The sequence below is a fragment of the Budorcas taxicolor genome, chromosome X (assembly GCF_023091745.1).
Source record: "Budorcas taxicolor isolate Tak-1 chromosome X, Takin1.1, whole genome shotgun sequence".
Taxonomy (NCBI): Eukaryota; Metazoa; Chordata; class Mammalia; order Artiodactyla; family Bovidae; genus Budorcas; species Budorcas taxicolor.
The window spans coordinates 141,278,816-141,567,173 of NC_068935.1; the positions used below are offsets into that span (position 1 = coordinate 141,278,816).

At 44.0% G+C, this 288,358-nt stretch overlaps 1 protein-coding gene and 2 pseudogenes across 1 annotated transcript; all 3 read left to right on the forward strand.

Moving 5' to 3' along the window:
* The first annotated feature begins 39,355 nt into the window (after window positions 1-39,355).
* LOC128069679 (uncharacterized) lies at window positions 39,356-211,607 on the forward strand (annotated as a pseudogene).
* A 17,413-nt stretch (window positions 211,608-229,020) lies between these two features.
* Window positions 229,021-236,396, forward strand: LOC128069699 (odorant-binding protein-like). The gene is made up of 6 exons (XM_052662812.1): window positions 229,021-229,116; window positions 230,625-230,764; window positions 233,096-233,166; window positions 234,778-234,888; window positions 236,073-236,174; window positions 236,377-236,396. Exons 1-6 carry the CDS (start codon window positions 229,021-229,023, stop codon window positions 236,394-236,396), a joined length of 540 nt encoding a protein of 179 aa, XP_052518772.1.
* A 32,004-nt stretch (window positions 236,397-268,400) lies between these two features.
* Window positions 268,401-273,953, forward strand: LOC128069680 (uncharacterized; annotated as a pseudogene).
* The last annotated feature ends 14,405 nt before the right edge of the window (window positions 273,954-288,358 follow it).

The following is a 288,358-nucleotide window of genomic DNA, read 5'->3' on the forward strand; positions in this document are numbered from 1 at the left end:
GCACCGTTTACAGTAGGCAAGGCAGGGAATATATGCATTAATATACCTACGGTTATTCACGTGGATATCAAAAGAAAGGAGACATATATAATAGTATACTCATTGCTGACTCCTGTTGGTATACGGCAAAAACACAAGATCGTAAAGCAATTATCCTCCAATTAAAAATATTTTAAAAATGTAAGTTTTCTTTTTGAGGTGGACCATTTTTACATTAAATCTTTTATAACACTGCTTCTGTTTTCTCTCTTGATTTATGGGTGCACGTTATGTGGCATCTTAGCTCCCCAACCAGGGATTGAACCTGCAACGTCGGAATTGGAAACTGACAATCATTCAGTCGTATCCAACTCGCTGCGACCCCATGGACTGTACAGTGCATGGAATTCTTGAGCCGCCGCCCCCGCCGCGCACTCGGGGATCAAACCCAGGTCTCCCACATTGCAGGATATTCTTCTTTACCAGCTGAGCTACGAGGGAAGCCCTCTGAATTGGAAGGTGAACTTGTAACCACTGGACCACCACCGGAGATCCCTGAGCATGGCTTTTAAAATCTGCTCTGCATGTTACTGTGGATAATAACCATTGTCCTGCATGGAGCCCTAGGCGCACCAAAACGTCTAGAATGGAATCTTCTAGAATGGGAGGAAACCACCTCCTGTTTGTCCAGCTGTCCTCCTCAACTTCCTGTCCAAGCTGGCCGCTCTGCTGTGAAAAGAACCTCAGGAGAGTCGTCTCTTTAAAGTGTGGTCATTTGGTGACTGGTCAGGTGAAATCTAAGGGGAGGACCCCGCTGTTGAACTGAAAGCCGATGTAAAGGGTCAACTGGTCTACAGGAAACCCTTCTACAATCCGGCAATTGACCTGGTTGGTCACAGTAGTGTTTGACCTTCCGTTACTCCTCATGTTACAGGAGGGTTGGGACTAACAGGGGCCTGAAACTGGGAGAAGAAACCAAGATGTGTCTTTCTTCCTCTTTACTGCCCCAGCATGGATGTTGGTTCTGGTGGGTCTGGCTTCCTCGGTCACTCAGATACACCAGGAGAGCCAGCCAAGAGTTTCCTTGAGCCCCTCCTTCGGGTCTATCTTTGTCCTGGGAATGGCAGCATTTTCCTGTGGATGTTGGCCCACACCTTCATGATCTCAAATCAGTGCTTTCAGCCATGAAGCATCTCTCTGACCAATCTTTTTTTTTTTAAATATCAAATCCCTCTACTGAAATCCCCGATGGCTCAGCAGGTAAACCAGCAGCTCACACGCTGGTGTGATCCCAGGGTTAGAAAGATCCCTTGGAGAAGGGAATGGCAACCCATGCCATTATTCTTTCCTGGAGAATCCCATGGACAGAGGAGCCTGGCGGGCTGCAGTCCAAGGGGTTGCAAAGACTTGGACATAACTTAGCGCTCAGGCAGGTACTGAAACGCATAGTGCGGTTTTTCGAATCCTGAATGGACCTAGACTTTTACTGATGCCTTGAAAGGTAAGTTACCAATAGAAGTGGTGCAAGTGCTTCAAGAACTATTATATTTGCTGGCAAGTCTGTCTGTAAGATTTTATATATACAGACACATATAGCCTGTATAAATGGCATATATATATCTCTGTCTACATATATGCAAATTGCAACTCAAATTTCTGTTTTAAAGACTGTTCACAGACGTTTTTTCCAAAGAATACAGTCTTTTTAAAAGACTATTCACGAACATTTTTTCCAAAGAATACATATAGCCTGTATAAATTGCATGTATATATCTATATATATATCTGTCTGCTGCTGCTGCTGCTGCTGCTGCTAAGTCGCTTCAGTCGTGTCTGACTCTGTGCGACCCCATAGACAGCAGCCCACCAGGCTGCCCCGTCCCTACATATATGCAAATTGCAACTCAAATTTCTATTTTAAAGACTATCCACGGCTATTTTTCCAAAGAACACAGATAGCGAACATGTATCTTCAAGAACTGTTACACAAGCATGTCAGTCGGATTTTATACATACACACACATGTATATATATGCAATTTATACAGGCTGTATCTGTCTACATATACTAAATTGCAACTCAAAAGTTTCTTTTAAGAAATTATTCATGGGCATTTTTTTTTCTAAAGACATCCAGATAGCCAACATGTACATGAAAGGACACTCACCATCACTAGTCATCAGGGAAACAGAAATCAGAGCCACACCTGTCAGAACGGCCATCAGCAGAAAAGAGCACAAAGAAGCGTCAGAAAGTACGTGGAGTAAGGGAACCCTTGTCTACTATGGAGGTTCCTCAAAAAACGAAAAATGGGGCTACCACATGATCCAATGCGAAGAAAAGCAAAAACTTCCTCAAAAAGATACGTGTACCCCAATGTGCAAAGCAACACCATTCACAATGGGTAAGATTTGGAAGTGACCCAAATGTGCACTGACAGGTGCTGGATGAGGAAGATGTGGTTCACATACACGATGGAAGATCACTCAGCCTCGAGAAGGAATGCCGTTTGCAGGAGCATGATAGACGTAGAGGCTGTCATACCAAGTGAGGCTAGTCGGACCGAGCGACAAACACCATGTGATGTCATTTACATGCAATCTAAAACAGGACACAAATGAACTTATCTACAAAGCAGAGACTCAGAGACCCAGAGAATAAAAACTTATTGTAACCAAGGGAGAAAAGAAGAGGGAGGGATAAATTGGGAGTTTGGGATGGACATATACTCGCTGCTGCTGCTGCTAAGTCGCTTTAGTCGTGTCCGACTCTGTGCAACCCCATAGACAGCAGCCCAGGAGACTCCCCCAGTCCCTGGGATTCTCCAGGCAAGAACACTGGAGTGGGTTGCCATTTCCTTCTGCAATGCATGCAAGGGAAAAGTGAAAGTGAAGTCGCTCAGTCATGTGAATTCTCAGCTTTGTAATCTGACCCTAAACTTTCTTTCGTTACTTTTTTTGTAAAAAAAGAAATTATAAACTGATTTACAATATTATCAATATGTTTCACATGGACAACATAGGCATTCACTGTGAATATGCTTTCTTTACAAAAATAAGTATCGAAAGAAAGTCAAGGGTCAGATTACAAAGCTGAGAATTCACGGTATGGATATTGTTCACAGATTTCAAGTTTGCATGGACTTACATCCAGATGAGTAGAAAAAGGAACAGATTAAATACAGACAAATATTTGAAAAAAAGTCTTAATGAGTACAGTGTAATAGAAACATGAGAATCAAGAGTGGCAAATTTGCGTAGAGCAATATAGAAAGCCGATAAAACTGAGCTGAGTCAACATAACTAAGTCAAGATAATTTATGCTTATCCCAGTTTGGGCGGTAACAAAACTGAAGAGAGCAAATATGAAGGTTTTCAGTTAAAAATTTTAAGACTTACTTCGGGGACTTCTCTGGTGGTGCAGGGGCTAAGAATCCACCTGCCAATGGAGGGGACGCAGGTTTGATCCCCGGTCCAGGAAGATTCCACATGTCTTGGAACAAGGGAGGCCACGTCACACAGCTCCTGGTGCCCGCGCTCTGCAGCGAGAGAAGTCAGCGCAATGAGAAGCCTGCACTCCGCAACGACGGAGTTGTCTGCATGCTTGCAATCTGTTCTCTACAACTCCCCGCTGCCCGCCACTGGAGAAAGACCACATGAAGAAATAAAGACCCAGCACCGCCAAAAACAAATCTGTACAGACTCAGAGTCATCAAGGTGTCTGCACAGAGAGCTCAGGGATGGAGCCACCCCGTTCATGGGCTCACTTCTCTTCCACAAAGGCACTGAGCCAGGTTCACGGAGAAACATCCTTTCTGAAAATAGAAATAGATAAAACATTTTATACGTATGTAAAGGCGCCTAATGCATATTTGTATCTTCAGTAAGAAGTACATACTAACGTGAATGAATGAGGTTTTCACCCGTTCCGTTTCATCGATGGAAATATCCTGTTGCTGGACCAGGGATGGAAAAACGCTGAAGGATGCGTGCTCTCTCTTATCGAAGACCTGTTGTTCCAGAAAGGGACTCGAACACCCAACCCAGGAGTCTCTGCTGGGGACCCAGGTGCAAGACCAGGGCCCCTGGGGTGGGAGAGCCGCTTTGAGAAGACTGGTAGGGGAGGGTTAATGCAGAAAGATTAATGCTGAACTTGGTGTTGGTGCTGAACTTGGCATCCTGAAATAGTAACCAGATTCAGTGTTCAACACACTTCCTGTGAAGACTTGCCTGGTGGCTCAGGGGTAAAGAGTCTGCCTGCAATGCAGGAGATCTGGGTTCGATTTCTGAGCTCGGAAGATGCCCCAGAGGAGGGCATCACAACCCACTCCAGTATTCTTGCCTGGAGAATCCCATGGACGGCGGAGCCTGGCGGGCGACAGTTCGTGGGGTTGCAAAGAGTCAGACACGACTTAGGGACTAAATACCAATACTTTTTGTGGCAAAGCAACAGTTGCTCAAAGCTGAAATCAAAATCTGCTTTCTATTTGTAGTGTAGAAGAAGAGAGACCCTCAGTTTCCATTTCTTTTTTGTGGGACAGTTCTAGGTTCACAGCAACACTGAGGGGAAAGTACTAAGAATTCGCATATAATCCCACCTGCCCCCGCACAAGCACAGTCTCCTGCCCCCACTGCCCCATTATCAACATCCCCCCTTCAGATGAAACGTTTATTACAACGGATGAGCCTACCTTAAGATGCTATCATCACCTCGAGTCCACAGTTTACATGAGGCTTTGCTCTTCATGTTGCCCATTCTATAAGTTTAGACAAATTTATAACAGCATGCATTTGCACCCATAGTATTGGGCAGACCTTGTCGTGAGAAGCCATGTAGAGCTGTTACAGAGGAGATGTAAGTGGGAAGGATAAAACGTCCTGCTGGGAGGTCTAAGGGCTTCCCTGGTGGTTCAGCTGGTAAAGAATCCCCTGCAATGCAGGAGGCTTGGGTTCGATCTCTGGGTTGGGAAGATCCGCTGGAGAAGGGATAGGCTATGCACGCCAGTATTCTTGGGCTTTCCTGGTGGCTCAGCTGGTAAAGAATCCACCTGCAATGCGGGAGGCCTGGGTTCGATCTCTGGGTCAGAAAGATCCACTGCAGAAGGGAAAGGCTACCCACTCCAGTAGTCTGGTCTGGAGAATTCCATGGACTACCGTCAACGGGGTTGCAAAGAGTCAGACACGACTGCTGGACTTTCACTAAAATCACTAACAAGTCTTCACCTGAACTATCATGAGAGAGAGAGTCACAGAGAAGCCGAGACAGAGAGGCAGAAGGCGAGCGCCAGACAGAGATAGAAAGAGAAAACAGAAGAGAAAGGAAAAATGAGAGCTCTAGGACGAACTGTGGTGTTGGAGAAGACTCTTGAGAGCCCCTTGGACTGCAAGGAGATCCAACCAGTCCATTTTAAAGATCAGTCCTGGGTGTTCTTTGGAAGGAATGATGCTAAAGCTGAAACTCGAGTACTTTGGCCACCTCATGCCAAGAGCTGACTCATTGGAAAAGACCCTGATGCTGGGAGGGATTGGGGGCAGGAGGAGAAGGGGACGACCAAGGATGAGATGGCTGGATGGCATCACAAGAGTTTGGGTGAACTCTGGGAGTTGGTGATGGACAGGGAGGCCTGGCGTGCTGCCGTCCACGGGGTCGCAAAGAGTCGGACACGACTGAGCGACTGAACTAAACTGGACTCTAGAAAGACGTTATTGATGAACCTATTTGCAGGGCAGACTTAGAGATCAGACTTGTGGACACAGCAGGAGGAGGAGATGCTTGGATGCCTGGAGAAAGTTGTATGTAAACATATACACCAACATCTGCAAAATAGACACCCAGTGGGGAGTTTGCTGTGTGACAGAGGAAACTCAACCCTAGGCTCCGTGACCATCTAGAGGGCTGGGCTGGGGTGGGAGGGGGGTTCAAGAGAGAGGGGAACATGTATATAGCTACGGCTGATTTATGTGGATGGATGGCAGACACCAACACAGTACTGTCAAGCCATTATCCTCCAATCACAACAGAAGTGAATTAATTAAAAAGATGGTGAAACAAGGCAGGCATGTGAAAGAGGTCACTACCAAAAAAAAAAACAAAACAAAACTTTTTTATTTGCTCCAATATTTTGAAAATTTAAAATAATCTTCATTACATTTACCCAAACACACACCTCTCTAATTTCATCACTTCTGTTTATAATGGTACCACCCCCATCTTCGGGAGAAGGAAACGGCAACCCACTCCAGGATTCTTGCCTGGAAAATTCCACAGATAGAGGAGCCTGGTGGAGGCTACAGTTGGCCACAACAGGGCACCCCATGTTGGTCAAAGCTTTCAAAATTATGTAATGGTCTTTTCTACGTCTGCATTTTTCTAGCATCCATTTTATAATTAACCGCTTACCCAAATGTAACACACGCTTTCTTATCCTCTTTTATATTCTTATGATCTCGCCTAGTTTTTTTCTAATAGTAAATGCGTATTTAGACTCCTGTCTTATAATCACTGCTGCTCCTTGAAATTAAAATACAGGGAGGGCTGCACTGCGTTTGCCCAAAGTGCCAAGAGAATCTCACCTATTCAATAATTTTTCCACCCAGAGCAAGAGGTTCAGACTTAAACTAGCCTGTGGCCTTTGCACGGCCCAGCTCCAAAATGCTAACTCGAAGCAATTTCTTCCTCTCCAGTTATCTTTTAAACATCCAACCAGAGGGAAAAATTATTAGGAGAGGAAAAACAAGGTAACAGAGATTTGTAAGAAGCTGTGACTTCATAACCACATCCTCTTGTGTTCTAAGAATCTTGCTGGCTGAAAAACATGGAAAAAGATCACGGGGACTGAAAACCTAAGAAAACACAGCACATCACAGCGGCATAGAAGGGCAGTTCAGATAACCCTAAAAGGAAAATTTCCCCATGGATTTTCAGTAAAAAGGTCAAAATTGGGTTCTCTGTCTTTTGTATTTTTGTATGCTTCTTTCTGGAGTAAACATGCCTTTTTTTTTAAACCTTATATCTGGTTCCCTGGGCTGGGGAGATCCCCTGGAGGAGGAAATGGTAACCCACTCCAGTATTCTCACTGGTTTCTCTGGTGGCTCAGATGGTAAAGAATCTGCCTCCAGCGCAGAAGACCCGAGTTCGATCCGTGTGTCAGGAAGATGCCCTGGAGAAGGGAAGGGCAACCAACCCACTCCAGTCTTCTTGCCTGGGGAATCCCGTGGACAGGGGAGCCTGGCTGTCTACAGTCCATGGGGTTGCAAAGAGTCGGACATGACTGAGTGACTGAGCAGATATATCGCCATATATATATAAATAGAGTAAGTATGATAGCATATATATATTTAAATACAAATCCAATCAGATTCTAAGATGAAATAAAGGAAAAACGGGGCTTGCACGGTTTTCTCATTCCACACCTTATTGCATTTAAACACTTGCTTCTCCAGAATGACTTATTGAATCTCAAATAAACTGTCTCAAGGCTCAACGATTGAGCCTCAGGTGAGAGGTACCCTTCCTCCACCAGCGTTTATTCATTTTCCATTTTCAGTCTAGGTGTTCTTGTTTCAGCTTTTATTAACTTGGAGATGGCTGCAGCAAATGAAATGTAATTTGGCCGCAAGTTAGTATGAAACGAGCCGATCCTTTCAACACCGAGAACCAGCTGCTAATCCAAGGGGTTGATGAACTCCTGCTAATGCTTATGGCTGCCTTCTCAGGAACGTCAGAAGCAAGATTTTATTTTAAATCCAATTCCCTCACCGTCAGAGAGGTAAACTTGGGGAGAAACCAACTCAGCTTGTAAAAGAAATTTAAAATAATAATAACATCTGAGCACTCCAGCCAGAAGGGAGAAAAAGAGATGAGAGAAGAGAATTAGCAAGCAGCAACCCCCAGGAGATAGAAAGAGAGGTGTGTGCGTGCTCAGGCATGTCCGACTCTCTGCGACCCCATGGACTGTAGCCCACCAGGCTCCTCTGTCCATGGGACTCCCCAGGCAAGAAGAATGGAGTGGGTTGCCATGCCGTTCTCCAGGGGGGTCTTCCCGGACCCAGGGCTCCAACCTGTGTCTCCTGCATTGCCAGGCAGGTTCTCTACCAGCAGAGCCATCTACTTGTATTTATAAAGAGGGGTCTGGTGGCCCACTCCAAACCTGTGTGCGGAATTGGGGGTGAGGGGTGGGGTCGTCACCAGCAACCAGTTCAAGTTGGTTCTGAGACTTTCTGTCTGAAACACCAGCAGGCCCCAAGGGTTAAGGTCTCAGCCCTTCCAGCATCTCCCTGGCCCCCACCACCATTAAGACGCCAACCCAATGTTCAAGCTGTTACCTGGGCTTTTTCAAGCACCTGCCTAAAGGTGACACCCCCCAAGCCTGCCCCAGTGGCGCTCACAGAACTCACCAAAACCTTTCACTTGGCAGCGGACCCATCTGTGCTGCAAGGAAGGAGAAAACTCACCAGGTTAGGAGAAAGGATGCTCAGGGAAGGTCTAAGAGCGTCTATGTGGCCCTTCCAAGCTGCCCTGGGACCTCAGACCCGGAAGCTCCCCACTTCCCTTGCCTTTCCAGCTTTAAGGAGGCTTTTCTGCCCTGCTGTGATCAATGCAGTCATTAACCAATGGGGGTGGATGTGGCCTCTCCCGCACCCCCCTCCCCAGGCCCAAGGGGTGGGGTTGCAAGTCCCAAGTCTCCGGGCCACCTGGGTGGTTGCCCTGGCAACCAACCCCCATCCCCCAGGTGATGTTGGATGAATCCTGAAGGCACCTTATTAAGGTAACAAAGGACCCCTTAAGAGCCAAGCGCAGAAAATTCTAAGGGACTTTGTTAGGAAGCAGAAACTAGGATGAAGACCAAATATGTACTCCTTGTTCTAAATCACAGAATCACGGTAGTTTTGCTCTGGGTCCTCCTCTTCCAAAGCTCATAAGGTTGCATTCAGACAAAAGGTATTTATTAAAACTAAAAAACCAAAAGCCTGGGGCTTGCCTTGTGGCTCAGTGGTCAAGAATCTGCCTGTGAACCCGCCCTTATGGCAGAAAGCAAAGAGGAACTAAAGAGCCTCTTGATGAGGGGAAAAGAGGAGAGTGAAAAAGGTTGGTTTAAAACTGAACAAACTTGCTTTTCAAGAGTTGGGGGTTTCTGCTTTTTCTTTTTCTTGTCCCTCCCTCCCTCCTTCCTCCAGCCAAGAAGAGAATCCATAAGTTTTAGGGATGTTTGTGCATATAGACTCTCATCGTATGTAGCTTGTTTTGAAGAGAAGTGTTTCCGTTGTGGGTGTGTCTTGCTGTAAATATTTGCTCATATTTTTGTGAATTCAATACTATGTACCATTGTATTATAGTAACTTTTATGAAGCAAACCATAAAAAAAAAACAACAAAAAAAAAACAAACTGAACATTCAAAAACTAAAGATCATGGCATTGGGTCCCATCCCTTCATGGCAAATAGATGGGGAAACAATGGAAACAGTGACAGACTTTATTTTGGGGGGCTCCAAAATCACTGCAGATGGTGACTGCAGCCATGAAATTAAAACACGCTTGCTCCTTGGGAGAAAAAGCTATGACCAACCTAGACAGCATATTGAAAAGCAGAGACATTACTTTGCCGACACTTTGACTAGTCTGTCTAGTCAAAGCTACGGTTTTTCCAGTAGTCATGTATGAATGTGAGAGGTGGACCATAAAGAAAGCTGAGCACCAAAGAATTGATGCTTTTGAACTGTACAAGGATTCCCAGTAAAAGCCTCCTTAGCTTTCCTATATCTAGTTTCTGCAATCAATGTATGAACATCATTTAACCGTGTTTGCATGGGGTCCTGTCTGGAAGAGGGCATGGCAACCCACTCCAGTATTCTTGCCTGGAGAATCCCAGGGACAGAAGAGCCTGGTGGGCTACAGTGCTCAGGGTCGCACAGAGTTGGACATGATTGAAGCTGCTAAGCACGCATGCACACATCGGGTTCTGTATCTTTTCTTACCGAGTTTTTCATCAGATATTGTGTTTAAAAACTGCTGCCTGCCATTTCAGTAAACAAAGAATGGCTCAAGCCTTGTGCATAAACCCAGGATATTCTGGCCATCAAGCCATCAGCCTCTGCAGACACCCCCTGACTGTTCACCCCAGGAGATTCAGGAAAGAACAACAAGATTTTGCTTGCTTGCGCTCAGTCTGTGATTCCAGGGACTGCAGCCCCCCAGGCGCCTCTGTCCATGGAATTTTCCAGGCAACAATACTGGAGTGAGTTGCCATTTCCTCCTCCAGGGGATCTTCCCACCCCAGGGATTTAATCTGCATCTCTCATGTCTCCTGAACATTGGCAGGCAGAGAGGTTATCATATAAAGCCAAAAACCATTCTGAAAGCTGCTGCTGCTGCTGCTAAGTCGCTTCAGTCATGACCGACTCTGTGCGACCCCATAGACGGCAGCCCACCAGGCTCCCCCGTCCCTGGGATTCTCCAGGCAAGATCACTGGAGTGGGCTGCCATGTCCTTCTCCAATGCATGAAAGTGAAATGTGAAAGTGAAGTCGCTCAGTCATATCCGACTCCTAGCGACCCCATGGACTGCAGCCTACCAGGCTCCTCCGTCCATGGGATTTTCCAGGAAAGAGTACTGGAGTGGGTTGCCATTGCCTCCTCCAATTTTGAAAGCACATTAAGAATTAATTGTAAGTGATATTTGACATAGTGTTACAATATGTGGATACACATCAGGTTAAATGTTTCATTAGCAAAGGTGCTAAAATAGATGAAAAGTTTAGGGCAAGGGATAATCACGGGACCACAGGAAGATTTGCGCCAGACTGGGAGCCTCTGTTTGCTCCAGGCATTAGTTGAAAATTGCCAAGTACGGAATGAACCTTGTGTGTTACCCATCACAACACAGTCTGTGGGGTCGTAAAGAGGTGCACACGCCTGAGCGACTTTCACTTTCCTTTTCACTATCAGAACACAGAGACTTGTAATATCACGAAAACTGACCTCTGTGCGTCCCTGGTGGCTCAGCCCATAAGGAATTCACCTGCAATGCCAGAGACCTGGGCTCGATCCACGGTTTGGGAAGATCTCCTGGAGACGGGAATGCCTACCCGCTCCAGTACTCTTGCCTAGAGAATCCCATGGACAGAGGAGCCTGGCGGGCTGCAGTCCACGGGGTCGCAAAGAGTCAGACTCGACTGAGCAACTCAGCACACGAGTGCACCCTGTCTGATCCAAGTCAACATTATTTTAGTTTTTTTCTTTATCTGAGGACTCTCTTTCTCCCTCTCTTGCTACCTTTTTCATTAATCAAATGACAATTTATGTCTGCATCTTTTTCTCAATGCACCATTATTTTCCACTGAACTCTGTATTTCTTTTTGCAACCATATCACATTGCTGAATTATGGCAATAATTCCCAGTGGTATAACTTCTCCACACTTTTTTTAAATTCTCGAGATTGTCTTATCAATTTTTCATCCTTCCATTATATACTATATCATCCACATTGATTTCTACAGAAACCCCGCTGTAACGTTTATTTTTTTTTCTTCTGTTGCATCTAGAGATAAATTTAAGGCAATTTGACATCTTGATACAACAGACATTTGAATAGGTAGAGTAAAACTCAGGGAGACCAATATATCTTTAATACACTTAACAAATCATTCCATGCCTTAACGTTTTTGTTTGTTTTTATAACTTTAGGAATGACAGATGTGTTACTTTGGATTTCGTGTGTTAAAATTACGCATGCATGGTTTTTACAATTAACGGTGAAATTTTAGGCGTGTGGACTAGCATAGAAGACCTATTTATCTCTGCAAAAGTTTTCGTTCTCAAATCATAGTATACCGTTTGTCATATTTGTCTCTTTCCTTGAGTTTTAGTAAAACATTCATTTTGAACTTGCAGTGGTTGATAAAAACGCTGTTTCATTCACTTTTGGAAAAAAACTTCAGGACGGAAGGAATACATCCGCTTTGATGCCCGCATTTGAGCTGTATATTTCTCTGTTGTGTAGCTGAGCCTTCAAAGTAAAACTGACAAAATAGATAATAGATTAGTGGAATCTACCAATAGCACAAGATTGTAAATGGAAAAAAATTTGTTCTTGACGAAGAGGCAGAATACAGATGCAAGAATCTACCAGGGCGATGAACGCACAGTCTGCCGCACAGAGGGAAGTACGTCAGGAGAAATGTGTAGCAATGCATATATATGGAATCTAGAAAAACGAACCTGATGAACCCAGTGGCAGGGCAGGAACAGAGACAGAGATGTGTGGGCACAGTGGGTAAGGGAGAGGGTGGAATGAATTTAGAGAGCAGCTCTCACATATACACACATCCGTGGGTAAAACAGACAGCGAGCAGGAAGCTGCTGTATAACCCAGGGGGCCAGCTCGGGGCTCTGTGATGACCTAGAGGGTGGGATGTGGGGATGCAGGTTCAAGAGGGAGGGGACATGTGTGTGCATAAGGTGGCTCAGACGGTAAAGAATCCGCCTGCAACTCGGGAGACCTGGGTTCCATCCCTAGGTCGGGAAGATCCCCTGGAGAACGGAAAGGCTACCCACTCTTGTATTCTGGCCTGGAAAATTCCATGGACTGTATATAGTCCATGGGGTTGCAAAGATTCGGACACCACGGTGCGACTTTCACTTTATGGCTTATTCCAGTAGTCACGGATGGATGTGAGTTGGACTAAAAAGAAAGCTGAGTGCAAAAGAACTGATGCTTTTGAACTGTAGTGTTGGAGAGGACTCTTGAGAGTCCCTTGGACTGCAAGGAGATCCAACCGGTCCATCCTAAAGGAGATCAGTCCTGAATATTTGTTGGAAGGACTGATGCTGAAGCTGAGACTCCAATCCTTTGCCCACCTGATGCAAAGAGCTGAATCATTGGGAAAGACCCTGATGCCGGGAAAGATTGAAGGTGGGAGGAGAAGGGTATGACAGGGGATGAGATGGTTGGATGGTGTTACTGATTCGATGGGCATGAGTTTGAGAAAACTCCGGGAGTTGGTGATGGATAGGAAAGTGTGGCGTGCTGCAGTCCATGGGGTCACAAAGAGTCGGACACGACTGAGCGACTGAACTGAACTGAACTGAGAGGTCTGGAACAAATGGCACTGGGCGTTGTTTTTAAAGTTAAGGGCTTCTTACCCCGTGGTTCAGATGGTGAAGAATCTGCCTGCAAATGCTCAGTTTTATGTTGGAATTATATAGCAACAAAAACTGATGGAGTCTTACAAACCCAAAGCGGAATCGGAAGGTATCATGAGAAGTCAGGTGGACACCGGAACCTAATTTCATGCCGGACTTCCGTCGAGGAAAAGTACGGCTTTCTGAAAATTAGCCCCTTCTGCTGTGTTTCTCGGACTTGCCTCAGGTTAATTTGGAATGAGAAATGTATTCATTTTTATGAACTTCTAACCAGAGACTGGCCCTTCACTGACACGTTCACTAAATTATTAATCCATGTTTCTTCCCTTCAAATAATTGAAGGCATTACAGCAAGAATTTCTAACAGATGTGGAGAAATTTGGGATTAAAAAAAATGTCTTGCCTCTTTCAAAAGACTCCCAGTGTTACTTTCTTCTGCATGTTGATTTAAAAGATCCACCTTTCAGGTAATAACATCAATGCTGCTGCTGCTGCTGCTAAGTTGCTTCAGTCGTATCCGACTCTGTAGACCCCATAGACGGCAGCCCACCAGGCTCCCCCGTCCCTGGGATTCTCCAGGCAAGAACACTGGAGTGGGTTTCCATTTCCTTCTCCAATGCATGAAAGTGCAAAGTGAAAGTGAAGTTGCTCAGTCATGTCCGACTCTTAGCCACCCCGTGGACTGCAACCCACCAGGCTCCTCTGTCCATGGGATTTTCCAGGCAAGAGTACTGGAGTGGGGTGTCATTGCCTTCTCCGACTAACATCAATAACCTGGAGAAAATGTATGAGTGATGCATTTTTGTGAAGTTTTTTAAGCACGAGAGACCCTCCAATTTGGCGTGTAAGTATATGTCATCGTATTCCATTTCATTTTGTATACTCTTTCCCTCCTGACTAATTTATCATCACTGCAAAATTATTTAGCTAATTTGTTTGGAATCCACGTACATTCATGTAAATGTGAGCTGTTTTGTAATTAAGCAAATAATTTTAACTTAAAATACTAAGGCCTGAAGATTCTTATCGACTTTCTAAATGTTGGACTAATGGTTGATTACCATGAAACTTTTATGGTTATTTTTCAGGAAATACAGCATCTGGCACTTTATACCACGTGGTAAGTTTTCTTCTCTTTTATGCTTTTTTTCGGTAATGTTTCTAACAAAATATTATGTCCTCTGTGCTTTGCTTTTTACTCTCAAAACAGCTATACTATGTACTTTTTCTTTTTTTCTCTCTCCTCACTCCCCTGGGCTGGGAACGTTAGTCTCTGATAAATCTGGCATTTAATTTTCCTCCTATAAACTTTATTACCCCGGGCTCGATTAGGTAAGTTCATAGAGAAGTCTAAGTGCCAGCTTGTAAATAAGTTTAGAGCCTTAAAGTAAGTTGATGTCGAAGTGTTCTTGTTCCCAGGCTGGAATTTCACCGTGGAAAATAGTTTGGATTTCTATAATGTGTTTATTTTCCCTAATTTGATCTTTATCATGTTTTTACATTACGGGAGCAATATACATTCACCACAGAAAAATAAAATGTTTATTTTTGTTCTCGTATTTTCACGTGCACAATCTAAGTGAAATATAATTAAGGTAATAGAGGGTAAACATGTAATCCGACTTGGCACACTTTATACTCCTGAGCTATCCATGTCTGTCAGTAAATATGCAGACTATTATTCGTTAATATAATCTTACGTAAATATACCTCAATTCATTAAACTGAGGCTTCATTTCAGGAGATCTTATGTTACCCCTGTCTTGAATACTAAAGTTACACTGAGATAATGTACTTGCTATCCAAAGTGGTGGACACGCTTACTATTTCCGTGAAAGAATTTTTTTAACTTGTTTTATATGGAGAATAGGCAATTAACAATGCAGAGATAGTTTCAGGCGGACAGCAAAGAGACTCAGGCACACATACAGATGTATCCATTCTCCCCCAGGCTCCCCTCCCACCCAGGCTGCCATGTGACATTGAGCAGAGCTCCCTATCCTTCCAAGAATTCTTGAAAAGTACACTAAAAAAATAAAAACAAGTCACCAAGGGAAACATCGACACATTTGACCATACTGAAATTAACAACATTCTGAAACAAAAGATATCATAAAAGAAAGGAAAATACAGGCTTACACACGAGGTGATATTTGAAAACAGGCTTAAAATGACAAAATAAATACTTGACATCTGTAATACAGAAATATGGTAAAGGTTAAATTAGAAAGAAAACACTACAGAAATATACAAAATATTTTCCAGCATCTTATTCTGGAATGATTACTAGAACACTTTGATATCAGCTTAACTGCTGTACCTACAAAGGTTTAGAAGATTAAAATATTTCAGAAAGGTATAATACTATTTATAGTACTACTTTTAATTTTTCTCATGCTGGCTTTTATAACTTTCAGTAATAAATTTAAAATATTATGGTCAACTCAATTATTTTACCTGTTACCCAACCTTCAAGTTTCTTAACCACTGCTTTGAACAAACAATTTTAGATGCCTATCATTTCCATCCTAAAGGAAATCAGTCCTGAATATTTATTGGAAGGACTGATGTTGAAGCTGAAGCTCCAATGCTTTGGCCACCTAATGCAAACAGCTGACTCATTTGAAAAGACCCTGGTGCTGGGAAAGATTGAAGGCGGGAGGAGAAGGGGGAGACAGAGGATGAGATGGTTCGATGGCATCACCGACTCGATGGACATGAGTTTGAGTCAACTCCAGGAGTTGGTGATGGACAGGGAGGCCTGGCGTGCTGCAGTCCATGGGATCTCAAAGAGTTAGACACGACTGAGTGACTGAACTGAACTGATCATTTCACTGTATTCTATAAATATATGTCAGTGCCCCCCCCCTCTTTTTTTTTTTATGTGTCTTGTAGCAAGGGGGCTCTTATTTCCTCAACTAGCAATCGAACCCAGGCACTTACTTGGCAGTGAAATCTGAGTCCTCCTAACAGAACCCCCAGGGAATTTCTTGTTTCTTTTCCTTTTTTTTTCTTTTTTTTTTGAGGATTTTATGGAAGGGGCTCTTGATTTAAGATTGAATCACTGCTTGAAATTCTCTTAACACAAAAGAAAATTTAAATGTCTTGCTATCAGTGGAAATATGTTATCATTTGAAAGTTATTTTTTTTTCTTCCATTTAGCCTCCTCCACCCTGTTCTTTTTTGTTGTAAATGACTGGCAAGCAACCCTTGGCTTGCTGCTTTCATCTGTGCATGCAAGCATGCTAAGTCACTTCAGTCCCGTCTGATTCTTTGCGATGCTATGGACCAGGGCCCACCAGGCTCCTCTGTCCATGGGGATTCTCCAGGCTAGAACACTGGAGTGGGTTGCCATGCCCTCCTCCAGGGGGTCTGCCTGACCCATGCATTGAACCCGCGTCTCCTGTGTCTCCGGCATTGGCGGGCGGATTCTTTACTGCTGAGCCATATAATGGTTATACCTTGAATACAGCAATTGCTTCCTAAGTGCTTTCTAACGTTGGATTCTGTGCTCTGTGATTTGCAAACGATCGCATTTTTCACCAGGGCTTATACTCGCGTTAACGCCTCTGTCTCACTCATGAGTCACTCTCTGCTTTCTGTTATAAAATTATACTTTTTAACATGGATGGACCTAGAGACAGTCATAGTGCGTGAAATAAGTCGCACAGAGAAGGATAAATATTACAAGACATCACTTACAGGTGGAATCTCAAATATGACACAAATCAACATATTGATGAAACACAGACAGACTCGCGGACACAGCGGAACGAACCTGTGGTTACCAAAGGTGAAAGGGGGGAAAATGGATAAAATAGGAGTTTGGGGTTAGTAGATATAAACCGCTATATATAAAATAGATGAACAACAAAGCCCCGGAAACTCTGCTTAATATTTTTAATAACCTATATGGGGAAAGAATCTGAAACAAAATATATAAAATTTATATAATTAAATATATATATATATATATATGGTGGTGGTGGTTTGATCGCTCGGTCATGTCCCGCCAGGCTCCCCTGTCCATGGGATTCTTCAGGCAAGAAGAATGGAGTGGGTTGCCATTTCCTTCTCCAGGGGATTTTCCCAACCCAGGGAGCAAACCCGGGAATCTTACGTCTCCTGCCCAGCTATACTTCAATTTAAAAATTAATTCATTAAGAAAATTATAATCTGTATCCAGAATTTTATCCTGCTAGCCGCCACACGTGGCATATTTGGAAATCTGCTCAGGGAAGCTTAAGAAAGAGACAGTGTTAGTTGCTCAGTCATGTCCGATTTATTGCAACCCCATTGACTGTATAGTCCACTGGGCTCCTCCGTCCATGGGATTCTCCAGGCAGGAATACTCGAGTGGGTTGCATTTCCTTCTTCAGGGCATCTTCCCGACCCAGGGATCGAACCCAGGTGGTCCACACTGCAGGCAAATTTCCCACCGTCTGAGCCACCAGGAAAACTTATTTGTACCAGTTCCCAGACATGATATCTATATTTGCATGCATTCGCCCATACTCACTACACATCTTGAATAAATCGGATAGTCACTGCAGTCAGTTAGGTAATCAGTGAAGTCAGTGAAATACTGCAAAAGTCATTTCCATTCATTTCTGGGCGTGAGAAAACCAGAAGGATGGAACCAGCGCGTTACAAATTCATCTGGAAAACACCAAAGCTGAAGAAACTCTTCGGTTTCCCTCTTGCTCAATTTTCCATTTTCTGCTGGTTGGAAATAGATCCAACGCTTTATTAAAAGGTTATGTACAGTTCAAGTGGTCTGTTTGTTATTATGATTGCCTTACCACAGACATAGAATTACTAATATTGTGAATTCCCTATACGCAATGGATGCTTATAAATGAAGGGTGTGTGTTTTTGTTAAGTATTTTTACTCTTTCTTTCAGACCCGATTAGCTTCCCACTTCACTCACAATCTTCTTAAAGGCTTCTTAAGTTTTTGCAACAGCTATGCATCTCAACTGAATACATGGGGAATACCTATGTATGTTACAAATTGCCATCATCCATAAATGTGTTTAACGCCAATGAATTTCCAGAAATGTTCTCTGCCTCGAATGAAGAAATGCTTTCACAGTGTTGCTCTAGCATTCCGATGCTTGTCCCTCTTTCCTAGCTTTCTTGTTTTATTCCTTTTTTTTGGTGCTCATAAATTGTCTGTTGTTCACTTGGTAGGTTGTGTCTGACTCTGTGACCACATGGACTGCAGCACACCAGGCCCCCCTGTTCTCCACCATCTCCCGGAGTTTACTCAGAATCAAGTCCATCGAGTCAGTGATGCCATGCAAGCATCTCATCCTCTGTCGTCCCCTTCTCTTCCTTTACAGAATCCAGTATTTGCACTGCCAGTCTGGTCTATGGTGGCCTGTACGATGCGGATAATTCAGGCCGCTATGCCATATGTTATAGGGTACAATCGCATCACGCTACACTTTTCTCGTTGGCTAAGGACATCCTGTGGCCAGGCTCACAGTCTTTCCAGAGACAGAGAGAGATGGACAGTGAATCAGAGAGACAGACAGAGACAGAGACAGACAGAGAGAGAGACAGAGAGACAGAGAGAGAGACAGAGAGACATACAGAGAGAAAGAGAGAGAGAGAGATACAGACACAGAGAGGGACAGAGAGACACAGAGAGGGACAGAGAGACACACACAGAGAGACACAGAGACAGAGAGAGACACAGACAGACAGAGAACAAAGAGAGACAGAGAGACACACACAGAGACAGAGAGACAAGAGAGACATACAGAGAGAGAGACACACACACACAGAGGGAGAGAGAGACGCATCTAGACAGGAGGGGGGAATCGGGGCGATTCAGGTGGTGCACGTCATCATCAGCTGATCTCCTCTTCCACCTGAGGATTAAGGACCAGTGAGTACAGAGGAGACTCATTCCCGTCTGTAGGGACGTTTTGGCGTCGTCCATAACTGAACGCACGTCTCTGGGTATTGGTCTCACTAGGTAATCCCCCTGAACAAATCTGTGTAGGAAAACAGTAAGGGCTATAAAAAAGGGGGGAGGGCAGGAATCACAGCTATCCAAGCTTTGTAAGACTTTAAGGCAAATACAGTAGCGAGATGGTCTATGTTTAAATCTCTGCGATTTCAGAGGTCTGAATATACATACATGGACAATGGACAGTATTTAGCACAGAGTTTAGTGATTAGCTTTCCTGGCACTGGAATTAGAATGCCGTGTTTCTGCTCAGATTCTCGGCAGCCGTATGAATGCATACTGTCACTGTTTCCACTGCCTAAAGAATTCTTGGATGGCCCTGGGCACTCGGTGGTGAAGAATCTCCCTACCAGTGCAGGAGATGAGGGTTTGATCCCTGGGCTGGGATGATCCCCTGGAGGAGGGCACGGCAACCCACTCCAGTATGCCTCCTCCAAAAAAGTAGATTTTAACAAGGAAAAAAACATCCCTTTCACTTTATTTGAAGTCATCCTTTATTTTCACCTATTTTTCATACAGAAATGCTAGTTTAAACCATATTGTGTTTGCAAATGCTTTCTCATTTCCCTACATGAGATCATGTTTCAATATACAATGGGTATCCCATTAAGAAGCAGTCCAAAAACAAACAAACAAAAAACAACAAGAAAAGAAGCAGTCCAGATAAAACAAATACAGTGATAAAGTTGTATCTAAGATAGACGAAAAGTAAATAACAGAGTCACAAGCACTTTAGTTGAGGTTCACCTCCATTAAACTCTTCAGTGCATCGAAAACAGAGGTTACTTGATAATCAACTTTTTATAAAAGAGATGAAAAGATCTCTTGGAGATCGAAGGGCAGGCAGTGGTGCCCACTAAAACTTCATTGGTTTAAACATACTTGGAATTACTTTGAAGATGTGTGGGTGCTAAGTGTGTGCTAAGTTGCTTCAGTCGCGTCCGACTCTGTGCGACCCCATGGACAGTAGCCTGCCAGGCTCCTCTGTCCATGGGATTCTCCGGGCAAGAACTCCATGTAAAACAGCACTGGAGTGTGCGTCCTCTCAGCTTACAAGGCTCTGGATAATTACGCTAAGAAAAATGAGAGCTAAACCATTAGCCGATTCCAAATAAGATGGTTAAATTATGCTGACAAAATAGACTGGAAGAGATCCCAATTGGTACTACTTCTAGGTCCATTTTATTTTGATATGATTTCTCAGAACAGTGTATTGTCAAACTCGAGTTACACTGTAAATAAATACAAATTTTCTGGTGAGCCCAGAAAATGGATTCCTCAGGGACCATCAGCCAGGCTGTGTTCCATGCGCTGGGCTGCGCTTAGTCGATCAGTCGTGTCTGACTCTGTGCAGCCCCATGGACTGTAGCCCGCCAGGCTCCTCTGTCAACCAGGATTCTCCAGGCAAGAATACTGGAGTGGGTTGCCATGCCTTCCTCCTAGGTTTCATACGTATATAAATATATATATATATATATATATATTTTTTTTTTTCCCCCCCAAGGATAATGGTTTTCTTCTGCTCAGAGATTCTTTAGTTATTATTCACTTTTTACAGCTAACAGTGTGTAACAAATTGGTTTCTTTTCCTCAGAAAGCCTAATTTCATTTAGAAAACAGCAAGACAAATACTATTATTCATAAAGGAGGGAAAAATGAAATCGTCTCAGTGATATCTATCCTTTTTATAGCCCTTTTCCTTTCTTAATTTTTTAAATTTATTTTTGCTGGCTTAGTTGCTAAGTCATGTCCAACTCCTGCGACTTCACGGACTGTAGCCTGCCAGGCTCCTCTGTCCACAGGATTCTCCCGGCAAGAATACAGGAGTGGGTGGCCACTTTCTTCTCCAGGGGATCTTCCCTCCCAGGGATGGAACCTAGGTCTCCTGCATTGCAGGCAGAGTCTCTACCGACTGAGTTGGAGGATAATTGCTTTCCAGTGTTGAGTTGGTTTGAGCCAAAGTGGATTAGCCATAAATATACATATAATATCCTGTTTTTAAAATAAACAGTACTTAACAGGGTATCTCTGCAAAGTCTTTCTTCAGTTTGTTACAATATTGCTTCTGTTTTATGCTTTGGTTATAAGAGAGTCAATTCCTAGGCAGGTTGATAAGAAGTCTGGGGTCCCTAAGGAGGAGAGTGAGTGAGTGAAAGTTGCTCGGGCGTGTCCGACTCTTTGCGACCCCGTGGACTATATAGTTCATGGAATTCTCCAGGCCAGAATACTGGAGTGGGTAGCCTTTCCCATCTCCAGGGGATCTTCCCAATCCAGGGATCGAACCCAGGTCTCACGCATTGCAGGCAGATTCTTTACCAGCTGAGCCACAAGGGAAGCCCAAGGAGGAGAGAGGGGTCTGGAATTCTCAAAGAGGAGGAAAGGACTTATGTCTTTTTTTTTTCCCCTCTACATTCCTTAGTCTTAGTCACATAAAATGTTTTTTCTTTAAGCCTGATGGTTACGCAACAAACAACTCAGTTTTAAACTCTGTGCTAAGGATTATATAACCACAATGTATCCTGTTTGAGGACAGTTTTTCCTTCCTGAAAACCTTCTGACTAATCCTGATATCTCAGAATGTGTATTATGGGAGTGGGTCTGGTTGAGATCTTTCTATTGCTAAGTTCTAATCCCGTCATCTTAAAATGTAAACCGTAGCAGTGGGTCTGGTAAAATCTTTACAAACTTGAGACATTCTTTTGATTTATTGTAGTAACTAATTCGAAAAGTATATAACGCCCTTGCTAACACTAGCAAGGGGAGGGGGGGGCAACTCTCCATCCCCCTTCTGATTTCCACATCAGAAGGTTCCTGTCCCTTTTTATACTTTAAGAAAACTCTACTACACAGAAGCTCTTGAGTGATTAAGCCAGGTCCCTGGTCCCAAAGCTGAATCTTCTCCTTCAGAGATCACGGATCCGATGTCGTTCACCGTAAGCTATCAGTTTCTTGGCTAAAAGGCATGTGCTATCTTAGCTCCCCGACCAGGGATTGAACTCACACCCCCTGCATTGGAAGGCGAAGTCTTAACCACTTGACCACCAGGGCAGTCCTCCGTGACATCTGTCCTCGATACCTTACGTACTCCAGGATACCGCATTTGAATGGTAGCTTGAGGAATTCCTCTATGGTATGCATCCCCAGGATTAACCCTAGGATGCAGGGAAGTCTTAGCAGCTACATAGCGTCCTTTTCAAACTCAGTCTGGACTATGGCAAGAAGCAACTGTGTACCTTTTTGGAAAGACCAGATTCTTCCTCGTTTTGGAATGGTCAACATTTCTGGACACTATGCCATATGAGGACCTCTAGTCTGTGTGTGTGTTCCACTGCTCAGGCATGTCCACCTCTCTGCGACCCCATGGCCTGTAGCCCGCCAGGCTCCTCTGTCCACAGGATTCTCTAGGCAGGAACACAGGAGTGGGTTGCCATTCCCTTCTCCAGGGGATCTTCCTGGAGTCAGGGATCGAACCCTCATCTCTTGCATCTTCTCCACTGTAGGCAGATTCTTTGCCTGGGAAGGCCGGAAGGACTTCTGGTATACATGATTTATATAGGTATATATACATTTATGCATCAGAACTCTCCACTACACACAAGAATGGGAACGGAAATGGTCCTTTTTTTTTTTTTTTTTTCAAAATAGGCCTGCAGGAACGTCATGTGAACGTTTGTGAATACAAAGTGAGTTTCTTGCTTCTGGAGAAATTTCAGAAATCAACTCTATCAAGCCTCTGTATTTACTAGGAAGGACGAGTGACACAGGAAGTTTTCAAGGAAAGACATTCATGTTTTCCAAAGGAGAAAGGGCATGGCAACCCACTCCAGTATTCCTGCCTGGAGAATCCCATGGACAGAGGAGCCTGTTGGGCTACAGTCCATGGGGTCACAAAGAGTCGGACACGACTGAGCGACTGAACTGACTGCGTAATCCCACAGCTGGCTTACAGGTCTCCACTTGGGCTTTGCCACCAGACAAATTTCATGGTGACACTTTTCACTAAATATGGATGAACGGCAGAAAATCAGTCGTGCTGGGCTTTGGGGCGTCATCATGTCAACCTGAGAAGCTGTCATAACAAATTGTGTTGACTCCTTGGAAAAGACTCTGACGCTGGGAGGGATTGGGGGCAGGAGGAGAAGGGGACAACCCAGGATGAGATGGATGGATGGCATCACTGATTCGACGGACGTGAGTCTGAGTGAACTCCGGGAGATGGTGATGGACAGGGAGCCCTGGCGTGCTGCGATTCATGGGGTTGCAAAGAGTCGGACACGACTGAGCGGCTGAACTGAACTGAACTGAACTAATACTGTAACAGGGTATAGTCGCGATTTCAGTTATAGTAAATGGTAACTGACAAAGCAAGGCAAAAGTGCTTTCCTCATAAGTCAGTGTCTTTTTCAGAAAATACATCCAATAATTTTGTGCCAAGACTATTTTAAGTTAGTTATACACATACACACACATGTATAACATAAGCAAGTAAACTTGTTCAGTTGTTGATTAGGTAGATAGATGGATAGATAGATAGATATGGTAGATAGATGAAAGATAAATGGACAGATATATAGACAGACTGTATAGATAGGTAGATAGGTAAATAGATAGACGACATAGATAGTTAGATGATAAATACACTATAGAGGCAGGTAGATAGACGATAAATAATATGTAGATGATGGATGGGTAAATGGATGGACAGATCCATGCTTAGATGCATGCATGATAGAATGATGGACGGATTGACAGATAAGGATAGATGGGAAATTTATAAATTTGATACTTGCCACACAGCTATAATAGATCAATGATACGTGATAGATAGAAAACAATAAAATGGGCAACACTAGAAACCTCAAGACCGTTAGTGAGACTAAGGGAACATTTCATGCAAAGATGGGCTCGATTAAGGACAGAAATGGTATGGACCTAACAGAAGCAGAAGATATTAAGAAGTGGTGGCAAGAATACACAGAACAACCACACAGAAAAGACTTTGATGGAGGTTAATTGTTGGAAACTTACACGGAGCTTCCATTAATATTTTCTCAAAGGATATAAAAATCACAGCACAGAGAATATAGCCAACATTTTTATGATACTTTAAGTGGAGTATAATCTCTAGAAACAGTGAATCATTCTGTTGTGCAAAGGAAACTAATTTCATATTTCAACTCTTCTTCAGTGTTAACAGGTAAATATACAAATAAAAACAAGTGAAAGGGAAAAAAATGCATATGAAAATAATAGTCTGGGTGACGAACATGATATATATATATACGTTTTTTCTTTAATAATTGAATATTGATATCCCAGAGTTATGGAATAGGATGTTCTGAGCCCCTGTATATCATCTCTTTCTACCCATCTGTCTATCCATCCATCCTTCTATTTATCTAGCTATCCACCCTTTGGCATTGCCTTTCTTTGGGACTGGAATGAAACCTGACCTTTTCCAGTCCGGTGGCCGCTGCTGAGTTTCCCACATTTGCTGACACATTGAGTGCAGCACTTTCACAACATCATCCAGTGAATCCTGGTGGTTTCCATCTCTGAGAAGTCGTTTCTGAGTGCCACGATTTCATCTGACACCAGGGGAAAGAAGTCCGTTCAAGAGATCACGTGTGAGAGAGAGAAACACTGGCGAAGGCATCTTGGCGATGTGCTGCAGGGGCAGTCTGACCTGATCTCCACTTGTAAACTCGGAGTCCTCACAGTGCGTCTCCATGAAGGTCCTTCAGGCAGCTGCAAAGCTGGGTGATTTTATCTGATTCTGGCTTCCCACCCTCAACCATTTCCCAAGGCTACTGCATTATGTCACCCAATGGGAAGAGCCCACCCATTGGACAGGACCCTGAAGCTGGGAAAGATTGAGGGCAGGAGGAGAAGGGGGCCACAGAGGATGAGATGGCTGGATGGCATCACCGACTCGATGGACATGAGTTTGAGCAAGCTCCGGGAGTTGGTGATGGACAGGGAGGCCTGGCGTGCTGCAGCCCATGGGGTCGTGTCCATGGAACACGGCTGAACGCCTGAACAACACAATACACTTAGTCCGCAAAAGGGCCATATTATGAGCCATGTCAAAACAGAGCGGCTTTTCAAAGAGGTCATCTATTCCTGCTCAGTGTCTGTGGATCAGCTGCCCTCGACACCAAGATGCAGGTGGTTTCCCACATACCTCCATGCATCCCCGATGCTGCTTGAAACAGCGAAATATCCATAGAATGTTCTTTTCCTAACAGTGCCAGAATGAAAGGAGAGAGGGGATTCCTCGCCATAAATGCCTTTCTAGGAAACAGACCCAATGTCACATTGACTAACATTCCAACCCTGGCCAGAGCAAGTTGCAGAGACAACTTCAACATCGGAAAATGTGTATCAACATCGGAAAATGTGTATCAACATCAGAAAAAGTCTAAGCAGAGACTTCCCTGGTGGTCCAGAGGCTAAAACCCTGCACTCCCAACGCAGGGATCCCCGGTTCAATCCCTGGTCAGGGAACTAGAACCCAGATGCTGCAGCTAACCGTTTGCAAGCCAAAACTGAAAGAACGCATATGCTCCTACTGAGACCAGGCAAAGACAAATAAATACTTGTTTACAAAAGAAAAAGAGTAAACATTGCCTGCCGCAGTTCAGTTCAGTTCAGTCGCTCAGTCGTGTCTCTCTGTGACCCCATGGACTGTAGCCCACCAGGCTCCTCTGTCCTTGGGATTCTCCAGGCAAGAAGACTGGAGTGGGTTGCCATGCCCTCCTCCAGGGGATCTTCCCAACCCAGGGATCAAACCCACGTCCCTGCATTTGCTGGTGGATTCTTTACCACTGAGCCACCTGGGAAGCACGTATAAGTGGTAGTCGCCCAGTTGTGTTCAACTCTTTGTGACCCCAGGGAGTGCAGCCCAGCAGGCTCCTCTGTCCATGAGATTTTCCAGGCAAGGATACTGGAGTGGGCTGCCATTTCATTCTCCAGGGGGAAGCATGTATATGTATATATAAAGGGCATATATATTTATACAGAAAAAAATATATAACCATATGCATATACATATATATGTGTACATCCATATATTTATATATAATACACATTTTATATTCATTTTACAAAATAAACATTGCTATCTGTATTTCCTCAATTCTCTCATAAAAATATGAGACTCCAGATAACTCCTCATTGGAGGAGGTAGCTTAACAGGTGGCGCTAGTGGTAAAGAATTCGCCTACGAATGCAGGAGACGTAAGAGATACAGGTTTCATCCCTGGGTCAGGAAGATCCCCTGGGGAAGGAACTGGCAACCTTCTCCTATATTCTTGCCTGGAGAATCCCATGGACAGACGAGCTTAGTGGTCCGCAGTCCATGGTGTTGCAAAGAGTTGGACATGCTGGAGGTGACTTAACACAGACACACACACACACACACACACACACACACACACACACACACACACAATATCATTTAAGAGACACTCTTCCAGAACATTTCTTAAAGAAGAAGTTGGTTTTAAAATGACATGCAGGAGCATTGCAAAAAGTTGGACATGCCTGAAGCAGCTTCACACACACACACACACACACACACACACACAATACCATTTAAGAGCGGCTTCTCCAGAACATTTGCTAAATAAGAGGTTGTTTTTAAAATGACATCCAGGAGCATTAAACCATACAGCCCTGTTTTAAAAGCTAAGCCTCTGGTTGCTTTAGAGCTTAACAATGTTTACTCTTACAGAACAGGGCATGACAAAAGCAAAACCTTTTCTAAAGATTATGAAATAGTTTCATTTAAAACAGCAGGCAGCGATGCCAGCCTTGAGGAGACAGCCTCCTTACACAGAAACAGTGCTTAACAAGCTTGCCTTTGGCCGCTTGGCTGGGGCAGGGGTGAGCCCAGAAGACAATAACCCAGCTAGCAATCCTAAACTGTGTCCCTATTTGCCTTCTATAGATATTGCCCCAAATCCATTCTATGTGATCCTGCAAATCACCAACACTGGATGGAAGGCGCTCGTGAATGTATGAGCTTTCTCACGAGTGTAGCAACTCTCTGCAAAAGCCAGTGGGAAAATGTGAGATGCTTTTTAATTCTGCATGCAGGATCTGCGTCTTAAACACGTTCCATTATCAAAACCATTTACAAAGATTCTTAACAATACAGGCATTGGAAGGACTGATGCTGAAGCTGAAGCTCCAATACTTTGGCCACCTGATGCGAAGAACTGACTCATTGGAAAAGACCCTGATGCTGGGAAAGATTGAAGGCAGGAGGAGAAGGGGATGACCGAGGATGAGATGGGTGGATGGCATCACCGACTCGGTGCCCGTGAGTTTGAGCAAGCTCTGGGAGCTGGTGATGGACAGGGTGCCCTGGTGTGCTGCGGTCCACGGGGTCGCAAAGGGTCAGACGCAACTGAGCAACTGAGGACAGCAATAGGGGCAGTTTGTGGGGCTAGTGGGAATTGAGAGGTGGGGAGCTGGAAATATCAGAGATTATTCAGAATATCACACTCAGTGGAGTCTTTTCTGAATTGTTCAGTTGAGTTCAGAAGCTCAGTTGTGTCCAGGTCTTCCGAATTGTAAAGGAAATGAATATATGCATATTTGAGACTCCCCAGGAACCACTATACATCCCTCAACGATCAGTGTTTCAATGATAAAGTCCCCGTCAGTCAGTCAGTTCAGTCGCTCAGTCGGGTCCAACTCTTTGCGACCCCATGAATCGCAGCTCGCCAGGCTTCCCTGTCCATCACCAACTCCCGGAGTTCACTCAGACTCACATCCATCAAGTTGGTGATGCCATCCAGCCATCTCATCCTCTGTCGTCCCCTTCTTCTCCTGCCCTCAACCCCTCCCAGCATGACAGTCTTTTTCAGTGAGTCAACTCTTCGCATGAGGTGGCCAAAGTAATGGAGTTTCAGCTTTAGCATCAGTCCTTCCAAAGAACACCCAGGACTGGTTGGATCTCCTTGCAGTCCAAGGGGCTCTCAAGAGTCTTCTCCAACACCACAAGGAAAAGTGGCCCCCGTTGACCTAATCTACAGAAATGCTTAGGGTAGCAATGAAGATTCACGGCAGTCAAAAGTCTATTAACTAATTTTTTTAATTTCTAAAAAAATAGAGAAATCCTTTCCTTCCACATTCTTTCCCCTTTAACAGAAACGTCTCCCCTGGCCTCATTCATCCCCCAAATATATTCAAGGCACTGATGTTATAAATGGGCTTCCCAGGGGGCACAGTGGTAAAGAATCTGCCCACCAACGCAGCAGACACAGGAGATCCAGGTTTGATGTCTGTTATCAATCTGAATGCTCTACTGTTATAATCCTAAAAATTTTAGACATCAAAGGGAGAAGTGCGGAGAATCTTTCAGAAACGCTTTCCTTACCACGCGCTCTCCATGTTGAATGAAAGAACTCCAATGCAAGCATAAAAACTATCTTTCTGAATGAAATTCTGAGCAGAGTTGAGCTTACCGTGTGCTTTTCGTGAGCTCTCATCCGATTTAAAGTTGAAGAGAAAAACAGTATCCTGCAGACCAAGACAGAGACCCCCTAGGTCTTTTCTGTGTTCTGATTTCTGAACATCATTCCCATGAATATCAAATGAAAAGCAGTGTGAAGAGGGTTATGCAAACTTGTATTTTTTATTATTATTTGCTGTGTGTTTGTATATTGTGAGCAAGAGTCATCACATACCTCTGCGCCTCTTTCAAATGTCTCGAAAAGATACACATTTTTCACGTGGGTGGCATCCTGATTATTTTTTCCTAATGTGTTGCAGGGAAAAAAAATACACGTAATGTTCTGTTTGGGCAAGACCTTTTCTTTTTTTGCCAAATGTATTTTTTTAGGGTGATGGGCAGGGGTGGTCAGAGTCCAAGTCATTTATTTATAGATGAAAATAGATACATTTTATGAAAAGAAGCCATTTTCAAAGAACATACAAAATCAACTTTGGAAAATGGGACCTAATTTTTTTTTGGGGGGGGGAATGTTGTATTTGATTTATTATTTTAAAAATGTATTTTTTTTACACTGGAGGATCACTGATTTGCAATTGTTGTGTTAGCTTCTGGCGTACATCAGTGCGAGTCAGTCATAGGTAAACATATGTCCCCTCTCTCTCCAGCCTCCCTCCCAGCCCCAGCCCATTCCTCCAGGTCTGAGCTGAGCTCCCTGTATTATACAGAAGCTTCCCACTGCCATCTATTAGCGTACACGTCAATGCTACTCTATTTGTGGGATCTAATTATTTTCAAATAAGAGATTGCAAAACCATACTATAAGATTCTACCTAACAATTATCAATTCAGAAGGTAATTGTTTTATTTTTTAAAGATTTTTTTTTGATGTGGACCATTTTTTAAAATCTTTATTGAATTTGTTACACTATCAGTTTGGTTCTATGTTCTGGTTTTTTTGACCCCCGGGAATGCGGGATATCAACTCCCTGACCAGGGATTGAACCCATGCCCTTGGCATTGGAAGGCAAAGTCTGAACCACTGGACTGCCAGGGAAGTCCCTTACTCTATTTTATGTATTATTCATGAGTAGCTTAAGAATAAAATATCCAGCGGATGAGTCAGAGGAACAAATAGAGATGGAAAATTATTTTAAAAGAAAAAAAAGTTAGTTATATCTGGTTAAAAATGGCAGCGGAGCTGAATTAAATGTATTCAAGGTTGTTTTATTCAAGGTTGAGCTTCCCTGATAGCTCAGTGGGTAAAGAGTTCGCCTGCAATGCAGAAGACCCCTGTTCGATTCCTGGGTTGGGAAGATCCCCTGGAGAAGGGATAGGCTACCCACTCCAATATTCTTGGGCTTCCCTGGTGGCTCAGCGGGTAAAGAATCTGCCTGCAATGCGGGAGACCTGGGTTCAGTCCCTGGGTTGGCAAGATCCCCTGGAGAAGGGAAAGGAAACCCACTCCAGTATTCTGGCCTGGAAAATTCCATGGACTCTGTAGTCCATGGGGTCGCAAAGAGTTGGACACGACTGAGTGACTTTCACTTTCACTTAATCTTTCAATTTGAGCTTCAAACACTTGTTTTCTGTCCCTTCTGTATTTCCCTCTCATCTTTTTGTGCCTAGTTGCTCAATTGTGTCCGACTCTTTGTGACCCCCATAGACTGCAAAGTCCATGGAATTCTCCAGGACACTGGAGTGGGTAGCCTTTCCCTTCTCCAGGGGATCTTCCCAACCCAGGGACTGAACCCAGGTCTCCTGAACTGCAGTCAGATTCTTCACTGGCTGAGCCACCAGGGAAGCCCCTTCTCTTCCTAATTAACTTTTCATTTTTGTTTTGGCTGAGCCATGGCTTGCAGGATCTCAGTTCCCTCACCAGGGACTGGATCCATGCCCCCTGCAATGGAAGTTCTGAGTCCTGACCACTGTCCTAACCACTGGACCACCAAGGAATTTCCTATTTTCCTTCTTTTCGTTAGAATAAAAGTAGGAGGTCCAGTTAGTCAAAGGTGTCTGTTCAGGACTCCTAACCAAACAGGAAATTAGAAGGAGTCTCTATATCCCATTCTTCTTGCTGCCTCTAGAATGTCATTTCCAGAAACTTCTCCGAAACCACCTACTACAATACTTGTATTTTTTTTTTCCTCACCATCTTCTAGCTTGCGAGGTCTCTGAGTGCAAAGCATGGGTTTCCTTATTCTCAGTACCCCCTAAGTGGCGTGGAAAACATGCAGATAAACCGCAGGGTCCACCCTAACCTTCGTCTCTCTTGCTACGCGCTCATTTACCGCCAGCAAAGTGGATGATACAAACGAACACAGGCGCTAATGGATTTTTCTCACGTGCTCAGTATATAGGCCGATGATTATTCTGGGTGTAGAGTTGGAGCAAGCTCTAGGAGATGGTGTTGGACAGGGAAGCCTGGCGTGCTGCGGTCCATGGAGTCGCAGAGAGTCGGACACGACTGAGTGACTGAAAAACATACAAGCCAGCTAGGAGAGAGCTCTCCAGCAGCAGAGCAAAACGCTTCAGTGTATCACAAGGTTCTTGGAAAAGCATCCTGCCACCTGTCACTAGTTCTCTGAGGCCAAAGGAGATGCAGAGATGAGGAAGTGAGGTGCCGAAGGACACAGAACCATCATGGAGACAAGCACTGCATGAGAGAGACGCTGCTCTTTGTGAGAGAGCTCTCCTAGCTGGCTTGCGTGTCCTCTCTGTACTTTTATGAGCTTCCCTGGTGGCCCAGATGGTAAAGAATCTGCCTGCAATGCAGGAGACAGGGGTTCCATCCCTGGGTGGGGAAGATCCCCTGGAGAAGGGCATGGCAACCCACTCCAGTATTCTTGCCTGGAGAATCCCATGGACAGAGGAGCCTGGTGGGCTACAGTCCGTGGGGTCGCAGAGAGTCAGATACAACTGAATCACTAACACTTTTACACTTTCTGTACTTTTATAAATAATAAAAAAGCATGAACAGTTTTATAGTAATTGTGCATCATTTTGTTACAGTTGTGTGAAACAGATGAAGCGAAAGAAAAAGCCAGAAAGCTCTCTTTTGTATATTTTATGTCATTATCGAATGTTAGCTTACTTTGAATGTTTTTAAAATTAATAATTTTCTATTCATCTATCCATCCATCCACCCATCATCAGTTATCCATAATATCTACCTACCCCACCTATCGGGTATCTATCTGTTCATTCATGAGTCATCTATGTAGTAATCTGTCCATCTATGTATCCATCAGTTATCTACCTATCAGCTCTCGGTCAGCTCTCTCTCTATCCATTCATTCATAAATCATCATCTCTCTATTCATCTATCAAACTATGCATCAATTACCTGTCATTCACCTATTCATCCATCACCATCTAACTTTCCATCAGATATCTGTCTACTTACATACCTAGACGTGCTCTTGTTCAGTCATGAAGTCGTGTCTGATTCTTTATGACCCCATGAACTACAGCATGCCAGTCTTCCTTATCCTCCAACTGTCTCCTGGACTTCGCTCAGGTTCGTGTTCATTAAGTCGGTGATGCTGTCTAACCGTCCTATCTGTACCTACCTGCCGCCGATCTATCCACCCACCCGTCTGTATTCCTACCATCTTGTAAACGAACATTAAACACGTTCCCAGAGAAAAAAATATCTTGTTGTAGAACAAAACACTAAATTCAATAAATGTTTAACTTTAAATAGGATGTGTTTATTTTCTTTAAACAAAATGTTAAATAAATGTTTATTTTTGATTAGCAAGTGAAAGTGAAGTGTCTCTTCACTGACTCTTTGCAACCCCATGACTCAAATCTGACTCTTTGTGACCCCATGGACTGTAGCCTACCAGGCTCCTCCATCCATGAAATTTTCCAGACAAGAGTACTGGATTGGGTTGCCATTTCCTTCTCCAGGGGATCTTCCCGACTGGGGGATCGAACCTGGGTCTCCTGCATTGCAGGCAGACACTTTACCGTCTAAGCCACCAGGGAAGCCCGCTGTTACTATTTTGACATAATTTACTAGGATTACAAACAAAATATCAATACATTTGAACCTCTAGTAAGCATTCGTTTTTATTCCTACCTAACTAGAATTGCCTTTCAACGTGTAAAGTGAAGTGAAAGTGAAAGTGAATGTTGCTCAGTCGTGTCTGACTCTTTGCGACCCCATTGACTATACAGTCCATGGAATTCTCCAGGCCAGAAAACTGGAGTGGGTAGTCTTTCCCTTCTCCAGGGGATCTTCCCGACCCAGGAATCGAACCCAGGTCTCCTGCATTGCAGGCGGCTTCTTTACCAGCTGAGCAATCAGGGAAGCCCCAAGGTGTAACATGAATATTTAATGTGTAAACTGAAAGAGTGTTTTGACCCTACCACACTGAATGCACTGTGGACCCCAGGTTTGAAACCGTATTCTTATTTGACAAAGTATCTTGCAGAATATGACCCAGTACAGCCAGAAATCAATAAATAAAACTGTTGGATTATACATATCCATTGTTTTTTTTAAAAAAATTTTTATTCCCTTATTTTTTCTGTGCTGGGTCCCCATTGCTGTTCAAGCTTTCCTCTAGTCGAGATGAGCCAGGGCTCTTCTTCTCTAGTTGTGGGGCAGGGTCTTCCCGCTCTGGTGGTTTCCCTTGTTGCCGAGCACAGGCTCTAGGGTGGGAGGGCTTCAGCAGTTGCGGTCCCTGGGCTCTGGAGCACAGACTCAGTAGCTGTGGTGCTCGGGCTTAGTTGCTCTGTGATATGTGGCATCTTCCCAGATCAGGGATCAAGCTCGTGCCTCCTTCACTGACATGCAGAATCTTTACCACCGACTCAGTAGGGAAGCCCTATCCCTTGAGCTCTCGTCTGTCTGAAGATTCCTTCCAGCGTTTTCAACCTATATGTACACTTAGTAAAAACCTAGAGAGAGCAGGACTTCTGTGGTGGTCCAGTGGCTAAGACTCTGAGCTCCCAGGACAGGGGACCCTGCTTCGATCCCTGGTCATGGAACTATTATTGGATCCCTCAAGCTACAACCGAGAGCTTGCATGCCACAACTGACCCCCCCCACCCAAAAAAAAAAAAATCCTGAGTGCCACAAGGCTTAGTGTAGCCAAATCAATAATAAGATATATATAATTTTAAAAAAGGAGTGCACAACAGCTTTTGAGACTTCTGACTACATTTTCCTGGTGGTGTTTCGTGTCCAGAATCACACTGCCTCTGTTGAACAGTAAATCAGATTGCAAACCCTAGGGATGATCTGAAGTGACCGCCAAGGGTGAGTGAACATCAACCAGTGAGGCTGAGGGTACAAAGTGAGAGATGAGGAACTCAGGAACTGGTGTGTGTGTTAGGGGGCAGGGGGCTGCAGGGGCAAGCCTACACGCCCTGGCTGTTCAGTTCTGTCGGTGTTCTGTGAAAAGTCTAACAGTAACTGAGATGAATTTCCAGGTGAGTGAAGAGTGGACCTTTACAGTACACAAAGTATTTTCGTGCTATTTAAAATGATGCCAGATGATAGAGTAAGGTGAAGCCTTCTTTTCTCCTCCCTCCCTGCCTCCCTCCCTCCCTTGCTTCCTTCCATCCATTCATCCATCATCCATCCACCCATCCGTCATTCATCTATCAATCATCCATTCATCATCCATCTACCCTTACAGCCATCATCTTTCTATCCATTCATCCATTCATCCATCATCCATCCACCCATCCATCATTCATTGATCAATCATTCATTCATCATCCATCCACCCTTCCATCCATCATCCATCATCCTTCTATCCATTCATCCATCATCCATCCTTCCTTCCATCCATCCATCCATCATCCATCTATCAATCATCCATTCATCATCCATCCACCCTTCCATCCATCATTCATCATCCTTCTATCCATTGATCCATCATCCATCATCCATCCTTCCTTCCATCCATCCATCCATCATCCATCTATCAATCATCCATTCATCATCCATCCACCCTTACAGCCATCATCCATCATCTTTCTATCCATTGATCCATCATCCATCATCCATCCTTCCTTCCATCCATCTATCATCCATCCATCAATCATCCATCTATCCATTCATCCATCATCCATCATCCTTCTATCCATTCATCCATCATCCATCATCCATCCATCCATCCATCCATCATCCCTCCACCTATCCATCCATCATCCATCCATCCATCCATCCATCATCCCTCCACCTATCCATCCATCATCCATCCATCCATCTATCCACTCATCATCCACCTATCCATCCATCCTCATCCATCCAGCATCCACCCATCCATCTATCATCCATCCACCATCCATCCATCATCTATCCATCCATCATCCATCCATCCATCATCCATCCACCATCCATCCACCCTTCCATCCATCATCCATCATCCCTCTATCCATTCATCCATCATTCACCCTTCCTTCCATCCATCATCTTTCTATCCATTCATCCATCATCCATCTTTCCTTCCATCCATCCATCATCCATCCACCATCCATCCATCCTTCCATCCATCACCCATCATCTTTCTATCCATTCATCCATCATCCATCCTTCCTTCCATTCATCATCCTTCTATCCATTCATCCATCATCCATCCTTCCTTCCATCATCCATCCATCTTCCATCCATCATCCATCATCCTTCTATCCATTCATCCATCATCCATTCATTAATCATCCATTCAACATCCATCCATCCGTCCTTCCATCCATCATCCATCCATTCATCCATTATCCATCTACCCATCCATCATCCAACCACTCATCCACCCATCCATCCATTCATCATCCAACCATCCATCATCCATACATCTTTCCTTCCAACCACCCATCCTTCCATCCATTTATCTATCACCCTTCCATTCATCCCTCCATCATCCCTTCATCCCTCCATCATCCTTCCATCCATCCATCATCTTTCCATCCTTCCTTCTCTCCATCCATCCATCCATCCATCCGTCCGTCCTTTTGTCTTACATCGTTCCTTCTTCTCTTCCTCTTTCACACCTGGCTCTCCAGTAACCCAACATGAATAAACAGACAACAAGACCCACAAAGAATGCTTTTTATTCTGAAATATTTCTCTGTAATCACTGCTGCAGTTTCCCCCTAGTTACCCCATTTTTCCCCCCTGACAAATCTTCTTGTTTGTCTATGAAACAACAGTAATTACTTGATCTATGGAGATCTCCTTGTGAATAACATATTGTAAATGTGGATTCCCAGGGAGAGAAGACAAGAAGCTTGGCTGATAAGCATATATGTACCATCCTACACCTCCAAATTATGGTGAAATATGGCAACTTTTTACTTGTCTTGAGGGATACATTTGTTTGGCTAAGGTAATTAAGCTAGCCTCTCTGAGCATCTGGCATCATGAAAGAAATGAGAGGTAACTCATTTGAATCATCCAAGTATCTGAAAAAACAAATTTTTTTTTTCTGAGTGCCCAAATTTTGTGGCGATCATTATTATGGTTTTGCACAGTGTAGTGGAAGCTAAATTCTGAGCAAAACTGGCTCAACTGTGGGACATTTGTTAATAGAAAGCATTGATTTGTTAGGCTTTTATTCATATTCCTTGGCATGCTAAATTAAAAAAATATTTATTTGTTTTTTTATCTATGGTCGGGCTTCCCTTGTGGCTCAGATGGTAAAGAATCCGCCTGCAATGTCAGAGACCTGGGTTTGATCCTTGGGTTGGGAAGATCCCTTGGAGGAGGGCATGGCAACCCACTCCAGTATTATTGCCTGGAGAATCCCATGGACAGAGGAGCCTGGCGGGCTATAATCTGTGGTGTTGCAAAGAGTCAGACATGGCTGAACAACTAAACACATATATGGTTACGTCAGAGTCTTAGTTGAGGTATGCGGGCTTCTTTCTAGTCCCCAAATCAGCAAGCCTTCAGTTTTCCCTCTGGGCTGTTTTAATAATGACCATTGACCATCCATCATCACTCAATGTGAGTATGCATACACACACATAGAGTTTCGATAAAATACCGTTAGTATAATGGACACGTTCACTGTCCTTGGAATTTTCCCCTGAATAAAGGGGGGTGGGGATTTGTCCACTATCTTACATAAACAGGGATGGATGTCACTCACTTCCAGGATAAGACAGATTTGAGAGAAAATTAGCAGTGACAGGGTCTTGAAGGACTGGTAAGGAGGAAGTTTACAGACACTTCATGATACACTACTGTCTACTGTCTATAAGATGCCGGAACCGCTCACTCATCTGCTTAGCACACGGTAGGAGCAAACACACCGAGGTATGTCTCATACAAAGCAGAAGATGTGTTTATAGCGTCCAGTGGTGTTATTTAGTTGATCAGTTGTGTCTGACTTCTTTGTGACCCCATGGACTTTCACCCACCAGGCTCCTCTGTCCATGGGATTCTCCGGGTGAGAATACTGGAGTGGGTTGCCATTTCCTTCTCCAGGGCAATCTTCCCGGCCCAGGGGTCAAACTCACGTCTCTTTCATCTCCTGCACTGGCTGGTGGATTCTTTACCACTAAGCCACGCGGGAAGTCCACAGTGTCCAATGACGTTTGCCAAATGATAAGTCATGGTTCCTCTTTTAAGTTTTATAATGTTTCAATAAAATGCATGATGGTGGACTTCCCTGGTGGTCCTGGGGGTTAAGAGTCTGCTTTGCAACACCAGGGACATGGGTTCAATCCCTGGTCTGGGGAGATCCCACATTCCACGGAGCAGCTAAGCCTAAGCACCACAGCTACTGAAGTCTGAGTTGTAGACCCCGCAAACCACGACAAAAGAAACCACAGCAATGAGAAGGCCAAACACTGCAACTAGAGAGCCTCCCTACTCACGGCAACTAGAGAAGAGTCTGCCCAGCAATGGAGACGCAGCATAGCCGTCAATAAATACTCTTAAAAATAGGGAAGGAGAAGATGTGTTCATAGAGCCCAGTAATCTTTGCCAAATGGTAATACACGGCTCCTAATAGTACTGGTTTTTCCAGTGGTCATGTACGGATGTGACAGTTGGACTATGAAGAAAGCTGAGCACTGAAGAATTGATAGTCCTGAACTGTGGTGTTGGAGAAGACTCTTGAGAGGCCCTTGGACTGCAAGGTGATCCCACCAGTCGGCCTAAAGGAAATCAGCCCTGAATGTTCATTGGAAGGGCTGATGTTGAAGCTGAAACTCCAATCATTTGGTCATCTGATGCGAAGAGTTGACTCATTTGAAAAGACCCTGATGCTGGGAAAGATTGAAGGCAGGAGGACAAGGGGACGACAGAGGATGAGATGGTTGGATGGCATCACAGACTCAATGGACATGAGTTTGGGCAAACTCCGGGAGTTGGTGATGGACAGGGAGGCCTGGCATGCTGCAGTCCATGGGGTCGCAAAGAGTCGGACATGACTGAGCAACTGAACTGAACTAAACTAAATAGTACTAGCTATACAAAAGAACTCATTTCACTCAGTTCTAATGAGGTCGATGAACCTAGAGCCCATTACACAGAGTGAAAGTGTTAACTGCCCAGTCATGTCCCACTCTTTGCGACCCTGTTGACTGTAGCCCACCAGGCTCCTCTGTCCGGGGATTCTCCAGGCAAGAATACTGCAGTGGGTAGCCGTTCCCTTCTCCAGGGGGTCTTCCCGACCCAGGCATTGAACCCAGGTCTCCTGCACTGCAGGCAGATTCTTTACCACGCAGGGAAGCCCATAGGGAGTGAGGTTAAGTCAGAAAAAGAAAGACAAATATTGTATATTAAAGCGTATATATGGAATCTGGGAGGATGGTACTCATGATACTACTTGCAGGGCAGCAAAGGAGACATTTTGGACACCCTGGGGGAAAGAGAGGGTGGGCCGATCTGGGAGAATAGCGCTGAAGCTTCCACATTACCATACGTAAAGCAGACAGCTAGTGGGAGTTCTGTGTGTGATATGGGGAGCCCAAAGCCAGTGCTTCGTCCCAGCATAGATGGGTGTGATGCAGCGGGAGGTGACAGAGACGTTCAAGCGGGAGGGGACCCTAACCCTAACCTATGGCTGATTCCTGTTGACATATGGCAAAAACAATGACAATATTGCAATTATCTTCTAATAAAAAAATAATAAATGGGTCCTATTTTAAGCTATATAATATTTTATTAACATACAGGATGGCCCCTTAACTCTGACATACCAGCTTTTCTTTTCCACTGGAAGTTTTAGGATTGCTCTGTTAGGAATACATTTGTAACTTTCAAGCACCTTGTTTTCTCCCCGCTGCCCCCCCCCCCACCCCTCCTGCCCCTCGCTGCCTAAAGCCATTTGAAATAGGAAGCTGAGACATAGTGTGAAAAAAAAGACTGATGCAGAGGGTTCCCCAAGCTCTCTGCCACCCTGGAGAACGGTGAGAAGGCAGAAAGGACCTGATTCGGGGTCCAGATGTATTTCTCAGCACGTCCACAGCTCGAAAATCTAATCAGGAGATGGATACACGGGCCGGGTTCTTGAGTGGGCCCTGTGTTTCCTCAACCGCATAAATGAGGGTGTCTCTAGTCCTCATTTTTCCCCCGCAGCTATGCTTTAGGCTCTGGTCTCATACGATGGCCCCCTCCCCCAGGAACTGTTTCTTCTTGGAAAACAGTCAAGACGCGAGGCCTTTCAATGAACTTTGTCATCACTCCCATTGAGTCGCCGAGCAATCTCTCTGATTTCGGAGCATCCCCTGTGCTGGCTGGAAACACCTGGTGTGTTTTCCAGGCTAAAAGAAAAAAAAAGAAAGAAAGAAACGGGGCTGACACGGAGAAGGAGCTAGCGTGATGCCTGTGGTCGAAGGCGCCTTGATGGCCACGAGCTCCATCAGCAGTGCTGCCTGGGATGGTGAACGACCCGGAGTATTAATAGTCCGCAGCCCTGTACGCTGCCTCAGGCAGGAGTGCTCCTCTCTGGGAGAAGCGGGGGTCGGGGGGTGGGGAGCGCAAAAATAAAGAGGCGGAAGACCGCATCGCCAGCCGGCTGCAAGGCCTCGGGAAGAAAAGGATGTTTTCGTTCACAATTTATGTTTCTATTGTTCTCAACTGCAAATCTCACCAAACTGCTAAGATTTTTATTTTTTAGTTTTTCCAATCTGCCATGGTCATGAAGGGGATTTAAACTAGTTTTTTTTTTAATTATCAAAAAAATTCTTTCTAAAAAAGAATGAATATATACCTGAATCATTTCACTATATACCTGAAAGTAATAGAACATTGCAAATCAACTATATTTCAATAAAAAATTAAAAAAAATTCTTAGTGAAGTGCAATGCAGTTGCAATGTAATAGTTTCAAGTGTGCAGCAAAGTGGTTCAATTATATGTGTGCACACACACGCACACACACACACATATACACACATATAGTGTTAGTTGGTCAGTCGTGAACAACTTTCTGACCCCAAGGACGGTAGCCCCCCAGACTCCTCTGTCCATGGGATGCTCCAGGCAAGAAGACTGGAGTGGGTTGCCATTTCCTTCTCCAGATGGAGGGAATAGCCGTGTTTTTTCTTTCCAAAAGCCGGGTGTGTGCCTGTTTTGTTTTTTTTTAATAATGGAAAGTTGAATGAGGTTTTTCACTAACAGTGCTTTCACACTGATGGCAATAACATTGGTTTAATGTGAACACTGCAGAAGGGAAGGGCAACCCACTCCAGTATCCTTGCCTGAAGCATCACAGAGAAGTCTCCGGGGCTACAGTCCACGAGGTCGCGAAGAGTTGGACATGACTGAGCAACTGACCATATATATATATATATATATATATAGAGAGAGAGAGAGAGAGAGAGAGAGAGAGAAAGAGAGCTGGCAAAAAGTTCTGTAAGATATTATGGAAAAACTCAAATGAACTTTTGGGCCTAAGTATATCATATATATATATATATTCGATTCTTTTCCATTACAGATCATTATAGATATTATAGACATTGAGCAGAGTTCCCTGTGCTAGAGAGTAGGGCCTTGTTGTTTATCTATTTGATATATAGTATTGTGTATCTGCTAACCCCAAACTGGTAATTTCTCCCTCCCTCCTTTTCTCCCCTGGTAGCCATTAAGCTGTCCGTGTCTGTAAGTCTATCTCTGTTTTGTAAACAAGTTCAGTCGTATGATCTTTTCAGAGTCCACGTATAAGGGACATGATGCGATTTTGCCTTTCTATGTCCGACGGCTTCACTCAGTATGACAGTCCCTAGTTGGATGCACGTTGCTGCAGACGGCATTCTTTCCTTCTTTTTCGGGGCCGAGTAGTATCCACGGTGTATATGTACCATGTCTTCTTTATCCATCCCTCTGCCGATGGACCCTTAGATCGCTTCCACGTCTCGGCTGTTGTAAAGAGTGCTGCTAGGAACATTAGGGAGCGTGTGTATTTTTGAATTTAAAGTTTTGTGTGGCTCTGTGCCCAGGAGGAAAGAACAGTTTTGAAAGACCATTTTCTTCTGGCATTTTCTCAGAAAAAAAAAAAAAAATCTCTAATTCATTATTTCAGAGAAAAAGTTGAATATTCTATTTAATGGTTCTTTATGCCTCCCCCCTTTTCTGTATTCAATTCCCTCTTGTATTAATTCTCATTCGGCTGCTATTATTACTTTTTTGCATTAGAAAAATGAAGGCTTTGGTCAGGCACTATCACTTCTTCTGATGCAGCTCAGTCATCACTTTGGGCAGAAAATGTTTTTCAGTTCCACTGACCTTGGCCTGAAATAAGTTTCTTTTAGCACCCTGATGTGTGTCTTCTAAGTCACTTCGGTCATGTCTGATTCTTTGTGACCCCATGGACTATATAGCCCACCAGACTCCTCTGTCCATGGGATTTCCCAGGCCAGAAAACTGGAGTGGGTTGCCATTTCCTTTTCCAGAGGGATTTCCCCAACCCAGGGATGAAACTTGGGTCTCCTGCATTGGCAGGCGGATTCTTCACCCCTGAGCCACCTGGGAAGGCTGATAGCAACTAATAGGATGAAAAGCCCCTGATGCTGGGAAAGATTGAGGGCAGGAGGAGAAGGGGATGACAGAGGATGAGATGGTCGGATGGCATCAGCGAGTCAACCAACGTGCCTCTGAGCAAGCTCCGGGAGTTGGTGATGGACAGGCAAGCCTGGCATGCTGCAGTCTGTGGGGTCACAAAGAGTCGGACGCTACTGAGAGGCTGAACAACAACAGGAGCAGAGACTGACTTGGGTGAATAATGTTAAAAGTACACCTCATTAGTTAAATAGGGAAAATAAATACAGAATGAGGCCAGGAAGGAAGGCCTGATGGAGGGAAGGATGGATGTAAGCATGGAAAGGAGGGAAGGGGGGCGAATGAGGGAAAGAAAGAGAAAGAAAAAGCAAGAAAGAAGACAAAGAAAGAATAAGAAAGTAAACAAGCCAACTCGTAGGAAGCAAAAGAAGAGGAAAATGCAGGGAACATCATTTTGGCAGAATGTGAAACAACACTTCGCACATTATTTTGGAGGATGCAAGTAAATTAAGTCAATTATGGCCCCTTTGAAATAAAATCCCATGGATGCCATGGGACCTGAGAAACAATGAAAATAAACTGCAGTGGATGATGAAAAAAAAAATTGAAGTACACCACACAGAGACGGCAAAATTGGAAAGAAAAGCAACAGCGTTATAAAGATGAAATGAAGGTGGAGGGTAAGAGATCGCAGAGCAGAAAGACTTGAAGGAGTTAGACGGGGAGGTTAGACTTCTATAATCTAAGCTGCATGAAATAAACTACTCAGATTCAACATGTGTTTTGACCAAAAAACGAAAACGGCATCCGGACAGAAAACAAGCTGAATGTATGCCTTGCTCGTAATCCTTTGAAAAGGGATTTTGGAGGCAGACTTTTTATCAGTGATGGAGTGACCTAAAAGGCAACAATTACTTGGGAGACCCCCCGGGGGTCAAGTCACAGAGATGGAAACATTTCCTACCCTGAGCTGCCGACATTCAACTGTATATGTCACAGGGAAGATAGCTCCAAATACAGGAGACCTGCGGAAACATAAAAGAGCCCTTCTCAAAAGGAAAAGGGAATCGGAACCCAGCCGGTCACGTGGATGAATGTTAAACCCAATGCAACATGCTGAGGATGGTAAAAAGCACCGAGGCCGGTGTTTGCCACGCATAATTTATCTGTTATACAAATGCAAAAAAGAGCATCATCACACTGATCCAAAGTAGGGATGGATGGGGAGACAATGTCGGGACTAAGCTGAAATATGTCTCTCTATCGCTCTTCACAAAACAAGCGGACCTTTCAAAGATGATAGATGGTGATAGAGGTTTATGGATATTATTCAAGAGTTTGTAGGACCCGCTAGAACAACGAGACACAATGAAATAGTGAAAGTGAGGCAGAAAAGAATCAGGCAGGATGATAAGGATGTTTTGAACATCAATATCTTTGTGAATAGGAATCAGTGCCAGGTTTATGCGGATAAGACAGGGACTTGCCTAGAGGCGTCAGTGGTTAGGAATCCACCTACCAATACAGGGATAACAGGTTTGACCCCTGGTCCCGGAAGATCCCACAGGCCCTGGGGCAACTCAGCCCTGTGCCACAACTGTGGAGTCTGTGCCCTAGAGACCTTCCTCTGCAGCAGGAGAAGCCCCCTGCAATGAGAAGCCCCACAGGGCAGCTAGAGAGTAGCTCCCGCTGGCCTCAACTAGGGAAAGACCACGCTCAGCCGCAAAGACACAGCCAAAGTAAATAGATAAAGATGAGGATAAAACAAGGAAGGATTTTGAACATATTTACAGTTGGTATTGATCAACTTGAAAGTCGGACCATAGATGATGCAATGTCCATATTTGGGAAGGAAAGTAAAAACCTATACACATACACACTGAAGGGAGAAGACCTCCTCTAATCAGAGAAACCCAAAATCAGATATTCAAACTCATGTCCATCAAGGCGGTGATGCCATCCAACCATCTCATCCTCTGTCGTCCCCTTCTCCTCCTGCCCTCAATCTTTCCCAGCATCAGGGTCTTTTCCAACGAGTTGGCTCTTCACATCAGGTGGACAGAGTATCGGAGCTTCAGCATCAGTTTTTCTTATAAATATTCGGGACTGATCTCCTTTAGGATGGACTGGTTGGATCTCCTTGCTGTCCAAGGGACTCTCAAGAGTCTTCTCCAACACCACAGTTCAAAAGCATCAATTCTTCAGCATTCACCAGATGAAAGAAGCCAGTCCCAAAAGACCGCACAGGCTGTGCGCTTTTTCACTTAAAACACGCAGAATAAGAAAACCTACAGACAGAAGGGAGATTCACGGTTTCCAAGGGCACCGAGGTGACCGGGAATGAGAAGTGACTTAGTGGGTATAAGGTTTCTTTTTGGAGGAAAGAAGTGTCCTGACCTGGATTGTGGTGGTGGTAAGCCCATGAATACATTAAAAAGCATTAGCTTGTATATTTTAAATGTACATTTTAACTTGCTACCTTGTATATATTTAAATATCGTGCATCGTATGTTATTGGAATTTAATGCTGACTTATTAAATTAAAATAAATAAATTTTTAAAAATAAATAAAGAAAGGCAGACTTTGTTTTCTTGGGGCTCCAAAATCACTGCAGATGGTGACTGCAGCCATGAAATTAAAAGACGCTTGCTCCTTGGAAGGAAAGTTATGACCAACCTACACAGTGTATTCAAAAGCAGAGACGTTACTTTGCCAACAAAGGTCCGTCTAGTCAAGGCTATGGTTCTTCCTGTGGTCATGTATGGATGTGAGAGTTGGACTGTGAAGAAAGCTGAGTGCCGAAGAATTGATGCTTTTGAACTGTGGTATTGGAGAAGACTCTTGAGAGTCCCTTGGACTGCAAGGAGATCCAACCAGTCCATTCTAAAGGAGATTAGCCCTGGGTGTTCTTTGGAAGGAATGATGCTAAAGCTAAAGCTCCAGTACTTTGGCCACCTCATGCAAAGAGTTGACTCATTGGAAAAGACTCTGCTGCTGTGCTGAGAGGGATTGGGGGCAGGAGGAGAAGGGGACGGCCGAGGATGAGATGGCTGGATGGCATCACGGACTCAATGGACGTGAGTCTGAGTGAACTCCGGGAGTTGGTGATGGACAGGGAGGCCTGGCTTGCTGCGATTCATGGGGTCATAAAGAGTCGGACATGACTGAGCGACTGAGCTGAACTGAACTGAACGTTTTCAAGGTTCACCCATAGTGAAGCCTGTATCCCTACTTCATTCTTTATTATTGTTGGTCAGTTGCTGGGTCGTGTCTGACTCTTTGCAACGCCATGGACTGCAGCACGCCAGGCCTCCCTGTCCTTCACCATCTCCTGGAGTTTGCTCAGACTCATGTCCACTGAGTCAGTGAAGCTGTCTAACCATCCCATCTCATCCCTTTCTATGATCCGGTAATATTTGTGATTATATGGACAGAACACACTTTGTTTCTCTATTCATCCACCCGTGGACATTTGCAAGGTTTCCACTAGTTTAGCTCTTCTTAGAAACATCACTGAACGTCCAGGCACACGTTCTATGATGGAGATATGCTTTCCTGCCCATCTGTGATGATTGCTACATCACAGTTAACATGCATCATGAAAGACGGGCATTCAACTTCATTTCAAAGAAAATGCAAGACTGTATGTGTGTGTTTGTGAATGACTGTGTACGACAGAGCCCAGCCCACATAGTACGTGATACACTGTGTGACCTGACTTATATCAGCCCCACATGTCAAGTACCCGAGACCACTGGAGCGTGTCTTTCAGCTTCCAGATACAACTTGTGTTTCTAAACCTCCTCTCGTTCTTGGTTCTTTTCTGAATACAGAACGCCTTCTGTGAAAAGTATAGGTAAGGACTTTTCCTCAGCTCCTGGCCTAAGTGATTTCCTTATTATACACACTCCCATCAACTCATTTTAAATTCACTTTGAATTGCTCATGAGTATATTAGAAATGTGCTAATATTTGTGATTAGCACAGAATCAGAGTTGTAGAGCCGGGAGCCTCAAAATCCCTGCTTACAAAGATCTTAAATTTCCTTATGGGACTTCTTGGTGGTCCGGTGGTTAGGAAATCTGCCTTGCAGTTCAGGGGACAGAGATTCAATCCCTGGTCCAGAAACTAAGATCACACGTTACACAGAACAGCTAAACCCTTGAGTGTAAATAAATATATAAATGTGTAAATGAATACATAAAAATTACAAATACATACATAAATAAATGTACATATATTAAGATAATTTTTTTTTCTTACTCCCTTCCCCATCATGTCTGAAACTAGCAGATTCTGAAACGCATGAGAGAATTCTAAATGTCCTTGGTTCAGTCCAGGAACTCTGGCAGTTAATAAAAATCTTACAAGGGAAAAAAGGTAAAAGAGAATTAACTTTTACAGTCTTCTGTTGCTCACTGAAATTTAGAGTTGGTGGTAGGAGAAAAAAAAAAAAAAAAACAAGATTGAAATGCATGGAGAAGGAAATGGCCACCCACTCCAGTATTCCTGCCTGGAGAATCCATGGACAGAGAAGCCTAGCAGGTCCATGGGGTCACAAGAGTCGGACATGACTTAGTGACTCAACCAAACCAAAGACCTCATTACTCCCATCTCAAAATTTCAGCCTTGAGTCTTGTACAAAAATGTAAAACTCATCAGTTACAAAAGAGATTGCATTCAAATTGGGCAGATGGAACAAATCAAGGGCCCCCAAGGTGACTAAACTCTTTTTATCAATGTTTACGGAAAAGATAAGGGCTTCCCTGGTGGTGCAGAGGTTAAAGCGTCTGCCTGCAATGTGGGAGACCTGGGTTCGAAATATTTTATTAAATAAAAAAAATAATAATAATAATTAAAAAAAAAGATTGAAATGTAGCCACAAAGCGTAGAAAATCTGATTGTTTAAATCATCCAAGGTTTTCCCTGATAGCTGAGTTGGTAAAGCATCTGCCTGCAATGCAGGAGACCCTGGTTAGATTCCTGGGTTGGGAAGATCCACTGGAGAAGGGATAGGTTACCCACTCCAGAATTCTTGGGCTTCCCTGTGGCTCAGCTGGTAAAGAATCCACCTGCAATGCAGGAGACCTGGGTTCAGTGCCTGGGTTGGGCAGATCCCCTGGAGAAGGGAAAGACTACCCACTCCAGTATTCTGGCCTGGAGAATTCCATGGACTGCAGCACGCCAGGCTTCCCTGTCCTTCACCAACTCCCAGAACTTGCTGAAACTCAGGTCCATCGAGTCGGTGACACCATCCAAGCATCTCATTCTCTGTTGTCCCCTTCTCCTCCTGCCTTCAATCTTTCCCAGCATCAGGGTGTTTTCCAAGGAGTCAGTTCTTTGCATCAGGTGGCCAAAGTATTGGAGCTTCAGCTTCAGCATCGGTCCTTCCAGTGAATATTCAGGACTGATTTCCTTTAGGATGGACTACTTTGATATCCCAGCGCAGGATTTTTGTCCTGCTATTTGGAGCCTGTATCTTATCTCTATAATTCTTATCTATGAGTACAATGCCGGTCAGGTTACTGGGTCTGTGGGCTGTTTGGAGGGACATTCTGGCAGTTATTATGTCTTAACTCTATATGATGACAGAGAGTGAGAAGTAAGCGTCTGTCGTTGAAGGCATCCAGTCTACAGTGACTTGGTTATGGTAGAACTAGGAAAAAGAGATAGTAACTTACAGCCTTAAAGATTCCAGCAGCATTAATAAACACAAACTGATTATGGGACGTAACTGCAGATATTTTTCAAGACTGGATATTTGGTACCTGTTGGCATTTGACACCGTTTAAGTGCCTGGGAAGTTGGGATTCTTATGTTAGTTAGTAACTTGTGTCTGACTCTTTTGCAACCGCACAGACTGTAGCCCTCCAGGCTGCTCTGTCCATGGGATTCTCCAGGCAAGAATGCTGGAGTGGGCTGCCATTTCCTTCTCCAGGGGATCTACCCGACCCAGGGATCGAATCCATGTCTCCTGCATTGCAGGTGAATTCTTTACCATCTGAGTCAAGATAAAAAACACACTACAATGCTTGGACTTCACTGACGGTCAGTGGCTAAGGCTCCAAGCTCCCAGTGCAGGGGGCATGTGTTCAATTCCTGGTCGAAGAACTAGATCTCACATGTCGCAACTAAGACGCAGTGCAGCCTAATAAAAATTAACAAACGGACCCAAAATTATAGGACCAGGTAACTATCAACACAAGGACCTCACTGGATAGGTCAAACTTCTGTACGACTCAATGTTTAGCCCCGCCGTGATGCTTACATTGGCTTCTGATATTCATAATCAATGAAGTCTTTGCCATGAGAAGAGTGAGCTTACAGGAAGTTGTCTATTTCCATTGTGTTAGATTTCAAACTGCCTGTCTGACTCTTTGGTGTCTGACTCTTTGGTGTCTGACTCTTTGTGACCCCGTGGACTGCAGCCCGCCAGGCTCCTCTGTCCGTGGGATGCTTCAGGCAGGAATAGTGGAGTGGATTGCCATGCCCTCCTCCAGGGGATCTTCCCCACCCAGGGGTCGAACCCGCATTTCTTGAGTCCCCTGCACTGGCAGGCAGGTTCTTTACTGCTAGCGCCACCTGGGAAGCCCTCAGACTGTGTCCGCTGGCTGATTATCCCTGTCTAGGGATGGGGGAGCCTGGTGGGCTGCCGTCTATGGGGTCGCACAGAGTCGGACACGACTGAAGCGACTTAGCAGCAGCAGCATGTTGTCATGAGGCATGGAGTAAAGAAAAGACACCGTTTATCACCACCACACAGAAAGCGCTGGACAACATTGATGAATGCCAGTAGGTACAATGCCTCCTACAATTAGTTGCTGTTGCTCAGTCGCTAAGTGGTGTCCGACTCTTTGCCCCACCATGGACTGCAGCACGCCGGGCTCCCCTGTCCTTCACTATCTCCCAGAGTTTGCTAGTCCTGGCTAAATTATAGAACAAATGTAGTGTTTGTTTTTGCAGGTCAGCTGACCTCAGAACCCTGAGGGCTGTTTCAATAAGCCAGAGAGGAAGTTCAGCTCCGTCTGGTCCACGCTTTCCAGGGATCTGCCGTGGATCTGGTTATTTGTTTCTTTGTGGTTCACTGTGTCATCCATGGAGTGCCCTGGTGACTCAGATGGTAAAGCATCTGCTCACAATGCGGGAGACCTGGGTTCAGCCCCTGGGTCGGGAAGATTCCCTGGAGAAGGAAATGACAAACCACTCCAGTACTCTTGCCTAGAAAATCCCATGGATGGAGGAGCCTGGTGTCCATGGGGTCGTAAAGAGTCAGACACGACTGAGCTGTTCTTCAATTAGTCTCCTTCCATGATGAATACAGAGTAGATGGTTTTCCACGAGAGAATCAATCCTAAACCAGCCAGTCCTAAAGGACATCAATCCTGAACATTCATCGGAAGGACTGATGCTGAAGATGAAGCTCCAATCCTTTGGCCAGTCAGTCCTAAAGGACATCAATCCTGAACATTCGTCGGAAGGACTGATGCTGAAGATGAAGCTCCAATCCTTTGGGTACCTGATGCTCTGGTTTTTCCAATAGTGGTGTATGGGTGTGAGAGCTGGACCATAAAGAAAGCTGAGCACCGAAGAATTGATGCTTTTGAACTGTGGTGCTGGAGAAGACTCCTGAGAGTCGCCTGGACTGCAAGGAGATGCAACCAGTCCATTCTAAAGGAGATCAGGCCTGGATGTTCATTGCTGAAGCTCCAATCGTTTGGCCACCTGATGCAAAGAACCGACTCACTGGAAAAGACCCTGATGCTGGGAAAGACTGAAGGCGGGAGGAGAAGGCGACGACAGAGGATGAGATGATTGGATGGCATCACCGACTTGATGGACATGACTCTGAGCAAACTCTGGGAGATAGTGAATGACAGAGGAGCCTGGCAGGCTGTAGTCCATGAGGTCACAAAGAGTCGGACACGACTTAGTGAGTGAACAGCCATACCAGGGAAGATCGTTCAGCCCTGTGAGGCTGAGCAATGGCAATGCAGGTACCCACCTTGCTTACACAACCTTCAGACCACGCTTCCGCATTTCTCCTTCAGGCTCTGCAAAACCCTGGTATGTATCAGAAATCTGCCTCGCTCCCAGGGGATGGGTCTCTTACAAAGAACACACTGCCCATGACATACACCATCATTTTTCCCAGTCGTATGCTCATAGAATTGTAGAAACACACAAATTAGAAGGACAATTTATTTATTGACCCGTTGTCTTTCTTCTTGCTCTGCCAGAAAAATTTCCTGAGGCTTCAAGGCTGAGTACCTAAAAACCTCTTTAAATGAGAGAAGGGAAACATAAATATTTAATGTCTCACTGCCCCTAAGGAAATAAAAAGGGGATTTGTAGAGAATGGTAGAGAACTAAAGGGTGTGCAGGAGGAACCAAAACGGGAAGGTTCGCTGAGGTGAGGGATCATCTGAGATGTAAAGAATGATGGATGGATGTTACTCAAAGGTGGAAGAAAAGAGGGCTTCTAGTAGGGAGTAAAGACTGCAACTGCACGGAGAAGGTTTAAAATGCACACGTGAAATTCCACAGAGTGGATGTAACTGGGCAGGTAAACGGAGAAGAAAGGACGGGTTATGGAAATAGAAGGGGGAAGAAAAATAACAAACAAATAAACAACCTACGGCAGAAGAAAGGAAAACAGGAGAAGCGGGGCTTCCGCTGGGTTAGGATGGTGACAGCAAGTCATGAACTGGGAAGAAAAATTTATCCAGCTAAAGGCTAAAGTCTTCTAAGGAAAAGAATACTTTGTTCAGAGTTGATACGTCTACTCTTTCCTTTCCTTTTCTTCCTCTCTTCCTCTCTCTGTCCTTCTATTAATGTCTTGTATTATTTACCTTGTATTACCTATCTATCTACTGGGGCTTCCCGAATGGCTCAAGCAGGTAAACAATCCACCTACAGTATCTGGGTTCCATCCCTGGGTTGGGAAGACCCCCTGGAGGAGGAAATGGCACCCCACTCCGGTATTCTTGCCTGGGAAATCCCATGGATGGAGGAGCCTGGTGGGCTACAGTCCATGGGGTCACAAAAGAGTCAGACACGTCTGAGTGACTAAACGATCTATCTAGTATCTATCTTCTACTTATCCCCTCTCTGTGTTTATCAGTCCTATCTTTCCACCCACTCATCCATCCATCCCTCTATCAATCTATCTACTTGTCAACCAACTGTGTACATCTATCTATGTATCTGTTATTTATCTATCTAGACCATCAGATGAGCGAATGAAGGCATGGAGAGATGGATCAGTGCATGGAGAGATGGACAGACAGATGAACACAGACATAATCATACCTACTTAATATTAATTATGTGCACAGGGTAAGGGGCTAGATAAACATAGGAGGTGCCATGCAATTCTGGGCTTGATCCACCGACCAAAATGCCATCTGAATCCAACCCATTCTCCTTTAAGAAGTGGGGAGTGGTAGAGCTTTCCAAATGGGAAAAAAAAGAATGTATTTCCCTAGTGGTCCTAGTGACGGGAAGGGATGATGAAATGACACTTTCTACCCACCTCAAAGTTCTTCCACGTGTCCCCCTGTGTTGCCGAACCCAGAAAGAAAATGTAGGTTCTCTGTTTTCCTTGCAGACCAAGATTTATCTCTGCAATTCATATCTTTTTGTCCCTTCCTATGTAAACTTTTTTTTTTTATGACGGGGACGTGCATACGTTATAAAAATGGCTTTAAAATAAATGAACGTATTTCTGAAGGAGGCAAAAATACAGAAGCACCACGGTGTCAAGAAATAGCCCGCTGCCGGCCACTGCAAGCCTTCCCCAGCACTCTTTCCATTTGCCCTGGAGGCAACCTCTAACCTGAATTTCATTAACAATTGCCTCCTTGTTCTTTTCTTAACTTTAATGCCTATGAGTGCAAATTTTGTATTTCATATAAACAGGCCTGTGGGCATATGTGTTGTTTTGCTCCAGACTTCTTTCACCCCACATTATAGAGATCCATTCAGATATTCCAAGCATAACAGGGAAGAAGAAACCCCACTCCATGTTAATTGATTTTTTTTTTCCCCGTTTAACTTCTGTCTGGTATCGCTTTTGCTACTAAGTTGTCTTTAGTCCATTTCTTTCCTTCACAGATTTTATTTTTGATACATCACGATTAAAATTGTCAAATATTAAGAAAAAGAAGGAATGTTGCCACCATTTCCGCTCCCCCCCCACCCCCGCCCCCGTCTATTTGCCTTGAAGCAATGCGATCAAATGACCTGATCTTAGTGTTTTTGTTTGTTTGTTTTAACAGCCTGAAATATACACAATAGTCCATTCTCAAGGTCCTGAACGTTCAGAGTGTAACACTGTAGCAGTCATACAGAGATAAAAGGTTGCGGAACAGGCAATGATAGTTTTGTTGGAGGTTCACAGGCACAACTTGACCTGTAGCGCACAACTTGACCTGTAGCGCACAAGGTCGGCTGCAAGAACAAAGGATTCCGGCACCAAGAGGTTTGCAAGAGCGGCGCACATCCCCTCTCCTTTCAGGATAAAATGAATCTGAATTCTGACTTGGGGGAGACGGTTCTTTGGGACACAGCCACCGTCTTCCAGGCCTGCTGGCTCTTTGAATAAAGTCACTATTCCCAACACCTTGTCTGTCAATGCTGGACTCCTGCATTGGGAAAATCCCCCGGAGAAGGGATAGGCTACCCACCCCAGTATTCTGGAGCTTCCCTAGCGGCTCAGATGGTAAATAATCCACCTACGATGCGGGAGACCTGGGTTCGATCCCTGGGTTGGGAAGATCCTGCAAAGGGGGACATGGCAACGTGCTCCGGTATTCTTGCCTGGAGAATCCCCATGGACGGAGGAGCCTGGTGGGCTACAGTCCATGGGGTCGCAGAGAGTCGGACACAACCGAGCGACTCAGTGCAACACACCATCTGGCCTAATGGATGGGTTCATGCCATCCTTGGCAGACGAGGTGGATCAGTTCCACCTGAAGCTCTTTTCAAAAATGCAGCTGTGAATATCATGCATTGTATTATGTGGTTCACGGAGAATATAATCATGAATAGGATTTCTGGGACTTGATTTAGGCTCAGCTGGTTGAAAGCAGTACTCAGAAGGCGGACTCTTCACTGCTTCGGTGATTTCTCACGGGAAGACGCAAATAGAGACTGTGCTATGCCTTTCTGTGCTGCTGGATTACACAGTATGGATCTCAGCTCCAAGGACTGTGGACAGTGGTGTCAAACATTTGTTTTGCTTGGCTCAGGTCTACCTTGGCACAGAAGCAAGGGTGTAAGATTTGCAGTCGTGTGCTGAAGGACTCAATGAACTGAAGGAGTGGAACTCAGATGACCTGAAATTCCCTGAAGTCCCAAACCCAACAGAACTACAACTGATCCTTCAAACCATCTGTCCTTTCTGTGTGGTGACTTACTCCTTCTTACCTGCCAAGCCTGCAGGACCAAACCAGAGGCTGTTGCTTTGCCAAACAAATCCCATTCTCATCAAGCCGCACCCCTGAAAGACCAGCAGTCACCAGACGCCTGATTAAAATCAGACCACAGGAAGAAAAGTACCATGACCCTGGACAGGAGGAAGCAACATACAGGCCAAGGAAATGGGATGTATTACAAACCATGGCCCTTGATTTCAAGAAAAATAAACCAGACGTGTCAATACTCTGAAACTGTAAATCCGCTGAAGACAGAACCCAGTAATGTTGAGAAAGTAAAAAAATGCAAAGGTCTTCCTAAGGATGAAGTGTTTACGTGGGTGCTAAGTTGTTTCAGCTGTGTGCGACTCTTTGAGATCCCCGTGGACTGTAGCCCGCCAGGCTCCTCTGTCCATGGGACTCTCCAGGCAAGAGTACTGGAGTGGGCTGCCATTCCCTCCTCTAGGGGATCTTCCCGACCCAGGGAGCTAACTCAGGTCTCCACCTCTGGGTATGTATTCAGAGAAAAAGAAAGACGAAGTCTAATTTGAAAAGATACATGCACCCTAATGCTCATGGTAGCGTTATTTATAATATGCCAGCTTTGAGTGCAGCCCTAGTTCCCATCAACAGAGGGAAGGATAAAGAAAGTGCGGGGAGTGTGCCTGTATGCTGCTGCTGCTGCTAAGTCGCTTCAGTTGTGTCCGACTCTGTGCGACCCCATAGACGGCAACCTCCCAGCCTTCTTCTGTCCCTGGGATTCTCCAGGCAAGAATGCTGGAGTGGGTTGCCATTTCCTTCTCCAAATGTAACTTGCTGTTGTGTATTAAAATAACGTCTTAGTTATTTGGAAACTAAAAGCCCCAAGCCATCTTGCAAAATTTGCAAACCAAGTATGTCAGCAGAGTGTGGGGTATTTACTTTGCGGCTTGCTCTTTGATGACTGAAGTTTGCCCCTGGATGTAAGTGGTTATGCAAAGCACACTTGTGGATGTCTCTGTTTCACCAGTGTGGTTGTATATTCACTGCTCTTAGTTTTGACTCAGTGAATCTTTCTGAATCCATGACCTGGAGCATGCCAGGCTTCCCGATCTTTCCCCATCTCCCAGAGTTTACTCAAATTCATGTCCATTGAGTCGGTGATGCCATCCAACCGTCTCATCCTCTGTCGTCCCCTTCTCCTCCTGACTTCAATCTTTCCTCACAGTGGGGTCTTTACCAATGAGTTAGCTCTTTGCATCAAGTGGCAAAATATGGGAGCTTCTGTGTCTCTTTACTAGGGATTCTGGAAGGTATTTTAATGCCTTGTGCTTGGGATGTTTAATCAGATTCTGTCGCTAACAGGCTCAACAACAAGCATGATTGGGACATATTTTGACCCAAAGGCAATTTAAATTTGTGCTTTGTGGAAAGAAACAGATGATTTTGTCTGCGTCCGTGGAAACCAAAACCTGCCTTGCCACTATGCTGTCTTGCAATGCTGTTGGACAGATAGGTACAACATTCCACGTCCATGAATGTGTTGGACATTCAAGGTTCAACTTTCAATATGGCCCTCTCGTCATTCTAGTCTGGTGAGTCTAAACCACAAGCAGGAATAAAGGCAGGATACGTTCTGCTACACTGTGCATGGGATTCAGGGATGCTAAAACCAGCACTTCAGAGTGCTAAGCTGTCAGTGTTTTATCCCAGGCAAACTATTGCCTTCGTTGCCAGGATGGGCCAGATTTCTCTTCAGAGGAGATAGCGGGAGAGGAAGAAAAATAGCTTTGTCCTTTTGGTTTCAAGAGTTATAAATTAAGCAGTGGTCCACAAGACAGATGAACAAGCTTGAGAATTTTGCTTGCCTCAACTTTGGAGTTTTTTCCTTGCTTTATTAAATCAGGGCCCCAAAGGTACAGAGTCTTGTCCATATTTAAATCACGACATTTGCTTGCTTTATCCCTGCTCTTTGAGGACGTGTAGATAACTGTCCTGGACGAGTCCCTGGCGTTCGGGCGGGGGATACTGCTTCTTAAAGCTGATCCTCCAAGTAATGAGAGAGGTCATTGCTTAAAGGGCCCCTAGAATGAACTGTAGCAGTACTTGTCTTATTTCCTAGGAGCAAACCAGATGCTAATATGAAACACAACCTTCTACGTGTGTTCACATTTGGCACTTGTAATTTTTGCTATGGAAGCTGGCTGTTGGGTTGGGTTTTTTTTTTTAATGTTTTGCCTCATTTACCAAAGGTAATTCTTTTTTTTTTTTTTTTCCTGCCGCTGGCTTCCTATTTCAGTTCTATTCAGATGTTCCTGACGGTGTAAGACAATGTTACTCTGTAAATGATTTATTTACAGTCATGTTTAAAAATGGACATAAAGGCAATTACAGCTTAATATAGCCTTTTCTAGAAATTGTAGATTCTTATTTGGATTGAAGTCCTGGACTTCTAAAATATATAATATATATGGGAAGATATACATATAATATATGAGTATATTAGTAAGAATATACACATATCATATGTTTGCTATATATGATATATAGCATAAATATGTTGTTGCACATATATTTATTTTGCTATATATATCACATATAACATATATAGTCTAGCATAAATATATAGTCCAGTATAAATATATCATATATATGTCTGCCGCTGCTGCTGGTAAGTCGCTTCAGTTGTATCCGACTCTGTGCGACCCCATAGACAGAAGCCCACCAGGCTCCTCTGTCCCTGAGGTTCTCCAGGCAAGAACACTGGAGTGGGTTGCCATTTCCTTCTCCAATGCATGAAGTGAAAAGTGAAAGGGAAGTCGCTCAGTAGTGTCCGACTCTAGTTCTTGTATATATATTGTCTAGGATAAATATATCATATATATATATATATCCAAGCATATATATTCTAATATATATGTTCTTGGAGAAGGCAATGGCAACCCTCTCCAGTACTCTCGCATGGAAAATCCCACAGACGGAGGAGCCTGTTGGGCTGAAGTCCATGAGGTTGCGAAGAGTTAGACACGACTGAAGCTACTTAGCAGCAGCAGCAGCATATATGTTCTTAGACCTTTGTTGGCAAAGTAATATCTCTACTTTTTAATATACTATCTAGGTTGGTCATAACTTTCCTTCCAAGGAGTAAGTGTCTTTTAATTTCATGGCTGCAGTCACCACCTGCAGTGATTTTGGAGCCCCAAAAATAAAGTCTGACACTGTTTCCCCATCTATTTCCCATGAAGTGATGGGACCGGATGCCATGATCTTCATTTTCTGATGTTGAGCTTTAAGCCAACTTTTTCACTCTCCTCTTTCACTTTCATCAAGAGGCTTTTTAGTTCCTCTTCACCTTCTGCCATAAGGGTGGTGTCATCTGCACATCTGAGGTTATTGATGTTTCTCCCAGCAAACTTGATTCCAGCTTGTGCTTCCTCCAGCCCAGCGTTTCTCACGATGTACTCTGCATATAAGCTAAATAAGCAGGGTGACCATATACAGCCTTGACTTACTCCTTTTCCTATTTGGAACCAGTCTGTTGTTCCATGTCCAATTCTAACTGTTGCTTCCTGACCTAGACAGCATATTAAAAAGCAGAGACATTACTTTGTCAACAAAGTTCCGTCTAGTCAAGGCTATGGTTTTTCCTGTGGTCATGTATGGATGTGAGAGTTGGATTGTGATGAAAGCTGAGCCCCGAAGAATTGCTGCTTTTGAACTGTGGTGTTGGAGACGACTTTTGAGAGTCCCTTGGACTGCAAGGAGATCCAACTAGTCCATTCTAAAGGAGATCAGTCTTGAATATTCATTAGGAGGACTGATGCTGAAGGTGAAGCTCCAATACTTTGGCTACCTGATGCGAAGAACTGACTCATTTGAAAAGACCCTGGTGCTGGGGAAGATTGAAGGCAGGAGGAGAAGCGGATGACAGAGGATGAGATGGATGGATGGCATCACCGACTCGATGGACATGAGTTTGAGCGAGCTCCGGGAGTTGGTGATGGACAGGGAGGCCTGGTGAGCTGCATCCACGGGGTCGCAAAGAGTCGGACACGACTGAGCTACTGAACTGAACTGATATGTTCTTAGTTTGTACATTTTATATGATTTTTGTTGTTCAGTTGCTAAGTCATGTCTGACTCTTTTTTTTAACATTGTATACATACATATACGTGTATATACATATACACATACATACATACATCACATACAGGCTTCCCAGGTTGCTTAGTGACAAAGATTCTGCCTGCCAACGAGGGAGACCTGGGTTTGATCCCTGGGTCAGGAAGATCTCCTGGAGAAGCAAATGGCAACCCACTCCAGTCTTCTTGCCTGGAGAACCCCATGGGACAGAGGAGCTTGGTGGGCTATAGTCCATGAGGTCTCAAAGAGTCTGGCATGACTGAGTGACATATTAGAATATATATAGGAACAAATATATGAATGCTATCAATAAGAATGCATATGTTTATTATATATAATAATATATGCTATATTATATTATGTAGTATATATACAATATATTTATATATATCACATGTATATTATATAATATAGTACTATTATATATTGTTATATTAAAATTGTATATAAAATATAAATATTAAACATAAATATAAAAATAAATTTATATAAAATATATAAAATAATATATAATAATGATATTTGTACATGCACAAATATTAACATTTGTTAATATAACAAAATAAATATTATAACATAATTTGTAAATATTTATAAATATTATAACAAATTAAATATTTAATGTTAAAACATCAACATCAATTAAATATTAAATGTAATTAAATGTAAATATAAAAGATAATACATTTTATATACATAATATATAATAATATTTGTATATGTGCAAATATTAACATAGGTTCAGATATGCGTACATATTCATATATACGTGCATATGTGTGTATAAAATTACATTACATACATAAATTATGTACAAACAAATACTTGTTTCAATACTCGTGTGTGTGTCTATCTGTCAATCCATAGAACAATATGTAGTGATGATAGAGTGATCCTTTTCGACACCACTGGGGTGTAAATAATAACTCAGTTTTTGTGCAAATGACTCTTTAAAGATCCATAATCTAGACAAAGCTGGTCTGTTACCACAGAGTTTGGTTATTGTCTGTTTTTCTTTTTATTTTTTAATCTCCAAATCTCTGATAGTCAGAAGGCAACAACATTTCTTCAGGGAGGACACATAGCTGCAAAGTAATTTAGATTAATGCTCGCTCGCCAGGGGCAGCTTCAAAATCAATGTGCAATTAAAGGGACACGTCGGAGACGTCTCTATTTGTTCTAACTCCATAAACCAGGAGGGAGACTGAGAGGTGAGAGAGTCAGAGAGAAGGATTTCCCGATGGGCAGCAAGCTGTCGTCTCAGGCAGAAGTATAAATATTGACTACGGACGCATATACATGGAAGCTAAAGCGATGGTACTGATGAGTTTACCTTCAGGGCAGCAATGGAGAAAGAGACCTGTGGATACGGTGGGAGGAGAGGCGAGAGAAGGGGAGACGTATGGAGAGAGTAACACAGAAATTGACAACACCATACGTAAAATTCCAGCACAAGCTGGAATCAAGACTGCCGGGAGAAATATCAGTAACCTCAGATACGCAGATGACACCACCCTTATGGCAGAAAGTGAAGAGCAGCTAAAGAGCCTCTTGATGAAAGTGAAAGAGGAGAGTGAAAAAGTTGCCTTAAAGCTCAACATTAAGAAAACGAAGATCATGGCATCCGGTCCCATCACTTCACGGCAGATGGATGGGGAAACAGTGGAAACAGTGGCTGAGTTTCTTTTTCTGGGCCCCCAAATCACTGCAGATGATGACTGCAGCCATGAAATTAAAAGACGCTTGCTCCATGGAAGGAAAGTTATGACCAATCTAGACAGCATATTAAAAAGCAGAGACATTACTTTGCCAGCAGAGGTCCGTCCAGCCAAGGCTATGGTTTTTCCAGGAGTCACGTATGGAGGGGAGAGTTGGACTGTGAAGACGCCAATGGGAATTTGCTGTGTGACTCAGGGAACTCGAAGAGGGGCTCTTCAACAGGCTGAAGGGTGGGGTGGGAGGGAGTTGGGAGGGAGGTCTGGGAGGCGGGGGACATGGGTGTACCTATGGCTGATTCTTGTTGATATAAGACAGAAAACGACAAAATGCTGTAAAGCAATTATCTTTCTATTAAAAAATTTAAAAGAAAAGAAAAAGACATTATCTCATGTAGTATTACTGTGTCTGCCAGGAGGACAGGCTTTGTCAAATATGATGTCTTTATCAAAAAGCTGTTGCTGTTAAGTCACTCAGCCGTGTCCGACTCTCTGTGACCCCATGGACTGTAACCCGCCAGGCGCCTCTGCCCATGGGATTCTCCAGGCCCGAATACTGGAGTGGATTGCCATTTCCTTCTCCAGGGGATCTTCCCGACCCAGGAGTTGAACCCACGTCTCCTGCACTGGCAGACGGACTCTTTACTGATGAGCCACGAGGAAAGCCATTTATGAAAAATATTTTCTTTCATTTGTTTATTTATGTAACATCTTGATCTTTTTATAATTAGGCTCAACAGTCATAAAACTACATTTCAGTAGATACAAGTCTAATAAACTTCACACAAAAAACTCAAAAACGAGCACAATTAAACATATTGTGTTTTGAAATACACACACGTGAGATGAATACACACAATGACTATTATGCTGGTTATAACGAAAGCGATTATAACATCTTTTGTCATTTGCCCATTTGTTATAACTACTTTAATTTTAATTTTTAGATTCATAGAATGCATATTTATTATGTTGTTTTTTATTTATTTGGTTGCCCCAGTCTTAGCTGTGGCACGTGGGATCCAGTTCCTTGACCAGGGATTGAACCCTGGCCCCCAACATTGGCAGTGTGTCATCTTAGTCACTGGACCACCGGCAGAGTCCCGCTTGCCTATTTCTAACTTGTGGAATTCTATCATGCTTAAAGAAGCTCAAGAAAGTAGTCCAGAAATTTATCTTTAAAACCAAAATTGCATACATTCCTTATATCTTGGGCTTCCTTGGCAGCTCGGATGATAACGAATTCTTATCCGCAATGTGGGAGACCTGAGTTTGATCCCTGGGTTGGGAAGATCCAGTCCTGGAGAAGAAAATGGCAACCCACTGCGAAACATCACAGAGAAAATAAAAAATAATACACCATGGTTTGAAAGAAGATACTTGCAGAACAAATATCTGGAAAATAGCCTTGAATCTTGAATGTATAAAAGCCCTCAATATTTTAAAAAAGAGAGAGAGAACACATTATGAAATTAACAGTGGTTGAAGATTTGAACACTTCAGCAAAGCAGATATACCCATGGCAGGCAGATAAGCACGTGAAAAGATGTTCCAAATCATAGGGGACTGAGAAATGCGAATATAGGACACTGGTGTATCACCAGCAATGTTTCATTTCCGAAGTTAGGAATTTAGGTTTGTTTCAAAATCTGGATTTTGCTGACATGTTGTTTGTTCTAAGTTGTGCTAAGAATGTGCTAAGGTGCTAAGTTGTGTCCAAGTCTTTGCGACCCCATGGACTGCAGCACGCCAGGCCTCCCTGTCCATCACCATCTCCCAGAGTTTACTCAAACCCATGTCCATTGAGCCGGTGTTGCCATCCAACCATCTCATCCTCTGTTGTCCCCTTCTCCTCCTGCCCCCAGTCTTTCCCAGCATCAGACTGACCTAGCAGCATCTTTAGTGTCTGTTCACGCTTTGTGGACCATCGTGCAGGTTTAAAACAGATCTGAGTAGAAAGACTCTGTATATTCTCAGGAAATATGGAACATAAATTTTTACATGCCTGGATTCATCAGCCACGGAGATTGCACCACCAACTTATTACTGGACAAAAAACAAACAAAAAAAAGGACAAAAAAAAAAACCCACCTCGGGAATCTGGAGATCTTATTTGAACAGCCTACATTTTTCCTTTCGCTTCCGTGTATACAGTATTTCACGTTCTATTTATTTTTTGTTTTCAAGTGATTCTCGAAGAAAGAAAAAGAAAGGAAAGGGAGAGAACGGCAAGACAGAGAAAGAAAACTTCTTGGTGAAAATGGAACAGGTCCCCAAGCCGCAAACGCGTCTCTGCAGGGTAAGGTACCGGGGGCCAGTCTCGGCTTGCTCAGGTCACTAGTGTTGTGAAGGAAGAGCAGTGTTTCTTTCAGTGTGTGTGTGTGTGTGTGTGTGTGTGTGTGTGTGTGTGTTAGTCACCCACTCATGCCCGATTCTTTGCGACCCCGTGGGCTGTAGCCCACCAGGCTCCTCTGTCCATGGGAGTCTGCAGTCAGGAATACTGGTGTGGGTTGCCCTTTCCTGCTCCAGCAGATCTTCCCAACCCAGGGGTCGAACCCAAGTCTCTTAGGCCTCCTGGACTAGCAGGCGGGTTCTTGACAACTAGTACCACCCGGGAAGCTTCACACACATGCATGTGTGTATATATATATATATATATATATATATATATATATATATATATATAAAACCTTAGGCATATGTGTATAGACATTTATATATGCATATATTTCTATACAAATATGAATGTACATATATAAAATGTAGGCCCATGTGTATAGATATTTATATGTAAATATGTGTAAGTGTATAAATATCTATACAGGGATTTCCCTGGTGGTTAGGACGCTGCTCTCAATGCAGAGGGTGAGGATTCAATCCCTGGACAGAGAACTAAGATCCCTTAAGCCACACAGCACAACTCCAAAAAGAAAAAAAAGAAAAAAAGAAAAAAACTATACTTGTATGTCTGTTTCATATACACACATTGCTTATATTTTGATGCTTCTATTTTCCATTGAAATACAATAATGCTGTTTAAAAACATACAGAAAGATTTCTCTAAATAATATGAATATGTGTATCTGTATACACACACACACCATCTGTACATATTTAAATAAACACATGCATAAGTGTAGACATTTAGGCTGCTGCTGCTGCTGCTGCTGCTGCTGCTAAGTTGCTTCAGTCGTGTCTGACTCTGTGCGACCCCGTAGACGGCAGCCTACCAGGCTCCCCCGTCCCTGGGATTCTCCAGGCAAGAACACTGGAGTTGCCATTGCCTTCTCTGGTATACATTTATATACGTGAGTGAAGAGTGAAGTCACACAGTTGTGTCCGACTCTTTGCGACCCCATGGACTGTAGCCCACCAGGCTCCTCTGTCCATGGGATTTTCCAGGCAAGAGTACTGGAGTGGATTGCCATTTCCTTCTCAAGCGGATCTTCCCGACCCAGGGATCGAACCCAGGTCTCTCACATTGTAGACAGACGCTTTACCGTCTGAGCCATATGTATGTATATTTATATAAATCTATACACACAAGCGTCTCTTTCTGTATGGACATTTTGGCATGCATTTGTGCATATGGGCAGATAGATATATAAATAAGGCTTCCCAGGTGGCTCAGTGGTAAAGACTTGCCTGCCAACGCAGGAGATCTGGGTTCAATACCTAGATTGGGAAGATCCTCTTGAGAAGGGGATGGCAACCCACTCCAGTATTCTTGCCTGGAGAATCCCATGGACAGAGGAGCCTGGTGGGCTACAGTCCACAGGGTCGCAAAGAGTCAGACACGACTGAAGTGACTTAGGGTTCAGCTTAGTCTGTAACAGAGATGAAGAAGAGATGGATGGGGATATTTACTTTTTTTTTAAAAAGAAAATTCCTCTGCAAAGCTAGAGTCATTCCCATGCACAGAGAATGTCACGGAAGCAAAATGTCCCATCCATAAAAGAATACTGTGTAATATGAACAGATTACAAATCCATCAATGTTCCCAGCTGCTGACGCTATGAGCGATGGAGCCATATGTTCGCTTAAATAAAGCTGCGAGTTACTCTGATGAAATTAAATAAAAGCGCTGATGGATATTTTCATAAACATGTACTTTTATCTCGCCGTGATTCACTGAATAAGTGCTTCCCAGGTGGGTTGGTGGTAAAGAATCCTCCTGCCCATGCAGAAGACACAGGTTCGATCCCTGGGTTGGGAAGATCCCCTGGAGGAGGGCATGGCAACCCACTGCAGTATTCTTGCCTGGAGAATCCCATGGACAGAGGAGGCTGGCGGGCTATGGTCCCTGCGGTCCAAAAGAGCCTGACACGACTTAGCACTAAGCATTACTCCATCTCTTCATCTTCCTCTTTCAATGTGTTTGTTGAGTGAAAAGGGTCTTTTCCCCTCATATCGCTCTCTGCCATCTGAGTGTATATTCTTGACGCCCTTAGAATCTCCCACGGCCTTTGTTTTCTCATGAACCCTAGAGTCCAGAGGTTTGATCCCATGAGAGTTTGCTTCAACAAGATGATTTCTATCATGAGGTGCAAATTGCTAGCATGTCTTTCTTGTTTCATAGGAAGCATCTTGGGGGGTCATTATGTGTAAAAAGTGAAACTGTTACTCACTCAGTTGTGTCCGACTCTTTGTGATCCCACAGACTGTAGCCTGCCAGAGTCATTTCTCTGTGGCATTCTCCAGGCAAGAGTACTGGAGGGAGTATTAGAAAATACTGCTTCTCTCTATCGGAGAAGGCAATGGCACCCCACTCCAGTACTGTTGCCTGGAAAATCCCATGGATGGAGGAGCCTGGCGGGCTACAGTCTATGGGGTCGCTAAGAGTCAGACACAACTGAGCGACTTCACTTTCACTTTTCACTTTCATGCATTGGAGAAGGAAATGTCAACCCACTGCAGTGTTCTTGCCTTGAGAATCCCAGGGATGGGGGAGCCTGGTGGGCTGCCATCTATGGGGTCGCACAGAGTCAGACACAACTGAAGTGACTTAGCAGCAGCAGCAGCAGCTTTTCTCTATATTTGCCTCCTTCTCTTGTGCTGATTAGGCCAGCTGTTTCTATAAAGAGATGATTCCTGTCTTCCATGACTGGGTTAAACTGAGGTAGGTTCTGCTCAGTCGGTAAAGAATCCGCCTGCAATGCAAGAGACCCTGATTTGATTCCTGAGTCAGGAAGATCCACTGAAGAAGGGAAAGGCCACCCACTCCATTATTCTTGGGCTTCCCTGGTGGCTCAGCTGGTAAAAAATCTTCCTGCAAGGCGGGAGACCTGGGTTCAATTCCTGGGTCGGGGAGATCTGCTGGAGAAGGGAACAGCTATGCAATCCAGTATTCTGGCCTGGAGAATTCCATGGACTGTATAGTCCACGGGATCGCAAAGAGTCGGACACAGACTGAGCGACGTCACTTCAGGTGGTATATAAGAACGCTAGGGGAGACCCTTCCCTGGAGGTCCAGTGGTTAAGAATCTGCCTGCCAGGAATGGAGAAGCTGACACAGAGGACAGATCTGTGGACGTGCTTCCAGCAGGGGAGGAAGGAGAGGGTGGGACGGATTGAGAGAGTATGGTGGAAACATGTAGACTGCCATATATAAAATAGATACCCAGTGGGAATTTGTTTTGTGACTCAGGGAGCTCAAACAGGGGCTCTGTGACAACGTAGAGGGGTGGGATGGGGTGGGAGGTGAGAGCGGGGTTCAAGAGAGAGGGGAACATGTGTACACCTGTGGCTGATTCATGTCCATATATGGCAGACACCAACGTAGAGGGGTGGGATGGGGTGGGAGGTGAGAGGGGGGGTTCAAGAGAGAGGGGAACCCTAACCCTAACCCTAACCCTAACCTGTGGCTGATTCCCGTCGATGTATGGCAGACACCAACACAGTATTGTAAAGCAGTCATCCTCCACCTAAAAATAAATAAATCAAACGTTCCAAACCAAACAGGAAAAAAAGAAAAAAAAAGAATCCGCCTGCCAATGCAGGGGACTTGGGCTCAGTTTCCAGTCCAGGAAGATCCCACGTGCCATGGGGCAACTAAGCCCGTGTGGAACAACTCCTGAGCTCACGGGTCCTAGAAACCACACTCTGCAGCAAGAGAAGCCACGGCAATCAGAAGCCAACAGAACTCAACTAGAGAGGAGCCCCTGCTTGCTGCAACTACACAAAGCCCTTGCTCAGCAGCCAAGACCCAGTGAGGCCAAAAATAAAAAATACATTAATGGAGAAAAAAAGACAGTTAGGGGAAATGGCATATTCTTTCACTTTGTCTGCTGCTGCTGCTAAGTCGCTTCAGTCGTGTCCGACTCTGTGCAACCCCATAGACGGCAGCCCGCCAGGCTCCCCCGTCCCTGGGATTCTCCAGGCAAGAACACTGGAGTGGGTTGCCATTGCCTTCTCCAATGGACGAAAGTGAAAAGTGAACGTGAAGTCGCTCAGTCGTGTCCGACCCTCAGTGACCCCATAGACCGCAGCCTTCCAGGCTCCTCTGTCCATGGGATTTTCCAGGCAAGAGTACTGGAGTGGGGCAGAAGGTTGCAAATGACTCCCCCCCAACCCCCCGCCAGGTTTGTTTTTTTAAATAGGATGCCACCATGGACAGAAACTTTTTTAATGAGTTTCTTGGCCCCACGTGGCTCCTAGTCTTTAATGGAATGTCAGATACGCTTTATCAAGGGATGCGCATGTGAGAATACCTGTTACATTCACCTGGACAGGACACTTTTCACAGTTCTGCAAGGCTCCCTCAATGCTGGAGTGCTATAATGAGCTGGAAGATGACATATAACCACATCGCATCAGCCGTTGCCACGTGATGCAGACAGGGTCGTTTCTGCTCACTTTCTGTCCCACATCTTTTGAACATTCTTCCCGTCACTTGGAGACCTGGGTTTGATCCCTGGGTGGGAAAGATCCCCTGGAGAAGAGCGTAACAACTCACTCCAGTATTCTTGCCTGGAGAATCCCATGGACAGAGGAGCCGGGCCTTTGCAACAACGTGGATGGACCTAGACATGATCGTATGAAGTGAAGTGAATCAGGAAAACCCAAATGTTCCATGATATACCTACATGTGGCACCTTAAAAAATGATGGACGTGGACTTATTTACAAAGCACGATCAAAGAGTAGTTTATGCTGATTCGACAATGCACTCTATCTCTCCCGTTTATTCATGTTATTATTAACTAACAAGGAAGGGTTTCGAATCATGTATTTGAGAAAGCCCCAACCCAGAATGTTAACTCAGAAGTCTCCAAGCATGCACTCGAGACTTCAATATTTTATAAAAGCCCCTTGAGTAATTCTTCTACGCAGGCAGGGTTGAGATTCATGAAGAAGAGTTTCAGACAGAGGGAAATGAAGCCTTTATTGACCTCTGAAGTTCTACAAAGTCAACCTAATCTATAGATGAGGAGTTTGAATTGTTCCCTGTGGCCACTTACTTCAGTCGTGCCCAGCTCTTTGCGATCCCATGGACTGTAGTCCCCCAAGCTCCTCTGTCCGTGAGACTCTCCAGGCAAGAACCCTGGAGTGGGCTGCTGTTTCCTTCTCCAGAATTCTTACATGCATGTGCAAATCAAATTCCATGGTTCAAATCAAGTGCAAGAGGGATGATGAAGGAGGGAAAACAGAGAGAAAACACAAGAAGGACAAAGGGAGGAAGGAAAGGAGAGAGGAGAAAAGATATTTGCAGGATCAGAAAAGAAAATTTGTTTGCTGCGTGTCATGTGTAATTGCACACTTCGTAACTTTAGATTTATGGAGTCATCAGGACACACAGAAGGGAAGAAATACAACGTATGTGCAGCCCTATATGTGGAAAATTCGTGACATTTTCCAGGCTTGGGTCATTAAAGAGATTTTTTGTGAGGAAAGATTTCTGGAGTGGAGTCCAGATGGCTCATGGCTGGTGGGACTATTAATGTGACAGGCATATTTTTTCTAGCGGCGTCACATTCCATAGTTGTCAATGTTCGGTGAGAGGAAAAAGTGCCCTGAGGTCCCTGTAATTCTATTAATAATTAAGTTTTGAGCAGCCATAATTAAACTCCAGCATAAATCTTACTGTTAATCTGGAGAAACACAAAATTTTGAAGGAAAAAAAATAGCTGCTAGAAATAATTTAAGATGACAAAGTGAATTTTCATATAATATTTAAAGGCTTTAGAAGCATGCATAGAAAAATAATCAAATTTCCATGAAATTAGCTGGTGTTGAGTGCCTACTATTTGTGTAAAAAAAAGTCCTGCCATATTTGATCACTTACAATTGACCAAAGTGTGCTGAAATTCATGTTATTATTTTGAGTTCACAGAGAAAATGGGGAATTAAAGATATTAGTTTTTTTGATCAAGTTTATGCTGTTAGGCACACCCAAAATACTCATGGATTTTCCAGTAATCACATATGGATGTGAGAGTTGGACTATAAAGAAAGCTGAGCCCCGAAGAATTGATGCTTTTGGACAGTGGTATTGGAGAAGATGCTTGAGAGTCCCTTGGGCTGAAAGGAGACCCAGCCAGTCCATCCTAAAGGAGCTCAGTCCTGGGTGTTCATTGGAAGGACTGATGCTGAAGCTGAAACTCCAGTGCTTCGCCCATGAACCCGTGTCTCCTACACCGCAGGCAGGTTCTCTATCACGGGGGCACCAGGGAAGCCCCACAGGAGAGCTGGCCTGTCATAAATTTAAACGGGACCTCATTTCACCACCATGGTGTCTAGTCCAATATGGGACAAAGGATATGGAACATTTTTCTTTCAAACCTCCTACCACATCCAATGAGGCCACCGAGTCTTTAAAAATCTTAATGAAGGATGGAGAAAAGATTTAGAAGGTGGAATCCAGGAGATTTGTTTTCAAAGAACATTGCCATTAGTTTCAAATCAAAATTTTCTTTGTAAAAGGAGAAACTCCAAAAATTGTTTTGTTTTTTTTTTTAATCCCCGGCCAGGGATTTGAACCCACATCCCCCTGCAGTAGAAGGGCAGAGTCTTAACCACTGGATCACCACCATCAGAATTTTCTATTAAAAAAAAGAAACTGTGAAATTTATTGGATTGTATTCAGTCCTCATTAACTTATCTTTCACTTGCCTGTCTTTAAAACTTTCCCATCATTTAAGGAGCTGTGAAGTTCAAATACTTACCAAGCCAAGCCAGGCCCATGCCAGAGAAATAGGTGGTTTACTGCCTTACGGAAGCGGTCCCCTTCCCTGGGATCTAATGCTGATGTTATAATAACATAAATTGAGTGCATGATAAATGTAGTGCCCTAGAATCATCCAAAACCCATTTCCCAGCTGGGTCCATCCACGGAAAAATTGTCTTCCATGAAAGCGGTCCCTGGTGCCAAGAAAGATTAGGGTTTGCTGTCGTGAAGCATTTATGGTTTCCCCTAAGAAAAGGTGGGAGGGCTTCCCAGGTGGCAACAGCGGTAAAAAACATGCTTGTTGATGCAGGCCACCTAAGAGACCTGGGCTCCATCCCTGCATCAGGAATAGATAGATCCCTTGGAGGAGGAAATGGCAACCCACTCCAGTATTCCTGCCTGCACAATCTCACGGACAGAGGAGCCTGGCAGACTACAGTCCAATATGAATGTGTGAAATTTGCTCAGTCCTGTCTGACTCTTTGCAAACCCCAAGGATGGCACAGTTGATGGAATTCTCCAGGCCAGAATACTGGAGTGGGTAGCCAGTTCCCTTCTCCAGGGGATCTTCTCAAGTCAGGGATCGAACCCAGGTCTCCCCGCATTGCGGGCAGATTTTTTACCAGCTGAGCCACCAGGGAAGCCCAATAATACTGGAGTGGGTAGCCTATCCCGTCTTCAGCAGAGCTTCCCGAGCCAGAAACCGAACCGGGGTCTCCTGCATCGCAGGCGGACTCTTTACCAGCTGAGCTATCAGCGATGCCCAACACTCCATGGGTTCGCAAAGAATCAGACATGACTCAAGAGACTTAGCAGACATACACAGGGCAACGAAAGGCACCGTCATCACGTAAAAAGATTTATAGATTCCTCGGAAATGCTCTCGGGAGAGGGCCCCGTCACTGGTGCAAAGTTACATATTGGGCTTGGGTAACTAACCGAGCCCACTGGCTTTGGGCACACCGCCCCATCCCCGCCCGCTGTCTGCCCCTACCGCGCGGTCTCCCAGCTCATCGCCCGTCTGGACCAGATTGAAAGATAAATGACAACTTTAGGAAACACAGGCAACTGAGCCTGCGGCAACATCACGGAGTGTGGTGGGGGGCGAGGGGAACCAGCTGGGGCTCTTGGGGAGAAGCACGCAGCTTGTCTGAGCCTCTAGCGCCGCTCACGAGCTGAAACTAGGGATACAGAGATGATGGCATGGGGTGAGGATGGTCTTGGCAGACCTTTCAAGAGAGACGCCATTCACAGCACTGGGCTCCTAGGGCTCCTTTGGCAGGGCGAGGATCGAACAGGTTTGTGAGGGAAATACTCAAATTAGGAAGAGGCTGTTCAGTCTGAAGCAAGCCCTGAAAATCACTCCAGTTCAGTTCAGTCGCTCAGTCGTGTCCGACTCTTGGCGACCCCGTGGACTGCAGCACGCCAGGCCTCCCTGTGCATCACCAACTCCCGGAGTTTGCTTCAACTCACGTCCATCGAGTCAGTGATGCCATCCAACCGTCTCATCCTCTGTCTTCCCCTTCTCCTCCCGCCTTCAATCTTTCCCAGCATCGGGGTCTTTTCTAAGGAGTCAGCTCTTCGCATCAGGTGGCCGAAGGATCGGAGTTTCAGCTTCAGCATCAGTCCTTCCAATGAATATTCAGAACTGCTTTATTTCCTTTAGGATGGACTGGTTGGATCTTCGGGTGGGGGAGAAAAAGCGAGCCAACTCCCAGGCCTGTTTTCCACTTGAGTGGAGCTCCCAGCTGGGGAACTGGGAGTGCTGGTTTTGTAAGAAAAGACATCTCATTAAATTAAAAACGGGGGGCTGCCTGCAGGTGTGTGCCTGGCGGGGGACAGCCAGTGCCCACTGGAGCCGCAGGTTGTTAGGAAAACTCAGCCTGTGATGGGGGGCAAGGCTCGGAGACCTCACCTCCCACGTGTGGTTGGTGAGGGTTGGTCTTCCTTGGGTCTTCTGAATGAGAGCTAGAGAGACGTCTTTGCAAAGTCTCCTTTTTTTTTTTTTCTTTAAAAAATGAAATCAGTGGTGTGTGTGCAAAATGAAAAAAAGGCAGATCAAGGTGTTTAAATACACATGCCTGGTGGGGATGTTCAAAGTTGAATTTCTGAGATGCTGGGTGTGCAGGCTGCTCTTGTCAAGAGGCAAGCTTTTTCCCTTGGGTTTATCAAAGCTTCGAGCACTTCCTGGGGGGGGATGGGGAGAATGCAGAAGGGACCTCCCCTCTCCCGACCCTCACCCCCAGTTGAGGCTGACCTGTTTGGGGGCTGAGCAGATTTGCCCCAGGGATAAAACGCATCACCCCACCCCGTCCTCCTTGTAGCTGTCCCTGAAGGAGTGATCCACTCATGTTCATTCCCAGGATTCCTGGTTGTGATTTAAAAATGTTACAAAGCAAGAGGTTGCTTTGCACCAGGTTTCAGTAATTCCATCCGTATCATTTGATCCATCTTTCGTCACTAAACCTAGACAGTGTGTTAAAAGGCAGAGACAACACTTGGGCTACAAAGATCCGTCTAGTCAGAGCTATGGTTTTTCCAGTAGTCATGTATGAATGTGAGAATTGGACCATATAGAAGGCTGAGCACTGAAGAACTGAGGCTTTTGAACTGTGGTGTTGGAGAAGACTCTTGAGAGTCCCTTGGACTGCAGGGAGATCCAAGCAGTCCATCCTAAGGGAGATCAGTCCTGAATATTCATTGGAAGGACTGATGCTCAAGTTGAAACTCCAATACTTTGGCCACCTCACGCGAAGAGTTGACTCATTGGGAAAGACTCTGATGCTGGGAAAGATTGAAGGCGGGAGGAGAAGGGGACGACAGAGGATGAGATGGCTGGATGGTGTCACAGACTCATTGGATGTGAGTTTGAGCAAAATCTGGGAGATGGTGAAGGACAGGAAAGCCTGGCATGCTGCAGTCGATGGGATCCCAAAGAGTCAGACACTGCTGAGCAACTGAACAACAACGTAAGATTTAATAGCATCCTAGAAGAATGCCACCTGCAGTGACCTAGAGATTGTCATTCCGAGTAAAGTAAGTCAGACACTTCACTGAGGGTGGGATCTTTAAAAAAAAAAGGGGGGGGATACAAATAAACTTATTTACATAATCAGGGATTTCTCTGGTGGCTCGGTGGTCAAGACTCTACGTTTTCAATGCACTGGGTACAGGTTCGATCCCTGGTCTGGGAGCCAGCTCCCACATGCCACAGCTAAAGATCCTGAACACCAAAACGAAGATAAAAGACCCTGAGTGCTGCAGTTAAGGCCAGGAGGTGCCAAGTAAAATAAATAAATAAGCATATGATGAATAAAACAGAAATGGAGTTACAGACGTTGAAAGCGCATGATGGTTACCAAGGGGGTAAGAGGGGAGGCATGAATTGGGAGGCTGGGATTCACATATACACACCGCTATATATATAAAGTAGACAACTCATGAGATCTTACTGCGCAGCACACGGAACTCTGCTCCGCGCTCTGTGGTGACCTAAATGGGTCAAGGATCTAAAGAAAGAGTGAACGTGTGCGTGTTTATAATTGAGTCCCTTCCCTGTATCCCTGAAACCAATACAACATGGTAAAGCACCTCTGCTGCGATAAGAATGCAAAATATAAAATGAAACATTTTTAAAGTTTTGTTTAAAAGGTCAAAAAATGAGATTTCATAGCCTCTTAAACTGAAAGTGGTTGAACTGAAGGCAGAGAACAGGACTCAAGGAAGATATTTTTTTTTTTTTCCACCTTAAAAACAAGGAGAAAAAAAAAAAACAATGGTCTCTGGCTTTGGCAGGAGATTGCTTATTCACAAGGAATGATATTACTTCTAGCTGCAGATGCCGAACAAGAGGAGGGGGAGAGATGGCTGTGCCCTTGCTTTGCAGAATCTGCATGGTCGGTTCAGTTCCAGGTCATCGCCACCTGAGGACCTCCCAAAAATTAAATTGCAGGTGAACACAGGGGTGGAAAACCTATTTCCAGTTTCGGGAGATAAATATTTGAGGCATGCAAAGTCTTCTGAGCCCGTGGGATCAGCTAAGAAAAAAGGGCAGAGGATAAATGGGCACAAAGCTGGGTTGAAGAGGATGGGGTGGACGCAGTGCAGACCGACACGGGCTCCTGATGCAGGTAAATCTCGGACAGGATGTACAAAGCAATGGCATGAGGACTCTTCGAGGTAAGGAATAAGGACGAGGCAGGGGAAGGAAATCCAAGCCCAAAGAAGAGGGGTGAGGTGGCAGGAATCAAGAAAGTGGAACTGACACACGCTCACTCCTGATCGTCTGTTTGAAACAGATGAGCGATGGGAACCTCCTGCACGGAACGCTACTTAGGGCTCTGTGGTCACCTAAATGGGAAGGAAATCCAACAATAGAGGGGACATACGTATCCCTATAGCTGATCCCTGCTGGCTCAAATGGGAAAGCATCTTCCCGCAATGCAGGAGATGTAGGTTCGATCCCTGGGTTGGGAAGATCCCCTGGAGAAGGCAATGGCTACCCCCTCCAGTATTCTTGCCTGGAAAATCCCATGGACAGAAGAGCCTGGTGGGCCACAGTCCGTGGGTCACAAAGAGTGGTGACTGAGTGAGCGACACACACATAGCTGATTCGCTTTGCTGAACAGCAGTAACCGACACTACAGTGCAAAGCAACTATGAACGGGGACAGTGTGACTTGTTCAGTCGTGCAGGCAGGTTCTTTACCACCTGAGCCACCGGGGAAGATCCCAGTGGAACACTGCTGCTGCTGCTAAGCCGCTTCAGTCGTGTCCGACTCTGTGCGACCCCAGAGATGGCAGCCCACCAGGCTCCGCCGTCCCTGGGATTCTCCAGGCAAGAACACTGGAGTGGGTTGCCATTTCCTTCTCCAATGCAGGAAAGTGAAAAGTGAAAGTGAAGTCACTGAGTCGTGTCCAGCTTTCAGCGACCCCATGGACTGCAGCCCACCAAGGTCCTCTGTCCATGGGAGTTTCCAGGCAAGAGTACTGGAGTGGGGTGCCATTGCCTTCTCCCAATGGAATACTAGTCAGCCATAAAAAAAAGAACAACATAACGCCACTTATATTATTTTGACTCATTGGAAAGGACTCTCCGGAGAAGACCCTGAGGCTGGGAAAGATTCAGGGCAGGAGGAGAAGGGGACGACAGAGGATGAGATGGCTGGATGGCATCACTGACATGACAGACACAAGTCTGAACAAGCTCTGGGAGATGGTGATGGGCAGGGAAGCCTGGCCTGCTGCAGTCCATGGGGTCGCAAAGAGTCGGACACGATGGAGCGACTGAACTGAATGCCGTTTGCACCAACATGGACAGACCTAGACAGTGTCACACTAAGTGAAGCAAGACAGATAAAGACAAAATATCAAATGCCTTCGCTTTCACGTAGAATCTTTAAAAAGGGTACAAATAAACGTATTGACTAAACAGAAATAGTCACATACTTAAGAGAAGGAACTTACGGTTACCAGGCCGGGGTGAGTGGAGGAGCAAATTGGAAGGCTGGGATTGAAACATATATGCTCCTGTAAATAAAATAGGCAACCAAGAAGGACCTGCTGTACAGCACAGGGAACCCTGCTTCAATGCTCTGTAATGACCTATATGGGAAAGGAATCTGAAAAGAAGGGGATATATGTATATACATACATACAGCAAAGTGAATCCGTCATATATATATGTGAATAACTGATACATATATGTATCTGTAACTGAATAACTGACTCACTTTGCTGTGTAGCTGGCACAAACAACATCGTTAATCAACTCTACGCCAGTAAGCAAACACACGTTATGGACATTCTGCACAGGACCAAATGTCTGCTAACCTGTGACAGAGGCAAACTATTAAAACCTTCATCAGAACTAGTAAGGCAGAGTGAAAGGCGAGAGGGCTAAGTCGTGTTAGCCGTGGCTAGCTGTTTCTGTGGAGAAGGCGATGGCACCCCACTCCAGGACTCTTGCCTGGAAAATCCCATAGACCGAGGAACCTGGTGGGCTGCAGTCCACGGGGTTGCGAAGAGTTAGACACGACTGAGCGACTTGCCTTTCATTTTCACTTTCATGCATTGGAGAAGGAAATGGCATCCCACTCCAGTGTTCTTCCCTGGAGAATCCCAGGGATGGGGGAGCCTGGTGGGCTGCCATCCATGGGGTCGCACAGAGTCAGACACAACTTAAGCGACTTAGCAGCAGCAGCAGCAGCTCTTTGTGACCTGATGGACTGTAGCCTGCCAGGCTCCTCTGTCCTTGGGTTGCTCCAGGCAAGAATACTGGAGTGGGTTTCCATGCCCTCCTCCAGGGATCTTCCTGACCCAGGGATTGAACCTGGGTCTCCTGCAGCACAGGTGAAATTTTCACCAAGTAAGCTACCAGGGAAGCCCAGATTGAGGGAAAGTGGGAAATTAATAACAAGAAGAAGAGGCAATACTATTGATATAGAGTGTTCATGGTCATAGAAGCTCTGCAAATTCACGCATCCAAGATGTTTCCTCACATGTCCAGACGTCATGAAATTTAGTGAGGAGGAGATAACGGAGCTAGGGAAATCTTGGAGTCATGGAAGGTTGGAGGAAGCAGGTGGTAAAATTCTGGGCAGTTCTCCACGTCCCACTCTTTTTTCTCTTAAGCTAAAATTCAGGCATGGACCATTCCCGAACGCTCTCTTTCTTCTTCCATCCAAATCAGATGTGATTATTCTTCAATGGGAACAGTCAGGACTGGGTGGATGAGCGTTTGAATGGAGACCTGAATAACCCATCTTGATTAGCAATACATTGAACGGAATTGTGGTGGGGGGATGAGGCAATCAGAGGGCTTCTCGGCTCATTTGGTAACCTGAATACTCAAAATTCGGTTTACCGGCTCCTTTGTCCCAATGATCCCCATAAATATCCCATTTAATTCAGGATCTCTCTCTCTCTCTTTTTTTTTTTTTTTAAATGAAGAAATCTTTCACCTCACCCAGATTGGACGCGTGTTACCAGCAGAGGTCTAGAGGGAAAGAAGACGGAATATCGAATTTCTAATTTGTCATACCATTCTCCTAGCATTTTCCTTGTGTTTTACAGCTGAGCCGTTTTTCAAAGGCTTGTTAGGATCAGAGCTGCCCTACTCATTTTTCATGTACGTCGACTGTCAACGCAATCCCGTAGTTACTTAGAAACTGCTGTTACTGCCTCCTGTTCATTCATTTTTAAAGACGATCAACGGCCACGGTGTAAGAAAAGCTGTGATTGTTCACGTCTTCACAGGGTGTGGACGCGTCCCCTTTGTATAAGTCTTAAATACATTATGATTCTATCTGGGGTTCAGTGCAATTTGAGGGGATTTTTAAAGTATGCTTAATTCCCCACTCCAGTACCCTTGCCTGGAAAATCCCATGGATGGAGGAGCCTGGTGGGCTGCAGTCCATGGGGTCGCTGAGAGTCGGACACGACTGAGCGACTTCACTTTCACTTTTCACTCTCATGCATTGGAGAGGGAAATGGCAACCCACTCCCGTGTTCTTGCCTGGAGAATCCCAGGGACGGGGGAGCCTGGTGGGCTGCCGTCTATGGGGTCGCACAGAGTCGGACACGACTGAAGCGACTTAGCAAGCAAGCAATTCTGATACTTATTATTTATTTCCAACGTCAGCCATGATACTAGAGGGAGTTTATTCTTTTCTAAGTTTTAAACATTTTATTTTACATTAGAATATAGCTGATTAATGATGCCGTGATGGTTTCAGGCAGACAGCAAAAGGACTCAGCCATACAATACACACGTATCCATTCTCCCCACCCCCCAAACTCCCCTCCCATCCAGGCTGCCACGTGACACTGAGCAGAGTTCCCTGTGCTGTCCAGCAGGTCCTTGCTGGTTCTCCATGTTAAATACGGCAGTGTGTCCATGTCCATCCCGGACTCCCTGACTATCCCTTCCCCCATCATTCCCCCTGGGAACCATAAGGCTATGACAGAGTATTGAGCAGAGTTCCCTGTGCTGGACAGCAGGTCCTTGTGGGTTCTCCATGTTAAATACACCAGTGTGTACACGTCCATCCCAAACTCCCTGACTATCTCTTCCCCTTACCTTTCCGGCCTGAAAACCATAAGGCTTTTACAGAATATTGAACAGAATTCCCTACCAAGTAGGTCCTTGTTGGTTATCCATGTTAAATACAGCCATTCATACATGACTTCCCCAAACTCCCTAACAAGCCCTTCCCCTCACTAATTAATGTTGACTGCAGAATCTAAACACCAATACTTCCAAAAAGATATTTGTTTTCTTCTTTCAGTGCTTAGTGAGAGAAAATTGATGCTATTCTACAAAACACTTGCAAGGAAAGAAATTTCATCACACTAAAATATCTATAAGTTGTGTCTTATTTGTTCCAAAAAACAGTCATTTTTCAGTTTGATTCTTTTTGAAATACAAGTCATCATTTCTTTCAATCAACACCAATTCATTTTTTCAGAAGACTACCTTGTGAAATTGTAAGAAAAATATCCCTTTTATGAGATTGGAAGAACATTCTGTTGTTCTCAAAAAAATAATTTGTACTGTGCTGAGGAATACCAGTGGGACAAACAGGATGTGTATTACATTTTTGTACTATTACAAGCCCCAGCAAGTGGAAAAAAAAATAAAGACTCCACTTGTATTTTATGAAATATGTGCAAATAAATATATCTAAACTGGACACCAGTCCAATGTTGAAAAGAATCAATCAAAACATCACCCAGCAGGAAATGGGAAAGCCAAAATGAATTATGAAAAAGGTTTAAATCTACATAAAATTACGAATTAGGTAATGGTCTATCAAAAACTATTACCCCGTAGTCATACAAACTAAAGAAGGTCCTGAGCACATTATTCCAACAGGTTCAACGTCTGTAAATAAAATAAAAGAAATTGCTTCTATTCAACAAGCTATTCATCTAGATACTGTTATTTCAGTTCAGTTCAGTCACTCAGTCGTGTCCAACTCTTTGTGACCCCATGGACTGCAGCACGCCAGGCCTCCCTGTCCATCACCAACTCCCGGAGTTTACTCAAACTCATGTCCATGGAGTCAGTGATGCCATCCAACCATCTCATCCTCTGTCGTCCCCTTTTCCTCCCACCTTCAATCTTTCCCAGCATCAGGATCTTTTCCAATGAGTCAGCTCTTTGCATCAGGTGGCCAGAGTATTGGAGTTTCAGCTTCAGCATCAGTCCTTCCAATGAATAGTCAGGACTGATTTCCTTTAGGGTGGACTAATTTGATTGACTTGCTGTCCAAGGGACTCTGAAGCGTCTTCTCCAACACCACAGTTCAAAAGCATTAATTCTCCTGCACTCAGCTCTTTATAGTCCAACTCTGACATCCATACAGGACTATTGGAAAAACCATAGCTTTGACTCGACAAACTTTTGATGGCAAATTAATGTCTCTGCCTTTTAATATGCTGTCCAGGTCAGCCATAGTTTTTCTTTCAAGGGGTAAGTGTCTTTTAATTTCATTGGTGCAGTCACCATCTGCAGTGATTTTGGAGCCCAGAAAATAAAGTCTCACTGTTTCCATTGTTTCCCCATCTATTTGCCGTGAAGTGATGGGACCGGATGTCATGATCTTAGTTTTCTGAATGTTGAGTTTTAAGCTACCTTTTGCCCTCTCCTCTTTCACTTTCATCACGAGGCTCTTTAGTTCTTCTTTGCTTTCTGCCATCAGGGTGGTGTCATCTGCATATCTGAGGTTATTGACATTTCTCCCGGCAATCTTGATTCCAGCTTGTGTTTTATCCAGTCCAGCATTTCTCATGATGTTGTCTGTGAGTGTCCAGGAGTCTCCAGCGGAGGTGTGGGTTGGTGGTGGCTTGCTGCAGGATTTGGGGGCACTGAGTGTAGCAGTATACTCATGGGATGTTTTGAAGGAGGTCACCATTATCTTCCCTGGTGGCTCAGATGGTAAAGTGTCTGGCTACAATGCGGGAGACCTGGGTTCAGTCCCTGGGTGGGGAAGATCTCCTGGAGAAGGAAATGGCAACCCACTCCAGTACTCTTGCCTGTAAAAACGCATGGTCAGAGAAGCCTGATAGGCTATAGTCCATGAGGTCACAAAGGGTCGGACAAGACTGAGTGACTTCACTTTCACTTTCACTCTACAGGGTGACAATATACAGCCTTGACGTACTCCTTTCCTGATTTGGAACCAGACCATTGTTCCATGTCCGGGTCTAACTGTTGCTTCCTAACTTGCATACAGATTTCTCAGGAGGCAGGTCAGGTGGTCTGTTATTTCCATCTCTTTCAGAATTTTCCACAGTTTGTTGTGATCCACACAGTCCAAAGCTTTGGTGTAGTCAATAAAGAAGAAGTAGATGTTTACCTGTTATTTAGCTCATCAAAAAAGGTATAAAGTATCTTTTTAACAATAAGATTTAAAAAATGGGCAGCAGATAATCACAATCACAGAAATATTTTAATTTAATAAAAATGCAAACCCAATTGCCTGGAATTATAAAAAGGAATAATTAAAAAATTAAAAAATTCACCGATTTCCAGACTTTTGTATTTTCAAGTAGCCATACATTTTTCTGTAGATACTATCTTTGTTTCCATTTTACGGAGATAATGCTTTAGGATAGATTTAGGATAAATTCTTCCATGGTGGAAAGTATTTATTGATAGAAACAGATCCTAAAGTATTATGTCTGTAAACTGTAAACAAATACAGTTTGCATCAGTTTTCCCACTTATAAATATAATCTGCTTTGTTCTCAATTGAACTTCCCTGGTGGGAAAGAATCTGCCTGCTAACGTAGGAGACACAGAAGACACATGTTCGGTCCCTGGGTCAAGAAGATCTACTGGACAAGGGAATGGCAACCTGCTCTAGTATTCTTGCCTGGGAAATCCCATGGACAGAGGAGCCTTAGCAGGCTAGTCCAAGGGGCCTCAAAAGAGTCTGACACGACCGAACTACTTTCATACACACACATAAGACCGAAAGGCGATCAAAATAATATCTAGGGCTAATTCTTTAGGTTTTCTCATTGGACACATAGAACTCTAATCGCCATATATTGTGAGGTTAAAAAATAAGAAGGTTTTCTTATTGTTCTCCGGTTCAGCTTACTCATGAGAGAGGCTGTGATGGGTTAGGGGAGTGAAGCTGAAAGGTGACAGTTTTTTTGTTTGTCTGTTTTTATTGGAGTAGAGTTGATTAACCCTAACCCCACTCCAGTACTCTTGCCTGGAGAATCCCATGGACAGAGGAGCCTGGAGGGCTGCAGTCCATGGGGTCGCAAAGAGTCAGGCACGACTGAGTGACTTCACTTTCACTTTTCACTTTCATGCATTGGAGAAGGAAATGGCAACCCACTCCAGTGTTCTTGCCTGGAGAATTCCAGGGACAGGGGAGCCTTGTGGGCTGCTATCCATGAGATTGCAGGGTCGGACACGACTGAAACGGCTTAGCAGCCGCAGCAGCAGCAGCAGACTTGATTAAGGGTTTGCCTGGTAGCTCACATGGTAAAGTGTTGGCCTGCAGTTCGGGAGACCAGGGGTTGGATCCCTGGGTTGGAAAGATCCCCTGGAGAAAGAAATGGCCACCCACTCCAGTATTCTTGCCTGGAGAATCCCAGGGACGGGGGAGCCTGGAGGGCTACAATCCATGGGGTCGCACAGATCGGACACGACTGAAGTGACTTAGCAATACAGTGTATGTATGTCAATCGCAATCTCCGAATTTATCCCTTCCACCCCTTACGCCCTGGTAACTGTAAGTGTGTTTCCTGCATCTCTGACTCTTTCAGTTTTGTAGATGAGGTGGAAATCAACATGTTTAATTCTTTATTCTTGTGTCTCTGAGCAGTTAAGTGGACATAGATGCCAGGTAGCATGTCTGCAGGTTAACAGAATTGAGCATGGCATCTGCTTTTTGTATGTCAGAAAAGGAACATCTATGATATTTTAATTACAATTTAACACACAATTAAATTATAGTAAGCGTATGTATGCTTCCCTGCACAATAGGTATGTTCCCATAGAAAGTCACATCAGTGACTTAAACCTGAATCTTGCTCTTTCTCTATTAGTATGTATTATTGTAATTATATATTTTATTATATTTTCTCTTTGGAAGAAAAGCTATGATCAACCTAGACAGCATATTAAAAAGCAGAGACTTTACTTTGCCAACAAAAGTCCATCTAGTCAAGGCTATGGTTTTTCCAGTAGTCATGTATGGATGTGAGAATTGGACCATAAAGAAAGCTGAACACCAAAGAATTGATGCTTTTGAACTGTGGTGCTGGAGAAGATTCTTGAGAGTCCCTCGGACTGCAAGGAGATCCAACCAGTCCATCCCAAAGAAGATCAGTCCTGAATGTTCACTGGAAGGAAACTGAAGCTCCAATCCTTTGGCCACCTGATGCGAAGAGCTGACTCATTGGAAAAGACCCTGATGCTGGGAAAGATTGAAGGCAGGAGGAGAAGGGGACAACACAGGGTGAGATGATTAGATGGCCTCACTGACTCGATAAACATGAGTTTCAGTAAACTCTGGGAGCTGATGATGGACAGGGAAGCCTGGCGTGCGGCAGTCCATGGGGTTGCAAAGAGTCACACACGACTGAGCGACTGAACTGAACTGTTTGTAACTAGAGCCAGAATATTTTCTATGTTATCCTACTACCCGATTTGAGCTCAATTAAAATGTTCCAGTAAGAAAAATCTAAATTTGTTAGAAATAATTTCCAATCAATGATTATCAAATGACAGGCTGTGCTTGCTTTATTTAAGGAGAGGAACAGAATTGATACAAATGAGCTCTGGGAACATTTGCATGTTTGAAAAATTGCGTGTCTCGATCACATTTATTAAATCACTGAAAGTACTGAAGAGAGCATGCAATTATTGAATTTAACTGGAGAAACTCACCAGTCTGATGCGAACACTTAGAACACGTATTTTAAGAAAAAAGTCAGTTGACGCTAGGCTCCATTTTTTTAATTTAATTTTTTTTTTTTAACAGTCGATCCTTGTGGGTTATCTATTTTAAAGTTAGGCTATATATTTTTAACTGCCTCTTCTTATTTCAGTGTGAGATGTAATTTTTTTTTTTTTTAAGTTTGTTGTTTTTAGAGCTACCCTGGTGACTCAGTGGTAAAGAATCTGCCTGCCAACACAGGAGACATGGGTTTGATCCCTGGCCCCAGGAATATCCCACATGCTTTGGAGCAGCTAAGTTCACAACTACGGAGTCCGTCTGCCTCAACTACTGACTCAGCACAACGAAAATAAAATAAATATTTTTCAAAGTTTCTTATTTTTTGCCTCATAATTAATGATACATAACAGTGCCATCTTTGGAAGGAATGATGCTAAAGCTGAAACTCCAGTACTTTGGCCACCTCATGCGAAGAGCTGACTCATTGGAAAAGACTCTGATGGTGGGAGGGATTGGGGGCAGGAGGAGAAGGGGACGACCAAGGATAAGATGGCTGGATGGCATCACTGACCTGATGGACGTGAATTTGAGTGAACTCCGGGAGTTGGTGATGGACAGGGAGGCCTGGTGTGCTGCGATTCATGGGGTTGCAAAGAGTCGGACACGACTGAGTGACTGAACTGAACTGAACTGAACAGTGCTATGTGTACAATCAAGCTAAAATATAAATTTGAAGATTGTCGGCTTTATGCAAAAGCCTTCCTGAATGCATGTCAGAGTTAACTTCTATTTCCCTGCCTTCTCTCTCTGTCTGTCTGTCTCACTCTGATATAGCTTATTCTAAAGCATGGCTGAAAGTCTGGATTTTATTTCGCATTTTAACATCGAGGCAGTTCTGTTTTACTTTTCTTTTGTTGCTCGCGTCAGATTTAATGCAGCTCTCACAGTTTCTCTGAGAAATCAGAGACCAGAAACTCTAATAATCCTAAACATGCATTTTCTACAATGAATAGTCATGTTCTCGAATTCTATTTCAGGGGTCCTCCTCTCTTCAGTCCCTGTTCTATGTGCCAGTCCTCAGAATATCCTTTGCAAGCCATATCTGCACAAATTAACAGCTGAATCAAAGTACACTTTGCTCCTCAAGGCAATTGGTATGATGCTACACAGCAGAATCGGAATCAGAAGTGCAATAAACGGGAGAAGCATCATTATCAGAAGTCACATGCTTCCTTATATGCAGAGAAAAAGATGATCCGATAGGATACATGTACCCCGCCCCCTCCTTGTTCATTGTAACACTATTTACAACAGCCAGGACATGGAAACAAGATAAGTGCCCATCAACCGAGGGATGGATAAAGAAGTTGTGGTACATGTATACAATGGAATATTACTCAGCCACGAAAAAGAACAAGGTAATGCCGTGTGCAGCAACATGGGTGGCCCTACAGAAATAAGACAAGAAATAAGACAGAAAGAGAAAGATACAAACTAAGAGAAATAAGACAGAAAGAGAAAGATACATACTGTATAATATCAGTTAAATGTGGAATCTAAAAAGAAATGATACAAATGAGCTTATTTAGAAAACAGATACAGACTTAGAGAACGAACTTATGGTCACCAGGGAGGAAGGATGTGGGAAGGCATACTTGGAGAGTTTTGTAAGGACATGGACACACTGCTGTATTTAACAGCACAGGGAACTCTGCTCAGTCCTCTGTAATAACCTTATGGTTCCCAGGGGGAAGGATGGGGGAAAGGGATAGTTGAGGAGTTTGGGATGGACATGGACACACTGCTGTGTTTAACATGGAGAACCAGCAAGGACCTGCTGGACAGCACAGGGAACTCTGCTCAATAGTCTGTAATAACCTTATGGTCACCAGGGGGAAGGATGGGGGAAAGGGATAGTCAGGGAGTCTGGGATGGACATGGACACACTGCTGTATTTAACATGGAGAACCCACAAGGACCTGCTGGACAGCACAGGGAACTCTGCTCAGTCCTCTGTAATAGCCTTATGGTTCCCAGGGGGAAGGACGGGGGAAGGGATAGTTAGGGAGTGTGGGATGGACATGGACTCACTGCTGTATGTAAAATGAATAACCAACAAGGACTTCCTGGACAGCACAGGGAACTCTGCTCAATGTCACGTGGCCGCCTGGATGGGAGGGGAGTTTGGGGGAGAGTGGATACATGTGTACCTATGGCTGAGCCCCTTTGCTGTCCGCCCGAAACCATCACAACATTGTTAATGGACTACACCACAGTACAAAATAAAAAGTTGTCACAAAAGAAGTTACATGCTCCTTCCTTATTTTAGATATTAGGACACAAACATAATCTCTGCTACGGTTGGCAGAATACAGCTCTCCAAAGATGCTCATACTTGTGGAACCTGTGACTCTGTCAGTGTCCATGGAAAAGGGGATCTTCCCAGAGGTGATAAAGGCAGTAAACCTCGAGATGGAGAGAATATTCTGGGCCACGCAGGTGGGTTCAACTTCATCACCCAGGTCCTTCAGAGCAGAGAGGGTTTCCCAGCTGCAGTCAGAGGGGGCTGCTGGGCCACCCAGGCAGATTCAACTTCATCACCCAGGTCCTTCAGAGCAGAGAGGGTTTCCCAGCTGCGGTCAGAGGGGGCTGGGCCACCCAGGCAGATTCAACTTCATCACCCAGGTCCTTTAGAGCAGAGAGGGTTTCCCAGCTGTGGTCAGAGGGGGCTGTAACTATGGAAGAAGAAGCATCAGAGAGATGCTCTGAAGATGGATGGTGGGGTCATGAATCATGGAGAGTTGGGTCCCTCTGGAAGCTGGAACAGGCAGCTTTTCCTTCCTGGAGGAAATGAATTCTCCACCAGAGCTCCCAGAAGCAACCAGCCCTGCGGACCTCTTAATTTAGATAGCCATCCTGGTTTTCTGGGCTTCCCAGGCAGCTCTACTGGTAAAGAACCCACCTGCCAATGCAGGTAGATGTCAGAGACGTGGGTCCAATCCCTGGGTTGTGAAGGTCCCTTGGAGGAGGGAATGGGAACACAGTCCAGTCCTCTTGCCTGGAGAATCCCATGGACAGAGGAGCCTGGAGGGCTCCAGTCCACGGGGCTGTGAAGAGTCAGATGCGACTTAGCAAGTAAACAACAACAGTCCCTCAGTCGTGTCCGACTCTTTGAGACCCCGTGGACTGGAGCCCCCCAAGCTCCTCTGTCCCTGGGATTCTCCAGACAATAATGCTGGGGTGGGTTGCCATTTCCTCCTCCAGGCGGTGTTCCTTACCAAGTAATCAAATCTGGGTCTCCTGCATTGGCAGGTGGATTTTTTTTTTTAATTGTCTTAATCATGACAGAAAATTTAAACACAGACCAGGAACAACTGCATACTTCAAAGCAATGTCTTCCAGAGCCCAATTTTAGTACATGGCATATGGACTCACCATATGCCAGGTACACCCCAGAATAACAGTTTGTGGTGGTGAAGAACTGACCCTTAGAAAAATGATTCAATACAAGGTTAATCCAAATCACACACATGTCCTCCTGTGACTCAAGTCAACTCCCAATTGCAAGAAGAACCATGTGGTCTTCCTGGTTCTTTTTTTTTTTTAACCCCAAAACACTCATTTCATTCAGGAATGTAATATAAGCAATAAAAATTTATTTTTAAATTGAAGAGTAATTGCTTTACAGAATTGTATTGGTTTCTGCAAAATGTCAACATGAATCAGCCATAGATATACACATGTCCCTTCCCTCTTGAACCTCCTTCCCACTTCCCTCCCCATCCAGCAAGCAACATGTTAATCCAACTATTTTTTTAATCACTTAAGCTATAGAAAAACTACAGGAGCAGAGAGATAAGAAGAAAATATTAAAAAATGGAAAAACGCGACTTTAACTGAAATAATCCTTAGAGCAGGGTGAGATTAAATGATTCTGAAGGTAATTCACATCTCTGAGAAGTGAAACATTAAAGGTCTACAGGGTTAAGTAATGTCAGAAGGAAATTGTCTAAGGTCAGTTAAATTCCTAGAGCAATAGAAATTGTTGAATCTTTCGAGTCAGAGAATACATGAAAAGATGAGATTAAAGAAGTAAGTCAAATCCCCATAAGCACACCATTCCAAAAAGGCCAGCTTCTGCAATAATACTAAATGAATACCAACACACAAGTGCATCTGTCAAAGCTATGGTTTTCCAGTAGTCATGTACGGATATGAGAGCTGGACCATAAAGAAGGCTGGGCACTAAAGAACTTAGGCTTTTGAACTGTGGTGTTGGAGAAGACTCTTGAGAGTCCTTTGGACAGCAAGGAGATCCAACCAGTTCATCCTAAAGGAGATCAGCCCTGAATATTCATTGGAAGGACTGATGCTGAGGCTGAAGCTCCAGTCCTTTGGCCACCTGATGCGAAGAGCTGACTCACTGGAAAAGACCCTGATGCTGGGAAAGATTGAAGGCGAGAGGAGAAGGGGATGACAGAGGATGAGATGGCTGGATGGCATCATTGACTGGATGGACATGAGTCTGAGCAAGCTCCAGGAGACAGTGAAGAACAGGGAGGACTGGCTTGGCAGTCCACGGGGTTGCAAAGAGTCGGACATGACTTAGTGACTAAACAAGTATCACAATAGCAACACAAAGTGTGTTCTAAGTGTATGTATTGTATTAATTTAATGTATGTAGCCTGCATTTCTGGACCCACCGAGCACATCTGCTTGCACATAAATATTTATATATGTGTTCAGTTTAGTTCAGCTCAGTCGCTCAGTGTGTGTATGTGTATACAGATGCAAGTACTTGCTCAGTCTCGTCCAACTCTTTGTAACCCCAAGGACGAGTGGTAAAGAGTCCACCTGCCACTGCAAAAGACATAGGGAATGTGAGTTTGTTCCCTGCAGAAGGCAACGACAACCTGCTGCAGCATCCTTGCCTGGAGATCCCACGTACAGACGAGCCTGGCGGGCTATGGTCCATATGGCCGCAGAGAGTTGGACGGGATTGAGCCACTAACACACACCCGCACACTCAATTTGAAATGGGAAATTATGCATATTTCTACAATATAATTGGGACTTCCCTATAGCTCAGATGGTAAAGAATCTATCTACCTGCCATGCGGGAGATCTGGGTTTGATCCTTGCGTCAGGAAGATCCCCTGGAGAAGGAAATGGCAACACACTCCAGTACTCTTGCCTGGAGAATCCCATGGACAGCGGAGCCTGGTGAGCTACTCTCCATGGGGTCAAAAAGGGTCAGCCACAACTAAGTGACTCACACACACACACACATGATATAACTTTAAAAACATACTATGCCAGCACTAAAGTCATCAGTAAGGTTTTCACATTTTTCAAAAATTTGATATAGATAATGACTACATTTGAAATTTTGATATATAGGTAATTTGCTATATATATACAATTTCAAAAATTTTCAAAAATTTGCTATATATAATCAAGACTGTACTACGAGGATATATCATTATGACTGATTCATGTTGTTTGGCAGAAACCAACAGCATTGTAAAGCAATTTTCCGATTATAAAATAAAATTCTAAAAAAAGGGAAAAACAAACAAAAAATCAGCTTGTGTTTTAAAACGTGAGCTTTCTTACCTCAATAAGCATTTGTACAAACCGTGGGTGGAACAGTGTGAAATTATATTCCAATGAGGGTTTACCAGTTGTATCATATCCATCCTGAATTATATAGAACAATGGAGAAACACAGACTCATATAACCCTAGTTTGGTTTCCTCTAACATTTTCTGTTACTTAAAGAAAAGTATACCTCTCTTTGAAAGCCGATACACATTTCTTTTGTAAAAAATAACTATTTATTTTAATTGGAGTATGGCTACTTTACCATACTATGAATGCTTTCGTCACACATCCACATGAATCGGCTGGCCACAGGTATACACATGTCCCCTCTGAAACTGAAGCCCCCTTTCCACGTCCTTCCCCACCCCAGCCCTCCACGTGGCCCCAGAGCATCAGCCCTGGGTGACCTGCTTCACGTATCATTCTTGCACTGGTCATCTATTCCACATAATAAACATGCTTCATTGCTATTCTCTCAAACCTTCCCACCCTTGCCTTCTCCCACAGAGTCCAGATGGACCTAGAGGCTATTCTATAGAGCCAAGCAAGTCAGAAAGGCAACGGCACCCCACTTCAGTACTCTTGCCTGGAAAATCCCAGGGTCAGAGGAGCCTGGTAGGCTGCAGTCCACGGGGTTGCGAAGAGTCAGGCACGACTGAGCGACTTCACTTTCCCTTTTCACTTTCATGCATTGGAGAAGGCAATGGCAACCCACTCCAGTACTCTTGCCTGGAAAATCCCATGGACGGAGGAGCCTGGTGGGCTGCAGTCCACGGGGTCGTGAAGAGTCGGGCACGACTGAGCGACTTCATTTTCCCTTTTCCCTTTCATTCATTGAAGAAGGTAATGGCAATCCACTCCAGTACTCTTGCCTGGAAAATCCCAGGGTCAGAGGAGCCTGGTAGGCTGCAGTCTACGGGGTTGTGAAGAGTCGGGCATGACTGAGCTACATCACTTTCCCTTTTCACTTTCATGCATTGGAGAAGGCAATGGCAACCCACTCCAGTACTCTTGCCTGGAAAAATCCCATGGACGGAGGAGCCTGGTGGGCTGCAGTCCACGGGGTCGCAAAGAGTCGGGCACGACTGAGCGACTTCACTTTCCCTTTTCATTTTCATTCATTGGAGAAGAAAATGGCAACCCACTCCAGTGTTCTTGCCTGGAGAATCCCAGGGATGGGGGAGCCTGGCGGGTTACCATCTATGGGGTCGCACAGAGTCGGACACGACTGAAGCGACTTAGCAGCAGCAGCAGCAGCAAGTCAGAAAGAGGACACACAGCCTCTATTAACGCATATGTACGGAATCTATAAGGATGGTACCAAGGACCCTACCTACAGGGTAGCGAAAGAGACAAAGATGTAAATGGCACATTTCTTCCCCAGTCTCTCCCACACCTCAGCCCAGGTAAACCCAGAAAGTCGGCGTGTTGCAAAATCATTTCATGTGTCAACCGGGTTTTCTGCTAAATGCGTTAACCATTTTCTTTTCCCCTTCAATGAAAGCAATAGCTTTTCTATAGCGTTTTTCTTTGAACACACAGTTTTATTTTCCCATTTTTTTGAAGATGAAAAGGGAATTCTTGAATACCATTGTGAGGAGCACGAAGGCAATGTGTACTGAAAACCTGTTCCAAGGCTCATAGGGTTAAAGCAGGTAATTTCAATTTTTCCAAACTCACATGAAGAACTGCTGTGAATTTGGGAGAAAAAATATTAAAAACAAAAACAAAAACAGACTTACTCTGAATGCTTTCAGTGGGTAGAGCCAGTGATAGGAAAGAAGGAAAAACTTTAAATGGTGAACGATAAGGAATTGTGCACGTCCAATTCGCCGTAGCTACAGCAAGGAGTGGCTAGAGAGTTAACACATAATAAAGACGTTGAGTAAAACAGCCTGACTCGAATATAAATGGCTTTGTTTAAAAAAAGATGCCAGGTGAATTCACAGATGTGTTAGTAATTTTTTTTTTTGGATTGAGGCCAAATGGGGATTCTGAGGCTCTCTATCTCAATTGTTCCTAATTCTCACAAAACCCACTGTCTCTGGTTTAAGCCTCTGCTCACATTCATTCTGACTTGTACGTCTCCTGTTGGGGCAACCTCATTGCTGTTTTCACCTCTCCCCGTTTTTGTTCATTGTTGTTTACTTGACAAGTCATGCCCGACTCTCTGCAACCCCGTGGACTGTAGCCCCCCAGGCTTCTCTGTCCATGGGATTCTCCAGGCAAGAGTACCGGAGTTGGGTTGCCATGCCCACCTCCAGGGGATCCTCCTGACACAGGATTGAACCCGGGTCTCCTGCACTGGTAGGCGAGTTCTTAACCGCTGAGCCACCAGGGACGCTTAAGAATACATTTAACACTGTTTTACTTTCAGATGTACAACATATCAGTTCTATATTTGTATATACTAAAAAATCATTTGTGTTTATTGCTCCAGCAACAGCACTCTGAGTTTATATTACACATGTCAGCACACTTAGTTACCATTAAGTCTAGATAAGGACACAATGTTACCAGCGGTTTTTTTTTTTTCTTCCTGTGATGAGAATGTTTAAGGTCTCCTTTCTTCAGTTCAGTTCAGTTCAGTTCAGTTGCTCAGTGGTGTCCGACTCTTTGCGACCCCATGAATCGCAGCACGCCAGGCCTCCCTGTCCATCACCAACTCCCAGAGTTCACTCAGACTCATGTCCATCGAGTCCGTGATGCCATCCAGCCATCTCATCCTTGGTCGTCCCCTTCTCCTCCTGCCCCCAATCCCTCCCAGCATCAGAGTCTTTTCCAATGAGTCAACTCTTCGCATCTCGTTTCTCAGAAACTTTCAAATCTGCAATGCAGAATTCAAAATAAGTTTACTAACAAAACGCACAGCAATGGGGAGGAATATGTACCTTGTTAAATTACACTTTTTTTCAGAGGGATAAATTGGGAGATTGGAATTGAGACATATGCTCTACTTTATATGAAACAGCAACAGCTAAGTAATAAGATGGAGTCTCTTGGATTGCAAGGAGATCCAACCAGTCCATCCTAAAGGCTAAGATTTTTCCAGTGGTCATGTATGGATGTGAGAGTTGGACTGTGAAGAAAGCTGAGCACCAAAGAATTGATGCTTTTGAACTGTGGTGTTGGAGAAGACTCTTGAGAGTCCCTTGGACTGCAAGGAGATCCAACCAGTCCATCCTAAAGGAAATCAGTCCTGAATATTCATTGGAAGGACTGATGTTGAAGCTGAAACTCCAATACTTAGGCCACCTGGTTCAAAGAACTGACTCATTGGAAAAGACCCTGATGCTGGGAAAGATTGAGGGCAGGAGGAGAAGGGGACGACAGAGGATGAGATGGTTGGATGGCATCACCGACTCGATGGACATGAGTTTGAGCAAGCTCTGGGAGCTGGCGATGGACAGGGAGGTCTGGTGTGCTGCAGTCCATGGGGTCGTAAAGAGTGGGAGACAACTGACAACTGGTCAACAGTAACAAATAAAAGATTAGTTTCCAAGATAATTCCTGCTCAATACATATTTATTTATTTTTTTCAATACATATTTAACTCTGCCTCGGACAAGAATATTTTACCAACTCAGAACCAGGAATAGCCATGAGAATTTTAAGGTCTGTTCCTTAAGCAAAAGCAGGAGTGAACGTAAGTTTTGAGTGCTATTAGTTGTTTTACTGGTAATGGTGATAATGAAGATACTAAAGTGACCCAGGGGAATTTTCACATTCTGCTGCCAATATTTCAGAGCAATAGTCCTAAAAAATGTGTGCAGTCATGACCAAAACTACTTTTCACCTCCACACTTTATAGCGGGTGCCACTGTACATTCATAATTTTACAAAATGGATCCATTTATGCTATAGAGTCCAGAGCCAATCTTTTCTAAAGCATCTTATTTCGCTCTGTAGGAATCCCCCGAATTATTACATTTTAGGACTTGGTGAGGTCTGAATGCTCCCACACAGTATCGAAATTGCATCTACAAATTGCCGGTCCCCCTTTGATGGGTTCGCCCTGCGAGTTAGAAATGTTGCATTTCACCTGAGCTATTTATCCAGAGTTATTGAAAAAGGATAAAAAAATAAAAAGAAAAATGGTTCTCGACAAAGATGTTTCCTTAATCAGATTTACTTCAACACAATGGGCTACGTTTCTACCGTTGTGATTCACTACTGGCCATATTTTAAGAAATTGAATAAGCATAATTCAATCAGGTATTTTTTTTTTTTCAACAGTTCCAAAAGTTCAGAAGGTAGGAGCATATAAATTAAGGCATTAAAGATGGTCTTGGGAAAGCATATTCAGTGTGTCATGAATTTATCAGTTTTTCAGGATGAATGAAAGTTTCTCAAAGGCCTTTGGCCATGAGAGACTAGCTGTTTAATTTCAGAGTTTGCATAGCCTCCCAACTAATCACACTGCCTTTGTCATACAAGATAGGTGTTTTTTTTTTTTTTCTTGTAGTCTTATTTACCAAGCTCCTGGAGAAGGAAATGTCAGCCCACTCCAGTATTCTTGCCTGGAGAATCCCATGGATGGAGGAGCCTGGAGGGCTACAGTCCACGGGGTCGCAAAGAGTCGGACACGACTGAGCGACTTCACTTCATGTCACTTCCCTTTACCAAGCTATGCTTTTATAGAAGGATTTTCTCCCAGGCGTTGATGGAGGTGTTCTTCAATGCTTCTGTGAAAATCTGGAGCATCTGCTATTTGCATTCAGTTTTATTTTCACCTGTAATGTAATTAATTCACTTCGTTGTTGCTTACTTGCAAAGTCATTCTAAGACTCTCTGTGACCCAGTGGAGTGTAGCCCGCCAGGCTCCTCCATCCATGGGATTCTCCAGGCAAGAATACTGGAGTGGGTTGACATTTCCTTCTCCAAGGGATCTTGCTGGTCCAGGGGTGGAACCCATGTCTCCTGCATGGGCAGCTGGGTTCTTTACCACTAGCGCCAGCTGGAAAGTCCTTATCTGGATGGATAGGCACATAGATATTGATCCTTTCTGCAAATTAAGTGCAACCAGGAATTTATCTTTTTCCCACCTGAGTAGCAGCATTTCCCGTCTTGGTAGCAGTATTTGCTATACTGATGGTTCTTTCTGCTTTAATACCTGGATACATTTTTTGCTCCATATATACATCTGTATCAACGTTCCCTCTTGTTTCTGCTATTTTAGGACTCCTGGAATTGTCAGAAGAGTAGGTGTGGGTTAAATGGTCTGTGAAGACTGGAAGAACCAAGAAGTTGTGTCAATGTTTCTTTCTTGCACTTTATAGTTTCTATGTTTTCTCTTGGACATTTAAAAAAAAAATGTTTTTGGCCAAGTCACGAGGCATGTGGAAGCTTAGCTCCCGGATCACGGACAGATCTCTGCTCCCTGCACTGGAAGGCAGAGTCTCAACCCCTGGACCACCGGGTAAGTCCCTCCCCTTGGACATTTTTGTTATGAGTGTCCTCCTCCAACATACAGTCCAGCTGGGGGATATCTTTGGAGTGTTTCCTCATATCCCATCTTTTGTTTCTGCCTAGATTCAAATGGGGGCTTCCCAGGTATCTCGCTTGTAAAGAATCTGCCTGCCAGCGCAGGAGACTCCAGCTCAGTCACTGCACTGGGAAGATCCCCTGGAGCAGGCGATGGCACCCCACTCTGGTGCTCTTGCCTGGAGAATCCCATGGATGGAGGAGCCTGGTGGGCTGCAGTCCACAGGGTTGCTGAGGGTTGGACACGACTGAGCGACCTGACTTTCACTTTTCACTTTCATGCATTGGAGAAGGAAATGGCAACCCACTCCAGTGTTCTTGCCTTGAGAATCCCAGGGATGGGGGAGCCTGGTGGGCTGCCGTCTATGAGGTTGCACAGAGTCGGACACGACTGAAGCGATTTAGCAGCAGCAGCAGCAGCAGCAGAAAAAATAACACTCCCATGGACAGAGGAGTCACATGGGACAGAGGAGTCACAAAGGGTCCCAAAGAGCTGGACACAACTGAACAAATAACACTCACATTTTTCACTCTTGTTTTCTTTAAAACTGTAAATATAACATATTTATGGTAGGCTGATGTGAGGGACCTTTTTTTGCATTATGGCTCATAACCATAGTTATTTCTGTCTTGTCTTTATTCCTGTGACTTTAATGACCTGTGACTTTAATTATTCTTGTGACTTTAATCTTTAAATTTCTGAAGGTATTTCTGTAAAATATATCTGACCATAATTCAAATTAACTTTTACATAACACAACCCGAGTTTGGTTACAGCTTCATATTAATACATTTACAATTCATATTCTAATTTAAAAATAATAGAGCAGAATAACAAATTTATATTCCTAATTGGCAAGGTCGCTGCATATGTTAGCACAGATGGAACCGTAATTATTTTTGAAATTACTCTAACAACTAATTTTCTCTTCAAAAGTCTAATGAATTTTTTTTAATCCAAAATAGCTTATTGGACTCACTGTCCTATGATTTACATCTTTTTTTCCTTGTTAGCAATAATTTCGTCTCAGCCCTAATGATCTTAGAGGCGGAGGTGTTTCTGAGATGCATCTAAATTGTGTTTGTTCAAACTAGCATTTCATTTCCAGCTTACCCAACCGCCTTATCATCTTATGTTCTTAATCTCTACCACAGTTGTTACTTTTTAGCTATCAGGAGATAAACACATAGATGGGTAGTGACTTGTATTTCTTTTCCATTTTATGATTTCTTTGGCTTTGGGCTACGATTAAAATCTGGTGTCTGGGAATTCCCTGGTGGAAGAGCAGATAGGAGTCTGTGTTCCAGTGCAGGAGACATGGGTTCGATCCCCCATCCAGGAAGATTCCACAGTGAGCAGAGCAGTTAAGCCCGTGAGCCACAGCTACTTGAGCATACACACTCCAACGAGAAGTAGCCCCTGCTCTCCACAGCTGGAGAAAGCCCTCACACAGCAATGAAGACCCAGTGCGAGCAAAAAATTAAATACATAGTTTTTTAAAAAGACATTTAAATTAAATATCTCTTATTTCCATTTGTTTGGGATCAGATGTCTTTACAATGTTATAGTTAAAATGCAGCTTGTTTAAAATATTTATTATAATACAGGGATTTCCCTGGTGGCTGAGTCAGTAAAGAATCTGCCTGCAATGCAGGAGACTGGGGTTTGATCCCTGGTTTGGGAAGATCCCCTGGAGAAGGAAACAGCAACCCACTCCATTATTCTTGCCTGGAGACTCCCAGTGACAGAGGAGCCTGGCGGGCTACAGTCCACGGGGTCACAGAGAGTCAGACAGGCCTAAGCGACGAACACACACACACACACACACACACACACACACACACACACAGAGTATAACACAGATGCTGCAAACACACACACACACACAGAGTATAACACAGATGCTGCACACACACACACACACACACACACAGAGTATAACACAGATGCTGCACACACACACACACACACACACAGAGTATAACACAGATGCTGCACACACACACACACACACACAGAGTATAACACAGATGCTGCACACACACACACACACACACACACAGAGTATAACACAGATGCTGCACACACACACACACACACACACAGAGTATAACACAGATGCTGCACACACACACACACACACACACACAGAGTATAACACAGATGCTGCACACACACACACACACACACACACAGAGTATAACACAGATGCTGCACACACACACACACACACACACAGAGTATAACACAGATGCTGCACACACACACACACACACACACACAGATGCTACACACATACACACACACAGAGTATAACACAGATGCTGCACACACACACACACACACACACACACAGATGCTACACACATACACACACACACAGAGTATAACACAGATGCTGCACAAACACACACACACACACAGAGTATAACACAGATGCTGCACACACACACACACACACAGATGCTACACACATACACACACACAGAGTATAACACAGATGCTGCACAGACACACACACACACAGATGCTACACACATACACACACACACAGAGTATAACACAGATGCTGCACACACACACACACACACACACAGAGTATAACACAGATGCTGCACACACACACACACACACACAGAGTATAACACAGATGCTGCACACACACACACACACACACAGAGTATAACACAGATGCTGCACACACACACACACACACAGAGTATAACACAGATGCTGCACACACACACACACACACACACAGAGTATAACACAGATGCTGCACACACACACACACACACACACAGAGTATAACACAGATGCTGCACACACACACACACACACACACACACAGAGTATAACACAGATGCTGCAAACACACACACACACACAGAGTATAACACAGATGCTGCACACTCACAGACACACACACACACAGAGTATAACACAGATGCTGCACAGACACACACACACACACACAGAGTATAACACAGATGCTGCACACACACACACACACACACATTATAACACAGACGCTACACACACACACACACACAGAGTATAACACAGATGCTGCAGACACACACACACACACACACAGAGTATAACACAGATGCTGCACACACACACACACACATTATAACACAGACGCTACACACACACACACACACACACAGAGTATAACACAGATGCTGCACACACACACACATTATAACACAGACGCTACACACATACACACACACACACACAGAGTATAACACAGATGCTGCACACACACACACACACACAGAGTATAACACAGATGCTGCACACACACACACACACAGAGTATAACACAGATGCTGCACACACACACACACACACAGAGTATAACACAGATGCTGCACACTCACACACACACAGAGTATAACACAGATGCTGCACACACACACACAGAGTATAACACAGATGCTGCACACACACACACACACACACAGAGTATAACACAGATGCTGCACACACACACACACACAGAGTATAACACAGATGCTGCACACACACACACACACACACACAGAGTATAACACAGATGCTGCACACACACACACACACACAGAGTATAACACAGATGCTGCACACACACACACACACACAGAGTATAACACAGATGCTGCACACTCACACACACACACACAGAGTATAACACTGATGCTGCACACACACACACACATTATAACACAGACGCTACACACATACACACACACACACAGAGTATAACACAGATGCTGCACACACACACACACACACACAGAGTATAACACAGATGCTGCACACACACACACACATAGTATAACACAGATGCTGCACACACACACACACACACAGAGTATAACACAGATGCTGCACACTCACACACACACAGAGTATAACACAGATGCTGCACACACACACACAGAGTATAACACAGATGCTGCACACACACACACACACACACACAGAGTATAACACAGATGCTGCACACACACACACACACACAGAGTATAACACAGATGCTGCGCACACACACACACACACAGAGTATAACACAGATGCTGCACACACACACACACACACAGAGTATAACACAGATGCTGCACACACACACACACACACAGAGTATAACACAGATGCTGCACACACACACACACACACAGTGTATAACACAGATGCTTCACACACACACACACACACACAGAGTATAACACAGATGCTGCACACACACACACACACACACAGAGTATAACACAGATGCTGCACACACACACACACACAGAGTATAACACAGATGCTGCACACACACACACACACACAGAGTATAACACAGATGCTGCACACACACACACACACAGAGTATAACACAGATGCTGCACACACACACACACACACACAGAGTATAACACAGATGCTGCACACACACACACACACACACAGAGTATAACACAGATGCTGCACACACACACACACACACACAGAGTATAACACAGATGCTGCGCACACACACACACACACACACAGAGTATAACACAGATGCTGCACACACACACACTCACACACACACAGAGTATAACACAGATGCTGCACACACACACACACACACAGAGTATAACACAGATGCTACACACACACACACTCACACACACACAGAGTATAACACAGATGCTGCGCACACACACACACACACACAGAGTATAACACAGATGCTACACACATACACACACACACACAGAGTATAACACAGATGCTGCACACACACACACACACACAGAGTATGACACAGATGCTGCACACACACACACACACACACAGAGTATAACACAGATGCTGCACACACACACACACATTATAACACAGACGCTACACACATACACACACACAGAGTATAACACAGATGCTGCACACACACACAGACATTATAACACAGACGCTACACACACACACACACACAGAGTATAACACAGATGCTGCACACACACACACACACATTATAACACAGATGCTTCACACACACACACACACACAGAGTATAACACAGATGCTGCACACACACACACACACACATACATTATAACACAGACGCTACACACACACACACACAGAGTATAACACAGATGCTGCACACACACACACACACACATTATAACACAGATGCTACACACACACACACACACAGAGTATAACACAGATGCTGCACACACACACACACACACATACATTATAACACAGATGCTATACACACACACACACACACAGAGTATAACACAGACGCTACACACACACACACAGTATAACACAGACGGTACACACATACACACACACACAGTATAACACAGACGCTACACACACACACACACACAGTATAACACTGACGCTACACACACACACACACATTGTAACACAGATGCTACACACACACACACACAGTATAACGCAGACCCTACACACACACACACTATAACACAGAAGCTACACACACACACATTATAACACAGATGCTGCACCACACACACACACAATAAAACACAGATGCTACACACAGACACACGCACACACAGTATAACACAGACGCTACACGCACACCCACACAGTATAACACAGATGCTACACACACACACACACACACATAACACAGACGCTACACACACACACACATTATAACACAGACGCTACACACAGACACACACATTTTAACACAGACGCTACACACACACACATTAAAACAGAAGCTACACACACACACACACATTATAACACAGACGCTACACACACATACACACAATAAAACACAGATGCTACACACGCACACACATTATAACACAGATGCTACACACACACACAATAAAACACAGATGCTACACACAGACACACACATTATAACACAGATGCTGCACACACACACAATAAAACACAGATGCTACACACAGACACACACACAGTATAACACAGATGCTACACACACACACACACACACACATTTTAACACAGATGCTGCACACACACACACATTATAACACCGGTGCTGCATGCACACACACACACACATTATAACACAGATGCTAGGATGAGCAGTGAGGTAAAATGTTTTCCTTTAGAGCTGACTATTTAAAAGCATTCTTTATTTCTGCAATGTCTTTCTCTTTTGTAAAGGGGAATGTCCTCCTCCACATCAGTGAGAGATTTGAATTTCATCACCAATGTGCCTTTTCTCCTAAGTCGCTAGGATCCGCTTCTCTTAGAATTCTTTTCATATTTCTGTTAGTAGAAATGCAACTTTATTAAAGAACTAACTACGACCTGCTGTCCAGCACAGGGAACTCTGCTCAATCCTCTGTAATAACCTTATGGTCACCAGGGGGAAGGATGGGGGAAGGGATAGTTAGGGAGTTTGGGATGGACCTGGACACACTGCTGTATTTAACATGGAGAACCAGCAAGGAGCTGCTGGACAGCACAGGGAACTCTGCTCCATGTCACACGGCAGCCTGGATGGGAGGGGAATTTGGGAGGGAACAGATACATCCATATGGATGGCTGAGTCTCTTCACTGTTCACCTGAAACTATCAAATCATTGCCAACTGGCTAGACTTCAACACAACATAAAAAGTTAAGAAAAAACCCTGGCCAATTTAGCAGGTGTGGTGTTATGATGGGCAAAGATGTTCCTTCAGCCCCTGTGTCTTACCTAAGTTTTGCACACCAGCCAGAATAAACTCTTGACACCTATGATGTGTGTGGAGGACCAAGAAGGACTTTCTCTGGATATGCAAGATGATCAGAGAATTGCCGAAGGTATTCCCCGAGAGAGAGGAACGTGACTTGGAATTTCTTGCCTTACAATCATGACTTTGGAGGTAAGGCTGGAGAAAGTCGTGTGATGTCTAGTTTGTGTGAGCTGAGCTGTGTGGCTGAGAGTAAAGAATTTCCAGTGGGTCGCGCCTATGTTTCTCCTAAGGATATGTTTCTTTGTTAATGTGGGTGATGAAGGTCCCTTATGACACCTGTCTCTAGCTCTCAAAAGCAAAGATCAGTACGTCATTGATTACAGATCAAAATAGTGTTTGCGTATATATACTCCCTTTGCAGTCCCGAAGTCAGGACTTTGCCTTTCGATGCATCAGGTGGGGGTTCAATCTGTGGTCAGGGAGCTAAGATCCTGCATGTATCAAGGACAAAAAAACGAAAGGTAAGAAACAGAAGCAATATTCAACAGTAACAAATTCAATAACGACTTAAAAAAAAAAATGGTCCAGATCAAGAAAATCTTCTCTTCTCTGTTTCCTTAACTAGGACTTCCAACAAGGAAACTATAAACAAGATGAAAAGACAACCCTCAGATGGTGGGAGAAAATATCAGATGAAACAATTGGCAAAGGATTAATTTGCAAAAAATACAAGCAGCTCATGCAATACAGTACCAGAAAAACAAACAACCCAACCAAAAACTGGGCAAAAGGACTAAACAGACATTTCTCCAAAGAAGAGTTGCAGATGGCTAACAGACACAGGAAAAGATGCTCAATGTCGCTCATTATCAGAGAAATGCAAATCGCAACTACAATGAAATATCAACTCACAGCAGTCAGGACATCCGTCATCAAAAAGTCTACCAGCAATAGATGACGGAGAAGGTGTGGAGAAAACGGAACCCTCTTACACCGTTGGTAGAAATGTAAAGTGATACAGTTGCCGGGAGAACAGTATGGATGTTCCTTAAAGAAAAAAGACACAAAGAAGGAATAACAGTACTATCAGTTCAGTTCAGTTCAGTTCAGTCGCTCAGTCGTGTCCGACTCTTTGCGACCCCATGAACTGCAGCACGCCAGGCCTCCCTGTCCATCACCAACTTCCGGAGTGCACTCAGAATCACGTCCATGGAGTCCGTGATGCCATGCAGCCATCTCATCCTTGGTCGTCCCCTTCTCCTCCTGCCCCCGATCCCTCCCAGCATCAGAGTCTTTTCCATTGAGTCAACTCTTCGCATGAGGTGGCCAAAGTATTGGAGTTTCAGCGTCAGCATCAGTCCTTTCAATGAACACCCAGGACTGGTCTCCTTTAGGATGGATTGATTGGATCTCCTTGCAGTCCAAGGGACCCTCAAGAGTCTTCTCCAACACCACAGTTCAAAAGCATCAATTCTTCGGCACTCAGCCTTCTTCACAGTCCAACTCTCACATCCATACATGACCACAGGAAAAACCATAGCCTTGACTGGATGGAGCTTTGTTGGCAAAGTAATGTTTTGCTTTTGAATATGCTATCTAGGCTGGTCATAACTTTTCTTCCAAGGAATAAGCGTCTTTTAATTTCATGGCTGCAGTCACCATCTGCAGTGATTCTGGAGCTCCCAAAAATGAAGTCTGACACTGTTTCCACTGTTTCCCCATCTATTTCCCATGAAGTGATGGGACCAGATGCCATGATCTTCATTTCCTGAATGTTGAGCTTTAAGCCAACTTACTTAATAGTACAATATGACCCAACAAACCCATTACTGGGCATATACCCAGAGAAAACCATAACTGAAAAAGACACATATACCCCTATGTTCATGCAGCAGTATTTTACAATAGCTGGGACATGGAAGCAACCTAGATGTCCATCAGCAGATGAACGGATAAAGAAGCCGTGGTACATACATACAATGGAATATTACTCAGCCATAAAAAAGGAACCATAAAAGTAAAAAGGAGTATTTGAGTGAGTTCTAATAAAGTCGATGAACATAGAACCTATTATACAGAGTGTAGTAAGTGAGAAAGAGAAAAACATCTTATTTTAATGCAAATCTATGGATTCTAGATGGCCAGCAGGAATTTGCTATATGACTTGGACCACAAACCAGAGCACTGTGACTGCCGAGAGGGGTGGGATGAAATTGGAGGTGAGAGGGAGGCTCAAGAGGGAGGGGACATGTGTGTACGCACGGCTGATGCATGTTGACGTCTGGCAGAAATCAACACAATACTGCTAAGCAATTATTCTTCAGTTAAAAATAAATACATCTTTAAGAAAACTTGAAAAAAATAAGATAAATAAACAGTATATGGAGAACTGCAATCATCTTTTCTATGAGTTTATGAAATCATCTTTTCTACGAGTTTATGAAGTCATCTTTTCTATGAGTTTAGCCCTTGCGGCTCAGCTGGTAAAGAATCTGCCTGCAATGCGGAAGACCTGGGTTCAATCCCCGGGATGGGACAATCCCCTGGAGAAGGGAAAGGCTACCCACTCCAGTATTCTTGGGCTTCCCTGGTGGCTCAGCTGGTAAAGAATCCGCCTGCAATGTGGGAGACCTGGGTTTGATCCCTGGGTTAAGAATATCCCCTGCAGAAGGGAAAGGCTACCCACTCCAGTATTCTGGCCTGGAGAATTCCATGCAGTGTATAAATAATCTGTGGGATTACAAAGAGTTGGACGAGACTGAGCGACTTTCACTTCACTTAGCTCTTCATCTATTATAATTGGCTCATCACAGTAAATAAGGAGGAAAGTGTTCCATTCTTGTCCGTCTGACACTTTTCATTGCAGAGAATAGCACTGTAGATAGTAAATGTTTAAAACGTATTTGACTGGATTCTCTTCAATTGTTGCCAGCTTATTCACTCACTAAGATTCTATTTCACAACCTATAAATTAGTTTCTGTTTTAGTGTCTGAAATGATCACCGTACTTGAGAAACAGGCTGAAGTTACCAGAGCTGAACCCTGTGAGGATAAGCAGAATGTCCCCCAATCATTTTAAGGCAGAAATGCGATCATAACAGGTGTTCAATAGCTAAGAAAAAATACGTGTGAATTCCACGTTACACATTTTCACTTTATGATAAAGAAAGCAGTTGTTGACACCACTTTTGGTGAGTCCATTATAATTTAGCCCTTCTAGACAGGACACTTTTCCATCACACCAGGAAGGATGGCAGATATAATTGATGCTTTCATTGATAATACAAAAGGAATCCATGGATACAATATATAATTATGTTTATGGTTGAAAAATACTCTCACTGTTAATTAAGGAGAAGCAACTGACAGGCTGGTTTAAGGGGAAAAGAGTCAGAAGGCTAATCTGCTTGGAAATTAGTATTTTCAGGCACTATACATTTTTATTGCAATTTATTGGTCTTCCCCAAATAACAGAATTAATACTTGTAAGATATGAGGCCTGATGCTAGCTGCAAGCAAAATTCCCTAACTAGCATTTATATTGGTTAAGTGTAGACCAGAAATGCAATTATTTCTTTAAACATTTTATTCATTTTTATTGAAGTTTAGTTGATTGACAAGGCTGTTATTAGTCTCAGGTGTACAGGGAAGTGATTCAGTTATCCGTATATAATCTTTTTCAGATCCTTTTCCCTGACAGGTTCTTATAAGATATTGAGTTCTGTGATCTGAGCTATACAGTTGGTCTTTGCTGTTTTCTTTACATTTTAAGTTCTCATGCTCAATCGTGTGAAACTCTTTGTGACCCCATAGACTGTAGCCCCCGCCAGGCTCCTCTGTCCATGGGAATTCTCCAGGCAAGAGTACTGGAGTGGGTTGCCATTTCTCTTCTCCAGGGGATCTTCCCGACCCAGGGATTGAACCCAGGTCTCCTGCATTGCAGGCAGATTCTTTATCATCTGAGCCACCTTGGAAGCCCTCATTTCACTTGGAGGTTCCTTTTAAAACAAGCAGGAGAGCAAGTCAGGGATGCTCGTGTGAGCTGACAGCCCCTCTTGCAGAATTCTGAACAAGTACCAGGCTGATTCAACATGTAAATTAGATACCACTGTGCAGGTCTGTTGGACTATAAAGAAAGCTGAGTGCGAAAGAATTGATTCTTTCGAACTGTGGTATTGGAGAAGACTCTTGAGAGTCCCTTGGACTGCAAGGAGATCCAAACATTCCATCCTAAAGGAGACCAGTCCTGGGTGTTCGTTGGAGGGACTGATGTTGAAGCTGAAACTCCAATACTTTGGCCACCTGATGCAAAGAGCTGACTCATTGGAAAAGACCCTGATGCTGGGAAGGATTGAGGACAGGAGGAGAAGGGGACAACAGAGGATGAGATGGATGGATGGTTGGATCACCGACTCAATGGACATGAGTTTGCTTGAATTCCGGGAGTTGGTGATGAACAAGGAGGCCTGGCCTGCTGCAGTTCATGGGATCGCAAAGAGTCGGACATGACTGAGCGACTGAACTGAACTGAACTGTGCAGATCTGTAAACCTCTAGGTCCTCAAGAGATATTACATGTAAGACACTGCAAATGATGTTCACTTTAGCTTTTCATTTTTTTAAAAAGGATACACTGTTAAGTCATGCTGGGGGTTATTTTCTTTGGCAATTATGTGCAAGCGGGTGTGAGCTTTCTCCTGGCAATGTCCAATTTTCAGGGGATGAACAGCCTTTCCTTTCCTGTGCTCTGTAGTTCATTAAACAATGTCTTGATGTGTGGTTTATCTCATACCGAGGGCTCTGCCGTTCAGGTTCTGTTAGGAAGACATGTTAACACGGTCCAGCGGTGTTTGAAAAGAAACCTTGAAAGAGTCTTCAACATCTGAATTGCACTTTGTAATATTTAACTCTGTGCTTCAGCAGTGAGTGCATATGTATGTATGTGTATAAATATATATATACATTTATGCCATTCCATTCCAGTAACCTGAGGTGGCTCAGATGGTCAAGAATCTGCCTGCAATACAGGAGACCCCAGTTCGATTCCTGGGTCAGGAAGATCCCCTGGAGAAGGGAATGACAACCCATTGCAGTCTTCTTGGGCTCCCCTGGTGCCTCAGTGGTAAAAAGTCCGCCTGCCAACGCAGGAGACCCGGGTTCAATCACTGGGCGGGGAAGATCCCCTGGAGATGGGAATGGCAACCCACTCCAGTATTCTGGCCTGGAAAATCCCATGGACAGAGGAGCCTGGTGGACTTCAGTCCATAGGGTCCCAGAGGGTCAGACGTGACTTGGTGACTAAGGAATAGCAACCCTTAGTTTACCTGGACCTTGAAGCCTAAAGCCAGCTTCCTTTGCCCTGTGCTTTCTGCAAAGGCGTTTGGTCTTTGTAGAAGATGGTACCTAAACTGGAGTTCTAAGCCCCCGTAGGGAGCTACTCATTTTTCCCTGGGTAACTCCCTTGTATACATGAGGTAGACGTGTGAATTGATTTGTGTTTCTCTTATTCATCTGTCTTACATCACAAGGATGTCATCCAGGAATGTCTACTCAAGGCAGTTCCTGAAATGGTCTTTCAGCTGTTACACTGGCAACCAGAACACACATCTGCGATTTGAGAAATCAAAATGTAAACGGGTGTGGGGGTAGGATTTTCCTAAGCCCTGTAAAAAGGGGCTTCCCAGGTGGCTCAGAGGGTCAAGAATCTACCTGCCAGTACAGGAGGCCTGGGTTCGATCCTTGGAACGGGAAGATCCCCAGGAGGAGCGCATGGCAACCCACTCCACGGTTCTTGCCCTGAGAATCCCATGGACAGAGGAGCCTGGTGGGCTATGTTCCATGGCGTTGCAGAGTCGGACGGGACTTCGGGACTAAAAATGAGTAAACCAAACAAAGCGAAGTTCCCTTCTTCATACGGAAACTGAAGAGGTTCAGTGACAAAGCGAATGACTCCGTAAAGAGAATTAAGGGGAAGTTCACGGAAATGTCTGATTGCAGTTGATTGTATCTTTGGGGATGGAACCGTGGAAAACCCTCTGGTCATTTTAATTATTCATGTTGCCCGGAGACAAAGCCTTTCCCTGGGAGAGTGACAGAATGATGTCCGCTGATTGCATCCTGGCTTATAGCAGACAATTAAAGAACCCAACTACGGTTCCAAACTGTGTCGGCAGACCGGTGACCTACTTTGATCCCCATTAATCAGCTGTGCAAAATGAACCCAGGTTCCAGGACACATTTACACTGAAGGAAGGAAACTGAAGCAGGCCCCTAAAGGAATGGGATGTTGAAGCCGCAAAAAGGCAACAAATGGGCAGAAAGCAGCAGGAGGCATTACTGAAGATTGTGCTGATGAGGGGAAAAGTCAGGACTCATTTCCTCAATCCGTCCAGTTTCTCTTCAGCTCCTACTAGCATTTCGCCACACGGTCTGTCATTCAGCTGATCAGTCGTGTCCGACTCTCTGCGACCCCATGGACCGCAGCACGCCAGGCCTCCCTGTCCATCACCAACTCCGGGAGCTTGCTCACACTCATGCCCATCCAGTCGGTGATGCCATCCAACCATCTCATCCTCTGTCATCCCCTTCTCCTCCCTTCAATCCCTCCCAGCATCAGGGTCTTTCCCAATGAGTCAGCTCTTCACATCAGGTGGCCAAAGGATTGGAGCTTCAGCGTCAGTCCTTCCAATGAATATTCAGGGTTGATCTCTTTTACGATTGTTCCATAGGTAGATGTCTCTTTAAAATTTTTGACCTAAAATCTAACTATTCTGTGTCCAACGGAAAGAGTGCCATCACCTGAACTGACCCAAGTTCTTATATTTTAAGTGGAGCATCTCTGTGGTTGGAAAAAGAGATGAACAAAAAATAAAAAAATAAAAAGTAAATGCTATGAGCTACAAGGCATGCTCACTGCCCAGACGCCAACAGCAAATACTGTCCTTGGCAAACACTAACACTGAGTTTAAACAAAGAGAACAAAGGAGAAGATAATGCCTAGTCTCACCGTTACTCTTTAAGGCGGCCTTGGAGACTTTTCCAGCGACTCATTGGAAAAGACTCTGATGCTGGGAGGGATTGGACGCAGGAGGAGAAGGGGACGGCAGAGGATGAGATGGCTGGATGGCATCACCGACTTGATGGACGTGAGTCTGAGTGAACTCCGGGAGTTGCTGATGGACAGGGAGGCCTGGCGTGCTGCGATTCATGGGGTCGCAAAGAATCGGACACGACTGAGTGACTGAACTGAACTGAACTGGAGACTTTAAGCAGATAGAGTGAAACAAGAACAAATTAGTGGTGTGAACATTGTAAGTGGATGACACAGTTATTGTTTTTTTCCTGGCAATATAATCATCTACATACAAAATTCTCACTCATCCATAGAAATAAATATTGGAGTTCATATTAGATTTAGGAAAACTAGCTAGATACAGACAATTATCTTTAAAAAAAAAAAAAAAACTTTTCTAGCCATGCAGATAAAGTGAATATAAAAATAGTAATAGTTGTTGGTAAGAAAATAATATTTTTATTATGAATTGTGAATAGCATATACATGCCCTGTGTGTCCAACTCTTTGCAACTATATATATATCTAGCTACTATATATATATCGTGTATATATATACATATATATATATTGAGTTATCTAGTATATAACTATACACAAGTTATATATCTATCTGCTCAGTCACCCAGTTGTGCCTAACTCTTTGCAACCCCATGGACTGTAACCCAGCAGGCTCCTCTATCCATGGGGTTTCCCAGACAAGAATACAGGAGTGGGGTGCCATTCCCTTCTGCAGGGGATCTTTCTGACCCAGGAATCGAACCCGGGTCTCCTGCATTGCAGGTGTATTCTTTACCAACTGAGCTACCAGGGAAACCCTACATTTTATATATATATATATATATACACACACACGCATATATATTCTATCAATAGCTCTCTATTGATATATATTTTATATGCAAATATAATATATATATAAAATATTCTCTGTTAGAGGCACAGAGCTTTCCATACAGTTATATATTTCCGTGCATTTACAGCTTAAATCAACACACACATGTAGAAATATAAATCCACACACACACGCACATATATCCATGAATATACACATTCAGGTACATAGTTTCAATGTGTCTCTAGGTAACCTGCGTGTCTGCATTTTCCTTTCTAGAGCTTCTGCTAAATTCAGTTGAAAGGACATTGATCTCTTTCCCAATTAAGGTTGTGGATGAGTCCAACAACTCATCAGTAGTTATTTCACGTTGCTAATAATACGATCCCAGCTACCAGGTGACTTTTTTTTTTTCCACTTTTGTGTTGCCCTATTCCCTTCATAGTCGGAGAAGGCAATGGCACCCCACTCCAGTACTCTTGCCTGGAAAATCCCATGGACAGAGAAGCCTGGTAGGCTGCAGTCCATGGGGTCGCTGAGGGTCAGACGCAACTGAGCGACTTCACTTTCACTTCTCACTTTCATGCATTGGAGAAGGACATGGCAAGCCACTCCAGTGTTCTTGCCTGGAGAATCCCAGGGATGGGGGAGCCTGGTGGGCTGCCATCTATGGGGTCGCACAGAGTCGGACACGGCTGAAGTGACTTAGCATCCCTTCATAGTTACTCTCAAACAAACCCTCTGACATAGCTGTGAATTCCTGGGACATTCCCCTATTTTTTTTTTTTTAATTTAAAGTACTTAATCATTTTTAAAATTTGTTAAAAATTTATTTTTAATTGGAGGATAATTGCTTTATAATGTTGTGTGAGTTCCTGCTGTACAATGTGACTCAGCCATAGGAATACACGTATCTCCTGTCCCTTGAGCCCCCGTCCCAGCTCCACCTCCCACACACTCCACCCTACCCCTCTAGGCTGTCATTTATTTATTTGGGTGAAGCTGAAGCTCCAATGCTTTGGCCACCTGATGCCAGGAGCTGACTCATTGGAAAAGATCCTGATGCTGGGAAAGATTGAAGGCAGGAGGAGAAGGGGGCGACAGAGGATGAGATGGTTGGATGGCATCACCGACTCCATGGACGTGAGTTTGGGTAAACTCTGCGAGTTGGTGACGGACAGGGAGGCCTGGCGTGCTGCGGTCCATGGGGTCGCAGAGAGTTGGACACAACTGAGCAGCTGAACTGAACAGAAGGGGGTCTTGGTTGATGCACACCTGACCTTTACTCGTGGTATGTTGTAACTACTTCCCTGACCAGGGGTCAAACCCCGGCCCTGCGCATTGGGAGCTCAGAATGCCAGCCACTGGGCCAGCAGGGACGTCCGTCCCCTATGTCTACATAACTACCAGCATTCTCCATCGTGTGCTTTGGTGACAATTCTACCTCCTTATGTATTGTTACTTGAAACAAGCAAAACAAAAATCTTACATCCGATGCGATTTACCATGGAACATGACAGGTAAGGCTGACAACGTGAATTAGACTATTAATATACTTCTCATTTTTCCCCAATCAAATTAATGATTAAATGGATTAATCAATTGAATGTAGTTGCTCATTGACCGTAACTCAGTTATCACTTTTCCATACTTTAGCATAAAGACTTACAAGGTAATAGATTTTTTTTTCTTCTGCACGTGAAAAGGAAATTGGGTCCCTTTGAAAATTATAAGGAGGAAAATCCCCTTTTAATGAAATTGCAGTTGATCGCACCGATCTGCTGCAGTACCTTCCACAGGACAGTTTACGACAGAATCAGTCAATATAGTTCTATGATAGCTATAAATACCGCAAGGGATGCGCGTCATGGGACAAAGATGGAATATTCTAATAGGGATGGTTTTATAATTGGAAGAGATGGAAAGTAATGCATTTCCATCGAATTTGTTCTTTTGCTGGGAGTTTTTCATGGGAAATATATAAGGTTATTGATCTTGGGGGTGTACTAAGTTTATCTCCTTTAGATCAAACTCTCAACTTACATACAGTTTTTCACTTCCAGCCTTCTTTGCGGTCCAACTCTCTCATCCATACATGACTACTGGGAAAACCATAGCTTTGACTATATGCACTCTCGTCAGGCAAAGTGATGTCTCTGGTGTTTAATATACTGCATAGGTTTCTCATAGCTTTCCTTCCAAGGAGCAAGCGTCTTAATTTCATGGCTGCAGTCACCATCTGCAGTGATTTTGGAGCCCAGGGAAATGAAGTCTATCACTGTTTCCATTTTGCCTCCACCCCCATCTATTTGCTATGAGCTGATGGGACCAGATGCCACGATCTTCATTTTTTGACTGTTGAGTTCTAATCCAGGTTTTTCACTCTCCTTTTTTTCACCCTTATCAGGAGGCTCTTTAGTTCCTCTTCACTTTATACCATTAGAGTGGTATGTAGTCATGTACAGATGTGAGAGTTGGACCATAACGAAGGTTGAGCACAGAAGAATTGATGCTTTCTAACTGTGGTGTTGGAGAAGACTCTTGAGAGTTCTGTGCACAGCAAGGAGATCAAACCAGGTAATCATAAAGGAAACAAACCCCGAATATTCACTGGAAGGATTGTTGCTGAAGTCTAAGTGCCAATACTTTGGGTACTTGATGCAAAGACCCCATTCACTGGAAAAGACCCTATTGCTGAGCAAGACTGAAGGCGGGAGGAGAAGGGGGTTGACAGAGGATGAGATGGTTGGATGGCATCACCAACTCGATGGACATGAGTTTGAGCAAACTCTGGAAGATAGTGGAGGACAGAGGAGCCTGGCAGGCTACAGTCCATGGGGTCACAAGAGTCGGACACGACTCAGCAACTGAACAGCAACAATGCTGGCATGCTCTTGGGTCACCTGGGGAGCCTGTTACGTATTCAGGTACATACGTATCAGTTCAGTTCAGTTGCTGAGTTGCGTCCAGCTCTTTGCAACCTCATGGGCTGCAGCACGCCAGGCCTCCCTGTCCATCACCACCTCCTGCGGTCTGCATAACCCTGATATTCCAGTTTAGCAAATGTTGACTGAAGCCAGGGCTTGTATATTTACAAACCTCCATGTAGGGGTGCCCCTGGGGGGTCAGGGCTGAAGAATCTGCTTTGCAAGGCAGGAGACATGGGTTCCATCCCTGGTCTGGGAAGATCCCACGTGCCCCAGGGCACTTAAGTCGGTGAGCGCCACAACCACTGAGCGGGTGTTCTACGGCACAGGACCTGAAGCTGCTGAAGCCTGTGCTCCCCAGCAAGAGGAGAAACTACAATGAAAAGCTCAATGCAGAGCAACATAGATGCCTGGCAACCAAACATAAATATATAACAAAATAGATACACGACCTTTAAAAAAAACTATCCACTATTGATATTCTTCATGTTCGAATCTCCAACGTCACCGGAAAGCTAGCAATGAGTTTTCAGAGACAGAACTAGTATGCAGCCTTTTTGCTATTTATATTTTAAATTTCTGCATGATGGCATGGAACGGGAGGAAGGTCGCTCCAGGCTGTGAATGTGTTCCAGGGAGCCTAATTAAGGCTGAAGGAAGTCTGAGGTGCACGTCTTCTCTTTGATAATGGGACCAATTAGCCACTGATGGCATATTCTTCATCACTCCTCTCAGGAATAATTAGAGATGAAACACAGGAAAATAAACAGGATATGTGTTTTGACCAAGATTGAGACTGTTGCACTTCTAACATCATGCGCTGTTTAGTTTCACTGACATACAAGCCCAGATAACACCAAAGAAAACAACGTTAGCCAAACCACATTTCTGTGCTGTGCGGATTCTAAGGAAGCTATTTCCTTGACATGACTGGACCTCTGAATTTCTGAAAATACATCTTTCAGATCTAAGGCTTAAAACAACTATATTCTCTAAGGTGTCAGTCAGTGTTAGTCGGTCAGTCGTGTCTGACTCTCCGCGGACCCCATGGACGGTAGGCCTCCAGGCTCCTCTGTCCGTGGGATTCTCCAGGCAAGAGTCCTGGAATGGGTTGCCATTTCCTTCTCCAGGGGATCTTCCCGACCTGGGGTTCGAACACATGTCTCCTGCATTTCAGGCACATTCTTTGCCATCTCAGCCACCAGGGAAGCAACTATATTCAGCCTGCTCTGATAAACCCTAATGGAGAAGAAGAGGGGAAAAGGAGGTGTATGTGGGTGTAACTGAATCACTCTGCAGTACAGCAGAAATTAACACAATGTTGTAAAGCAACTATACTTCAATAAAATCTGAAAAAATAAAATTAAAAATAATTCATGGGAATAAAGTTACCATCAAGTATCAGAGTTGAAATCTAAGCATAGTCATTTTTTTTTTTTTTTCCTAGAAGAGGGTCACCCTGCTCCTCCACCTGGGAAGTAACTATTTTGCTTCAGAATGAAGGGTAAGTGGGGGATGTTCCTGACGGGCTAGTGGTTGAGATGTCACCTTCTAATGCAAGGGTTTTGCGTTCAGTCCCTGGTCAAGGAAGTAGATCCCATATGCCTCTGGGCCAAAACACCAAAACATAAAATAAGGTAAGATTGTAGACTCTCAGAATGAAGGGTAACAGGAAGAGACAAGTATTTGAATTATATGAGAAATATGGTTTCACAAGGAAAGTTCCACATTGAAAAGTGAAGTCACTCAGTGGTGTCCAACTTTTTGCAACCCCATGGACTATATAGCTCATGGAGTTCTCCAGGTCAGAATACTGGAGTGGGTAGCCATTCCCTTCTCCAGTGGATCTTCCCAACCCAGGGATCAAACCCAGGCCTCCTGCATTGCAGGCGGATTCTTTACCAGCTGAGCCACCAGGGAAGCCCAAGAATACTGGAGTGGGTATCCTATCCCTTCTCCAGCAGATCTTCCCGACCCAGGAATCGAAACGGGTCCTCCTGCATTGCAAGTGGATTCTTTACCAGCTGAAAGAATCCCTGGAGAAGGAAATGGCAACCCACTCCAGTATTCTGGCCTGGAGAATTCCATGGACTTTAGAGTCCATGGGGTCGCAAAGAGTCGGAGTGAACGACTTTCTCTTCACTTCTTCACCAGCTGAACCACCAGGGAAGCCTGAAATTTCCGAAGCTGCTCTTGAATCTTGTAATTGACGCTATTCACTGTGTGTACACGTTTGCATGGGTATACAGAGAAAGAGCTAGAATCCTTTGGTGCTATTTGTAAGTGGCAAATTTTGAAAAAAATGTATAACTTCTGTGCTGTATTTTTTGTAAAGGTTCGCAGTTTCAATAAGGTTGAAATGACATATTTGCTGTTGGCTTCGAGCTGTGTTTCAAAGAGCATCAAGGCATGTCCGTGTGGCTTGAACGAGACATTCCATGAAGGACATGCCCCTGGCACAAGAAGACGCTGCCCGATGGTCTAGGCCTCGGAAAAGAATTCCTAAACAACCCGAGACATGGTTATTTTGGGAGGCAGGATATTTGGAGTCTATTGCGCCTGCCAGCTCCAGGATAGTAAACTTTTACTCCAGCCAGCAAACAAGGGAATACCTTATTGGTATACAGCTATGACCCAACCCTGAGCTTTGCAGGGAAAATGATCTATCAGCTGTGCTTAGCTGTAATGATGAGTGAATGAATGAAAGTCAAAAAGCCAACAAAAGTCCGCAAGGAAACACAGCCTTTGTATGAGCCCTTCTGAAGAAATCTCTCTAAAACAAGATCTGTAAGGCTCACAAAGACACCCCAGGAGGGGCTAGTCTTTGGAAGGACTGATGCTGAAGCTGAGACTCAAATACTTTGGCCACCTAATGCGAAGAGCTGCCTCATTGGAAAAGACCCCTGATGCTGGGAAAGATGGAAGGCGGGAGGAGAAGGGGACGACAGAGGATGAGATGGTTGGATGGCATCACCGACTCAATGGACATGAGTTTGAGTAAGCTCCGGGAGCTGGTGATGGACAGGAAAGTGTGGCGTGCTGCAGTCTATGGGGTCCCAAGTAGTCTGACACGACCGAGCGACTGAGAAACAGCAACAAAGGGGATATGAGTGCACGTTCATTACGTATCTCTGTATTCTGCCCAATCACACAATGAGGCTCGTAAGCAGCGCCCAGGAATGCCATCAACTCTTATCGCCACCAAAGAACCCCATAAACAGAATGACGGATGGGTGCTGCTTGATTCTTAGTGAAGGCATCTCATCTTCAAGGGTAGATCATGCGCGGACATCTCCCTTCAAGTAAGACCCGCTTTGTTTTTCTGGAAGGACTAAGGTTTTTTGAACGTCTGTATTTATTTATTCCTTAGTTTTGGCTGTGCGGGGTCTTCCTGGCTGTGCGTGGGCTTTGCTCTAGTTTTGAGGAGCGGAGGCGACTCTCTAGTTGTGGTGCACAATTTCTCATCGCGGTGGCTTTTCTTGTTGCAGAGCGTGGTCTCCAGGGCTCACGGGCTCCAGTAGTTACAGATTAGGGGCTCAGCTGCACAGCAGCTTCTGGCATCTAACCTGAGCAGGGGTCAGAGCTGTGACCCCAGCTTTGACAGGCAGATTCTTAACCTCCGGACCCCCCCAGAAGACTAGTACACTCCGCTTTTGCTTTCTTTCCTGTTCTGCGGGACGAAAACACGCTCCATCTCTCCTTCCTTCAAATACCATACTACCTAGCTAAACACGAAGCTGAGTTAGCGAAAATTCGTTTCTGCAGTTGATGAGACACCAGCAAGCTGTGCTATCCTTCTTCACTCAAGGGCACAGGAATATCACTAAAAATTAGTTTATTGCACTCAACTGAGCCGCTAGATGGTTCCTCAGCCCATTCTGTCTTTGTTCAGTCACTAACTTGTATCCGACTCTGTGGCCCCATGGACTGCAGCACACCAGGCTTCCCTGCCCATCACCAGCTCCCGGAGTTTACTCAAACTCATGTCCATCGAGTCGGTGATGCCATCCAAGCATCTCATCCTCTCATGCCCTTCTCCTCCCGCCTTCAATCTTTCCCAGCATCAGGGTCTTTTCCAATGAGTCGGCTCTTCTCATCGGGTGGCCAAAGGCTTGGAGCTTCAGCTTCAGCACCAGTCCTTCCCATGGATATTCAGACCCTATTAGGACCCTTTGGTAAAGGTACTGAGTTGGCATCATCTCCTGTCTCCGTCCTTGGAGTCTACAAGGGTTCTGCCCATGGAAGAGTAAAAGAAATCGAGAAGTTCAGAGACATGGATGGAAAATCCCTGATCGGCAACCTGTTAGTCACGGTCAAGGACTCCAGATGCACATAAAGAGAAGGCAGTGTAGAAATTAGAAAACCGAGCCTAGATGGAAGGAATCCTGACGGGGTTGGCGAGGGAGGGTCGGCAGGCATCGGGTGTAGAAATCTGACTCAATAAATTTTAGACTGACCTCATCGTCTCCATGGAGCTGAGAATCAGCCTCCAATGCAGGAGACCTGGGTTCCATCCCTGGATTTGGAAGATCCCCTGGAGGAGGAAATGGCAACCCACTCCAGTATTCTTGCCTGGAGAATCCTATGGACAGTGGAGCCTGGTGGGCTACAGTCCATGGTGTTGCAAAGAGTCACACAGGACTGAGCGACTAACATTTTCACATTCATCCTCTGTGTATTATGATTAGAGTCCTTGCTCCTAGCAGGGCATATGTTGCAGAGACGTTTGCTTACCCCTAGATTATAAATCAGGATACTTGGGTGATTTGCTTTAAAAGACACAGCCATTGCGATGGTTCTAAACACCAGTTCAGTAGTTTTGCGATTACAGACCAATCGAGCCCAGTGGAAAATGTTTTAAGCATCTCTTTAAGCACCGGGGGAACCAAACAGCATCTCTCTGAACCTCTGCATATGTTGCGAGAGACGTTTCGTGGAAGATTCTTGAGAAAGTATGCTCTGTTCTCTCCATCACTCCCAAGCGCTCAGCAGGAAATGAATCTCCTGATTCTCATTCCGAGAGAGTCCTCCTCCCCTGATTGCAAACCTTCGCAGCCTCTCTGGAGCCACTGGGGAAATCAAGGACCTCGTCCCACAGCGAGGAAACCTGATGGAGACAGGAGGCCGGATGGAGCCTTGATTTATACAAACGCACCTTTCACCCTCTTAAAGGATGTCTGCAGGATGTTGACAATGTGGATGGTGAAATCTCCCTCCTCTGATTTATGTTTGCTGGGTTCGTTCAGGAATCTGAAAAGATGATTAATCAGGAAATGCTGCTGTCTAGGAATGTGGGCAAAATGCTTCTTTTTCGTGTAGAACGTAATCAAGAAGACAGTAATTGCGTGTGCCTGTTTTACATATAAAATAAAATCATATATATATAATTGTGTGTGTGGGCATATACATATATATATATATACATGGCTCCTCTGTCCATGGGATTTTCCAGGCAAGAGTACTCAAGTGCAGTGCCATTGCCTTCTCCAATATATATATACAGGGACACTATATTTATATGCTATAACATATTGTATACTATAATTGGGCTTCCCGGGTGATGCCAATGGTAAATAATCTGCGTGCTATCGTAGGAGACTCAGGATACTCGGGTTTGATCCCTGGATTGGGAAGATCTCCCGGACGAGGAAATGGCAACCCACTCCAGTATTCTTGTCTGGAGAATCCCATGGACAGAGGAGCCTGGCAGGCTACAGTCCATGGGGTTGCAGAGAGTTGGACAGGATGAACCCACATGGGAGCACATTTATATATGTGTGTGTGTCTGTTCTATTTGCATGCAAATTATATTTGATTTTAAGTATACAAAGCAATGGAATGATATACAAACACATACAAAATTATCAATTATTATTTCCCCTAATGGGGTCAGTAAGGCCAGCTTGTATGGCGAATATATAGTTGCTAGGCTTATTCATGTGTATCCATTTATCCATTTGCTTTTAAATTTTGAAACATGTGAAAGTCTCAGCTAGTGAAATAAGTGTTAAATTGTATTTTATGGAGCCACCCAGGCTTAATGATTTTTACCGAGTGTTCCAATTTCGGATTTAAGAATTCTATTAAAAAGGCAGGAAGAAGTTTTGAAAGGTAATTTTTGCAAATTTAGATATATGTAAGTGCTCTTGCCAGGAAATATTTCTGGGTGTGATGTTTCATTCATAAGGCCTGTGGGAAATTAACAAGTACATCCACGGCTTATAGTTTTCAAATTTACCGTCATGTAGCTGTGAGACTGAAATCTGATAAATTATTTAAAAAATCAATCTATGGAAGCAAACATTTACCAAGCAATTACTCATATCATTAGGCTTTTCACGGACGACATAATCATGTGTGAGATTTTTTTACAATTCACTCCCAAGGAGTCACTGAGCGAATGTCCCATTTTGTAATTCACAAATTAGATTTACTAAAGGACTACCTATGACTTCATTGCAGAAACATTTCATATGGCTTACAGAAAGGTCAGTTGTACAAACGGAGTCCCACATGATTCTGTTTTGAGACAGCAAGGAGATCAAAGGAGTCTTTCCTAAAGGAAATCAGTCCTGAATATTCACTGGAAGGACTGATGCTAAAGTTGAAACTCCAATACTTTGGGCCCCTGGTGGGAAGAACCAAGTCATTGGAAACTACCCTGATGCTGGGAAAGATTGAAGGCAGGAGGAGAAGGGGACGACAGGGGATGAGATGGCTGGATGGCATCACTGACTTGATGGACATGAGTTTGAGCAAGTTCAACAGTTGGTGATGGACAGGGAAGCCTGGCGTGCTGGGGTCACAAAGTGTTGGACATGACTGAGTGACTCAACAACAACAGCAACAACAAAAAGCATGGCCATTTGTGTCAAAAAACACACCCTTAGCATGAACAGCTAAGATGCATGTTTTTCTACAATAATAAAGAAGTGTGTTGTCATACCATCTTCTCCTCCTGAATTGCTAGGTTTTAGGAGAAGGCAATGGCAACCCACTCCAGTGCTCTTGCCTGGAAAATCCCATGGACCATGGAGCCTGGTAGGCTGCGGTCCATGGGGTCGTGAAGAGTCGGATACGACTGAGCGACTTCACTTTCACTTTTTACTTCAATGCATTGGAGAAGGAAATGGCAAGCCACTCCAGTGTTCTTGCCTGGAGAATCCCAGGGACGGGGGAGCCTGGTGGGCTGCTGTCTATGGGGTCGCACAGAGTCGGACATGACTGAAGCGACTTAGCAGCAGCAGCAGCGACAGCAGGTTTCAACGCTGCGTAATTGTTTCTGTACAGAATTTCATTCCAGAGATGCAACGTTTGCCCAAGACTGACTGGTCACAATGTTGCCAATGTCACTGAACGTTTGCAGCCAACACACAAGACGTCTGCTCAATTCTGAGATCATTTCCTTTGAAATGAATCAAATCTGTTCTAGATGATTGGCGGAGGGGTGTGCAGGGGGAGGGATTCGTGCTCTTTTTCTGCTTTTGGATGAAAGCACACATTTTATCAGAGCAAACACCTTTTATCCGAGTAAATCACCCTTACGGACGAATTTTCAGCTAACCCGTGTAAAACAGCTAGCAACTTTTTACAAAATGAAAGATGGATATGCGAGGGTCAGGGAATGACACAGGATATTATCAGAGATGCAGAAACCTGCTCTAACCTCTGCCCAAGTTCCCCAAATGGTAAATACCGTCTTGACAGCGAACAAGATTGATGAGTTTCGCAGTCACTTTGAACTTTTGACAAACGGAAAGCTTCAGAACCTTCATGTTGAGGACCTCGCTTGAGAAGAGCTCCTTAGCAAGAGGGAACCAGAGGTCGCACCCCCTGCCCCCGCCAACACCTGCAGAATTAGAATCTGCATTCCAAGAGGTACCCCTGCACTTGTAGGATGTCCCCATAAAAATTTCACAATAAGCATGTCTATGCTTACAAATGAAACCTTGCTGGGATTGTAATGGAAACCCTATGAAACCCTCCCAATTAGTTTACGGGAGATTCTGACTTTGCTGTCTTTGGATGCGAGAGGCTATTTCTGGGCTGGCTGGGTAGGAGGGTGCTCTCCCCAGAGTGTATTGTCGGCAGGAACCCACGTCAACCCCTTTTTTGGGAGGTGGTGGACTCAGGTAGAAAGTGAGGGTTACCTGAGCCCCCGTCCTCTGTTGCAAGGCTGGGAAACCCCAGATCTGTGTATTTTTTTTTTTTCCGCTGGGCAGGACACCCTAACACACGTACTGCCGTGTTCTTCATCCAGGTCTGAGACTCTACACCAGTCTGCCTTCTGCGTTTCGTCTTTCAGACTTCTCCTTTGGTTGTTCCCTGCTCTATTTCTACGGTAGGTCTTGGTGCAGAGGCGCAGGAAGAGAGAGGTCCAAACCATCTTCTCCGTCTGGGAGGCAGACACTCTTTCTGTTACTGCAAAGCGCATTTCTGGATCAAATTAGACACTTTGATCCTATCTGTATCACCAGCAGGGAAAAGTTCTTAGTCCTTACAGATGGGAGAAAAGCAGTCATCTATGAACAAAGATGAAGCGATTGCGCTGGCTTTCTAACACCCAGATAATAGAGCAAGTATCTGAGGTTTTGCAGTATGCTGGCAAATATTCAGCAACTGACTACAGAGGTAAAAGGGCTTCCCAGGCAGCTTGCGGGTAAAGAAGCCACTTGAAAATGCAGAAGAGGTAGGTTCGGTCCCAAGGGTCGGGAAGATGCCCTGGAGAAGGGAACGGCAGTCCACCCCAGTGTTCCTGGGTTTGTGTGCTGGCTCAGATGGTAAAGAACCTGCCTGCAGTGCAGGTTCAGTCCCTGGGTCAGGAAGCTCCCCTGCAGAAGGGAACGGCAACCCACTCCAGCCTCCTTGCCTGGAGAATCCCATGGACAGATGAGCCTGGCGGGCTACAGTCCACTGCGTCACCTGTCTTTGAATATGGATGGACTATTGGTGTTCTGCATCCCATAGGGGTTTATCCACCGAGGAGCATTTGAACTATCGGACGGTGGGGGTCACGGGTTTCAGTAGTAGGTTTTTGCTTTTCCCTTTTGGCTGCCTCACGCAGCATGTGGGATCTTTAGTTCCTCTACCAGGGATCAACCGAAGCTTCATCTCTGCACTGGAAGCGCAGAGTCTTAACCAGTGGACCACCAGGGAGGTCCCTCAGTGATACGTTCTTAACATCAAGGCAGCCCTGATACTTCATAGTATGTTAGTATGTATCTGCGACTGAAGGAATAAAAGGAAGTGAAGCGAAAGTCACTCAGTCATGTCTGACTCTGCAACCCCATGGACTATACAGTCCATGGAATTCTCCAGGCCAGAATCCTAGAGTGGGTAGCCTTGCCCTTCTCCCGGGAATTTTCCCAGGAATCGAACCGGGGTCTCCTGCATTGCAGGTGGATTCTTTACCAGCTGAGCTATGAGGGAAGCCCAAAAGGAAAAAAATGCAAGCATACAATAAATGGTGTCATTCTTCCTATAAAGGGAGTATTTATGAAATACACACCCTGTTTTCTAAATTTGTCTCTTCCACTGCCCATGCTGAGCCCTGTTCTGTAGTCCTGACCGCCTTCCATTTTATAGACAGTAGGAGCAAGGCTGTCCTATGCCTTGTGATACTAACCTCTATTTTCCTTCAAAAGAAGGCATATAGCATCATTAAAAAATAACAGGCATGTGAGACAAGTTATATTAGATGTCTTATCGATGTGGTTTTCGTTCAAAAGTTACCTTCACCTTTCTTTAAAATTAAGTTTTAATTGGAGGATGATTGGTGTACAATGTTAGTTTCTGTTGTACCACGTGAATCAGCCATAAGTATACATCTGTCCCCTCCTTCTTGAGCCTGTCTCCCACCCCCAGCCCTGTGTTTTCATTTCTGATTAGACTAGAAAAGTCTCATAAGGGTAGTAGGAACCTTCTGGACAAATAAGTGCCTGATGGCCTGAACTCCCCCCTCATTCACCAAAATCGTGTATCCTGACATTCCCCCCAACACGCCTCTTTGGAGCAGACTCTCAGAGCCGTCTGAGGTGCTGTCTCCCAGGCTGCAGTCCTCATTTTGCCCCCAAATAAAACTTAACTCGCAACTTTCCCCTTGTACTTTTTTTTTTTTTTTAAGTCAGCACACAGCTGAACTTGAACTTGATTCCAATCTCACTGGGCAGGGCGTTCACAATCCATTGCTCACAAGAGACCTTGATGAACTCAGACTGTCTGATTCCTTCATGATTCCAGAAGAGCACTTTTTTTTTTTTTAAGTTGACACAGCCATTATCTTATATACAGTGTGAGTCACTCAGTCATGTCTGACTCTCTGCGATCGTATGGACCGTAGCCCACCAGGCTCCTCTGTCCGTGGGATTCTCCAGGCAATAAGACTGGAGTGGGTTGCCATGCCCTTTTCCAGGGGATCTTGCAGCTGAATTCTTTACCCACTGAGGCATCTGGGAAGCCCATTTAGAGCAGTCAACTGATTCAATTAGAGAAGGAATTTAGGAAGATAAAGCTATTCAGCAGATGCCCTCCCTTTGGAGCCTCCCTCCCACCTGTCACTCCTGCCTTTTCATGTCCAATTAGACCAATTTTCCTCCGTCACAGGCATTCTGTAAAGACGACATTGGCCTTTGGCTGTAGCTTCTGCATGAGTTTTGATGGGATACGGTTCTCATTTTCTGGGAGAGGACACTCCGGCGTGGGGCAGGGGAGATGGCCATTGACAGTGGGAATCAATATCTAATTTCCAGCAGAGCATCAGACACTCAGCAGCGGGGGGAGCCCCGAGCACAGCTTTCTAAGGAAACGCTTAAGGTAGATTCCGCATCGTCTCGGTCGTTAATTTTATCAGTCATTTGCAAGTCCCTGTTTATAACGATTTCTGTCCTCCCCCCCCCATAAATCTGTGAGTTGTTTTCCTACATGTCAGCAGCTTGAGAGTGATCATTTCGTAAAAGAATCTAATGCCGACAGCAGTCCCCAGGAGTAAGCTAGTGCGGGGGAACAATGAAGGGCGATGAGGGACATTTCACTTTAATCAAAGCGGGGAGGGGATATATGTCGACTTGGAGCTGATTCACGCTGTTGTACAGCAGAAACTGACTACAAAGCAATTATCCTCCATTTCAAAATAAATTAAAAAAATAATCAAAACACTCTTTGACCTTTTGTGAGAGTGTACTTTATCATTCTTTCATATTCTGTAGGTTGCTGTTATTGTTCAATCAGGTCGCTCAATCATGTCCGACTCTTTGCAACCCCATGGACTGCAGCATGCCAGGCCTCCCTGTCCTTCTCCAGCTCCTGGAGTTTATCCAATGTCAAGTCCACGGAGTCGGTGATGCCATCCAACCATCTCATCCTCTGTCGTCCCCTTCTCCTCCTGCCTTCAATATTTCCCAACATCAGGGTGTTTTCTAATGAGTCAGCTCTTCACATCAGGTGACCAAAGTATTGGAGTTTCAGCTTCAGCATCAGTCCTTCCAAGGATATTCAGGGTTGAGTTTCTTTAGCAGTGACTTGTTTGATATATAAGTTACTGTTAATTAATACTACCTATATTTTGGGGGGGATTATATGCAACTTGACACTTTGAAGCATGTGTGAATTTGCAGCTGAAATTAATTTTGTCAGTGTTTTCTGAATGAATTAAGCTTATGTTGCAGCATGCCAAAAAACAAAACCCACAAAATAGGATCGGGACTTCCCTGGGGATCCGGTGGTTAAGACTCTGATCTTCCAATGCAGGGGATAAGTGTTCCATCCTTGGTCAGGGAAGTGAGATTCCACGTGACGGTGCTGTAGTCAAAACAAACACAAACCAAAACATAATGTTGAATAAATAAAAAGTGAAAAGTAAAGTGTGTGTGTTAGTCTGTTAGTCATGCCCGACTCTCTGTGACCCCATGGACTGTATTCCACCAGGCTCCTCTGTCCGTGGGATTCCCCAGGCCAGAATACTGGAGTGGGTTGCCATGTCCTTCTCCATGAGATCCTCCCAACCCAGGGACTGAACCTGGGTCTCCTGCATTGTAGGCAGACATTTTATCAACTGAGCTATCAGGGAAGTCACAGACTGAAAAAAAGATGTTGATATCAGGAACCAACCGCAGAACTGAAACTTGTATGCAAAGAAGATACACTTTTTTTTTTTTTCCTGTAACAACTGAATTTTTTGTTTCTAGCCTGCACTTCACCAACTGGTTGGAAATGTATTTTGTTGACACAGGCTCTGGCACTAACCTCATTCTTTAGGGTTTTAACTGATGGTTGTGGAGGCGGGCAGGAGCAGACAACACCGTTGCCTTGGGCGTTACCTTTGGCCACGATGTTAGGGGGCTCCCTGGTGTCTCAGTGGTAAAGTAGCTGCCTGCAATGTGAGAGGGACAGGTTCAATCCCAGGGTTGGGAAGATCCCCTGGAGGAGGAAATGACAACCCACTCCAGTGTTCTTGCCTGGAGAATCCCATGGACAGAGGAGCCTGGGGGGCTACAGTCCACGGCGTTGTGAAGAGTCAGACACGACTGAATGATTGATCACGTCGGACATGACTGAATGACTGAGCATGCGTGTAACCACCATTGATTGGGAGGCACGTTATCCAACCAGCCTTGTGTGGACCCCAGTCCTCTCCACCCATGTGTCTATCTCAGTAGCTACTGTTGTTGTACAACTTCACAGCCTCTCTGACCACATGGATTGTTGACCCTCAGACTGGGCATCTAATCTGAGCTGTGTTATTCCATCCATCCTTTTGAAATGAGTCATGAGATAACTTTCTGTTATATGGCAAGTGGGAAGCAGGTTAAGCCATTATTTCTTTTGTATTCACTGGAATTCCAGATCAGTCCTGGGTGTTCATTAGAAGGACTGACGTTAAAGCTGAAACTCCAATCCTTTGGCCACCTGATGTGAAGAGCTGACTCATTGGAAAAGGCCCTGATGCTGGGAACGATTTAAGGCAGGAGGAGAAGGGGATGACGGAGGATGAGATGGTTGGATGACATCACCAACTAAATGGACATGGGTTTGAGTAGACTCCGGGAGTTGCTGATGGACAGGGAGGCCTGGCGTGCTGCAGTCCATGAGTTCGGACATGACTGAGCAGCTGAAATGAACTGAACTGAACTGAGAGTGAGAGAGATGATATGTCCTTATTTCGTACTCCCTCCAGGGGAAGTATTCTGAAGAGAAGCAACAAACAGGAAAGGAAATCAAAGAAAACGCTATGCTCTTCTCAGCCTTCTGGTCAACCTTATTCATCTCTGTGTCTTAGAAATTAATACTAAATCTCTGAATCACAACTATGAGAGCTGTATAGGTCATTACCTATATAAATGGTCATCGGTGGCATTTAAAAAATAGCAGAAATTGACCTTTTAACTAGGATTCTTTGAGAACTCTAAAATACAAAGTTGGAAGTCCTCCAATCCACTGTTCTCAGTAGCTACCTGGTTCGGATATTTCTCAAGCATATGAATGGGAGTCAAATGGATGTGTCATCATTGACAGAAATGTGACAATTTTTCTCACACTGGCAAAACTGCTATCTAAAATATCATGTACATTCTCTATACTTATCCTACTAAAAGTACACACATGTGTCATTTAAAAATGTATATTCTCCTGCTAAGAGCCAACTCACTGGAATAGACCCTGATACTGGGAAAGACTGAGGGCAGGAGGAGAAGGGGGCGACAGAGGATGAGATGGTGGGATTGCATCACTGACTCAATGGACATGAGTTTGAGCAAACTCTGGGAGATGGTGAAGGACAGGGAAGCCTGGCATGCTGCAGTCCATGGGGTCGCAGAGAGTTGGACACAACTGAGGAACGGAACACCAACAACAATATTTTCCTGAGTTATCTATGTGAAGAACATTCAAGGATAGTTCATTTTAACCATACTCTTCATCAATTACTGAATTAATTCTGAGAATAAAAGCCTCATTTAAAAGAATCACACTAAAAAATAAATACTTCAGTCATATCTATGCTATAGCTCTCCCCCGAAAGGGCAATGATTCATTAGCTTTTGTAATATAACCTCACTCTCTGTGATGTTGCAGGTGAATGCATTTATAGAAATGAAGAGTTTAAATTTTTATATTTCTCAATAGCACAAAATGTCATTGTCATCTACCTAGGGCAGAGTTTCAATTTAACAACTATCTTGTCAACACTATCAGGTTTCCAAATTTCTAATGAAGTTATACATATTTCATACAATCTGTTTTTGGCTACACAGTACTTTGAATTTGAAAAAGAATCATGCATGTTATCTGCTGATGAGGAACTTCCCAAGAGTACAGGGGGACATTAATCTCACTTTTGAAAAGAACACTTGACAGTCTTCGTGTGGAATGTGCTATTTAAAAAAAAAAAATGGATCTTGTTGCGACCATAAATACATTGTCACAAGGATGCTTTTTTCTTGTGATGGCTAAGGTTTGCCCTAAGCACTCTTGATACAATCATGCATAGGTCCTGCATTCATTATTTTTTACTTCTGAATCACAAATCAGCACAAATGTACTGTCTTCAGACAAGCCCCAGGTCCTAGCTCACAGTTCTATAAGTCACAAATCATGCAGAACCTGTCTTCTGCTCAGATCTCACGAGACTGAAGTTAAGCTGTTGAGCTACTGTTCTCTTCTTGAGCAAAGACTCCTTGTCCAAGCTTAACTCATTGTGGGAAAAATTCAGCTCCTGGTGATTGTACAAATTATGTGTCCCTCTTCCGGCTGGCTTCCCTCAAGGCACCGTGCTCAGCTGCCCGGGGCCCACAGCATCCCTTGTCACATGGTTCTGCCCAATCTTTAGAGACACCCATGGAGAATCTCCCTCCCTTTTGAGCTCTGAATCTTGCAGAGAAGGATGCTGTCCTTTCGAGAGTCTAACCTGATTAGGTCAGGCGCGCCAAGGATAATCTCTGTTGGGGTCAACTGTGCCTGGCTGCTGTTGTTCAGGGGCTCAGTCATGTCCGACTCTTTGCGACTCCATGGACCACAGCATGCCAGGCCTCCCTGTCCATCACCAACTCCTGGAGTTCACCCAAGCTCATGTCCATTGAGTCGGTGATGCCATCCAACTGTCCTCTGTGGTCCTCTTCTCTTTCCCGCCTTCAATCTTTCCCAGCATCACGGTCTTTTCTAGTGAGTCAGTTCTTCGCATCGGGTGGCCAAAGGATTGGAGTTTCAGCTTCAGCGTCAATCCTTCCAAGGAATATTCAGGACTGATCTTCTTTGGGATGGACTGGTTGAATCTCCTTATAGTCCAAGGGACTCTCAAGAGTCTTCTCCAGCACCACAGTTCAAAAGCATCAATTCTTTGGCGCTCAGCCTTCTTTATGGTTCTCACACTCACCCATCGGCCCTGGAAAAACCATAGCTTTGCCTACACGGACCATATTCTCAGATGTTGCCACAACCAAAGGGAGAGACTTCTACAAAGATACTGGTTGTTGGGTACTGTTTTATAATCCCACCTACCAACCCAGGTTTCTTTATCATATAAATGAATAAAACATAAACCAAATGAGAGTGAAACCTTGAGTAGTTCAAATATCACGATCTCAGGAGAGATGGAGCAGTTAGAATAAGACCACGCTCTTAAGAAGATAAAGAGGCATGGGACATTAGAAGTCAAGACCCAGCCACGATGGGGCGCCTTCTTTTCCTTTCCTAAGACACAGAGTGTGGGCTCAGTGTCATATTGTTCTCATCCATCCATCCATCTGCACATCTGAGCATTCACCCTTCTTTCCCCCACCCATCCATCTAGCCGTCTGTCCATCCATCTATTCATCCATCCATGTCTCCATCCACCATCCATCCATCTATTCATTCATCTATCCATCATCATCCATCCACCCACCTACTCATCTGTCTATCCCTCATCCATCCATCATCCATCAGTCCATCTATTCATCTATCTATCCATTTGTCCATTACCCATCTACTCATCCGAGCATTCACCCTTGTATCCCCCATCCATCCATCCATCTATCTAGCCATCTATCCTTCCACCTATTCATCCATCCATCTATCCATCCATCATCCATCCATCCGCCTATTCATCTCTCCATCATCCATCTATTCATTCATCCATCCATCCAGCTATTCATTCATCTCTCCATCCATCATCCATCCATCCACCTATTCATCTATCCATCATCCATCTATTCATCCATCCATCATCCATCTATTCATTCATCCATCTATCCATCCACCCACCTATTCATCTATCCATCCATCATCCATCCATCCACCCATCCATCCACCCATCCATCCATCCATCTATTCATCCATCATCCACACATCATCCATCCATCCACCCATCATCCATCCATCCATCCATCTATCCATCCATATATTCATTCATCTCTCCACCCATCATCCATCCATCCATCTATCTGTCCATCCATCCATCTATTCATCCATCATCCACCCATCATCCATCCATCCATCATCCATTCATCCATCCACCTATTCATCTATCCATCCATCCATCCATTCACCTATCCATCCATCCACTTGTCCACCTATCCATCCATTATCCAGCCATCCATGTATCCATCCAGCCGGAGCTGTGGCAAGTGGGGACAGGGGAGTTCAGGTTCCATCCGAGAAACAGCTCTCCACCCATCATCCATCCATCCATCTATCTGTCCATTCATCGATCTATCCATCCATCATCCATCCATCCATCTATCTGTCCATCCATCCATCTATCCATCCATCATCCATCCATCATCCACCCATCATCCATCCATCCATCTATTCATTCATTTCTCCACCCATCATCCATCCATCCATCATCCATTCATCCATCCACCTATTCATCTATCCATCCATCCATCCATTCACCTATCCATCCATCCACTTGTCCACCTATCCATCCATTATCCAGCCATCCATGTATCCATCCAGCCAGCCATCTATCCATCCATGTACCCATCTCTCTATTCATCCATCCACTTATCTCTCCATCCATTCATGTATTCACTCACTTTCAACAGCAAAATACTTATTTGTGGGCCCACAAGTTGAAGGAAGAATGAGAATATTACCAAAAATTTGAATTAATCTATAAGCTACTTCCCTAAGGACTGATATCTTGAATTTTTATTGAACATTCCCTTTATTTATGAAGTTTACCCTTATAAAGTGATATATTCTTATATAAGCCACTATCAATGTCTCTTGATTGTGCTGAAACTTATAAAAAAGTGGAATCATGGTTTAGAGTGACTATGGGAGTTTTTCTTAACAGCTATATATTAAGGTTTTAAGACCCAGTAATATATTTTGCATAGCTACAGTTTATCCACTTTCTTACTGTTCAAATATTTCATTATCATTTCACTATAATGTCAGTGTAATGAGGAATTTCACAGGAATTTAGATGTGTTTTATTTCATGCCAGTATACAATGAAACCCAGCTCAGTCTGTAGTGCCATTATTCACTAAATACTTAAAGCTCCACGTGCTAGGTGGGAGATTGCGTTTTCTCCCTCAGTGTCATGAAGACTGCATCTGTCAGCTAAGATTAAGCCAGTTGCTGTTCTGTTGTGGTGATTCACAGGAGCCTGAACCCAAAGGAGCCCATAAACCAGTGAAATAAAACCACTGTAGCATGTTTCCAAACCCCTATGGTTTTGAAATACTCTGGTAATTTCAGGCAACATTACATTAACAGAGATCAAGGAAGTTCTTAAAAATGGTTACCCGTGAGGGATGAAGCTTCCCTGGTGGCTCAGAGGTTAAAGCATCTGCCTGCAATGCAGGAGACCCGGGTTCGATCCCTGGGGCGGGAAGCTCCGCTGGAAATGGCAACCCACTCCAGTATTCTTGCCTGGAGAATCTCACGGACAGAGGAGCCTGGTGGGCTACAGTCCCTGGGGTCGCAGAGGGATGACTATCCATTCCACGTTTCCTTAGTGCGGAGGAAATATATGTTCTGTACAGGGATGAAATAATTGCTTCTGATGTTACAGAAATTCCCCAAACACATTCTCCCCCATATTTAACAAAGTTACTGAGGGTTTGCACTTCCACGGTGCCTTTTACATATGATACATCGTCCTAACCTTAGCAATTAAACTTCTCTGAAAAATGTTTCTTGTTACCTTTTCTGGGAAAGAAAAAAACGTTACATATATTTAAAGCTTAGGTAAGTGAAAGTCTCTCGGTCATGTCCAACTCCTTGAGACCCCATGGACTGTATGCTGCTGCTGCTGCTAAGTCACTTCAGTCATGTCCGACTCTGTGCGACCCCACAGACGGCAGCCCACCAGGCTCCCCCATCCCTGGGATTCTCCAGGCAAGAACACTGGAGTCGGTCGCCATGTCCTTCTCCAGTGCATGAAAGTGAAAGGTGAAAGTGAACTTACTCAGTCGTGTCTGACTCTTAGCGACCCCATGGACTGCAGCCCCCCAGGCTCCTCCATCCATAGGATTTTACAGGCAAGAGTACTGGAGTGGGGTGTCATGGACTGTATAGTCCATGGAATTCTCCAGGTCAGAATCCTTGAGTGGGTAGCCTTTCCCTTCTCCAGGGGATCTTCCCAACCCAGGGATCAAACCCAGGTCTCCCACATTGCAGGGGAATTCTTTACTAGCTGAGCCAGCAGGGAAGCCCATTTAAAGCTTAGGACACCCATTTCCTAATATATTACATATGCTCCTGAAGAGGACGCACACAGTCTAATGAACCTGGTTTAGGTCACTGGGGTTGGGGTAGGGGGAGGAATACAAAGAGTCTGAAATGAACCAATTCTTTCTCAATAATTTCACTTCTTTTCTCTTGCGCATGGGAATAACTCTGGAGAGTGATGATGGGGAAAGGCCACGGTTTGCAAAAAATGAATATAATTTTTACAAGCTGTTTAATGACAGAAAAGCAACGTGGACAGGGACTCAGTGGAGCACAAGGGTACGGCCACTGTCCTGTTTGGATATGGCCAGACAAAGGGAACACAAAACATGAGGAGATGACAGAGGATGGGATGGTTGGATGGCATCAGCGACTCAATGGAGTTTGAGCTCAATGAGTTTGAGCAAGCTCTGGCAGATGGTGGAGGACAGGGAAGCCTGGCATGCTGCAGCCCATGGGGTCACAGAGTCAGACACGACTGAGCTATGGAATGACAAGAACGGTGGCTACTTAAGACGACACATGGTAAGAAATGGGCGAAAAGCTCAAAATCCATCAAAGAAGGCACACACCGGCGACAAATGATATAGAAGCAAATGTCTTAAATTCAACATTTGTTGATAAAACGGTAACAGCGACATGAACTGGGTTAAGGATTTCTAAAGTCATGGAACACAACATATCTGTTGAACTAAAATATGTGCAGAAATGATACAGGCTTTGCAAAGAAAATGGCTGGATTTTTTCCCCCCTGTATCTGCCATACTTAACTGCTTCCTATCTTCTCCTGCTTCGGAAACATGTATAAAATAGTCACTTGGGTTGCAAATCATCTCTAAATTCTGTTTCTGCACCAACATTGCCTAATGGCGTGATTTCAAAGAAAGGACAATTTAGAGAATAGCAAAAAGGGATGGTTGGAAAATATTATCAGGACATTGACACAGTAATAGCCTAAAATTATCATTCTGTTTAACCGTCAAAAACGTCTCCATTATTTGGACTTGTGAACAGGCTGTCATTACGGACCTTCCGCGGCCTGTACTATCCTGAATTACATAGATTTTTATGAGCATAACGTTATTACTGAATTTCTTTCTCCCTCAATTCTCTTCCTTCCAGTGACTTTCCTACTCGTTTTGACTGCTTACAGATAACGCGTTTACGGATCTCAGCAATTCACAGGGAACTGAAAAAGCCATTTTCTTGGGACCGATAGTGACGGTCACTGATTTTCACTTGCCAGTTTCCCCACTCTGAGTGTTGACTGAGCCAGATAAAACACAGGCTTGAGAGATGCTTCATCAACTGCCTGGCTTGAACGGAGCCAGCTGACGGGCAGACTGACCTCTGTTTTTCTGAATTCTTTCCACCTTTCTGACAACTAAGCTGGAAGAAAGTCAACGTTCACCTTAAGTTAGAAGAACATCAACAGACTGCACCAGAAAAAAAAAAAAATTGGCATATTCCAGTCCAATAAATAATTCTTCTGCACCACATTCTATTGCAGTAGTAGAATTTAATTCATGGGAATACAGTCATCCCACACAACTCAAGAGGTGATCAGACACAGAAGGAGAGAGGGAGAGCGGTGTCTATATAGTCACACCCAGGCAGACCTTGTTTTTCTTTGTACTTTGCAAACATGGCGCTTTTTAAAAAAAAAAACAAACTGAGGGTTTTTGGTAACCCTGAGCCTAGCAATCTGAGCTTCCGTGGAGGCTCAGATGGTAAAGAATCTGCCTGCAGTGCAGGAGACCGGGGTTTGATCTTTGGGTCGAGAAGATCCCCTGGAGTAGGAAATGGCAACCCACTCCAGTATTCCTGCCTGGAGCATCCCATGGACAGAGGAGCCTGGCAGGCTACAGTCCACGGGGTTGCAGAGAGTTGGACACGACTGAGTTCAAGTAGCCTTTTTCTGCCCTCCCCAGGGATATGAATTACTGAAGCAGTCCATCACATACTCCAACAACCTGCAATCCAGATACACTCCCGGTTTTTTAGACACTTCCCGCATCACCCGCCAGCATCCAGCTCCTGCAACTGTCAATCACAGCATCTTCTCTCTGAGACAGCCCACGGCCCCCAGGGTTTGCACTCTCTCTTGCTGAACTGCATAAAAGGATCCAGTTGTACAACCACAAGTGTGTTCCTCACAGGCTTTCTATGGTTTGCCCAAAGATCTCAGTTTTTTTTTTTTTTTTTTTGAACAAGTGAAAGTATTTTGACATTTTCTTTTAACAGCTCAGATGGTAAAGTGTTTGCCTGCAATGCGCGAGACCTGGGTTCAATCCCTGGGTTGGGAAGATCTCCTGGAGAAGGAAATGACAACCCACTTCAGCATTCTTGCCTGGAGAATCCCATGGACAAAGGAGCCTGGTGGGCTACAGTCAATGAAGTTGCAGAGTCAGACACAACTGAGTGACTTCGCTTTCACTTTTAACAGCTCACTTCAAGATCTGTATCTTAGAGACCAGGTTATTCAACCACAGCACCATTAGTTTGAAAAACACAACTATGAGTGCAAAATAGACACCCAGTTCAATGACAAAATATATGTGTATCTCATCAACCCATTCTTTAAATGAAAACCTTTGTGGGTGGAATCCCTGCACATCTCATTAGAATGGATGAAAGCTGATAAGAAAATCCCACCCCCTAAGTTTCTCAAAGACATACAAATTGGTAGATTACTAAAATTTATGTCAACAGTGCTTACGTTAAACAAGTAATTAAATCTGACCATTACGAAGGGTGACCACAAAAGAGAATCCCACGAAGCCTCAATTCCTTTCCGTCATCCTTCAGATACTGGCCATTATAAACTTGCCTTAGTGAGCAAGCTTCACTTTTTCTTGACACCTGTGTTAATGCAAAGACATCCTTTCACAGGCATACACCTTGGCTTTTTACGCACACAAGGCAAAGAGAGAGAATTAATGAAGAGAGATGGTGGTGGAGACCCCAGTGGTATGGTACGCACAAACTCCTCATTGGTGGTGCTTTATGGAATACCAGCCTGGTGATGTGTTTCTTGTAAGGAACTCAGACATGTCCTACCAGTGACCACATTGCATGTTCCTGCCACACAGACCTCCTCAACGTTTACCATCCCATGATGATATTTCAGAATGGACCCACTCCCCCGCCCCCCCCCTGCCCCCCGCCTCATTATATATTAATCACGTACAACTCTTTCCACGACTAAGACTTTTCTTGTGCAGAAGCTGTAGAGAAACACAGCATCATTATACTCTATATTGTCTTTTTATGCTGTTGTCTTTTTTTTTTGGATGGAAGCGTGGTCACAGTATTTCCTGGTGGCTGAGATCTCTTTAATGCAAACGTAACAAACTGACCTGTGAAGCCTAGGAACAGAGTGCCTGATGACGGACGGTTGGGAGCCTAGTCCCGTCCTCCGGTGAGGTGCAGACACCTGTCTCCTTTCGGGGGTCATGGGAGACCCCTGGGGAAGTGGGAACAAGCTGTGGCAGCAAGACTCAGCGCTGGGGGAAGCCAGTGAGAGGGAGAAGTCTGTCAAATGACGCCCCATCATTCTAAAGCTGGCTTCCCAGGTGGTGCCGGTTGGTGAAGAATCCGCCTGCCAGTGCAGGAGACGCAAGAGAGTCAGGTTCGATCCCTGGGTCGGGAAGGTCCCCTGAAAAAGGGAATGGCAACCCACTCTTGCCTGGGAAACCCCATGGACAGAGGAGCCTGGCGGGCTACAGTCCATGGGGTCGCAGAGTCAGGCTTGACTGAACAACTGGGCATTCTAAGGAGAGGACTATTACATCAACTGTCCTTGTTTTTTTTGGACATTTTTATGGAATGTCAGTAAAGACACTCGGCATAAAACTCGACATGGAACGGATTTCATTATCCAATTTGCAAATAATTATTTTTTTACCCCAACACTAATGCCAACTCCTTCGTTGACGGAACCCCTAAGCATGAACAATAATGCTTGTTTTGCAGAACTGTGCTTCTGGAGGAGACCAACACCATGTGGTTCGGATGGAGCGGAAGATGGTTATCAAGGGACACGGGGAATTATTTGCAAGTGAGAAGCAACGCTGAGATCTGGAAACTGGGTGAAAAATACGTTGCAGCCATGCCCCGTAGCTGAAGGTGGTACCTTCAAGGTGAGTCTTTTTTTTTTTTTTTAAATTATTTTAATATTTTCAGATTTTACTGTTTTATTTTCGGCTCTGCTTGGTCTTTGCTGCTGCAAGCAGGCTTTCGCTAGTTGCAGGGAGAGGGGAGGTACTTACTCTCTCGTTGTGGTTCGAGGGCTTCTCTTTGCTATCACTTCTCTTGTTGTGGAAAACGATCTCTAGGGCGTGTGGGCTTAGCTGCTCTGTGGCACGTGGGATCTTCCCAGATCAGGGACCCATCCCCATGTCTTCTGCTTTGGCAGGTGCTTTCTTTATCCCTGAGGGACCCGGGAAACCCCCAAGGTAAATCTTTCACATTTGTTTATAGTTTTCTTTTTTTTTCCCCCTAAGTGTGATATAAAAATGTCCTTCTGAAAGCTGTGCTAAAGACACCCTCCAACAGGCAAACGTCTTAACCCGCTCGGGCCCATCTTTTGAAAGATACTGAGGCTCTGGGATTAAAAGGAGTCAACCTGCATTCTACGCAGCTTGGGGCAATTCCCAAGTTTCTATTCCACTTGCCAACTTACTAGACTGATTCCCTCCCATTTCGATCACTGTGAATCGTTCTCAAGAGAGTTTATCGTTTCAAGGTTCAAAGGTTGCTCGGATTATTGTCTTAGTAACCTGATGGATGTGAGTATCCGTTTGCTCTTCCCGTGTGATACTCTCTACACGTCGCAGCGTATGGATGCACGATCGGTAGGTGCTGATCATCAACACAGATCCATCCTCAGCCCCCGCCTCCATTCCGCTTCCGGAAAACAACCACCATTCTGAAATTTCTGTACCTCCCTCTCATCTTTAAGAGATCTAACAGGAGAGGCTACTCTCTTCCTTTGAAAACAAAACGTGGATTTCTCTAAGAAATAAAGAGTGCCTTCTGTATAGGTATCTGGCGCACTTTCAACAACAGACTGTAGCCCTGTGTTTGAAAAGTGGCTTTAGTTTTACTGGATGTCCAGTGGTTAGCACCTCACCTTCCAAGGCAGGGGTTGAGGGCTTGGTCCCTGGTTGCAGGGGTGGGTGTGGTCCCACACGCCTGGTGGTCGAAAACCCAAAGCATAGAACAGAAGCAATATTGTCATAAATTCAATAAAGACTTAAAATGGTCCACATAAAAAAAAAAAGTTTGGCTTTAGGCTACTATCCACAATGTATAGCTGGTTTTCTTTAATTTATCTTTAAGTACAGACAAGGAGGGCTTTCCTGATAGTTCAGCTGGTAAAGAATCTGCCTGCAGTGTGGGAGATCTGGGTTCGATCCCTGGGTTGGGAAGATCCCCTGGAGAAGGGAAAGACTACCCACTCCAGTATTCCTGCCTGGAGAATCCCATGGGGTTGCAAAGAAGCAGACACAACTGGGCAACTTTCACACACACACATACACTATTAATACACTTCATACTCATTCAGTAAATGGCGGTGAGAGCGGAAATAGTGTTACAAATAGACAGGTGGTAGTTTCTGAAAGAGAAAGTCGCTCAGGCGTCCCCGACTCTTTGCGATCCCATGGACTGGAGCCCACCAGGCTCCTCTGTCCATGGGATTCTCCAGGCAAGAATACTGGAGTGGGTCGCCATGCCCTCCTCCCGGGGACCTTCCCAACCCAAGGACTGAACCAGGGTCTTCTGCATTGCAGGCAGATTCTTTTCCTTCCAATCTAAGGTTAGTTCAAATGTGGATTTTGTATGCATGTCAATAAACTTGTCTACTCTGTTTCACCAAAAAAAGAAAAAGAAAAAGGGAATATTTGTTTCTCTTCGGTTAGAGGCAATTCATTGCATTTACTCTGTTAAGAGTTTGACTAAATTTAGTTGAAGTTTTAATGAAAGTTTATGAGAAACCACATTACCTGTTGTTTAAGGGCAGTTTAATTCTAAGGCTGCCTGTCCAGAGAGCCTCCTTTTAAGTAAGATGACCAATTCTCACTTTATGATTACATGATTTCAGAGTCTAAGTGAATTTGATAATTTTATATACATATATATCTCTGGCAGTAACACAGTCAAAATCAATTCGGGGATGGAGGTCACTAGAAAAATAATGAGGCAGAAAATTGACAAAAAAAAACAAAAAGGCTGAAGGAGTTTTAAAATATTAATGGCAATGGTCTTCCATGAGATGGAGCTGCTTAACTATCAGCAGGAAAAAAAAATTTAAAAAAGGCAAAGGGGAATCTGATTAGCTGTTTCTTAATTAAATATTTACTTTGCTCTGCAATCTCAAATTATTTTTCCAGAGTTGTGGAGCACGTTTATCAGAGATGTGATTAGCTGTGAAGATGGCTTCCGGGAACATACAGAATGAAGCTCTCAACTCAAAACGGAGGGGGCTGGTGACGACTTATCTCAGTGCAGAGATCTCCCGCCCCTGAATTCTCCCTTTTCAGTAATACAGTCGACACTGGGAGGGTCCCCCATGAGTCTTGGCACTGGGTTCAAGTCTGAATACGCCAAGATGGATGAGAGGTGCTTGCTATGCTGAAAAACCTCAAGGCTGGAAGGAAAGTCTTATGGGTACACTGATGTTTTCAGAGTGTCATATACAATATAATAATGCAAACAGAGAAAGGTTTATTAGTAATACAAATGACAAGCTTTCTTAATAGACTGCCACGAAAAATGTTTACTGGATGATTTTTTTTTAAATTAAAAAAAAAATTTTATTTTGGCCATGCCTAGTGGCAGGAGAAGCTTCTCAGGCGGATCTGTGGGTAAAGAACTCGCCTGCAGCACAGCAGATGCAGAAGACCCAGTTTCGATCCCTGCGGGATCTTAGTTCCCTGACCAGGGATTGAACCTGTGCCCACTGTGGTAGACACGTGGACACCTAACCACGTTAGGTGAGTGAAAGTGATGGTCACTCATCATGTCTGACTCTTTGTGACCCCGTGGACTGTAGCCCGCCAGGCTCCTGTGTCTGTGGAATTTTCCAGGCAAGAATACTGGAGTGGGTTGCCATTCCCTTCTCCAGGGGATCTTCCCAGCCCAGGGATTGAACCCATGTCTCCCCCATTTCAGGCACATTCTTTACCATCTGAGCCACCAAGGAAGCCCAAGAATACTGGAGTGGGTCAGTCCAGTCGCTCAGTCGTGTCTGACTCTTGGCAACTCCATGGACTGCAGCACACCAGGCTTCCCTGTCCATCACCATCTCCTGGAGCTGGCTCAAATTCCTGTCCATTGAGTCAGTGATGCCATCCAAACATCTCATCCTCTGTTGTCCCCTTCTCCTCCTGCCTTCAATCTTTCCCAGCATCAGGGTCTTCTCCAGTGAGTCAGCTCTTCACATCACGTGGCCAAAGGATTGGAGTCTCAGCTTCAGCATCAGTCCTTCCGGGGAACACTCAGGACTGATTTCCTTTAGGATGGACTGGTTGGATCCAAGGGGCTCTCAAGCATCTTCTCCAATACCACAGTTCAAAAGCATCAATTCTTTGGTGCCCAGCTTTCTTTGCGGTCCAATTCTCACATCTATACATGACTACTGGAAAAACCATAGCTTTGACTAGACGGACCTTTGTTGGCAAAGTGATATCTCTGCTTTCTCATGTGCTGTCTAGGGTGGTCATAGCTTCCCTTCCAAGGAGCAAGCGTCTTTTAATTTCATGCCTGCAGTCACCATCTGCAGTGACTGGAGTGGGTACTGCTGGACAGTTCCTAAGGATATTATAGATACATCATTTGAGAAGTGACAATGTGACAGGGAGATTCAAAGAAGCAAGAATAAATTAGAGGGTTTGGTTCAGAATATATTTGCATCTCGATTTCAGAAGGGATAGCTACAATGCAGTCATGAGTTTTCATGAAAAGGCACCTTTTTGTCTTTTTAAGACTCTCAACAGAAAGCAACGTGGACGAATTTAGAGACCTACACCACTCTAAATAGGCATCAGTTTAATAGATCTGCATGTCTGTTCTGAATATTCCATATTTCAAGAAAAAGATTTTGCGTCGTTCAGCCTGAACTGGGATTTTCCACATTCCTGCAATTCAACGTATAATTCATGAGGCTGTACTTCATTCGTTTCTTCTTGATAGTGAGATAATCCTAGCATTTCATTTTGTTAAACAGCTTTATGGAGACATAAAGTGAAAGTGTTATTCACTCTCCTGTGTCCGACTCTTTGCGACCCCATGGACTGTAGCCCACCAGGCTCCTCTGTCCATGGGATTCTCCAGGCAGGAATACTGGAGTGGGTGGCCATTTCCATCTCTAGGGGAACTTCCCAACCCAGGGCTCAAACCCGGTCTCCTATATTATAGGCAGATTTCTTACCATCTGAGTCCCTAGGGAACACTTTCACGTACACAGTACCATGTGACCTATATATACAGGGTTATGTAGAGAAGATTTCGAGAGCATATAACTGAAACTTTATGCCCAGTGAAGAACATCTCACAGTAGTAACGAGTTTATATATTAATATGTGGTGCTGGAGAAGACTCTTGAGAGTCCCTTGGACTGCAAAGAGATCAAACCAGTCCATCCTAAAGGAAATCAGTCCTGAATATTCACTGGAAGGACTGATGCTGAAGCTAAAGCTCCAATCCTTTGGCCACCTGACGCGAAGAGCTGACTCACTGGAAAAGACCCTGATGCTGGGAAAGATTGAAGGTGGGAGGAGAAGGGGACAACAGAGGATGAGATGGCTGGATGGCATCACCCACTCAACGGGCATGAGTTTGAGCCAGCTCCAGGAGTTGGTGATGGACAGGGAGGCCTGGCATGCTGCAGTGCGTGGGGTCATAAAGAGTCGGACATGACTGAGCGACTGAAGTCACTGACGGATGTTAATCAGGGAAACTTTGCAGTTCAAAAAAGCTTTATGGATTGGGGAACCATCTAGCAGCATAATTAATATGTGCAATAAAGTACTTTTTATTAAAATTCATGAGTGAAGAAGGACCACACAGTTTGCTGACGTGTTATCAACTACGAGAAGGAATTTCTGTCGAGTCAGCTTCGTGTGTAAGCAGGTACTGTGATATTTGAAGGAAGGAGGGGTTGAGGGGCTTTCCATCTCTCAGAACACAAAGGAAAGCAGAAATGGATTGTGCTGGGCTTCCCCAGTGGTCCAGAGGTTTAGAGTCCACCTGTGAATGCAGGGGACATGGGTTCGATCCCTCGCCTGGGAAGATTCCACATGCCACGGGACTATTGAGCCTGGGTACCACAAATACTGACGACTGAGTGCCTTAGAGCCGGTGCTTCCAGCAAGTGAAGTCACAGCAATGAGAAGCCCTCACACAGCAACTAGAGAGTACCCCTAACACAGCACAACTAGAGAAAGCCCGCATGCAGGAACAAAGACCCGGCGCAGCCACCAACGGACAAAAACCCAAACAGGTGAAACTTCCCCTGGAGTAGGAAACGGCAGCCCACTCCATTATTCCTCCCGGGAGAATCCCATGGACGGAGGAGCCTGGCTGGGTACAGTCACAGGGTCGCAAAGAGTCGGACACGAGCAACGAACGCACACACTTTTAAACAGTAGAGTGTACTACCAGATATTTACTGAGACGTTGTTTTACTTTGGGATCAAGTCAGGCTGTTTGAGATCTCTATTTGTCGTTGATGTTGCTGTTCGGTGGCAGTTGGTAAGTCACATCCGACTCGTTGGGACCCCACGGACTATACAGTCCATGGAATTCTCCAGGCCAGAATCCTGGAGTGGGTAGCCCTTCCCTTCTCCAGGGGAATCTTTCCAAACCAGGGATCAAACCCAGGTCTCCTACATTGCAGGTGTATTCCGTACCAGCCTAGAATAAGCCCCCAAGAAAATGTATTGCTTATTTCTCACCAGTGACAGTGTCTTCTTTGTCAGGCTGGCAACCACATTTGTCTTTTAAAAAAAAAAAAAATCCCTGTCTCTATCTCCAACACTGTTATCTGGTCTTTAAAAAGATGTGAAATCTAATTACAGGTAGATGGAGAAATTAACTGATATTTTGTTGTTGGTGGAGATGAAGGAATCAGATAGATCTTTCTGAAGACATATAAACGCTATGATCCACTGGAATTGTATCAATTAGATGCACGGACCTCTAGCTTACAAGAAGCTTGCTTTATAAATGGCTGTTTAATCAGCGGCTGACGTAGCATTTATCAGGTATATATTGAGGTAATTCACTTGTCTGAATTTGACAAGTACCCAACAGCCTCTTCTGTTGAACTGAGAGTTCATGAAAAGGCACCTTTTTGTCTTTTTAAGAATCTCAACAGAAAGCAATGTGGGCAAATGTTGAGACCTACACCACTCTAAAGAGGCATCAGTTTAATAGATCTGGATTATACAGTCTGACTAATGGGTCTGGTGGAAACTCAGGCATTCTTGATGAAAAACAAAATTAATAAATAGGATGAGATCATTCTCTCGCTGCTTAGAAATCACTGAGCCTTCGATCTGCTGCACTCAAGGCATCTGAATTCCAGAATACAATAAATGCTAGAGGGAGAATTAAAAAGATAGCCCAGGTAACAAGGCAAAGGTCACACATCCACTGAGGTTATCATTACAGAGGTAATTATATTTACTCTCTGCAGCCACTCAAGCTGCGCCCTGGATGTTTAAATGTTAACTAAGCATGGACCTGATCCTTCATCGTGGGTGGGAGACAAATATGTACAAAGATGCTCAAGGCAGAGTAAGAAAGAATTACATGTGCAGTGATCCAAGTATGCTCGGGGGACATCTGAAACCCCGTGTAGCCTAGGAGGGTTAGAAGATGCTCAGAAAGCTAACGGGTGAGCTGCGTGCTGACGTATTTATGAGATTTTTCTCGATGAAGAGGGTGAACAGGGTTTGCCTTTCTACGGAGTGGGATCAACCTCGGCAAAGCCACAGACTCTAAGGATTGCCCATTAAACCACAGCAGTATGAACCTGTGTTGGGACTGGCAAGACGTGATAGCCTGAAGTTCAGGGACAAGATTTAGGGACAAGAAGGAGGCTGTTAGAACAGATGAGCAGAGGTTTAGATAACGAACAGTCTGGCTCCATGTGAAGGTGTTCAGCTTCTACCTGGAGACAGTCGCTTCAGTCACATCCGACTCTGTGCGGCCCCATAGATGGCAGCCCACCAGGCTCCCCCGTCCCTGGGATCCTCCAGGCAAGAACACTGGAGTGGGTTGCCGTTTCCTTCTCCAATGCATGAAAGGGAAAAGTGAAAGTGAAGTCGCTCAGTCATGTCCGACTCTTAGGAACTCCATGGACTATAGCCCACCAGGCTCCTCCGTCCTTGGGGTTTTCCAGGCAAGAGTACTGGAGTGGGGTGCCATTGCCTTCTCCGAGCAAAGAGCTGCTGATGCATTTTAAGAAGAAAAGAGACAGGCTCAGCTATATAAATCAGATGCCTTTGAGGTTACTCACATTTCATGGGTCTGCTTGAAACAGTCTTTCGCGACTCTGGGGGGCAAAAAAATGCCATTTTTCTGTGACACAGTCTGAGATCAAAAGGAGCATGACATTCTGAAGTGGATGATTTTTTCATCTTTTAGAACAAATTTTCTTTTTTTTAAATTCGGTGTGAAACACCTCTTTTGTCCTCATTTCACTCCCGAGCTTCTGTTTCACCCTTTCTCTGATTAACTAAAATGAAAAGGATGATAATAACACCCGAAGGTGAACAGTGTTCTTTCAGTCCAGGTCCAAACTGTCTGACCTTTAAGAGCCTGTGTGCCAAGCTGCCTCCGTCGTGTCTGACTCGGTGCGACCCCGTGGACTGCAGCCCGCCAGGCTCCTCTGTCCACGGGATTCTCCAGGCAAGGATACTGGCGTGGGTTGCCTTTCCTTCTCCAGGGGGGCTTCCTGACCCAGGGATTGAACCTGCATCTCCTATAGTGCCAGATTCTTTACCACTGAGTCAGCAGGGAAGCCCTATAGCAGGGCACTGACTGCTATTTAACACAAGCAAGAATGTCCCATACAAAGAGATAGTCTTCACTTCTTTATCTTACAGGAAATGCTTCTGCTCTGTAACGTGCAAGCATACAGTATGTATTTAGATAGCCTCGGCACTTCTTTTTCAGCTGTGGAAAGACAGCAGCTATACAGTCGGGACAATTCTGGGCAAGGGAGAAGGTGAAGGTGAAGTCGCTCAGTCGTGTCTGACTCTTTGCGCCCCCATGGACTGCAGCACGCTAGGCCTCCCTGTCCATTACCAACACCTGGAGCTTACTCAAACTCATGTCCGTCGAGTCAGTGTTGCCATCCAACCATCTCATCCTCTGTCATCCCCTTCTCCTCCTGCCTTCAATCTTTCCCAGCATCAGGGTGTTCTCCAATGAGTCAGCTCTTCACATCGGGTGGCCAAATTATTGGAGTTTCAGCATCAGTCCTTCCAATGAATATTCAGGATTGATCTCCTTTAGGACTGACTGGATCTCCTTGCAGTCCAAGGGACTCTCAAGAGACTTCTCCAACACCACAGTTCAAAAGCATCAATTCTTTGGTGATCAGCTTACTTTATAGTTTAACTTTCATATCCATACATGACTACTGGAAAAACCATAGCTTTGACTAGATGGACCTTTGTCAGCAAAGTAATATTTCAGGTTTTAATATTGCTGTCTATGTTTGTCATAGATTTTCTTCCATGAAAAAATGGTCTTTCAATTTCATGGCTGAAGTCACCAACCACAGTGATTTTGGAGCCCAAGAAAATAAAGACTGTCACTGTTTCCATTGTTTCCCCATCTATTTGCCATGGAGTGCCTTATTTATTAATTTATTCCATATGAATTCTTTCCCCAAAATGTGGATTATTCCTTACTATGGTGAAATCCACAGAAAATGTGAATGCTGTGTCACTCTGTGGTCAAAATGAAGAGAGATTTGGGGCCCTCGTATATTGGTTCAGAGTGTGATCATGGTTAGATGCCATCACTGACTCAATGGACATGACTTTGAGCAAACTCTGGGAGATGGTGAAGGACAGGGAAGCCTGGCGTGCTGCGGTCCATGCGGTCGGAAAGAGTCAGACACGACTGAGCAACTGAACAACATAAACAACAATCGTGGGAAGAGACCAGAAATACTGCTCCACACTCCGCGATGCACAGGACAGCCCCCAGAACAGGGTTGTCTGGTCCAAAATGCTAACAGGGCGCTGAGAAGAGGAACCTGTGCTTGAGATCATTGCGTTATCAAGTGGACAATTTGTGTGAGAAACATTTAAAGGAGAGTTTGAGAAGAGATAAGAGAAAAAGAGTGATGGCTTAAGAAGCTTAAAGGAAAGGTACAGAGGACCTTTAAGTCTGCTGGAAAGTGGAGTTAAGAATGCGACTCTGGCGGACTTCCCTGGTGGTCCAGTGACTAAGACTCTGCCCTCCCAGTGCAGGGGGGGCAGGCTGGATTCGATCCCTGGTCAGGGAAGTGGGTCCCTCAGCCCTAAGAGTTAACATTCCACAACTAAATAATCCCGCACAAAGATCGAATATCCCTCATGCCACAACTAAAGATTCCACACGCCACCCTGCAGATCGAAGCTTCCAAGTGGTACACTGAGACCCAGGATGGCCAAACAAATAACACAAAGGCAAAAAAAAAAAAAAAGCAACTCTAAAAAGAGAGAAGGACAAGATGAGCGATTGAGCGATTTGGTCTCTGGTATTCCATCTTTCGGCATCGTGTTCTAATGACGAGAATCTGGCCACAGAAAAGATGTATATTCTGCCTTCTCCTCTTGATGAGACCAGACAAGTTTCCTCTTGGGGAATAAACTTAATCACCCAGACGAAAGGAGCAGACAGAGGACAAATCACCTCTTTGTTTGTGGGAAGAGGCGGATCTCGCAGGATGGACGCACCTCTGCGTCATCGCTCCTTCTTCTGCTAAAGGGGGTGCCGCAGAATGATGGCAGGGAACCCGTCACCCCCAGTAGGACTGTGCAGTCTCATATGGAGAAAGTCACTGACGTGTCTTTTAATGATGCCCAGATGGTGGCTTCCTTGTTTCCTGAAAGCACATGTCTCCCAGAAACCCAGCACAAGTTCGTTTTAAATGTTTCCAATACAAGCAAAGGCTCGTTCATGGTACTTTGTATCATATTCTACTATGTGTTAATGCAACGTGATGTACGCAATGGCACCCCACTCCAGTACTCTTGCCTGGAAAATCCCATGGAAGGAGGAGCCTGGAAGGCTGCAGTCCATGGGAGCGACTTCACTTTCACTTTTCACTTTGATGCATTGGAGAAGGAAATGGCAACCCACTCCAGTGTTCTTGCCTGGAGAATCCCAGGGACGGGGGAGTCTGGTGGGCTGCTGTCTATGGGGTCACACAGAGTCCGACACGACTGAAGCGGCTTAGCAGCAGCAGCAGCAGCAGCAGCAGATGTTTTATAATCTGAGAACTGCGTCACGTTTGGGGGAAATCTAACACTGTGAGTGTGTGCTCATTGTGTCTGACCCTCTGTGACCCTGTGGACCATAGCCCCGCCAGGCTCCTCTGTCCATGGGATTCTCCAGGCACGGATACTGGAGTGGGTTGCCAGGCCCTCCTCCAGGGGATCTTTCCCCACCCAGAGATGGAACCCACATCTCCCAAGTCTCCCATATTGACAGGTGGATTCTTAACGTCTGAGCCACCTGGGAAGCCCACTGGGTATACAACATGTATACAAGAATATACAGTGTGCACACATTGTGAACACAATTTGTATGCAATATACACACTGCTTTTGACATGTGTCCCTGGTGATAGAGGAGACAGCCACGCTGTATATATTTGTGAGAAAATTTGCAGCATCCGTGAGGTTTAAAATTCACTGTTGAAACATGTGGGCATTTTCATGGAAGTTCTAGAAAGTTGGGGGTGTTTTAGAATCAGTTATGACTTTAATGAGTCAAAATAGTTTATGTTGAGCAATAAAAAGAAAGCTATTCGCAATTTAGAGCTGACACTCTGTTTGGAAGAGTCCCGCCCCATTTTAGTTTGCTTCTTTCTGGGATCAGGAACCCTTTTCCTTTGTGGAAACAGCTAAGCGTTTTCTGTTACTTGGTTGGTATCAAGCTTCTCTGGCGCTTATCATCAGGGTGTCTTTTTGTGTGAGCATGCTTTAACACAGAAATAAAGATTCACACTGGGAAGGGACCCATGGGGCTTCATTCCTTCTGTTATCCACAGTGGATAACTTCTCGCCATGTCGGAGGATGAAACAGTGTCTGCAGGAACGCATGAGGGACGCCATGCTTTCAAAACTGCTGTTTTGGAGAAAGACAGCAAGCCTCTTCCCAGATCAGTTTCTACAGAGATCTTCGAGCAAATCCAACATCAAAATAAATAATCATATGTGAGTAGAAATATTCATACTTGACAAAAGTACTCATTGGGGCTTTCCCGGTGGCTCAGTTGGGGAGGAACCCACCGGCAATGCAGGAGGCCCGGGTTCAATCCCTGGGTCAGGAAGATCCCCTAGAGGAGGAAACAGCAACCCACTCCAGTATCCTTGCCTGGAGAATCCTATGGCCGGAGGAGCCTGGCAGGCTACAGTCCATGGGGTCACTGAGGGTCGGACAGGACTGAGCGACTTCACTTTCACTCTTCACTTTCATGCACTGGAGAAGGAAATGGCAACCCACTCCAGTGTTCTTGCCTAGAGAATCCCAGGGATGAGGGAGCCTGGTGGCCTGCCATCTCTGGGGTCACACAGAGTCGGACATGACTGAAGCAACTTAGCAGCAGTAGCAGCAACCAGGCATTAATTCCAAGTTAGATGAACTCATTTTAAAAATTAGAAAAATATAGATAACTCAGAGAAAGTAAAAATGATCTCACCACCTAGACAAGATAAATGTTACTGTTATTTTATACTTTTCTTTCTTTTTTTTTCTTTTTTTGGCTTTTCTTCTTTTTTCACCATGTGGCTGTGGGTTCTTAGTTCTGTGACTAGGGATCGAACACTGGCCCTCAGCAGTGAGACTGTCATCCTAACCCTGGACTGCCAGGGAATTCTTGTTTTTTTTTTTTTTTTTGACAGTTTTCCATTCTCTGCATGGATGGACAGACAGACAGACAGAGAGATAGAGAGATAGACACAGACAGATGGTAAATAGATGGATGCCCTGGTGGCTCAGATGGTAAAGAATCTGCCTGCAATGCAGGAGACCTGGGTTTGATCCTTGGGTCAGGAATATTCCTGGAGAAGGGCATGGCAACCCACTCCAGTATTCTTGCCTGGAGAATCCCATGGACAGAGGAGCCTGGCGGGCTATATAATCCATGAGGTCGCAGACAGTCAGACACAAATAACAGACACAGATAGTTACATTGATAGATAACACATACATTGGCAGATGTGTATAGGAATGGAAAAGTGCATATTAAGTTACAATATGCAACATGCAAAACCACTTAACAAAAGTATATAGGTATATAAACAATATCGTGGTAATAAAGTGTCACACGTTACACACTCTATGTGAAGCTGGGTTTCTCCATGCTTGCATTTGTAGATTTTAAAGTAGAGGATTTTTTATCTGTTAAACCTTAACAGAGAAAGATTTTCAGAGAAAGTTTATTTATTGATAGGCAAAGAGAAAACAGTTCTGACTTAAAAACAGTCTCAGGCAGTACAAATGCATTCAAGCTTCCATTTTGGCCAAATCACTATTTTTCAGAGTTGTTTGCTTTCTACAGTGTTTTCTCTCAAAACGCTGTTGCTTTGAGTTTCAGATTTACGAGCAAAAAGGTGTAATTTTAGAAACTGAAGCACTATATCCAATCCCACTATGGAACAAGTGATGAAGGTACCCATACCGCCACCTGATAGATACATAAAACGGAGACACTCATCTGAGAGCCCTTGCCATCATGAATATTAAGATTTATTCGGAAAGAATATAAAAACCTAGGAACTTCCCTGGTGGTCAAGTGGCTAAGACTCTGCAACTCCCAATGCAGGGGGCCAGGGTTCGATTCCAGGTCAGGGAATTAGATTCAGTATGCCACAACTAACAGTTCACAAGCTGCAACTAAAAAAGATCCCACATGCTCCAAAGAAGATGAAAGATCTCTTGTGCTGCAGCTAAGACCCGGTGCGGCCAAATTAATAAATAAATATTTTAAAAACTTTTAAAAAGACTGCATAGTGATGATACTACCATAGATATTTTAAAGATGCAAATTGTCACAAATTGTCACTGAAAAGGGGAGATGGATTCAGATGCAAGTGAAGTTCCATCATTTCTACCCAATAACGATGCTTCACATGTCCCAAGCAACTCTGAACTAGAAGCAGAATGATGAGGTATCTATAAACAGAAGCAATTTAATATTATGCAGAAGGGAATGCACATTCAGGCATATGTTAAGGCATAAAGGAATCAAGTCAATTTTTTAAAGAGTCGGACACGACTGAGTGACTGAACTGAGCTGGGATTTTTATTAAAAAAAAGAAAAGAATCACTAGGAAACACACGCTAAGGCATTAATAGACATTTCATAGAAAGAAAGAAAAAAAAAACCTGGCCAAATAATTCATGAAAAACTTACTGGTTTCTATAGGAATGAGGAATTGAAGACAAAAGCTATGGTAAGGCAGGTGTTTCCACCAACAGACTGGAAAGAATTAAACAGTCGCACGGAAGCAGGTGTTTGCCAGGACTCGAAACAGTGGGGTCGGAACACCTTGGGGACACACTGATGAGATTGCAAAGTGTGTTGTGTTTTCCTGAGATGTAGCACTTCCACTCCTGAGTATACCATCTAGGACGAGCTATCTCTTGAAAAATCCACGGGAAGGGACTTCCCTTGTGGTCCAGTGGCTAAGACTCCATGCTCCCAATGCAGAAGTCCCAGGTTCCGACCCCGGTCAGGGAACGAGATCCCACATACCGACACTGAAGATCCTGAGTGCTGCGGCTAAGACGCAGTGCAGTCAAAGAAACTAACAGGTCAAAGAGTAAAAGGGCTTCCCAGGTGGCTCAGCAGTAAAGAATCTGTCCACCAAGGCAGGAGATCTGGGTTTGGTCCCTGGGTCGGGAAAATCCCCTGGAGGAGGGCATGGCCACCCAGTCCAGGATTCTTGCCTGGAGAATCCCATGGACAGAAAAGTCTGGCGGGCTACAGTCTAAGAGGTTCCAAAAGAGTCGGATACGACTGAGTGAGCACACAAATGTTAAAAAAAAAAACTTAACAGAGATTTGGAAACGAACCCTCAACCCAGCACTCATTTGAAAAATAAATTTTCCTTTTAGGAAAAATAAAATAATGATGTTCAAACACAGGAGAACAGAAATAAGCCTTGCTCCGCTCCTGCTTTGGAATGTCGTATGATGGTTGAAGTTCATGTAATTGCCAGTACCTGCACTTACACTGTTCTTCCTGCACCAGCTGGAGTCTAGTATTTTCATGCTGACTTGAAAAACAGCCTTGACTTCTGCTGAATATTATGTTACACTTGCTGGCTCCCTAGCAACTCGATGCTTCAGATGCTGACACTTAATGAATACGATTCAGCTGAAGCAATAAGATATTTTAGACACTTTGCCTGCTCAATATGGCTTATTCCATAATTGATGAAAATTTTCAAAAGCAGTAGAAGGAATTTTAAATATATTCTGCTGTTGGCATGTTCAATAATTCGTGCCTTCACTAGAACAAAATAAATCAATAAATAAAAATTATTTTTAACCCCCTGTGGAACGCCAGGTACCCTCAGAAGATTCCTTTCAGGGATGCTGGGAAATAATCCGTGAGGGTTTCAGGATCACTGATTCACATTCTGATGGTAATGGAATGCTGAAGCATGTCAGACCTTTGGGGAGGTCACGTTTGGTTACTGAGGAAACAGGCACAATACAGGCATAATAGGAGCCCTGTGATCAGCAACCAGGGACTGCTCAAATCCCTCAGAGGGTAAAGAGACTGCCTGCAAGGCAGGAAGCTGGCTTCCATCTCTGGGTGGGGAAGAGCCGCTGGAGGAGGCAGTGGCAACCCACTCCAGGATTCTTGCCTGGAGAATCCCACGGACGGAGGAGCCTGGTGGGCTGCAGTCCACGGGGTCGCAGAAGAGTCAGACAGGACTGGGAGACTGACACACAGAGATGAATCAAAGAGAATTAAATAAAAAGACTGAGAAGGTCATAAAGTTGAATTTAGATGACACACTAAAACTTTTTTTCATATTTTTTTAGAAAGGAATATGTTAAGGGTTTCTCACAGTGACTATATCCTGAAACAATTCATAGAACTATAGTACACATAGTAACTATGGTGACTTAACTCACTAATTAGCAGTCAAGCCTTCCCCCTGTATTAGTTAGAATTCTCCACAGAAACATACCCATAATATGTGTGTAAATAGACAGATTGTCAGACAAACAGACATAGATAAAAGATAGACAGAAAGAAAGATATAGATACAAGATAGACAGACAGACATGGAAAAAAGATAGGATAGATAGACATAGAAAAAAGATGGACATTTCAGTTCAGTCGCTCAGTTGTGTCTGACCCTTTGTGACCCCACGGACTGCAGCACGCCAGGCCTCCTTGTCCTTCACCAACGCCTGGAGTTTACTCAGACTCACGTCCATCGAGTCAGTGATGCCATCCAACCACCTCATTCTCTGTCGTCCCTTCTCCTCCCACCTTCAATCTTTTCCAGCATCAGGGTCTTTCCCAGTGAGTCAGCTCTTTGCATCAGGTGGCCAAAGTACTGGAACTTCAGCTTCATCATCAGTCCTTCCAGTGAATATTCAGGACTGATCTCCTTTAGGATGGTCTGGTTGGATCTCTTTGCAGTCCAAGGGACTGTCAAGAGTCTTCTCCAACAGCACAGTTCAAAAGCATCAGTTCTTTGGAGCTCACCTTTCTGACAAAACGTGGGCCACTGGAGAGAGGAATGGGACATCACTTCAGTATTTTTGCCTTGAGAACCCCACGAACACTATGAAAAGATAGAACATAGGTAAAAAATAGACAGATGGACATAAATAAAAGACAGAGATGTGTCAGTCATTCAGATGTGTCCAACTCTTTGTGACCCCATGGACTGTAGCCCAGCAGGCTCCTCCATCGGTGGAAATTTCCAGACAAGAATACTGGAGTGTGTTGCCATTTCCTTCTCCAGGGGATCTTCCCGTTGCAGGGAGTGAACCCAGGTCTCCCGCATAGCGGGTAGACAGTTTACCATCTGAGCCACCTAGGAAGTCCTAAAAAGGCCGTTAATCTCGCAAACATCTAGAACAGACAGCCTCGGGCAGAGGCTGTGTTTCTTTTTTGCTTCCTGCCATCCACAGGTGGACAGAATTCCGAACAAAGATGCTTTAGTTTAACAGTCAGGCCGAAGAGAATGGTTCCCTGAGGCGGGCCATTATGTGTGATTATAAAAACAAAAGCTCATGAAAAGCAAGTCAAAGAAACAGTTGTAACCAGGGGTCAGAATTGGCTTCTCTCCGCAACAAGTAATAATTACCTATAACAACTGTAAACAGAATACAGTCGGAAGTCCTCACTAGAGCAAAGTTAAACATACATAAGAGAAAATAGGCAAAAAGCAAGGACAGGAGACCAGTCCATCCAAACGGAAATCAGTCCTGAGTATTCATTGGAAGGCCTGATGCTGCAGCTAAAGCGCCAATACTTTGGCCACCTGATGCAAAGAACCGACTCATTTGAAAAGACCCTGATGCTGGGAAAGATCGAAGGCAAGAGAAGGGGACGACTGAGGATGAGATGGTCGGATGGCATTACCGACGCAATGGACATGAGTTTGAGCAAGCTCCGGGAGTTGGTGAAGGACAGGGAGGCCTGGCGGGCTGAGGTCCACGGGGTCGCAGAGTCAGACACGACTGAGCTACAGAAGAACAATCTGCCATCAGCTCATTAGCATAAACTCAATAGCATAACCCCAGGTTGCTTTTGAATGACAAAGAAACTCCTATCTCTCAGGAAATTCCAAGGGTTTTAGGAGCTCCCTGCCAGTGTTAACTCTGTTTTTGGATATAAAGATATATTAAGTCATCATTAAAACGCTGCAGAAACATCAGAAAATAAACCAAGGGAACAGGATGAGGAAGTCAGACTGTTTTATATGAAAAAATGACTAGAACACGAGGTTGTTGTTCAGTAGCTCAGCTGTGTCCGAGTCTTTGCGACCCCGTGGACTGTAGCCTACCAGAGTCCTCCGTCCATGCGATTCTCCAGGCAAGAATACTGGAGCGGGTTCTCATTTCCTTCTGCAGGACATCTTTCTGACCCGGGGATGAGAGCCGCGACTCCTGCGCTGGCAGGAAGATTCGCTACCGCTGAGCCACCTGGGACTGCAATATTCAGTAAGACACTCGCCACCCACAGACGCCAATTCAAATGTAAAGCGAGTACAAAGCAAAGTTTAAATTCTTTTTCTTTTTCAGTGACACCACCCCCATCTAAACGCTCACAGCCAACTGCAGTAATCTGCTGCGTCCGGCTGCAACAATCATAAGTTCGCCGTCATCCCAGAAGGTGGCGCTGCTGGTAAAGAATCCATCTGCCGAAGCGGGAGCTGCAAGACACAGGGGTTCCAACCCTGAGTAGGGGAGATCCCCTGGAGAAGGAAAGGCAACCCACTCCAGCATTCTTGCCTGGAGAATCCCCAAGGACAGAGGAGCCTGGCGGGCTACAGTCCACGGGGTCACAGAGAGTCAGACAGGGCTGAACACACACAGAAAGCTGTACTGGGCAGGGTGATCTATAAAATAATATTCAGCTCAGTTGCTGAGTCGTGTCTGACTCTTTGAGACACCACCCCCCCTCCCAGCCCCACCATGGACTGCAGCATGCCAGGCTTCCCTGTCCATCACCAACTCCTGGAGCTTACTCAAACAAAAATAATAGTATAGAACATTTTTTATGAGCTCACTGTCAACTCAGATTTTAAAGCAATACACAGGAAGTCCTAAATATTTGGAGAGAGTTGGTAGACTGAGGACATTACATTTCAAAACTGCTCCTCACCCAGCGTATCTGTAACGGAGCAGAACTCGATGGTCCTTGCCCCACCATGCTGTCTGCCTGCCTTTTTGTCTGTGGGAAAACTTTAGCCAAAAATAAATTTAATCAGGGAAGTGTGAACACACAGAAACAAAGGAAAACAGTCAAAGGCGACCAAATAATCATAGTGTGCTCACTCAGGCTATGGTTTTTCCAGTGGTCATGTATGCACGTGAGAGTTGGACTATAAAGAAAGCTGAGCGACAAAGAATTGATGCTTTGGAACTGTGGTGTTGGAGAAGACTCTTGAGAGTCCCTTGGACTGCAAGGAGATCCAACCAGTCCATCCTAAAGGAAATCAGTCCTGCATATTCATTGGAAGGACTGTTGCTGAAGCTGAAACTCCAATACTTTGGCCACCTGATGCGAAGAGCTGACTCATTTGAAAAGACCCTGATGCTGGGAAAGATGGAGGGCAGGAGGAGAAGGGGACGACAGAGGATGAGATGGTTGGATGGCATCACCGACTCAACGGACATGAGTTTGGGTAAACTCCACGAGTTGGTGATGGACAGGGAGGCCTGGCGTGCTGCAGTCCCTGGGGTCGCAAAGAGTCTGATGCGACTGAGTAAGTGAACTGAACTGAACTCACTCAGGAAAGTCAAGGACTTCTAGTTCCTTCTCAGGGGCTACAGAATATTCTGAGCCTTGTCCTTTGAGCAGTGTTACAGATACTGGAAGCCATTCTCAGTGGAGAAGTTAAATACGTGACCATCAGACTGTAGCCACAACATAAGTTGCCCCCGTTCCAAGAACAAGCCTCAAGAAATGGGAACAAATGGACCCTGGACCTGGAGACCAACTATAGCTAAAAAAAACCTGAGATGATGCTGGTCAGATCACCGACGACCAATTTCAAGCTGACTGTCAGAGCTGCCTGTGCTGTTTCTACACGGAGCCCCCAGCCGCTGTCTATAAAGCCTCTTGCCCACTGAGTTTTGGGGGTTGGCGGGGGAGTTAGCTTTTGGACACCCTACCTCCCAGTCCTAAAGGCAAAGTGTTAGTCTCTCGGTCGTGTCTGACACTTTGCAACCCCATGCGGTCGTGTCTGACACTTTGCAACCCCATGGTCTGTCCATGGAATTCTCTAAGGCAGGAACTGGAGTGTGTTGCCATTCCTTTCTCTAAGGGATCTTCCCGATCCAGGGATTGAACCAGGGTCTCCTGCATTGCAGGCAGATTCTTCACCATCTGAGTTACCAGGGAAACACTGTCCTATTGGCAGCACCCACAATAAAGCAAGCTTTCCTTTCCGACATCCTGGCCTCTTTACTGGCTTCTGAGCGGCAAACAGCCACACTCCTCTTTTGCTAACATAACCGAAAAGGGCGGAAAGCACACTCATGCCATCGTGTAAGGAGTTTGCAACATATGTAACCACGAAGAGCTGATAAAGATCAGCTCAGATCCAAGAAGGAAAAAGATATAGGAATGGGAAAAATATCAAGGCCGTCACAAGGACCCTCACATAAAGAGATCACAGTATCTAAATAACCCATAAAAACGGTGGCCAACTTCACTGTGCCCGGGAAAAGACGTGTTATACCACCCAAGATGTACGTCAGCATGTGTGCACGCTCAGTTGCGTCCGGCTCTTTGCGACCCCATGGACTGTAACCCTCCAGGATCCTCTGTTCGTGGGATTCTCCAGGCAGGAATTGTGGGGTGGGTTGCCATTCCCTTCTCCAGGGAATCTTCCCAACCCAGGGATCGAACCCACATCTCTTGTCTCTTGCACGGGCAGGTAGAGTCTTTATTTACCATGTGAGCCACCAGGAAGCCCAAGGTCCAGAAAACTAAAGCCTTTTTGTTTTCTAGAAGACAGAGAACACAGAGGGGGTTTTATCCCAGGGAGGTTCCCCACAGGGCTCTGCTTGGTGTTGGCCTTCCCTTTTCTTTGATACTCCTCAATCTTGAGGGGACCGCAGGTAAGTCAAGAAGGGAACAGAGGTTTTCTGTCAGAGAGACTAATCACAGACTGGGCAAGGGAATTCAGTCTTACGGGGACTCGGTTTCAAGTCTTCCTGTAACTTCGAGTGTAAATGTTTCCACATTACATTCAGCTCCGGATTGTCACTGAGGGACACACAGATCTCATAATCACTGGAGGTGGATACGAACATTAATTCTGGTCCATAAAAAAAAAAAAGAACAAAAAAACCAGATCTGTAAACAGACCTTCCCGATCATTTTCCTGCATCCATCAACCCTTCTACAAAAATATTCACGTCGTATGACCCTTCCTCCCCACTTGTTTTTTTTTGCCTGTTTTGCCGAGTGTCAGTTTTAAAAGTTCTGAACGGAAAGTCAGTGCTGAGCTCTACATGGCAATGAAAAGTTTATTGCTGTAAGATCTTTTTTTAGGATTCCTAGTCAGGTTGAATTTTATGTCCTTTAATCGGTTGTTTGCATTATGTTATGTTGTCAATTTTTTAGGCTGTGCTGGCTCTTGGCTGTGCTGTGGGGGTCTCTCTGGTTGAGGTGTATGAGCTTAGTTGCTCTACAGCCTGTAGGATCTTGGTTCCCTGACCAAGCATCAAATTCATGTCCCTGGCATTGAAAGGCAGATTCTTTCACTACTGGACCACTAGCGACATCTCTTGCTACAAAATCCCGGACTCCCTGGGTAGTCCACTGGTTAGGACGCTGCACTTCCACCGTATGTCTGTGTGTGTGTGTGTCAATCGCTCAGTCGTGTCCGACTCTTTGCAACCCCATGAACCGTAGCCCATCAGGCTCCTCTGTCCATGGGATTCTCCAGGCAGGAATACAGGAGTGGATTGCCATTCCCTTCTCCAGGGGATCTTCCTGACCCAGGGATGGAACCCAGGTCTCCTGCACTGCAGACAGACGCTTCACCAGCTGAGCCACAGGGAAGATCTCTACTGTAGGGGGCAAAACTTCAATCCCTGGTCAGGGAACTAAGATTCTGCAAGCCAAGCACCATGGCTAAAAAGAAACAAACAACAACCACAGAAAACAATCGTCTTGGACATATTTCTAGATATCAGTATGGATCAGTTTCCTCATTCTTACAGTATCGCTAAAGAAAATAATCTCTAAGGCATAGTTCTCCCGCTTGAAACTGTGATGCTTTCAATTAAATATATATGGCCATAATTGTGTTCAAGAAAAGAAAAAAAGAAGATTCCAGCGTTTCCTGGATATTTATCTATAAGCTCATTTATGTTTTCAAGCAACTGCCACACATCAATGACACTATGTTCAAGCATAAAGTGTTACAATTGAGCCTCACCCCACCACTCCGCCCCACTCCACCACTCCACCCCACCCCAGTTGCCCCTGCAGCAATGGCTTGTACCGTGCTGACTGGAATGGTTAATCCAGTGCTGAGAAATGGAGTAAAAATATTACGCAGCTGGATCACAGGGAGGGGAGGTGTCTGACAGGAGAAAACGAGATGGCTGATGTTGTGTGCTGGATAACGTCCACTGAGTGTCCTGTTAAGCCACTGTCCCAACCAGAGACACACTGGTTTTGCATTTTAAACGGACCTCTTGCCCTCACAAACTCAGTGAAATGCAACTACAAGTGACCTTGTTCGTGGGGCTTCGGAAGCTAATTAAAAAGAAGCCTCAAGATGCTTCCTAAACACACCAAGCGTTTCAGACATGTTCCTGGTAGGGTTATTGGCCCACTCTCTCACTAGGTTAGGGAAAACGCATTGGCAGTTTTTCCACGGAGGGCTTGCTAATTAAAACTCCAGATTCCACCAGGGAAGGAGGGCCCGTGCTTTCTGGCTTAAAGCAATGTCTGGAGAATCGGTTTGCACTTGACAGTTAAGTACGAAGCTATTCAATAAAGAGGAAATTCTCTCAGAAGGTTGGGATGAATCAAAGAGAACGGCTCCATTAATTGAGACTTAAAAAAATATATATATATTTATTTCTTTGGCTGCAGCTGATCTTAGTTGAGGCATATGGGATCTTTTGGTTGCAAAGTGTGAGATCTAGTTCCTGGACCAGGGATTGAACCCTAGCACCGCTGCTTTGGGAACCCAGAGGCTTCACCACTGGGCCATCGGGGAAGTCCCCATGAATTGAGACTTAATCGTCTCAGCCCTTGAATACATGTGAGACGAAAGGGCCAAGCAGAAACCGAAGGGGACCCGGAGACGGGGAACAGGACAGGCCTGCTGCAACCTCTTGGGAAGTTTCGACAAGAGGGTGGTTTCTCAGGACCCAGGATCCTTTTAGATTGGCTGGAGACCCCAGGGGTTACTCCTTTTGTTACATCTATATATTTGTGTCAAAATAACATTGCCACGGAAAAGAACAAAGCTCTGATGACATGCTGCAACATAGATGAGCCTTGGAAACGTGGAGCCAGATGCAGAAAAGGCCACAAGGTGGATGACCCCACTTAGAGACGACCTCCAGAACAGGAGAGTTCGTAGAGGTGGAGTGCTGATTTGTGGGCCCCATGGGGCATCGGGCAGGAAGACTGGGCATCCCTTTCGGGGTAATGAAGAATTGCTGGGACTAGACAGAGAAGATGCTGGTGCACTATGCTGAACGCCCTAAATTCTACTGCCTGGTACTATTTCAGAGAGTTAACATGCTGACGTGGATAGTATGGGTATGATGTCACTATTAAAACATATATTTATTGATATATATATATATACACACACACACACACACACATATATATATATATATACACACATATATATGCTTTTGAACTGTGGTGCTGGAGAAGACTCTTGTGAGTCCCTTGGACTGCAAGGAGATCCAACCAGTCCATTCTGAAGGAGATCAGCCCTGGGATTTCTTTGGAAGGAATGATGCTGAAGGTGAAACTCCAGTACTTTGGCCACCTCATGCGAAGAGTTGACTCACTGGAAAAGACTCTGATGCTGGGAGGGATTGGGGGCAGGAGGAGAAGGGGACGACAGAGGATGAGATGGCTGGATGGCATCCCTGACTCGATGGACGTGAGTCTGAGTGAACTCCGGGAGTTGGTGATGGACAGGGAGGCCTGGCGTGCTGCGATTCATGGGGTTGCAAAGAGTCGGACACGACTGAGCCACTGAACTGAACTGATACATATATATTAATATATTTGTAGATAGATCTGATGGATGGATGTGTGGGTGGATAGATATATAGATAGATGTGGATAAACGATAAGTAGACAGTTGATAGAGAGAGATATAAATAGACAAATGATAGATATAGATGGATCAGTGGATGGATAGACATGCTGTTCTTGTTAAGTTGGTAAGTTGCATCTGATTCTTTTGTGACCCCGTGGATCGTAGCTCAACAGGCTCCTCTGTCCATGGGATTCTCCAGGCAAGAACACTGAATTGAGTTGCAATTCCCTTCTCCAGGGGATCTTCCTGACCCAGGGATCGAACCTGAGTCTCCTGGATTGGCAGGCAGATTCTTTACAACTGAGCCACTGAGGCAGCCCAGATACATAGATAGTTACACAGACAGACAGACAGACAGATAGAAATGACAGATAGATCAGTGGATGGATGGATGAATAGATAGCTAGACAGATGGATCAATGGATAGACAGATACAAAGATAGATAAATAGATATGATAGAATGATGGGTAGATCAATAGACGGTCATGATAGATCGATGGATGGATAGACAGATGGATACAGATGATAGACAAACAGCTAGCTAGCTCACTCCTTATGGGAAAGAAAGAGGAGGTCTTCACACGGATGGCAGGAACGACCATTGGATGATACTTAATTTTAAAAAAATACAGAAGGTGTTTCCAAGGGGATCCCCACACAATAAGAGGGTCATGTTTTTTTCGTGCATCAATATTCTCCTGGTGCAAAGCGACACTTGTCCCGAAGGCAAGACTTGCCTGTCAAGGGTCGGTTCAACTTTTCACCTATCACTGAAATGATCCCCCTCAGAATAATATGTTTAAGACCAAGCACCTGGCTATTCCTTTGATATCTATACCTTCCAGTGGGCTCCAAATCAATAAATCTCACATTTGCTCCAGGATGGTTTTATTTCCAACTAAATCCATGGGGTTTGCAAGATTGCCCAAGCAGGAGTTCAGTACCTAACTGCTATGTGATGAGTGGGTGGGTCTGGCCCTAAATTGCCTACATTTTATGAATATTAGTTTTCTCCTAATCACTAAATAGGGAGCTTCCCTGGTGGCTCAGATGGTAAAGAATCTGGCTGCAACACAGGAGACTCGGGTTTGAAACCTGGGTCAGGAAGATCCCCTGGAGAAGGGAATTGCAACCCGCTCCAGTATTCTTGCCTTGAGAATCCCACGGACAGAGGATGCCTGGCGGGGTACAGTCCCTAAGGTCACAAAGAGTCAGACACGATTGAAGCGACTTAGCACACAATCAGTAAACAAGGAATAGAACGGCAGTATCTCGGCTTGGCAATATTGCAGGCGATGCTGGATTGATGATTGGCAACCCAGAAGACTTGTTTTTCCAAAGTACATGAAACAGGGGATTTCATTTACTCCCTCTCTTGTTAAAGTTCACATACAAGACTATCATTTTCTGATTTCCGAGTACTTTAATGTACTTTTGTCTCACACCAGCATTGTTTTTATCAGACTTCTTTATGAGGTGGTTTTTTTTTTTTTTTGATGTGGACCAATTTTAAAGTCTTTATTGCACTTGTCCCAATATTCCTTCTGTTTAATGTTTCAGTGTTTTGGCTGTGAAGCATGTGGAGTCTTAGCTCCTCCAACAGGGATTGAAGTCACACCCCCTGCATTGGAAGAGAGTCCCTTGGACTGCAAGGAAATCCAACCAGTCCATCCTAAAGGAGATCAGTCCTGGGTGTTCATTGGAAGGACTGATGCTGAAGCTGAAACTCCAATCCTTTGGCCACCTGATGGGAAGAACTGACTCACTGGAAAAGACCCCGATGCTGGGAAGATTGAAGGCGGGAGGAGAAGGGGATGACAGAGGATGAGGTGGTTGGATGGCATCACCGACTCAATGGACATGAGTTTCGGTGGACTCCAGGAGTTGGTGATGGACAGGGAGGCCTGTCCATGAGGTCACAATGTCAGACATGACTGAGCAACTGAACTGAACTGAACTGGAAAACCAATGAAAAAGTATATAGCTCCCTTGCTAAGACTAGTCAGGGGCACTTCCGTCCCCATTCTGATGTCTATGTCAGAAGCTATTCTTTTCATACTTTAATAAAACTCTGCTACACAAAAGCTCTTAAGTGATCAAGGATGGTCTCTGGTCCCAGAGCTAAATCTTCTTCAGAGACCACGAATCTGACACTGTTCACCGTCAGCAATGATTACTCTAATCATACATAATGGCCTGCTTCAAAGGACCCTGCCCCTCTGCTGGACTGTGAACTACAGGGCCTTTGTTCAGCTCAGTTCAGTTCAGTTGCTCAGATGTATCCGACTGTTTGCGACCCCATGGACCGCAGCACACCAGGCCTCCCTGTCCATCACCAACTCCAGGAGCTTGCTCAAACTCAGGTCCATCAAGTTGGTGATGCCATCCAACCAGCTCATCCTCTGTTTACCCCTTCTCCTCCCACTTTCAATCTTTCCCAGCATCAGGGTCTTTTGAAGTGAGTCAGCTCTTTGCATCGGGTGGCCAGAGTATTGGAGTTTCAGCTTCAGCATCAGCCCTTCCAGTGATTCAGGAGTCCTTCTCCTTGTTCAGCTCACAAGGAGATAATCTGACCCTGCCCATCTGTGTGAATAAGAGATGAACACGCCCTTTCCAAGGCTGGCCATTCCCTGGGAGATGTTTTGCAAGACTGAAGACCCTCTCACTTTCCTTCCCCACTGCCTCTCCCTCCGTCTTCTGTCTTTTGACTTTAGTTCCTCATTGCTTCTCTCTCTGACTCTGCAAAAGAAACTGGCATCCCGACCGACCGACAAGGTGGGTTTTTTTGAGGCACTAGCTTGCCATCTTCTCAGTCAGCCAGGTTCCCAGGTCCTTTCCTTATCTTAACCCCTTGGTTCTTCGATTTATTGGCCTAACGTATGCTGAGCAGAGCTTGCTTGGACTTGTAACACAGCTTTGATTGCACCAACAAGATGACGGCCTGTGGAAGTACATGGAGTGGGAAGCTGTTTTGCTGTGTGGAGCTAGATTGCTTTAACTCCCCTCCATCTTTCCAGGCAATGCCGTCATCCTCGCGTATCTCTGCCATCTGCTTCTCACCTGTTCATCTTTCACAGGAAGATGCTCGGATGATTTTAAGGAGATTCTGCTTCCAGGGCCATTTTCTAACAATTCACTCCCGATGGATCCCTTATGTGATGAGGGGTTTTGCAATCGCTTTGTCCCTCGCCGTGAGGGCTCAGAACAACTCTTTGTAAAGGATGTTCCATCTTTTTTTTTTTTTTTTTTAAGATATCTTTGGAGCCACTCATGACTCAGAGGTTGCTTTAAGCCCACTTCTGCAAAAATAATAAGCTTCCTGAAATGGCGTGAGAGAATGTAGGATATTCATCGATGGAGGGCAAGTCTCCGCCGTGTGTGCAAGACTCTCCCGTTCCTGATTCCAGCCAGGGAAGTCTTCAGCAAAGGATGGTTGTGGAAGCTGGAGTAGGCTCGGCTGCGTTAGTATCCATTTCTCTGGGAGCAAACACTGCAGTTGTCAATGATTGTAAAGTATTTGGATTTTCCAAATAGAAAAACTTACTGGAAAAAAACACAGAAAGGAAACATTCGGTGTTTGAAGGCAGCAGAGTAGACACAGCAGACACGAAACAAAAATGATGAAAACTATAATCTCGTTACCTTCAAGCTTCTCTTTTCCTAAATTCTTTTCCGGGGGTGGGGGTGGGGAAATTTCTCCCTTCCTGTTGTCCCCAGGCTGGGGGAAAAGCAAACGGGAGACACATAGTCCCAGTCAAACGTTCACTTTTATCTACCAAGCAGGATTGTGTTTGAAAATGCAGGAATGATACCAGGACTGAAATTCGTTTTGAACTGTTATCAGCAAACGCTGTATAAGTTCGCTTATCGTCTTAGCGGTATAGAAAGATTTGTTACTTCCAATAGCATTTATACTTGCAGCCTGGGTAGGATTTGCTCTACGTATGTCTTAAAAGAAAGCTTTTCCTAGGAAAGGACTTTAAAAGAAACAAAGTATAATTTTTTTTTTCCCCGAAATTACATAGTTAAATGTCTTCTGTGAAAAATCAAGGTGTATGAGAATAATTCAAAATATTGCTTGCATTCGTATGTAAAATGGGATTTAGTTTCTGGATTCAGAGAGAGCAATTGTATATACTGTGTGAGCGTGAGTCACTCAGTCGTGTCCGACTCTTTGTGACCCCATGGACTGTGGCCCACCAGGCTCCTCTGTCCATGGGAGTCTCCAAGCAAGAATACTGCAGTGGGTGGGTTGCCATTCCCTTCTCCTGGGGATCTTCCCAACCCAAGGATGGAACTCACATCTCATGTCTCCTGCAGTGACAGGTGGGTTCTTTACCAGTAGTGCCTCCTGAGAAGCCCATGCATGTATATATGCAGCTTCCCAGGTGACTCAGTGGTAAAAGAATCCGCCTTCAGCCCTTGGATTGGGAAGATTTCCTGGAGGAGGGCATAGCAACCTACTCCAGTACTCTTGCCTGGAGAATCCCATGGGCAGAGAAGCCTGGTGGGCTACAGTCCCTGGGGTCATAAAGAGTCAGACATGACTGGGTGATTCATCTCACACACGTGTGTATATTTATACATGTACATATACATACACTGTATCAGTTCAGTTCAGTTCAGTCGCTCAGTCGTGTCCGACTCTTTGCGACCCCATGAAGCGCAGCACGCCAGGCCTCCCTGTCCATCACCATCTCTTGGAGTTCACGCGGGCTCACGCTCATCGAGTCCGTGATGCCATCCAGCCATCTCATCCTTGGTCGTCCCCTTCTCCTCCTGCCCCCCAATCCTCCCAGCATCAGAGTCTTTTCCAACTCTTTGTATGAGGTGGCCAAAGTACTGGAGCTTCAGATTCAGCATCATTCCTTCCAAAAACATCCCAGGGTTGATCTCCTTCAGAATGGACAGGTAGGATCTCCTTGCAGTCCAAGGGACTCTGAAGAGTCTTCTCCAACACCACAGTTTAAATGCATGAATTGTTCTATATATGTATATTATAAATGTGTGTGCATATATATATATATATGCATAGTGTATATGTACTATATATAGACACTGTGTATTCATATATGCAATGTGTGTATATATATTATGCTGTGTATAGCATGTAGAATCAGTATATATGCCATATATACACACACACATGCACACACACAAAAATCTGTGTATGTACAAAACCTGTTTTTTTCCCCCCACTTACACTTAAGTGAGGGTATCTGAAAGTTACCAGTCTATCCATCCATCCGTCCATCCACCCACCCAGCCTATCTATCCATCCATCCATCCATCCATCCAGTCTATCCATCCATTCATCCAGTCTATGTATCCATCCACCCACCCATCCATCTGGTCTGTATATCTATTTCTATCTATTTATCCATCCAGTCTGTCTGTCTCTCCATGCAGTCTATCTATCCATCCACCCAGTTTGTCTGTCTGTCTATCAATCCATCCAGTCTGTCAGTCCATCCTTCCATCCTGCCATTTGGTCTACCTATTTCTATCTATCTATCCAGTCTGTCTGTCTATGTATCTATCTACCAACCATGTCTCCATCTAGTCTATCTACCCATCTGTCCATCCATCCATCCATCCACCCAGTCTATCTGTCTGTCCATCCATCCATCCATCCACCCATCCATCCATCCACCCAGTCTATCTACCCATCTATCCATCCATCCATCCAGTCTGTCCATCCATCCATCCTTACATCCATCCATCCATCCACCCAGTCTATCTGTCTGTCCATCTATCCATCCATCCACCCAGTCTATCTACCCATCTATCCATCCATCCGTCCATCCACCCAGTCTATCTACCCATCTATCCATCCATCCGTCCATCCACCCAGTCTATCTACCCATCTATCCATCCATCCATCCATCCACCCAGTGTATCTATCTGTCCATCCATCCATCCATCCACCCAGTCTATCTACCCATCTATCCATCCATCCATCCATCCACCCAGTCTATCTACCCATCTATCCATCCATCCATCCATCCACCCAGTGTATCTATCTGTCCATCCATCCATCCATCCACCCAGTCTATCTACCCATCTATCCATCCATCCATCCATCCAGTCTGTCCATCCATTCATCCATCCATCCAGTCTGTCTGTCCATCCATCCGTCCATCCACCCACCCAGTCTATCCATCCATCCAGTCTATCTACCTATCCCATCCATCCATCGATCCATCCATCCATCCATCCATCTACCCAGTCTATCTGTCTGTTCATCTATCCATCCATCCATCCATCCGCCCAGTCTATCTACCCATCTATCCATGCATCCATCCACCCAGTCTGTCTGTCCATCCATCCATCCTTACATCCATCCATCCATCCATCCAGTCTATCTCTCTGTCTATCCATCCATCCATCCACCCAGTCCACCCGTCCACCCAGTCCACCCATCCACCCAGTCCATCTACCCGTCTGTGTACTATGTACCCACCCCTCCCTCCAGTCTGTGTCTGTCTAGCTGTCTCTGTCTCTATACATTATACAGATTTGACATTGTAGGTACATCCATCTACCTCTGTCTCTATAAAGTTTACAGAATTGGCCCACGATTTCGGGGACTGACGGATCTCAAGATCTGCGGTTGGCAACCTTAGAGGTCTGGTGGTCTATTATGACTCCTTCAAGCACAAAGGGAGGGCAGGACTGGTGACCACTTTAAAGAGTCAGGCAGAGAGACAATGAATCCACCTTCTCTCCCTTTGTTTGTGGAGGTCCTCCATGGACTGGGTCACCCCCAGCCATAGTAAGCGGAGCAATCATCTGCTTTACTCAAACGTGAATCTCATTCAGAAGCACTCTCACCAACACACCCAGAAATGGTGTTTACACCAACACCTGAGCCCCCTGTGGGCCAGTCAAGCTTATACCTGAGATTAGCCGTCATACTCCCAAACGGAAACAGATGTCACTTGTTTATTCCCACCACACTCCACGGCTGGCTAAAACCTCCAAAGATGGTTGTAGGAGTCTGGACTTACCTCAGAGAAAAAGGTTGTATTTATCCCATCACATCAAGATGATGGGTTAGTGAGTCAGAAAGTGACTGTTTCTTAGCAATCACGAAGTGAAAAGAGAAAGGACAGTATCCATGAAGGCACAAGTTCCTCAAGTCCTTTATGGGCACAACACATAAATTATTCTACATTGTTTTACCTAGAAACATAAATTTTAGTGTCTAGTAATAAAACAATTTGGTCTTTTCTATGAGGATGGCATCAATAAACACTGATCCATTTCCAACAAAAAAATTTACTTTTCTTGAGCTATGAATGTGCTGAGATCTCCAAGTTCAAGGTTAATAATAAAAAAAAAAAAAGCAAAAAACCTCCTGTTTGACAGTTACTTCCAAGAGTTGGTTTTCATTTGAATAGTCACCATTTTTAAGTGGGATTATACACAGTCCCAAAAGATTTTTGTCTATGCCACAAGAATGAGTAACTTTAAAATATGGCATTTCCCCCTCCAATTCTGCAAATCTAGTAGAAATACTTACAAATACTAGATAAAAACATTTGCTTATGGGATTTCCTTGGTGGTCCCGGGGCTAAGGTTCTGAACTCACACTACAGGGGTCCAGGGTTTGATCCCTGGTCAGAGAACTAGATTCTGCCTGTGACAGCTAACACCCAGCACAGGCAAATAAAAATAGATAAATGCAAATATGTCTGTAAAAAAGGAACATTGCTTCCATGTGGGCAACCAGTACTTAGTGTCCTACGGTCTCAATCTGCTGCTGCTGCTGCTAAGTCGCTTCAGTCGTGTCCGACTCTGTGCGACCCCATGGACTGCAGACTACCAGGCACCTCCATCCATGGGATTTTCCAGGCAGGAACACTGGAGTGGGTTGCCATGTCCTTCTCCAATGCATGAAAGTGGAAAGTGAAAGTGAAGTTGCTCAGTCGTGTCCGACTCTCTGCGACCCCATGGACTGCAGCCCACCAGGCTCCTCCATCCATGGGATTTTCCAGGCAAGAGTACTGGAGTGGGGTGCCATTGCCTTCTCCATACGTAGATCGTAGAGGATATAAATTGAAGACTCATCATCAACGTACAAAAAATGAAGTTAAAATGAAAAAACGGTGAAAAATGCATGACGCCATTTTTCTATCTTTCCTACTCTTTCTACATATGAACAGGGCCTTTTTGGTGACTGGTTGTAGTTAATCTTTGCACACCTCAATATATAAATAAAAACGTGTTTTTCCAAGAACATAATTTACATCTGTGGTTCCTGTCATGAATGGCAACAAAGTTTCATTGAAACGAGCACTTCTAAAATGGCCACATGGGCACATTTGGCTGAAATCATAAAATAGTTCATTTGCTTTAATTTTTGAAAAATAAAATAGACAGTATAATTACTGGATACAGGAATTCTCTTAATGGAATTTCTTTTAGGCCAATTAAAGACAAAAGAATCTCATTATAATAGCAATATCCATTACTTCTCCATTAATTTAATGTCACTATGAGTTCCAAAGACTTTCTTGAGTAGCTTTTATGGATCATGATGACTGATGGAATAAAACGCCCGTGTAACTTGCATCTGGGAGTGATGCCTAAGGAATTTCGTGTCTGACTTTGCACACAGAAACTCCAGTCATTCTATCGCCTGGTACTTTGAATTCAGTTCAGTTCAGTTCACTTCATTTCAGTCGCTCAGTCGTGTCTGACTCTTTGCGACCCCATGAATCACAGCACGCCAGGCCTCCCTGTCCATCACCAGCTCCCAGAGTTCACTCAAACTCGTGTCCATTGAGTCGTATTTTGAATCATTATCTTTCTAAAAGGGATTTAATTTGCTCCTCTAGAAACACAGTCTGATTATATATGTTTATATATACACATGTATCAGTTCAGTTCAGTACAGTTCAGTCGCTCAGTCATCTCCGACTCTTTGCGACCCTGTGAATGGCAGCACGCCAGGCCTCCCTGTCCATCACCAACTCCCAGAGTTCACTGAAACTCATGTCCATTGGGTCGGTGATGCCGTCCAGCCATCTCATTCTCTGTCGTCCCCTTCTCCTCCTGCCCCCAATCCCTCCCAGCATCAGGGTCTTTTCCAATGAGTCAACGCTTCGCATGAGGTGGCCAAAGTACTGGAGTTTCAGCTTTAGTATCCTTCCTTCCAAAGAAATCCCAGGGCTGATCTCCTTTAGAATGGACAGGTTGGATCTCCTTGCGGTCCAAGGGACTCTCAAGAGTCTTCTCCAACACCACAGTTCAAAAGCATCAATTCTTTGGTGCTCAGCTTTCTTCACAGTCCAACTCTCACACCCATACATGACCACTGGAAAAACCATAGCCTTGACTAGATGGACCTTACATACATATGCACACACAATGTTGCATATATATAGAGTCTACACATATGGATACAAAATGTGTGTGCATAAATACACTATCCATGCATATATACAAATACACATACACACAGTATATTATATACTATTTAGGAAGATATTGTATACAGAGATTATATTTATACCATATATATAGAGAAAGATTATACAGACTTTATGTAAACAGATTATATATATCAAAAGTGAAAGTGTTAGTCACTCAGTCGTGTTTGACTCAATGGGACCCCATGGACTGTAGCCCTCCAGGCTCCTCTGTCCATGGAGTTTACAAGGCAAGAATACTGGAGTGGGTTGCCATTTTTTTTTCCAGGGCATCTTCCCAACCCAGGGATCAAACCTGGTTCTCGCACATTGCAGGCAGATTGTTTACCATCTGAGCCACCAGGGAATCCTCAATAAGGGAAGATGTTATGTAGAGAGATTATGTTTATACCATAAATATAGAAAGATTATATAGATCTTCTATATAAACAGATGACATATATTGGGTTGTCCAAAATGTTCATTTGAGTTTTCCCAAAACATCTTACAGAAGAACCTGAACAAGCCTCTTGGCCAATCCACTGTGTGTATATACAGTATATATCCTCACTACGTGCTCTGTGCTGTGCTCAGCCTCTCAGGCGTGCCTGACTCTTTCTGACCCCATGGACTGTACCCTTCCAGGCTCCTCTGTCCATGGGATTCTCCAGGCAAGAGCACACGGCAACTGGTGTTGCCATGCCCTCCTCCAGGGGATCCTCCCAACCCAGGGACTGAACCCAGGTCTCCCACATTGCAGGCAGATTCCGTACCATCTGACCACCAGGGTTAGCACGCTGATTATACATTTTATATATTCAGTGTATTCACACACACACAAAACGTATATACCCATGTTATAATATACATATAATATATATACACTGCATATGTGTTCATATATGTGAACACATATACATATATTCAGTATATACGGTATATAATACATCATGCATTCAGTATGTGTCTAAATATGCACACACGTGTATCTACACTGCACATATATGTATGCACACATATTACACACATATGCACTGAGCCTGTGTGCATATATCAGATACATAAAATATGGCATCTTTGTGATTTCTCAAAATATTAACAGATAGGTTAAGATGGTCCATCCCTGCTGTGTACGAAGGTTTGTACACATTTCACATTTTTTGCACTCCATCTCTGATTGTGACCTCCCTTTAGGAGCGATGCAGTTTCCTGTGGCTGGTCACTAACATTTTTCCCTTTCCCATGGTTCACGCGGGTTGCCTTCCCATCTTCTGCGACTCCCACCGGAGTGACTGCTGCCTGTTTTAAATACGAAGCTAACATAGCCTCGGCAGTTTGCAGAATGATACTGGCTGATTTCCTCATTGCGTGCAGTCCTTGCTGATAAGACATCACTGGCTCCCAGGGGCAGTGCCTCTTGAAAGAGAAGTGTGTGGGCCTTCCCCGGTGGCTCAGGGGGAAAGAATCTGCCTGCCAACGCACGAGAGGCAGGAGACACGGGTTTGACCTCTGATCTGGGAAGATCCCACATGCCAAGGAATGGCTAAGCCCGTGCACCTCAATTATTGAGCCTGCGCTCTAGAGACAGGGAGCCATGAGCACAGGGCCCACGGGCCAAACTACGGAAGCCCGTATGCCTTGAGCTGAGTGCTCTGCAACAAGAGAGCAGACGCTGCTCGCTGTCACTACAGAAAACCCTGGGCAGCAACAAAGACCCAGCACAGCCAAAAGTAAATAGATGAGGAAAATTATAAAAAAAGAAGTGTGTGGACAAGCAAACGTGTATTTTTAACAGGATACAATTGTTTGACTATTTGCACCTTGAAAGTGAGTTTGCTGCGTTGGTTTGCTAGCTAAGATGTATCCTTGTTTTTCATTTTTCTTTTTTTTAAATGATCGGCATTCTAAAATCATTCTCAGACAGGAAAAAAGACACAGATGTGTATAACGGACTTTTGGACTCAGAGGGAGAGGGAGAGGGTGGGATGATTTGGGAGAATGGCATTCTAACATGTATACTGTCATGTAAGAATTGAATCGCCAGTCTATGTCTGACGCAGGATACAGCATGCTTGGGGCTGGTGCATGGGGATGACCCACAGAGATATGGGGAGGGAGGTGGGAGGGGGGTTCATGTTTGGGAACGCATGTAAGAATTAAAGATTTTTAAATTAAAAAAATAAAAAAAAAATAAAAAAATAAAATGAGAGAAAATAACAAAAATAAATAAATAAAAAAATAAAATCATTCTCTACATTATGGCCATCATTTCCTAAGGATTCAAGGATCTCTAGTTTACCCTGTCCATCTTGTACTGCATGAATGTAACAGTGAAGTTTACTTTAGCATAAAGGATACCGTTCCTTCGAAAGAAGTTTGCTTTTGCACAAGAATACCGTCAATGTCTTATTAATTATAATATTGATGTGAATTATGTTGCGTACTTAGTTGCTCAGTTGTGTCTGAGTCTTTGCAACCAGATGAACTGCAGCCTGACAGACTCCTCTGTCCACAGTGTTTTTCAGGTAAGAATACTGCAGTGGGTTGCCAGGCCCTCCTCCAGGGGATCTTCCCGACCCAGGGATTGAACCCACATCTCCTGTGCCTTTTGCACTGCAGGTGGATTCTTTATCTGCCAAGCCATCAGGGAAGCCCCACAAATGTTAAGATTGCCTATACCTGTCAAAATTAAAAAAAAAAAAATTCCAGAGGTTTGATCGATGGACTTTCTGAATTTATAAATACAATCCTTCATAGCAAACACTAACTCACAGACATAACATCTAAAATGTAAACCCTTTAGTGCGTGGAGAATTAGCATCTGTGGACCAACAATTCCAGTTCCATCTCTGGGCCTAACAGTAGCTGTTTCAGCCTTAATAAGCCATTTACTTTTCATGGATTTTAATTATGCAGCTATAAAAAAAGAGAATGATAGGAAATTTATTCCCCATACTGAAGGTTATGTGATGAACATATATATATTTGTGTTTCTCACATAAAGTAACACCTATGGCAATTCTTCCTAATTTAACTTGGCGGTCTGCTCAAAAAACAACTCTATTCCATTTTATTGATCTCTTCATTTTGGCCACATCATTCAACAAACGATGAGCTGTTTCGACTGGCTTAAAATTGTGCTCTACGTGTAGTTATTTTGAGATGGATCTCAGGAGAGAGAGGAGAGGCATATACTTTATGAAGCGGACATTATGTTGTAGGAAAATTGCAGGAACGCGTCTGCAAAGCAAATTTGATGGTATAATTTCATTGTGACATTCACAATGTCCCTCAGACATCACTTTCGATGCAAGTCATTTTGTTCCAAGAGGTTTCCTAAATAGAAAAGCAAACAGACAAACAAAAACCAGAACAGCTTTCCTCAAAACACCTAATCTTTGTTTGTATTCAGTAATTGGACATTTCAGGGTAGCATTCATTTTTTCTTTTTTTTTTTCCCTCTCTCTCTCCTAGCAGGCAATTAATCTCTAGCTGCTTCGTTTCAAACTCTGAGCTCATCTGTTTTCATCGTGGAGCCTCTATCACTTAAATCGTTTACTACCAATCACTTCTTCAAGTGGAGATCTTAACAAGCAAAGCATATCTACGGTCAGGACTCACTGAACATCAGTCAGCAGCCATAGACAGGGGTGAAACTGAGGCAAGCAGAGTGAAGCAGATGAGCCTAGAGTCTGTCGTACAGAGTGAAGAAAGTCAGAAAGAGAAAAAACAAATATCCTATATTAACACATATGTATATGGGCATATACACAGGTGTGTACGCACATGTGCGTATACGCGTTTGGACAGCTACGCATAGGTTAAGTGGGCGTATACTGTTGTGTGCAGACTTAGGACTTTATTGTAAGAGCACCATATTCTATTTTCCCTGAGGAATATATATATGTATATATGTATTTAACCAGTACAGTTGCTTCCTCATGTACATTCACACTTGCAAGCAGGCAAGCAGTTAATATAACTTCTGTTCAATGCTCTATAAAATGACATGATGCGAGTATGAGATAGTCTTTGGGTCTGTTCATCTTTCCGTGTGTCCTGAGGTTCCTCTGGATTCTGCACCATTTTTCAAGGCCGCTAGAAACATCTGTGTGTTACTCTTCTCATACACGTGCCCAGAAGTTTCCCGTGCATGTACGGTTGGGTCCTGAATATGACATCTTTTCTTGACTGGGAGGGCTACTCCATTTCTTCTGAGGGATTCCTGCCCACAGTAGTAGATATAACGGTCATCTGAGTTAAAGTCACCCATTCCAGTCTATTTTAGTTTGCCGATTCCTAGAATGTCAACGTTCACTCTTGCCATCTCTTGTTTGACCACTTCCAATTTGCCTTGATTCATGGACCTAACATTCCAGGTTCCCATGCAATACTGTTTTTTTTGCAACACTGGATTTTACTTCCATCACCAGTCACATCCACAGCTGGGCGTTGTGTTTGCTTTGGCTCCATCTCTTCATTCTTTCTGGAGTTATTTCTCCACTCTTCTCTGGGGGTGTATTGGACACTTACCAACCTGGGGAGTTCATCTTTCAGTGTCATATCTTTTTGCCTTTTCATATTGTTCAGCTATGACAAACCATGACAAACCTAGACAGCATATTAAATAGTGTTACTTTGCCGACAAAGGTCCGTCTAGTCAAAGCTATGGTTTTTCCAGTGGTCATGTATGGATGTGAGAGTTGGACCATAAAGAAAGCTGAGCACAGAAGAACTGATGCTTTTGAACCGTGGTGTTGGAGAAGACTCTTGAGAGCTCCTTGGACTGCAAGGAGATCCAACCAGTCCATCCTAAAGGGAATCAGTTCTGGGTGTTCATTGGAAGGACTGATGTTGAAGCTGAAACTCCAGTATTTTGGCCACCTGATGTGAAGAACTAACTTGTTCAAAAGACCCTGATGCTTGGAAAGATTCAAGTCAGGAGGAGAAGGGGTCGACAGAGGAGAGATGGTTCGATGGCATCACTGACTCGATGGAGATGAGTTTGAGCAAGCTCTGGGAGTTGGTGATGGACAGGGAAGCCTGGTGTGCTTCAGTCCATGGGGTCGCAAAGAGTCGGACATGAGTGACAGACTGAACTGAATTGAAATCCCCTCTCTCTCTGCCTTAAAAATGACTCAAAATATTGAGACTTCCTGGTGGTCCAGTGGGTAAGACTCTGCACTCCCAAGGCAGGGGGCCGAGGTTTTGACTTCTGGTTGGGGAACTGGATCCCACTTGCTGCAATTAAGAGTTCACGTGTTACAATAAAGATCTCACATGCTGCAACTAAGGCCCAGGGCATCCAAAAAGTAAAATTTTTTGCAAAGAAATGACTCAAAGTATTTAAGCTGGGTTGACCCCATTTAATGTCTTCCCAGGTCGTACTAGTGGTAAAGAATCTGCCTGCCGATGCAGAAAACGTAAGAGATGCATGTTCAATCTCTGGGTCTGGAAGATTCCCCTGGAGAAGGGAATGGCATCCCACTCCAGTATCCTTGCCTGGAGAATCCCATGGACAGAGGAGCCTTGCAGAGTACAGTTGATGGAATTGCAAAGAGTTGGACATGACTGAAGGGACTTAATAGGCACGCACGACCCCATTTAAAGTTAGTTATTTTCTAGGGCAAACATATGGACACCTTCTAAGACGGCTCACGTTGCCAGATCTCTCTGCTACTACGATTTTAGTTTCAAAGACTTGATTCTTTGTAGAGCCGTTTCAGGTTCACAGCAAATTTGAGAAAAAGGTGCGGAGACTTTCCATACATCCATTGTGCCCTACACGTGCATCGCGTCCCTCATCATCAACAACCCCCATCAGACGGTACATTGTTTATAACTGATGGGCCTTCAAGGATGTATCCTCGTCACTCAGGCTCCATAGGCTACACCAGGGTCCGGTCTTGGTGGTGTGCATTCTATGGGTTTGGGCAAAAGCCTGGTGACGTGGATCCATCATTATACTGTTCTGCGGAGTAGTTTCAGCGCCCAGAGAAATAACTTCATCCATTCGTTCATTGCACGCCCGTTTTCTCCCCACGAACCATTCATCATCTGACTGTCTCTACAGCTGTGCTTTTTCCAGACTGTCACGTAATCAGACTCACGTTTGTTGTTATTCAGTCGCTAAGTCACGTCCAGATCTTTGTGACCCCATGGACTGCAGCACGCCAGGCTTCCCTGTCCTTCACCATCTCCTAGAGTTTGCTCAAACTCATATCCATCGAGTCGGTGATGCCATCCTCTGTCGTCCCCTTCTCCTCCTGCCTTCAATCTTTCCCAGCAGCAGGGTCTTTTCCAATGAGTCAGTTCTTTGCATCAGGTGGCCAGGGTATTGGAGTTTCACCTTCAGCATCAGTCAGTCCTTGCAATGAATACTCAGGACTGCTGTCCTTTAGGATGGACTGGTTGGATTTCCTTGCAGTCCAAGGGACTCTCAAGAGTCTTCACCAGTACCCATATTTGAGAGCATCAGTTCATATATTCCCTAGCTTTTTCAGGTTGCCCTTTCCCCATAGCCATTACTTCCTCTACATGGAAAAAAAAAAAAGACGTGGCAAACTTTACTCACTCTAAGTAGTCTGATAATTTATATATCCTCACCTGATTCAAAATTACTTAATGCCTAATCACCTGGATGTCTGGAAGTTGAGATAGCAGGGAATTTACATAACAGAGCTAAATAAATATTCATCCTTCATTATCAAGCATTAGAATTTAATGAAACTGAGTTACAGTTTGAGAAAGAGAGAGAAGGCCACTGAATGTTAATAATGTATCACAACTTTTGCAATGAATACATGTAGGAGGTAAAGAAGAATTTTAAAAATCATGTGTAAGTAACTGTAGGTAATTTTATTTGGTGATTTTATTTAGTCCTCTTTATGATACTGTGATACTTCAAGTAGGGGTCTCTATGATACCTACTTAAGTAATTGTAGGTAATTTCATTTGATAAATGTATCTACTTTGCTTTATGATACTGCAATGGTGATTCTTTATTGCATACGAGCTTGTTGGAACTTAGAAAGTGTTCCCACAGAGTCTACACTCCATTTTGTCTGGTTTTATGAAAGATGTCCACACAGGGCTTTGTCAGTTCATCCCTTTAAATTATATGGAAAATGTCCATATGTTCAAGAGTGTTTTTCTGTAGAGAGATAATCGGGAGATTTTTTTTTTGGGGGGGTCTCAAAGAGACCCTTTATCCTCCACCCTAAATATGAATATTTAGCTGTATTATCAGGTAGCTCAGTCAGTAAAGAATCTGCCTGCAGTGCAGGAGACTTGGGTTCCATTCCTGGGTCAGGAAGACCCCCTGGAGAAGGAAACGCAAAGCCACTCCAGTATCCTTGCCTGGAAAATCCTATGGACAGAGGAGCCTGGCGGGCTACAGTCTATGGGGGTCGCCAAGAGTCGGGTACGACTGAGCGACTAACACTCCGAAGACCTAGAGGCGAACTAAATGTCCGTTGGCAGAGGAATGGATAAAAATGTAGCTATATATAATCTACACAGACACAGACACACACACACACACACACACACACACACACACTGGAACAGTACTCAGCCATAAAAAGGAATCAAACAATGCCATTTGCAGCAACATGGACGGACCAACACATGATCATACCCGGTGAATTAAGCCTGCTGCTGCTGCTGCTGCTGCTGAGTCACTTCAGTCGTGTCTGACTCTGTGCGACCCCATAGATGGCAGCCCACCAGGCTCCCCCGCCCCTGGGATTCTCCAGGCAAGAACACTGGAGTGGGGTGCCATTTCCTTCTCCAATGCGTGAAAGTGAAAAGTCAAAGTGAAGTCCGCTCAGTCATGTCCAACTCTCAGCGACCCCATGGACTGCAGCCCACCAGGCTCCTCCGTCCATGGGATTTTCCAGGCAAGAACACTGGAGTGGGGTGCCATTTCTTTCTCCAATACATGAACGTGAGAAGTGAAAGTGAAGTCCACTCAGTCATGTCCAACTCTCAGCAACCCTATGGACTGCAGCCCACCAGGCTCCCCCGCCCCTGGGATTCTCCAGGCAAGAACACTGGAGTGGGGTGCCATTTCCTTCTCCAATGCGTGAAAGTGAAAAGTCAAAGTGAAGTCCGCTCAGTCATGTCCAACTCTCAGCGACCCCATGGACTGCAGCCCACCAGGCTCCTCCGTCCATGGGATTTTCCAGGCAAGAACACTGGAGTGGGGTGCCATTTCTTTCTCTAATACATGAACGTGAGAAGTGAAAGTGAAGTCCACTCAGTCATGTCCAACTCTCAGCAACCCTATGGACTGCAGCCCACCAGGCTCCCCCGCCCCTGGGATTCTCCAGGCAAGAACACTGGAGTGGGGTGCCATTTCCTTCTCCAATGCATGAAAGTGAAAAGTCAAAGTGAAGTCCACTCAGTCATGTCCAACTCTCAGCAACCCTATGGACTCCAGCCCACTAGGCTCCCCCGTCCCTGGGATTCTCCAGGCAAGAACACTGGAGTGGGTTGCCATTTCTTTCTCCAATACATGAACATGAGAAGTGAAAGTGAAGTCCGCTCAGTCGTGTCCAACTCTTAGCGACGCCATGGACTGCAGCCCACCAGGCTCCTCCATCCATGGGATTCTCCAGGCAAGAGTACTGGAGTGGGGTGCCATTGCCTTCTCTGGAAGTAAGCCAGACAGAGACAGATATGATGAGATTTATCACTTATATGTGGAATCTCAAAAAAAAAAAATGATACAGCTGATCTTATTTGCAAAACAGGCAGACTCACAGAAATAAAAACTAAACTTATGGTTAGCAAAGGGGAAGGAGGGCTGAGGGATAAATTAGAAGGCTGGAATTAAAACACATACATGACTAATAAGGCAACTGACTGTGTATTATTTCAATACCATTAGACCACGGAAATTTCTGCACCTTGCTTTCCATCCCTGGGTCTGTTCCAGCGTCTCCTAGTTTATAGTCTATGGGGATTTGAATGGAATCTGAATCTTTCTGTTGTGTGAAAATGGTATAAATGTTAATTGTGTTGAACTGGCTCACTGTGCTTTTCAGGTCTACTATATATCCTTCTACTTCTCTGTGTATTCTATTAAGTTTTGAGAGTTTGCTATGGAAACTCCACCTGAAAATTTTAACTTATCTACTTAAAAAAATGATTGTAATATAAACAACCATCATTTTTTATACAAGTAAGAAATCATCTTATTTCTTATACAAATAAGAAAAATAAGGGTTAGTGTTATGCAATTTTCTCCTGTATTTTCCAAGGATCCTGTGAGTGTTATCATAGTTTCACAATTAAAAAAAATAAAATAGAATAAAAGGCCTTTGATAGGGTGAAAGAGCAAAAAGTAAGACAACTCTGACAGGAAACGATCACATTAAACTAGTTTTATTTTAAAAATACACACACTACTAGATATAAAATTCAGAGAAGGCGATGGCACCCCACTCCAGTACTCTTCCCCTGGATGGAGGAGCCTGGTGGGCTGCAGTCCATGGGGTTGCGAAGAGTCAGACTCGACTGAGCGACTTCCCTTTCACTTTTCACTTTCATGCCTTGGAGAAGGAAATGGCAACTCACTCCAGTGTTCCTGCCTGGAGAATCCCAGGGACCGGGGAGCCTGGTGGGCTGCCATCTATGGGGTCGCACAGAGTCGGACACGACGGCAGCGACTTAGCAGTATACATGTATGACTAAGGAGACTGGAAAGCGATTATATTCCAATCAAGAACAAGTAAAACAAAAAGAAACAGGCAGTTCTATGACTATCGCATAAAAATATAAAAACACTTTTACAGTGTTATTTTTATTATCGTGAACGCAAAGCACTGACAGTCGGTAGCAGAGACAAGAAGATAGCTTGACCAAACATATAAGAGGAGTAGCTTGTTTAGATGACGAGTTCGTTCCGAGCTCCATTTTCACACGATTTCAGAATTTTAGGTTAGCCTTACCTACAATGTGGGGCGTCCCCAGACGCTCAGATGATAAAGAATCTGGCTGCAAGGCAGGAGGCCGAGGTTTGATTCCTGGGTCGGGAAGATCCCCTGGAGATACGACCCATTCCCGCATTCTTGCCTGGAAAATCCCATGGACAGAGGAACCTGGTGGGCTGCAGTCCACGCGGTTGCAAAGAGTCAGACACAACTGAGTAACTAACACTTGCCTACAATGTAAATGGATAAAAGTAAGTGCGCAATGAAAAAGGATGGATAACAAGATGTATATTTTAGCAGAGAAGACAGAGTGAAAAACACTGGGGTCCACTCAACACCTGATTCATCTTTTTCCTTACACGCTATTGTTGCAATTACCAGAAGCTTCAAAGAGAAAGCTGTATTTGAGCTGGTCCATCTTAGAAAGATGATACATGATTAATAGATAATAGCTAGCTTGGTACATAGACAGATCAATAGATGGATGGTTAGATATGTAATAGATTGACAGACAGATGAATAGATTGATGGATCTATAGATGGATGGATGGATGGAATGGATGGGTTGACCAGTGGATGGATAGATGTATAGATGGATGGATGTATACATAGGTAGGTGGAGAGACAGATAGATAGCAGATAGATAATAATCAGCTAGCCAGATATATAGATGAGATAGAGAATAGATAAACAGATTGATGACCTAGGCAACTGATAAATGGATAAAATGCAGGACGCTTCATTTGCAATGTCATCTGTAATTGGGTTTATCCATGGACATATTCATAGAAAAGTAGGAAAGAAAATTCAAACTGATATTTTCTTGTGTAAACCTTCTGACCTTTCCTTGGCACCTGGGACTTTGCTCTATGAATCTCAAAGGGCTATAGAAGAGTAACTGAAGCATATGAATAAAATCAGATGAGGGAAGGTCTACTTTGCATTCTTTTCACATTTTTTTCTCAATATATATTTTATTCCTTTATATAAAACATAATTTTTATATTTTTATGCAGTTTGTATATGGTATGCAAATATATATATACAATTTGTATATAAAGCTTAATTCATATATTCTCATATAATATGTGTAATTTATATGTGTGCTGTCCTCCTCCAGGCGATCTTCCCAACCCAGGGATTGAACCCAGGTCTCCCACACTGCAGGCATATTGTTTACTGTCTGAGCCACCAGAGAACTTAAACCGATTTGGACTTTCCTGGTGGCTCAGTGGTAAAGAATATGCCTGCAGGGTGGGAGACCCGGGTTCGATCCCTGGGTGGGGAAGATCCCCTGGAGGAGGAAATGGCAACCCGCTCCAGTATTCTTGCTTGGAGAATCCCATGGACAGAGGAGCCTGGCGGGCTACAGTCCACGGGGTTGTAAAGAGTCTGACATGACTGAATGATTAAACAACAACATGCAATTTGTGTATGGATACAATGCATGCATCTGTCCAAGTTATATGTATATATACAAATTAGATACATTTGTGTTCTATACTAAGTCACTTCAGTCATATATATACGTGTGTTGCAAACCTGCATAGAAACATCTATAGATATAATTTGCATGCACATAAAAAGTATATACTATATACGGTACTTATACAAGTTGTATAGATATATACATTTAAACCTATTTAATATAAAATATAAATTGGGAATCAAACACATATCCAGTTACTCATTATTAACAGTTCAAAATATTTTTAATAGGTATTCATTTATAATACGCTAGAGCAGCAAGACGGAGAAGGCGATGGCACCCCACTCCAGTACTCTTGCCTGGAAAATCCCATGGAAGGAGGAGCCTGGAAGGCTGCAGTCCATGGGGTCGCTGAGGGTCGGACACGAGTGAGCGACTTCCCTTTCACTTTTCACTTTCCTGCATTGGAGAAGGCAATGGCAACCCACTCCAGTGTTCTTGCCTGGAGAGTCCCAGGGACGGGGGAGCCTGGTGGGCTGCCGTCTATGGGGTCGAACAGAGTCGGACACGACTGAAGTGACTTAGCAGCAGCAGCAGGGCAGCAGGAATTGCTACTATCCCCCAAATGTCTCTTTGCTGCTGCTGGGAAAGATTCAGAGCAGGAGGAGAACGGGACGGCAGAGGATGAGATGGTTGGATGGCATCACCCACTCGATGGACATGAGTCTGAGCAAGCTGCTGCAGTTGGTGATGGACACGGAGGCCTGGCCTGCTACAGTCCATCGGGGTCACAAAGAGTCGGACACGACTGAGCAACTGAACAGCAATAGCGAATATCTCTGTGGCCTGTGGATTATTTCTAGCTGAGAACAGTCAAGGCCCAGAAGACTCACAAAGAACCCGTGACCTTCCTGTAACTGCCTAAAGAATTTCAACAGAGGACCTGTTCCTGCTCCTCTGTCTCAACTGAAAATGGTGTTTAAGATGAGGGCCTCTGCCATTGGGTGAGTAATTCAGTGTCTCTGGGTCTCAGCTATGTAAACATGCTTTGATTTCTCTCCTGTGCATCTGTTTCACATCCCTTCCATTCTTAATCCAGGCAGAACGGCCTTGAGATGTTGAGGAATGTCTCCGCCACTTCAACAGAACGTAGTAATAACTTTAGAACACCTCTCCCAGCAATCTAAGTGACAGAGATCTTAGGATGCTTTTAGATGAGGTAAGGATGTGTATAAAGTTGGACTATAAGAAAAGCTGAGCACTGAAGAATTGATGCTTTTGAACTGCGGTCCTGGAGAAGACTGTTGAGAGTCCCTTGGACAGCAAGGAGATCCAACCAGTCCATCCTAAAGGAGATCAGTCCTGGGTGTTCACTGGAAGGACTGATGCAGAAGCTAAAACTCCAATCCTTTGGCCACCTGATGTGAAGAACTGACTCATTTGCAAAGACCCTGATGCTGGGAAAGATTGAAGGCGGGAGGAGAAGGGGATGACAGAGGATGAGATGGTTGGATGGCATCACCGACCTGATGGACCTGAGTTTGAGTAAACTCTGGGAGATGATGATGGACAAGGAGGTCAAAAAAGAGTCAGATATGATTGAGTGCGTGGACTGAACTGATAAGTAAACAAAGGCTTGAGTCAAAGGATATGACTTAAAATTCATCGAAAGAGCCTGGATTTAAACCTGAGATAGAATATATCCTCTGGATTAAATTCTGCATAGTTTATACAGTCTGTATAATATATGCAATCTGTATAAATTTTATACAGTCTCTTCTCAGCTATGTAGCAAGGAGGTGACTGATGTTGAAACACAGAGGCAGACGCAATGCCTGTGTGAGAGAAAATTGCAAGTAACAACATCTGAAGAGCTAAAGAGAGCTTAGTGAGTAAAGTAATAAGTTAAGTAGGTTCAGTGAAGAAAGGAATAAAGATATAGAGATATATTACGATAATACATGGAGCTGTACACACATAATTAGGAAGTAAAGTCTGGTGCTGGTCATTTGTTAAAATAAATGTCACGCCCCAGCGTTCAGTTTGATGGTATAAAATTTGAACAGTTAACCCACCAGCGAGCATAAGAAATCGCTGAGCTATTTTCACTTGTTTTTGTAAAACGTGCCCAGAGAAGGCTTTCCTGGTGGCTCCGTGGTACAGAATCTGCCTGCCAGTGTGGGAGACTCGGGTTCAATCCCTGGTCCAGGAAGATGCCACGTGTCACGGACCAGCTAAGCCTGGGTGTCGCAACTACTGGGCCTGTGGTTTAGAGCCGGGGAGCCTCAACAACAGAAACCCACACACCCTAGAGCCCACGCTATGTAACAAGAGAAGTCTCTCTGATGAGAAGCCCACACATCACAAGGAGGAAAACAAAGCCCACGGGCAGCATTGAAGAGTCAGCACAGTCAACAAGTAAAAAAAAAATAAAAAATAAAATAAATTGTTTTTAAAGAAGTGCCCATGGGAGAATGACTTCTGAACTTTCAATCATTCCTACACATTCTTATGTTCCTGAGTGTGTGCTAAGTCACTTCAGTCGGGTTTGACTCTTTGCGACCCTACGGACCGTAGCCCGCCAGGCTCCTCTGTCCACGGGATTCTCCAGGCAAAATTACTTGGATGGGTTGCCATTTCCTCCTCCACAGGATCTTCCCAACACACTGAACCCATATCTCCTGCATGGCATGCAAATTCTTTATATAGGGAAGCCCCTGTATCTATACTAGCACTGAAATAAAAATGCATACCCCACCAAGTATCTAAAATTACAGTGGATGCCTTCACACTGATGATACTCTGATTAAAGCCAACTTCTTCCTCCTTGGGATAAGCTCTAGTTGTCTAACTTTCCCAGAAATTCTTCCTAGGAAAAAGCTGTCTCTTCTTCTAATTCAGTGCAGGAATTCTTCATTGAATTAAAAAAAAATGTATTCCTCACTGCTGTATTTAACAAGGATAACCAACAAGGACCTGCTGGACAGCACAGGGTACTCTGCTCAACACTCTGTAATCACCTCATGGTTCCCAGGGTGAAGGATGGGGAAGGGATAGATAGTCAGGGAGTCTGGGATGGACATGGACACACAGCTGTATTTAACATGGAGAACCAGCAAGGACCTGCTGGACAGCACAGGGAACTCTGCTCAATCCTCTGTAATAACCTTATCGTGACTAGAGAGAAGGATGGGGGAAGGGATAGTCAGGGAGTCTGGGATGGACATGGACACACAGCTGTATTTAACATGGAGAACCAGCAAGGACCTGCTGGACAGCACGGGGAACTCTGCTCAGGGTCACGTGGCAGCCTGGATGGGAGGGGAATTTAGGGGAGAATGGGTACATGTATATGCCTGAGTCCCTTTGCTGTCCACCTGAAACTGTCGCATTTTTTATTGGCTATACCTCCAACACAAACCAAAGAGCTTTTTTTTAAAAAAAAAAATTCATTCATTTCTTTTCCCTTGTTAAGCAAAAAAAGGATTCTATATCATTATAAAGATGAAAGGTTTAATTCTCAAAGCCAATGCAGAAAATAAACCTGACTTAATCATTCTAAATTAGGGAACTCTTTTTTCTTTTCTTTTCAAGATGAAGTCGAAAAAATTATGTCAACAGAAAAGGAGAGACATGTCGCCATGGTAGCCTCTGGCTAAAGTTTTAACAACTGAACATTTTAATATCTTTAATCTAGATAAGAGAGTAAAAGGAGCATAATCTCAATATCAAAGGATTCGGACTGACAATAAAGAGTTTGAGTATTTCTATACTAATCAGCAGACACCAGAAGGCATAATCGGTTCTTACACTCTTCAGTGTTATCAACAGTATACATTTTGACAGCAATTAAGAGCCTGCCCTACGCTGTGTGATGAGAAAGTTAGATGTTATACAGGTTCACACATACAATTATATATGTGTCTTTGGTTCTTATCAAATAGTGTTACTTTAATTCTTGCCCTTCTTTCCTGGAATACTGATAGCTTTGGGACTGGCACTTTCCTTGATGATTTGTTCTTGTGTACTATATATTTATTATTTATTATTATTTTATTATTATTTTTAAAATTTATTTTTAAGTGCGGGATAATTGCTTTACAATATTTTGTTGGTTTCTGTCACACACCAATGTGAATCAGCCATCGGTCCCCTCCCTCTTGAACCTTGCTCCCACCCCAACCCACCCCTGTAAGCTGTCCCAGGGCACTGGATTTGAGCTCCCTGCATTATATAGTACTGGAAGATCCCGTGGAGAAGGGAATGGCAGCCCACTCCAGTATTCCTGCCTGGAGAGTCCCATGGACAGAGGAGCCTGGCGGGCTACAGTCCATGGGGTCGCAAAGAGTTGGACACGACTGAGCGACTAACACTCACACACACACACACACACACACACACACACACCCCTACAGGGAACAATCCTCATAAAACCAGTATGGGACTTCTGACTCCAAAAAGTAAACAGCGTTATTTACAGATCCCGGGTAATAACAGCATCGCTAATGTTCCATAATGTGTTCAGTGTGATCCATTTGACTTTGATGGGAAATTAATACAGGCTTTTAAACACAGGTTCAGCTATGAAGGTCTCATTTAATTTTTTTTTTCTGTTTCCAGTTAATGATCGTTTTTAAAATGCGGTAACCGTCATTAGAAATATTGGCAGTCAACAGCATAAGGTAATGTCAGATTTTCAATTAAGATAAAGCCGTCACACTGAAGAACAGAGAACTGTAAAGTGTTTGTTCAATGAAAAATATGTGAGTAAATTAAAGGGATGTGAACCAGACTGGAGGAGTTTACCAAATCTTTCATATCAAAAGATAATGCATCTTTTGAAATGAAACATTTTTCCTTAACATATTAACCTGTTCGCGTATTTTCTGCCCTTTTCCACTAGCATTCAACCTCCGAGAATGAAGGGAACTCATCTATCCATTTCTCTGATCCCCGTTTGTTCCCAAGATGGTAGGTGGCTTACTCGAGGCTCCATGAACAATTTTAACCTGAATGACTCGTTAAAATTGTGACACAGTTTACAAAATAGAAAATCAGTAAGGAGTTAACCACTTGATAAAGAGGTTATTGTTAAGGCCTGGTACAGGATGCAGCGTTATATATTTAAAAGAAAACAACCCTAGTCTGAGGCTTTCCTGAGGAGTCCAGTGGTTAAGACTTTGCCTTCCAAAGCAGGGGGTGCAAGTTCCACCCCTGAAGCTAAGATCCCACGTGCCTCATTGCCAAAAAAAAAAAAAAAAAAAAAAACAAAACATAAAACTAAAGCAATATTGCAACAGATTCAACAAAGACTTTTAAAATGGTCCACATCAAAAAAATAAAAATAAATAAATAAATAAAGTTTTTTTAGGATTTTCCTGGTGGCGCAGTGGATAAAGAATTCACCTTTCCATCGACTCTATGCACTGCGTCGTATTTATCCATTCGTCTCTCGACATTCATGTCTTGGCAACTGCAGACAACGCTGTTATGAACACGGGTCCAGACACCTCTTCAACAGAATCACTTTAGTTCCTTCCTGTAAACACCCAGGAGTGGGATTGCCAGATGGTTTGGTAGCTCTATTTTGAATTCTTTTGAGAAGCTTCTATACTGTTCTCCAGAGTGCCCAAACCAGTTTGCACGCCCATCGACAGTGTTCCTAGGGTTTACTTCTCTCCACCTCTGCGTCCACACCCGTCATCAGCCGTCTTCTTGGTGCCGGCCGTTCTGACAGGTGAGAGGTGATCCCTCCTGGTGGTTTGGATGTGCTTGTCTCACTGGTTTTCTCTAAGTCACTTCCTGAGTTGTTTTTCCCTTGTTCCATCCACTCTTAATACCTTCTGCTACTCACAAAGTAAATTTCTAAACAAATAACCGTTGCTGACTGCTTTTTTTTTTTTCTCTGAAAGTTCAGTTCAGTTCAGTTGCTCAGTCGTGTCCGACTCTTTGCGACCCCATGGACTGCTGCACGCCATGCCTCCTTGTCCATCACCAACTCCCGGAGCTTGCTCAAACTCATGCCTTTGAGTCGGTGATGCCATCCAACCATCTCATCCTCTGTTGTCCCCTTCTCCTCCTGCCCTCAATCTTTCCCAGCATCAGGGTCTTTTCCAATGAGTCAGCCATTCGCATCAGGTGGCCAAAGGATTGGAGCTTCAGCTTCAGCATCAGTCCTTCTGATGAATGTTCAGGACTGATCTCCTTTAGAATGGACTGGTTGGATCTCCTTGCAGCCCAAGGGACTCTCAAGAGTCTTCTCCAACACCACAGTTCAAAGCATCAATTCTTTGGCGCTCAGCTTTCTTTATAGTCCAACTCTCACATCCATACATGACTACTGGAAAAACCATAGCCTCGACTAAATGGACCTTTGTTGGCAAAGTAATGTCTCTGCTTTTTAATATGCTGTCTAGGTTGGTCTTGGGGCTTCCCTGGTGGTCAGAGGTTAAAGCATCTGCCTGCAATGCGGGAAACCTGTATTCGATCCCTGGGTCAGGAAGATCCCCTGGAGAAGGAAACAGCAACCCACTCCAGTATTCTTGCCTGGAGTATCCCATGGACGGAGGAGCCTGGTGGGCTACAGTCCACGGGGTTGCAAAGAATCGGACACGACTGAGCGACTTCACTTTCTTCACTTTTAAGTTGGTCATAACTTTCCTTCCAAGGAGCAAGTAACAGAGTGCAAACAGTAAACACAAAAAGAGCTCCAGCAGTGGAACGGAAGAGAAGCGCTGATGGACATGAAGGCCTCGGCACTGACTCCTTACAGTCAGTATCCCACGGCGAAGCATCCTGACACTGAAGTCCCGACTCTTTGCCGTCAGGACTGTTGGCAGTTTGGTTTTCATGTACTTTATTTATTTATCTTTTTCTGTCCTGGCCATGTGGGCATTGGTTGGCCACAGGATGAATAAGTAAGAGGTATATGCAAGCCAGTTAGTGCCCAGACACAGGCATCCATCAGTTACGTAACAGAAGTTGGAGGCAGGTACCCCACCTCCTTGCTCCGGGGTTGGGGTCACTCTGAGCCTCACGTTGCAGTGGAAACCAGCATTCCGCAGAGAAAGGAGGTCTCCCTTTACCCCAGGGGCTGAGGGATGGGTAAAACTACCCATTACTGGCGTCACTGGTCACTATCTCTCAAACTACTTGCAATATCAATGCCTTGATTGGGTTCAGTTTTCTGGGGCAGCCAGGCTAAGACCTTTTCCAAAGATGATTGCTTGTTTGTATCTCCACTGGCAAAAACCAGCATCTCACTTTCATTTAAGCGTGCTTTGTACGAATAATACACTCCAGAACATAGAGAATTTTATTTTATGGAATATATAAAACCATATGTGATGTATACGACTGTATGAATAATAATACACTGCACAATATATAGAATTTTGTCTTATGGAATATATAAAACTATATATATATATATATATATATATGACTTTTCAAAACATGGTTGATTGTTTATAAGTCCGTTGGCAAAGGCAAACATTTTGCTTTCATTTAAACATGCTTTGACGGAATAATAATATACTCCAGAATAAAGAGCATTGCATTTTAGAAATATGTAAAATATATATATATATATACACACGCATGTATATATGACTCTGTAAGAATAATAATACACCCCAGAATATATAGAATTTCATTTTATGGAATATATAAAACTATACATATATATGGCTGCAGAATATATATAAAATTTTATGGAATATATAAAACTATATATATGTATATATACAATTCATTCATATAAGCAGCAAAAATATTGTTTCACATTCTTTACGATTCATCAACATTTTAGCTAGTAACATGGGGAAATGCTGGTTTTTGTGTTTGGGAAGACACATTCAATAAAACAGTCATACTTTTAAAACAGAAATACATCAACAAGTATGTGCTTGCAATGTCAGCAGACAGATAGTAATGGGGAAATAAGTTACCCAGTCGTGAGAAGACAGCAGTGTATTTTCAGGGCTGCAAACAACTTCTTATAGAACTTTCCCTAAAATATTTTAAACTTCTTATTGAGAGAACAGAGTGCTAGAGGGAAAGAAAAACACACACCTGTGGCCTGGTTGTCTGTATTTGTTAAGTGCTGGCATATATATATATATATTTGTCCATTAATAATGCATGCATATATATGATATTGTTATTAAATAACCAGAATAGTAGCAACTTTTTTGAAACTGCCATTTGCAGAGGACAGGTAAGCCCCTTCACAATGACCCAAGATTTCCCAGAATACAGAGCAGAAGTATGGGAAGCTGGTTTAAGAGAAGGACGCAAAGCACAGACCAGCTCTTGATGTACAACAAAACTTTAACAGAAGATTAAATGAAGAAGATATTTTTGAATGGGGAAGGTCAGTTGTGCATATATCTGCAACTCAGAAAACTAATTTATCTGCATTTAAAGAAAAACACGATGCAATGATTTGATACGTTTTAAAGTCAAATGTGATTGTTCAGTTGCTCAGTCGTGTCCGACTCTTTGCAACCCCATGGACTGCAGCACGCCAGGCCTCCCTGTCCCTCACTATCTCCTGGAGCTTGTTCAAACTCATGTCCATTGAGTCAGCGATGTTATCCAACCATCTCATCCTCTGTCGTCCCCTTCTCCTCCTGCCTTCAATCTTTCCCAGCATCAGGGTGTTCTCCAATGAGTCAGCTCTTCGCATCAGGTGGCCAAAGTATTGGAGTTTCAGCTTCAACATCAATCCTTCCAATGAATATTCAGGACTGATCTCCTTTAGGATGGACTGGTTGGATCTCCTTGCAGTCCAAGGGACTCTCAAGAGTCTTCTCCTGCAGCACAGTTGGAAAGCATCAATTCTTCTGAGCTCAGCTTTCTTTATGGTCCAACTCTCACATCCATACATGACCAGTGGAAAAACCATAGCCTTGACTAGACAAACCTTTGTCAGCAAAGTCATGTCTCTGCTTTTTAATATGCTGTGTTTGTCACAGCTTTTCTTCCGAGGAGCAAGCCTGTTTTAATTTCATGGCTGCAGACGTGATAGAGGGATTAATTATGTCATGAAACCATCTTTGGGAAATGTATTTAGCAAAGTAAGCTTCCCCAGGACGTTCAGCATAAGATGAAAATGTTCAGAAATCCATCTGGGAGTTTCCCTGGTGGTCCAGTGGCTAAGACCTGGTATAGCCAAATAAATAAATATTTTAAAAAACAGAGAGAGACGGAGAGAGAGAGAGAAATATATCGTATGTGATTGTCCTTGAACTCATGTACAAGTTCTGTGTCACTAATGTGAATTAGTGACATAGTGAATAGCAAAACTGTTTGCTATTTTTTTAAAATTACACCTGCAGTATACTTTGTTTCAAGTTTAAATATAGTTGCACGATGTTTTCTTCCCAACCTAGGGCTCGAAGCCAGGTCTCCTGCATTGCATTGCAGGCAGATTCTTAACCTTCTGAGCCACAAGGGACGTCCAGGAATACTGGAGCGGATGGCCATGCCCTCCTTCAGGGCAATCTTCCCAACTCAGGGTGCCCAGCTCTCTTGCATTGCAGGCAGATTCTTTACCATCTGAGTCCACAGGGAAGCATTATATAAGTTACTAGTGTGCAATATAGTAACTCACAACTTTTAAAGGTTATATTCCACTTATAGGCATTATACAATATTGGCTATATTTCATGTGTTGTACAATATGTCCTTGTAGCTTTTCTTATTCAGAATAGTTCGAAACTCTAATCCCTTACCTCTGTATGGCCCCTCCTTGCTTCCCTCTCCCCGCTGGTTACTACTAGCTTGTTCTGGGCATCTCTGAGTCTGCTTATTTTCACTATATTCACTCACATATTGTATTTTTTAGATTCCACCTATAAGTGAGATCATAAAGTATTTGTCTTTGTCTGACTTATTTCACTTAGCCCAATGCCTCCCAAGTCTATCTGTGTTGCTGAAAATGGCAAACTGTTGTTATATTTTTTTCACAGCTGAGTAATATTCCTTTGTGTATGTATCACGTACCCTTGAAGCAATCACCTGCTGATGGGCACTCAGGCTCCTTCCATGGCTTGGCTATTGTAAACAGGCCTGCCACGAACACCAGTTGTATCTGTCTTTCTTAATTAGAGGTAAAAACTAGTTTAACTGTTCTATCAGCAGTTACAGAGCCATTTGTTCACTTAGCTAAGATGCTTTGATTTGTTTGCTTTCCAAAAACTTCCCTTTATAATGACGCTAAATGTGGTTTGTTACAATTTGTTTAACACTAGAAATTTACGGCTTCTTGACACCGTAAGAAAAGATACAGCCAGGGAGTGTAGTTCTCAGCAGTTTAAGTACGGCATAACACACATTAATATATCAGCTTAAGATTTGTTATTACTGCACTGGTATTATTTAGCATGTTGATGTGTTTAGTTTGATCTGTTTTGATTCGTTTAGTCGATCTGTTTCCCGAGGCAAAACAATTTCAAAATGAGGATGATGTTTTCATTCTGTAGTCATTAAGAAGCTACTCGGCTTAAAAAAATACATAAGCAAAATAAAATGAATAGAAAAAGGAAATTAACCGGCTTAGGCAGCGAGTTATTTTCTCATAATCGTTGGGATAAATGAATACATTCACGGGAGCCAAGGCCATTCTTTTTCATTTGAAAAATTATTTGGCTTTTAGATTTTCCCATTTATTCAACCAGGGGTTCTCAAAATACGGTCTCTGGGTCAACGGTGTCGACATCACCAGGATGCTTGTTCACAATGCGAATTCTTGGACTTGGTGGCATGGTTAACCTAATTATGTAGGTGAGGGGTTCCCCACCTCTGGGATCTAAAACGCCTGATGATCTGCAGTGGAGCTGATGGAATGATCATGGAAATGAAGTGTACAGTAAATGCAACGTGCTTGGATCACCCTGAAACCACCCTCCATCCCATTCCGTGGAAAAAACTATCTTCCAGAAAACTGGTAACCGGCGCCAGAGAGAGTAGGGAAGGCAGGCGTCAACCACGCAAGAGGTCCACCGACTTGAAATTCAGAAACGACTTCAGGAGTTCAGAAATTCGAAAGTGAGTACAGACATTTGCAAGTGAGTTCAGAGCTTCAGAAAGCAGTTCAGCAGTTCAGAGACGCCAGCAAGGTTTTAGACAACCCGTGGCATCTCTGATGTTATCTGACAAGTGTGTTGCAAGCAGTAACATGCACTGGCTTGAAGTTTGCCTCTCTCTATGAGATCCGTGTGCCTGCATATGTGCTTACTCACTTCAGTCGTGTCTGACACTTTGGGACCCCCCACCCCCCGGACTGTAGCCCACCAGGCACCTCCATCCATGGGATTCTCCAGGCAAGGAAACCAGAGTGGGTTGCCATGCCCTCTTCCTGGGGATCTTCCTGATCCAGGGATAGAACCCACGTCTCTTCCATCTTCCCCACTGGCAGGCCCACTCTTTACCACTAACACTACCTGCATGGTGTTAGGGAGTGTTCCGATTCCAGTCTTTTACACATAGCTGTCCAGTTTTCCCAGCGCCGCTTTAAACGGGAAGGAAATCCTAAAAAGACTGGATATATGTATATAGAGAGCTCACTTTGCTGTACAGAAGAAAGTGACACAACATTGTGAAGCAATTTAAAAAAGAAAGAAACCCAACCCCAACAGGATGGTTCTTGTTGTTCAGGCACTCAGTTGTGTCCGACTCTTTGTGACCCCATGGACTGTAGCACCAACTCCCAGAGTTTACCCAAACTCATGTCCACTGCATCGGTGATGCCATCCAACCATCTCGTCCTCTCTCGTCCCCTTCTCCTCCTGCCCTCAATCTTTCCCAGCATCAGGGTCTTTTGTAAAAAGTCAGCTCTTCGCATCAGGTGCCCAAAGTATTGGAGTTTCCGCTTCGACATCAGTCCTTCCAATGAATATTCAGGACTAATTTCCTTTAGGATGGACTGGTTGGATCTCCTTGCAGTCCAAGGGTCTCTCAAGTCTTCTCCAACATCACAGTTGGAAAGCATCAGTTCTTCGGTGCTCAGCCTTGTTTATGGTCCAACTCTCACATCTGTACATGACTACTGGAAAAACTGTAGCTTTGACTAAGGTGGTAGCAGGAAGTGAGAGCTTCCTTGCCCCTTCCACCGCGTGCGGACACAGGGAAGTCAGCCCTCAGCAGTCACCACATCTGATGGTACCCCTTTCCCCCTGATTTCTTTATGGAAATAATTCCCAAAGAAGCTGGAGTTGAGACATATATTACAGACCATCCGGCATTCACCCTGATTTCCAAGCATCGTTCTGTGCATGGTTCCGTCCATGATGTTATAATTTTGAGTGTGTTCTCTGTTCTCGCTGAGTCTGAGTTTGAGACCCAGAACATTGCTTGCATTAATATGCCTTTTCCTGCGCTGTGCTCGGTCACTTCAGTCGTGTCCGACTCTTTGCCCCTCAGAACTCAACGGCCTTTGCAGTCTGGACGGACACTACGAGAGGAGAGTCCGCCTTCCGGTCAGGAGAAATGCACCCATGTGAAGACCCTGGGCAGAGAAATTCAGGCGGGAGATCTTCCGTTTGTATCTGCTACGTTGGGTTTCAGCCCTGTCCGTGACTGTTTGCAACCCCAGGGACTGCAGCCCTCCAGGCTCCTCTGTCCAAGGGGATTCTCCAGGCAAGAATCCTGGAGTGGGTAGCCATGCCCTCCTCCAGGGGATCTTCCTCGCCCAGGGATAGAACCCGAGTCTCCCCCACTGCAGGCAGATTCTTTACCGACTGGGCATTTGGAGATTTGAAAATGTTTACATCAGAACCAAGAGTACACAGAGGGAAAATTACCTAAATCACTACCCATCAAAATACAATAATTGAGACAAGACATCCGTGGCCTAGGGCTGTTTCCATCCCTTTGGAATTTTTAACACGTTCGGCCGTTTGGATGTGCTTGGAATTGTGGACACGTTTTTCTTCAAATGTGACTCCAGGTGAAATGAAAACCTTTTAAACAAGCTATACCCTCATGTAAGCTTGGTATTCATCTTACACCATTCATCTTGTCTCATACACAAGAAAGAGAAAGAGAGAAAGAGAAAGACAGAGAAAGAAAGAAAGAGAAAGAGAAAGAAAGAAAGAGAAGTCACTCAGTGAAGTCCGACTCTTTGAGACCCCATGGACTGCAGCCCCCCAGGCTCCTCCGTCCATGGGATTCTCCAGGCAAGAATACTGAAGTGGGTTGCCATTTCCTTCTGCAGGGGATCTTCCAGACGCAAGGATCGAACCCAGGTCTCCCGCACTGCAGGCAGAGGCTTTAACCTCTGAGCCACCAGGGCAGACTGCTGCTATTCCTTACCTGGGCTTCCCAGCTGGCGTTAGTGGTAAAGACCCCACCTGCCAATGTAGCACACGTAGGAGACACGGGTTTGATCCCTGGGTGGGGAACTTTCCCTGGAGGAGGAAATGGCAACCCACACCAGTATGCTTGCCTGGAAAATCCCATGGACAGAGGAGCCTGGCTGACTACAGTCCAAGGGGTCTTACCTACCATGGGATAAACTTTTTTTTTTTAAGAGCTCTCTCTTTAAAAAAAAGTCTTCACTGAATCTGTTACAATGTTGCTTCTGTTTTATATATTGTTTTTTTTTTTTTTTTTGTATCACGACGCATATGGATTCTTTGCTCCCTGATCCAACCCCTACCCCTGCATAGGAAGGCAAAGTCTTAACCACTGGACCACCAGGGAGATCCCTGGGATAAACTTCTTAATGAGCAGCCTCCAGATGATACTGCTCCACCAACCATTGGTTCCTGTTTCTTGACAGAGCTAGCAGTTTCTTCTCCAGCCGTAAATATTCTTGTCACACATGGAGACCTGAGTTTTCTCAATTCTCATATAATACCACCATCACCTACACGATAGTATAATCTCCTTTTGGTTAGGGAAGCACAATACATCCTACAGCGGGAGGGAGGTATTGACCCCCTGGAGGAGGGCAGGGGAACCCACTCCAGTATTCTTGCCTGGAGAACCCCATGGACTAGAGGAGCCTGGCAGGGCTACAGTCTATGGGGTCGAAAAGAGTCAGACACGACTGAGCGATCGCATTATTTCTAGGAGCTGAATCCACGCTGATGGCAAACGTGGATAAATACTGACCAGTGGATGCATATGGTGTGGCTGTTCCCTGCCGGAATGGTCCCGTTCTGTTCATCCTTTCAACACCTAACTGGGGCTTCCTTGGTGATACAGTGGTTAAGCATCCACCTGCCAGTGCAGGGAATACGGGTTTGATCACTGATCAGGGAATATTCCACTTGACATGGGGAAGCTAAGCGCACACACCGCTACTACGGAGCCTTTGCTCTACAGCTGGAGAAGCTGCTGCAATACGCCTGAGAACTGAACCTACAGAGTAAGCCCGGCTTGCTGCAGCTCGACAATGCAGAGGGAAGACCCAGGGCGGCCAGAAATTAACAAATACATCAATAAACAAAATCTTAGTACAGACGTCATTCACACGGCTCCCATACAGCTGTGGAATAGTCCCTGGAATGTCTTAAACAGGATTAGCTATAAATCACTTACTCTGCTCCAGTTTTGGAACCTTAGATGTATGCATATGGTACTCTGCTCGTAAAAGCGGTATATTAAGTCCTTTTCTCTCACTGCCCGCTTATATTAAACGGGATATTGCATGTAACCATTATTGGATTAGATGCCCTATGTTGAAATCAATCTTGTTATTGTGGTAACTTTTTGTTACTTCTAATTGATAATGAGTGGTTCAACGTTTCATACTCATGAGACGGTTTGAAACAATTAACGATGTATATTCAGAGCATTGCAGAGCTTATCAGTATTATGGAAAGCAAATGCATCATCTATGGTGATATATTTTACCGGCTTCCCTGATAGCTCGGTGGGTAAAGAATCCGCCTGCAATGCAGGAGACGCTGCTTCATTCCTGGGTCGGGAAGATCCGCTAACCCACTCAAGTATTCTTGGGCTTCCCTTGTGGCTCAGCTGGTAAAGAATCCACCTGCAATGTGGGAGACCTGGGTTCGATCCCTGGGTTGGGAAGATCCCCGGGAGAAGGGAAAGGCTACACACTCCAGTATTCTGGCCTGGAGAATTCCCTGGATGGCATAGTCCACGGGATCGCAAAGTCGGACACAAATTTCATTTCACTTCACTTCACTTCATGCTGATACTTTATCAAATGGTTCCTAAGCGGTGATAAGAATATAGGAAAGCCATTGAAATGCAGGGCTTGGGGGCTTCCCTGGTGGCTCAGTGCTAAAGTGCCCACCTGTGAATGCAGAAGAACATGCGTTTGATCCCTGGTCTAGAAAGATCCAAGAGGCCATACAGCAACTAATAGCAGGGCACCGCAACTACTGAGCCAGTGTCCTAGGGCCCGGGAGCCACTACTCCTGAAGACCACGAGCCCTGCCACAAGAGAAGCCACCACAGTGAGAAGCCCAAGAACCACAAGCAGAGAGGAGCCCCGATCTCCGCAACTAGAGAAAGCCCCCAGGCAGCAATGCAGACCCAGCCCAGCCGAAAGGGTAAATGAAGGAGAGGCACATCCTTTAAAAACTGGGGCATTTTGCATTCTCAAGAGGAATGCAAGTGGCTGGGCACTCGGTGGGCTGTTTCCCTTCATACTTCCAAATGCAGCTTACTACCCATATGTGGATATCCATATGACCCATATCCGAACGTGTTTCTTATCCATAGCCTGAACCGCCATAATCACCCATTGTAATGAAATGTGGTTCCCCCCCCCAGGCTTAGTAGCAGGAGGCCAATAACAACTTCAGGAGGGTGTGATGAGAACGGCTTTTCACTGATTACTTAGGAACAGCCTGATACATTAAAAAATATTTAATTGATAATTAGTCATCAATTATAAATATCCATTATCAAAAAAAAATTTTTTTTTTTAAAAGGAAGGAAACCCAGTCACCTGCTAAAACATGGATGAGCTCCCAGGACATGATGCTAAGCAAGGTAAGCCAGGCACAAAGGGATACATAGTATAGGACCGCGCTGCTATAAAGCATCTAAGTAGGTAAAGTCATAGACATAGAAAGTAGCAAAGTGTACACCAAGGACGGGAAGTTGCTATTTCACGGCCACAGAGGTTCTGCGCCGCAGGACGAAAAAGTCCCAAACAGCTGCAGAACAATATCAATATGCTGAGCACAATGAGCTATACAGTTAACAGTGGCTGCTGCTGCTGTTCGGCCGGCTCAGTCGCCTCCGACTCTTTGCAACCCCGTGGACTGCAGCCTGCCAGGCTCCTCTGTCCATGGGATTCTCCAGGCAAGAATCCGGGCGTGGGTTGCCATGCCCTCCTCCAGGGGATTTTCCTGACCCAGGGATCGAATCCGGGTCTCCTATATTGCGGGTGGATTCTTTATCATCTGAGCCAGGGGTGTTACATTTCTTTCTTTCTTCTTTTTCTCCTTTCATCCCTCTTTCTTTCTTTCCTTCCTTCCTTTTCCTTATTTCTTTCCACCCTACCTCCATATATTCCTTCCTTCTTTCCCTTTATGCAGCAGGCGGGATCTTATTTTTCCAACCAGGGATGGAATCCATGTCCCTTGCACTGAGAGGCAAAGTCCTAACCACTTGACCACCAGGGAGTTCTTAAATGCTTAATTTCTGCTGAATTCCGTTGGCAAATCTGGTTGACATTAACCATCGCTGTTAAGAGGCCGTGACAGTGTCTGACTGTGTTTGCACATTAAAAAAAAAAAAAAAAAAACCCACTTAAATACCTTTCTGTGAAGCTCCATTTAGAAAGCTAGTGTGCTTTATCTCCTTGTTCAGTCCTTTCGTCATCTGAAGTAACACAGGAAATCTTTCTGAATAGCCAGGGATATGTGAAGTTTATACAGCTGATGAACGTGATGTTCACTGGACTGTTCCTGTAGAGTTCCAGTGAAAGTGTGTGCCGTTCAGTCACGTCTGACTCTTTGCGACCCCACGAACCATAGCCCGCCAGGCTTCTCTGTCCATGGGATTCTCCAGGCAAGAATCCTGGAGTGGGTCGCCATGCCCTCCTCCAGGGGAATTTCCCCACCCAGGGATCGAACCCGGGTCTCCTGCACTGCAAGCAGATTCTGTACCGCCGAGCCACCGGGGAAGTCTGGAGTACTAATAATGTTGTCTTTTCAAACTTTTTTTATTTATTCATCTATTTAGATGCACTGGATCTTTAGTTCTGGCATGTAGGATCTAGTTCTGTGACCAGGGATTGAACCTGGGTCCCTGCTAAACCGCTGGACCACCAGGGAAGAGCCGTATTATTTTTATTTTTTACCTATAACAAAAAGAAAAAGAAAAAAAGCTTTAGAACAAAATTATAAACAAATTTCAGAGGATTTCTTTCTTGCCTATTCAGAAGGTTTTGTGTGTTACTTCAGATAAAGGAAGTACTGAAGAAGGATGTGAAACACACTAGCTTTCTAAACGGAGCTTCACAAGCAGGAAGGTGTTAAAGTGGATTTAAAAAGTGTGTAAACACAGTCACTGTCACGGCCTCTTAACAGCGATGGTTAACGTCTACTGGATTTGTTACATAAAGCAAACTTTGGAAGCAGTGTGCTCCCTCCCTTTTCGTATTCCTGCTGCGTGCAAGTGATCTTAAAATCACACCAGCTTAATCACACACATAAAACCCAAAGTGTATATAGATGATCGTTACGGGGGCATTTTGAAGGGTGGGGGGGGTTCCCTTCTATATAAGACATGATATCCAGTCACTTCTAAGGCAGTGACACAACGCTGCTATGGTTTATGAAGTTTGCCAAAGCAATAGTTAGAACCTCAGAGAACACAGTGTTTGGTAACATTGCTTTCTTTATGGACAGCCTGTGCTGTGCTTAGTTGCTCAGTCGTGTCCGACTCTTTTGCGACCTTATGGACTGTAGCCCGCCAGGCTCCTCTGTCCATGGGCTGCTCCAGGCAACAATACTGGAGTGGGTTGCCATGCCCTCCTCCAGGGAATCTTCCCGACCCAGGGATTGAACCCAGGTCTCCCCGTGTTGCAGGCAGATTCTTTACCATCTGACCCAACAGGGAAGCCCATGAATAGACGAGCCCAGCCTCAGAGAGAAAGACAAGAAGAGAAGGGTGGCTTATGTGCCAGTGAACAGAGGTGCATCGTTCTACTCAAGAGCGATCGTTTGATATTAAGTTGCCTATTAATGGATATTAGCTTGTGCTTTTAGGTTACTAGTGGAGGAGGTCATTTCTTTCTTCACAAGATAGTTCACTCTCATAGAGAAGATTAATCTACACACAGATTTCATTGCCCCAATGTATTAAAAGTTGAAACGCAGGTGATTTACAGGGTGGTGGTTTCAGCTGTGCAACAAAGCGATTCAGCTGCACTTCCAGATTCTTTTCCATTACACGTTATTGTAAGATACTGAATATAGCAACCCTGCGCTATGCAATAGGTCCTGGGTGGTTATCTCTTTTATATACAGTAGTGGGTACACGTCAGTCCTAATCTCCCAATTTATCCCGCCCATCAAACTCACAGACACATATGTATGTAAACATATATGTTATAAAGATCATTCTAAATATATATAATTTTTCTAAATACACACACACACACACACACACACACACACACACACACACACACACACATATATATAAAGAACAAGTTGAGGGACCTCACTAGTGGTCCAGTGGCTAAGGCTCTGTGCTGCCAATGCAGGGGGCCCAGGTTTGCTCCCTGGCCAGGGAACTAGACCCTACTTACCGCATCTAAGACCCAAGTAGCCAAATGAATAAATGAATACATAAATAAATATTAAAAATATATTGCAGTGGATTCTTTACCAGCTGAGCCACCGGGGAACCCCAAGAATACCGGAGAGGATAGCGTATCCGTTCTCCAGGGGTTCTTCCCAACCCAGGGATCGAACTGGCGTCTCCTGCATTGCAGGCAGATTCTTTACCAACTAACTGAGTTATCAGGGAAGCCCCCCTAATAGAATAGAGTAGCAATAAGTATAATGAACCATGAAGGGGATCTACCTACAGACCCTGAAAGGTCAATGTAATGATCGTAGGTGAAAGATAAGATGTCACAGTTTCCTTTAACACCTTCCGATTTTGGATGAATGATGAGTTTTGAGGCCGCCTGATCACACCTTTAATGACACCTTTGTCATACCTGTAGGAAGACATGGCTAAATAGGGTTTCAGAAGCTAATTTCCAAACAGGGTCTGAAGTAAATGTGTGACGTTCCAGCCACAAGATGGCCTTCAGTCAAGGATGAGGGCTGTGGGTCAGCAGCAGCATCAACTTGCATATTAATATTTTCCCTTTCTCAGAACACACAGGCTCATCCTATCATTAATTTCTATAGAATGCAATGGACTGTTAGTCGCCAAGTCGTGTCCGACTCTTTCCAAATCCATCGACTGTAACCCACCAGACTCCTCTGTCCATGGGATCCTTCAGGCAAGAATACTGGAGTGGGTTGCCATGCCCTTCTCCAGGGGATCTTCCCGACCCAGGGATCGAACCCTGGTCTCGTATGTTGCAGTCAGATTCTTTACTGGCTGAGCCACCTGGGAAGCCCTTAATTCCTACAAAAAACCTGCAGTAAAATGAGAGCCATATGAAGCATTTAAGGACATGCTTTACCACTCAAATTCTCTTCAGTTTTCCTCCTGGAATGGAAAGTAATTTTGATATTCAAGTTGATTCGGATCATGGCTGAATATGAAAACTCACTGCTGACATTCCTTTGGAATCTCCCTTGATGGACCGTATATGCTGTGGCACACTCTTGGCTGAATATGCTGCACAGCTGATCTAAATTGATTTCCACGGCTGGTTTTGGAGCAAGTGCTAATAAACTCTGGGCTTCCCTGGTGGCCCAGCAGTAAAGAATCTGCCTGCAATACAGGAGGCGCAGAAGCCTTGCATTTGATCCCTGGGTCGGGAAGGCCTCCTGGAGAAGGGCATGGCAACCCACTCCAGTATTCTTGCCTGGAGAATCCCATGGACAGAGGAGCCTGGTGGGCTGCAGTCCATGGGGTCGCAGAGAGTCAGACACGACTGATTGATTAACACTTCCCTTCACTTTGGCAGGTTAGAGGTTGCAAGGTTATTTGGTCCTCTTTCAAAGAAACGACAACAACCAAAACCACAAAAGCTTCTTATCAGTCAGCTGTCTCAGAGGAAGATGTCTCTAGGTGGACTCTGAATTTCTGGAATGAGAAATGCAAAGCCTTTTGGAGTGTTTGTGTCCCCTCTCTGGTCTGAGGCCTTGTTGTGGAAGTATGCATTGCTTCTTGGATCTGTAGATAAATACCCTCAGCCTCTGCACTGTTGAAAGTGACTGTTTTTATCTTTACTCATTTATCTCTCAGGCGGGGATTATGCAGAACCTCTGGCATGTTCTTTGTCAGCGGTAAATCCGGTACTCTGAGTCTGGTGGGTTCAACTCATTCATTCATATTTCACACACACTGGGGACACTTCTTAGTTCATACTGAAAAATGCCCAAAGGTGAGCTTTTCGGTCAGGAATCACAGTTCTCCAAGATAAAAGACAATCACTAAAATAAAAGCTGTGGATCGCACGTATTAAAAAAATGGAGTCTGAGAACTGTCCTGGGGGTCCAGGGGTTAAGACTTTACCTTCCAATGCAGACGACTCGGTTTCCATCCCAGGTCAGTGAGCCAAGATCCCACTTGTGGTGGAGCAACTAAGTCTGTGCCCCACGGCTAGGGCATCCATGTACCACAAGGCAAGAGCTGGCATGCCACAAGGAAGATTACACAAGGAAGATTACACATCCCACCAGCAATGTCTGACTCAGCCAAACTGATACAGACGTGAAGAACCATGGAGTCTGAATGTGAATTAACATCTCTGGTGAGAAGAGATGACTTTCCCATTGACTGTGTAAACACCAGTGTGCATGCATGCTCAGTAACGTCCGACTCTTTGCGACCCCATAGACTGTAGCCTGCTAGGCTCCTCTGTCCATGGGATTCTCCAGAAGGGAAAGGCTACCCACTCCAGTATTCTTGGGCTTCCTTGGCGGCTCAGCTGGCAAAGAATCCAAAGCTGGTAAAGATTTAGGAGAAGAATATGTTCCTTTTCTCTTTTTCCACGCTTCAAGATAGAAACTCCTCTGTATGGATTTAGGCGGGAAAGTTGCAAATCTCTAATATTTCACAGTCCCCCTTTACAATCAGCAATCTGTGTCTCCGAATTTATGTTCAGCTGCTTCCTCTAACGATATGTGAGTTACAATAAGTCAGTGTTTAGCATGGTTCCTGCACGGTGCAATCACGGCCTAGCCAGCGATGGATCAATGTGAAATGGATTTTACATATAAAAAATATGCTTTTGCAGAAAATAAAGATATAACCAAAACCCCTATCTTTCTCCTAATTCACTCCCAAGACAGCAGATGGTTCCTGAGTGAACATCACAAAGAGACACAGAATTTACACAGACAACGTGCAGAATCCAGTCTGTACCCTGTGGGTTAATGACGCAAGTGAGTGAAAGTCACTCATTCATGTCTTTGTGACCCCATGGACTATGGCCCAAGAGGCTCCTCTGTCCATGGCCTTCTCCCGGCAAGAAAACTGGAGTGGGTTGCTGTTTCCTTCTCCACGGGATGTTTCCCACCCAGAGATCGAACCCATGCCTCTTACGTGCCCTACACTGGCAGGCGGGTTCTTTACCGCTAGCACAGCCTGGGAAGCCCCAAAATGAACATATCTCAAGGAACAGACAATGAACAAGCGTAGAGTGATAACATCTCAATGGATACGGTTACAATCTTTGAATGACTTCTTCAACTACAGAGAAAATTCTTTAAAAAAAAATTGTTGAAATTAAATTTTTTTGTTGTGGTTGAAGAATAGTTGATTTACAGTGTTGTGCCGATTTTTGCTGAACAGTAAAATGACTCAGTTATACACATACAGACATTCTTTTTAACATATTCTTTTCCATTATAGTTTATCACAAGATATTGAATACAGTTCCCCCAGATCAACAGTGCATGCATGCAAAGTTGTTTCAGTCTGACTCTGCGACCCCCTGGACTGTAGCCCGCCAGGCTCCTCTGTCCATGGGATTCTCCAGGCAAGCATACTAGAGTGGGTTGCCATTTCCCTCTCCAGGGGCTCTTCCTGATCCAGGGATCGAACCTGCATCTCCTGCGCTGGCAGGCAGATTCTTTACCATCTGATCCTTGACCGAAAGGCCCAATGAAATAACACTTTCTCCAGTGACTGGCTTTTTTTTCTGTGGTCATTTCTTGCACAAAGATTAGCTAAACTAATGATTATCATATTAGTAATTATTATTAATATATTACAAAGACACGATTCAAGTGCTGCTTTTTGTAGATTTTTTTTTTTTTTTGAGGTGGACCATTTTTAAAGTCTTTATTGAATTTGTTACAATGTTGCTTTTTCGGGTTTTTCCACACCATGCAGCATGTTGCAGTTTTGTTCCCTGACCAGGGATTGATCCCAAACCTGCAGCACTGGACAGGCACAGTCTTAACTACTGGACCACCACGGAGGTCCCCTTAGTGGCTTTTTAGACTTGATGCTGTGTCTTTACTACTAGTTTGCCATCCAGAGACTATGATTTGAATTGACATAAATGTGGAAATTGCTTCCATAATATATCTCTGCCTGCAATGCAGAAGACCCCAGGTTCGATCCCTGAGTCAGGAAGATCCCCGGAGGAGGAAATGGCTACCCACTGCAGTATTCTTGCCTGGAGAATTCCCAGGACAGGCTACAGGCTACATACAGTCCACGGGGTCACAAAGAGTTGGACACAACTGAGCAACAAACACACAGGACCAGTACTGCAACCTATAAAGAACGTCTGACAGAGAAACACATGGTCACAGCCACTCCTGGCAATAATATTTTTATACGTGTGTGCAAAACAGGGGGAAGAATGTATTTATGACCCAGTTCATTGTAGAGTTCCAGTTTATACATTCATATACGATCTGCATATTTGGGTTGAACAAAGAAGCACAAATCTTCGTTGTATCATTATGCTCGATGAAATGCGGGTTACATTTTGCTTGCCATCATGAAGAAGTCAAAAATAGCACCTCCGATGAAAGAAATGTGTTTAAAGCAACGTAAAGCAAAGTCACTAACATGCCTCAGTTGGAGGTTTCTTAAAAAGAAAGATGACCATCTCAAAGTTCACTTGGATCATTATTGTCTCCAGTTCGAGGTAACTTATGCAAAGTCTTTTCTATTTCCTTGCCTCCAAGGAAGCAGCATGTTTTAGATCTTGTCTAAGATATATTAATAGTTGTTGGGCTTCCCAGATGGCGCTCGAGGTAAAGAATCTCACTGCCAATGCAGGAGACGTGTGTTCCATCCCTGGGTCGGGAAGATCCCCTGGAGGAGGAAATGGCAACCCTCTCCAATATTCTCGCCTGGAGAATCCCCATGGACAGAAGGGCCTGGTGGGCTATGGTTCCTGGGGTCACAAAGATTCAGACACAATGGAGTGCACACACAACATAAAGTTATTACAGGATTTTTTTCCCCGTGGAACACTAAAATTCTCAAACCCAAGAAAGTTGGAAGTGAATGCACGTGTCACACCCACAGAGGTGGACATTTTACTTTAGCAGATTTATGCTACAGCTATTGATCTGTTCATAGTTCTTTCCATTCCTCAAGTCATCATATATATATGTATATAAATGTTTATATTTAGAAATACATTAAAAATAAATTATTATGTTGTTGATATGTGTTTCAGTTCAGTTCAGTCACCCAGTCGTGTCTGACTCTTTGTGACCCCATGAACCACAGCATACCAGGCCTCCCTGTCCATCACCAACTCCCGGAGTCCACCAAAATCCATGTCCATCGAGTCAGTGATGCCATCCAGCCATCTCACCCTCTATTGTCCCCTTCTCCTCCTGCCCTTAATCTTCCACAGGATCAGGGTCTTTCCAAATGAGTCAGGTCTTCACATGAGGTGGCTAAAGGATTGGAGTTTCAGCTTCAACTTCAGTCCTTCTAATGAACACTCAGGACTGGTCTCCTTTAGGATGGACTGGTTGGATCTCCTTGCAGTCTGAGGGACTCTCAAGAGTCTTCTCCAACACCACAGTTGAAAAGCATCAGTCCTTTGGTGCTCAGCTTTCTTTATAGTCCAACTCTCACATACATGATCTCTGGAAAAACCGTAACCTTGACTAGATGGACCTATGTTGGCAAAGTAACATCTCTGCTTTTGAATATGCTGTCTAGGTTGGTCATAACTTTCCTTCCAAGGAGTAACTGTCTTTTAATTTCATGGCTGCAATCACCATCTGCAGTGACTTTGGATCCCAGAAAAATAAAGTCAGCCACTGTTTCCTTGTGCATTTGTTTACAGGTACACCTATTCTGACTGTACCTGTCCATGTGTCTTGACAAAGCTATGCACCCATGCATGCTGAGTCAGTTCAGTTGTGTCTGACTCTTTTGACCCCAAATAGTTGCTTCTCTATGGGGATCGCCTGTTGCTTCTCTACCTTTGTTATACGGTGTTTTGTTTCTTTCCTTATCTTTTTTTTTTTTTTTTGATTCGTCCATGTTATTTTGTGTATCGGTAGTCCTCTTTGTGTGTTACTGGGAAATTCATTGTGACAGCTTGCTGGTCACATCACAAACTGGATATGTTTTAGCTAACCTTCTGTTTTGTTTACATGCTTTAATCCAGTGTTTATTTCATGTGACATGATTTTTAGAACAAGCCAGTTAATGCTGTATCGGAGAAGGCAGTGGCAGCCCACTCCAGCACTCTTGCCTGGAAAATCCCATGGAAGGAGGAGCCTAGTGGGCTGCAGTCCATGGGGTCGCTAGGAGTCGGGCACGACTGAGCGACTTCACTTTCACCTTTCACTTTCCTGCATTGGAGAAGGAAATGGCAACCCACTCCAGTGTTCTTGCCTGGAGAATCCCAGGGACGGGGGAGCCTGGTGGGCTGCCATCTATGGGGTCGCACAGAGTCAGACACTACTGAAGCGACTTAGCAGCGGTGCTGTTTACATCAGGGCACATATAAGGTTTATTTTGTTATTGAAAAAGGATATTAAGCTTTCTAATTTACTACAGACAGCCTCATTGAATTCTGTTCTGTGAGATACTTTTTGGGATTACCTACGTTTCGATATGGGCTTCTCAGGTGGCGCTAGTGGTAAAGAGCCTGCCTGCCAGTGCAGGAGATGCAAGAGATGTGGGTTCGATCCCTGGGTCAGGAAGACCCCCTGGAGAAGGGCATGGCAACCCACTCCAGTATTCTTGCCAGGAGAATCCCATGGACGGAGGAGCCTGGTGGGCTGCAGTCAAAGTGTTAGTTGCTCAGCCTTGCCCGACTCTTTGTGACCCCATGGACTGCAGCCCACCAGGCTTCTGTGTCTGTGAGTTTTTACAGGCAAGGATACTGGAGTGGGTTGCCATTTCCTGCTCCAGGGGATCTTCCCGACTCAGGGATCGAACCCTGGGTCTCCTGCACTGCAGGCAGATTCTTTACCGATTGAACTACAAGGAGAGGGGTCTACAGTCAATGGGGTTGCAAAAAGTGGGGCAAGACTGAAGTGACTTAGCACACATGAAGAGGTAGCTTCAGGGTGGCTGGGCACATCAGTGTTTGCCGTTCTCTAAACTAAACTGGTGAGGCAGGAAGGCAAACATGGACAAGTACATGCTGTCTTACTTCCTCCATTTGATGTTGTGTAATGTCCCACCTACTGTGTCTGGTGACAGAAGACACATCATTGCTTGCCTGAGGGCTACAAACAGTAGGAGGATGTGTTTGCAAAAGGGCTTGTGGGGACAGTCTGGGATGCTGGGGGTATTCTGTGCAAGGTTCGTCGCGGAGAGCGTGTGGTTACTATCTCCAGGCTCACTGAAGTGTTCCTTTTAAATGGACATGGTCTCCTGAAAGTTTGAAATAAGTGCATGGGAAGACTTCCCGGGCCACCCAGTGCTTAAGCATCTGCTTCCCACTGCAGGGGACGTGGATTCAAGCTCTGGTCAAGGGAGTGAGATCCCACATGCCACACAGCAAGTGAGCCTGGGAGTCTCAACTACTGATCCCGGTTAGGGGACTCAACTACTATGAGGTGAGGCTCATATGAGGCTCAACTATGATCCTGTGCACCATAACTACATCTCACGTCATATGGCTAAGACCCAACGTGGTCAGATTAATTAATTGAGTGCATAGGAAAGTCTACTGTGGAAACAAGAGGCATAAGAAAGCTGTTTTTTATTTGTTGTTTGGTCACAAAGTCTTGTCTCTTTGTGACCCCCATGGACTGCAGCACGCCAGGCTTCATTGTCCTTTACCATCTCCCAGAGCTTGCTCAAACTCACGTCCATTGAGTTGGAGATGCCATCCAACCATCTCATCCTCTGTCTCCATCTTCTCATTCTCCGTCTCTCTTTTTTTTTTTTTTTTTGCGACCCCGTGGACTGGAGTACATGAGGCTCTTCTGTCCAGGGGATTTCCCAGGCAAGAATACTGGAGTGGGTTGCCTTGCTCTTCTCCAGGGGATCTTTCTGGGTTGAACTCGGGTCTTCTCCATTTCAGGTGGATTCTTTACCGTTTGAGCCAGGGACTTTCAACTATAAAAAAGCTGAAGTAGCTGTATTAACAGTAGACAAAGGAGGCCTCAGGCTTCCCTGGTGGCTCAGATGGTAAAGAATCTGCCTGCAACGCGGGAGACCTGGCTTCGATCCCTGGGTTGGAAGATCTCTATACAGTCCGTGGGGTGGCAAAGAGTCAGACAAGACTGGGTGACTGTCACTTCACTAAGCATAAGAATGGACATTTCCTAATGACAAGGCCCTTAAATCAACAGGCAAGTTATAAAAAGATTGCAAATATATGTACGCAAATAACAGATTCAAAATAGACAAGCACCGTTCAAAGAGATCTCAAGTGGAAAATACACAAATCTGTCATTACTGATTCAGAGGCCGGCCCTCCTCTTTCACTCACTGGTACAACAGAACCTCATCAAATGAACATTCACCCAAGTGTAGGATGCACCGTATCTTCAATTGCCCATGAAACACCCACAATGATATGCCAGACTCTGGGTCATAGAGTAAATAATAACATACTCTCAAAGGCTGGAGTTCTATCAGTTATATTCTATGGTCAAAAACAGAATTGAGTTCCAAACCAATGAAAGCAGTTACCTGGGAAATCTTTGAACACTTGGCAATCGAAGAGCAGAATTTCTTCACGGCATGAGGGTGATTGAAGAGAAAAACCCAACCTGTTGGAAATGTGAGGTGCACTCCTGGGCATATATTTAAGCGCAATTCTGATCCCAAAAGATACAGCACTGTTTACAATAGCTAAGTTGTGGAAGCCACCTAAATGCCCATGGACAGATGAATGGATAAAGATAAAGAAAGTGTGGTAGATATATGCAATGGATTATTTACTCAGTCATATTGAACCTGTATTCTGGAGCCCGGGAGCCACAACTACTGAATCCTGGAGGCATTCAGCCCATGCTTTGCGACGAGAGGTCGCTGCAATGGGAAGCCCGTAAGCCAGAACTAGAGAGGAGTCCCCACTCCCCAAAGCTAGAGAAAACCCGTGTGTAGCAGTAAAGACCCAGCACAGCCATCAGTTCAGTTCAGTTCAGTCGCTCAGTTGTGTCCGACCTATGTGACCACATGGACCGCAGCATGCCAGGCTTCCCTGTCCATCACCAGCTCCCGGAGCTTGCTCAAACTCATGTTTGTCGAGTTGCTGAGGCCATCCAACCATCTCATCCTCTGCCGTCCCCTTCTCCTTCTGCCTTCAATCTTTTCCAGCATCAGGGTCTTTTCTAGTGAGCCATAAAAAAAATAAATAAATGTTTTTTTTTTAAACTTTAAGAATTACTTTACAGAGAAGTCAGTAAAAATAAAAACGGTTTAGTCTATTTTACAGAAATTACTGAAACCTCTGAAATATTTATTTTAAAAATAACAAGTGATTTTTTTCTCTTTTGTTTGTTTGTTTCTGTCTCCCTTGCAGAAAAATCAACCAACCATATTCAACCAAATGCTGCCTCCCTGGATAAAAACTGTCTTGGCCATTTACCAGGTCTCTTTGAAAGGATGTTATAAATAGGAAGCCTCCATAATGCTTCAGCTAGACTTAAAGCACTGGAGCTCATTTAACTTTTCCACACAGATCCCTAGCCCATAAGTGATAAGAGCCTCCAGTCTACAAAGAAGATGGAACACATTGCTTGCTTCCTGGAATTCAGTATTTAAATTATTCACGATTTGGATACATCTGTGGGAATTGCTGTATAACACCCTTCTCTTTATGAGTGGCACATGGAAATACGTTTAAAGATGGACCTTTTAAATCTGTCCCATTATATAATCATAACCAGACCTGTTAAGGGAAGCAAAAATAAAGCCTTTTGTTGAACAACATTTTACAGGGAATGGCTTAAAGGGAATTTTCATACATACACGCCACTTCATGTTTAAAAAAGATAGATATAGAACACTCAGGGATATTTTATGCGATGAAGACAGTTGTCAAAAATGCACCTTCAGATACAATGAAAGCGAAAAACAGCAGAAAATTGTGCAGTTTTGACTTCTCAAGGAAAGAGGACTTGAGAAGCTATTTGAATTACAATAAAAAGAAGGTTTTATATATAAATTTTTTTTTTTTTTAAGGAATCAATAGTAAACCCAAACAAGCATTTGGAGTGTTTATAAAGAAATCTTAAAAGGTACAGGAAGATGTATTGAATGAAGTTTGGAAAGCCACATTTTTTTTCCTCCCAAAGTATCAAGAAAAAGAAAAATTGCCGTTTATTAAAATTCAGTGAAGGGTTGTACTTTTAAAAGCAATTTGTGGTGCATTTCCTTTGACAGTCACATTCTATGAGGAAAAACATTAAAAGCCACAAAACTCAGAGTTTTGACAGAGTTAAAGACATCTTTGTGGGCTAAGTCCCTTTAGTCATTTGTGACTCTGTACGACCCTGTGGACTGTATCCCTCCAGGCTCCTCTGTCTCTGGGATACTCCAAGCAAGAATACAGCAGTGGGCTGCCATGCTCTTCTCCAGGGGATCTTCCCCACCCAGGGAACAGACATCTTTAACTCACAGTAAAAGGTTAAACAAAACAAAGCAAAACAAAAGCCCATCTCAACAGAAGACAAAAACAAACAGAGATTCTTGACTTCCATCTCCAATTTTAATATACCAGGAGTTTTCTACAAGTTGATGCTAAGTGCAACATGGGAAGCTGTTTGGGTGCACGTGGGCATGCAAGCAAGCACACACACAGGCATGCATGCGTGCATGTACAGACACACAGAGAGACATGCATATATTTGGCGTACATTTACAAGGACAAATACGTCAAATATACAGAGCACACGTACTGGCGATGAGATGCGCTAACTCTGAGGAAGGTCTGTGTACCTAGAGTATACTACTGAATTGGGGAAAAAAGCCTTGAATTAATTTTTGCATAGTTCATGCTTCTCTATAAAACCAGCTTTTGCTGATCAACCATTCTGCAGGAACTTCTTTTTCTTTTCTTTTTTTAAAAACACTTCTGTTCCGTGTGGCAATCTACGTGGTGAACTGTAGAAACAGCAAGTTCTCAACCACCACAGTCGTCACTGTTACTCAAGTGTTGCCCGGACATGTGAGGTTTGGATGAGATTTTTCTACCCGTGAAAGTGATGGCCCAAGAAACATCCCACCTAGCCTCTCAGGCCTTTTGCAAACTCACATGAAACAGATCCACCCATACAGGAAAATTCAGAGCCTTGCAAGGCCATTTGTGTGGAACTGGTGAATATTAGATGCGTTTCCTTTGAAATTCTGAAAAAGCTGTGCTTGCCCACGTTTACGGAAGGACACGCCACGTGTAATATCTTCGGGCCTTTGCTTTTGTTTGCTCAGTCGTAAAATGTAAATAGGGATGCTCTTCCAAGGATGGATTAGAGTCATGTTTCATGCCAACAAGGATGTATTTAAAATTTTCAGTCGGTTGCTCTATATGCGTGCAAAAATACTCTGCTTTGTTCAGCTTAAATTTTATATATGACACAAACACCTTTATGTTTACTATAAAAATATATTTTATATATAATACCCATCTCTAATATTTGTTATGTCGATTATATATGAATTATACATTATACAAATTACATTACACCATATGTCTGTGCATGCTACGGGGCTTCAGTCTTGTCCAACTCTTTGCAATCCCATGAACTGTAGCCCCCAGGTTCCTCTATCCAAGGGATTTTCCAGGCACAAATACTGGAGTGGGTTGCCATGCCCTTCTCCAGAGGATCTTCCTGACCCAGGGATTGAACCCACGTATCCTGCATGGCAGGTGGATTCTTTACTGCTGAGCCACTACGAAAGACCATTATATTATATAAATATGACAAATACTAGGTATATTAGAGATGTTTATTATATATAATATATATTCACTGTATACATGTCCTACTTGTTGTCTTTCTTTGTAGAATCTTAACTAACACAACCTTCTCAAGCAAGTATTAAAATTTTAAGGGTTTTTTTTTTTTTTTTCAGATTTGTTGACAACACTATGTGGTCTGAGAAATATATATTTGTTACATGCAATTATTTCCCTCTTTCCTGAATCATTTATTTCTGTTGTGCTACTTATTTCTTTTGGCTTTTCCTCCTAAATGAAAAGAGTTTCTTTAGCACCTGTGTGTCTCCAAGTCCGCCACACTTTCTTTTTTCTCTTGCAAAAGCCTTCAGGGGAGTGGTTTAGACAAGTGTCCATCTGTCTCTTTTTTGCAAGTAACTCTTGAATGCAGTTCAGGGCCCAGGGCACAACAGGGCTTGTGGATGTCACACAGGTGTGAGCTAAAGTGACGACTGACCGGGAGGCACTTACATTTCAATGACCCCCACCCTGAGATGTACAAGAGATCACATCAAGCTCTTACCTCGTGACGTCTTCTCTGGCAGGCATACCACATGCCACCTCTGAGAAGAAATTTTCAGTGTCCTTGCGGGGTTCAGTGCCAACTCCTGTTTTGTTTTTTTTCCTTTGTGGCAACTTCCCACGGAAAGAGCTATTTCTCTGCTTGTGTCCTGGAATGAGAAAACGTAGAGAGCAGAGGCTTACACAAGCTATTGGGTGCATGGATGGGAGATGGAGACAAATATTGAGTCGTCCCAACCAGCACTGACCGTGGGTGTCTGGAACGTCAGCCAAGCTTGCTCACAGAGGTCCCTGATGTGGGTCACTTACCCCCGTGGCCAGACACAGACTCCACTGTGTGCCCCTAGACGACCCAGGTTCCACCTCTGGAGTCTGAGAAGCCTGCAGACAGATGTCTGTATTTCTGGCTGTGCGTTTCTCTCTCAGTCTGTAGTCAATCTGCAAGCACACAATGAAGGTTCTGTTTCAGAATGTCTGCAGAAACCACACCCGAGTTGCCAACAAGACCAGTAGCACTAAGCACAGGCTTCCCAGGTGGCGCCAGTGGTAAAGGGCACATGAGACATAGGAGATGTGGGTTTGATCCCTGGGTCGGGAAGGTTCCCTGGAGGAGGAAATGGCAACCCACTTCAGTATTCTTGCCTGGGAAATCCCACGGACAGAGGAGCCTGGTGGGCTACCGTCCATGGGGTTGCAAAAGAGTCAGACAGGACAGAAGGAACTTAGCCCACATGCAGGCATGTCGGCTCTTAGCTCCCGGACCTGGGATCGAACCTGCACTGCCTCCACTGGAGGGCAAAGTCTTAACCACTGGACTACCAGGGAAGTCCCCTGGGGCGGGTTGATTTAAAATCCACATTTCAAAAATGCTTCATGTCACCATAATCCTCCTCTCTGTGACTTCCAAGGTATCAAGTGAAGCCCCAAGAATTTACAAGCAATTGTTATTGAAACAGCTTGCCAAAGATGTCAATTTTTATGGTAATTTTATTTATGCCTTACCACAAAGTCACAGCTGTATTTGGTCAAGTTCATTTGTTAGGACCCTTGTTTCAGAGGGCCCCTGAAAGGAAAATTTTTTCTAAATTCAAACAATAGAAGCACTTTCTAGTTCTGTTTTTGCTTGTGCTTGCTTGCTAAGTTGCTTCAGTCATGTTTGACTTTTTGTGACCCCCATGGAGTGTAGCCTACCAGGCCTCTCTGTCCACGGGATTCTCCAGGCAAGAATACTGGAGTGGGTTGCCGTTTCCTCCTCCGGGGCGTCTTCCCAAACAGGACTCGAACCCGTGTCTCTTAGGCCTCCTGCACTGGCAAGCGCGTTCTTTACCTCTTACACTATACTAACTTAAATGGTAAATGTATAATAATCCATATGATTTTACTGCTGTGTCATTTCTGAGGCTTCCTTGAAGTTTCAGAAGGTAGAAAATCTTGGTTTGCTCTAAAGTACAGGCATTCTTCCACTGTTCTGTGAAATATTTTAGACAGAGTAGTTCTGCACAAACTTTCTTTTCCAAATTGCTTATATCTTTTGTGACATTTAACTGAAATGTTCCATCAGTTCTGGAAGAACTGTGTTGAAGTCTCTTGCTAGAATTTTGGAACTCTAACAGGGAAGAACCAATTTTTCTTTTTTTTTTTTAGGGGATGAAAATATGTTGATTTTTCTGAAAACATCAGAAACTATGAAAAACAAGCTGAATATCTGGCCATACCAAAAGCAAAACACGGATAAAAAATAACATTTAGAAATCACACTTACTCATAACGAAACATGCTTGAAAATAACAAATTTAACACTGTTTCCTCCATAAAGCAAAATGGGTTTACTGAACCACAATGCTAAAGTGTTTTTTTTAAAAAATGAAAACATAATTTTTTAAAAAAACGAAAATTGAGAGGAGAAAAGCACTCCATTCCCACCCTGGAATCCCGTCATTTATAAAGTAACATGCTCAAGTGTTAGTGAAAGTAAACAGTTGCTAAACCGGAAATAAATCTTTCAATGAATGATAGCAGATTCCACAGAACACCTTATATTTGCAGAAGAATATCTTTTATACACCAGGACTTCCCTGGCACCTCAGTCAGTAAAAAGTCTGCCTGCAGTGCAGGAGGCCTGGATTTGATCCCTGGTTTGGGAAGATTTCCTGGAGAAGGGAATGGCAAGCCACTCCAGTATTGTTGCCTGGAAAATCCCACGGACAGAGGAGCTTAGCGGGCTACAGTCCATGGGGTCCCAAGTGTGGGACATGACTGAGTGACTAAACCACCACCACCACTTTTGTCTTATCCAATACAAAGAGAGACAAACGGGGATTAAAAACACACGACTAAATCAAAATCTTTCTTTAGCAGCACTGGTCACGAAATAAAAGAACCTAGTTCCACAGAATTGTATGCATATGGCCAATTGTATTCCCAGAGTCCCAGAGTCTTGTACTATCAATAAAAGAGTGTCTCTGTCTTGGAAAAAGTCTGATAGACACCAAAATCCTATTATCCATGTTCCCTCAATGATACTTAGAATGCTCTTATCATCCTTTCAAAGTAACTTCAACTTATTAGGAGTTAACATTTTAAATTTCTTACGATTATATAGTGGAAGGGTTTCCCTGGTGGCTTAGATGGTAAAGCGTCTGCCTGCAATGTTGGACACCTCGGTTTGATCCCTGGATCAGGAAGATCCCCTGGTGGAGGAAATGGCAACTCACTCCAGTATCCTTGCCTGAAAAATCCCATGGATGGAGGAGCCTGGTAGGTTATATAGTCCATGGGGTCACAAAGCGTCGAACACAACTGAGCGACTTCACTTTAGCCATTTCACCTTTTAGCTTTATCTAGTGGAAGTGACAAATAGATTCAAGGGATTCAATCTGATAGACTGAGTGTCTGAACTATGGATGGAGGTTTGTAACATTGTGCAGGAAGCAGTGATCAAAATCATCCCCAAGGAAAAAAACATGCAAAAAGGCAAAATGGTTGTCTGAGGAGGCCTTAGAAATAGCTGAGAAGAAAAGAGAAGCTAAAAGCAAAGGAGAAAAGGAAAGATATACCCATTTGAATGCAGAGTTCCAAAGAATAGCAAGGAGAGATAAGAAAGCCTTCTTAAATGATCAATGCAAAGAAATAGAGGAAAACAACAGAATGGGAAAGACTGAGATCACTTCAAGAAAATTAGAGATACCAAGGGAACATTTCATGCAAAGATGGGCTCAATAAAGGACAGAAATGGTATGGACCTAACAGAAGCAGAAGATATTAAGAAGCCGTGGCAAGAATACACAGAACTGTACAAAAAAGATGTTCATGACCTAGATAATCACAATGGTGTGATCACTTACCTAGAGCCAGACATCATGAAATGTGAAGTTAAATGGGCCTTAGGAAGCATCACTACAAACAAAGCTAGTGGAGGTGATGGAATTCCAGTTGAGCTATTTCAAATCCTGGAAGATGATGCTGTGAGAATGCTGCATTCAATATGCCAGCAAACTTGGAAAACTCAGCAGTGGCCACAGGACTGGAAAAGATCAGTTTTCATTCCAATCCCAAGGAAAGGCAATGCCAAATAACGCTCAAACTACCGCACGATTGCACTCATCTCAGTTCAGTTCAGTTCAGTTCAGTCGCTCAGTCGTGTCTGACTCTGTGACCCCATGAATCACAGCACGCCAGGGCTCCCTGTCCATCACCAGCTCCCAGAGTTCACTCAGACTCACGTCCATTGAGTCATTGATGCCATCCAGCCATCTCATCCTCTGTTGTCCCCTTTTCCTCCTGCCCCCAGTCCCTCCCAGCAGCAGAGTCTTTTCCAATGAGTCAGCTCTTCACATCAGGTGGCCAAAGTACTGGAGTTTCAGCTTTAGCATCATTCCTTCCAAGGAAATCCCAGGGTTGATCTCCTTCAGAATGGACTGGTTGGATCTCCTTGCAGTCCAAGGGAGTCTCAAGAGTCTTCTCCAACACCACAGTTCAAAAGCATCAACTCTTCGGTGCTCACCTTTCTTCACAGTCCAACTCTCACATCCATACATGACCACTGGAAAAACCATAGCCTTGACTAGACAGACCTTTGTTGGCAAAGTAATGTCTCTGCTTTTGAATATGCCACCTAGGTTGGTTATAACTTTCCTTCCAAGGAGTAAGTGTCTTTTAATTTAATGGCTGCAATCACCATCTGCAGTGATTTTGGAGCCCCAAAAATAAAGTACTCATCTCACACGCTAGCAAAGTAATCCTTAAAATTCTCCAAGCCAGGTTTCAACAGTACATGAACTGTGAACTTCCAGATGTTCAAGCTGGATTTAGAAAAGGCAGAGGAACCAGAGATCAAATTGCCAACATTCGGCTGGATCATCAAAAAAGCAAGAGAGTTCCAGAAAAACATCTATTTCTGCTTTATTGACTATGCCAAAGCCTTTGACTGTGTGGATCACAACAAACTGGGGGACATTCTTTAAGAGATGGGAATACCAGACCACCTGACCTGCCTCTTGAGAAACCTGTATACAGGTCAAGACCAACTGTTAGAACCAGACATGGAAGGATGGCCTGGTTCCAAATTGGGAAAGGAGTACGTCAAGGTTATATAATGTCACCCTGTTTATTTAATTTATATCCATGCAGAGTACATCATGCAAAACACCGGGCTGGATGAAGCACGAGTTAAGATTAAGATTGCCGGGAGAAACATGAATAAGCTCAGATATGCAGATGACACCACCCTTATGACAGAAAGCGAAGAAGAACTAAAGAGCCTCTTGATGAAAGAGAAAGAGGAGAGTGAAAAAGCTGGCTTAAAACTCAATATTTAAAAAACTAAGATCATGACATTCAGTCCCATCACTTCATGGCAAATAGATGGGGAAACAATGGAAACAGTGACAGACTTTATTTTCTTGGTCTCCATAATCACTGCAGATGGTGATGGAAGCTATGAAGTTAAAAGTGCCTGCTCCTTTGAAGAAAGGATATGAGAAACCTAGACAGCATATTAAAAAGCAGAGGCGTTACTTTGCCAACAGAAGTCTGTCTAGACAAAGCTATGGTTTTTCCAGTAGTCATGTACGGATGTGAGAGCTGGACCATAAAGTAGGCTGAGTGCTAAGGAATCGATGCTTTTGAACTGTGGTGTTGGAGAAGACTCTTGAGAGTCCCTCGGACTGCAAAGAGGTCCAACCAGTCAATCTTAGGATTTTGCTTTAGAGGAAATCAACTCTGAATATTCATTAGAAGCACTGATGCTCCAGTATTTTGGCCATCTAATGGGAAGAGTCGACTCACTGGAAAAGACCCTGATGCTGGGAAAGAGAAGGGGATGATAGAGGATGAGATGGTTGAATGGCAGCACGGACTCACTGGGTATGAGTTTAAGGAACTCTGGGATATAGTGAAGGACAGACGAGCCTGGTGTGTTGCAGTCCATGGGGTTGCAAAAATCGGACACTAGTTAGCTTGGATCAACAACGATATTCACTGTATATGTGTGTACCACTATTTCTTTATCCAGTCACCTGTCAGTGAACATCTAGGTTGCTTTCATGTCCTGGTTATTGTAAATAGTGCTGCTGTGAACGTTGGTGTACACGTGTCTTTTGATGGGTTTAATTCTTAAGACAGCAGATATCTATCTTTGTCATAGGAGATGGTAACTATAAGACACTCACTTGTACCAATTGAAGATGATTTCCACATTTTTTTTTTTTGGTCATTCTGTACTCAGGAATGTTTAGGGGTCCTCATGGTTAAATTTCCGCATGGTAATTTTTTCAGGCAAAGGGAATCATATTGAAGAGGGAGTCTTGGAGAAGTTCAAGGAGGAGACTAGAGAAAGGAGAATTTCAGAAGAAAATGTCATGAATATCCTGGAAAATGGCAATGGAATTAAACTTTTTTTTTTGGAATATATCAATCAGGTGGTGTGTATGTGTGCTTTCGGGAAACAGATTCCTGTAAACTTTCTTCCTTCATAAATAATCTTTCATATAATCCCTTACTTAAAGAGAAACAAAGAAAAATTAAAACCAAAACCTTGGAAATACTGGCGGATGGGAATAACCTGTGGGTCATTTACTCTTACCCTTTTGTTCTTCTGCCAGATGACTGTCTTAACCAGTGGACAGGAAAAAAAAAAAGCATTTCAGAAATAGCAAAGTGAAAATGGTTTGTTATCAAGGTAGTTCCATCAAATCAGTTAATAAGGACGTACTGTGATTTTATTCCTGTCAAATTTTGCAGGTAACAATTTATTTTTTTGTCCCAATAACTTATATCTTATTGACAGAGAACTGTGTCCGTTGCATTAGGTTACTTAGCTTCTCTTGAGCCCTAATAAATTTCAAATTGTTGCTTGATTAATCCTAAGCAGCTTTGGTGAGAGAGCCTTATCCTGCAGGGATCTTGCAGACCAGACTCATGGGAGAGAGGCAGGAATGGCCACAAGTTGGCGGAAACTAATTAGTGTTCCCGTCAGTCCTGACCTCGTGTGTATCCACACCCATCCCCACACTAGGAGAACCGGATTAAAAGAGAACTCATATTTTCTGCAAGACCAGTGTTTAATCTCACAAAATTCTGGTGGCCCTGTTCAATGCCTTCCAATAAGACCGTCTGAAACATGCATTTGTTTTCATGTTCCCTTTCAGAAGGAAATTTTCTTAAAGTGAGATCTTTAAAAGCAAAGAAGAACCACAGCTTCCAGGTGGATATAATTCATAAAGCCCAGAGAGAGACCCCTCTCCTGGAATTAGGTGAAGAGCGTAATTCAATCACAGGTCCTGTAAACCATCTTGAACATTCAGCCTGAAATGATTCCTCCCAGAGTGCATTCTGTAGATGAAGGATCCCACCATATGTATATCCTGGGGGAAGTTATGCAGCGACCCCCCACCTACAGCACACAGATGTGGAGTGTTGAGGTCCACCAGGATTTGGACATTGGATCGCCTACCAGATCCTGTAGCCTGGACATCCTACTTCCTAACACTCACCCCTGTCTGCTGTCAACAGTTGAATCCACTAAACCTCTGGTTCTGTTTTATTCATCTACAGAAAGAGTCCCTGAGACCAGACACATCCGTGTTTCCATGGAATCAAGATCATCAACAGGATGATGACCTTCGTGGTTCCTGATTAACATGACCCTTCCCTCTTCACCTTCACACTCCCTCTCCCATCTCATGTCTCCTGGTCACTAGTCACGCCCTGCTTGGGGGTGTTTCATTTCTGAGGGTCTCAATAAATTGATGTAACGTGTTCCCTGCACATGTGTGTCCGTGCAAAAGTCATCTGATTTTAAACACTCAAACATCCACATCAAGTATCCAGGAAACTGTGCCTTTAATAGGATGGGTGTTCATCAGAGGCATTCGTGAGAAGGATTAAGTGGAGATCCTCTAGAGGTGTCCAGGGGAAGAAGGAAAAAAAAAAAAAAAAGGGACTAAATCATCCTGTGACAAGGTTTTGGACATTCCTACTGTAGTGGAAGGAGACAATGTGGTCAGGAAAGACGTCCCCAGAAAACATCTTATTCATTCCAGGGAAAGGAGCTTGTGTTCCACTCACTGAGCTTCATAGAGAGAAAGCATCAGATGACAAGCCATGTCACTGAGGGGAAATAACGTGTTCTGACAGCTGCAACACTTCTGCAATTGAGCTGAAGGACTCACATGTCTTAATGATTGGAACAGAAGTTATCAAAGATGGAAGAGCGGCTGAGTCTTGATCAATGGGACCGTGAAGACAGGGCAGGGTTTGCAGGAGCAAGATGACATGACTGACAGCTCACAGTCACATTTAAAGATGGTTGTCCAGTCTCATATGCTTCGAAAGCAGGTGCGCGCTAATACTTCCAAGGACTGGGCCCTCCCACTGTCACGGGCAAAGCGCATTGCTCAGCTCCGCGTGGTGTTTGAGCCATTTACCGTCTATGAGATCCAGCAAATGCTTGAGATATAGAACTTATTTCAAGGGCTGGGCCACAGCTCAGAGATCTGGTCCACGTCCTAGGGAAAGAAAACCAGGCATAAGCAATATTTATCAGAATAAATGCTTTAGGAGCTTCATAGACATGGCCTCCAAGTAGGCTACAGCTGGTCAATGTCAAAGGCATCGGTAGTGAAGGCTTTGGAGACTTTATTTGGAAGTAAAAGAGCTGTCAAGGGCAATATTTGAGTTATTTCTCCTGAATAATACAAGGTATGCATTTGCAGTTCTGACTCTGGTCCTCGCAGTATGTCTGAAAGGTTGGCTTGGTTGGGTGGATAAATTCAGAGACAACGGAATAGTCGGGGGTGGGATGACCCCCCTAAAGGGAAACACAGGACCTGAATCGACAAGGTAGACAAGTGTGGAATGCTCCACGTGTTTGCGACGTGACCGTTATTAACAAGGAAAACAGGGTTGTCACCACAAATGCCACAGAAATGCAGGGAAACGTAGAAGAAAACTAGAAACCAAGTTCTTCCACCTGATTTTACACTTTCAATGAAACAGACCCATTTCTTGAAAAATTCATAATTGACATTGATGCAAGATAAAACAGAAAAATTTGCTTAGCCTTTTCTCTTAGGAAAGAAATTGGACCTGTCATCATACAACGTTTCACTAAGGACTCGGAGGGTCAGAACATTTCACTGGAGACTCCTCTCAGATTTGCAAATAAGAGAGAGTGCTGAACTTGGTTAAAGTTTTCAGAAGGAGACGATGAGGGACACGGTCCTGCTCCTTTGACGAGGTGAGCAAAGCTTAAACCGCCAAATTCAGAAAAAAGATCGCTATCATATGTATACACCTACGAGTTCGTATTAAGATGTCTCAGATCTGTAACTGCTCTTCCATTCCCGAGACATTTAATTTTTTGAGGTTCTCTCAACAAATCGGCATCTACACGGTGATGATATATATTTTATTTACACCACAAAGAGGCTGTTATAAGGGAGGGCAGCCTTTGTTTTTCCCACACATATACACAAGTATTAAAATAAATGTTGTTGTTGATCAGTCGCTAAGTTGTGTCTGACTCTTTGCAACCCCATGGACTGCGGCATGCTTGACCTCCTATCAAAATATAGAGAGATTCTTATTTCTGCTCTTGTGCAGATGCTAATATTTTTAGAGGATAATTCATATCTTGATTCATAGAGATCTAATGTATTAATTTAACTTTTTACATCTTGCACTATGATATGGCATAGCTTGTTATTGTTCCATTGATAAGTTGCATCCGACTCTTTGCAGCTCCATAGACTGTAGCCCACCAGGATCCTCTGTCCATGGGATTCTCCAGGCAAGAATACCAGAGTGGGGTGCCATTTCCTTCTCCAGGGGATCTTCCCGGGCCACAGACTGAACCCATGTCTCCTGCATTGGCAAGCGGATACTTTACCACTGAGCCAGCAGGGAAGCCCTCTCTCATAGCTAGCAGATTGTCAATTTATTTCAAATATATCGATCTTACAAACAAGAAACCAGTGAATCATATTTATAAGTGTCAACATTTTAAAATTTCTATTAATGGAAATGCCCTGTCAAAGAGAATCCATCTTTAGAATATGGACAGTTATGCCCAAAAGGACCTTTCAAAACCCACTTGTATATTCTGCCCTCTTTCTCAGACAGTCCTACCCACAGATAAAGACATAATTCACTCTTGCAACTAATATCAGAGCTTTACTCAAAACCTTACTTTGTTGAAATTGTATCTTCCATCAAAATGGATTGAAAACACATTCCTGGATTGTACCGTGCCATCAATGGACATGAGTTTGAGCAAGCACTGAAAGCTGGTGATGGACAGGGAAGCCTGGTATGCTGCAGTCCATGGGGTCACAAAGAGTCGGACATGACTGAATGACTGAACTGAACTGAGAGCTTCATTGTAGAGCTTAGAGACATGGGATATATTTGTCAATTACTGGTTATCTGCCTTGCATTTGATCTCCTCTGTCTGGAAGACGGTTGAATGGATCGTGAGTTCAGTGTGGTTCACAAAGCTTCAGCTGTTATGTGCTTTGTGCTTTTGCTAAGTCACTTCAATCATGTCTGACTCTTTGCAACCCCAGGGACAGTAGCCCGCCAGGCTCCTCTGTCTATGGGATTCTTCAGGCAAGAATACTGGAGTGTGTTGCCATGCCCTTCCCCAGGGGATCTTCCCAACCCAGGGATGAGACCCATGTCTCCTGTGTCTCCTGCCCTGGCAGGTGGATTCTTTTTCATGGAGCCACTTGGGAAGTCCATATAAACACTCATGGAACACAGACCAGACACTGGGCATTAGGAACCCTACAGAAGACACGCTCTTTTCTATAATGCATATATGGATAAAGGTTTACTGTATCTTTAACTATGGGCTTCCCTGGTGGCTCAAATGGTAAAGAATTCGCCTGCAATGCAGGAGACCCGGGTTCGACCCCTGAGTTGGGAAGACCCCCTAGAAGAGGGAATGGTAACCCACTCTTGTATTCTTGCCTGGAGAATTCCATGGTGGGCTTCAGTTCAAGGGGTCACAAAGAGCCAGACGTGTCTGAGCGAGTAACACACACACACACACACAAACAGACACACACACAGACACAGTGAACTATAGTGTCTATTGGGTTGGCCAAAAAGTTGGCTCATACTTTTCCATAAGATGCTATATAAAAACCCAACCAAACTTTTTGGGTATCCCAATACACTCTACTATGCTACAGCAAAATAAAGGAGATTTCCAGTCCTTCTGACAACTGAGACTTGTCCCTCACTGAGTACGCACACCTGGTCTAGGGGTGGCCTGCAATTCACTGCACTTCACAATGGATTCCAGATTGATATTAGCAGACGCTCCCTAAATACTAGGCCATGGTGGGGGGTGTGCATAAAAAAATCCAATGCCTATGTAATTGACAATAAACATTTTGGCCAAGGACTATGTCCAGAGACTGATGGACAGAAATACCCACAGGGGAAATTAATTGTCCATCATTTAGTAAAGCAAATGCACATCCTAAAATGAAGACAAAGAACAAACAGATCAATTGATAACTAGAAAGAACATAAAGCCTAAGGTAAATAGTGTTGAGACCCAATGGGACCTTTTTCTCTAGAAGGCGCCAGGTCTCTGACATCTGAAGGAAACTTCATCCCGCCCACATCTACCTGCAAGCCTAAAATCATCCATGAGTATTAGGGAGGTCATGGAATATGTTGCTTTTTTTTTCCTTTTCACATTTCTCATTTCTCTCAACACCAGGAGAGCTTCAAGGTGTTCTCAGGGACAAGCGTGGGCTCAAATAAAGCTTCAAAGGGTGAGCATTTCTAGTAGGAAAACTTAAGATAAAATATATATGGCACCTCCTCTACTCAAGGGCTGCCCAGATGATGCTAGTGGTAAAGAACCCACCTGCCAAGGCAGGAAATATAAGACATGTGGGTTTGATCCCTGGGTCAGGAAGATCCCCTGGAGGAGGCATGGCAAGCTAGGAGATCTTCCCAACACAGAGATTGAGCCCTGGTTTGCTGCATTGGAGGCAGGTTGTTTTTTTTTTTTTTTTTTTTTTTTTACTACGGAGTCCCCTGGGAGTGCATATATGGATAAAAACATTAATGTATATTGGACTACCCAAATATTGAATTGACCAAAAAGTTCGTTCAGGCTTTTCCATAAATGTTATATAAAAACCCAAATGAAGTTTTTGGGTATCCCAATATATACGAGAAGAAATGGCAACCCAGTCCAGTGTTCTTCCCTGGAGAATCCCATGGACAGAGGAGCCTGGCGGGCTACAGTCCATGGGGTTGCAGAGAGTCGGCCACAGTGGAGCCCCTAACACCTTAGTTCTGTATTCTTTCTCGGTTTCCTGTGGGGATTTCCTTCTTTAAACGATCTCACGTGTGTTTACGGAACCCCCCGCCGTGACTATCTCTCCCTGTATCTTCAAGTATTTCAAGTACAGCTAGTCCCTGAGTGGTTGACTCCTGTTTCCTCCTAAACACACCTGAGGTGGCGCACCCTGGGCGTTGAGAACAACAGGGGCATGCTGCCCCATTCATTCACCAGCTCTAGCAATGAGGGTACAGCCAAGACCAAAATCCAGGACCGAAGAGGAAGTCACTCACTGGAGCCTGAAGGTTGCTTATCAACAGAACAAAAGATGATAAAGTGGGAGGGAGAAGGTGTTAGGGAGCGCGGGGCTGTGACGCTGGGGGAAGGACCACGTCCTGTAGAAATCTACAGGTTCCCACAAGGACGGATGCTTCATTCTGGGTCAGAGCAGCAGGTTAACTCAGGTGATTCAGGACTTCTCAGCCTCCCCGTGATGCACATGACTAGATAATTCTCTGTGAGGTGCTGTCCTATGCACTGTAGGCTGCTAGGCAGCCTGCTTCATCTTCATCTCTGACCAGATGAAAGGTATCACATCTTCATCTCTGACCAGATGAAAGGTATCACCTCCCACGTCTTGCATTGCGACACCAAGAAACATCATCACCATACATGACAAGGGTTTCTCCTGGGAGGTAAAGACATCTCTGGTTGAGAACAAATATACACGTGGTATTAGAAAAAGTTTCCCAGATTTGGTGAAAACACCAAAGCTGCTGGTCAAGGACAGAGAAGTCTCCATGGGGAACCAGGAGAAACTTTGGGAAATCTCTTGATAAGACTCTGATGCTTAAAAGTGTGGCTTCCCTAGTGGCTCAGATGGTAAACCGTCTGTCTGCAATGCAGGAGACCTGGGTTTGATCCCTGGGTTGGGAAGATCCCCTGGAGAAGGAAATGGCAGCCCACTCCAGTATTCTTGCCTGGAAAATCCCGTGAACCGTGGAGCCTGGTAGGCTACTATCCATGGGGTCACAAAAGTCAGACATGACTGAGCGACTTCACTTTCACTTTCACTTTGAAACCAGAAGGACTGCTATCTCCAGGGGCATGTGTTAGAAATGCAGGTTCCAGGCTCAACACTAAACACACTCCATCAGAACCAGCATCACCAATAGTCTTCTCTGAGGGTCACTGATCGTGTTTCTGTTGGAGAGGTGCTATGTGGAGAATGTCATCAAGGGTGAGAGCTCAAAAATGAGCCTGTGATTCATTCTCTCATCTGTGAGAGTTTATGTACACTGGAACCTTCATCAGGGATCGCTGGGCAAGGCAGTCTGCAGGTTCATGGCCATCCCTATCGAAATACCAATGGCATTTTTTTTTTTTTCAGAACAAGAATAAATAATTTTAAAATTTGTAGGCAATCACCAAGACCCCGCACCCCCCAAAGCCAAAAGGTTCTTCAGAAAGAACAATACAGCTTGAGGAAACATGCTTCTAGACTTCAGACTATATTATAAAACTACAGTTAGCAAGACAGGATGGTAGTGACAAAACACATACACAACCACACAACCAGACACACACAAAGCCACACACACACAACCACACACACAACCACACACACAACCACACACACAACACACACCCACACACACACAACCACACACACAGATACAACCACACACACACAACCACACACAACCACACACACACAGCCACACACACACACAACCACACACACAACCACACACACAACCCCACACACACCCAACCACACACAACCACACACAGCCACACAGACACACAACCACACAGACATAACCACACACACAGCCACACACACACAACCACACACACACCCACACACACACAACCACACACACAACCACACACACAACCACACACACACCCAACCACACACAACCACACACAGCCACACAGACACACAACCACACAGACATAACCACACACACAGCCACACACACACACAACCACACACACAACCACACAGACACAGCCACACAGACACACAACCACACACACAACCACACACATAACCACACACAACCACACACACAACCACACACAACCACACACACAACCACACACACAACACACACCCACACACACACAACCACACACACACATACAACCACACACACACAACCACACACACAGCCACACACACACAACCACACACACATACCCACACACACACAACCACACACACCCACACACACACAACCACACACACACCCACACACACGCAACCACATACACACAACCACACACACAACCACACACACACAACCACACACCCAACCACACACAGCCACACACACACACAACCACACAGACATAACCACACACACAGCCACACACACACACAACCACACACACAACCACACACACACAGCCACACAGACAGACAACCACACACACAACCACACACACAACCACACACACAACCACACACACACACAACCACACACACAGCCACACACACACAGCCACACACACACAACCACACACACAGCCACACACACACAACCACACATAACCACACACAACCACACACACAACTACACACACACAACCACACACACACAACCACACATACAACCAAACACAACCACATACACACAACCACACACACACAACCAAACACACACACAACCACACACACACAACCACACACAGACAACCACACACACACAACCACACACACAACCACACACACAACCACACACACACAACCACCCACAGAACCACACACACAACCACATACACACACAACCACCCACACACACACAACCACATAACCACACACATAAAACAAAGAAAAAGGACACAAAGCCCAGAAATAAATCCACACACTTGCAGTCAAATAATCTACTACAAAGAAGACATGAGTATATGGTGGAGAAAAGAGTCTCTTCAATAAGCAAAAACAACACCCAGTTGTGGATGTAATTGATGATAGAAGCAAGGTCCGATGCTATAAAGAGGAATATTGCATAGGAACCTGGAATGGTAGGTCCCCGAATCAAGGTAAATCGGAAGTGGTCAAACAAGAGATGGCAAGAGTGAACGTCAGCATTCTAGGAATCGGTGAACTAAAATGGACTGGAATGGGTGAATTTAACTCAGATGACCATTATGTCTACTACTGTTGGCAAGAATCTCTTAGAAGAAATGGAGTAGCCCTCATAGTCAACAAGAGAGTCCAAAATGCAGTACTGGATGTAATTTCAAAAATGACAGAAGGATCTCTGTTGGTTTCCAAGGCAAACCACTCAATATCACAGTAATCCAAGTCTATGTCCCAACCAGTAATGCTGAAGAAACTGAAGTAGAATTGTTCTATGAAGATCTACAAGACCTTCTAGAACTAACACCCCGAAAAGATGTCCTTTTCATTAAAAGGGACTGGGATGCAAAAGTAGGAAGTCAAGAAACACCTGGAATAACAGGCAAATTTGGTCTTGGAATACAAAATGAAGCAGGGCAAAGGCTAACAGAGTTTGCCAAGAGAATGCACTGGTCATAGCAAACACCCTCTTCCAACAACACAAGAGAAGACTCTACACATCATGGACATCACCAGATGGTCAACACTGAAATCGCATTGATTATATTCTTTGTAGCTGAAGATGAGGAAGTTCTATACAGTCAGCAAAAATAAGACTAGGAGCTGACTGTGGCTCGGATCATGAACTCCTTATTGCCAAATTCAGACTTAAACTGAAGAAAGTAGAAAAAGCCACTAGACCATTCAGCTATGACCTAAATAAAATCCCTAACGATTATACAATGGAAGTAAGAAATAGATTTAAGGGACTAGATCTGATAGACAGAGTGCCTGAAGAACTATGGAATGAGGTTCGTGACATTGTGCAGGAGACAGGGATCAAGACCATCCCCAAGAAAAAGAAATGCAAAAAAGCAAAATGGCTGTCTGGGGAGGCCTTACAAATAGCTGTGAAAAGAAGAGAGGCGAAAAGCAAAGGAGAAAAGGACAGATATAAGCATCTGAATGCAGAGTTCCAGAGAATAGCAAGAAGAGAGAAGAAAGCCTGCTTCAGCGATCAGTGCAAAGAAACAGAGGAAAAGAACAGAGTGGGAGAGACCAGAGATCTTGAGTCTGTAAATCTCTGGAGTCATTGGGAAAGGCCCTGACGCTGGGAAAGGTTGAAGGCGGGGGGAGAAGCGGACGACCGAGGATGAGATGGCTGGATGGCGTCACCGACTCGATGGACATGACTTTGAGTAAGCTCTGGGAATTGGTGATGGACAAAGAAGCCTGGTGTGCTGCAGTCCCTGGGGTTCCAAAGAGTCTGCCAGGAATGAGCGACTGAACTGACTGAGTAACTTCAATTAGTGGTGCTGAGAAAACTGCACGTAGAAGGATGAAATTAGAACACTCTCTGATATCATATACACAAATGAAGCAAAAATGGATTAAAGACTGAAATGTAATACCAAATACTGTGAAACTCCTAGAGGAAAACCAGGAGACCACTTTTGACAAAAAGTGCAGGAATATTTTTTGAATCTTCAAGGAAAGAAAAGAAGAATAAACAAATAAGACCTAATTTACCTTAAAAGCTTTTGCACAGGAAAAGAAACCATTGACAAAAGAAAAAAGACATGAGAAATGAGAAAATATTTCCAAGTGATATCCCTGATAAAGGATTAATATGCAACATATATAACCAGCTCACACAATTCAACATAAAAAAAAAGACAACCCGATTTAAAAATGGGAAGAAAATCAAAGAGACATTTTCCAACGCAGAAATGTAGAGGGCAACAGGGACGTGAACAGATGCTCAAAACTGCTAATTTTCAAGGAAATGCAAATCAAAACCGCAGTGAGATCTCCCCTTACAGCTATAAGAGTGGCTGTTATCAAAAAGAGCACAGATAACAAATACTGAAGAGGGTGTGGGAAAAAGCGTACCCTCCTACACTGTTGATGCGAATGCAAATTGGTGCAACCTCTGGGCAAAACAGAATGCATGATTCACTGAAAAGAGAGCTAACGTACGATGCTCTGATTCCTCTTCTGGGTGTATACTCAGACGAAGGTCTAATTCAGAAAGATACATGCACCCCCCCCCCCCCCCCCCCCCCGCCGCAATGTTCATAGAAGCCTTATTTACAATAGCCAGGACACAGAAACAAGCAAAATATGCACTGAAAGATGAATGATTAAACAGGATGTGGTATGAATACACAATGGAATAGGGCTCAAGCATCCCAAAGAACAAAGTAGCAATGGTCGTGAAGGGGGCATTATGATAAGTGAGATAAGTTAGAGAAAGACAAATAACGCCTCTGGCAGCAATGTAGATGGTTGTGAAGGGCATTATGATAAGTGAGATAAGTTAGAGAAAGACAAATACCGCATGTTACCACTTACATCTGGAATCTATAGAATATAATAAATCGGTGAATATTACCAAGAAAGAAGCAGATTCACAGTTACAGAGAAAGAGCTAGTGGTGACCAGTGGAGAACCAGGAGGTATAAACTATGGGATATAAGGGGGGCTCAAGAATGTATTGTTCAACACAAGGAATATAGCCAGTATTTTATAAGTGTTAATCAATTTTAACCTTTGAAAACTGCACAAAATTAAAAAAATTTACCTAGGTTAAAAAAAAAAATGAAATAGAATCCTTGAGGGGACAGGTTGTGTTCGGTAGACAAGGTCAAAATCTTCCTTTCACTGTTTAGATCCAGTTGTGGAATCTAAGATGTACCAAAAAAAAAAAGAACACAGAGAAAACAGAAAAACAAATCAGAAATTTATAAACTGGGAGAGACAGACTTCATAGTGAAAGATTGTTGCTAAACCACGAAAAACACTGGGATTCTTGGCATCCGGAGGGGAAGAAATCAATCCGGGGCCAGAGATGAGGCTTGATCACTCAGAGCTTTTGTGTAATAAACTTTTATTAAAGTATAAAAGAGATAGAGAAAGATTCTGACACAGACATCAGAAGCGGGACAGAGAGTGCCCCCCATCCCCACTGCCAGTGTTAGCAAGGGATTTATATACTCTCCAATTCGTTCTCACAATGAATCAAAAGAATGTCCAGACGTTGCAAAGATCTTACTAGACCCACTTCCACAATCCATATTTCAAGATAACAGGATTAGCCAGAAGGCCCTCAGGAAGGAGAAACTGTTCTCAAGCAGGATACATTGTTACTATATGATCCCTAGTACCTAGTTGAAACTTGAGTTGTGTAATTGACTAAGACTATGGAGAAGGCGATGGCCCCCCACTCCAGTACTCTTGCCTGGAAAATCCCATGGATGGAGGAGCCTGGTGGGCTGCAGTCCATGGGGTTGCTAAGAGTCAGACACGACTGAGCGACTTGAATTTCACTTTTCACTTTCCACTTTCATGCATTGGAGAAGGAAATGGCAACCCACTCCAGTGTTCTTGCCTGGAGAATCCCAGGGACAGGGGAGCCTGGTGGGCTGCCGTCTATGGGGTCACGCAGAGTTGGACATGACTGAAGGGACTTAGCAGCAGCAGCAAGGAATCTATATAAAAGGTTTGTCCTTTCCACTTCCTTGAGAATTCCAGAACCCTCTCTCCTTGGGGACCCCCCCTGGAGTTCTTATCAACCTGCCTAGAAATTGACTCTCTCAATAGTTACAGAAAGCTGGCTAAATTTGAGGAGCAAAAGTCAGGAAGGACGCTTAGCACTGTTCAGGGGTTTATAAGGGTAGTGTTTGTGCAGGAGGGTTCCATTTTTATTTATCATTCTGTGACTGTCAGTTTCGTCAACGCTTACGTAAGACAGTTGGGAATAAAGGTCCTATGACTTCCTTCAGTTACAAAATAGCAGGATTACCACCAACTGTCTGCAATCATCTCTGAGAGTAACTGTGTTTCATCTCCCCTTGATTGGCAGTTAGAAAGGTCCTCCTAAGAGGGCATGGTCCTGGGAAACACTCCCAGGGGAACATGTGTTGGTAAGACTGCAGAGGAAAATCCCAGGATGTTGAAGGTGCCTAAGGAGGCATGGAAGGGTGATGATGGGTGGATAAAGGGTGTTAGCTGGATCACATCCCTGCTGGAAATGACATAAGTCATGGAGATGAGTGAGACAATCTGTGTGAGTGTTACGAGGCATAACAAGTTTCTGTGATGACCTTTCAGAGCAGGACGTTAGGTCAGAACACTTACAGAGGAATAGAAGAAAACCAACATAAGGATGTATCTTGGGACAAAAATAAAAAAAGAAAAGAAAGAAGGGCCTTCCCTGGTGGTCAAGTAGGTAAGACTCTGTGCTCCCAGCGCATATTGCTGGCTTGCATTGCTGGAACCTGATTGCAAATAAACACACAAAGAAGTTGTAAAAAGAAGAACGGGATTTAAAGAAAGATAATGTTATTGAAATAGATGGGAAAAAGTGGAAACAGTGACACGCTGTATTTCCTCAGGCTCCAAAATCACTGCAGATGGTGACTGCATGCATGAAATTAAAAGATGTTTGGCCCTTGGGAGAAAAGCTATGACCAACCTAGACAGCGTATTATAAAGCAGAGACATTACTGGCAAAGGTCTGTAGAGTCAAAGCTAGGTTTTTTTCCCCAGTAGTCATGTATCCATGTGAGAGTTGGACCATAAAGTAGGTTGAGTGCTGAAGAACTGATGCTTTTGAACTGTGGTATTGGAGAGGACTCTTGAGAGTCCCTTGGACTGCAAGGAGATCAAACTGTCAATTCTAAAGGGAATCAACCCTAAATATTCATTGGAAGGACTGATGCTGAAGCTGAAGCTCCAATACTATGGCCACTTGATGCGAAGAACTGACTCCTTGGAAAAGACCCTGATGCTGGGAAAGATTGAAGGCAGGAGGAGAAGGGGACGACAGAGGATGAGATGGTTGGACGGCATCATGGACTCAATGGACACGAGTTTGAGCAAGCTGCAGGAGATAGTGAAGGACAGGGAGGCCTGGCGAGCTGCAGTCCATGGGGGTCCCAGAGAGTTGGACACGACTTGGCAACTGAACGATGACATGTTCCTGAAGGAACACTGTTGGTCATTCTCAGAGAAACTGGCAATATGAACACCTAAGTTGAAGATCCTGTTTTAGCCAAAGCCTCTTCAAGGGGCTGATGCCAAATAGCAATTCTGAGCTCCGAGGTGTCCCAGAAGCAAGCAATACAGAGTCCATGCTCTTGGTAATTTTCCTCAGCTGGACTGGAAACCATAAAAGTACCATTGTTCCTTAATTTCTGCAGTCAGAACTTGATGTTCATTTGGCACACTCATTTGATAAATCCCTATCAAAGAAAATGCCCTTGAATGAAAATTGGAAGAAGAACAAAGGTGTTCTTCGGCTCTTTCATTGTCCTTGAAGATACCAGAGGAGGGATTATCAGTGAAAGTTCAATGAGCTATCAAGGTGACCAGAAAGAGTTGGCAAGGGGGTGAAGATGTGGGGAGAGGATTTAATTCAAGCCAGACTGAGCATTACAAAGCGGGAAGCAGAATCCTAGAACGTCCTGAGGACTGTGTTGCCTGCTGCAAGTCGAAGGCACACTCCTGTATGTTTTTGAGAAAAAAGGGCATTCACCAGAGTGACACACGGATATCTTACACAAAGTTGACCAAGGAGGCCTATTCCAGGTGTGCATGTAAAAGCAAGTCACGCGGACCCCCCTGTGAGTGCATGCTTCATCACTCAATCGTGCCCAGTTCTTTTGTGACCCCTAAGGAGTGTAGCCTGCCAGGCTCCTCTGTCCATGGGATTCTCCAGGCAAGAATACTAGAGTGGACTGCCACTCCCTCCTCCAGGGTGCTGGATTATATGCTCAGTGGTGTCCAGCTCTTTGCAACCCCATGGGCTGTAGCCCACCAGGCTCCTCTGTCCATGGCATTTTTCAGACAAGAATACTGGAGTGGGTTTGTTGCCATTTCCTACTCCAGGGGATCTTCCCGACCCAGAGATCAAACTTGCATCTCTAGCACTGGCAGGCATATTCATTATCACTGAGCCTCCTGGGAATGCCAGGACCCCCTCCTAGTCTTTAAGAAGTTATGTGGGCAGCATCAGAAAAAAGAAAAACATAATTGACCCCTGTGGTCAACGTCACCATCCTGTGTCCTGAGGGTCTGGGGTTACTGTGTAGAGCACACACACTCTACATGTTAGGATAAAAGGCAACAGGTCCAAGCAACACAGAAGAAAGACATTGATGTCTGACTTTTTTTTTTTTTCTGTCCCACCTTAAAATATGAATTTTATAGTTTATTGGGAGGAAACTTGTTTTTTTTCTTTTTTTTTCTTTTCTTCCAAAATATTTAAAGTTAGAAGAACTAGTCTCATGCTTTCTTGCTTGCCTGGAGAAATCATTGAGTCAGTGAGCAAATGATATATTACAGAATAGATGGGTAAGAGGGTTTTTGGAACAGGGGGTGATGGCAACGACCTGCTGACATGCTCTCTTCCCAGAAGGTTACTGGAGGCATCTGAATACACTGTCCTCCTTGTGAGGAGGAAATGATCAACATGCTTTGTCCTCTTCACCTGAGAGAAATCTGTGAGTTGCCCAGGGTCTCTAAGTCCTCATTATAATCTTGTTAAATCCATCACATCTTTAGTTCTGGAAGAGAAGCTTAAACCCCATTTTCTCAATGCCAAAAAAACAGTTCAGGAGTTGCAGATATGTATCTTGGACGGTTTCTCCCATTTTAAATCTCAGGATGTCAAGGAAAGCAAAAATACCTGACCTTCAAAGAGCCTGACTTCTCACTGAGTGTAAAGGCCAAATGTCCAGATGCAAAGTGTATAATCTCATTATAAAAGTGACAGATTGCCAGGGAAGCTCAACTGCCAACCAGGATATCAGAAGAGGATGTCTACGTCATCAGTGTCTCAGGAGGAGCAGCCATTGGTTTGTGTGTGTCTCACGCCCACAGCAGCGGGATAGGATAAAAAGTGGAAGCCGTTCATGTCCTCTCCAAACCACTGGGACACCTGCAGCCTCGCATGAAGAAGGACCACGCGGAGTCAACCATGCAAGCCAACAAGATGAAGGTCCTGTTTTTGACTTTGGTCCTTGGTCTGGTCTGTTCTTCCCAGGAGATTCCAGCTGAGCCACACCACTCAGAGGTACCCAAAATGATCAGATCAGGGAGGATGTCTCTCTTGTGTGTGTGTATGTGTTTCTTATGGGGTTTCTGTTATGTGGATTCATCTATGCTATGTGAAGTCGCTTCAGTTGTATCTGACTCTTTGTGACCCCAGGGACTGTATAGCCCACCAGGCTCCTCTGTACATGGGATTCTTGAGGCAAGAATACTGGAGTGGGTAGTCACTCAGTTGTGTCTGACTCTTCCCCCCCGTATGGTCTGTAGCCCACCAGGCACCTCTTTCCACATTCATCCATAAACCTAGTCATTATCACCAACTGAAAAACAGCTCCATTAATTGGCATCCACACTGGATTCATATTATCTCTGTATTACCTCTTCCCCGTTAGGTAAGTGAAAGTCACTCAGTCATGTTCGACCGTTTGTGACTCCATGGACTGTAGCCTGGCAGGCTCCTCTGTCCATGGGAATTCTTCAGGTAAGAGTACTGGAGTGGGTTTCTATTTCCTCCTCCAGGGGATCTTCCCAACCCTGGGATCAAGCCCAGCTCTCCCATATTGCAGGAAGATTCTTTACTGTCTGAGCCACCAGGGAAGCTCAATCTCTACTGTCTATTAAATGTCTCTTAGGTGTTTTCACCACTGTTGCAAAACAGAGGAAAGTGAAGTGAAGGTGTTAGTCAGTTGTGTCTGATTCTTTGCAACCCCATAGACTATCCCACCAGGCTCTTCTGTCCATGGGATTCTCCACTCAAGAATTCTGCACTGGGTTGCCATTTCCTCCTCCAGGGGATCTTCCCGACCCTGGTTTTGAACCTATGTCTCCCACATTGCAGGCAGATTCTTTACCATCTGATCCACTAGGGAAGCCCATTTGATAGTATATTTACAGTGAATTACAACCACATATAGATATAGACTCACACACACACATACACACACATCCTATCCCAGGAGATATACCTGTCTGTTTTCACTGATTTTTAAAAAACAGTATCCTATTATCTTCCTTGTCTCTTAGACATTTTCACTGCTCTTGTAAAACAGAGGAAAGTGAAGTGAAGGTATTGGTTACTCAGTTTTGTCTGACTCTTCGTGACCTCATAGACTGTATCCCACCAGGCTCCTCTTTCCATGGGATTCTCCAGGCAAAAATAGTGGAGTGGGTTGCCATTTCTTCCTCCAAGGGATCTTCCCGAACTACAATGCAACCCACGTCTCCCACATTGTAGGCAGATTCTTTACCGCCTAAACCAGCAGGGAAGACCAAATCAGAGGAGGTTTGGTCAAACAGCTGTTGCACTGGAGTTCTGAATTTGACCAGAGAGCTTAAGCAGTCACAGAAATACCTCAATTCCCTCTTCTTCCTTTGACTTGAGTCTTTACATAACTTTATAAGCAGGGCTTCTTGCTCAATAAACTTGGGTAGCTTCTGCCCCAGTGAAAGTGTAGGGAAACTCCCGAAGGATGGTGTCGAACAGGATGAAAAGGGAGGGACTCACATTTCTAAGGGAAGTTTTGCTTTTAGATTTCAGGAGAATGGAGAATTCATTACATCGCCTCCAGCAACACAGAAAAGACCGGTGAGAATGGGCCATTCAACGTTTATCTTCGCAGCATCAAATTTGACGACATAGGGGACTCCCTTGTCTTCCACTTCTTTGTCAAGTAAGTAAACATAACCCAGAAGGAAACCACCTGTAAACCCTGAGACTGAGGGAGGGAGCGTCTCCCCCATCTGCAGGGAGCTCTCTGGATGATGTTGAGAGCATGACGCCCTGAGCTGGGGGGCTGAGCAGGGTCTCTGAGCTAGGGGGGCAGTTTCCCTGAGAGCCTCCAGGGAATGTCCTGGAATCTTTCATCACCACTGAGTTTACCAAAGCCTCAGACCCCCAGGTACCACTCAGGGAATGTCCACTACACGGCAGATGGTTTACTGAAAACTCATGTACATATTTTGAGAAATAAAGTGAAGTCACTCAGTCGTGTCCAACTCTTTGCGACCCTGTGGACTGTAGTCTGCCAGGCTCCTCTGTCCATGGGATTCTCCAGGTAAGAATACTGGAGTGGGTTGCCATTTCCTTCTCCAGGGGATCTTCCCAACCCAGGGATCGAACCCGGGTCTCCTGCATTGCAGGCAGATACTTAATCCTCTGAGCCACCAGGGAAGCCCCCCACCCCCTGGTTTTGAGAAATAAAAACCTTAATAAATAAGGATCTGTATAGCACAGGTGCCCCTAGTGGTGAAGAACCCGCCTGCCAATGCAAGAGACACAAGAGACGTGGGTTCGATCCCAGGGTGGGGAAGATCCCCTGGAGGAGGAAATGACAACCCACTGCAGTCCTGGAGAATCCCATGGACAGAGGAGCCTGGTGGGCTGCAGTGTATGGGGTCAGAAAGAGTCAGACATAACTGAGCAACTAACACAGAAACACAGTAAAAAATTTAATCAATAAATAGAAAAGGGAAAGAATGCCGAGGCTTATGCTTGGAGATAATGGTGTATAAATATACATAATTTATATTATGTCATCCATGTGTGCATGCTAAGTTGCTTCAGTCATGTCCAAGAATCTGTGTTGAATGTGAGAGACCCAGGTTCTGTCCCTGGGTTGGGACGATCCGCTGGAGAAGGGATAGGCTACCCACTCCAGTATTCTTGGTCTTCCCTGGTGGCTCAGCTGGTAAAGAAGCTGCCTGCAATGCAGGAGACCTGGGTTTGACCCCTGAGTCAGGAAGATCCCCTGGAAAAGGGAAAGGCTACCCACTCCAGTATTCTTGCCTGAAGAATCCCATGGAGTCCATGGGATCGCCAAGAGTTGGACACGACTGAGCGACTTTCCCTTTCATATTTGAACATTGTTCCCTATGTCAAACATCATATGTATTTTGTATGTGGGTGAACGTGTTTGTATACACAGATGTCCTTTCATGTTAATTCCGCTTATACTGGTTTTTTAAAATTAATTTTTCTTTTTTCTTTTTTGGCTGTGCTGGGTCTTCATCGCTATGTGTGGGCTTTCTCTAGTTCTGGTGAACCGGGGGCCACTCTCTTATTGTAGTGCTCAGGCTTCTTGCTGTGACGGCTTCTCTAGTTGAGGAACACCAGCTCTGGAGTACAGGTTCAGTAACTGTGGCACACAGGCTTAGTTGCCGCTCTGCATGTGGGATCTTCTGGGACCAGGGACTGAACCTGTGTTCCCTGTATAGGCACGTGGATTCTCATCCACAGGACCAGAGGGAAGTCCTCTTACTGTGTTTTTATACAGCAAGAGTTTGTTTTCGATAAATTAAAGACATTTTTTTTTCTTTACTATCCTGCACTTTGGGGCGATTATATCCTCTAAGAATGGGTTTCGCAGATGGTGCTAGTAGTAAAGAACCTGCCTGCCAATGCAGGGGACATTAAGAGATTCAGGTTTGATCCCTGGGTTGGGAAGATCCCCTGCAGAAGGGAAAGGCAACCCGCTCCAGTGTTCTTGCCTGGAAAATTCCACAGAGAGAGGAGCCTTGTGGGCTACAGTCCAAGGGGGTCACAAAGAGTCACACATGACTGAGACGACTTCACATGCACGTATGCAAACTCTAAGAATATGCTGTCAGGACTGGGAGAGGGCTAAGGTCTCTGTTGATAGCTGTGCCTCTCAGCTTGAAGACAAGGATTAAAGCTCAGACTGGTGACGTTCCTTCTTCTTTCCTACAATTCTGGCTTTCTGCATGCTTGTTTGTTTGTGAAGGTGATCTGTTTTGTATTGGCAGTGTAACCCTGGGATGACTGCTCAGATTTCACGCGTCCACGTGACAGTCCTTGTCACTTGGTAGTCACGTGATGTTACAGGCTTCGCTGGTGAATCCCACACTGTCTCAGTCAATAAAATGATTCGTGACACAGGACATTGAGTGTCAGGGGGTGGTGGTGGTTGATGGAACAAAATCCTAATGAGATTTGAAATCCATATGACTTCTATCAACCAACTGGAAGCTGTTTTGTCTTTAAGGAACAACGGGGAATGTATAGAGTCATCTGTTAGTGGAAGAAGGATTGCAAACAACGTTTATGTGGCTGAATGTAAGTATGAGTGTTTCACGGGTAAACGTTCACTCAGGTTGAGGTCTCGGTCTTAACTTCCTCAAGAACTGCATACCCCAGGCACTGGTCCCCGAATCTCCCAAGCAATGCCTTTTGTTATGAACACAGAGTCCAACCCCAGAGCTTGGATGGCTCTTCCCAAAGATGGGTGGCCGGGGGACACGGAAAATCCGATTTGAGTTGTTCCAATGTGACCCAAGGCTCGTGGACCCAGAGCAGGTTTGGGTAAGTAGCATGCACTTGCTGGGGGCTAGGAGCCTGAATTGCAGTGGCTATGTTTTCCTTGTTTCTCAAGCTAATCTGTTTTTTGAATGATGGTCAGTGTTTTCAGACACTGAGCAATTGTGTTGGCATGTTTTGGGAACACAGTCAGGCGGTTTTACCTCCCATGTCGCTGAGTGATTGCAGGAAGGTGTGATGGGGGCCAGGAGAGACAGGATGGACTAGCGGATGTAGAAATGACACCTAGTAGGTCGGGGCTGCATCTCGTCCAGACACAGGGCAGAGTGGATGGGCAGAGAGGACGGGTGTCCCTCCAGGCGAGGACAGAACTCATTACTAGGTAAACCATCTTCACAGCAACAAGCGTGACAATGGGCTCTGTTGTAACCCAGCCTGAGGGGCAGAGGAAATGCAGTAATTAATATAAAATGTTCAGAAGGCTGCCGCACACAGGGTTGGCACTCAATAACATCAAGTTTTTTCTTTTTTATTCTTTCAATTAAATATTTAAAAAATTTTGTGGTTAAAATATTGGTTATTCATTGCTTCCTTAAAATGTATCACTATGAAACATCTCTGCTTGTCCCCAATTTCATCTTTTAAATTTATTTTTAACTGGAGGATGGTTGTTTTACGGTGTTGGGTTGGTGTCTGTAGTACAACGTGAATCTGTTGAATGAATACAAATATGTCCTCCCCCTATGACCTCCCACCCTCCCATCCCACGTCTCTCGGTCATAACAGAGCACTGGGCTGAGCTTCCTATAGAACAGCTTCCAAATCAGCTAAATGTACAGGGATATCCCCTCCCTCCATAACCTCCATGTCTCCCCATCTCACCCCTCCAGGTCATCACAAAAACATCGAGCTGAGCACCCTGTGCTTCCCAGGACCTTCCCACTAGCTATCTACTTTACGACATGCTTATATATATACGGCAGGGCTAACCTCTGAAATGCTTTTTTGCTTTTGGTCTTAAACAGAAATCAACTTCATGTCTGAGATAACAGAAATACAAAGAAATTTTTTTTTTTTTTTGGACCTGGGCCTTGATAAAGTGCTCATGTTGTTTAAAAAGTGTTCATTGGAACGCACGTTCTAGAAAACCCCTTTAGGGACATGGCAAGGAGTGATTGGTCAACTGCGTGAGACGGTGGGACTAAGGAGAAGTCTTGCCTTCTCTCCTTGCTGCCATAGCAACTCCAGCGTTCGACACAGGGCTGAGACAGAGATTGACAGGCAGTTGTGCTTGCTGATAGGATAAATACAGAAGGCATCGCTGCCAACAGGCGAAATTCACTGTGATAGAGCTGTGATCTCCTAATATTCAAGGTGGGGCTAACTGCGTATTTTCACTCTCTATTAAAGATGCGGGTGCCAATGAATTCCACTTTATTCTGGTGTCTGACGATGGTCTGATAGTAAATACTGAAAACGTGGATGAAACAGGCAACAGAACCAGACTCATTGGGCTCTTGGGTATGTATTACCACCTGATGACATCCCCATTGCCGTGTAACGGCAGCATTGCTGTATTTTTATCTGTAATTCATCTTGTGCTTTCATTATTCATTTGCAAGGGCCAGGTTTTCTGTTCATCCACCTAAGAGCCCTGGAAAGTAATCTACCATAGAAAGAGAGGTGAAGAAAGTAGATGGAAGTGGTGGGAAATATCATCGGACAATTCAGAATCATTCTCACCTGCTAGAACCCAAAAATAAAAGTACTGAGTTGTTTTTTTTTTTTCTTTTTTGAAGGCATGGCTATAAGGAAAGTGGTAGGCAGTCTGCCGTGTCTGACTCTTGTGACCCCCTGGGCTGTAGCCCCCCAGGCTCCTCTGTCCATGGGATTCTCCATTCTCTCTCCTGGAGTGGGTTGCCATGCCCTCCTCCAGGGGATCGAACCCAGGTCTCCCAGATTCTTTACCGTATATCAGAGTTGTCCTCAATTCCTTCATTTTATGACACTTTTCCAAAGTAATGCAAGCCTTGAAACAGAAACGTTTAAAATACATCTTTGTCCTGTTCATTTATCCAGTGCGTTGTTCTTATGAACATTGACATCACCCCCAAATAACCACGTTGAAACACCGAGAGGTGTGTGTACCGCGGGGACTTCTTATTGTTCGTTGTTGTTCAGTCGTTCAGCCGTGTCCGACTCTTTGCAAACCCCATGGACTGCAGCACGGCAGGCCTCCCTGGGGATGTCAGGTGTCTGTTTCAGGAAAGGTTCTGAGTAGAACCGTGGGTTAAATAAAGAGAAGATTGTCTCCCCTTATCACGTGTGACATGGTGAGCATGTGTCTATTGGGGGAGAACTCTGTTTGCTATTTATCTGGTCCCCAGAACAAGACCTAAGCACAGATGGCAGGAAGTTGGTCAAGGAGCAAGGCGGTTCCATCGTGCGATGGAAGGAGCCCCAAATTCATGGAGTTCTTTGGGGTCCTGCTGCTGATGCGGGGGGCGGGGCTGGTTACCCAGTTGGATGGGGATTAATTCTTTAAGATGGACAGCAGACATCTGAGGTGTGGGAAATGGTAACTGTTTGAAGCTCTCTCCCGTTGTTCCATGGGAAACCTGGTCAGTGCATTCAGTTCTCCTCATTGTGTCTTCAGCAACGGTTATAACGGGTAAATTTCTGCTTTCCTGCATTGTGACTTCCAGGCAAAGAAGATGATGTTGACGATCATGATCTGGAGAGGTTCCTTGAGGAGGTTAGAAAATTGGGGATTCCAGAGGAAAATATTGTGGATTTCACCAAGGGTGGTAAGTGGAACTATATTTTTTTTCCCCCCTGAATCTTTCACCCCTTATGTACATTCACAACCAGGAAACAAATCAGTTTGCTTGTAATTTGTTCTGTCGCAAGTAATCTTTTATATAACCCATTACTTAAGAAATGTTAAAATTACCGGAATGGGTAGTATTTGGTGGGTTTCTCATTCCTGCCCATTTGATTTTCCCCCAGACGGCTGTCAGGCTCAGTGAAAAAAAAAAAGAGTGATGTCAACTCCACCTAATTGTAAGTAAACACACTCTGTTATGGATGCTGTTCCATCAAAGAAATCAGTAAAGACACTCTGTGCTTTTATATGTGTCAAAATTCTCATGTAACCATGTTTTGCCCCAAAGACTTACATTCTATCCCCAGAGAACTTTTTTTTTTTTTCTGTTACATTAGGCTACTTTGCATTTCTTGAGCCCTATTAAATTTCCGACTGGTTGGTTGATGAATGCCGAGCAGTTTTAGTGAGAAAAACTGAATTCTGAAGAAATGTGGGCAACCGGGGTCATCGGAGACAAGCAGGAAAGGCCGCGAGCTGGTGGAAACTAAATCGTGTTCCCGTCAGTCCTGAACTCAAAGTTGTCCATGTGCTTCCCTCCCTCAAGGAGAACCGAGATTAAAGAGAGGTCACATTTTATGCAAGGCTGGTGTTTAATCTCTCATGATTCTGACAGAACTAGTAAAGATCTTCCAACCACACTGTCTGAAACACACATTTGAATTAACTTTCCCATTCAGAAGGTGATTATCTTCAAGTGAAATATTTAAACTTTTTCAACTAAGACAGCCTGCAAAAATGACACCGGTATAGGCTAACGTGGGGCTTTCCTTTTTCTGCTGATGCAAAATGGAAGGAAAGAAAGGAAATATTTTTAAAAAGTAGCTTCCAGGTGAATATGATAAGAAACAAGTGGTACATAGGTACAATGGAATATTAGTCAGGCATTAAAAAGCATGAAACAATAATGCCATTTGGAGCAAGATGGATGCAACGGAGATTATCATACTAGGTGAAGAAAGTCAGAAAGAGGAAGACAAATATTGTGATGTCACTTATATATATGAGAAGTGAAATATGGCACGAAGAAACTTATTTACCCAACAGAAGCAGACTCACAGATACAGAAAACAAACTTGTGTTTGCCTAATAGGAGGAGGCTGGGGAAGAGAAGGATTGGGAGTTTGGTGTTCACAGATACAAACTGTTATATACAGGATGGATAGATGAAAAATTCTTATTGTATAGCACAGGGAAATATATGCAAGAACTCAAAACCAACATGTGGAAAGAATCTGAAAAACGATAGATATATGTATGTATAAACTAATCATGTTGTTGTACACCTGCCTGAAACTAACACATCGATACTGAACTATCCTCCAATGTAAGATAAAATTTAAGAATCGATTTTTGAGGCCCCCAAAGACAAAGCTGGTGGAAATAGAGGGGTTTACTCCAATCTCAGAGTCTGTAAGCCATCTTTAGAGGAAGCATTCTCATGAGCATGGAGCCTGTGTCCCTGACTCCTACAATGCATCCTGCAGATAAAGGATCCCACCATACATACACCCTGGGGAAAACTCCACACAGATCCTCACCTACATCACAAGATGTGGAGTCCTGAGGTCCACCAGCCTTCTAACACTGGATCAGCTACCAGCTCCCTGTTCCCTGGAAAGCCTCCTGCCCAAGGGTCCCCTTGTCAGCCATCAGGCAGTTGACTCTCCTAAACCTTTGGTTCTCTTTTATTCACCTACAGAGTCTGTGGGACCAGACACATCCTCTTCCCCATGGAATCAAGATCAACAACACAAAGATGATCTTCCCGGTTCCCGATCAACATGATCCTTCTCTCTTTGCACTCACACTCTTTCCCATCTCATCTCTCCTGCTCACTACTCACTTCCTGTCTGTTGGTGTTTGATTTCTGAGGCTTTAAATAAACTGGTTTAATACACACCTGACTTACGAGTGTCTCTATAGCAAGTGCCCGATTTTAAAACACACAGATATGCATATCCAATTCAACTATCCAGAAAGGTATGTCTATAATAGGATAGTTGTTCCACCGGAGACAATTCTGATGAGGGTTAGATAGAGATGTCCTAGAGTATCCAGCAGACAAGGATATAGAGAAGTATATTCAATCACAGGACAGGGGGGCAGGGTTCTGGATCCTCTTACTGTACAGGAGGGGGCAGCCTGGTCAAGAAAGATGTCATATGAAGCAAGAAAGCATCATATTTGTCACAGGGAAAGGAGCTTGTGTTTTCCTCTCTGAGCTTCATAGAGAGAAAGTGTAAGATGTCATGGGCCACAACAGGAAACATGCGTATTCCCATAGCACAAACCCTTCTGAAACTGAGCTCAAGGACTGATGTTTCTTAACCACTGTATCACTAGTAACCGAAGTTCAACAGCAGCTGAGACCTGGTCAGTCCATAGGATCATGAAGTCAGATCTGCACTGTCTGAAGGAACAGGATGACTGACTGCCCAGTCAGGAAGCTGTCACTGTCCTCAACACCTAAAGTTGGTCTCCAGCCTCCTATTCTTCAAAGAGCAGTTCAGTTCAGTCGCTCAGTCTGACTCTTTGTGAGCCCATGAATCACAGCACGCCAGGCCTCCCTGTCCATCACCAACTCCCAGAGTCCATCCAAACCCATGCCCATCGAGTCGGTGATGCCATCCAACCATCTCATCCTCTGTCATCTCCTTCTCCTCCTGACTTCAATCTTTCCCAGCATCAGGATATTTTCAATTGAGTCAGCTCTTCGCATCAGGTGGCCAAAGTATCAGAGTTCCAGCTTCAACATCAGTCCCTCCAATGAACACCCAGGACTGATCTCCTTTAGAATGGACTGCTTGGATCTCCTTGCAGTCCAGGGGACTCTCAAGAGTCTTCTCCAACACCACAGTTCAAAAGCATCAATTCTTCAGTGCTTAGTTTTCTTTATAGTCCAACTCTCACATCCATATATGACCACTGGAAAAACCATAGCCTTGACTAGATGGACCTCTGTTGGCAAAGTAATGTCTCTGCTTTTTAATAGGCTATCTAGGTTCGTCGTAACTTTCCTTTGAAAGAGTAACTGTCCTTTAATTTCATGGCTGCAATCACCATCTGCAGTGATTTTGGAGCCCAGAAAAATAAAGTCAGTCACTATTTCCACTGTGTCCCCATCTATCTGCCATGAAGTGATGGGACCGGATGCCATGATCTGCGTTTTCTGAATGCTGAGCTTTAAGCCAACTTTTTCACCCTTTTCTTTCACTTTTATCAAGAGGCTCTTTAGTTCTTCTTGACTTTCTGCCATAAGGGTGTTGTCATTTGCATATCTGAGGTTATTGATATTTCTCCCAGCAATCTTGATTCCAGCTTGTGCTTCCTCCAGCCCAGCGTTTCTCATTCCAATCCCAAAGAAAGGCAATGCCAAAGAATGCTCAAACTACTGCACAATTGCACTCATCTCACATGCTAGTAAAGTAATGCTTAAAATTCTCCAAGCCAGGCTTCAGCAATATGTGAACCGTGAACTTCCAGATGTTCAAGCTGCTTTTAGAAAAGGCAAAGGAACCAGAGATCATATTGCCAACATCTGCTGGATCATCAAAAAAGCAAGAGAGTTCCAGAAAAACATCTACTTCTGCTTTATTGACTATGCCAAAGCCTCATCTGTGGGATCACAATAAACTGTGGAAAATTCTGAAAGAGGTAGGCATACCAGATCACCTGACCTACCTCTTGAGAAACCTGTGTGCAGGTAAGGAAGTGACAGTTAGAACTGGACATGGAACAACAGACTGGTTCCAAATAGGAAAAGGAGTACATCAAGGCTGTATACTGTCACCCTGCTTATTTAACTTATATGCAGAGTACATCATGAGAAACACTGGGCTGGAGGAAGCACAAGCTGGAATCAAAGAGCAGTGGATGTTAGGATTTGCAGGGCTTGGACATTCCAAATATCAAGGGCACAGCACACCATTCAGTGCCCCCTCCCCGCCCGCCCCCCACCCCGCCCCATGGTGTTCGAGCTGTATAGAATCAACAAGACCTAACAAACACTCAAGAGATAGAACTTATTCCAAGGGCAGGCGAAAGCTCATAGATATGGTCCAAAGCCTGGGAAAAATAATCCAAGACCTAAGAGGTATTTAAAAGAACAGAAGCAAAATGCAAAGGAGACAGGGAAATATATATGCCTCTGAAGGCAGAGTTCCAGAGAAGAGCAAGAAAGCCTTCCTCAGTAATCAATGCAAAGAAACAGGAAAACAACAGAATGGGAAAAGACTACACATCTCTTCAAGAAAATCAGAGATACCATGGGAATATTTCATGCAAAGATGGGCACAATAAAGGACAGGGATGATAAAGACTTTGCTGAAGCAGAAGAGATTAAGAAGAGGTGGCAAGAATACACAGAACGGCTGTACAAAAGAGGTCTTAATGACCCAGGTAACCATGATGGTGTGGTCACCCACCCAGAGCCAGACATCCTGGAATGCAGAGTCAAATGGGCCTTAGAAAGCATCACTATGAACAAAGCTAGTGGAGGTGATGGAATCCCAGTTGAGCTATTTCAAATCCTGAAAGATGATGCTGTGAAAGTGCCGCACTTAACATGCCAGCAAATTTGGAAAACTTAGCAGCCACAGGCCTGGAAAAGGTCCATTTTCATTCCAATCTGAAAGAAAGGCAATGCCAAAGAATGCTCAAACTACCACACACTTGCACTCATCTCACATACTAGCAAAGTAATGCTCAAAATTCTCCAAGCCAGGCTTCAACAATAGATGAACCATGAACTTGAACATCCAGATGTTCAAGCTGGATTTAGAAAAGGCAGAGGAACTAGAGATCAAATGGCCAGCATCCGTTGGATCATAGAAAAAGCAAGAGAATTCCAGAAAAACATCTGCTTCACTGACCACACCAAAGCCTTTGACTGTGTGGATCACAACAAACTGTGGAAAGTTCTTAAAGAGACAAGAATACCAGAGCTTACCTGCCTAAGAGAACTATATTCAGGTCAAGAAGCAACAGTTAGAAACGGACATGGAACAACAGACTGGTTCCAAATTGAGCAAGGAGTACGTCAAGGCTATATACTGTCACTGAGCTTATTTGACTTATATAGAGAGTACATCAGGAGAAACGCTGGGCAGGATGAAGCACAAGCTGGAATCAAGATTGCCGGGAGAATATCAATAACCTCAGATATGCAGATGACACCACCCTTATGGCAGAAAGTGAAGAAGAACTAAAGAACTTCTTGATGAAACTGAAAGAAGAGAGTGAAAAAGCTGGCTCAAAACTCCACATTCAAAAACCGAAGATTATGGTACCAGGTTTTATCACTTCATTGCAAATAGATGAAGGGAAATGGAAACAGTGATAGGCTTTATTTTGGGGGGCTCCAAAATCACTGCAGACAGTGGCTACAGCTATGAAATAAAAAGATGCTTGCTCCTTGGAAAAAAAGCTATGAGAAACCTAGGTAGTGTATTAAAAACAAAAACATCACTTTCCCGAGAAAGGTCTGTAGGGTCAAAGCTATGGTTTTCCCAGTGGTCGTGTACGGAATGTGAGCAGGACCATAAAGAAGACTAACCATCAAAGAACTGATGCTTTTGAACTGTGGTGTTGGAGAAGACTCTTGAGAGTCCCTTGGACTGCAAGGCGATCACACAGGTCAATCCTAAAGGAAGTCAACCCTGAATATACATTGGAAGGACTGATGCGGAAGCTGACGCTCTGATATTTTTGGCCATCGGATGCAAAGAGCCAACTCACTGGAAAAGACGCTGATGCTGGAAAGGATGGAGGACTGGAAAAGAAGGGGTTGGCAGAGGATGAGATGGTTAGACGCATCACTGACTGAGTGGACATGAGCAAACTCCGAGACAGTGAAGGACAGGGAAGCCTGGTGTGCTGCAGTCCATGAGGACACAGAGAGTCAGACGCGACTGAGCAATTGACCAACAACAAAGTCATATTTAATAGAACAAATGTTTCAGTTCCTACGCAGACACAGCTTCCAAATGGGTTAGAAGTGGCCAGTGACAAAGGCATGCGTAATGAATATCTCCATGTCTTTGTTGAGAGTAACAAAGACCAAGGGCCATGTTTGAATTAACTTAAATACTAAGAAAACAATTACAACAGTGGGGAATGTGTGTCCTGGACAGCATATCCCCGTTTGACCTCAAGATATAAAGGAAAATAAATCTTCCTGACCTTGAAATATCGGATGTATATTGTGATTTCTCACTCACTGTAAAGGTCGAGTGTCCAGAGTCACTTAAGCATCTCCTAAAACAATCCTCATGATTAAAATGACAAAATGCCATGATAGCTCAGCCCAGCCAAGCAGGAGATTGAAGATGACTTCAACGACCAAGGTCTTAAGGAGGAAGAACCATTGGTTCATGACGTGTTATGCCAACATAACGATCCTATAAAAAGTGTCACAATTTGCATCCTCTCCAACCACTGGGACACCCTCAGCCTCGACAGAAGAAGGACCGCAAGAGACACGAGATGAAGGTTCTGTTCCTGACTCTTCTCCTTGGTCTGATTTGTTCTGCCCAAGAAGAGGAAGGTGAGCAAAGTCTCTCAGAGGTACCAGGGGTGGTCTGATCTGGGAGGAGGTCTTGGGGTGTGTGTGTGTGTGTGTGTGTGTGTGTGTGTGTGTGTGTCCCTTTTGTGGTTTTGCTATGTGGCTCCATCAGAAACTTGCATCCCTCCAACTGATCATTGCTCCATTTCCTGGCTCTAGGCCTGTTCCACTTGGTCTCTGCATCACCTCTACTGTGTATTAATTGACTCTTGAGCATTTTTCCTGCTCTTCTAACATGGAAAGAGGATCAGTCAAACAGCAGTTGGAGCTCTTGCATTTGACATCAGAGCTCAAACTCTCTCAGAAATGTCTTAATTCCTTCTTTCACTCTGACTTCAGTTTTACATTATTCTATGAATCCTGCTTTGATCAGTCGAGTTAGACAACATGAGCTGCTTTGCTTGAGGGAAGGGGAACTCATGAAGGATGATGCTTGATGAAAGAAAAAGACAAGGACTAAAATTTCTAAGGGGAGTTTTTGCTCTCAGCTTTCAGGAAAATAGAGAGTCCTGTGCATTGTATTCAGTAATAAAGAACGTCCTTTTGAGGTTTTCCCTTGTTAAACTTGAAATTGATGATAAAAAGGGCACAATAAAGATCGATGTTTTGTTGAGTAAGTAAATATCACCCAGAAGGAAAACAGCTGTAAACCCCAAGCCTGAGGGAGGGTGTGTCTCCCCCATCTGCAGGGAGCTTTCTGTATGATGTTGAGAGCATGACCCCATGAGCTGTGGGGCTGACCAGGGTCTCTGAGCTGGGGGTGCAGTTCCTCTGTGAGCCCCTGGGGCAAGTCCTGGAATCTTTCATCACCACTGAGTTTACTAAAGACTCACAGCCCCAAGGACCACTCAGGGAATGTCCACTACACTACAGATGGTTTACTAAGAACATACAAACTCAGGTATGCATATGGAGGAATAAAAACACTAAGAAAAAAACAAGTAATATTTCTCCTTGGAGTGATTTGTTTATAGACATATGAATATAGAAATATATATAATATATATGCATGTATTGATAGTATACCTGGATCAATTACAACCACACGTACTGATACAGACTCATATATACACACACACACACACATACCCTACCCTAGGAAACATACCTGTTTGTTTTCAGTAAATTTTTAAAGATTATCTATCATCTTACTCTTTGCTGATGTTTTGTTTTTAAGTTTTTGGGGTTTATGTTTGAATTGTCACATGGCTGCTTTTTCAGAAGCTAGCTTTACTAAAGTGTGCATGCATATTAAGTCACTCAGTCGTTGTCCAACTGTGTGAAAACCCTCTGTACTGTAGCCCCCCAAGCTCCTGTGTCCACGGGATCCTCCAGGCAAAAATACTGGAGTGGGTTGCTATGCCCTCCTCCAGCGGATCTTTCTGACCCAGGGATGGAACCCGTGTCTCTTATGTCTCCTGCTGTGGCAGGTGGGTTCTTTACCACTAGCACCACTTGGGAAGCCCCTTACTGAAGTGTCTTTATGTGTAATTATATGCACGTTTGTGGAGGGCATAGTTCAAAGCATTTTGACAGGTGCACACCCTCTTCACGACCTCCACAGTCCAGATACAAAATTCCTCCATCTCTGCCCAAAATCTCTTTTTTCTTGCCATTAACGTCTCCTCCTTGAGCCGCAGATAACGATGGATCTGCTTATGCTCTCCCCTTCTAGAACCTCAGACAGCAAGATTATGCACCTTGCATCATTTTCCGCCTGCTTAAACACTCAGCAGAATGGTTACAATTTTATCTCAGTGTCTGCATATACAGGGAGTCACATTTCTCAAGCCAAGTGAAAGGACATTGTTTGCACATAAAAAGTTGGGTTTATTTTTCATGTAATAGAAAGTGGTTTTGTTCGTACTATCTAGGTGGTTTGAGTAAGTTCAATTTATTAATAACAGTGAACACAATTCACTGTGGATATTGTTTTCAAAGGTGTTTGTTCGATTATTAATCTAATTGTTTCTGTTGGGTTGTTTTGCTTTTAATTTTGGGTTCATGTGCATGCTTCCTCTGTACCAAATACACCCTTTATCACATATGGATTATATGAAATCAAAGTCTTTTTTCTTATACAGTTGACAATATATGATGGCATGTGTATTAAGTCGCTTCAGTTGTGTCCGACTCTTTGCGACCCCGTGGACTGTAGCCCGCCAGGCTCCTCTGTCCATGGGATTTTCCAGGTAAGAATACTGGAGTGGATAGCCATCTCCTTCTCCAGGGGATCTTCCTGACCCAGGATCAAACTTGGGTCTCCTGTATCGAGGGGGATTCTTTACCCTCTGACCCACTGCAGAAGTCCTGACAACATATACCTTCTTATATTCAGTTCAGTTCAGTCACTCAGTCGTGTCTGACTCTTTGCGACCCCATGAATCGCAGCACACCAGGCCTCCCTGTCCATCACCAGCTCCCGGAGTTCACTCAGACTCACGTCCATCGAGTCAGGGATGCCATCCAGCCATCTCATCCTCTGTCGTCCCCTTCTCCTCCTGCCCCCAATCCCTCCCAGCAGCAGAGTCTTTTCCAATGAGTCAACTCTTCGCATGAGGTGGCCAAAGTACTGGAGTTTCAGCTTTAGCATCATTCCTTCCAAAGAAATCCCAGGGCTGATCTCCTTCAGAATGGACTGGTTGGATCTCTTTGCAGTCCAAGGGACTCTCAAGAGTCTTCTGACATTATGTATACATAACTTCCTGTGGGCATATAAGCATACTATGTGTACTTGTGTGTTTCCTTGTGTGTGTGTATGTGTCAATGTGTGTATGTATGTGTCAGTGTGTGTACATCCATACACGTGTCTTTCAGTGTTTAAGCCTCTGTACGGTGTTGTGACAGAAGAAAAGTGTGTGTGCTGAGAAAACGAAACACTGTGAGTTTTTCCTATCATATTCTCTAATGACCATTGTCAGGGTTTGATGCTAAAGCTGAAACTCCAGTACTTTGGCCACCTCATGCGAAGAGTTGACTCATTGGAAAAGACTCTGCTGCTGGGAGGGATTGGGGGCAGGAGGAGATGGGGACGACAGAGGATGAGATGGCTGGATGGCATCACCGACTCGATGGACATGAGTCTGAGTGAACTGCGGGAGTTGGTGATGGGCAGGGAGGCCTGGCGTCCTGTGATTCACGGGGTCGGAAAGAGTCGGACACGACTGAGCGACTGAACTGAACTGAACTGAATTGAGAGCCCCAGAGTCTGTCATGATGGCTACATGTCAAGTTTCCAGGAAGTATATATATATATTTTAAAAGGTGTATTTTTTTCATTTCTTCCTATAACTTTAGATTTCTCCATGCTCATTTGGCTTTAAACATGCCTTGCTTTGTCTTGGCGGTTAATTATGGAACTACTGCTCAGATTTAATATGTAGATGAGCCATCCTTGTCGCTTGACAGTTACTTGGTCTTAGTGAATGTATTTCTTCTCTTTTGAAGGTCATATTTCTCGCAGGCACTAAGGTGACACCTCACACTGCATCTTTGGGGAGAATCAAAGAAAATCCTAGTTATAGCTCATATTTTCATTACTTAGATCAATCACCATGAATATTTATTGTTTTAAGGTTGAACGGAAACTGGGAAAAAATGCATTTCTGCAGAAGGAAGAAAGACGACAACCCTTATGTTGTTTACTCTAAGTATGAGAGTTTCACTGCTCAGAGTATGTTTGGGTGGAAATCTTGGTGCAACGTCTGTCTATAACCCACACACCTGAATTCTACTCCTAGAAACAATTGGAGGGGTGAGCAGGCTCTGGTCCCTAAGATTTCCAAGCACTATACTTTGTCATGAGATAAGGGTTCAAACACACAGCTTGGAGGTCTCCTCCCAACTGTGAGTGTTACTCAATGAGCATAACCATGTGTAGACCTGTATTTCACATCATACTCATAGGACTTAAAACATCCTTATGAACTCATGTCTCAGGGGTCTTGAGTCTGCATGTCAGTGTCCTTTACATTTTTAAATTTTACTTATTTTTTTAAAAACTTATTTATTTATTTTTTACTTTACAATACTGTATTGGTTTTGCCATACATTGACATGAATCTGCCAATTTTACTTATTTTTAATTGAAGAATAATTGTCTACAGTATTGAGTTGGTTTCTGCCAAACATCAACATGAATACCTTTTAAAAACAATCTTATAACATCTGCATTCATTGAAGGTATGGTGGATGAACTTGAACCCAAGGAAATAACCCTGAATTCAACCGTAAAGGCAGCTTCCATTCAAAGCCACAAGGATGCTGGCTAAGATTTATATTCCTAAATTATTTATTATGGCCCTAAACTACCTTCCTAATTTTACATGGACTCATGAGTACATATTTGACGACAATTTAAGAGTCTTCGGTCAATTGTATGAAAGAAAAGTGAAAGTGAAGTCGCTCAGTTGTGTCCGATTCTTTGCGACCCCACGAACTGTAGCCCACCAGGCTCCTCCGTCCATGGGATTTTCCAGGCAAGAGTACTGGAGTGGGCTGCCATTTCCTTCTCCAAGGGATCTTCCAGACCCAGGGATTGAACGTGGGTCTCCTGCATTGCAGAGAGATGCTTTTACCATCTGAGCCACCAGGGAAGCCCGATTGTATGAGAAGGTGGGATTAAAAGTCTTGCCTGCTCCCCTTGCTATCATAAAAACTATAGTATTCATCTCACCCATGGAGTGAGGCACAGATCAACACATGATGCACCATTGCCAATATTCTCAATTTGCGACCATAAATCTAACTGATAATAAATTAAAGCAGAGATGTATGTTTGTATCCTTTCTTTCTCTCACAGTTTTTGGTACAAATGAACTCAGAATCAGTTATGCTTCTGACAGTGCTCTGGTGCTATGAGTTGTCAACCAGTTTGCATTCGGCAGGGAGACACGATTTGTTGGAATATCGGGTATGTATGATATCCTAATATTCACGTCAACATGGTCATGTAACATTTCCGTGGTCAGGACTTTTATCCCTAAAATAAGGATATGGTGACAGTATCAATTATGCAATCTCCAGGACCTTGGACTTTGTGTGCACGGAGTTAAATTCCAGAACTTAATCTCCAAGAAAGATGAGTTTGTAGGGGTGGAAGTATCAGATCATCAGTCAATTCAGTTCAGTTCAGTTGCTCAGTCGTGTCCAACTCTTTGCGACCCCGTGAACCACAGCACACCAGGCCTCCCTGTCCATCACCAACTCCTGGAGTCCACTCATACCCATGTCCATTGAGTTGGTGATGCCGTTCAACGATCTCATCCTCTATCCTCCCCTTCTTCTCCTGCCTTCAATCTTTCTCAGCATCAGGGTCTTTTCAAATGAGTCAGCTCTTCACAGCAGGTGGCCAAAGTATTGGAATTTCAGCTTCAATATCAGTCCTTCCAATGATCATCAGACGTTTCTTAAAAATTTCCACCTATTGACATTTAAGCAGGAACAAATTGAGTTTTGCTAGAAATAGCTTTTACTTTTTAAATATTTTTTAATAGAGAAAATTACAATATTTTGTTGGTTTCTATTTTTTTTTTTATTTTGCACTTCAATTAACTTCAAGCCATGGCTGTGATGCGGCTACTCTCAATTTCCTCAGTTTATACCAGTTTCCCAATACACTCTAAGCGCTGAAACAGAAACTTGTACAATAAATCTTTGTCTTCTTCAATTCTGCTTTCTGTGTGGTGTTTTCCAGTGAAAGTGAATGTTGAAGAGGAATCCTTGGCGATATTCAATGAGCTGATAGACAAGAACAAGACTGAAGAGAAAGATATTGTGAATTTCATTGAAAGTGGTGATGGAATCATACTTTTTCCTAAATAGATCATTCACCTGATCTGTAAACATGCTATCAAGAAACAAACCAATTTGCTTAAAATTTCTTTCTCCATAAAAACTAATTCATTACTTAAAAAAAAAATGGTCTTAGAAATAGTGGGGAATGGTAATAATCGGTGGATATTTTTTTCCTGCCCTTTTGATCTTCCCCCAGAGGACTGTCCTCCCTGTACCCAAGAGACTTCAACAACCTCAGAGTAAGTCTCTTTCTGATAACATTCTATTGAATAAATTAATAAGGACACCTGGTGATTTCACACCTGCCATATGCCGGAGGTAACGATTATTTGACTCAATAACTTACATTCTATCACTGGAGAATTTTGTCTGTTACATTGGGTACTTTCTCTTCTCTGGAGCCATATTACATTGCAAACAGGTTGGTTGATTCATGCTGAGAAGCTTTGGTGAGAAAGCTTTATCCTGCAGGAATCTTGCAGACCTGACTCATCACAGAGAAGAAGAAATCCCCACAAGTTGGTGGAAACTTAGTGTCCCCATCAGTCCTGCCCCCGTGGTTGTCCATACACGTCCCTCCTCCAGCAGAACTGGGATTAGAGAGAGCTCAGGATTTCTGCAAAACCAGGGTTTAATGTCACATGGGCCTGACAAAACCAGTAACGGCCCTTCTGACCACACTGTCTGAAACGTGCATTTGGTTTAAATCCCTCCTCACGAGAAGATTTTCTTAAAGTGGGATCTTTAAAATTTCTCAACTAAGACAGCCTCAGAAAATGACACTGATCTAGCCTAATGTGTAGCTTTTAGTTTTCTGTTGGGAAAGAAAAATAACACACAAGAAAAGCAAAAGAAAACACTGGCTTCCAGATGAATGTGATAAGGAAGATATAGTGCATATATTTAATGGAATATTACTCAGTCATTAAAAAAAGCATGACATCATTCCATTCACAGCAACATGGATGGACCTAGGGATTGTCATACTGAGTGAAGTCAGAAAGAGAAAGACAAATATCATATGGTATCACTTATGCATGGAACCTCAAATATATCATGAAACAATTTATTTACAACAGAGAAAAAGACACACAGATACAGAAAACAAGCTTACGGTTGCCTGGTGAGAGGATATTGGGAAGAGAAGGATTGGGAGTTTGGATTTAGCAGATACAAACTATTATATACAGGGTGGATAGACAACAAAGTCATACTGTATAGAACAGGGAACTATATGCAATACTCTGCAAATAACCTAAATGGGAAAAGAATATGAAAGAAATAGATATTAATATATATTCATATAAACTAATCAGGTTGCTATAGCCCTGAAAGTAATACAAAGTTGTTAATGAACTGTGCTCCAATACAAAATAAAAATTAAAAGTTAACTCTTGAAGACCCCAAAAAGAAAATTCATGCAATTACAGGCATGTGGTCCAATCACAGAGCCTAAGCATGCACTCTGAAATCATAGCTCCTACAATCCACCCCCAGTAGGAAAGGGCACCCCATATGTACATCCTGGGGAAAATTCCACAGGGACCCCCACCTACATCAGAGATGTGGAGTAGTGAGGTCCGCCAGGATTCGGACATTGGATCAGCTCCCAGCTCCTGTACCCTGCACAGCGTACTGCCTGAGGCTCACCCCTGCCAGTCATCACACAATCGACTCTACTAAACCTTTGCTCCTGTTTTGCTCACCTACAGAAAGAGTCTCTGAGACCAGACACACCCTCGTCTCCATGGAATCAAGATCCACAACACGAAGACGACTTTCCTGGTTCCTGAGTAACAGGATCCTTCTCTCCTCACACTCACACTCCCTCTCCCATCTCGTCTCTCCTGGTCACTAATCACATCCTGCTTGGTGGTGTTTGATTTCTGAGGGTTTAAATAAATTGGTTTAATATACAGCTGAGTCGCCTGTGTGTGGACCAAAAGCCCCCATTTTACAATATACACATATGCACATTACATTTAATTATAGGGAAACATATGCCTATAATGGGATAGGAGTTCCATCAGAGACAATTCTGAGAAAAATAAACGGAGATGCTCTAGAGGTGTCCAGGGGGAAGGAGATAGAGGACTAAGCCATCCTGGGACAGGGTTGTTGACCCTCTTACTGTCATGGGAGGGGGCAGGCTGGTCAAGAACAATGCCCCTAGAAATCATCTGTTGGATCATAGGGAAAGAACTTGTGTTCCCTTCTCTGAGCTTCATAGAGAGTGTAACAAGCCAAGGGCCACAACAGGAAACGTGCCTATTCTGACAGCACCTGGACTTCTGTAATTGAACTGAAGCCCTGATTTTACTTAAGGACTTAGATCACTAGCAATCAGAGGTGACCAGGTTCTTAGCCTTGGTAAATTCATAGTAACAGGAAGTCAGGGCAGTGCTGGCAGGAACAAGATGATTGACTGCTAGACCTGAAGCTGTAACTGTTCACAACATCTAAAGACAGCTTTCCAGCCTCTTGTGCTTCAGAGGGCAGCAGATGGTAGTGCTTCCAAGGAGAGGCAATTCCCACGGTCCTGGGGAGAGCACATGGATCAGCTATCCAGGGTGCTCGAGGTGTTTATAATCTGAAACATCAACCATCCTCAAGATACAGAATGTTCCCAGGGTTGGGGCAAAGCAAGTAGATTTGGTCCAAGAGCTGGGAAAGGAATATTAGACCTCAGTGATATTTAACAGAATCAATGTTTTAGCTCCTATATAGACACGACCTCCAAGTGGGCTACAGCTGGCCAAAGTCAAAGGCACCGATCATGAATGTTTCCATGGGTTAGTTGGTAGTAACAGAGGTCGTGGGATACAAGTTTTCCCACTTGTATAGCAGAGTGTATGCTGTTGGACTTTGGACTCTGGTCTTCACAGGTGGTCTAGAAATGCTGGACTGGATGAGTGGATAAAAAAAATAGGCAACTGAACACTAATTAAGATGGGGAATCTCTTAAGTAACATTGAAAGGAAGACCTGGCATAAATATGTCAAAAAATTTGAAGTACACACATATGGATTTATGTATATTCATATACACATAATATACATATATATGTATGACTTGTGTATTTGTGATGCCAATATTAATATGGAAAAACCAAATCATCACATCAAATGCAACAGATACAATCATGAGGAAGCTATAAACAGATTTATATTACCGGAAATAACACTTCTGATGAAACGCACACATTACTTGGAAGATGTGTTACTAATTCTGACATAGACAAAAAAACCCCAAAACTTTTACTGTCTTTAATCCACTAAAGAAATTGAGTTGAATGTTTGATAAATTTTCAGGGCTGCTGCTGCTGCTGCTAAGTCGCTTCAGTCGTGTCCGACTCTGTGCGACCCCATTGACAGCAGCCCACCAGGCTCCCCCGTCCCTGGGATTCTCCAGGCAAGCACACTGGAGTGGGTTGCCATTTCCTTCTCCAATGCATGAAAGTGAAAAGTGAAAGTGAAGTCGCCCAGTTGAGCCCAACTCTTGGCGCCTCCATGAACTACACCCTACCAGACTCATCCATCCATGGGATTTTCCAGGCAAGAGTACTGGAGTCGGGTGCCATTTCAGGGCTAGAGGATTTAGTTAAAAATTTTCTAAGGAGAAATACCACTAAACTGACAGAAAGTCACCCACAGACACATGATCGTGACTTCATATCAAAGTATTTTCATTTCTAATTTCATCCTCAATCTTTTAGACAGAATTAAAGACTTCCAACAGGTTTTGTTAAGTCCTATATACCCAGAGAAAACATTAATTCCAAAATGTACATGTACCGCAATACACAGGAGCAGTATTTCTAATAGACATGGACATGGAAGCAACATGAATGTCCCCCAACAGGGGAATGGATAAAGATACACTTGTTGTTTTTGTTTACGCACTAACTTGTGTCTGACTCTTGGCCACCCCATGGACTATACCTGTCCAGGCTTCTCTGCTCATGGGATTTCCCAGGCAAGAATCCGGGACGTACACAATGGAATACAACGCAGGCATGTGCAGAGCCGTGGATGGACCTACAGAGGGTGACATATGTCCAAAAGTAAAACACAAATACAGTATATAGCTTATGCGTGTGGAATCTATTAACAGAAAAGGGGTACAGACGAGCCTAGTTCCAGGGCAGAAGCAGAGACACAGGCAGAGAGCACAAACGTAGGGATACCAACGGGGAGACGGGGGTTGAGCGGATGTGGGAGACTGGGCCTCACATATGTAAACACTGCTGATACTCTGAATAAAGTAGGTGACTAAAGAGAGCCTGCAGTCAGCGCAGGGATCTCTGACTGTGATCGGAATGGGAAGGAATTCCAGAGAAGAGGGGATATGTGTGTATGTAGAGTGCATTGACCTTGCTGTAAGGCAGCACTAACACAATGGTGTAAAACAGATACACGCCAACACAAATTTTACACTTCTACATACACATGCATGCCGTGTCATAAATAGACCAACATACCAACATACGGAAGACCAGCCTTTGCTTTACACATACATGAGAATCACCATGAAGAGAATTATACTTTGGTTCAAGGAGCAGTATTTGTAGAGACTGTGTTAATTCATCAGTTCAGTTCAGTTGCTCAGTTGTGTCCAACTCTGCGACCCCATGGACTGCAGCACACCAGGCCTCCCTGTCCATCATCAACTCCTGGAGTCCATCCAAACCCATGTCCATTGAGTCAGTGATGCCACCCAGCCATCTCATCCTCGGTCGCCCCCTTCTCCTCCTGCCCCCAGTCCCTCCCAGCATCAGAGTCTTTTCCAGTGAGTCAGCTCTTCGCACGAGGGGGCCAAAGTACTGGAGCTTCAGCTTTAGCATCATTCCTTCCAAAGAAATCCCAGGGCTGATCTCCTTCAGAATGGACTGGTTGGATCTCCTTGCAGGCCAAGGGACTCTCAAGAGTCTTCTCCAACACCACAGTTCAAAAGCACCAATTCTTCGGTGCTCAGCTTTCTTTATAGTCCAACTCTTACATCCACACATCACCACAGGAAAAACGAAGGCTTTGACTGGATGAATATTTGCTAGCAAAGTAATGCCTCTGTTTTTTTTAAATGCTGTCTAAGTTGGTCATACATTTTCTTCCAAGGTGCAAGCATCTTTTAATTTCATGGTTCCATTCACCATCTGCAGTGATTTTGGAGCCCAAAATAATGCCTGTCACTGTTTCCATTGTTTCCCCATCTATTTGCCATGAAGTGATGGGACCAGATGCCATGATCTTAGTTTTCTGAATGTTGAGCTTTAAGTCAACTTTTTCACTCTTCTCTTTCACTTTCATCAAAAGACTCTTTAGTCCTTCTTTGCTTTCTGCCACAAGGGTGGTGTCATCAGCATAACTGAGGTTATTGATATTTCTCCCGGCAATCTTGATTCCAGCTTGTGCTTCATTCAGCCCAGCATTTCACTTGATGTACTCTGCATATAAGTTAAACAGGCAGAGTGACAATATACAACGTTTAAGTACTCCTTTCCCAATGTGGAACCAGTCTGTTGTTCCATATCCATTTCTAACTGTGGCTTGTTGTCCTGCATACAGATTTCTCAGGAGGCAAGTAGGGTGGTCTGGTAGTTCCATTTATTGAATAATTTTAGACAGTTTATTGTGTTCGAGATATTCAAAGGCTTTGGTGTAGTCAAAAAAAGCAGATGTGTTAATTCATAGAGATCTAATTCATAAATTCAGTGTTTTACATTTTCCATTCTGACAGTGTCATAGCTGCTATTACATTGTATTTATTTCTAAATGTTTGAACACCACAATTAACAAACCAGTTAATGGATTTTGTACGTATCAATTGTTTCCTAACTGCCTCAAATGTAATGCCTTATGAAAGTGAATGCACGTCTATGGACTTATTTGCTGATTCACTGGTTAGAACTTTGCCTTCTAATCTCTGATTTTCTAGCTATGATCTCACATGCCTTGTGGCCACAAAACCATAAATAAAACAGAAGCATTATGGTAACCAAATTCAATAAAAAATCTAAAACAGTCTACATCAGAAAAAAATCTATTAAAAAACAGTGAATGCATTTGTAGAATTTTGATCATGTAACCAACCAAGGCCACTGTTCAAAACACCTTAGGATTTATATTCTTAAGTCAAATATTGTATTCTTCTCACAGATTCAGACTTAGCCCACTCTTCCAACTATTCACAGAGCATCATGCAAAACCTTCTCTAGGGGATATCCCCTCACTGTAAAAGAGGAACCTTACACACTCTAACTTTCCACCTTCCTCTGGTCTCATCCTACAACTTCTAAAGAGCAGTTGTTTCGGCAATTGTTTATTAGCTTGTATTAATATGTATCTGAAGCCTTTCACAGGAAGACTGTTCTCTGGATGACGTACTGAGCCTTTCTGCTTCCTGCTGAATTCTGAAGCTTAGGCTCTTGTTGGCACTAAATCTGTATTTACCGAATTCAGGCCAAAGTGTGCACAGGAAGAACCTTACAGAGCACACATTCTTTATGATGCATATTGAGGTAGAAGTTTAGCGGACATTGTGTGGAACTTTTTTTCTAGTATTTTACTGCCAGATAAAGGAGAGATCAAGGCACACTGCAGAGAAAGAAACTTTTCTCTCCTGCGGTGTGCACATCTTGAGAAGCGCTAGCCCGGAGTTTTCCACTGTTGATACTGTGTCTCGTTTCCAACATGACATCATCTAACACTCACCAATTATTAGTGAGGCGTGGAGATGTGGAAAAATGCAACTCCTATTCATTTGATAGTGAAACGGTTTGATTAAGGACTATGTCCAGGTGCTGACGGACTGAAATACCTAGAATGGAATTAGGTGTCCAGCTTTCAGTTAAGCTATAACGTGCAATGAAGAGGAAGCAGACACTGACCCATAAAAAGCAGTCCTGGAACACAGAAGCAAAGGTGCCCAGTGGTGAAACACAATGGAGCCTTTCTCCATGGAAACTGCCTTCTCTGACATTTCTAGGAAATCTCCTTCTGTCCACATCAACCTGCAAACCTAACAGTTTCCACAACTGTTAGGAAGGTCATGGACATTTCAGACAAATGGGGCACCCTTGGGAACTATGAGAAATGTCCAGTGTAGGTCCACTGAACCTTGGTCATGAATCTTTGAGGGAAATGGGTATCTTTGGTGGCCAAGGTCAAAAGTTACCTTGCAGTGTTTGGATAGGAGTTGTGCAATCTAAGAAAGAAAAACAAGGATCACAGAGAAAAGAGGAAAGTAAGAGGCAATCAATCTTCTAGGAACGAGAGGCTTCATAGTCACAGAAGCCTGGACAAACTAGACAAAGAAACACCAGGAGACATTTCAAGCAGGGGTTGTCATTATTTTGGAGGAGGGGTTGCAACCGTACTGTTTGAGTAAGAGAAAATTCTGTTTTATTTACCAGTTTGTTGCCTACATTTTGGGCAATACTGATGGACAGAGAATTTAGAATAAAGACTCCATGACTTCCTTCAGTTAGAAGTAACAGAACTGTCCCAACGTGTTGGAATCATCCCTTAGAGTAACTATGTTTACTCTCCCCTTGATTGGCAGTCAGAAAGGTCTTCGTGAGATGCAATGGTCCTAGGACACATTCCCTGGAGACACGTGTGGGTTAAGAATCCAAAAGGAAAGCCTGAGGATGTTGGAGGTGTGTAAGGAGAGACGTAAGGGTTTCGTCGGGAGGATAAGGTGTGTTGGCTGGGTTCTCATTCTGGCTTGAAATTTTCTGCATCAGGATGACCCTGATGGGCCAGTGGTTCAGACTCTGCCCTTGCAGTGTAGGGGGCAGGGCTTCCATCCTTGATTGCGGAACTAACTTCCTTGGTTGAAAGGAAATATAAAGAAAGGATTCTTTGGCTGTTTCACTGACCTTGACAATAACTAGATGTACAGAGTTAGGAAATTTTTTTTTTTTTCTTCAAAATTCTAGAAATTATAAGAACTACTGTCTTACTTTCTTGTTTGCCTGGGAAACAAGTGCATCAATGAATAAATGAAATATCACAGATTTGATGGATAAAGGGCATCTGGAAAGGGGGAGATGGAGAAGAATTGCTGATCTGCCTTCTTTGCCCGAGGTGAAGGGACACCGAAAGCATGCTCCTCTTAGCTATAAGGAGGACAGAGCCCGCCGTGGGGCGATAGGAGGTGCTGAATGCTTTGAGCAATGGTCCTCACCTCAGAGAAATGGGCGGCTTTCCAAGGTTCTCTTGGAAATTATTCTACTATGTGAACCCACGTTCTCAATTTTACTTCCGGAAAATAAAATATCATTCATCTCGTCAATGTTAGAAAAATAATACAGGAGTGGGGGATGTGTGTCCTGCACAGTTTATCCCATTCTTGGATCTCAGGCTAGAATGGGAAATAAATCTTCCTGACCTGAAATGTTGGATGTGGACTGTGATTTCTCACTCACTCTTAAAGGTCAAATGTCCAGATTCACTTGAGCATCTCCGAAAACAATCCTCATCATTCAAAGATGAAATGTCATAAAAGTTCATCCCTGCAAAGCAGGATATTGAAGATGACTTCTGGATAACATTTTTCTTAAAAGGGACAAGCACTGGTTCATGACGCGTCACACCAACATAAAGATGCTATAAAAAGCGTCACAGTTCTCATCCTCTCCAGCCACTGGGACACCCTCAGCCCTGACAGAAGAAAGTCCACGAGAGACAAGATGAAGGCTCTGTTCCTGACTCTCCTCCTTTGTCTGGTTTGTGGGGCCCAAGAAGAGGAAGCTGAGCAAAGTGCCTTAGAGGTATCAGGGATGGTGTGATCTGGGAGGAGGTCTTGGGGTGTGTGTGTGTGTGTGTGTGTCCCTTTTGTGGTTATGTTATGTGGATCCATAAGCAGCCCATCTCCCTCCAACTCAATACTGCTCTATTCACTGGCTCTAAACCTGCTCTGTTTCATGTTTGTATCATCTCTACTGTGTATTAATTGACTCATGCATTTTTTCCTTCTCTTGTAGCCCAGAAAGACGATCAACCCAACAGCTGTTGGAGATCTTGCATTTGACATCAGAGCGTTGCTCTCTCAGAAATGTCTCCATTCCTTCTTTTACTCTGACTTCACTTTCTACATTATTTTATAAATCCTGCTTTGTTCAATGCAGTTTGATAATGTGTGCTGATTTGCACAAGGGGTGGGACACTCAGGTGGGTAATGTTGGGTGAAAGAACAAGACACAGATGGGAATTTCTAAGGGGAATTTGCTCTTAGCTTTCAGGAAAATGGATCACTGTGTATCTTGCCTCCACTAACCCAGAGAAGATCGCTGAGAATGGGCCGTTCAGGATTAAGTTCCTTAAAATTGAGGCCGGTGATGCAAAGAACACAATCATCTTTGAATTTTGCATTAAGTAAGTAAAAATAACCCAGAAACAAAACACCTGTAAACCCTGAGCCTGAGGGAGGGTGTGTCTGGATGATGTTGAGACCAGGATGCCCTGAGCTGTGGGGCGGAGCAGGGTATCTGAGCTGGGGAGGCAGTGCCCCTGAGAGCCTCCAGGGAATGTCCTGGAGCCCACAGTCCCCACCAGCGGCTAGAGCCCTTCCTGCGGAATCTGTAAGAGACGGTTCCCACTGAGCCCAGAAGCTGAGGGCTGGGGGAGATCACACAGTGAGCTCTGCCCACAGGGCGTCCTCATGGGAGGTTTCATCACTGCCGAGTTTACTAAAGCCTCACAGCCCCAAGGACCACTCAGGGAATATCCACGACACGGCACATTGTTTACTGAAAACATGCAAACTCAGGGATGTATATGGAGGAATAAAAACATGAAGGAAAAAACAGCTATTAAGTTTATGCTTCGAGACTTGGTTTATAGATATATAAAAATATACATGTTCGTATATTATATATCGTACATGCCTATATTTAATAGCATACATACCATCGACTGCAACCACACATACAGACACACAGTCACACACACACACACGCACACACAGATCCTGTCCCAGGAGATACACATGTCTGTTTTCACTAATTTTTTAAAGGAATGTACTATTGTCTTTCTCTTTGCCGTTCTTACAATTTTCAAGTTCTATGTTGTGAATTTTCATGCGGCTTTCATTCTGAAATCAACGTTACTGAAGTGTGTGTATGTGTAATAAATATGCACCCTTGTGGAGGCCACAGTTCAATGTGTTTTGACAGGCACACACCCTTTTCATGACCTCCATAGTCCAGGTATAAATTTCCTCCATCTCTGCCAAAATCTTCTCCTCGGCGTTAATTTCTGCCCCTTGAGATACAGGGGACGAGGGATCTACTTATTCTCTCCTCTTGTAGAACTTCAGACGACAAGATTATGAGCCCTGCCTCATTTCCTCAGCTTCTATCACTCAGCGTTATGATTTACAAATTGATCTCTGTGCCCACCTATGCAGGGAGTCACAGTTTTCAAATCAAGTGAAAAGATATTCTTTGGATAGGTTAAATTTTGTATCAGTTCAGTTCAGTCGCTCAGTCGTGTCCGACTCTTTGCGACCCCATGAATCGCAGCATGCCAGGCCTCCCTGTGCATCAGCAACTCCCGGAGTTCACTCAGATTTATGTCCATCTTGCAGTGATTGGAAAATGGTTTCCTTTCCTTTCCTTTCCAGTTGTTTTATGTTTTGAATAACTTTCATTCTTGTAATGATTAATAACAGTGAAATTAATTCATTGTGGATATTCTTTTTCAAGGTGTCTGTATAAAAATTAATCCAACACTTGCTGGGTTATTTCCCTTTTAATATATGTTTTATGTGCCTGCTTCCTATATGCCATTTATACCGTTTTTCACACTTGACATTGTTGCAGTCAGCTAAGTCATTTGTTATATGGTTGTCAATGGGTGGATGCGTACTAAATCTCTTCAGTCATGTCCGACTCTTTGCGATACCATGGACTGTAGCCCATCAGGCTCCTCTGTCCATGGGATTCTCCAGGCAAGAATACCAGAGTGGGTTGCCATTTCCTCCTCCAGGGGTTCTTCCTGACCTTGGGATTAAACCCATGTCTTCTACCTCTTCTGTACTGGCTGGCAGGTTCTTGACCAGTAAGTGCCACCAAATATTATATATACCTACAATTTCCTTATGACATACAAGCATTTCATATGTATATGTGTGTCTCCTCGTTCGTGTGTATGTTGGATCTTGCATGCGTATATACATGTTTCTTCAGTGTTTAACTCTCTTTTTGTGTTGTGCTGGAAGAAGAGTGTGTGCTTTGATAAAATTGACCGTTTCCTTCTCTAATTTTTGTGATTTACTTTTCCTATCACATTATCTAATGAATCATCACCAGGTTTTGAAACCCACAAGGTCTGTCGTGATGGCTACAGCTCTCTGTTTCCAGGGATATATATATATTTATATATTTTTCCAATCTGTATTCTTTTCATTTCTTCCTAAAATTGTAGATTTCTCCATGGTTATCTGGCTTTTAATGTGACTTGCTTTGTACCTGCAGTTTATTTGGAACTACTGTTCAGATTTAATGTGTAGATAAACCATCCATGTCACTTGATCACTACACCACCTTAGAGAATATATTTCTTCTCTTTCAAAGATTAATTTGCTCACAGGCACTAAAGTGGCCCCCCACACTGAATCTTTGGGGAGAAATGAATAAAATCTTGATTGCATGTCAAATTTTTTTCATTTCTTTAATCAACCACTGTGAATATGTTTTGTTTTTAAGGCGTGATGGAAAATGGGAAATAGTACGCATCACGGGAAAGAAAGAAGATGACAACACTTATGTTTTCGAGTGTAAGCATGACTGTCTCACGGGTCAGAGTACGTTTGGGTGGAAATCTCGGCACAACTTCCTTCAATAACCCACCCACCTGAATTCTGCTGCTGCTGCTGCTAAGTCACTTCAGTCGTGTCTGACTCTGTGCAGCCCCATAGATGGCAGCCCAACAGGTTCCCCCGTCCCTGGCATTCTCCAGGCAAGAACACTGGAGTGGGTTGCCATTTCCTTCTCTAATGCATGAAAGTGAAAGCTGAAGGTGAAGTCGCTCAGTCGTGTCTGACTCTTCATGACCCCATGGACTGCAGCCCACCAGGCTCCTCCATCCGTGGGATTTCCAGGCAGAAGTACTGGAGTGGGGTGCCATTGCCTTTTCCTCACCTGAATTCTACTAACAATTAAAGGGGTGAGCAGGCTGCAGTCCCTATGATTTCCATGCACGTCACTTTGTCATGGGACAAGGGTTCAAACACTCAGTTTGGACATCTCCTCCCAACTGTGAGTGTTACTAAGTGAGAATAATGTGTAGACCTGTATTTCATACTGTTCTCATAGAAAATTTACAACAGCCTTACAAACTGACCTGTAATGGGGTCTATCTTGAGTTTCCGCATCACTGTCATTCACCTCTTACAAACAATCTTAAAATATCTTAATCCATTCAAGGAATTTCAGACAAACTTGAACCCAAGGAAATCATCCTGAGTTCAATCAAAGAGGCAGCTTCTGTTCAAAGCAACGGGTATTGTGCTAAGATTTACATCTGTTAGTTCTTTCTGAAGGCCCTAAACATCATTTCTGATTTTACATGACTAAGGGGTACAAAGTGAAATTTGCTCAGTCATGTCTGACTGTTTGTAACTCCATGGACTATACAGTCCATGGAATTCTCCAGGCCAGAATACTGGACTGGGTAGCCTTTCCCTTCTCCAGGGAAGGGGTACATGCTGCTGCTGCTGCTGCTAAGTCAAGTGACTGACTGAAGTCAGTCGTGTCTGACTCTGTGTGACCCCATAGACTGCAACCCACCAGGTTCCCCCGTCCCTGGGATTCTCCAGGCAAGAACACTGGAGTGGTTTGCCATTGCCTTCTCCAATGCATGAAAGTGAAAAGTGAAAGGGAAGTCGCTCAGTCATATCTGACTCTTAGGGACCTCATTGACTGCAGCCCACCAGGCTCCTCTGTCCATGGGATTTTCCAGGCAAGAGTACTGGAGTGGGGTGCCATTGTCTTCTCCGGAAGGGCTACATATTTGACTACAATTGAACTGTATCAGGTCAATTGTACAAGAAGGTGGGAATAGAAAAGTCTTGCTGCTTTCTTTGGTGTCCTAACAACTGTAGCATTCACCAACCCGTGGAGTGAACGCAGATCAACACAGAATGCACCCTCGCTAATAATAATAATAATTTTGCCACAAGAAGGCTATTTGACAATATGTTAAGGCATGGTTGTATATATCTATCCTTTCTTTCACAGATGAGGGTACCACAAAATTAATAGTTATATATGCATCGGACAACGTTCTGGTAGTATGTGTTATCAACATTGATGAGGAAGGCAATGAAACAAAGCTGGCTGCAATATTGGGTAAGTGTGAATCCCCCATACGCACACAGACATGGTCATGTAACATTAACAATGTCAGCACTTTTATCCATAAGATCAGTATGTGCTGAGCACATTGTTGCCATGGTCTGCAGAACCTGCCTCTTCTGTTTCACTGAGGTCAGGACACTGGAACATCATCTAAGAATAAAGAGTAGCTCCTAGGAGTGGGGAAGAAGAGATATTCAGATATTTCTAAATAGTTTCCATCTGGTGGAATTAAAAAAAAAATTAAAAAACTGAGTTTTGCTAGAAATTTCTAGCAATTTTTTTCTTATATTAAAAACTTTGTTTTTTAAAATTTTAAAAACATTTAAGTTCTTAAATTTGAAAAGAAATCTAATTAGAGGAAAACCAGAATATTGTGTTGGTTGTTAGTTTTTATTTAAAACTTCAATTAATTTCCACTCATGGATATAATGAGGCTACTCTCAATTTTTTTCATATGATACCAGTTTCCCAATGCACTCTAAGCCTCAGAGCAGAAACTTTCATAATAAATCTTTGCCTTGTTCAATTTTCCAATACATTGTTATTATTAGCACTGATAGCAGCCCGAATACCCACACAGAAGCCCTGAGAGGTGTGTGTACACATTGGAATGACATTTGTGTATTTCAAGAAAGTTACTGGGGAGAACATTGAGCTAATTAACAAATAGATCACCACCAATTACTACATGTGATGTGGTGAACGTGTTTCTCTCAGGACAGAACCTTGTTTCCTATATATTTGGATCAGAACAAGGCCTGAGAGGCAGTTACAGTTTCTAGGAAGTTGGTACAAAGGCAAGCAGGTTCCATACTCTGAGGTGTGGGCCCCAAATTCATGGAGCTCCTGTGAGTCTTTGGGTCCAAAATCATGGAGCTCCTGTGGGTCTTTGGGTCCAAATTCATGGAGCTCCTGTGGGTCTTTGGGTCCAAATTCATGGAGGTCCTGTGGGTCTTTGGGTCCAAAATCATGGAGCTCCTGTGGGTCTTTGGGTCCAAATTCATGGAGCTCTTGTGGGTCTTTGGGGTCCTGCTGCTGATGCTGGTGGGGGTGGGGTTTAGTTATGGAGCTGGATGGGTAATGACTCTTAAGACAGACAGCAGACATCTGAGTCAAGGGAAATGGTTACTGTTTTAGGCTTAATTTATAACAAGTCATGATCTGATTGTACACTCAACTTCTTGTTCTGTACTCAGAAATTTCCTGGGTTCTAAGGGGCAAAATTCTGCTTTGTGTGTGACATTTTTCAGTTAAAGTTGATATTGAAGGAGAAGTCTTGGAACTGTTCAAAAAGCTGATAGCAGTCAAAGGGATTGAAGAAAAAGATATTCTGAAGATCTTCGAAAGTGGTAATAGAATTAAACTTTTTCCTAAAGATATTGTTCACTTGATATGTAAATATATGACCAAGAAACAAATCAATATAGATAACATTTCTATCTCCATACATAATGCTTTACATAATCACTTACTTAAAAAAAAAACCATCTTGGAATTATTTGGGAATGGCAGTTCAGTGGATGTTTCTTTCCTGTCTTTTTGATCTCCCCCCCTCCAGATGACTGTCCTCCCTGTGGAGAAGGCGCTGCTGAGTGTAAGTGAAAATAGCCTCTGATTAATGTTCCATTAAATAAATCAATAAGGACACATTTGCAGGTAACAATTTTTGTCCCAATAACTGACATGGTATTGTTTGGGACGTCTTTCTGTTACATTAGGTAATTTCTCTTCTCTTGAACCATATTAAATTTCAATGTTTTGGTTGATGAATGCTGAGCGGGTTTGGGGAGACAGGCTTATCCTGCAGGAATCTTGCAGACCGGAGTCATCAGAGAGAAGCAGGAATCCCCACAAGTTGGTGGAAACTATCAGTGTTCCCATCAGTCCTGACCTCATGGTTGTTGACACACTTCCCTCCTCCAGGGGAGTGGGATTAAAGAAAGCTCAGGATTTCTGCATGATCAGTATTTAATCTCACATGATTCTGACAGAACCAGTAAAGGGCTTCCAACCACACTGTCTGGAACATGGATTTTTATATTCCCCCTCAGAAGAAAGCATTTAAATTGAGGTCTCTAAACTTTCTAAACTAAGACAACTTCAGAATACAACACTGATCTAGTCTGAAGTGTTTGTTTTAATATTTTTCTGGACAAAAAATAAAAGACAAAGACGCTTCCAGGTGAGTATGAGAAGAAAGAAGTGCTGTATATATTCAATGGACTATTACTCAGTCAGAAAAAAGAACAAAAACTAGTGTTTGCAACAACATGGATGGGTGTAGAGACTGTCATACTTGAATGAAGTAAGTTGAAACATAAATGTCATATAATATCACTTGTATGTGGTATCTAAAATTTGACACTGAGGAACTTACTTACAACACAGAAAGAGACTCACAGAATCACAGACTTGTGGTTGCCAAGGGGAAGGAGGCTGGGGAAGAGAAGGACTGGGAGTCTGGGATTAGCAGATTCAAACTATTATTCACAGGATGGATGGATAAAAGTGTCCAACTGTGTAGCCCAGGGAAATATATGCAAGACTCTGCAAAATCCTAAGTAGGAAACGTACCTGTGTAAGAACGGATGCTAATGCATGTACATAGGAATTACACGCTGCACTAGTATAAACTATTGACTTTGCTGTACCCACACTAATATAATAGTGTAGATGAACTATGCTCCATTACAAAATAAAAACTAAACAATTTGATTTTTGAAGACACAAAAGACAAAATACGTGGAATTAGAGGCATATGCTCCAATCACAGACCTGAACATGCATTCTGAAATCATAGCTCCTAGAGTCGATCCCAAATGGGAAAGATCACCCTGCAAGCACATCGTGGGGAAATTCCACATGGACTCCAACATCACAGAGAGGTGGAGTAGTGAGGTCCACCAGGATTCGGACGTTGGATCAGCTACCAGCGCCTGTACCCTGCAGAGCCTGCTGCCTGAGCCCCACTTCTGTCAGCCGTCATGCAGTCGAGTCTCCTAAAAGGTTCTGTTTTATTCACCTACAGAAACAGTCACGGAGACCAGACATGTCCTCGTCTCCTCGGAATCAAGGTCAACAACACAAAGACGACTTCCCTGCTTCCTGATTAACACGATCCTTCTCTCTTCACAGTCACACTCCTTCTCCCATATCATCTCTCCTGGTCATTAATCACATCCTGGGGGGTGGATCTGATTTCTGAGTGTTTAAATAAATTGCTTGATTATACAGCTGACTTACGTGTATCTGTGCTGAATGTCTCCACTTTAAAACACACAATTCATTCAGTTCAGTTGATCACTGTGACATCATGGACCGCAGCATCCAGGCCTCCCTGTCCATCACCAACTCCCGGAGTCCACCCAAACTCATGTCCATTGAGTCAGTGATGCCATCCAACCATCTCATCCTCTGTCGTCCCCTTCTCCTCCTGCCCTCAAGCTTTCGCAGTATCAGGGTCTTTTCACATGAGCCAGCTCTTTGCATCAGGTGGCCAAAGTATTGGAGTTTCAGCTTTAACATCAGTCCTTCCAATGAACACCCAGGACTGATCTCTTTTAGGACGGACTGGTTGGATCTCCTTGCAGTCCAAGGGACTCTCAAGAGTCTTCTCCAACACCACAGTTCGAAAGCATGACCTTCTCTGAAAGTCCACGAACTGTAGCCCACCAGGCTCCTCTGTCCATGGGATTCTCTACTCAAGACTACTGGAGTGGGTTGCTATTTCCCTTCTCAGGGGATATTCCTGATGCAGGGATCAATCCTGAGTCTCCTGCAAAAGATTCTTTTCCTGACTGAGCCACCAGTGAACCCTGGGTCAGTTGATTCGATCATGAAATCAGTGTGATGTTTGCAGGAACAGGGTGATTGACAGCTCCATCAGGAAGTTGTAACTGTTCACAGCATCTAAAGATGGTCTTCAGGCCTCAAAAACTGCAAACAGCAGAGGATGCTAGGATTTCCAAGGACTGGGCCTTCCCATTGTCATGGGCAGAGCGTTTGAGATGTTTACAATGTGAAACACCAACCATCCTAGATAGAGAATGTTCCAAGGGTTGAGTCAAAGCTCAGGGATTTGGTCCAGGAGCTGGGAATACTAGACCTAAGTGACATCTAACAGAATAAATGTTTTAGATCCTACATAGATATGACCTCCAAATGGGCTGCAGTTGGCCAAAGTCAAAGGCACCAGTAGGGACTGTTTCCATTGCTTACTTGGTACTAATGGAGGTCAAGGGAAACGTTAAAGTTTTCCCATTTGTATAGCAGAGTGTAGGCACTTGGACTTTGGATTCCAGTCTTCACAGCTGGTCTGAAAATGCTGAACTGGAGAGTGGATACAGAGACAGGCAACTGAACAAATTAAGATGGTGAATCTCTTAAGAAGAGTTGAAAGGAAGACCTGGCATAAACAGGCCAAAAATTCTGAAATATCATATACACACATATGGATTTATGTATATATATGTATACACATATTATATACATATAATGGTGTGACTTGTGTGTTTGTGATGCCAAGATTAATACGGAAAAACCCAATCACCACATCAAATCCAACTGATACCAATGATGAGGTTGATGTTACTTTATTTTTTTGGTTTCCAAAATTACTGCAGATGGTGACCGTAGCCATGAAATTAAAAGACGCTTGCTCCCTTGAAGAAAAGTTATGACCAATCTAGACAGCATATTAAAAAGCAGTAACATTACCCAAGATGGTGGAGTAGAAGGGCATGCGCTCAGCTTCTCCTGCAAGAACTCCAGAATTACAACTCGCTGCTGAACAACCATTGGCAGGAGAAAGTTGGATCCCACCATAAAAAAGATACCCACCCGTCAGAACAAGACCCAATTTCCCCCTCAGTCTCTCCCATCAGGAAACTTCCATAAGCCTCTTGTCCTTCTCCATCAGAGGGCAGACAGAATGAAAACCACAATCACAGGAAACTAACCAATCTGATCACATGGACCACAGCCTTGTCTAACTCAATGAAACTATGAGCCATGCTGTGTAGGGCCACAGAGGATGGACAGGTAATGGTGGGAAGTTCTGACTAAACGTGGTCCACTGGAGAAGGGAATGGCAAACCACGTCAGTATTCCTGCCTTGAGATGCCCATGAACAGTATGAAAAGGTAAAAAGATAGGACACTGAAAGAGGAACTCCCCAGGTCGGTAGGTGCCCAATATGCTACTGGAGATCAGTGGAGAAATAACTCCAGAAAGAAAGAAGAGACGGAGCCAAAGCAAACACAATACACAGTTGTGCATGTGACTGGTGATGGAAGTAAAGTTCGATGCTGTAAAGAGCTTTATTGCAAAGGAATCTGGGATGTTAGGTCCATGAATCAAGGCAAATTGGCAGTGGTCAAACAGGAGATGACATGAGTGAACATCGACATTTTAGGAATCAGAGAACTAAGATGGACTGGAATGGGTGAATTTAACTCAGATGACCATTATATCTACTACTGTGGGCAACAATCCCTTAGAAGAAATGGAGTAGCCCTCATAGTCACAAAAGAGTCCAAAATGCAGTATTTCGATGCAATCTCAAAGACGAGAGAATGATCTCTGTTCATTTCAAAGGCAAACTATTCAATATCACAGTAATCCAAGTCTATGCCTGGACCAGTAATGTTGAAGAAGCTGAAGCCGAATGGTTCTATGAAGACCTACAGAAATTTCTAGAACTAACACCCCAAACACATGTCCTTTTCATTATAGGGGACTGGAATGGAAAAGTAGGAATCAAGAAACACCTGGAGTAACAGGCAAACTTGGCCTTGGAGTACAAAATGAAGCAAGGCAAAGGCTAAGAGTTTTGCCAAGAGAACACGCGGGTCATAACAAACATCCTCTTCCAACACCACAAGAGAATACTCCACATATGGACATCACCAGGTGGTCAATAATGAAATGAAAATGATTATATTCTTTGCAGCCAAAGATGGGGAAGCTCTATACAGTCAGCAAAAACAAGACTGGGAGCTCATTGTGGTGCAGGTCATGAACTCCTTATTGCCAAATTCAGACTTAAAGTGAAGAAAGTAGGGAAAACCACTAGACCATTCAGGTATGACCTAAATCAAACCCCTATGATCATACAGTGGAAGTGAGAAATAGATTCAAGGGATTTGACAGACACTCATAGACAGAGTGACTGAAGAACTATGGATGGAGGTTCGGGGCATTGTACAGGAGGGAGTGATCAAGACCATCCCCCAAAAAAGAAATGCAAAAGGGCAAAATGGTTGCCTAAGGAGGCCTTACAAATAGGTGAGAAAAGAAGAGAATCTAAGGGCAAAAGAGAAAAGGAAAAATATACCCATTTGAATGCAGAGTTCCAAAGAAGAGCAAAGAGAGATAAGAAAGCCTTCCCCAGGCATCAATGTAAATAAATAGAGGAAAACAATAGAATGGGAAAGACTAGAGATCGCTTCAAGAAAATTAGAGATACCAAGGGAATATTTCACGCAAAGATGGGCTCAATAGAGGACAGAAATAGTATGGACTTAAGAGAAGCAGAAGATATTAAGAAGACTTGGCAAGAATACACAGAAGAACTATTAGAAAAAAAAAAGATCTTTCATGACCCAGATAACCACGATGGTGTGATCACTCACCTAGAGCCAGACATCCTAGAATGCAAAGTCAAGTGGGCCTTATGAAGCATCACTATAAACAAAGGTAGGGGAGGTGATGGAATTCCAGCTGAGCTATTTTGAATTCTAAAAGATGATGCTGTGATAGTGCTGCACACAATGTGTCAGCAAATTTGGAAAACTCAGCAGTGGCCACAGGACTGGACAAGCTCTGATTTCATTTCACTCCCCCAAAAAGGCAATGTGAAAGAATGTTCAAACTAATACACAATCGCACTCATCTCACATGCTAGCAAAGTATTGCTCAATATTCTGCAAGCCAGGCTTCAACAGTACTTGCTTCGTGAACCTCCAGATGTTCAAGTTGGATTTAGAAAAGGCAAAAGAACCAGAGATCAAATTGCCAACATCCATTGCATCATAGGAAAAGCAAGAGAGTTCCAGAAAAACTTCTGCTTTATTGACTATGCCAAAGCCTTTGACTGTGTTGATGAAAACGAATGGTGGAAAATTCTTCAAGAGAGAGATTGGAATAGCGGACTGTCTTACCTGCCCCCTGAGACATCTGTATGCAGGTCAAGAAGCAACAGTTAGAACTCGACACGGAACAACAAACTGGTATGTCAAGGCCGTATATTGTCACCCTGCTTATTTAACTTATATGCAGAGTACATCATGAGAAATGCTGGGCTAGATGAAAAACAAGCAGGAATCAATATTTCCAGGAGAAATATCAATAACCTCAGACATGCAGATGACATCACCCTTATGGCAGAAAGTGAAGAAGAACTAAAGAGCCTCTTGATGAAAGTGAAAGAGGAGAGTGAAAAAGTTGGCAGAAAACTAAGATCATGGCATCTGGTCCCATTCAGTTGAGTTCAGTTCAGTTCAGTCACTCAGTCGCGTCTGACTCTTTGCAACCCCATGAATTGCAGCATGCCAGGCCTCCCTGCCCATCACCAACTCCCAGAGTTCACCCAAACTCATGTCCATCGAGTCGGTGATGCCATCCAGCCATCTCATCCTCTGTTGTCCCCTTCTCCTCCTGCCCCCAATCCCTCCCAGCATCAGGGTCTTTTTGAATGAGTCAACTCTTCTCATGAGGTGGCCAAAGTATTGGAGTTTCAGCTTCAGCATCAGTCCTTCCAATGAAGACCCTGGATTGATCTCCTTTAGGATGGACTGGTTGGATCTCCTTACAGTCCAAGGGGTTCACAAGAGTCTTCTCCACCACCACAGTTTAAAAGAATCATTTCTTCGGTGCTCAGCTTTCTTCATAGTCCAACTCTCACATCCATACATGACCACTGGAAAAACCATAGCCTTGACTAGATGGACCTTTGTTGGCAAAGTAATGTCTCTGCTTTTGAATATGCTATCCAGGTTGGTCCTAATTTTCCTTCCAAGGAGTAAATTTCATGGCTGCAATCAGCATCTGCAGTGATTTGGAGCCCCCCAAAATAAAGTCTGACACTGTCTCCACTGTTTCCCCATCTATTTCTCACGAAGTGATGGGACCAGATGCCATGATCTTAGTTTTTGAATGTTGAGCTTTAAGCCAACTTTTTCACTCTCCTCTTTCAGTTTCATTACTTCATGGCAAATAGATGGGGAAACAATGGAAACAGTGACAGTCTTTATTTTTTGGGCTCCCAAATCACTGCAGATGGTGACTGCCACCGTGAAATTAAAAGATGCTTGCTCCTTGGAAGAAGAGCTCTGACAACCCTAGACAGCATATTAAAAAGCAATGACATCACTTTGCCAACAAAGGTCTGTCTAGTCAAAGCTATGGTCTTTCAGTAGTCATGAATGGATGTGAGAATTGGACTATAAAGAAGTGAAAGTGAAAATGAAGTCGCTCAGTCATGCCCGACTCTTAGTGACCCAATGGACTGCAGCCTACCAGGCTCCTCCATCCATGGGATCTTCCAGGCAAGAGTACTGGAGTGGGTTGCCATTGCCTTCTCCGATAAAGAAAACTGAGCACCAAAGAATGGATGCTTTTGAACTGTGGTGTTGCAGAAGACTCTTGAGAGTCCCTTGGACAGCAAGGAGATCCAAGCAGTCCATCCTCAAGGAAATCAGTCCTGAATATTCATTGGAAGGACTGATGCTGAAGCTGAAGCTCTAATACTTTGTCCACCTGATGTGAAGAGCTAACTCATTGGAAAAGACCCTGATCCTGGGAAAGATTGCAGGCAGGAGGAGAAGGGAATGACAGAGGAGGAGATGATTGGATGGTATTAGCAACTCGATGGACATGAGTTTGAGTAGGGTCCAGAGATGGTGAAGGACGGGGAAGTCTGGCGTGCTGCAGTCCGTGGGGTCGCAAAGAGTGGGACACGACTGAGCGACTGAACAGAACTGATGTTACTGGAAGTATCACTCCTGAGGAAATGTACAGATTACTTGAAAGATGTGTTACTAAATCTGATATAGACGAAAAATAATACTTTTTCTGTCTTTAATCCAGTAAAGGAATTGAGTATAATGTTCAACAAATTTGCGGGAAAGGAAGATTTAAATGAAAATTGTGCAAGAACAAGAAATGTCAACACTTAGATATAGTCACCCGCAGACACATGTTCCTGAGTTCATATTATTCTTCATTTTAATTTCATCCTGAGTCCTCTAGCCAGAATCAAGGCCTTCTAACAGATTTCCATAGATTCTATATACCCAGAGGAAAGAGTAATCCAAAATGGACACGCAGCCTAGTACGCAGCACCACTAAGCACAATAGCCAGGACGTGGAAGCAACAGAAATGTCCACCCGCAGAGAAGTAGATAGGGATGTAGCTGCCCTTGCTGTTGTTTAGTCGGAAGTTGTGTCTGACTCTTCGGCACTGCAGGGACTGTAGCCCCCCAGGCTCCTCTGTTCATGGGATTTCCCAGGCAAGAATACAGGACACAACAAATGGAATACTCCTCAGCCACGTGCAGAGCTGTGGATGGACCTACAGAGTATCGTAGAGTGTGAGGCAGCTCAGAAAGTGAAAAAGAAATACAGTATATTAGCTCATGTATCTGCAATCTAGTCTTAGGGAAGGGGCACAGATGAGCCTAGTTGCAGGGCAGAGGCAGAGACACAGGCGGAGAGCACAAGCTTCGGGACACCAAGGGAGAAGCGGATGTTGAGAGGATATGGGAGACTGGGATTCACATCTATACACTACTGATACTGTGTGTAAAACAGGTAACTAATGAAGACCTACTGCACAGCACAGGGGACTGTACTCAATGCTCTGTAGAGATCTGAACGGGAAAGAATTCCAGACAAGAGGGGCTGTATATACATGTATCGTTGATTCACCTTGCTGTATGGCAGCACTAACGCAACAGTGTAACACTACTATATTCCAACAAAACTTTTTATAACAATTCTATATATGTATATGCATGCTTTATTGTTAAGATGCAAACATCCTGAGCAGCAGCCTTTATTTCACACATGATGAGAATTAAAATATGAAGAGCATTATATTTTTGTTTACGGAATTAATTTTGCAGATTGTGTTCATTCATAGAGATCTAATTTGTGGATCCAATTTTTTTTATATTTTGCACTATGATTGTGTCATAGTTACTAGAGAGTGAAAGTGAAGTTGCTCAGTCATGTCCGACTCTTTGCAACCCCATGGACTGTAGCCCACCAGGCTCCTCCGTCCATGGGATTCTTCAGGCAAGAATACTGGAGTGGGTTGCCATTTCCTTCTCCAGGGGATCTTTCCGACCCAGGGATTGAACCCAGGTTTCCCGCATTGCAGGCAGACACTTTAACCTCTGAGCCACCAGGGTCATTTCAGTTACTAGAACAGTGAGCTTATTTCCAAATGTTTCAATACCACAATCAACACTCCAGTTGATGATGTTCTTATGTATCAGTTGCTTTAGAATGTCTTTAAATGTAATGCCTTATGGAAGTGAATGCAGTTCTAGGGACTTCTCTGGCTGCCTAGTGGTTAGAACTCTGCCTTTCAATGCCGGGACATGGGATCTATTCCTGGCTTTCAAACTAAAATCTCACATGCCTTGTGGCCAAAAAAACTGTAACACAGAACAGAAGCAGCATTGTAACAAATTCAATAAAAAATTTAAAATAGCCCACATAAGGGAAAAAAAAAAAAAAACAAACCTTTAAAAAACAATGAACCCAATTGTAGAACTTTGATACCTACAACCAATCAAGGGCACTGTTCAAAACACATTTTCATTTATATTCTCAAGTCATATTGTATTCTTCTCACAGAGTCACACTGAACTCACTCTTCCAACTATTGACAGAGCATCACACAAAACCTTTACCATGGAATAGTCCGTCTTTCCAAAATAGTTCCCATACACCCTCTAACTTTCCACCTTTCTCTATTCTCAAGCTACAGCTTCTAAAGAGGGATTCACTTGGCAATTGTTTGCTAGCTTGTATGAATGTGTATCTTACTCCTTTCACAGGAAGACTGCTCAGTGGATGATGTACTGACTCTGCTTCCTGCTGAATTCTGCGGCTCAGGCTCTTGTTGGCACTAAATCTGTATTTACTGAAACCAGGTCAAAGTGTGGACCTGAGGCATCTTACAGAGCACACATTCTTCACGATATGCATGTAGGCAGAAGTTTAGCGGACCTTGTATGGAACTCATTCTCCAGTAGTTTACTGTCAGATAAAGGAGAGATCAAAGCCTGCTGCAGAGAAGGGAGCTTTTCTCTCATCTGGTGCTCACATCTTGAGAAGCACTAGTCTGGGGTTTTCCACTGTTGATGTTGCGCTTGGCCTCCACCCTGACCTCACCTAACACTCAGCAAACAGTAGAGTCTTGTGGAAGGGGTGGAAAGGTTCATTTCCTATTTTAGTTGACAATGAAATGGTTTGGTCATGGGCTATGCCCAGGTGCTGATGGACTGAAATACCTAGGAAGGAATTACGTGTCCAGCGTTCAGTAAAACTAACACTTGCGATGAAATGAAAACATGCACTGACCCATAAATGCCAGTACTGGAACGTAGAAGCAAAGATGCACAGTGGCAAGTTACAATGGCGCCTTTCTCTACGGGGCCTTTCTCTACGGGACCTTTCTCTACGGGTCCTTTCCCTACGGGGCCTTTCTCTACGGGACCTTTCTCTACGGGGCCTTTCCCTACGGGGCCTTACTCTACGGGACCTTTCCCTACGGGTCCTTTCCCTACGGGTCCTTTCTCTATGGGACCTTTCTCTACGGGGCCTTTCTCTACGGGTCCTTTCCCTACGGGGCCTTTCTCTACGGGGCCTTTCTCTACGGGACCTTTCTCTACGGGGCCTTTCTCTATGGGACCTTTCTCTACAGGTCCTTTCCCTACGGGGCCTTACTCTACGGGGCCTTTCTCTAGGGGGCCTTTCCCTACGGGGCCTTACTCTACAGGTCCTTTCCCTACGGGGCCTTTCTCTATGGGGCCTTTCTCTATGGGGCTTTTCTCTATGGGGTCTTTCTCTACGGGGCCTTTCTCTACGGGGCCTTTCTCTACGGGGCCTTTCTCTATGGGACCTTTCTCTACGGGCCTTTCTCTATGGGACTTTTCTCTATGAGACCTTTCTCTATGGGGCCTTTCTCTATGGGACCTTTCTCTATGGGGCTTTTCTTATGGGGCCTTTCTCTGTGGAACCGGTCCTTTCTGACATTTCTAGGAAATTTCCTCCCATCCACAACAACTCGCAATTTTAAAAGTTTCTGCAAGTATTAAGAAGGTGATGGAAATCTCAGGCAAATGGGACACCTTTAGGAACTATGTGAAATGTACAATGTAGGTCCATTGAACCTTGGTCACAAAACGTTGAGGGAATTGGGTGTTCTTAGTGGCCAAGGTCAAAGGTTTCCTTGCATTGTTTTGATAGGTGTTATGGCAATGGCACCCCACTCAGGTACTCTTGCCTGGAAAATCCCATGGACGGAGGAGCCTGGTAGACTACAGTCCATGGGGTCGCTAAGAGTCGGCCATGACTGAGCGACTTCACCTTCAGCTTTCACTTTCATGCATTAGAGAAGGAAATGGCAACGCACTCCAATGTTCTTGCCTGGAGAATCCCAGGGACGGGGGAGCCTGGTGGGCTGCCGTCTATGGGGTCTCACAGAGTCGGACACGGCTGAAATGACTTAGCAGCAGTAGTAGCAGCATGCAACCTAAGATAGTAAAACAAAGATCACAGAGAAAAGAGAATTCTAAGACAAAATTAATCATCTAGGAAAGAGAGTCTTTGTACTCTTGGAAACCTGGAGAAACTAGAGAAAGAGACAGCAGGAAGACATAACAAGCATGGATTAGCATTGTTTGGAGAGGTTACAATAGTACTGTTTCAGTACGATCATTCTGTTTTTACTTATCAATTTTTTACCTACGTTTTTGGCAATACTGATGAAAAGAGTTTGAGATAAACGTCCCCTGAATTCCCTTATTGACAAAATAACAGTTTTGCCACAACCTGTTTTTATCATCTCTGAGAGTGTTATGTTTAATCTCCTCTTGATTGGCAGTTAGAAAGGTGAACTTCAAAAGATGCGATGGCCCAGGACACATTCTCAGGGGGACAGGTGTTGGTAAGAATCCAAAAGGAAAACCTGAGGATGTTGGAGGTGCCTAAGGAGAGATGGAAGGTTCATGCCAGGAAGAGAAGGTTTATCAGCTGGGATCACATCTCTGCTTGAAATTATCTGAATGAGGATGACCCTCGTGGTCCAGTGACTCACACTCTGCTCTTGCACAGCAGGAGGCAGGAGTTCCATGTCTGGGTAGGGAGTTAAGTTCCCAGGTTGAGAGGAAATACAAAGAAGAGATTCTTTGACTGTTTCACTGGTCTGGATAATAACGAGACCAGTTATAATAGGAGATTTTTTTGTTCTTTAAAATTCTTGAAATTATAAGAACTACTGTCTTGCTTTCTTGCTTGCCTAAGAAACAACTGAATGAATGAATAAATGAGATATCAGAGATTTGATGGATCAAGTGTGTCTGGAGAGGGGGAGACGGAAGTGGAGTTCTGACATGCCTTCTTTACAGGAGGTTAAGGGGCACAGAACGGATCCTCATCTTAGTTATAAGGAGGACAGTGCCCACTGTGGGGCAGGAGAAGGTGATGAATAGTTTGTGCTGATGTGATCCTCATCTCAGAGAAATAGGAGGCTTTCCAAGGGTCTCTTAGGAAGTCATTTAGCTACGTGAAACCACACACTCAACTTTACTTTTAGAGAATAAAATATAAACCATCTCCTCAACCTTAAGGAATGAATGCAGGAGTGGGGGATGTGAGTCCGGGACAGTTTATCCCATTTTGATCTCAATGTAGAAAGGAAAGGTAAATATTTTTGAGCTGAAATATCACTTGTGTATGGTGATTTTCCACTCACTCTAAAGGTCAAAAGTCCAGATTCATGTAAGCATCTCCTAAAACAATCCTTCCTGTTGGAATGACAAAATGCCGTGAATGCTCAGCCCTGCCAAGCAGGATATTGAAGATCACTTCTCTGTAACCCTGGTCTTAAAAGGGACAACCATTGGTTCATGATGGGTCACACCAACATAAGGATGCTATAAAAAGTGGCACAATTCTCATCCTCTCCAATGACTGGGACACCCTCAGCCTCGACAGGAGAAAGTCCACGGGAGACACAAGATGAAGGTTCTGTTCCTGACTCTTCTCCTTGGTGTGGTTTGTGCCGCCCAAGAAGAGGAAGCTGAGCAAAGTGTCTCAGAGGTACCAGGGACGGTCTGATCTGGGAGGAGGTCTTGGTTTGTCTGTATCCCTTTTATAGTTTTGCTCTGTGGATTCATAGCCCGAGTCATCTACCCCCAGCAATCCATTACTCCATTTACTGGCTCTGTTCCTGTTGTGTTTGGTGTCTGTATCATCTCTACTGTGTATTAACTGACTCAAGTCATTTTTACTGCTCTTGTAACACAGAACGGGGAGCAGCCAAACAGGGCTGGATCGGAGTTCTTGCATTTGACCTCCGAGCTCAAGCGATCTCGGAAATGTCTCAGTTCTGTCTTATCCCGTGACTTCAGTTTTACATTATTTTATAAACCCTGCTCTGCTCAGTCAAGTTAGATAATGAATTGTACAAGGGATGGGAAGCTCACGAGGGATGGTGCTTGATGAAATAAAAAGATTAGGACAAATATTACGAAGGGGATTTTGCTGTAGCTTTCAGGAGAATGGAGAACCGTGTACTTTGGATCCACTTGTACAGAGAAGACTGCGGATACCACAGTGAACGGGACAACCAGGCTTTATCTCTGTAAAGTTGTGTTTAACAGTGACGAGGGCACAGTAGAAATCTACCTTTGTGTTGAGTAAGTAAAAATCACCCAGAAGGAAAATCTATCAACCCTGGTCTGAGGGAGGGTGTCTCTTCCCTGTCTGCAGGGAGGGAGCCCTCTGGGTGATGTTGAGTGCATGACACCCTGAGCTGTGGGGCTGAGCAGAGTCTCTGAGCTGGGGGAAGGGGGGCAGTTCCCCTGTGAGTCTCCAGGAAATGTCCTGGAGCCTTAGCCTAGAGGGAGGTCCCAGAAGCTCCACTGGCATCAACTCATTAAAGGAAAGAGGAACACGGCAGAGGGAAGAGGCTCCTGTCCTGGAGCCCACAGTCCCCACCAGGGGGTTGACCCCTTCCTGCAGAATCTGTAAGAGACAGTTCCCACTGTGCACAGAAGCCGAGGGCAGGCAGAGAGCACATAGTGAGCTCTGCCCTCGGGGCGAGAGCACATAGTGAGCTCTGCCCTCGGGGCGTCCTCACGGGAGGTTTCATCACCCCTGAGTATACTAACGACTCACAGCCCCAACAACCACTCAGGGAATGTCCATGACACGGCAGAGGGTTTACCAAGAACGTGCAAACTCAGGGATGTTTATGAAGGAATAAAAACACTAAGAAAAAAACAAGTAAGTGGTGTCTGCTTGCAGAGGTTAGTTGATAAATATATAAATGTATACATATTTTTATATGATCTATTGTACATGTATATATTTGATAGCATACTTACAATCAAATGACAGCCACACATACAGACAGAACCTCACAAACACTCTCATACGGGATACTTTTGGTCCATTGTCATTAATTTTTTAAGAATACCATATTATCTTCCTCTCTGCTGTTTTAACAATTTTTGTGCTTGCTGTTTGAATTTTGAGTACACGCAAGTGTATTGATGTATAATTATATGCACCTTTATGGAGGGCATAGTTTAATGTGCTTTGAGAGGTGCACACCTTCTTCACGACCTAGAAAGTCCAGATCTCAAATGCCTCCATTTCTTTCAAAAATCTCCCTTTCCTCACCATGAAATTCTACCCCTGGAGCAACAGGTAGCAATGGATCTCCTGATTCTCTCCTCTTCTAGAACTTTGCACAATAAGATTATGAGTCTTGGTTGAGTTTCACAACTTCTGTCGTTGACTCAGCATGATGTAAAAATGTATTTCTGTGAGTGCATTTGAAGGGAGTCATCTTTTTCAAGTCAAGTGAAAAAACATCGTTTGCACATATGTAATTTTGGATGTGCGATGTGAGCTCAGTCAGTTCAATCGTGCCCGACTCTTTGCAACGCCATAGACTGTAGCCCGCCAGGCTCCTCTGTCCATGGGATTCTCCAGGCAAGAATACTGGAAGGGGGTTGCCATGCCCTCCTCCAGGGGATCTTCCCGACCCAGAGATTGAGCCTTGGTCTCCTGTGGCACCCGCATTGCAGGCAGATTCTTTACCCCTGAGCCACTGGGGAATATTTTGCCGCTATAGAAAGTGATTTTGTTCCCACATTGTGGTTGTTTTGACTAACTTCAATGCATTTTCGTCATGACAAATGACCACAAACACAATTCATGGTGCACATTCTTCTCCATGTTGCCAATTCAAAACTTCATCCAACTCTTGTTGGGTTATTTTCCTTTTAGCATTTCTTTCTCCCGCAAGCTTCCCATGGGCCAAATATACCTTTTATCATACAGGACATATATGAAGTCTGTGAAGGTCCTGATAATGGCTGACAACTTAGACATATTGTATATAAATATATATATATAATTACCCCCACCTGTCATGTAAGCATATCACGTGTGCTTCTGTTTGTGTGTGTGTCTTTGTGTCAATATATGTGCATACATACATGAGTCTTTCAGTGTTTAATCCTCTTACGATGTTGTGATGCAAAAAGTTTGTGTTTTGGTAAAAATTAAAATTTTCTTCTCTAATGTTTGGTGATTTTTTTCTATCATATAATCTAATAAGTCATGGACAAGGCTTTGAGAACCCCCAAAGTCTGTCGTGATGCCCTCACCTCTGCATTTCTGGGAAGTATTTGTTAGAAAGCTGTATTGTTTTTTTTTTTTTTCTAAATTCTAGATTTCTCAGTTAATTGGCTTTCAGCAGTACTTACCTTGTATTTGCATTTTTATTTGTATTTTATCTTTGCAACTACTGCTCAGATTTAATGTGTAAATAAGCCATGCTTGTCAGTTGATAGTAACTTGACCTTAGAAAACATCAGCTTGTTCACAACCCCTAAGGTGACACCTCAGACTTAATCTTTGGGTGAAGCAACAGTATCCATTCTGCGGTCTACAGGACCTAGGTCTTTATGTTCAGCGAGTTAAGAACCCTGGAACAAAATCTACCAAGAGAGAGGAGTTAGTAGGGGTGAGGAGGTCAGAACCTCAGACATTTCTAAATAATTCCTACATGTTGACATAAAAAAAAAAAAATAGCGTTTTATTAGAAATACTTTTGGGGTGGGAGGTGGGAGGGGGGGTTCAGGATTGGGAACTCATGTACACCTGTGGCTGATTCATGTCAATGTATGGCAAAACCAATACAGTATTGTAAAGCAAAATAAAAATAAAAAAATGAAATTAAAAAAAATGAGATAAAAAAGTTTACTTTGTGCTGCAGAATCAATAAATATTTTTGTCCCACTTAAAAAAAAAAAAAGAAATACTTTTTTCTTACCTTTTTAGTTGTCATTGGAGGAAAATTGCAATACTGTGCTGGTTTCTGCTTTTTCTCCCTTTTTTAATACAGCAGGTCATTTCAAGCTGTAGCTATAAGGAGTCTAATCTCGATTTCACCATCTTATACCAGTATTCCAATGCAGTCTAAGCTTTGGAGCAGAAACTTTAAAAATAGCTCTTTATTCTGTTCAAGCTTTCAAATGCATTGTTCCTAGAAACAGTGATATCTGCCCAAATACTCTCACAGATCACTGAGAGGTTTGAGTACCATTGGAACAACATGTGTCTATTGCAGGAACGCTCCGAGTTAGAATGTTGGGTTAATTAGAGGATAGATCATCTCCCATTATTATGTCTGACACGGCGAGAGTGTATCTGTCAGGGGAGAACCCTGTTTCCTATGTATCTGGGTCAGAACAAGACCTGAGTGGCAGGTACAGATTCTAAGAAGTTGGTCAAGGAACAGGTCAGTTCCATACAGTGATGGGAGGCTCCCCAAATTCATGGAACTCCTCTGAGTCTTTGGGGTTCTCCTGCTGATGCTGGAGGGGGAAGGGTCTAATTCGAGAGCTGGATGGAATTAATTCTTAAGACAGAAGGCAGATATCTGAGTCATGGGAAATGGTAACTGTTTGAGGGTTAATTTATACCAAGTGAAGATCTGACCTAGACACTCAACTTTTTGTTCTGTATTGAGAAATTTCTCTGGGCTGTAATGAGCTAAATTCTGCATTCTGTGTGGTTTTTTCCAGTTAAAATAAGTGTAAACCAGGAAGTCATGGACATATTCAATAAGCTGATAAGTGAGAAAGATATTAAAGAAGAAAATGTTGTGAATTTCATTGAAAGCGGTTAGTATGCTTTTCTTAAATATATCTTGCACCCAATACAGAAACATACTGTCAGAAAAAAATTAATTTATTTAAATTTTTTATGCATAAATAATCTTTTATATAATCTCTTACTTAAAAAAAATTTTGGAAATCCTGGGGAATAGTAGTAATTGATGGATTTTTTCTTCCTGTTCTTTTTATCTTCCCCCAGAGGACTGTCCTCCCTGTGTACTACTAGAGACCAGAACAACTTCAGGGTAAGTGAAAAGGGTCTGTGATTATTGTTATTTCATTAAATAAACCAATAAGGACACATGGTGATTTTATGACTGCCAAATTCTGTATGTAACAATTTTTTAGGTCCAACACCGTACATTCTGTCACTAGAGAAGTTTTCTGTTTTAGTAGGTAATTTCTCTTTTCTTGAGCCATATTAAATTGCAAACTAGTTGTTTGATTAATGCTGAGCAGCTTTGCTGAGAAAGCCTTATCCTGCAGGAATCTCACAGACCGGAGTCATCAGAGAGAAGCAGGAAAGGCCACACTTTGGTGGAAACCAATTAGTGTTCCCGTCGTCCTGACCTCATGGCCGTCACTCCCCTCCTCCAGGAGAACCGGGACTAAAGTGAGTCCCGGTTTCCTGCAAGAGCAGTGTTTAATCTCACACGATTCTGCCAGAACCTGAGGGCCGTCCAAGGACACTATCAGAAACATGCATTTGAATTACATTCCCGTTTAGAAGGTGATTTTCTTAACGTGAGATCTTTAAACATTCTAAACTAAGACAGCCTCAGAAAAAGACACAGATCTAGGCTAAAGTGTGGCCTCTGAATTTTTGCTGAGAAAAAAAAAAATAAAAAGGAAAGAAAAACACTAGCTTCCAGGGGAATACGATAAGAAAGATGTGGTGTATATTTTCAATGAAATATTACTCAACCACAAGAGGAAGGAAATCATGGATTTGTAGCAACATGGAAGGACGTATAAATTGTCATACTAAGGAAGAACGTCAAAAGAGAAAGATATCACGTGATACTACCTGTATGTGGAATATAAAATATGGCACGAAGGAAGTTATTGCAAAGGAGAGATGCACAGACAGAGAGAATGGGCTTGTGGTTGCCAATGGAAGGGGTTTGGGTAAGAGAAGGAAGTAGGGTTTGGGGTTAGCAGACGCAACAGTTTTACACAGGATGGATGGACCACAAGGTCCAAGTATATAGCGCAGGGATCCATACGCAACACACTTTAAAAACCGTTATAGGAAAAGAATCTGAAAAAGATTAGATCTTAATGTATGTACGTGTAAACCACTGGTTGCTGTTCCTCTGAAACTAACACAAGATCGCTAACCAAATAGACTTCAATATAAAGTAAAAATCAAAACACCAATTGTTGAAAACCCAAAAGACAGAACTTGTGGAATTAGAGGTCTGTGCTCCAATCTCAGAGGCTGACCATGCATTCTGAAACCATTACTCCTAGAATCAATGCCCAATGAGAAATATTGCCCCATATGTGTACCCAAACATCACAGAGGTGCAGAGTGTTGAGGTCCATCAGGATTCTGACATTGGATCAGCTCCCAGCTCCTGTACCCTGCACAGCCTACTGCCTGAGGCTCACCCTCATCACATAGTCGATTCTACTAAACCTTTGCTCCTGTTTTGCTCACCTACAGAAAGAGTCCCTGAGACCAGACACACCCTCGTCTCCATGGAATCAAGACCAAGAACACAAAGACGACTTTCCTGGTTCCTGAGTAACAGGATCCTTCTCTCCTCACACTCACACTCCCTCCCCCATCTCATCTCTCCTGGTCACTAATCACGTCCTGCTTGGTGGTGTTTGATTTCTGAGGGTTTAAATAAATTGGTTTAATATACAGCTGAGTCGCCTGTGTGTGGACCAAAAGTTCCCATTTTACAATACCCAAATATGCACATTAAATTTAACTATAGGGAAACATAAGCCTATAATAGGATAGGAGTTCCATCAGAGACAATTCTGGGAAGAAGTAAAAGGAGATTCTCTAGAGGTTCCATGGGAGAAGGAGATCAAGGACGAGGCCATCCTGGGACAGAGGACAGGGTGGTGGATCCTCTTACTGTCATCAGGGGGTGGGGGGCAGTGTGGTCAAGAAAGATGTCCCTAAAAAGCACCTCATGCATCACAGGGAAAGAACTTGTGTTCCCTTCTCTGAGTTTCATAGAGAGTGTAACAAGCCAAGGGCCAAAACAGGAAAAGTGCCTATTCTGACAGCACCGGGACTTCTGTAATTGAACTGAAGCCCTGATTTGCCTTAAGGACAGGATCACTAGCAATCAGAGGTGACCAGGTTCTGAGCCTTGGTGAATTCATAGTAACAGGAAGTCAGGGCAGTGCTGGCAGGAACAAGATGATTGGCAGCTACACAGGAAGCTGTAACTGTTCACAACATCTAAAGACGATCTTCCAGCTTCTTATGCTTCAGAGAGAAGTGGATGGTAGTGCTTCCAAGGAGAGGCCATTCCCACGGTCATGGGGAGAGCACATGGATCAGCTCCCCATGGTGCTTGAGGTGCTTACAATCTGAAAGATCAATCATTCTCAAGACACAGAATGTTCCAAGGGTTGGGGCAAAGCTCACGGATTTGGTTCAAGAGCTCAGAAAGGAATGCTAGACCTAAGTGATATTTAACAGAACATGTGTTGTAGTTCCTACATAGACATGACTCCAAATGGGCTCCAGCTGGCCAGTGTCAAAGCACCAGTAATGAATATTTCCACAGCTTAATTGGTTGTAACAGAGGTCAAGGGCTGTGTTTAAATTCTCCCACCTGTATAGCAGAGTGTATGCTGTCGGATTTTGGACTCTAGTCTTCACAGGTTGTCTGGAAATGCTAGATTGTGGAAAATTCTGAAAGAGATGGGAATACCAGACCATGTGACCTGCCTCTTGAGAAACCTATATGCAGGTCAGGAAGCAACAGTTAGCACTGGACATGGAACAACAGACTGGTTCTAAATAGGAAAAGGAGGACGTCACAGCTGTATATTGTCACCCTGCTTATTTAACTTATATGCAGAGTACATTATGAGAAACGCTGGGCTGGAGGAAGCACAAGCTGGAATCAAGATTGCCGGGAGAAATATCATTAACCTCAGATATGCAGATGACATCACCCTTATGGCAGAAAGTGAAAAATAACTCAGGAGCCTCTTGATGAAAGTGAAAGAGGAGAGTGAAAACGTTGGCTTAAAGCTCAACATTCAGAAAACGAAGATCATAACATCTGGTCTTACCACTTCATGGGAAATAGATGGGGAAACAGTGGAAACAGTAGCTGACTTTATTTTGGTGGGCTCCAAAATCACTGCAGATGGTGACTGCAGCCATGAAATTAAAAGACACTTACTCCTTGGAAGGAAAGTCATGACCAACCTAGATAGCATATTGAAAAGCAGAGACATTACTTTGCCAACAAAGGTCCATCTAGTCAAGGCTATGTGCTGGGAGCCAGCATGAGGAATTCCACCCGTGACAAGGTCATGCGGCAAGAGCTCTGATGGCAAGGCTAATCAGACCTCAGGTTTTCCCCCTGGAATTTCCTGAGCATCCACCCCCCAAAAATAAGAATCTGCCTGCTTTTCCACTCTTCTGACATTCCCTGGAAAAAGTCAATTCAGGGCTTTAGTCTTCTGCATTTGAAAGAGTTTTTCAATCAAAAAAACCCTCTGATGGCTTTCTAGCCTGCCTGCAGGACTCGTTCAGCTGCGCATGTGATTGTTTGAGGCCTCCTGACTGCAGGAGGCTCAGGAAGCTTAAAACATCCTAGGAATGTAGGGGCTTCCGAGGAGCCAAAATCATTAGAATAGGACTGATTAAAGGTTTCATTTGTTGAGCCAATACTTGCTGCCAAATTTTCATATCTTTTACTTGTTGATATAGTTGGTATATAGAAAAAATAAGTAGCAACATTAGATCTTTGAGTTAAGCACCTTCTTTGTTATAACCCACTGCACCTTTGTTCTATAGAGATGTAACTTTAGCACTTTAAGGAGATGCAGATTAAAGAAAAACACTTCAGGGGAAATGAAATTTACATTCATTAAGGAAGAGAGCCAAAAAGAGTTAACAAGCCTCTTGGCCAGAAGATAATGTAAATCACCTGAGGCCTTTCGTATACAAAAAGATATACAGAAAGAGTCTGGGCTTCGAACGCTACATAATTTTGTATTACCCATTGATCTCTATGTATAATCAAATTATAAAAAGCCATGAAAGACAATAGAAGGAGAGCCAGTCGCTGGACTGGTTTCCCCCTTGTCTCCTCTTTACTCTAATTTCAGGCTGAATTCCCATCTGGGGCGTGGAGGCTCACTGTGTCTACTTACTTGTCCCGGCTTTTAAGATCCTTAAGAGAGAGAGCCCAAGGCTTGGCACTCTCTCATATTCAAACGGGCGCCGGCGGCCTAACGTAGACGGTGCAAATTCCTCGTCTGGAATTTTATTGGTCTTCCGCGTAATCTAAGCTATTCAGCCCTCTTCCTCCACTTAATTCTCCTACTACACTATTGTTTCAATCTAATCTAATATTAATAAATAAACAAGTCTTTCCATGCCAACGCCGTCCACCCTTCGAATTCCCTGGATCCACCGGGGCTGGACCCCGGCAGCTATGGTTTTTCCTGTGGTCATGTATGGATGTGAGAGTTGGACTGTGAAGAAGGCTGAGTGCCGAAGAATTGACACTTTTGAACTGTGGTGTTGGAGAAGACTCTTGAGAGTCCCTTGGACTGCAAGGAGATCCAACCAGTCCATCCTAAAGGAGATCAGTCCTGGGATTTCTTTGGAGGGAATGATGCTAAAGCTGAAGCTCCAGTACTTTGGCCACCTCATGCGAAGAGTTGACTCATTGGAAAAGACCCTGATGCTGGGAGGGATTGGGGGCAGGAGGAGAAGGGGACGACAGAGGATGAGATGGCTGGATGGCATCACGGACTCGATGGACATGAGTCTGAGTGAACTCTGGGAGTTGATGATGGACAGGGAGGCCTGGCATGCTGTGATTCATGGGGTTGCAAAGAGTCTGACATGACTGAGCGACTGAACTGAACTGAATAAGAATGGATACACAGATATGCAAATGAATACAGATTAAGGGGGAGTCTGTCTCTTAAGAAATGCTGAAAGTTGAGCCCTGGCCATAAATTATGTCAAAAATTCTGAAACATTATATGCACATATATTAATTTATGTATATACCTATATATATATATATACACACACACACAGATATAGATGTGTGACTATATGTACCCACGATGTCGTATTAATATGGAAAAAATGAGTCATCACCTCAAATCCAACGGATGATGATCAAGAGGACACTATAAACAGTTTTAGCTTACTGGAAATAGTACTCCTGATGAAATGTACACACTACTTGAAACTTGTGTTACTTATCCTGATGTAGACAAAATAAACTTTTACTGCCCTTTAATCTACTAAAGAAATTGAGTAGAATACTCGATAAATTTGCAGGGCAAGAAGATTTAATTGAAATGTTTGAGAGGAAAAGAAGAAATATTTCCTAAGCTTACAGAAAACCACCCACAGAGACACGTTAGAGTTCATATTAAAGAATTTTCCATTCTCATTTGATCCTGCATCCTCTGGACAGAATTAGGTGCTTCTGACAGGTTTCATTAAATTCTATACACCCAGAGAAAACATTAATTCCCAATGGACACGCACCCCCGTATACAGCAGCACTGTGTATGATAGCCGGGACATGGAAGCAACATGAGTGTCCACCAAAAGCGGAATGGAGAAAGGAGTACTTGTCACTGCTGTTTAGTCATAAGTTGTGTCCAGCTCTTTGCCACCCCGTGAACTATAGCCACCCCATCCCCAGGGTCTTCTGTTCATTGGATTTCCCAGACAAGAATACTGGACATGCACAGTGGAATACTACTCAGCCGTGTGCAGAGCTGTGGATGGACCTACAGAGTGTCACAGCATGTGAACTAAGTCGGAAAGTAGAAAACAAATATCGTATATTAACTCACATGTGTCTGCAATCTGTGAATCTATGAATAGAAAAGGGGTACGGATGAACCTAGTTCCAGGATGGAAGGACAGACACAGACAGAGAGCACAAACATACGGTCACCAAGGGGGAAATGAGATGTGGAGTGATATGGCAGACTGGGACTCTCGTATGTATACGCTGCTGATAGCATCTCTAAAACAGAGACCGGAAATGGCAACCCACTCCAGTATTCTTGCCTGGAGAATCCCACGGACAGAGAAGCCTGGTGGGCTACAGGCCACGGGTCGCAAAGAGTCGGACACGACTGAGCAACTTCACTTTCACCAATGAGAACAGGCTGCCCAGCACAGTGAATGCTACTCAGTGCTCTGTGCTGACCTGCCTGGGAAGGAACTCCCGAGAAGAGGAGATATACGCGCATGTCTCGTTGATTCACATTCCTATCTGGCAGAAGTAACCCAGCCGCATGGAACAGCTATACTCCGGCAATACTTTGACAGTTCTGCATACACTTGCATGCCAACTCATTAGGAGACCAACATACTAGCATGTTGAAGAGCCGTCTTTGTTAATTTTTTTTTTTTAGGTTTTTAAAAAATTTATTTGTTTTTGTACTGAAGGATAATTGCTTTCTAGAGTTTTGCTGTTTTCTGTCAAACCTCAACATGAATCAGCCAGAGGTATACATATATCTCCTCCCTTTTGAAACTCCTTCCCACCTCCCTCCCCATCCCAACCATCTAGGTTGACACAGAGCCCCTGTTTGAGTGTTCCGAGCCATACAGCAAATTCCCCTAGGCTCTCTATTTTACATTTGGTAATAGAAGTTTCCATGTTACTCTCTCCATACATCTCACCCTCTCCTTCCCTCTCCTCATGCCCATAAGTTTATTCTCTATGTCTGTTTCTCCACTGGTACCCTGGAAATAGATTCTTCAGTACCATTTTTCTAGATTCCATAGAGATGGGTTAGAATACAGTATGCATCTTTCTCTTTCTGACTCACTTCACTCTGTATAATAGGTTCTATGTTCATCCGCCTCATTAGAACTGACTCAAAGGCATTCCTTTTTATGGCCGAGTAATATTCCATTATGTATATGTACCACTGCTTCTTTAATCATTCATCTGTCAATGGACATCTAGGTCGCGTCCATGTTCTAGCTACTGTAAACAGTGCTTCAGTGAACAATGGGATACATATCCCTCTTTCAATTTTGGCTTCCTCAGGGTATATGCCTGGGAGTGGGATTGCTGGGTCATATGGTGGTTTTAAGGGATTCCCTAGTGGCTAAGATGGTACAGACTCTGCTTGTAATGTGGGAGACCCCGGTTCGATCCCTGGGTCAGGATGATCCCCTGGAGAAGGAAACGGCAACCCACTCCAGTATTCTTGCCTGGAAAATCCTATGGACGGAAGAGCCTGGTGGGCTACAGTCCATGGGTCACAAAGAGTCGGACATGACTGAGTGACTTCATTGTCACTTTCATGGTGGTTTTATTCCTAGATTTTAAAGGAATCTCCATACCATCTTTCCTAGTGGCTGTATCAGTTTACATTCCCATCGACAGCATTCCCTTTTCTCCACATCCTCTCCAGCATTTATTGCTTGTAGACATTTTGATGAGGGCCATTCTGACTGGTGTGAGGTATGTCTCATTGTATTTTTGATGTGAACTTCTCTAATAATGAGCGATGTTGGGCATCTTTTCACATGTTTGTTAGCCATCTCTATGTCTTCTTTGGAGAAATGTCTGTTTAGGTCTTTTTCCCAGTTTTTGACTGGGTTGTTTGTTTTCCTGGCATTGAATTGTATGAATGGCTTGTATATTTTGGAAATTAATCCTTTGTCAGTTGATTCACTTGCTATTATTTTCTCCCATTCTGAGGACTGTCTCTTCACCTTGCTTATAGTTTCCTTTGCT

Bases quoted from the DNA above. Each gene is read 5' to 3' on its own strand.
- LOC128069699 (XM_052662812.1), top strand. From the start codon at position 229,021: ATGCAAGCCAACAAGATGAAGGTCCTGTTTTTGACTTTGGTCCTTGGT. The intron at 233,167-234,777 runs GTAAGTATGAGT...TCTCTATTAAAG, and splicing joins CAACGTTTATGTGGCTGAAT to ATGCGGGTGCCAATGAATTC. The intron at 234,889-236,072 runs GTATGTATTACC...TGTGACTTCCAG, and splicing joins CAGACTCATTGGGCTCTTGG to GCAAAGAAGATGATGTTGAC.